At 43.9% G+C, this 240852-nt stretch overlaps 3 protein-coding genes across 6 annotated transcripts; 1 reads left to right on the top strand and 2 right to left on the bottom strand.

Annotated features, from left to right (window-relative positions):
- Positions 1-32777: 32777 nt before the first annotated feature.
- uxs1 (UDP-glucuronate decarboxylase 1) lies at positions 32778-151440 on the top strand. Of its 2 annotated transcripts, XM_020460918.2 has the most exons (15): positions 32787-33548; positions 44710-44737; positions 47843-47891; positions 49008-49051; positions 58819-58879; positions 61722-61902; positions 71106-71210; positions 73813-73872; positions 77252-77373; positions 116791-116910; positions 120375-120418; positions 148740-148800; positions 149313-149370; positions 149541-149644; positions 150605-151440. In XM_020460918.2, exons 1-15 carry the CDS (start codon positions 33458-33460, stop codon positions 150737-150739), a joined length of 1263 nt encoding a protein of 420 aa, XP_020316507.2. In that variant the 5' UTR covers positions 32787-33457; the 3' UTR covers positions 150740-151440. The 2 variants fall into 2 exon arrangements, with proteins under 2 accessions (XP_031656179.1, XP_020316507.2); XM_031800319.1 differs by lacking the exons at positions 148740-148800; positions 149313-149370; positions 149541-149644; positions 150605-151440 and adding an exon at positions 120990-121134 and having other exon boundaries at positions 32778-33548.
- A 101-nt stretch (positions 151441-151541) lies between these two features.
- ecrg4a (ECRG4 augurin precursor a) lies at positions 151542-163160 on the bottom strand. Its single transcript, XM_020499940.2, has 4 exons — positions 162982-163160; positions 160384-160431; positions 160118-160287; positions 151542-157747 (listed from the first exon to the last, which is right to left on the bottom strand). Exons 1-4 carry the CDS (start codon positions 163049-163051, stop codon positions 157598-157600), a joined length of 438 nt encoding a protein of 145 aa, XP_020355529.1. The 5' UTR covers positions 163052-163160; the 3' UTR covers positions 151542-157597.
- A 30141-nt stretch (positions 163161-193301) lies between these two features.
- LOC109870396 (cytoplasmic protein NCK2-like) lies at positions 193302-240477 on the bottom strand. Of its 3 annotated transcripts, none has more exons than XM_020460905.2 (4): positions 240337-240477; positions 212187-212431; positions 195070-195872; positions 193302-194657 (listed from the first exon to the last, which is right to left on the bottom strand). In XM_020460905.2, exons 2-4 carry the CDS (start codon positions 212413-212415, stop codon positions 194439-194441), a joined length of 1251 nt encoding a protein of 416 aa, XP_020316494.1. In that variant the 5' UTR covers positions 212416-212431; positions 240337-240477; the 3' UTR covers positions 193302-194438. The 3 variants fall into 3 exon arrangements, with proteins under 3 accessions (XP_020316494.1, XP_020316478.1, XP_020316486.1); XM_020460889.2 differs by having other exon boundaries at positions 240211-240453; XM_020460897.2 differs by lacking the exon at positions 240337-240477 and adding an exon at positions 238487-238648.
- Between the last annotated feature and the right edge of the window lie 375 nt (positions 240478-240852).

Genomic DNA, 240852 nt, shown 5'->3' with positions numbered 1-240852 from the left:
AATTTAATTGAAATAAAGTGGAAACCACGTTGATTCAATCAATGTGCGCCCACTGGGAACATTGACAAAAAACTTTGGTGATGGTGCTCCCGAGTGGCGCAGTGGTCTAAGGCACTGCAGCGATTATGGGTTCGAGTCCAGGCTCAATTGCCGCCGGCCGCGAACGGGAGATCCATGGGGCGGCGCACAATTAGCCCAGCGTTGTCCGGGTTAGGGGAGGGCAGGGATGACCCTGCCTGATCGTGCACTAGCGACTCCTGCGCTCCGGGCGCAGTGCACGCTGACACAGTTGCAAGGTGTTTCCTCCGACACATTGGTTAAGTGGGCATTGTTTCAAGCTTGGCTGGGCTGGGCTGGGCTGTGTTTTGGAGGATGCACGGTCTCGACCTTCGTCTCTCCCGAGGACATGCGGGAGTTGCAGCGATGAGACAAGAATGAAATCATGAAAATGGGTAAAAAAAAAAGAAGGCTTCCGTGACACTCTATGTGAACTCTGAAGGAAAATAACACTGGAAGGAAAATAACGCAGTTCTCTTTGTATTCACACGGCCCTTGCCTTTAAATGAAGGCTCAACTCTTTTCACTTCGACTATTTTGTGGACCTAGTCCTCTTTGCATTCACATTGCTATGTTTACAATAGAACCAAGATCTTTTCCCAAGATGCCCCCTGGGTTTTTACAAAGTGCAGGACAAGCCATTCAATCAGAATGCGTTATATGGACAGCTAGATATACTGTACCTACTTACATTTAAAAATATAAGACATCATAATTGTAATCAGAAGATACTATTAACATGTCAATTTGATTTGTACCAGAATAAAAAGCAATAGAATAACTGCAGAATAAATAATGCTGTAATTGAAAATTGTACACCCAAAGTAGGCTACTGCCCCTTTAAGAGCTAGAATAGATTTTGTACCTTATGTGATTCTCACCAAATCTGTTGTATTTTCACACTATTCAAACTCCACAACCAATAACAGTTTATGAAGCTCTCTTAGCCTTTAGATCACATATTGCAAACAAATCATCTGAACTAAAAACTCCACACATGGAATTTCTGTGCGTCCTTGACAATCGCTAGTCAATATCCAAAAACAGCGCACATTTTTTTCCCACGAACCTCCACATTATCATCTCTCTTTTGTGGCACCAATGTGAGGGTATATGGCAGAGGAAACGGTATTGCTGTAGTCAGTGGTGGAAAAAGTACTCAATAGTCATACTTGAGTAAAAGTAAACATACCTTAATAGAAAATGACTCAAGTAAAAGTGAACGTCACCCAGTAAAATACCACTTGAGTAAAAGTCTAAAAGTATTTGGTTTTAAATATACAGTGGGGCAAAAAAGTATTTAGTCATCCACCAATTGTGCAAGTTCTCCCACTTAAAAATATGAGAGAGGCCTTTGTAAGAAGCATTTCAAGGTCCTGGAGTGGCCTAGCCAGTCTCCAGATCTCAACCCAATAGAACATCTTTGGAGGGAGTTGAAAGTCCGTGTTGCCCAGCAACAGCCCCAAAACAACACTGTATATAACAAAGTATTGAGATAAACTTTTGTTATTGACCAAATACTTATTTTCCACCATAATTTGCAAATAAATTCATAAAAAATCCTACAATATGATTTTCTGGATTTTTCTTTCTAATTTTGTCTGTCATAGTTGAAGTGTACCTATGATGAAAATTACAGGCCTCTCTCATCTTTTTAAGTGGGAGAACTTGCACAATTGGTGGCTGACTAAATACTTTTTTTGCCCCACTGTACGTAAGTATAAAGAGTAAATGCAATTGCTAAAATGTACTAAAATGTAAAAGTATCAAAAGTTAAAGTATAAATAATTTCCACTTCCTTACATTAATAAGCAAACCAGACAGGACAACTTTTAAAATATTTTTTTATTGACAGATAGCCTGGGGCACACTCCACCACTCAGACTTAATTTACAAACAAGCATTTGTGTTTAGTGAGTCCGCCAGATCAGAGGCAGTAGGGATTACCAGGGATGTTTTCTTGATAAGTGTGTGAATTGGATAATTTTCCTGTCAAAAACGAGTACTTCTGGGCATCAGGGAAAATGTATGGAGTAAAAACGACATTGTTTTCTTTAGGAATGTAGTGAAGTAAAAGTAAAAGTTGCTAAAAAATATACATAGTAAAGTACAGATAACAACTACTTGAGTAGTACTTTTGAAGTATTTTTATTTAAGTATTTTAAGTATTTTACACCACTGGCAGTAGTCTAGTGCGTCAAGTGTGTGGTGTGGGAATAAAAACAAGCGAATCTGGGTAGCTTTGTGTTCACATTGTCCTAAAAAAGTGAAACCGACCACGGAATTCAAGCAAACTGAACTCAGACCACCTCTGGAGAGGTTCTCAGTTCGGTTCGCTTTGGGGGCTCTTTTGAAGGGTCTGAGTTCCTTTGGAGTGTTCACACTGCACAAAAAAATTAAGCCAAACACACTGTTCACAAAACACACAAAAAATGGCTGAAAGGGACCAAGTGTGAAAACAACCTAAGTATTTGTCATAATAAAGTGGAATTTGGACTTGTGGATAGAATGAGAGAAACCAATCTAGAGATGTACAATTAATATGAATGAGTATTTGATCAATTCCCCCAAAAGGGTTTGGACAGCTTATGGACATAAGCCTTTCTGTAACAGCAGAATTAGAGCTAAAAACGGGGAACCTCATCCAAAATAGAATTCTAGAGATGCTGTGAGCTGAAGGATTCATGAATATATTGTCTGAGTTCGAAACGAACATCCAGCAATCAGGTATACAATTACACAACTGAGAGCATCCTGTCGGGCTGTAGCACAGTCTGGTACAGCAACTGCACCGCCCACAACCACAGGGCTCTCCAGAGGGTGGTGTGGTCTGCCCAATGCCTCACTGGGGGCAAACTACCTGCCCTCCAGGACACCTACAGCACCCAATGTCACAGGAAGGCCAAAAAGATCATCAACCACCTGAGCCACTGCTTGTTCACCCCGCTATCATCCAGAAGGCGAGGTCAGTACAGGTGCATCAAAGCTGGGACTGAGAGACTGAAAAACAGCTTCTATCTCAAGGCCATCAGACTGTTAAATAGCCGTCACTGCCAGCTGGTTGCCGGGAGGCTGCCACCCGGTTACGTAACTCTGTACCTTAGAGGCTGCTGCCCCATTTACATAGACTTGAAATCACTGACCACTTATTAATGGAACACTAGAATCCTGACTAGAACCAAAAAATCTGATCATATTATTCCAGTGCTAGCCTCCCTACACTGGCTTCCTGTCAAGGCAAGGGCTAATTTCAAGGTTTTACTGCTAACCTACAAAGCATTACATGGGCTTACTCCTACCTATCTCTCTGATTTGGTCCTGCAGTACATACCTACACGTACACTATGGTCACAAGACGTAGGCCTCCTAATTGTCCCTAGAATTTCTAAGCAAACAGCTGGAGGTAGGGCTTTCTCCTATAGAGCTCCATTTTTATGGAATGGTCTGCCTACCCATGTGAGAGACGCAAACTCGGTCTCAACCTTTAAGTCTTTACTGAAGACTCATCTCCTCAGTGGGTCATATGATTGAGTGTAGTCTGGCCCAGGAGTGTGAAGGTGAACAGAAAGGCTCTGGAGCCTTGCTGTCTCTGCCTGGCCGGTTCCCCTCTTTCCACTAGGATTCTCTGCCTTTAACCCTATTACAGGGGCTGAGTCACTGGCTTACTGGTGCTCTTTCATGCCGTCCCTAGGAGGGGTGCGTCACTTGAGTGGGTTGAGTCACTGATGTGATCTTCCTGTCTGGTTTGGTGCCCCCCTTTGGGTTGTGCCGTGGCGGAGATCTTTGTGGGCTATACTCGGCCTTGTCTCAGGATGGTAAGTTGGTGGTTGAAGATATCCCTCTAGTGGTGTGGGGGCTGTGCTTTGGCAAAGTGGGTGGGGTTATATCCTTCCTGTTTGGCCCTGTCCGGGGGTATCATCGGATGGGGCCACAGTGTCTCCTGACCCCTCCTGTCTCAGCCTCCAGTATTTATGCTGCAGTAGTTTATGTGTCGGGGGGCTAGGGTCAGTTTGTTATATCTGGAGTACTTCTCCTGTCTTATCCGGTGTCCTGTGTGATTTTAAGTATGCTCTCTCTAATTTTCTCTTTCTCTCTTTCTTTCTCTCTCTCGGAGGACCTGAGCCCTAGGACCATGCCTCAGGACTACCTGGCATGATGACTCCTTGCTGTCCCCAGTCCACCTGGCCGTGCTGCTGCTCCAGTTTGTCAACTGTTCTGCCTGCGGCTATGGAATCCTGACCTGTTCACCGGACATGCTACCTGTCCCAGACCTGCTGTTTTCAACTCTCTAGAGACAGCAGGAGTGGTAGAGATACTTTTAATGATTGGCTATGAAAAGCCAACTGACATTTACTCCTGAGGTGCTGACTTGCTGCACCCTCGACAACTACTGTGATTATTATTATTTGACCATGCTGGTCATTTATGAACATTTGAACATCTTGGCCATGTTCTGTTATAATCTCCACCCGGCACAGCCAGAAGAGGACTGGCCACCCCTCATAGCCTGGTTCCTCTCTGGGTTTCTTCCTAGGTTTTGGCCTTTCTAGGGAGTTTTTCCTAGCCACCTTGCTTCTACACCTGCATTGCTTGCTATTATGGGTTTTAGGCTGGGTTTCTGTACAACACTATGAGATATCAGCTGATGTACGAAGGGCTATATAAATTGATTTGATTTGATTTGATTTATCTCCGGTATTGAACATACTACATTCCGTCTTAAATTTGATAGTTTATTTACATTTTAGGGTACCTGAGGGTTGATTAGAAACGTTGTTTGACTTGTATGGACGAAGTTTATTGGTAACTTTTGGGATTCCTTTGTATGCATGTTGAACGAGTGGAACTGGTGGATTACTGAATCAAACGAGCCAACTAAACATTTTTGGGAAGGACTTTATGGGACAAAACGACCATTTGTTGTGTAGCTGGGACCATTGGCATTGCAAACAGAGGAAGATCTTCAAAGGTAATTGATTTATTTTATCGCTAAATACTTTTGTGAATCCTCTGCTGGTTTGGAAAATGTTTTTAATTATTTTATGTGTGGGGCGCTGTCCTCAGATAATCGCATGGTATGCTTTTGCCATAAAGCTTTTTTTTAATCTGACAACGCAGTTGGATTAACAAGGAGTTAAGCTTTTAAACAATGTAAGACACTTGTATGTTCATGAATGTTTAATATTCCGATTTTTGCATTTAGAAATTTGAGCTCTGCAATTTCATCGAATGTTGTCGATCTCAAAGAAGTAACTTAAGTGAATCATCTTCTAAATAACCATTTGCATCTTATATTGTGTACTATACATTTTGGTCTCTGTTGAGAGGTCTGGTGCTTTATAGCACAGGGGGTAGTGCACTTGCCTTGTTACTGGACAGTGGTTGGTTCAAGGTCCAATGCCAGCTGTTTGATTTGATAATATGTGTAATTGTAAATCTGTGCATGCTGTACATTTTCAACTGTAATCAGTGTTCGGATATGCTCCTTGGCCATACAATGGATTCCTTTCAATTAATGAAACCCTCTCTGTTCCATTATTCCTTTAGATTTTATTGTGTTACATTCCACATCAAGTTTTCCATGAACCATTCCATGAACCATTCCATGAACCATTCCATGAACCATTCCATGAACCATTCCATGAACCATTCCATGAACCATTTTGAAATTCCGGAGAAAGATAGTGGACTATTCTCGAAAACCAACTCATTTCAGTGGTCTTCGTTGACATGTTATGGCATCAATTGTTTTGCGTTCTTGGCCATATCTGGATATGTTTTGAGGAAATACTTGGCTTGGAAGCCTTTAGGGCATCTTTCTGGTTTCACAGTTGTCAGTGTGAGCTCTCAGATGTGAGAGGATTGGGAGCTGGTCTTGCCAGAGGCTGTGGTGCCAGTGTTGCTGTGAATTCCATCCCCAGCTGTAAGCCTTACAGAGAGAGAGAGAGAGGAATGACGCTCACCTCATCATCATCCTCCCGTTTGTATCTAAAAGTCAAGCACGTTAAAAGGGATTTAAAATAAAAAGAGAAACCCGCACACTGCTCTTGCTCATATCACTTATTTTATTAAAGCTTTACACGGTCAGCCTCTTGGAAGGTCTCTGAAGAAGGCCAAGAGGCCAACATGTAAGGTTGAATAAAATAAGTGATACAAGCAAGAGCAGTGTGCAGGTTTCTCTTTTCTCTGAAGTTATCACATTATTCCCATGTACCTGCAATGAGAACTCAGATGTGTGAGTGCTTTTTAAATGTCAAGGTCAACAGGGATTGACATGAAGAACCAAATAAAGAGAACGAGGGGTGGGGAGTTTGAGATGAAGTGTGTGTCTGTGCCAGGGAGAGAGAGGGGGAGACAGATTTTATTTAATTTATTTATTGAACCTTTATTTAACTAGGCAAGTCATAGAGAGAGAGAGAGATATGAGGGACAGAGACAGGAAGTTATACTTTATCTTTGGTCCAATGTCAAATCAACACCAATGTCAAATCAACATGTTGCACCTCTGGATTCCCAGGATATGAGAGGCCTGGATAGGTATTGACTCAATCTAGCTTTGTGGCAGGCTGAGTGGATTCTCCACCATGTTGCTTATCCCTATCTATCCTGTCAGGTCTTACCTGCATGAGGTAAGAGCAGAGAGGTATAGGCGTAGTGGCTCAGTTTGACATATTCCAGCCAGGTCACTAGAGATCCAAGGCGATATTCAACGTTTGTCCAATTCCCCAGGATGTCAAGAGATGCCTTCAAAACCGGTCACTAGGGGCAACGGTGAGTGCTATTACCATCAAGTATGCTTGCGACTTGCTAGGGTGCTGTGGATGGGGATGACGGATGGGCGTAAGCCGCGAGCACTGGCTCTGAGTGTCACATGTTCAATCCCATTTGGGTCAAGTGTTCAATCCCAGTGCTATGCACTTGTTTTTGTATTTACATTTTTTAACCCCTATCCCAAACCTTAACCCTTACTTTAACCGTTCGGAATGAATGCCTAAACTGTCGAAATTTGACGTTTATCCACCTCCCCCCGGACAAACGTTGAATACTGAAGTCAAACCGTGTCAAATTGTGAGATCTTGCTGTGCTATTCAATTAAACCTGTAATGTTTATGCTGTGTCCTGGTTTGAAACGACAACCAGCACACTTACTCTTCTTACTCTCTAAACTGTAAACATCTACTGTAAACTGTAAACATCTACTTTAAACTGGAAACATTTACTGGAAACTGGAAACATCTACTGTATCTGTGGCCAGAGTCTACCACCTAGTAGTAATGGATTTTTACAGTAACCAGTCTGTACTTTTACTTAACATTGGGCAAAATAGCTATTGAGTAAATACTACAATGCAGAGCCTTCCCACTGATTTATCCGCAGAGCCTTCCCCACTGATTGATCCGCAGAGCCTTCCCACTGATTGATCCGCAGAGCCTTCCCACTGATTGATCCGCAGAGCCTTCCCACTGATTGATCCGCAGAGCCTTCCCACTGATTGATCCGCAGAGCCTTCCCACTGATTGATCCGCAGAGCCTTCCCACTGATTGATCCACAGAGCCTTCCCATTGATTGATCCGCAGAGCCTTCCCACTGATTGATCCACAGAGCCTTCCCACTGATTGATCCGCAGAGCCTTCCCACTGATTGATCCGCAGAGCCTTCCCACTGATTGATCCGCAGAGCCTTCCCACTGATTGATCCGCAGAGCCTTCCCACAGATTGATCCACAGAGCCTTCCCACTGATTGATCCGCAGAGCCTTCCCACTGATTGATCCACAGAGCCTTCCCATTGATTGATCCGCAGAGCCTTCCCACTGATTGATCCGCAGAGCCTTCCCACTGATTGATCCGCAGAGCCTTCCCACTGATTGATCCGCAGAGCCTTCCCACTGATTGATCCGCAGAGCCTTCCCACTGATTGATCCACAGAGCCTTCCCATTGATTGATCCGCAGAGCCTTCCCACTGATTGATCCGCAGAGCCTTCCCACTGATTGATCCGCAGAGCCTTCCCACTGATTGATCCGCAGAGCCTTCCCACTGATTGATCCGCAGAGCCTTCCCACTGATTGATCCGCAGAGCCTTCCCACTGATTGATCCACAGAGCCTTCCCACTGATTGATCCACAGAGCCTTCCCACTGGGCACAGACATCAGTTCAACGTCTACTTTGGATATACATTTGGTTGAGTTGTCAACTGAAGTTACTTCAATGGGAAATCAACAAACTAATCTTCTGTTTGTGCCAGATTGGGTTGAAATGCCTTCTGTTTAATTTTTCTGTATTTTTTTTTGCTGTACATGTTATGCTATGTATGTATGTCAAATCAAATCAAATGTTATTAGTCACATGCGCCGAATACAACAGTTGACCTTACATTGAAATGCTTACTTATGAGCCCCTACCCAACAATGCAGTTAAAAAAATATGAGTAAGAATCAAAAATAGAAGTAACAAGTAATTAGTAAAGAGCAGCAGTAAAATAACAATAGCAAAACTATATACAGGGGGTCAATGCAAATAGTTTGGGTAGCCATTTCATTAGATGTTCAGGAGTCTTATGGCTTGGGGGTAGAAGCTGTTTAGAAGCCTCTTGGACCTAGACTTGGCGCTTTGGTCCCACTTTCTGTGCGGTAGAAGAGAGAACAGTCTATGACTAGGGTGGCTAGAGTCTTTGACAATTTTTAGGGCCTTCCTCTGACATCGCCTGGTGTAGAGGTCCTGGATGGCAGGAAGCTTGGCCCCAGTGATGTACTGGGCCGTATTCACTATCTTCTGTAGTGCCTTGCGGTCGAAGGCCAAGCAGTTGCCATACCAGGCAGTGATGCAACCAGTAAGGATGCTCTCGATGGCGCAACTGTAGAACCTTTTGAGGATCTGAGGACCCATGCCAAATCTTTTTAGTCTCCTGAGGGGGAATAGGTTTTGTCATGCCCTCTTGACTGTCTTGGTGTGCTTGGACCATGTTAGTTTGTTGGTGATGTGGACACCAAGGAACTTGAATCTCTCAAACTGCTCCATTACAGCCCTGTCGATGAGAATGGGGGCTTGCTCGGTCCTCTTTTTCCTGTAGTCCACAATCATCTCCTTTGTCTTGATCATGTTGAGGGAGAGGTTGTTGTCCTGGCACCACACGGCCAGGTCTCTGACCTCCTCCTTATAGTCTGTCTCGTTGTTGTCGGTGATCAGGCCTACCACTGATGTGTCATCGGCAAACTTGATGGTGTTGGAGTCGTGCCTAGCCGTGCAGTCATGAGTGAACAGGGAGTACAGGAGGGGACTGAGCACACACCCCTGAGGGGCCCCTGTGTTGGGGATCAGCGTGGCGGATGTGTTGTTACTTACTCTTACCACCTGGGGGCGGCACATCAGGAAGTCTAGGATCCAGTTGCAGAGGGAGGTGTTCAGTCACATTGATGAGCTTTGAGGGCACTATTATGTTGAATGCTGAGCTGTAGTCAACGAATAGCACCCTCACATAGGTGTTCCTTTTTCAATCTTAGTCCTGTATTGACGCTTTGCCTGTTTGATGGTTCGTCAGAGGGCATAGTGAGATTTCTGATAAGAAAGGAAGCGCACCTTGAAAGCGGCAACTCTAGCATTTATCTCAGTGTGGATGTTGCCTGTAATCCATGGCTTCTGGTTGGGGTATGTCACTGTGGGGACGACGTCATCGATGCACTTATTGATGAAGCCAAAGACTGATGTGGTGTATTCCTCAATGCCATCAGAGGAATCCCGGAACATATTCCAGCCTGTGCCAGCAAAACAATCCTGTAGCTTAGCATCTGCTTCGTTTGACCACTTTTTTATTGATCGAGTCACAGGTGCTTACTGCTTTAATTTTTGCTTGTAAGCAGGAATCAGGAGGATAGAATTATGGTCAGATTTGCCAAATGGAGGGTGAGGGAGAACTTTGTATGTGTCTCTGTGTGTAGAGTAAAGGTGGTCCAGCGTTTTTCCCCTCTGGTTGCACATTTAACATGCTGATAGAAATTTGGTAAGACATATTTAAGTTTCCCTGCATTAAAGTCCCCAACTACTAGGAGCACTGCCTCTGGGTGAGCGTTTTCCTGTTTGCTTATGGCGGAATACAGCTCATTCAGTGCTGTCTTAGTGCCAGCATCAGTCTGTGGTGGTATGTAGACGGCTATGAAAAATACAGATGAAAATTCTCTAGGTAGACAGTGTGGTCTACAGCTTATCATGAGGTACTCTACCTCAGGTGAACAAAGCCTAGAGACTTCCTTAGATATCATGCACCAGCTGTGCACTAAAATAACACTAAAATAACACATTCTAGATCTGAATGAATGAAATATTCTTATTAAATACTTTTTTCTTTACATAGTTGAATGTGCTGACAACAAAGTCACACAAAAATTATCAATGGAAATCAAATTTATCAACCCATAGAGGTCTGGATTTGGAGTCACACTCAAAATTAAAGTGGAAAACCACACTACAGGCTGATCCAACTTTGATGTAATGTCCTTAAAACAAGTCAAAATGAGGCTCAGTAGTGTGTGTGGCCTCCACGTGTCTGTATGACCTCCCTACAATGCTTGGGCATGCTCCTGATGAGGTGGCGGATGGTCTCCCCAGGGATCTCCTCCCAGACCTGGACTAAAGCATCCGCCAACTCCTGGACAGTCTGTGGTGCAACATGGCGTTGGTGGATGGAGCGAGACATGATGTCCCAGATGTGCTCAATTGGATTCAGGTCTGGGGAACGGGCGGGCCAATACATAGCATCAATGCCTTCCTCTTGCAGGAACTGCTGACACACTCCAGCCACATGAGGTCTAGCATTGTCTTGCATTAGGAGGAACCCAGAGCCAACCGCACCAGCATATGGTCTCACAAGGGGTCTGAGGATCTCATCTCGGTACCTAATGGCAGTCAGGCTACCTCTGGCGAGCACATGGAGGGCTGTGCGGCCCCCCAAAGAAATGCCACCCCACACCATGACTGACCCACCGCCAAACCGGTCATGATGGAGGATGTTGCAGGCAGCAGAACGTTCTCTACGGCGTCTCCAGACTCTGTCACGTCTGTCACATGTGCTCAGTGTGAACCTGCTTTCATCTGTGAAGAGCACAGGGCGCCAGTGGCGAATTTGCCAATCTTGGTGTTTTCTGTCGAATGCCAAACGTCCTGCACGGTGTTGGGCTGTAAGCACAACCCCCACCTGTGAATGTCGGGCCCTCTTACCACCCTCATGGAGTCCGTTTCTGACCATTTGAGCAGACACATGCACATTTGTGGCCTGCTGGAGGTCATTTTTCAGGGCTCTGGCAGTGCTCCTCCTGCTCCTCCTTGTACAAAGGCGGAGGTAGCGGTCCTGCTGCTGGGTTGTTGCCCTCCTACGGCCTCCTCCACGTCTCCTGATGTACTGGCCTGTCTCCTGGTAGCGCTGACAGACACAGCAAACCTTCTTGCCACAGCTCGCATTGATGTGCCATCCTGGATGAGCTGCACTACCTGAGCCACTTGTGTTGGTTGTAGACTCCGTCTCATGCTACCACTAGAGTGAAAGCACCACCAGCATTCAAAAGTGACCAAAACATCAGCCAGGAAGCATAGGAGCTGAGAAGTGGTCTGTGGTCCCCACCTGCAGAACCACTCCTTTATTGGGGGTGTCTTGCTAATTGCCTATAATTTCCACCTGTTGTCTATTCCATTTGCACAACAGCATGTGAAATGTATTGTCAATCAGTGTTGCTTCCGAAGTGGACAGTTTGATTTCACAGAAGTGTGATTGACTTGGAGTTACATTGTGTTGTTTAAGTGTTCCCTTTCTTTTTTGAGCAGTGTATATTGAACAAAAATATAAATGCAACATGCAATAAATACATAGTCCGCCGCCCCTTGTCTTACCAGACGCCGCTGTTCTATCCTGCTGGTACAGCGTATAACCAGCCAGCTGTATGTTGATAATGTCGTCGTTCAGCCACGACTCCGTGAAGCATAAGATATTACAGTTTTGAATGTCCCGTTGGTATTTTAATCTTCTGTGTAGGTCATCGATTTTATTTTCCAAAGATTGCACGTTTGCTAGTAGAATGGAAGGAAGTGGGGGTTTATACGATCACCTATGAATTCTCAGAAGACAGCCCGCCCCCTGGACCCTTTTTCTTTGCCTTCTCTTCACGCAAATGACGGGGATCTGGGCATTTTTTCCGGGAAAGCAGTATATTATTCATGTCGGGCTCGTCGGACTCGTTAAAAGAAAAAAAGGGTTCTGCCAGTCCATGGCGAGTAATGCATATTCTGATGTCCAGAAGTTATCTTCGGTCATAAGAGATGGTAGCAGCAACATCATGTACAAAATACGTTTAAAAATAAGTTACAAACAATGTAAAGAAACAAACAAAAAAACACAATTGGTCAGGAATACGTAAAACGTCTCCGGTGCCATCTTTTATGTACAGATCAGTCAAAAGTTTGGACAAACCTACTCATTCAAGGCTTTTTACTTTATTGTGACTATTTTATATATATAAAATATATTTTGATTTGATTAACACTTTTGTTGTTACTACATTATTCCATGTGTTATGTCATAGTTGTGATGTCTTCACTATTATTCTACAATGTAGAAAATAGTAAAAATTCAGAAAAATCCTAGAATGAGTAGGTATGTCCAAACTTTTGACTGTACTGTAAGTCTCAATCCAATAATGAATTATCTTTTTCATAAGAGCCTTAGAAGAAACAGATATGCGCGATCACTAAATTATACAAAATTGAGATCTCTCATATTTCTTCAGAGATTAACAAAAAACCTACTCTGAGCAAAAGGTTTTTCGTGCAGGCAGTGCTGTAGTAGTTGACCCTCTGACAGCTACATCATCCCACATAGACAGACCCCTCACTGACACACACATTTAAATAACCTTCAATTTCATTATTTTCACTCAAAGTTCTTTGTTCCATTTGCAGCTGGGCTGAGCATGACAAAAACAGCTGAACAAAATAAGAATGACATAATCAACATCATAAAAGATGAGTCACACAACAACTCATCACACCTAACATCTCACAACCAAGGGACCCTTTCTCACTCAATCTCCCAATGGAGATATCTTAATGCCTGCACATTAGAATATCTGTGAGTAATGTCTCATCCAGTTTTCATTCCATTTTCCTCAAAGCTGAGCCATTTGCTTGTTAGTGCTCATTAGGCATGCTCGTTTAGAATTGATTAGATGTACGTTGCATTACATTGCAAGGAGCCTAGGGGTTAAGAGTGTTGGGCCAGCGATGTGGAAAACTGCCATTCTGCCCTTGAGCAATGCAGTTAACCACGAACCACAACTGCTCCCTGGGTGCCGTGGACATCGATTAACGTAGGCTCCTGCACTCCTCTGATTCAGAGGGGTTGGGTTAAATGCGTAAGACACATTTCAGTTGAATGTCTTCAGTTGTGCAACTGACTAGGTATCCGCCTTCCCCCAATTACAATGGGGAAATGGCACAGTGTGTGATATAAACCCCCTAAACCTCTCTACTATTCATTCTTGCTGTTGTGATTGAGATGAATGTGAGAGAGAATGTGTTTTATATTCCACGTGGGAGTTGTAATGTTACATTAGTAGACCGGTGTTCGCTGGCGAGTCATGCTCCTATTGTACGACATGAAACATATCATAAAGTGGCCTTCATGTGCTCATACAGTGACAGGACAGCGTCAACATCCAATAGATTACATCCGTTTATGATACCCAGAGATATAGTATACCTTTATGAGCATCATGAATGGACCTCAATGTGTTTTATACAGTGCTTATACAGAAATCTAGCGTAAAACCCCAAACAGCAAGCAATGCAGATGTAGAAGCACGGTGGCTAGGAAAAACTCCCTAGAAAGGCAGGAACCTAGGAAGAAACCTAGAGAGGAACCAGGGTCTAAGGGGTGGTCAGTTCTCATCTGCCTGTGCCGGTTGGAGATAATAAGAGTACACGGCCAAGATGTTCAAACGTTCATAGATTGCCAACAGGTCAGCACGCCAGGAATAAATGTAAATTGGCTTTTCATAGCCGGCCATTCAGAAGTCGAGACAACATGTGCGGTAGAGAGAGAGAAGGGGAGAGAGGGAGAGAGAGAGCGTGGAAAACAATAGGTTCAGGACAATGTAGCACTTCCGGTGAACAGGTCAGTGTTCCATAGCTGTAGACAGAACAGTTGAAACTGGATCAGCAGCACGACCAGGTGGACTGGGGACAGCCAGGAGTCATCAGGCCAGGTAGACATATTCCTACAAGAGACATATTCCTACTAGAGGATGAGATGGGGGGGGGTCAGGGACACTGTCAGACAATATCCCCGGACAGTGCCAACCAGACAGGGCCAGCCAGGCAGGATATAACACCACCCACTTTGCTAAAGCACAGTCTCCACACCACTAGGGTGATATTGACAGACCACCAACTCACTACCCTGAGACAAGGCTGAGTATAGCCCATGAAGATCTCCTCAACCGCTAAAACCTAGGGGGAGCTAAACCGGACAAGTCAGTGACTCAACCCACTCAAGTGATGCACCACTCCTAGGGACGGTATGGAAGAGCACTATTAAGCCAATGACTCGCCCCCGTAATAGAGTCAGATAAAGAGAATCCCAGTGGAGAGAGGGGAGCCGGCCAGGCAGAGGCAGCAAGTAGGGGTTCATCACTCCAGTGTCTTGCCAGTCACGTTCACACCCCTGGGCCAGACTACACTCAATCATAGGACCTACTGAAGAGAGGAGTCTTCAGTAAAGACTTAAAGGTCGAGACCGAGTCTGCATCTCTCACATCGGTAGGCAGACCATTACATAAAAAGGGAGCTCTATAGGAGCAAGCCCTGCCTCCAGATGTTTTCTTAGAAATTCTAGGGACAATAAGGAGGCCTAAGTCTTGTGACCTTAGCGTAGGTGTAGGTATGTACAGCAGGATCAAATCAGAGTGATAGGTAGGAGCAAGTCCATGCAATGCTTTGTAGGTAATCAGTAAAACCTTCAAATCAGCCCTAGCCTTAACAGGAAGAGGCTAGTAATGGTGTAATACAGTGCAATCGGAAAGTATTCAGACCCCTTCACTTTTTCTACAATGTAGAATAGAGTAAAAATAAAGAAAAAACCTGGATTGAGTAGGTGTGTCCAAACCTTTGAATGGTACTGTATATATACTGACAAAATATATAAATGTAACATGTAAAGTGTTGGTCACATGTTTCCTGTTTTGAAATAAAACATCCCATAAATGTCTCTAAAATGTTGTGCTCAAATCTGTTTACATCCCTGTTAGTGAGCATTTCTCCTTCGCCAAGATAATCATTCCACCTAATAGGTGAAGCATTTCAAGAAGCTGATTAAACAGCATGATAATTACACAGGTGCACCTTGTGCAGGGGACAATAAAATGCAACTCTAAAATTTGCACTTATGTCACACAACACAATGCAACAGCTGAATTTCAGAAAAAGAATGTAGATCTCCACAAGTCTGGTTCATCCTTGGGAGCAATTTCCAAACGCCTGAAGGTACCACGTTCATCTGTACAAACAATAGTACGCAAGTATAAACACCATGGGACCACGCAGCCATCATACCACTCAGGAAGGAGACGCGTTCTGTCTCTGTTAAGAGAATTATGTTCTCAATGTTCATAACCCAATTCAATTATAATACTCAGCTAAAATAGTCAAAAAGGTTTATTCACAGGAACATTCTAAAGTAAAGAATACAAAACGATTCATTTTATACTGACTTCTCACGCACAGCCATTCACACCACCATACGCACACACATTCACACTAACAGAAGGTATCCTACGCAGATACTGTCTCACTACCCAGCCGACAGAGATTAGGGAGACCTTGTCCTTGAGACGTACTCCCCGTTCTCTCCCAAATCTCTAGTCAGGTCGGCACCGAGCTCAGACCATAAAGACATTAGCTACATTGTTTTAGCTACTTTAAGACAATGCTATCAAATACTAATTGAGTGTATGTAAACTTCTGACCCACTGGGAATGTGATGAAAGAAATAAAAGCTGAAATCAATAATTCTCTCTGCTATTATTCTGACATTTCACATTTTTAAAATAAAGTACTTTTTTTCCCCCTCCAGCATCGTCACAAGGTCCTTTGCTATTGTTCTGCGATTGATTTGCACTTTTTGCACCAAAGTACGTTCATCTCTAGGAGACAGCTCCCCGCTCCTTCCTGAGCAGTATGATGGCTGCATGGTCCCATGGTGTTTATACTTGAGTACTATTGTTTGTACAGATGAACGTTGTACCTTCAGGCATTTGGAAATTGCTCCCAAGGATGAACCAGACTTGTGGAGGTCTACAATTTTTTTCTGATGTCAAGCAAAGAGGCACTGAGTTTGAAGGTATGCCTTGAAATACATCCACAGGTACACCTCCAATTGACTCAAATAGTGTCAAATAGCCTATCAGAAGCTTCCAAAGCCATGACACCATTTTCTGGAATTGTCCAAGCTTTTTAAATGCACAGTCAACTTAGTGTATATAAACTTCTGACCCACTGGAATTGTGATACAGTGAATTATAAGTTAAATAATATGTCTGTTAACAATTGTTGGAAAAATGACTTTGTCAAGGACAAAGTAGATGTCCTAACCAACTTGCCAAAACTATAGTTTGTTAACAAGACATTTGTGGAATGGTTGAGAAACGGGCTTTAATGCCTCCAACCTAAGTGTATGTAAACTTCCGACTTCAACTGTATACAAATACAATCAGTGGTAATAGGGGCCAGGTGTTCGCAATGAAAGATCCAGAGGGATCTGTGACACCTAGAGTTGGCCACCCGGCCAAACTGAGCAATCGGGGGAGAAGGACCTTGGTCAGCGAGGTGACCAAGAACCCTATGGTCAGCGAGGTGACCAAGAACCCTATGGTCACTCTGACAGAGCTCCAGAGTTCCTCTGTGGAGATGGGAGAACCTTCCAGAAGGACAACCATCTCTGCAGCACTCCATCAATTAGGCCTTTATGGTAAAGTGGTCAGATGGAACCCACTCCTCAGTAAAAGGCACAAGACAGCCCGCTTGGAGTTTGCCAAAAAGGCCCTAAAGACTCTCAGACCATGAGAAACAATATTCTCTGGTCTGATGAAACCAAGATTGAACTCTTTGGCCTGAATGCCAAGCTTCACATCTGGAGGAAACCTGGCTCCATCCCTATGGTGAAGCATGGTGGTGGCAGCATCATGCTGTGTGGATGTTTTTCAGAAGCAAGGACTGGGAGACTCGTCAGGATCGAGGCAAAGATGAACGGAGCAAAGTACAGAGAGATCCTTGATGAAAACCTGCTCCAGAGTGCTCAGGACCTCAGACTGGGGTGAAGGTTCACCTTCCAACAGGACAACGATCCTTAGCACACATCCAAGACAACGCAGAAGTGGCCTCGGGACACGTCTCTAATTGTCCTTGAGTGGCCCAGCCAGAGCCCGGACTTGAACCCGATCTAACATCTGTGGAGAGACCTTAAAATAGTTGCGCAGCAACTCTCCCCATCAAATCTAACAGAGCTTGAGAGGATCTGCAGAGAAGATATGGAGTGCCAAGGTGTGTCAGATATACAGGTGTTCCAAACTTGTAGCATTATACCTAAGAAGACCTGAAGCTGCAAGGTGCTTCAACAAAGTACTGAGTAAAGGGTCTGAATACTAATGTAAAGGTCATATTTCAGTGTTTTATTTTTTTATAAATGTACAAAAAATTCGAACCCCCCTTTTTTTTCATTGTTATTAAGGAGGTTTGCGTGTAGATTAATGAGGGAAAAAACTATTTAATCAATTTTAATTATGCCCGGCTCAATCTGCACAGGGCTGAGGGAGCAGGGGCCTTTGGTGAAGCTCCACTTTGGTGTTATCCTGCCATTAGCAGCTGTCTACTGGTTCATTACTAACCACACAAATCCGTTCCAGATTTAACCGATCTGATTAATGAGCCCTCTCTCCAGCACTAATGGTAACATACCAGAAAAACGAACTAGCCGGAGAGAGAGAGAGAGTCATGTTTTTATTTCCATCCTCGTCCTTGGAATGTGTCCCCCCCCCCCACTCTGACTTTCAGTTCATTCCTGTCCTGTGATCTACTGTGGGACTCTGTGTTGAGATGGATGTAGACATAACCCTTTAATGACAACTCCTAGATGACATTGCCTGCCATTGTGCCTTTGAGCAAGGCACTTAACCCCCCCACAACAACAGCTCCCCGGGTGCACAGCAGTGGTGGAAAAAGTACAGTACCTAAAAGTAAAGATACCTTAATAGAAAATGAGAAAAGTGAAAGTCACCCAGTAAAATACTACTTGAGTAAAAGTCTAAAAGTATTTGGTTTTAAATATACTTAAATATCAAAAGTAAATGTAATTGCTAAAATATACTTAAGTATCAAAAGTAAAATAAGAAATCATTTAAATGGAGGAGGTCACATTTTGGTTGTACAATTGACCAATACATTTATATTATGATATTTAAATACACTACGGGTCGATCGTTTTAGAACACCTACTCATTCAAGGGATTTTAGAACACCTACTCATTCAAGGGATTTTAGAACACCTCCTCATTCAAGGGATTTTAGAACACCTACTCATTCAAGGGATTTTAGAACACCTACTCATTCAAGTGATTTTAGAACACCTACTCATTCAAGTGATTTTAGAACACCTCCTCATTCAAGGGATTTTAGAACACCTACTCATTCAAGGGATTTTAGAACACCTACTCATTCAAGGGATTTTCTTTGTTTTGACTATTTTCTACATTGTAGAATAATAGTAAAGACATTAAAACTAAGAAGTAAAACATAATTTGTATTTTATTTAACCTATATTTAAAAAAAAAAATGTTCAACTGAAACTTTATTTAATAAGGTATTTCTGTTCTTTGTTTTTAATACATTTGCAAAATAAAAAATAAAAACAGTTTTAGCTTCGTTATTATAGGGTATTGTGTATAGATTGCTGAGGAAATTGTTTCATTTAATCAACTATTTAATGAATTTTAGAATAAGACTGTAACATATCAAAACGTGGAAAAGGTGAAAGGGTCTGAATACTTTCCGAGGGCACTGTATGACCTGTCCCCAGTAGAAGACTACAGCCCCTAACACTTGTGACGGTAATGTAGGTTTTCTTTCTGAGCTGAGGTATTGTTGTTATCAGTCGTTTGGTTTTTAAATATATATATTGTTAAGCTATTTTCAAAGCTCTAAATGATTTTAGCTTCCTCATGGCAGCTGTTGTAAGTAGGAACAGGTGACCTTCCGACCTTACAGATGCATCGGTGGTCTTTGGGCAATTCACTTGGTTGAGGACCTCTTTACTGAGTAATTGGTTGTTTTCCATGACTGTGGTTTTGTGTTTTTCTTGGTATATTTCCTGTGCTCCTATGCTGCTAAAATTAGCTTCAGTCAGACTCACATTCCAGCTCAGGCTTCATCCATGTTACGAAGGTAAATATCTTCATTGAGACAATGCTGTAGCATTAATCCATGGGCGAGTCAGTGCCACATGAACATTTTTGCCGGAATCAAAATGGAAGAGAAGTTGCAAATTGATCAGGCTATGGTGTGAAATGGGCTATTAGATAGAAGTTGAGTCTTTCTACATTCTTTCTTTAGTGTGCTTTTGTGTGCTTATCAATACAATAATTGTATTTCACCCTTTCATTACTAACTTGTGTTGTGGGATATGTATTTTAATATTACTAGTTTTAAAACACAAGAACATTTGGTTAATAAAATATGAAGGGAGAATGAAGGGATGACAACACACTCTACCTCTTCATTCTGTGTCCATAACCAAGTGCTAAGACGGTATACGACTGGGAAACATCCACTTCAACACCCCTCTAACTGGCCATTTCTAGTGGGAAACATCCACTTCAACACCTTGAACACCCCTCTAACTGGCCATTTCTAGTGGGAAACATCCACTTAAACACCCCTCTAACTGGCCATTTCTAGTGGGAAACATCCACTTCAACACCTTGAACACCCCTCTAACTGGCCATTTCTAGTGGGAAACATCCACTTAAACACCCCTCTAACTGGCCATTTCTAGTGGGAAACATCCACTTGAACACCCCTCTAACTGGCCATTTCTAGTGGGAAACTCGTCTATCATCCCTGAGTTCAAATGCAACAGCAAAACATTATTCATAAAAAGCGGTCTAATAATATAGTTTCTGAACACTATCATTTGTTTACAGTAGATTCGTAGTACACCACTCTGAACAATGATCGAGAGAGACAGCGATGTAAAAATGTGTGTATGATGCCAGTACTTGTGTTCCAAACTGCAACTTGATGCTGTAATCCAACAGACAGCGCGAGTCAAAGTGCTAAGATAGTTGGATTTTGGAATTGATTTGCACATGGTTTGGTTAGTGGAATGAAGATGGAAGAGATGGGAATGGGGTCCGGTGGGGATGGATGGGGGAGGATGTTGCCTGCAGTAAATACAATAGCTGGATAAGGTCAATCAACTGCAGGTCACATCAAACACACAGGATCTGCTCTTTTACAGGAACAATCTGCACTCATGTAAGCTTTATATTTCTTTCTCTCTCCCTCGCGCCTGACCCTTTTTGTCTTTCTTTCTCTCTTTTTCTCTCTCTTCCTCCTTCCATCTCTCTCTCTCTCTGGCTTTTCAGGATACGGCATAGATGAAAGGATGATTTTGTTGGTGGCCCTAACCTTCCTCTCGCCTTTACCTCATCTATTTCAAAGGCCCTTCAAAAAAAACACTCCCTCCTTTCTGAGAGCTGAAAGTGGTCAGAGGTCAGAGGTTAAAGGTAGATATTGTTGTTACTGGGGTACAACAAAATGGCAGATTGTAAACCCTTTGATCACAGAGGTCTATGTTCCTACAGAGACATCTGCCTTTGATGTGTACAGGAATTATTACACTATGTAGTGCAAGTCCATAAAACCATTCATGTTAGCTAATGTTTAAATAACAACAGGTTCTAAGGTTTTGAACATGAATGGTAATTTTAAAGTTTTATTAATTTTATTAGAAAAATATGTATATTTTGTACTGTACATTAATGTATTTAATTTAAATATGCATTTACTTCAGTGTAAACCCAGATTTTAGATCACGTACTCTTGCCTTTCTCTTGAAATTCTATGAAAAACAAGTGAAATGTATGAAGTTGGATTTAATTTGGACGAATTATGCACAATCACTGCACTGCGTATAGGAGAACATAGCTAAGTCAGTCTGTGTACAGCGTGTACTGGACCAGATACCCATCTGAAATTACAAGTCAACAGTTTTGCATCCTTAAAAGGCTAGGCATCCCGCTAGCGGGACAATTTTTGGTGAAACTGGAGGGAGCGCAATTCAAATAAATTATCATAAATATTATGGATATTAAACATTTATGTACATATAAGTGTCTCATATCGGTTAAAAGCTTAAATTATTGTTAATCTAACCGCACTGTCCGATGTACAGTAGGCTTTACAGCGAAAGCATGCCATGCGATTGTTTGAGGACGGCGCCCCAAATCAAAATGTTTTTCCACTGGCACAGGATTCATAAATTCACAAATAGCGATGAAATATTCACTTACTTTTTGAAAATCTGCCTCTGATTTGTCATCCAAAGGGTCCCAGCTATAACATGTAGTGTCGTTTTGTTAGATAAAATCCTTCATTATATCCCAAAAAGTCAGTTTAGTTGGCGCCATCGAGTTGAGTAATCCACACGTTCAATATGCCAAGACAGGAATCCGAAAATGTACCCCTAAACTTTGTTTCAACAAGTCAAATACATTTCTATTTAATCCTCAGATACCCTAAAATGTAATTAAACTATAATATTTAATTTCGGAAAGAAGTATGTTCAATAGGAAAGCGATATTAGCAGGTGCACGTCCTCTTCATCGTGCGCATTCATGAATTTCACAGTCTGTGACCCTGTAGTAAAACTCATATTTCTTACTCGTTTTGAAAGAAACAAGCCTGAAACAATGGAAAAAGACTACTGACACCCTGTGGAAGCCATAGGAATTGCGTACTGGGAGCTAGATTAAATTATTTCTCTATACGTTCCATTGGAAGACCATGGGCTCTCAAAAAGAAAAAATTATGGTTGTTTTTTCTTTGGAATTGCTCCTACCATATCTATTGTGTTATAGTCTCTTACATTATTTTAACATTTCTACAAACGTTAGAGTGTTTCCTTTCCAATGGTACCAATTATATGCGTATTCTGGCTTCAGGGCCTGAGCAACAGGCAGTTAACTTTGGGCAAGTCAGGCGGAAATTGAGAAAAATAGACCCTAGAATGAAGACGTTTTTAACAACATTCCCCTAACGCTCTGGAGGGCTAATTAAACAGAGTATAACTCCTAACCATGATCAATGCACATTTAAAACTCCTCACCCTTGTTTTCAGACTGAATTACATGAAGATGTTAAGACAAATTGCTTCCACGCTTCACAGAATATTGTTCTACGTTGGAAGGTCTCACTTTATACTTCAGTATTTTATTTATTTTAAAGATGCTTTTAAGATGATTTTAAGTCCTGTGGAAAGACTATTTCAAAAATGGGATTCAAGCTGCTTAGCAGGAGAAATAGATTTACAGGGGAAATGGATGTTTGAAGCGTTTGCCATGACAGCAAGATAAACAGTATTTCACAGGATCATGATGATGATTGTCAATGTAATGGAGACTGCCCTGGTAAGCGTCACCAATAACCTCCTCATGAATGCTGACTCTGGGCTTACGGGCATCCTCAAACTGCTTGTCTTCAGTGCAGCATTCGACATGGTCAGCCATGCCATTCTGTCCCAGACTGTTTCAGGTCCTATCTCACTGATCGCAACCAGTTTGTAGCCATCGGTTCTAGTAGGTCAGACACAGTTGTGGTCCTGGGGAACCTACTGTTTTGTATCTACATGCTGCCACTGGGAAACATCTTGAGGAAACACAGACTGGGCTTGAACTTTTATGCTGACAGCACTCAGTTGGATGTCTCCACAAACACTGTCACTGCTAATGCCACTGCACTCCTGGTCAGTTACCTGCAGGACATCAAAAGCGTGGATGCAGTTGAGTTTCCTGAAGTTAAACTGCAAGAAGGCCGGAGGTCGTACTGATTGGCCCTCGCACCATCATAAACAACAGCAGCAGCTACAGCCTCAATACTGATGGTGTCAAGGTCCTCCCCTCCAGGATGTTCAGCAGCTACAGCCTCAATATGGATGGTGTCTACCTGGGTGTGATATTTGACAGTCAGCTCTCGTTTGAGGCACACATCAAGAGTCACATTTTTCCATCTACGGAACATTACCAGGTTATGACCTATGCAATCACAACCTGCAGCGGAGCGACTCATCCACGCCTTTAATCTCATCTGGACTATTGTAATGGATATGTTTGTTGGCGCATCTTCCAAGTTCCTAAACAGGCTACAATATGTCCAGAACTGTGCTGCTCCTGTCCTCACCCACACCTCCCCCCGAGGCCCATGAAGCGATGCACAATTGGCCCAGCATTGTCCGAGTTAGGAGAGGGTTTGTCCGGCAGGGATGTCATTGTCCCATCGCGCTCTAGCAACTCCTGTGGCGGGCTGGGCGCAGTGCATGCTGACACAGTCACCAGGTGTATGGTGTTTCCTCCGACACAAAATATTTTTTTGTGAATGTGTATAATTTGTATGTATAAAATGTAAAATAGTAATATCTAAAATTACTAAATCGGGCCATTTTGTATACATTTATTTAAATTTGCATCGGGCCGCTTCTGGGTGGGATTCTGGCAAAGTCGACTGAATTCCGGGAGACTGAAACGGCCAATGTACTTGGGCCGGCTCTGGGCAGTCATTCATTTTGATTCCGGGCTGAGTCCGACACCCGCTTCTGGGATGATTCAAACAGTTCCGGACCCCCGGAAGAGGGCCGCTTCTCACACACACACACACACACACACACGCACACACACACGCACACACGCACGCACACACGCACGCACACACGCACGCACACACGCACACACAGACGCACACACAGACGCACACACAGACGCACACACAGATGCACACACACACTCCACCATTACCATACATCGTTCCTCTTGTGCTACCATTCAACAGGTGGACAGGACAGGCATAAAAATGAGGCTCCTCATTTCTCTGATTTGTTTTCTGCTCTGTGACAAACTGTTGTCTTATTACTAATCAGATGGAGGATTTCTCATGAGGAGCGAGCAGGCGGTGTTCTGAATCCTTATCATTCTCTGCCGCTCTGCTCCGACATCGGATGCCATTCCACTCCCATCGTTCCTGCAGTAAAGGTGTATTTCTGTAAACAACAACCACGATTGAGTTTCAGATCACATCTTTTGTTGGCGAGTGTGTGTTTTGGTCTAGTTATGATAAACACTGGTAGCTTGAGTTTCAGATCAAGTCTACTGTGGGAGTATGTGTGTTTATGTTTCTGTGTGTAGGGGTGTTTGTGTCTATGTGTGTATGTTGTCTCAGAAGGCTAATTCCCACTCATTCATATTTCACTGCACATCACCTAAAGAGCTTCCTGTTGTGTCATAATAATGAGAAAGACAGTTCAGATAAACACACAAGCACACACACACTCTGATAAACAATGTAATGGTGTGAACTATGGCTTGTGAATGCATGGTGGGATTTTGTTTGCAGTGCATTGTCACAATGTTTACTTGTTAAAATCAGTCTAAACCCTCCCTTCTCTTGGACATATTAAAAACAGAAACTTTTGAGATAAATCACACAACTTTGGCCTGTTATATGGTCTTTGGCCTGTAATATGGTATTTTCTTAGCATTTCAGTGGACAGAAAATGTTGCTATCTCTAGCTAGGTTTCCATACAATTGGCTTACAATTCCACCATACAATTCCACTAACAGCAGACACACTTCGGGTATAGCCTACGTGATGAGATTATTAAGGACAAAAATAGATTATTTTTATTTGTGTCATGCCCTGACCATAGAGAGCTGTTTATTCTCTATGTTGGTTAGGTCGGGGTGTGATTTAGGGTGGGTTATCTAGGGAAATTGTATTTCTATGGTGGCCTGATATGGTTCCCAATCAGAGGCAGCTGTTTGGGGGGGTGTACTGTCCCGCCCTGACCATAGAGAGCCTGTTATTCTCTATGTTGGTTAGGTCAGTTGTGACTAGTGTGGGTCATCTAGGTACTTATATATCTATGTTGGCCTGGTATGATTCCCAGTCAGAGGCAGCTGTTTATCGTTGTCTCTGATTGGGGATCATATTTAGGCAGCCATTTCCCCTTTGTGCTTTGTAGGATCTTGACTTTGTATAGTTGCTGTGAGCACTATGTTAGCTTCACATTTCGTTTGAGTTTATTGTTTGTGTGTTTCACTTAGTAATAAAAATATGTGGAACCCAGATCACGTTGCGCTTTGGTCTAGTCCTTATAACGATCGTGACAATTTGTCAAACGGCTGCCAAGCATCAATCATCATGTCACATGATTAAGACCCTCAATATTTATTGGAAAGGAGCATCAAGCTCATCACCGTGTGAAGTTCATTATAAATGATTTAATCTGTTGCCTAATAAAAATTGCATGCATTCCACACATAATATCAATGCGTGACTCCAAGTTTACTTCGATATAATGTTTATTATATCAATATTTGCCCATAAAGGCGTTTCCACTGCAATTTCTCACATAATACATTTTACCGACACAAAAAAATCCCACTTTGTCTGGCGTATTTTGTTTTGTAGACATTTGGAAAGTTTATAGACAAATCTACTGTTTCCATTAAGCCTGTCGTGACATTTGTTATCCGACATGTAGGCCTACCTTACTCGCATAAAAAGAGAGTTGTATGGAAACCTGGTTTCTGCTGTACACTTCAGGACATCGTTCAACGTTCTAAAAGTTGTTTTGTTGATTATTTGCTTGTAAACAGGAAGTGTCTTGGGACGATTCCAAGGAGGAAGTGTCTTGGGACGATTCCAAGGAGGAAGTGTCTTGGGACGATTCCAAGGAGGAAGTGTCTTGGGACGATTCCAAGGAGGAAGTGTCTTGGGACGATTCCAAGGAGGAAGTGTCTTGGGACGATTCCAAGGAGGAAGTGTCTTGGGACGATTCCAAGGAGCTTCACGCTTATTTGCTGGTCTGCTGGCAACTTGTGAACAAGATGAGAAAAAAAGGAAGCTGTTAGCAGCAGAATTCCATGTTACCGGGTTCCAGATGTGCGTTGGGGGTATTCTTGTTAATAGAGATTGGATTCGTGATTCCTGATGATATTAGGGTACAATAGTTTCCCTGCTAATCAAATGGAATAATTCAGGTTTATTGGAGGGGTGTAAATAAATAGAGACAGGGGGAATCTTCGCGAAAAGAAATTAAATCAAACACCTGCCTCGCTAGCGGAAAAGAGCAGAAGCCAGGAAATAAATGGGAGTAAATAGGCGTGTGTGTGTGTGTGTGTGTGTGTGTGTGTGTGTGTGTGTGTGTGTGTGTGTGTGTGTGTGTGTGTGTGTGTGTGTGTGTGTGTGTGTGTTTGAGATTAAACATATGCATTTCACATCAATGCAAGTCCGTGTAGGTGACGTGTTTATGTGTGTTTTTAAATACCACCAGTCAAGTGACAATCTTACCACACAATCCATGACTTTGAAAAGAGACTGACATCATTTGCTTCCCCTCCTGACCTGCCAAAACTGTCACAACAAATGTCTGCAAATGTGAAGTGTGTGTGATTAAGGTGGGCTGCTTGATTCATTTATAGAAAAAGCCAGCTACCTAACTGGTAATGCATTACCTCTCAATAAAGCAACCTGGATCATAATTTAGTGAATAGATTTTTATTCTCAGTAGTTTAGGGCATGTTCTGTACAAAGGCTCAACATGTGTGGTTTGTAAATGACACGTCTGAGAGAAATACGACAGCAGCAGCTTGCTTATTACACCTGTATTTCAGGGGTGCTGGAGCAGTGCTTGATGTACCCATTGCTGAGACTTCTTACTTCTCTTACAGTGTAATTACATTTTAGATGAGAGTCCAGTTCTAGAGTTTATTTTATGTTATTATGGCTGGCCTGGTTTCAAGGTGAAGATGAATACAGTCATGCGAGTGTTATTGTGTGTGCGTGTGTGTGTGCATGTATTAACTATTTGTGAGCGATTCTTTCTATGATGTTGCATTAGAACATTTTCACATTGGAAAATATCACACTAGGTAACGCAGTGGGGGGAAGGGTTTCTTCCAACCCAAGCACAAACACACCTGATTACAACTAAGATGACGATGAGTTGATATGTTGAAGCATAATTGATGTTCTACGTGTGTTAAGGGATTAATACAATGGCTCTCCAGACACAATTCTGGCCCCTCCTGATGGATGGTCACAACACAACCAGGAGGGTTGAATGCAGCATGGACTCTGAAGTTCACCAGCGTTCCATGTCTCCGTCGACTAATGATCTCGTTAGCCTGTTTCACTGTTTCCCTGAATGTTCTTCACCACCGGTCCTCCTCAAGTGCCCTTCTCTACTCTTCACCAAACAATGTTGAAGACGAAGTCAACTCCTACTCAACACTCATTCCTACTCTGTCTCTTAATCCCCAGAGGGTAAACCCAGGACAGAGAGAGGTAGGTGAATGAGGTAGCAGTCAGAGAAGGGCTGAAATGGACTGCTGCCATAGGCAGGCAATATCATGCATGTATAAAACCGCACTCAATATATTGGCCCACATAAGGCTGTGATAAGGCATTGCAAATGATACTTATGGACAAAAACATTTTCAAAATACTTTATTTGACCTTCATCCTATCAGCGTGGAGTACCATTAAGACCAAGGTATATTTTACAAGGGAGCCCTGCACAAATAATGTTCTTCAGCAATGGATTAAATCAAATTAAAGTTGATTATTCACGTACACAGAAGCACAAACAGTGCAGTATATCGTCGTAGTCCTCGTCTGAGGAGGAGTAGTTGGAAGGATCGGAGGACCAAAATCCAGCGTGGTATCTGCTCATCGTGAATTTAATGAACAGAGAACCAGGGGAGGGTCTGGGTGGGCATCTGTCCGCGGTGACGGCTCTGGACGTGGCCCCCACTCCACCATAGTCTTAGTCCACCTTAGTAGCGTCCTTTGAGCAGCGACCCTCGCCGCCGACCTAGGACTGGCAACCCTGCTAAAGGGCCCCACTGGACTGAGGGGCAGCTCTGGACTGAAGGACGCTTCTGGACTGAAGGGTACCTCAGGACTGAGGGGTAGCTCAGGACTGAGAGGTAGCTCAGGACTGAGGGGTAGCTCAGGACTGAGGGGTAGCTCAGGACTGAGGGGTAGCTCAGGACTGAGAGGTAGCTCCTGCTCTGGCGGCTCCTGGCTGACTGGCGGCTCTGGCGGGTCAGGACAGACGGGAGACTCCGGCGGCTCAGGACAGAGGGGAGACTCTGGCGGCTCAGGACAGAGGGGAGACTCTGGCGGCTCAGGACAGAGGGGAGACTCTGGCGGCTCAGGACAGAGGGGAGACTCTGGCGGCTCAGGACAGAGGGGAGACTCTGGCGGCTCAGGACAGAGGGGAGACTCTGGCGGCTCAGGACAGGCGGGAGACTCTAGCAGCGCAGGACAGGCGGGAGCACCTGTAGGCAAAAAACGGAGAGACAGCCCGGTGCCGGTGGCAGCTCCGGCTGCCACCGGAGGGCTGGTGCGTGGAGGTGGCACTGGATAGACCGGACCGTGAAGGCGCACTGGACATCTTGAGAGCAGGGCTGGCACCATCCGCGCTGGCTGGATCTTCACCCTAGCCCAGCAGATGTGGGGAGCTGGGATGTAGAGCACCGGGCTCAGCACGCGTACTGGGGACACCGCATAACACGGTGCCTGACCAGTACAACGCCCGCCACGGTTAGCACGGCTAGGAGCACTGTAGCGCTGAGCTGGCACAGGAAGTGCAGGGCTAGGGAGGTGCAGAGGAGGCCTGGTGCATGAGGCTGGCACAGTTTTCACCAGACGACTAGCATGCACCTCAGGACGAGTATGGAGAGCTGACCCAGGTGACATTAAATCCCCGACATGCTCCGTTGGGCAGATGTCGTGCCTGATGCACCAACACAGCACCTCCCTCATAACTCTCTCCTCCAATCTCCCCATTAACTCCTTCACTGTCTCTGCTTCGCTCACCTCCAACATCGCCCTGACCGGCTCTGGTTCCCTCCTTGGCTCCTTACGGTAAACAGGGGGAGTTGGCTCAGGTCTGACTCCTGACTCTGCCACACTCTCCCTGTGCCCCCCCCAATACATTTTTGGGGCTGCCTCTCGGGCTTCCAGCCGCGCTGCCATGCTAGCTCCTCGTAATGCCGCCTCTCTGCTTTCGCTACCTCCAGCTCTGCTTTGGGGCGGCAATATTCCCCTGGCTGCTCCCAGGGTCCTTTGCCGTCCAAAATCTCCTCCCACTTCGGGGAGTTTTGTGATGCTGGCTGCTGCTGCTGCTGCTGCTGCTGCTGCTGCGCCGCTTGGTCCTTGGGGGGTGGGTGATTCTGTCACGATCGTCGTAGTCCTCGTCTGAGGAGGAGTAGTTGGAAGGATCGGAGGACCAAAATGCAGCGTGTAATGTGCTCATTGTGAATTTAATGAACAGAGAACACTTGAACAAACTATACAAAACAATAAATGAATAACGACCGTGAATATATAATAAGAACTGTGCTGACACAAGCAACTAACATAGACAATCACCCACAACCCACAATGACAAAACAGGCTACCTAAATATGGTTCCCAATCAGAGACAACGACTAACACCTGCCTCTGATTGAGAACCATATCAGGCCAGACACAGAAACAGACAAACTAGACATCCAACATAGAATGCCCACTCAGATCACACCCTGACCAAACAAAACATAGAAACATACAAAGCAAACTATGGTCAGGGCGTGAAAAGAAATATCAGAGTGAGCAAGATCAGAGCAATGTTAGTCAGTCAGGAATATAAAACAAATATATACAGTGCCTTCGGAAAGTACTCAGACCGCTTGACTTTTTTGCACTTTTTGTTCCATTACAGCCTTATTCTAAAATGTATTAAATAAAGAAAACATTTCAGCAATCTACATAAAATACTCCATAATGTGTTTAGAAATTTTTTGCAAATATATTAAATAAAAAAACTGAAATACCTTATTTACATAAGTATTCAGACACTTTGCTATGAGACTTGAAAATGAGCTCAGGTGCATCCTGTTTCCATTGATCATCCTTGAGCTGTTTCTACAACTTGATTAGAGTCCACCTGTGGCAAATTCAATTGATTGGACATGATTGTCACGGCTGTCGTAAGAACGGGACCAAGGCGCAGCGGATGTTGAGTTCCACATATTTAATTCAAAGAGAAACTTAGACAAAACAAAATATATCAATAAACGAACAACTAAATGTGACTTCGTGGTGCACATGCACAAACACAAAACAATATCCTACTTAAATATGATCCCCAATTAGAGACAACAATTACCAGCTGCCTCCAATTGGGAATCATACAAAACACCAACATAGAAAATATAAACTAGAACACAACATAGAAATTATAAATTAGAATACCCCCTAGTCACACCCTGACCTACTACACCATAGAGAAACAAGAGCTCTCTATGGTCAGGGCGTGACATTGATTTGGAAAGACACACACCTGTCTATATAAGGTCCCACAGTTGACAGTGCATGTCAGAGCAAAATCCAAGCCATGAGGTCAAAGGAATTGTCTGTAGAGATCCGAGAAAGGATTGTGTCGAGGTAGAGATGTGGGGAAGGGTACCAAAACATTTCTGCAGCATTGAAGGTCTTCAAGAACACAGTGGCCGCCATAATTTTTAAATGGAAGAAGTTTGGAACCATTAAGACGCTTCCTAGAGCTGGCTGTCTGGCCAAACTGAGCAATTGGGGGAGAAGGGCCTTGGTCAGGGGGGTGACAGAGAACCCGATGGTCACTCTGACAGAATCGAGAGTTTCTCTGTGGAGATGGGAGAACCTTCCAGAAAGACAACCATCTCTGCAGCACTCCATCAATTAGGTATTTATGGTAGTGGCCAGATGGAAGCCACTACTCAGTAAAAGGCACATGACAGCCCACTTGGAGTTTGCCAAAAGACATCTAAAGACTCTCAGACCATGAGAAACAAGATTCTCTGGTCTGAGGAAACCAAGATTGAACTCTTTGACCTGAATGCCAAGTGCCACGTCTGGAGGAAACCTGTCACCATCCCTACTGTGAAGCACGGTCATGGCGGCATTATGCTATTAGGATGTTTTTCAGCGGCATGGACTAGGAGACCAGTCAGGATCAATGGAAAGATGACTGGAGCAAAGAACGGAGATACTTGATGAAAAACTGCTCTCAGGACCTCAGACTGGGGCGACGGTTCGCCTTCCAACAGGACAACGACCCTAAGCACACAGCCAAGACAACGCAGGAGTGGCTTCGGGACAAGTGACTGAATGTCCTTAAGTTGCCCAGCCAGAGCCTGGATTTGGACCCGAACTAATATCTCTGGAGTGACCTGAAAATAGCTGTTCAGCAACGCTCTCAGTCCAACCTGACAGATCTTGAGAGGATCTGCAGAGAAGAATGGGAGAAACTCCCCAAATACAGGTGTGCTAAGCTTGCAGCATAATACCTAAGAAGACTCAAGGCTGTAATTGCTGCCAAAGGTGCATTAACAAAGTACTAAGTAAAGGGTCTGAATACTTATGTAGATGTAATATTTCAGTAAAAATAATAATAATTATACATTTGCACAAATTTCAAAAAAACTATTTTTGCTTTGTCATTATGAGGTATTGTGTGTAGACTGATGGGGGAAAAAATATATAATCCATTTTAGAATAAGGCTGTAATGTAACAAAATGTGGAAAAGGTGAAGGGATCTGAATACTTTCCGAATGCACTGTAACTATAAATCTGGAGTTGAAAATATCTCTGTAGGAAATAAAATGGCTTAATCATAGATAGGTTTAATTTTTTATCTGTTGAAATAATTGAACCACGGATCATTCATTAAGTGTTATTCTGCAAATGTAAATGTAATAGATATGAAGGTTATATAAACACACAACCTCTCTCTGTGTAGAAGTGATATTCAGAAAACACTTAATCTCATTCTGCTTTGCTGAAGATCTATTCAATGTCTTGACTTCATAGCTAGTTCCTTTTCTTTTTTATGTTCATTGCAATAGACCCAGTGTTAAAGCTGGATCACTTTCCACAGAGAACACACATCCACATCACCACCAGACAGTAATGTCTCCTTTAAAAAAGCAGCCACCATGAACTAAAGCAGTTGGTCCCAACCAGGGGTACTAGGACCAGCGTAAGACCCTTACCAGTATAGACAGGGAAAAGAAAATATATTTTATAATGACGCGTGGAACAGAGAAGCTCCTTGAATGGGTGTGGACAATTACTCAACTGTGCATAGGTTTATGAATGAGCCACTGTGCATGCGGTGAATGATTCTGTGATCGACATTCTCTGCGTGATTAACACCTAAGGTTAAAGTTCATCATACACTATCGCGATTTGTTTTTTAAATAGAGCAGTTGTAACTTTTGGGTGGTAATATTGTACATGTATAATATCATTCTAAGATATGTAGGTACGCAAATAAATGCAAAAAATGCCACGTCTTCACTTGCAAAATCAGATGTTGAATATGTGCTATCGCGGCAGGCTGCTCAATCAAGGTCAGGAATACTCGATCACCCTGGACAGCTATCGGCCAAGTAGGGGAATAAACTCTGAATTTCGCACAATTTTATCCGGATAAGTTAAACATTAGGAAGATATTATATTTCTTCCTAACTTGTTTTGATTATAAGGTTATGTTTTAGAAAACTATGCGGAAGTAATGGTAATGGAAGATAGCGGGTCTCGCTCATCAAGAAATTGCTAATGTTGTGTGTGACCAGGCAGATAGCTAGCTATCTAGCTAGCTAATATTCAGTGGTTGTACAGAAATCTACTGTGTGTATTAAGTACATTTTGAATTGAAAGCAGGCGAGGGTTTGCGGCACTGATAATGAAATTCGTACTACGACCCAGAGAGTAGATTAGCCACAAGTGGCAGTGAGTTTAACGTAGCATACTAAGCTAACTAGCTAACAATTAGCTGTGCTTTTACAGGACAGGAGGTAGCCACGTATGAACCTCTGTCCAGTCGTAGGTGCCTAATTCTTGCTTGTAATATACTAGCTAAAAAGTGTTCCTTTAGCAGGATATATATTAGATATTCAAAACAAGTCTTAATCTAGAAGGAGCGCGCGTTTTGGTCCATAGTTCTGAAATGTTATAAACCGGAGCCTCGCGTGCTTCCGGGTTCGATGTTGCATTGAGCAGATGATGAAGCGGATCATCTGGGTGATCTCAGGACTAAACAGAAGGATGATGAAGCTACTGGTCGCCCTCGCTTTGATCGCCTACATTGCATGTGAGTACAGTATGTCTGCAATACTATTGTATCGGCCTACTGTGTTGCAGTTGCCCAGCTCAATCAATACCTCTTGTGTCTGGTTCTCAGTCTCTCGAATCCAAACAACAGGCTTTAATGGCAAGACTAACTTTTGTTTACATTGCCAAAATGGCCTGAACAGTAGGCGGTAGTATCCCACTTATACAATAATCAGGATGACAATAATGCTGGTGATGCTAGTTTTGATGATGGTGGTGGTGACTAGTTATGGTGGTAATGACGATGAAGACAATTCAGGTCTAACGGTCTGAATATTTTCTTCCTGAGTGTCTATGCAATGGAGTATGTGTGCAGTGAGTAGGCTAATATGGGTCTCATCTCAAGTCTCTACTGCTGGAAGGTCAATGGGCAGGGTCAGAGCGCTCTCACATGAATAACAATATAGGTCTAATCAATAGAAGGCTGTAGGCCTTGTTATTTCCCCTTCATAGCTCTATGACTGGGAGGGTTGTTTGAGGGTGTGAGCAGAGTACACTAGTCCATTCAGTGATAGAACTGCCAGGGACCTAAAGATGCGATATTATCACTATACTTAGGTCCCTGATATGTATTGACATTCTCACAATTCCTTAACCAGGTTAACATCCACAGAAATTAAACTCTACGTTTAAAATCACCATTGGCCTCATAGCGAAATTCCTGAGCGGTTTCCTTCATCCCCGGCAACTGAGTTGGGAAGGATGCCTGTATCTTTGTAGTGACTGGGTGTATTGAGACACCATCCAAAGTGGAATTAATAACATGCTTAACGGGATATTCAATGTCTGCTTTTTTATTTTTACCCACCTACCAATATGTTCTTTGTGAGGCATTGGAAAACCTCCCTGGTCTTTATTGTTGAATCTGTTTGAAATTCACTGCTTGACTGAGGGACCTTACCATTGACTGAGGGACCATCTGTATGTATGGGGTACAGAGTTGAGATTGTCATTCAAAAATCAAGTTAAACACTATTATTGCAGACAGAGTGAGTCCATGGAACTTATGTGACTTGTTAAGCAAATGTTTACTTCTGAACTTATTTAGGCTTGCCATAACAAAGGGTTTGAATTCTTATCGACTCAAGATATTTCAGCTTTAAATATTTAATTTAATTTGTTACAATTTCAAAAAACATAATTCCACTTTGACATTGTAGGGTAGTGTGTATAAACCGGTGACAAAACAATTTTAATTTAATCCATTTAAAAATTAGTCTGTAACACAACAAAATGTGGAACAAGTCAAGCGGTGTGAATACTTTCTGAAGGCATTGTATATGTACAGTTGAAGTCGGAAGTTAACATTTACATTTTTTTAAAATTTCACCTTTATTTAACCAGGTAGGCTAGTTGAGAACAAGTTCTCATTTACAACTGCGACCTGGCCAAGATAAAGCATAGCAGTGTGAACAGACAACAACACAGAGTTACACATGGAATAAACAATAAACAATAAACAAGTCAATAACATAGTACAAAAAAAGAATCTATATACATTGTGTGCAAAAGGCATGAGGAGGTAGGCAATAAATAGGCCATAGGAGTGAATAATTACAATTTAGCAGATTAACACTGGAGTGATAAATGATCAGATGAACATGTGCAGGTATAGATACTGGTGTGCAAAATAAATCAAATAAAAACAGTATGGGGATGAGGTAGGTAAATTGGGTGGGCTATATACGGATGGACTATGTACAGCTGCAGCGATCGGTTAGCTGCTCAGATAGAAGATGTTTAAAGTTGGTGAGGGAGATAAAAGTCTCCAACTTCAGAGATTTTTGCATTTTGTTCCAGTCGCAGGCAGAAGAGAACTGGAAGGACAGGCGGCCAGATGAGGTTTTGGCTTTAGGGATGATCAGTGAGATACATCTGCTGGAGCGTGTGCTACGGGTGGGTGTTGCCATCGTGACCAGTGAACTGAGATAAGGCGGAGCTTTACCTAGCATAGACTTGTGGATGACCTGGAGCCAGTGGGTCTGGCGACGAACATGTAGCGAGGGCCAGCTGACTAGAGCATACAGGTCGCAGTGGTGGGTGGTACATACACCTTAGCCAAATACATTTAAACTCAGTTTTTCACAATTCCTGATATTTAATCCAAATAAAAATTCGCTGTTTTAGGTCAGTTAGGATCAGCACTTTATTTTAAGAATGTAAAATGTCAGAATAATAGTAGAGAGAAGGATTTCTTTCAGCTTTTATTTCTTTCATCACATTCCCAGTGGGGCAGAAGTTTACATACAAATCGAATCAAAGTTTATTTGTCACGTGCGCCGAATACAACAGGTGTAGTGAAATGCTTACTCACAGTGAAATGCTTACTCACAGTGAAATGCTTACTTACAGGCTCTAACCAATAGTACAAAAAAGGTATTAGATGAACAATAGGTAAGTAAAGAAATAAAACAACAGTAAAAAGACAGGCTATATACAGTAGCGAGGCTATAAAAGTATTGAGGCTACATACAGACACCGGTTAGTCAGGCTGATTGAGGTAGTATGTAGATATGGTTAAAGTGACTATGCATATATGATGAACAGAGTAGCAGTAGCGTAACAGAGGGGTTGGTGGGTGTCGGGACACAATGCAGATAGCCGGGTTAGCCATTTTGCGGGAGCACTGGTTGGTTGGCCCAATTGAGGTAGTATGTACATGAATGTATAGTTAAAGTGACTATGCATATATGATAAACAGAGAGTAGCAGCAGCGTAAAAAGAGGGGTTGGGGGGTTCTGAGAAGCCTTTTTGTCCTAGACTTGGCACTCCGGTACCGCTTGCCATGCGGTAGTAGAGAGAACAGTCTTTGACAATTTTTAGGGCCTTCCTCAGACACTGCCTGGTGTAGAGGTCCTGGATGGCAGGCGGCTTAGCCCCTGTAATGTACTGGGCCGTACTCACTACCCTCTGTAGTGTCTTCAGCTTGCAAGCCTCCCCCTTTTTCTCTAAACATAACGAAGGTCATTATGGCCGAACAGTTCTATTTTTGTTTCATCAGACCAGAGGACGTTTCTCCAAAAAGTTGGATTTTTGTCCCCATGTGCAGTTGCAAACCGTAGTCTTGCTTTTTTGTGGCGGTTTTGGAGTAGTGGCTTCTTCCTTGCTGAGCGGCCTTTCAGGTTATGTCCATATAGGACTCGTTTTACTGTGGATATAGATACTTTTGTACCGGTTTCCTCCAGCATCTTCACAAGGTCCTTTACTGTTGTTCTGGGATTGATTTGCACTTTTCGCACCAAAATACATTCATCTCTAGGAGACAGAACACGTCTCCTTCCTGAGTGGTATGATGACTGGGTGGTCCCATGGTGTTTATACTTGCGTACTATTGTTTGTACAGATGAACGTGGTACCTTCAGGCGTTTGGAAATTGCTTCCAAGGATGAACCAGACATTTTGGAGGTCTACAATTTTTTTTCTGACTTGTTGGCTGATTTCTTTAGATTTTCCCATGATGTCAAGCGAAGAGGCACTGAGTTTGACGGTAGGCCTTGAAATACATCCACAGGTACACCTCCAATTCAAATCAAATCAAATGTATTTATATAGCCCTTCGTACATCAGCTGATCTCTCAAAGTGCTGTACAGAAACCCAGCCTAAAACCCCAAACAGCAAGCAATGCAGGTGTAGAAGCACAATTGACTCAAATGATGTCAATCAGCCTATCAGAAGCTTCTAAAGCCATGACATAATTTTCTGGAATTTTCCAAGCTGTTGTAAGGCACAGTCAACTTAGTGTATGTAAACGTCTGACCCACTGGAATTATGAAAGATTATTTCACTTATAATTCACTATCTGTAAGCAATTGTTGGAAAAATGACTTGTGTCATGCACAAATTAGATGTCAAAACTATAGTTTGTTATCAAGAAATGTGTGGAGTGGTTGAAAAATGAGTTTTAATGACTCCAACCTAGGTCTATGTAAAGTTCAGACTTCAACTGTACATATGTACCTCGTACCTCGTACCCCGGCACATGGACTCAGTACTGGTACGCTGTCTATATAGCCAAGTTGTCATTACTCATTGTGTATTTATTATTACATGTTATTACTTGTCTATTATATCTCTATTTTCGCTCTCTCTGGTTTGTTGGAAAGTAAGAATTTTGCTGTTAGTCTTCACCCGTAGTTTACGGTGGACTTGACTAATAATATTTGATTTGATTATATATGTTTTGCGATTCGATACTGCTTGCAATTTGATGTTCCAAACATATTGCTCACTATATGTCTGCTGCAGAGAGACCAAAGAGAGCATGAGAAAATTAGTTTTGATCAGTCATAGAAATGACATCACTACTAGCTGTAGTAGAACGACTTAATGGTGACTTGCTATTAAGTTTTAGTTTGGGTCCTACTTTACTGTCCTTACTTAACAAGCCTTTGTCTGAGAATTCTTACTTCTGTTGTGTACTTGTTGTCATCATGCCAATCCTTTCAAGATAATTTAGAAGAGAGATTTTATTGATACTTTTTCCAGAAGAGCCCCAAATCCGTCAATTCTCTTGCCTGTTGCTGCCCTCCTACACTCCACTCCTCCTATTGATTTTCTATAGAGTAGACAAAGATCGACACTGACTCGGTCCTCTGCTCCATTCTCTACAAAATGTCAGATGCCAGTCACAGGGCTCTGGAGCAGAGCAGAGACATCCAGGATTGACGAGACACAACCAGGCTGGCTGCTGTCCCCTGGCCAGCTGTTCACCAGGGTGTCTATCTGGACAGGGAAGACGGGGATGTAAAACTAGTTATAGTTTTTCACACATTTTTAGAGATTTGTTTAGGAGTTAGCCTTGGAAGCGTAGGGATTCATATTTTGCCTAAAGTAAAAAGTGTGGCAGTATCTGGGTGTTAATTAGGCTTGTTGTTGTTACACTTGTTTTGTTTTTGCCTCTAGGCCTAAAGCACTGCTTTGTTCTCCACAGCTCATGTAAAAAAAGACCTCTGAATTAAGAGAACACTGGAACCCATCTCATTATAATCACATACCCTGGCCTTTTAAATGGATAAAATTGAAAAAACACACAGTCACATTCACAGAAGAAGATTCATTCAATTATTTTCTTTGAACATTTATTTTCCAATTAGCCACTGAGTGTGGCCTTTGTCAAGTTGCCAGGGTTTTGGAGGGAGAGTAAAGTCCCAGCTGCTCTTAGGACTAGGGCTGGGCAATCCCTTACAAAAAAAGATTGCCATTTTGAAACTGCAGTAAAAGTGCAGTAACTGCAGTTGAGTCGACTGGTATTTTGGACACAGTAATTTTGCAGTATAACTGCAGTTACACTGCAAAAATTACTGCAGTAATAAAAACAGTGTTATTTTGGACCCAGTATTTGCTGCATACTGCAGTTACACTGCACTCTTACTGCAAACTTTTTTCGTAAGGGTCATTAGGTTAATTTGGCGCAATGAACCAATTGCCCGTATCACAAAAATTAAGTTTGTGTTTTTATGATTGTTTCATTCTTTTTGTTCTCGTCTACTTCTGTGCTGTGCGAACTGTGCACCTTCCCACTCATACACCGATACCAAACTCCTCCCCCTGACACACAACAACATTGACGAAAGTTCACTTCTTCTTCTCTCACAACAAGCAGTTTCAACTTGCTATTTGAGGTTTGGTCCAACAGAATCGGTGATATGGACACCGAAACACATTAAGACATTATTTTACTGTAATAGAGGAGAAGTTAACTTGTCGAACAATACCCTTTTTATGTATCAACTCCTAAAATTTAGAACAGGGCTGATCCTACTAAAGCAGGAGTGTCAATAACCATGATTGTGGAAAAATTAAGGCTCAGTTTCTGTCGTGCACAGTATTGCTGTACCACGTACTAGAGGTCTGCACTACAATGTACTTACCGCTAGCAGTATTTTAGCCACAGACTTATGTGCTAGCTGTCTAGTCTGTGTTATATAAATGTGCAATGAGCATAAAAATACGCTTCCATATGAGGAATTGGCAATTCGTTTTTGTTCTGAGAATTAAGCATCTTCTTATCCAGGTAGGTCACTTAATTTCAACATCTATACAAAGTGAACAGGCCGTGTTGTTCGAACAGTTGAAGATGGACAGGAGGGTGTATTCATAACAGTTAGACTGTTCTACCTTGGTAGCAAGCAAATAGATCCCAAAAAATGAAATTAAGAAATACCAGAACAAGCAATGTCAGAGACTGGAATATAAATATATATACACATGTATATAAAACACTTACTGTACAAAACATTAGGAACACCTAATAGGTGTTGGTATGACCTTAATAATTCCATATCATAGTACCCCCTCCTCCCTGTAGGCTGTCTCATCGTTGTTGGTAATCAAGCCTACTACTGTTGTCTGCAAATATGATGATTGAGTTTGAGTCGTACATGCCACGCAGTCATGGGTGAACAGGGAGTACAGGAGGGGGCTGAGCACGCACCCTTGTGGGGCCCTAGTGTTGTGGATCAGCGAAGTGGAGATGTTGTTTCCTACCTTCACCGCCTCGGTGCGGCCTGTCAGGAAGTCCAGGACCCAATTGCACAGGGGGGGGGTTGAGACCCAGGGCTTCAAGCTTAATGATGAGCTTGGAGGCTACTATGGTGTTGAATGCTGAGCTGTAGTTGACGAACAGCATTCTGCATAGGTATTCCTCTTGTCCAGATGGGTGAGGGCAGTGTGATGGCGATCACATAGTATATGGACCTATTGGGGCGGTAAGCAAATTGAAGTGGGTCTAGGGTGACAGGTAAGTTGGAGTTGATATGAACCTTGACTAGTCTCTCAAAGCACTTCATGATGACAGAAGTGAGTGCTGCAGGGCAATAGTCATTTAGTTCAGTTACCTTTTGCATTCTTGGAGACAGGAACAATGGTGGCCATCTTGAAGCATGTGGGGACAACAGACTGGGATAGGGACAGATTGAATATGTCCGTAAACACACCAGCCAGCTGGTCTGCGCATGCTCTGAGGACCCGGCTAAGGATGCCGTCTGGGCCGTCAGCCTTGCGAGGGTTAACACGTTTAAATGCCTTTCTCACGTCGGCCACGGAGAAGGAGAGCCCACAGTCCTTGGTAGCGGGCCGCGTCGGTGGCACTGTAGAAGGTGTTTAGTTTGTCTGGAAGCAAGATGTCGGTGTCCGTGATGTGGCTGGTTTTCCTTTTGTAGTGTCTGATTGTCTGAAGGCCCTGCCACATACGTCTCGTGTCTGAGCCGTTGACTTGCGACTCCACTTTGTCTCTCTACTCACATTGTGCTTGCTTGATTGCCTTGCGGAGGGAATAACTACACTGTTTGTATCGGCCATATTGCCAGTTGCCTTTCCATGGTTAAATGCGGTGGTACGCGCTTTCAGTTTTGCGCATCTATCCTCGGTTTCTGGTTAAGGTAGGTTTTAATAGTCAAAGTGGGAATAACATTTCCTATACACTTTCTTATAAACTCACTCACTGAATTAGTGTATACGTCAATATGATTCCCTGAGGCTACCCGGAACATATCCCAGTCTGCGTGATCAAAACAATCTTGAAGCGTGGATTCCGATTGGTCAGACCAGCATTGACTAGTCCTTAGCACGGGTGCTTCCTATTTGAGTTTCTGCCTATAGTAGCGGAGGAGCAAAATAGAGCTGTGGTCAGATTTGCCAAAAGGAGAGCAGGGGAGGGTCTTGTATGCATTGCGGAAGTTAGAGTAATATTGGTACAGCATTTTGTCTGCGCGAGTGCTACAGATAATATGCTGATAGAATTTAGATAGCCTTGTTCTCAAATTAGCTTTGTTCAAGTCCCCAGCTACAATAAATGCAGCCTCAGGATATATGGTTTCCAGTTTGCATAGACCAGTGAAGTTCCTTGAGGGCCGTTGTGGTATCGGCCTGAGGTGGGTTATACACAGCTGTGACAATAACGGAAGAGAATTCTCTTGGGAGATAATACGGTCGGTATTTGATTGTGAGGAATTCTAGGTCAGGTGAACAAAAGAACTTGAGTTCCTGTATGTTGTTACAATTACACCATGTGTCATTAATCATAACACACACACCCCCCGCTAGCACTTTCAGAATTACTCACTCCAACAGCCACCCACCCACCCAGTCAGCCAGTGTTCGTGTGAGACAGCTTCTTACTGCCCTTGGGAGTCTCATTCAACAACCCATCGCAAAGGATTTTTCCTCTTTCAATTAAAGACATTGTATGCTTCAATCAATATTTGCTTGCACTCGTTCTGGTTGAATGGGTTGTGAATGTGTGACATCGATCACAATTGAGGGTGTTCCTAAGCCACTTTGATCCAGTTGGCACTACAATGGAAGTGTTTTGTCTTTTATTGTTTTGCGCTCTCTCATGCACACACACACCGCTAAGACTTAGGCTAGTCAACGGCTTTGCCCCAGGGTACAAAGTGTGGATTTTCCCTTGGATATCATCTCTCTTGCTCTCTCGCCCTCTCCATGTCTCTGCCGTTCCTTTTGAGGCTCTAGTCCATTAGCGTGGACATTCTGAAGGCCAACTGCTGCTTGTACACTAAGTGGCTGGCTGCGTCAACACATACAGCATAAGCTAGGTTAGCCGCTGGCCATGGTAGAGACTAGAAATGGAGTTAGATCAAGTTCAGGGCCAGCCACTCTACTCCAAGTAGGCCAGATAGATAAGCCCCAGTTGGACGGCAGGTTGGTTTGGTAGGACACACTTGCCCTGGGTTGTTTATGACTGGAGAGAGAGAGATGGATATATGGGTATGGCAGATAAGTATAAGTGACAATTATTGCTACAGTTTCCTTATTACATCTGGAGTTTGGCTATTTGTAACAGTAGGCTGTTGCTATCTCTCATGTTTCCCTGTTTCCTTCGCTCTGTCTCTCTCTCCTCTCTCTCCCTGCCTGCCTCAGGCATGCTCTGGCACCAAGACTGGACTAGACTGTGTCTCCTGGTTTTGTGAGGCAGAAAAGCACAAGAGAAGGCTAGAATCGGAGACAGGAGGAGAAGGCTAGAATCGGAGACAGGAGGAGAGTGAACTGCAGGCGAGCTGAATACAGAGTATCCCTGTTCATACGAACAAGGCTATCAAACTGTCACAGGCCACTAGCAGGTCATACTGTAGCGTGTGTGTGTGTGTGTGTGTGTGTGTGTGTGTACCTACCTATATGATACACTCAGAAATACACAAACCAGAGAGAGAGTTGGGGGAGATTTCTCCTTTTTCCTAGACATATTGATTCATTTACAGATTTTGACATCCACCATCTCAGATTTCTGAAATTGTTTCTGTAGTTGGATAAGATTAACGTTTCTGAAACAATATTTTGATGAAATGTAATTTTATCACTGAGAAATTAAGCTATTTGATTGCACCCAAATCGGCCATTTTAATTAATTGGATTCATATAATCGTAAATAAATATAGTACCTAACATCTGATTTGGACCATAATGAGTCCTAATAATGAGGACATGAGGAGGCCAATTACAGTGGGTAACAGAACTATTTTCACCCCCCCCTCAGATTTGTTCACATTTTGTTTTGCGTTACAAAGTGGGATTCAATTAAATTTCATTGCGTTTTTTAAAATATTAAATATTATATTATATTAAATATAAAAAATATAGTTGTTGCATAAGTATTCACCCCCTTTGTTTAGACAAGCTTATTTTAGTTCTGGAGTAAAATTTGACTAAACAAATCACTTAATAAGTTCCACGGACTCAATATGAAATAATAGGGGTTTTAATGACCGCCTCTTCCTCTTTCCCCCATATATACAACAGCTGTGTAATGTTCCTTAGTCAAGTAGTGGATTTCAAGCAGAGATTCGACTACCAAGACCAGGGAGCTTTTCGAAAGCCTCATAAAGAAGGGCAGTGATGGGTAACACTAACAAGTCAAGACATTGAATATCTCTTTTAAACATGGTAAAGTTAATAATGTTGCTGTGGAGGATGTATTAAACCACTCAGATACATCAAAGATACAGTCGTCCTTCTGAACTGAGCTCAGGACTGGAAGGAAAATGCTCAGGGATGTCCATGATGATGATGATTGGTGATTTTAAAACGGCTACAGAGTTCAATGGCTGGGATGGGAGAAAACAGAATGGATCAACAACATTGTAGGGACTCTACAATAATGACATAAATGACAGAGTGAAAAGAATGATACAAATATGCTAAATCCAAGGCACTAAAGTAATACTGCAGGTGAAAAAAGCACGGCAAAGGAATACACTTGTTGCCCTAAATGCAAATTATTGTTATTTCTTTCCTTTTATCCCTTCAACCTTTATTTAACTAGGTAAGTCAGGAAAGGAAATGCAAACTAATCCTTGTGTTTGGGGCATGCTTGACATTGGCATAGAATGGGGAGTCGTTCAGGATAAAAAGAAACGGGATGGAGCTAAGCACAGGCAAAATCCTAGAGGAAAACCTGGTTCAGTCTGCTTTACACCAGACACTGGGAAAGGAATTCGCCTTTCAACAGGACAGTAATTTACAACACAAGGCCACATCTACACTGGAGTTGCTTACCACCAAAGTTACAGATTTGACTTATATCTGCTTTAAAAATCTATTGCAAGACTTGACAACTGCTGTCTAGCCATGATCCCCAACAGGGATCTTTAGAAACAAACAAGATCAGCCTTCCTGCAACATTATCTTGTAGAAATCTATTTTGAACTCGGAGAAACTAAGCTAATTGATTGCACCTAAATTGGCCATTTTAAATGATAGGATTAATTTAATATTCAATAATTATAGTATCGAACATCCGATTTGTGCCAAACTTTTTTCAAACAATGAGTAAGACACGAGTGAATCCAAATGAGTGGTCAAAACACCACAAACCCCATGCCAATACTACCCCATCAACAGATATATTAGTGTCAGCTCTACATGTTTGACAAGTAGCATGGAGCTGCAGCTCCAAGTATTGTTTCTTTATGCTATAGTGTATTCAGAGAATTTGGTGCTGGTTTGTATTCCCCTATTCAGAGAGAGAGTTGTAGACATCTATGTATAGTAATAGGAGAATGTGGACGTACGAAAGCACTAAACCAGAACACTAAGCCTACACCATGTCATTGTGTGGAAGGTCATTTTGAAAAGCACCTTTTTAGTTAATGCTTTCTTCCCCTTCTCTCATCCTTCATTGTAGCTGTCTGGGGAACCTACACCAATATGAGGTACAGTATGCTTTAATGACGATTTCCGTTCTTCATAAAACAAATGCATGGGTACCATGAACTTACTACACTGTCTGTCCCCTCTTTCATGCCATTCCTTTTCTATCCATTCTGTTGCAATCCATTTAACTTGTTTCCCTACCCACTTTACTCCCTTCACCCTTAATTGCATTGGATAGACTCAAAACACACTCAACAACCCAGGACTGTTCGGGAGTTATACTAAGTCTCAACAACCCAGGACTGTTCGGGAGTTATACTAAGTCTCAACAACCCAGGACTGTTCGGGAGTTATACTAAGTCTCAACAACCCAGGACTGTTCGGGAGTTATACTAAGTCTCAACAACCCAGGACTGTTCGGGAGTTATACTAAGTCTCAACAACCCAGGACTGTTCGGGAGTTATACTAAGTCTCAACAACCTTTTTTTTTTACGTTAGATGGACTGCACCAAAAGCACTTTAAATTATTTTTATCCTGGATGCTAGTGTTCAAGTTTTGATTCTTATAGCTTGTAATCGGGGTTGGATTTAGACTGTAAACAGAACATGACTTGGCTTAGCTAGCCAATTAGCCATGTTACATTACTGAGTTGGCTTAGCTAGCCAATTAACCATGTTACATTACTGAGTTGGCTTAGCTAGCCAATTAACCATGTTACATCACCGAGTTGGCTTAGCTAGCCAATTAACCATGTTACATCACCGAGTTGGCTTAGCTAGCCAATTAACCATGTTACATCACCGAGTTGGCTTAGCTAGCCAATTAACCATGTTACATCACCGAGTTGGCTTAGCTAGCCAATTAACCATGTTACATCACCGAGTTGACTTAGCTAGCCAATTAACCATGTTACATCACCGAGTTGGCTTAGCTAGCCAATTAACCATGTTACATCACCGAGTTGGCTTAGCTAGCCAATTAACCATGTTACATCACCGAGTTGGCTTAGCTAGCCAATTAACCATGTTACATCACCGAGTTGGCTTAGCTAGCCAATTAACCATGTTACATCACCGAGTTGGCTTAGCTAGCCAATTAACCATGTTACATCACCGAGTTGGCTTAGCTAGCCAATTAACCATGTTACATGACCGAGTTGGCTTAGCTAGCCAATTAACCATGTTACATGACCGAGTTGGCTTAGCTAGCCAATTAACCATGTTACATCACTGAGTTGGCTTAGCTAGCCAATTAACCATGTTACATCACTGAGTTGGTTGTTGATGTGAGCAACCAGGTGAGCTACTGTTTGATATATAAATGGACAAAGGAGAGAGAAGAGCAACCATGTAGGATCAGCAGTGCAGATTATATAACTAGGGGTGTAGAAAGCACACGCGGGGATGCACTCTGGGTTTCCCTGTTTTTCTGTCTTATGTTCTCTCTATCTCTGTCTCACTGTGGGTCTCTCGCTCTTTCTCTCAGTCTCTGTCTCCTCCTGATCCATGTGTGTTCATAGCCTTTGTGTGTGTGTTGTGTGGTTGTGTGTGTGTGTGTGTGTATATTATGTGTGTCGGATTCTTAGGTCTGTCTGTTAGTCGGTCCGAAGTCAGGGATGGAAAGTTGCACTGTCATGCCGAGGGGAGGGTGATGTGGGTCTTTCACTGTGATTGTTTTGACATGGGCCTGTTGCGGTGATCATCTTACCGCCACCTTGGCAGTCAAGATTTGTGACCGCAGTCAAATTCCACGTGACCGTTGTTTCACGGTAATCTCCTCTTATGCACTCTGGACTTGTGTTGGTAGCACCCAACTTGCTAACGACCGTCAGGTCGCTAATGGCCTGGTACTCAGAGCTCTATTCTCCCTCTAACCACTCTGAAATCAATGGAAATACAATGGAAAATCACATGAAACACTTATCATCAAAACAGTATAATGCTTTTAAAACCCTCACTGTGATGATCAATTTGAAGAGGTTGAAACATAGTTATTGTGGATGTTGTTTCAAAGCCTAACACAGCAAAATAGACAGCTCTTTCAAAAGTGATGACTAATTCAAACACCCATATGCATGTTAGAGCTTCTGCATAGGCTTATACACTGGACACAGACAGACTGGGGTGGAGGAGGTGGAGGAGTGGGGGACAGACAGACAACCAGACACAGACAGACTGGGGTGGAGGACAGACAGACAACCAGACACAGACAGACGGGGGTGGAGGAGTGGGGGACAGACAGACAACCAGACACAGACAGATGGGAGTGGAGGAGTGGGGGACAGACAGACAACCAGACACAGACAGACTGGGGTGGAGGAGTGGGGGACAGATAGACAACCAGACACAGACAGACTGGGGTGGAGGAGTGGGGGACAGACCGACAACCAGACACAGACAGACTGGGGTGGAGGAGTGGGGGACAGATAGACAACCAGACACAGACAGACTGGGGTGGGGGACAGACAGACAACCAGACACAGACAGACTGGGGTGGAGGAGTGGGGGACAGATAGACAACCAGACACAGACAGATGGGGGTGGAGGAGTGGGGGACAGACAGACAACCAGACAACCAGACAGACTGGGGTGGGGGACAGACAGACAACCAGACACAGACAGACTGGGGTGGGGGACAGACAGACAACCAGACACAGACAGACAGGGGTGGAGGAGTGGGGGACAGACAGACAACCAGACACAGACAGATGGGGGTGGAGGAGTGGGGGACAGACAGACAACCAGACACAGACAGACTGGGGTGGAGGAGTGGGGGACAGATAGACAACCAGACACAGACAGATGGGGGTGGAGGAGTGGGGGACAGACAGACAACCAGACACAGACAGACTGGGGTGGAGGAGTGGGGGACAGACAGACAACCAGACACCGACAGATGGGGGTGGAGGAGTGGGGGACAGACAGACAACCAGACACAGACAGACTGGAGTGGGGGACAGACAGACAACCAGACAGACTGGGGTGGGGGACAGACAGACAACCAGACACAGACAGACAGGGGTGGAGGAGGTGGAGGAGTGGGGGGACAGATAGACATGGAGGCAGCGTGGGTACCTAAAAGTGGGCTTCCTGTGGTGAGCTATTGACTCTGGGCTGAAGTGATTAGAGTTTCATTCGTGCCGCACTATGTCTATCTCTCTAGATCCATACAGGAACATGGAGAGATGAAGATTGAGGAAAGGATTGACGAGGTGAGTTCTCTCTTCCTCACTGTTTTTCCCATCATGCAATGTATGATCAATATGAATAATATGTCCCCAGTACAAAATCCTCCGTCCAACAGTGTACACACACACACAGTGTACACACACACACAGTGTACACACAGTGTACACACACACACACTGACATGACTGTGTGTGGAGGCATTTTAATTCATACTCCCAGTCAGAGGCCTGACACCTGAGGTGTTCAAACATCTTGCCACTTTTCTCGTTGTGCTGCGAAGTTCAGTTTTTATCCTCTTTATCTGTCTGTTTGTTATATTTACCCTGAAGGCCCAAACACCCGCTGAGGTAGAGCTGTAAATTATGCCGATATAGACAGACTGATAGGCCCAATGGGAGGCATTACAAATGATGATTTGGAGCAGGAATGGATGTCTGGAGACTCCTCCTCCTGGCAGGCCACACTGTGCTTCTGTTCCAGCTCAGCACTAAACACACCTGTTTCTAGTTGTCCTGTATACTGGACACTGTGTCACTGTGTCACCCTGGGATGTGTTTAAGCAATGTGTACGGTTTGTTACTACAAGTGTTACTATAAGGTAGTGAATATGGATTGGCTATCACTGTGTGGGAGAGAGAATTATCAGTCTGTTACTGAATCAAAATGGCATCTTTATCTCTGTCAATTTCCTCATTAGAATAGGGCTCTTTTGTATGTTACGGTTCAAAGTGGCTCTGAAGGCTCATTTCTGGGTGTCTGCGCAGGCTTTTATCCAGGGTGACATTTCTCCCCAGACACAGTGATCTCTGATTAGACATCTCACGCCAATAAGGGGGGGGGGGGGGTGTTGTTGTCTGGGAATGGAACAAGCAAAACTGTTTGTGTGCGTGTACAATGCAAGCTTAAGGGAATTACAACAAACTAAATGATTGATGTGTCACTTAGTCTTGTCGTTGGGTGCGTTTGTAAACCCGACAGGCAAAACAGTTCCACATGACATCACTCCTCAGCAGATGAGCATTACCTTTACACTGTGTGTGTCCTTACAGCAGGATAATACCATGGTAACACATTATCCCTGCAGGATCAGTCTTATCTGTCTTTATATTCTTCTCTCTATCTGTCTCTCTTTCTCACAGGCAGTTGCTCCCCTCAGAGAGAAGATCCGGGATTTGGAGCTGAGGTATGTCTGTTTCATCACACACCTGCAAACACACCTGCAAACACAAACACAAACACAAACACACACACACACACACACACACACACACACACACACACACGCACACGCACACGCACACACGCACACGCACACGCACACGCAGAGTTAATCTCCCAGCAGTGGAATGCTTATTCATACCTGGTCTGCTGTGCTGCAGATGCTCCATATCTTACACAGGCAATCTACAGTTCAAACAATAATAATGCAGAACACCCCGCCTCAGTTTTGGTAAACAGCTATTATAATATTTCATATATAGTAATACATAAATGGAGCTATGGGTGTCTCAGAGAGAGAGGGACTGTGTCTCAGAGAGAGAGAGGGACTGTGTCTCAGAGAGAGAGAGGGACTGTGTCTCAGAGAGAGAGAGGGACTGTGTCTCAGAGAGAGAGAGGGACTGTGTCTCAGAGAGAGAGAGGGACTGTGTCTCAGAGAGAGAGAGGGACTGTGTCTCAGAGAGAGAGAGGGACTGTGTCTCAGAGAGAGAGAGGGACTGTGTCTCAGAGAGAGAGAGGGACTGTGTCTCAGAGAGAGAGAGGGACTGTGTCTCAGAGAGAGAGAGGGACTGTGTCTCAGAGAGAGAGAGGGACTGTGTCTCAGAGAGAGAGAGGGACTGTGTCTCAGAGAGAGAGAGGGACTGTCTCAGAGAGAGAGAGAGGGACTGTGTCTCAGAGAGAGAGAGAGGGACTGTGTCTCAGAGAGAGAGAGAGGGACTGTGTCTCAGAGAGAGAGAGAGGGACTGTGTCTCAGAGAGAGAGAGAGGGACTGTGTCTCAGAGAGAGAGAGAGAGTGACTGTGTCTCAGAGAGAGAGAGAGTGACTGTGTCTCAGAGAGAGAGAGAGGGACTGTGTCTCAGAGAGAGAGAGAGAGGGACTGTGTCTCAGAGAGAGAGAGAGAGGGACTGTGTCTCAGAGAGAGAGAGAGAGAGGGACTGTGTCTCAGAGAGAGAGAGGGGACTGTGTCTCAGAGAGAGAGAGAGGGACTGTGTCTCAGAGAGAGAGAGAGGGACTGTGTCTCAGAGAGAGAGAGAGGGACTGTGTCTCAGAGAGAGAGAGAGGGACTGTGTCTCAGAGAGAGAGAGAGGGACTGTGTCTCAGAGAGAGAGAGAGGGACTGTGTCTCAGAGAGAGAGAGAGGGACTGTGTCTCAGAGAGAGAGAGAGGGACTGTGTCTCAGAGAGAGAGAGAGGGACTGTGTCTCAGAGAGAGAGAGAGGGACTGTGTCTCAGAGAGAGAGAGAGGGACTGTGTCTCAGAGAGAGAGAGGGACTGTGTCTCAGAGAGAGAGAGGGACTGTGTCTCAGAGAGAGAGAGGGACTGTGTCTCAGAGAGAGAGAGGGACTGTGTCTCAGAGAGAGAGAGGGACTGTGTCTCAGAGAGAGAGAGGGACTGTGTCTCAGAGAGAGAGAGGGACTGTGTCTCAGAGAGAGAGAGGGACTGTGTCTCAGAGAGAGAGAGGGACTGTGTCTCAGAGAGAGAGAGGGACTGTGTCTCAGAGAGAGAGAGGGACTGTGTCTCAGAGAGAGAGAGGGACTGTGTCTCAGAGAGAGAGAGAGGGACTGTGTCTCAGAGAGAGAGAGGGACTGTGTCTCAGAGAGAGAGAGGGACTGTGTCTCAGAGAGAGAGAGGGACTGTGTCTCAGAGAGAGAGAGGGACTGTGTCTCAGAGAGAGAGGGACTGTCTGAGAGGGTGTGTGTGTGTGTGTCAGAGAGGGTGGGTGTGTCAGAGAGGGTGTGTGTGTGTCAGAGAGGGTGTGTGTGTGTCAGAGGGTGTGTGTGTCTGAGACACTGGAGGTGGCAGAACGGAGTGGTTGGGGTGTAGGGTTTGAGCATAGCCTGAAGGTAGGGAGGGTCAGTTTCTCTTGCACCGCGGTCTTGTTGTGGATGTGAGCTTGAACTGGTAGCCAGTGGAGTGTGCAGAGTGACATGGGGTTACTTTGTAAGGTTGAACACCAGGCAGGCTGTCGCGTTCTGGATAAGTTGCAGAGGTTTGATGGCACAAGGTAGCTCAGGGAGCCCAGCTAACAGAGAGCTGCAATAGTTTAGACGGGAGTTGACCAAATCTGCGCCGCTTCCTGTGTGAGGTAGGGTCTTAATCTGCGGCTGTTGTAGAGCATGAACCTGCAGGAGCAAGTCACAGCTTTGATGTTTGCAGAGAATGACAGGGTGTTGCATTTCGCTACACTCGCAATAACATCTGCTAACCATGTGTATGTGAACAATGAAATTTGATTTGTTGTCCAGAGCCCAATGTTCTGTTTCTCTAGAGAGAAATCGGATCATTCACGAGAGAAATCAAATCAAGAACTATGTAAGAGTTGTAGTTTTCATAAAGCAAAATATTCAACCTAGCTCATTGCAGAAACGTGGTAATTAACTACAATGACCATAATCCATTGCGCCCGTTCTTTCAGACTCGGACAGAGACTTTTACAACTACAACGTTAGGTTTGATGCACACAGACCGCATGAGAGAGGAACGTGCACAACACAACAACGAGAAGGAGGGATAGAGTTTTTTTTTTTACTTTAATTTTTTTTAAAATTCCCCTTTTAATTTTATAATAAAAAAACAAAACATGTTTTATTTTACTTTCATGTAAACTAGGCAAGTCAGTTAAGAACAAATTCTTATTTTCAATGACGACAGATTTTGACCTTGTCAGCTCAGGGATTCGATCTTGCAACCTTCCGGTTACTAGTCCAACGCTCTAACCACGAGGCTCTCTGCCGCCCAATTGTATATCCTGCAAGAGCGAAATGTGTCAGTCTAGCGATGTTTCTGCTGCAGAACATGTCATCTTTGCAAAACAATGGCCACCCAACTGATACAAATAATCATGATATAGTCTTGTTCTGCCTACTTTGCTGTTTGCATTTCATTTAGAAGGTTTATGGGGAATGTATTTCTGTCTACCCACAAGATGCCAGTTATCATTAGCATCGCTACCTGGCTACATACGGACTGATACAAACGAGCGCACAAAACAGGCAGACGGGCAAAATTGCTGGAAATGAATTGGCAGATATTGTGTTAAGTTTGGCTTTTTATGCCAGTAGTGGTAACCAGGGTTGGGATAATGTCAATGTGGCTTTGATTGGAAAGTAGCCAGGAGCTTTATGTGTATGACAGTTTACGATGGAACACATAGAAAAACGCATGTACTTTCTTTCAGATTAGATTGGCAAGCTACTCACAGTGGGGATATGAGTTACTCGTAGCTGGCGTTCTACCTGTTGGAGGCCCCTGATCTAGGAGCATGAGAACAAGAGGAGAGACGGTCAGCTTTGGCAGTGCAGGTCTCCATGATCTAGGAGGATGAGAACCAGACGAGAGACGGTCAGCTTTGGCAGTGCAGGTCTCCATGTTCTAGGAGGATGAGAACCAGACGAGAGACGGTCAGCTTTGGCAGTGCAGGTCTCCATGATCTAGGAGGATGAGAACCAGACGAGAGACGGTCAGCTTTGGCAGTGCAGGTCTCCATGATCTAGGAGGATGAGAACCAGACGAGAGACAGTCAGCTTTGGCAGTGCAGGTCTCCATGATCTAGGAGGATGAGAACCAGACGAGAGACGGTCAGCTTTGGCAGTGCAGGTCTCCATGATCTAGGAGGATGAGAACCAGACGAGAGACGGTCAGCTTTGGCAGTGCAGGTCTCCATGATCTAGGAGGATGAGAACCAGACGAGAGACGGTCAGCTTTGGCGGTGCAGGTCTCCATGATCTAGGAGGATGAGAACCAGACGAGAGACGGTCAGCTTTGGCGGTGCAGGTCTCCATGATCTAGGAGGATGAGAACCAGACGAGAGACGGTCAGCTTTGGCAGTGCGTAGAACCTCCATGACACAGAGGAGAGTAGTCTCAGTTGAGTGACCCGTCTTGAAGCCTGACTAGTTAGGGTCAAGAAGATCGTTCTGAGAGAGTTGTTAAAAGACTGAAAGCTCAACTATTTTAGAGAGAAAAAGAAAGGGGTTGTGTCTGTTTGTGTGAATCTGCAAACTAAAGCCCTGTGAGAACAGTGGGTGTTCTACCCTAAATCATTCTGGACGATAGTAGGTGGAAATGTTAATATTGGGGTAAGATCATGTTGGAGTTTGGTAACAGATAGCGGTGTTGATGTATCTTTCTGTCATTGGGGTGTGTGTGCCCCCCAAGTCCTCTCTGCAGTGTAGTCTCTTGAGGCAGAGAGATCTGATTCCACTAACTAGGTTATCAGGTGTGAAGGACAAACTTGGTCTTAGCTCACACTGCTCCATCTATAAGGGCATACTTGTTCATCACAGCCCTCCAGACACATTGTGCAGTCCTTGAGTTGGGCACTGTACCTCATTACAACCTCTGAGATTTACCTGTGAAGTTATAGTCACTTACCTCCTTCTATTTCCTTCAGACTCACTCACTCATGAATGAGTGAATGAATGAATATACACACACACACACACACACAGAGAGACACAAACACACTAGGTTTGGTCAGTATCCAGATTTTCACACCTTCATAATGACCTTGTGCCATACCGGGATATTCGGTAATACCGGCACTGAACACAAAATGCGCTATTTTCAACCACCAATGAGCCTTCAAGAATCTAAAAGGTAGCAATGCTAACAAGCACTTGTAAAATCCCACAGAGAACGCTAAATGCTAACAAGCACTTGTAAAATCCCACAGAGAATGCTAAATGCTAACAAGCACTTGTAAAATCCCACAGAGAACGCTAAATGCTAACAAGCACTTGTAAAATACCACAGAGAACGCTAAATGCTAACAAGCACTTGTAAAATCCCACAGAGAACGCTAAATGCTAACAAGCACTTGTAAAATCCCACAGAGAACGCTAAATGCTAACAAGCACTTGTAAAATCCCACAGAGAACGCTAAATGCTAACAAGCACTTGTAAAATCCCACAGAGAACGCTAAATGCTAACAAGCACTTGTAAAATCCCACAGAGAACGCTAAATGCTAACAAGCACTTGTAAAATATCACAGAGAATGCTAAATGCTAACAAGCACTTGTAAAATCCCACAGAGAACGCTAAATGCTAACAAGCAATTGTAAAATCCCACAGAGAACGCTAAATGCTAACAGTCTCTGGCCTAAAGTATTTGCAGGACAGGCATTCCAGGTCAAATTTCTACAAGTAACTTAAAAAAATGCTACTCACACTTTGCTGCACGGACAAAACAAATATTAGACCGCAAGGCTCTTGATCCAGGAGGGGGTTCTCTGATGTTACCTTGACAACCCTGACACTTGAGTTTAGAACATGTGTCAAACTCATTCCACAGAGGGCTGAGTGTCTGCGGTCTTCTCTCCTCCTTGGACTTACATTTTTTTTAAAAATGAAATGAGGTCACTAGTTATTACGTAACTCCCCTCACCTGGTTGTCTGTCTTAATTGAAAGGAAAAAACTAAAATCCGTGGACACCAGGCTCTCCATGGAATGAGTTTGACACCCCTGTTTTAGAAGAAGCTAACCACTTAGCTAGATATCTAACTATTTACTAAATTAGCATACCAAATGCACAACTGCAGAGCATTTATCACATTTTCATACAGTTAACTTAATAGTTATAAGATATCTAGCAGGCAAACATTAAGTTGTGAACTCTATACTGTAACTAGATCACATGCCGAGTGCTGCACAACAGTGAGTAACTAGCAAGGCTCCGGTCTCTCGTTGTTGTGTGCTTGTAAACAAACACTATGTGACTGGAGACTACCAGTACGCTTCAGTATGAAAAATGATGTGACAGGTGAAATGAAGAATGTAATCTCATAATATATTGCACAAGTTGGCCGCAGGTATTTACTCAAAAGGTAGCTACAAATATTCACATTTATATATATATATATATATATATATATATATAAACTAAACTTCTAAGACAATGTACAGAACAAAAAGATAAATGCAACATGCAACAATTTCAAAGATTTTACTGAGTTACAGTTCATATAAGGAATAAATTCATTAGGCCCTAATCTATGGATTTCACATGACTGGGAATACAGATGTGTATCTGTTGGTCACAGATACCTTAATTAAAGGTAGGGAGGTGGATCAGAAACCCAGTTAGTATCTGATGTGACCACCTTTCGCCTCATGCAGCGCAACACATCTCCTTCACATAGAGTTGATCAGGCTGTTGATTGTGCCTTGTGGAATGTTGTCCCTGGTATACCGCCTAACTCACACACACACACACACACACACACACACACACACACACACACACAGAGAGTCATCAGAAGGTCCCCAGGCATGATTAATCATGGAACTAAATCCCATATCAATGCCTCTCTGGGCACCTGTCTGCCCCACGTTAAGTTCACCCAGCTTCCTGAGTACACCTCTTAAAGACTCACCATGCCGTCTCGACCAAACACGGCCAAATTGGATGGAAATCTAATTTCACCCTAACGGCACATTTTTCAGAGATAAGTCGTGAGGGGGACAAATCAGTAGTGAGCGAGAAGGACTGAGAAGCAGGAAAAATCAATCGGTTTTTGCAAATCAATCCCAGAACAACAGCAAAGGACCTTGTGAAGATGCTGGCGGAAACCGGTTCAAAAGTATCTATATCCACACTATATCCACGGGTCCTATTTCGCCATAACCTGATAGGCCGTTCAGCAAGGAAGAAGTCACTGCTCCAAAACCGCCACAAAAACCCAGACTGCGGTTTGCAACTGCACATGGGGACAAAGATCGTACTTTTTGGAGAAATGTCCTCTGGTCTGATGAAACAAATATAGAATTGTTTGGGCATAATGACCATCATTATGTTTGGAGGAAAAAGGGGGAGGCTTGCAAGCCGAAGAACACCATCCCAACCGTGAAGCACGGGGGTGTCAGCATCTTGTGGGGGTGTTTTGCTCCAGAAGGGACTGGTGCACTTCACAAATATATATTTGGATATATTGAAGCAACATCTCAAGGCATCAGTTAAAGCTTGGTCGCAAACGGGTCTTCCAAATGGACAATGACCCCAAACATACTTCCAAAGTTGTGGTAAAATGGCTTAAGGACAACAAAGTCAAGGTATTGGAGTGGCCATCACAAAGCCCTGACCTCAATCAGTTCTTGGAGGGGGGAATGACTCCTGTTCTGTTAGGTAACATATCGGCCCCACAATGGCCTTGAATGGGCTGTGTGATTAGGGTGAAATGGTGAATATGTCTCCCTCTTTTCTGATTTCTGATGGTTTAGGGGGTAGATAGTTTGCAACTCCCCAAAGAAAAGAATGTGTTGTCACGCTGGTTATGTGTTTTTTCCATCTCCCTCTTCCCTGTGGCCCAGTCTCCCCTGTGGCCCAGTCTCCCCTGGGGGGGATATGGAGGGCCACGACACACACGGCTCCCTGCCACGACACACACGGCTCCCTGCCACGACACACACGGCTCCCTGCCACGACACACACGGCTCCCTGCCACGACACACACGGCTCCCTGCCACGACACACACGGCTCCCTGCCACGATACACACGGCTCCCTGCCACGACACACACGGCTCCCTGCCACGACACACACGGCTCCCTGCCACGACACACACCTCTGCCTGCCACGACACACACCTCTGCCTGCCACGACACACACCTCTGCCTGCCACGACACACACCTCTGCCTGCCACGACACACACCTCTGCCTGCCACGACACACACCTCTGCCTGCCACGACACACACCTCTGCCTGCCACGACACACACCTCTGCCTGCCACGACACACACCTCTGCCTGCCACGACACACACCTCTGCCTGCCACGACACACACCTCTGCCTGCCACGACACACACCTCTGCCTGCCACGACACACACGGCTCCCTGCCACGACACACACGGCTCCCTGTCACGACACACACGGCTCCCTGTCACGACACACACGGCTCCCTGTCACGACACACACGGCTCCCTGTCACGACACACACTGCTCCCTGTCACGACACACACTGCTCCCTGTCACGACACACACTGCTCCCTGTCACGACACACACTGCTCCCTGTCACGACACACACTGCTCCCTGTCACGACACACACTGCTCCCTGCCACGACACACACGGCTCCCTGTCACGACACACTGCTCCCTGTCACGACACACTGCTCCCTGTCACGATCACACTGCTCCGTGTCACGACACACTGCTCCCTGTCACGATCACACTGCTCCCTGCCACGATCACACTGCTCCCTGCCACGATCACACTGCTCCCTGTCACGATCACACTGCTCCCTGCCACGATCACACTGCTCCCTGCCACAATCACACTGCTCCCTGCCACAATCACACTGCTCCCTGCCACAATCACACTGCTCCCTGCCACAATCACACTGCTCCCTGTCACAATCACACTGCTCCCTGCCACAATCACACTGCTCCCTGCCACAATCACACTGCTCCCTGCCACAAGCACACTGCTCCCTGCCACAAGCACACTGCTCCCTGCCACAAGCACACTGCTCCCTGCCACAATCACACTGCTCCCTGCCACAATCACACTGCTCCCTGCCACAATCACACTGCTCCCTGCCACAATCACACTGCTCCCTGCCACAATCACACTGCTCCCTGCCACAATCACACTGCTCCCTGCCACAATCACACTTCTCCCTGCCACGACACGCACTGCTCCCTGCCACAATCACACTGCTCCCTGCCACAATCACACTGCTCCCTGTCACGACACACACGGCTCCCTGTCACGACACACACGGCTCCCTGTCACAATCACACTGCTCCCTGTCACAATCACACTGCTCCCTGCCACGACACACACTGCTCCCTGCCACAATCACACTGCTCCCTGCCACGACACACACGGCTCCCTGCCACGACACACACGGCTCCCTGTCACAATCACACTGCTCCCTGTCACAATCACACTGCTCCCTGTCACAATCACACTGCTCCCTGTCACAATCACACTGCTCCCTGTCACAATCACACTGCTCCCTGCCACAATCACACTGCTCCCTTTCACAATCACACTGCTCCCTGTCACGACACACACTGCTCCCTGCCACAATCACACTGCTCCCTGTCACAATCACACTGCTCCCTGCCACAATCACACTGCTCCCTGCCACGACACACACTGCTCCCTGCCACGACACACACTGCTCCCTGCCACGACACACACTGCTCCCTGCCACGACACACACTGCTCCCTGCCACGACACACACTGCTCCCTGCCACGACACACACTGCTCCCTGCCACGACACACACTGCTCCCTGCCACGACACACACTGCTCCCTGTCACAATCACACTGCTCCCTGTCACAATCACACTGCTCCCTGCCACAATCACACTGCTCCCTGTCACAATCACACTGCTCCCTGTCACAATCACACTGCTCCCTGCCACGACACACACTGCTCCCTGTCACAATCACACTGCTCCCTGTCACAATCACACTGCTCCCTGTCACAATCACACTGCTCCCTGCCACAATCACACTGCTCCCTGTCACAATCAGTGTTAACCCACAGGCCAGAGGGGCCAAGCCTAATAATAAGCCCAGATGATGTCCCTAAAGAGGTCCTCTACTGTTCTGTTCTGGACTGTTACTCATCTCTCAGCATGATAGACCCAGTAGCCTTACAGCTCTCATCAACATGATGCTCACACATGACTTATAGATGGATATCATGGCTTTGATTTGTATTAATGTACTTTCCTCCAATCGAAGGTTTAATTTCTGGAATGTTTATCCTGATTTCCAGTTTCTCTCAGAAATACCCCCCTGTGAAGTTCCTCTCGGAGAAGGATCGGAAAAGGATTTTGGTGAGTGTTTCAAAATGCATGCACCCCACACACAAACACACACGTTCCTCTCTTACCTCTGAGATCACAACCCTGGACCTAAAGCATGAATCTGTTTCATGGTTCCATCTCTACCTCTTCTACCCATCCTCCTTTCCTGCTGCCCTCAGCCAGTCAGCCCTTAGACGTCCAATTACTTTTAAATTTTCTCTCTGGTCGTCATTCTTCCCTGGCTTGACACTCAAAAAAAATAATAATATATATATATATATATACACAGTGCCTTGCGAAAGTATTCGGCCCCCTTGAACTTTGCGACCTTTTGCCACATTTCAGGCTTCAAACATAAAGATATAAAACTGTATTTTTTTTGTGAAGAATCAACAACAAGTGGGACACAATCACGAAGTGGAACGACATTTATTGGATATTTCAAACTTTTTTAACAAATCAAAAACAGAAAAATTGGGTGTGCAAAATTATTCAGCCCCCTTAAGTTAATACTTTGTAGCGCCACCTTTTGCTGCGATTACAGCTGTAAGTCGCTTGGGGTATGTCTCTATCAGTTTTGCACATCGAGAGACTGAATTTTTTCCCCATTCCTCCTTGCAAAACAGCTCGAGCTCAGTGAGGTTGGATGGAGAGCATTTGAACAGCAGTTTTCAGTTCTTTCCACAGATTCTCGATTGGATTCAGGTCTGGACTTTGACTTGGCCATTCTAACACCTGGATATGTTTATTTTTGAACCATTCCATTGTAGATTTAGCTTTATGTTTTGGATCATTGTCTTGTTGGAAGACAAATCTCCGTCCCAGTCTCAGGTCTTTTGCAGACTCCATCAGGTTTTCTTCCAGAATGGTCCTGTATTTGGCTCCATCCATCTTCCCATCAATTTTAACCATCTTCCCTGTCCCTGCTGAAGAAAAGCAGGCCCAAACCATGATGCTGCCACCACCATGTTTGACAGTGGGTATGGTGTGTTCAGGGTGATGAGCTGTGTTGCTTTTACGCCAAACATAACGTTTTGCATTGTTGCCAAAAAGTTCAATTTTGGTTTCATCTGACCAGAGCACCTTCTTCCACATGTTTGGTGTGTCTCCCAGGTGGCTTGTGGCAAACTTTAAATGACACTTTTTATGGATATCTTTAAGAAATGGCTTTCTTCTTGCCACTCTTCCATAAAGGCCAGATTTGTGCAATATACGACTGATTGTTGTCCTATGGACAGAGTCTCCCACCTCAGCTGTAGATCTCTGCAGTTCATCCAGAGTGATCATGGGCCTCTTGGCTGCATCTCTGATCAGTCTTCTCCTTGTATGAGCTGAAAGTTTAGAGGGACGGCCAGGTCTTGGTAGATTTGCAGTGGTCTGATACTCCTTCCATTTCAATATTATCGCTTGCACAGTGCTCCTTGGGATGTTTAAAGCTTGGGAAATCTTTTTGTATCCAAATCCGGCTTTAAACTTCTTCACAACAGTATCTCGGACCTGCCTGGTGTGTTCCTTGTTCTTCATGATGCTCTCTGCGCTTTTAACGGACCTCTGAGACTATCACAGTGCAGGTGCATTTATACGGAGACTTGATTATACACAGGTGGATTGTATTTATCATCATTAGTCATTTAGGTCAACATTGGATCATTCAGAGATCCTCACTGAACTTCTGGAGAGAGTTTGCTGCACTGAAAGTAAAGGGGCTGAATAATTTTGCACGTCCAATTATTCAGTTTTTGATTTGTTAAAAAAGTTTGAAATATCCAATAAATGTCGTTCCACTTCATGATTGTGTCCCACTTGTTGTTGATTCTTCACAAAAACATACAGTTTTATATCTTTATGTTTGAAGCCTGAAATGTGGCAAAAGGTCGCAAAGTTCAAGGGGGCCGAATACTTTCACAAGGCACTGTATATATATGTGTTAACTCCCTCAGAGATATATATATCTCTCTGAGGGAGTTAACATATATTGCCCTGTGGAGAATCATACCTTTTTGATCAGATCTCTGCTCTGAAACCATGTCAGGGAACATGTGTGTGTGTGTACGTTACTATGTGCCTGTGGCAGTAACTTCAGTGCCTGTTGTGCTGCTCTGAGGCTGAGAGCCCCAACAGGGTCATGATTTCCTGGGCTTGCGTAAGCCACCACTCACTGGACATTTGAGTTGACTCCCCACTGAGTTGTCTGGCTGGCAAACCTAGTTCCATACTAAACACATCCTCTCGTATACATCTGATCATTTCCCATTAGGGATTACACTTTCGGACAGGTCTGTTGTGTCTGTCCAGCTGGTTGGCTGGCTGCTAGACCCGCATCCAAACATATTACACTTGCTCTTTAATGGACAACCAACAGCAACTAGCTTGAAGGCACACTAGGGATTAGGCCTAATCTTCAGGGCAGGTCTGTCTGACTGAAATGGTTCTTTCCCAATCTCAATATAAACAGCTTTCTATTAACCTCAGCCTATACTATTATTCTCTTTCTCCCCCATGTTATTCTCCCCCATGTTATTCTCCCCCAAGTTAGATGTCCCAAGTTGTCTCTTGTATCTGAAGTTAAGATTTTACCAGAATTCGGACACACTGAAAGTTTGCTCTCTCTCCCGTCTTCCCTCTGAAATGGTTATCCTGAACTAGATCCATGTTACTCTGTCATGGTTATCCTGAACTAGATCCATGTTACTCTGTCATGGTTATCCTGAATTAGATCCATGTTACTCTGTCTAGATGGTTTTGGTGCCCTCTGTCTCCTCCCCCGTCTCATGGTGGTGATCCTCTATGCCCCGGTCTAGATCATAGGCAGGGTGGTCTTCGTGGAGTCTTTCTCCCTCCCTCCCTCATGGTGTAACCCTCTATCCCCTAGATAACGGGCGGCGCAGGCTTTGTTGGCTCCCATCTGACTGATAAGCTGATGATGGACGGCCATGAGGTGACGGTGGTGGACAACTTCTTCACTGGCCGCAAGAGGAACGTGGAGCACTGGATCGGCCACGAGAACTTTGAGCTCATCAACCACGACGTGGTGGAGCCGCTCTACATCGAGGGTGAGAGAAGACGCACACAGACACACACGCACAGAAACACACACGCACAGACACACACACGCACAGAAACGCACACGCACAGAAACGCACAGAAACACACACGCACAGAAACACACACGCACAGAAACACACACGCACAGAAACACACACGCACAGAAACACACACGCACAGAAACACACACGCACAGAAACACACACGCACAGAAACACACACGCACAGACACACACACGCACAGAAACACACACGCGTACAATCACATATAGTGGCACATATAATAGGGACACTGAATAGACACGGATTGCCACACAGTACTGTAATCTCCTGCTTCGCTTAACTTGTGTTAGAAGACCAGGTGTGAGAATATACCACTAGATAGGCTGAAACCTCTCTCTCTCTCCCCCCTGTAATATTTGATCAGTCAGTCTGTCCAACAGGGCTTCTGGGCTGTTCCACCAATTCGGTGACTTTCGAGATGTGTAACTTGGTGAAAAAATAAGTTTGATTTCATCTAGTTTTAACATTCAGTCATAAAGAGCAAATGTTCAAGGTTTTCCCATCAAGAGGTTCAATAAATGACTATACTAACTGCTTATTCAGTGCCAAATTAATAGGGCCTCCTGAGTGGTGCAGAGGTCTAAGGCATTGCATCGCGGTGCTAGGGGTGTCACTACAGATCCGGTTTCAATCGCGGGCTGTGTCGCAGGCGGCAGCGACTGGGAGACTCATAAGTCAGCGCACAATTGGCCCAGCGTCGTCCGGGTTAGGGGGGTTTGGCCGGCTGGGATGTCCTTGTCCGATCGTACTCTAGCGACTCATTGTGGTGGCCGGGCGCATGCAAAAGGACTTCGGTCATAAGTGGAACCACCAAGACTCTCCCTAGAGCTTAGAGCCTAGAGCTATTCAGAATCGAGGGAAAGATGAACAGGGCAAAGTATAGAGAGATCCTTTATGGAAACCTGCTCCAGAGGGCTCAGGACCTCAGACTGGGGCGAAGGTTCACCTTCCAACAGGACAACAACCTTAAGCACACAGCCAAGACATCGCTCAAGTGGCTTCGGGACAAGTCTCAATGTCCTTGAGTGGCCCAACCAGATTCCGGAATTGAACCTGATCGAACATCTCTGGAGAGACCTGAAAATAGCTGTGCATCAATGCTCCCTTCCATCCTAACAGAGCTTGAGAGGATCTGCAGAGAAGAATGGGAGAAACTCCCCAAATACAGGTGTGCCAAGCTTGTAGCATTATACCCAAGAAGACTCCAGGCTGTAATCGCTGTGTAAAGGGTCTGAATACTTATGTGTGCGCAATGATTGTTGCCACGACCGGTGGTTAGACCAGTGATGTCGAGCGCTGGTGAGGGGGAGTAGACATGAAAGAAAGTGTTGCAATCACTGCCTTTTAGGTGGTTGTATCATACCGTCTCCTTCCTGAGCGGTATGATGGCTGCGTGGTCCCATGGTGTTACTATTGTTTGTACAGATGAACTTTGTACCTTCAGGCATTTGAAAATTGCTCCCAAGGATGAACCAGATTTGTGGAGGTCAAAATTTTTTCTGGGGTCTTGGCTGATTTCTTTTGATTTTCCCACGTCAAGCAAAGAGGCACTGAGTTTGAAGGTAGGCCTTGAAATACATCCACAGGTACACCTCCAATTGACTCAAATTATGTCAATTAGCCTATCAGAAGCTTCTAAAGCCATAACATCATGTTCTGGAATTTTCCAAGCTGTTTCAAGGCACAGTCAACTTAGTGTATGTAAACTTCTGACTCACTGGAATTGTGATATCATGCATTGTAAGTGAAATAATCTGTCTGTCTAAACAATTGTTGGAAAAATGACTTGTGTCATGCACAAAGTAGATGTCCTAACAGACTTGCCAAAACTATAGTTTGTTAACAAAAAATATGTGGAGTGGTTGAAAAACGAGTTTTAATGAGTCCATCCTAATTGTATGTAAACTTCCGGCTTCAACTGTACGTTTTTTGTGTTTTTTTAGGGCAATGGTGTCTAGATGGAATTTGCTCCTGGCATCTGGACCTTTTTTGGAACACCGTTATTTTTGTCTTTCTGAGATCTACAGTCAGGGCCCGGGTCTGACAGTGTCTGTGTAGAAGATCTAGTTGTTTCTGTAGGCCCTCCTTGGTTAGGGACAGAAGCACCAAACAGTAGACTTTTCACTTAAGATTCTAGTAGCGTGAGACCGGGTGCTGGTGTGCCTTCACCAATTCCTTTATATATATATATACACATGTTGAAGAGGGTGGGGCACAAGCTACATCCCTGTCTCACCCCACGGCCCTGTGGAAATAAAGTTTTTTTTGTTGCTGATTTTAAATGCGCACTTGTTGATTGTGTTCATGGATTTTAGAATATCTTTTGTTTTTCCCACAACACCGCTTTATATCAATTTGTATAGCAGACCCTCGTGCCAAATTGAGTCAAAAGCTTTTTTGAAATCAACAAAGCATGAAAATTACTTTGCCTTTGTTTTGGTTTGTTTGTTTGCCATTTACGGTGTGTAGGGTGAATACTGGTCTGTCATACGGTAATTTGGTAAAACGCCAATGTGACTAATGATAATGCAGAGGATTTCCCCAAGGTTACTGTTGACGCATATCCCACGGTAGTTATTGGGGTCAAATTTGTCTCCACTTTTGTGGATTGGGGTCCTTGTTTCCAACTATAGGGGAAGATGCCAGAGCTGAGGGTGATGTTACCAAGTTTAAGTAGAGCCAATTGGAATTTGTGGTCTGTATATTTGATCATTTAATTTAGGATACCATCAAAACCGCAGGCCTTTTGGGTTCGAGGATTTGTATTTTGTCCTGTAGTTCATTCAATGTAATTGGAGAATCCAGTGGGTTCTGATAGTCTTTAGTCGTTGATTCTAAGATTTGTATTTGATCATGTATATGTTTTTTTTACTGTTTTGTTTTTTGTTATAGAAACAAAAAGATTGGAAAAGTGGTTTATCCATACATCTACATTTTGGATAGATAGCTCTTTGTGTTGTTTGTTTAAATGTGTTCCAATTTTCCCAGAAGTGGTTAGAGTCTATGGATTCTTCACGTACATTGAGCTGATATCTGATGTGCTGTTCCTTCTTTCTTTCTTTTTTACGTAGTGTATTTCTGTATTGTTTTAGTGATTCACCATAGTGAAGGCTCAAGTTTTCTGGGTCTCTGTTTTTGGTTGGATAGGTTTCTCAATTTCTTTCTTAGTTTGATGCAGAAACCTATTTGTCATTGTTGTTAATTTTCTTAGGTTTTCTGCTTGACATTTTTAGATTTAATAGGGAAGCTGAGAGCTCAAATATATTGTTTAGGTTTTCTACTGTAAAGTTTACACCTTTACTATTACAGTGAAACATTTTGTCCAGGAAGTTATCTAGATGGGGTTGAATTTTTTGTTGCCTAATTGTTTTTTTGGTAGGTTTCTACACTACTTTCCTTCCATCTATAGCATTTCTTCATGTTATGCAGTTCCTTTGGCTTTGAAACCTCATTGACTATTGCACTGTTCAAGTAGACTGGGATTTTGCTGTGCTCTGATAGGGGTGTCAGTGGGCTGACTGTGAACGGTGTGAGAGACTCTGAGTTGAGGTCAGTGATAAAGTAATCTACAGTACTACTACCAAGGGATGAGCTCTAGGTGTACCTACCTGGAAGCCTACCATTGACTATGTACAGACCTAGCCTGCGACAGAGATACAGGAGTTGGACCCATTTTTGTTGGTTGTTTTGTCATAGTTGTGTCTAGGGGGGCATATTTGGGAGGGAATGCTGTCACCTCCAGGTAGGTGTTTTTCCCCCTGTGTGCTAAGAGTGTCAGGTTCTTGTCCACTTCTTGCATTTATGTCACCACTGACTAGTCTGTTGATCTCCCTCTATGATGGAGAAGCTGTCATCGTCAAAGTATGGGGATTCTACTGGGAGGATATAGATATACAATTTCCTTATTAATTTCTAGCCAGATGTAAAATGTTCCTCTTGACTAATTGAATAGTGTTGGTTAGGTCTCTCTCTCGCTGCCCTCTCTCTCTCGCTGCCCTCTCTCTCTCGCTGCCCTCTCTCTCTCGCTGCCCTCTCTCTCTCGCTGCCCTCTCGCACTCGCTGCCCTCTCGCTCTCGCTGCCCTCTCTCTCTCTGCCCTCTCTCGCTCTCTCTCTCTCGCTCTCACCCTCACTCTGCCCTACCTTTCTGATATTTCTGCTCTTTCTGCCCTCTCTCTCTCTGCCTCTCACCTGCCACCTCAACTCTCTTCTCTTTCTCATTTCCTTAGTCACACCTCTCACCTGTTTATTCCCTCACTTCTTTTCACCCTTCTAGCCACGGTGATCCCTCCCCCACCTCATCTCCCTCTTGTCTGCACTCTCCCCTCTTTCCTTCTCTCTCCCCTCTTTCCTTCTCTCTCTGTCCCCTCTCTCCATGCCCCCTGGACCCCCTCTCACCCCTCTACTTCCCCTTTGGCCCCTCTCCATAGAGCTATCCCCATGTCAGCGGCTCAATCTGATTGCAATGACGTCAGGTTGAATACTGGTTGTATAAGGGCGATTTATCAATGTATTTTTCCCTTCTCTATTTCCCCTCTTTCTCTCCTTCTCTATTTCCCCCCTCTTTCTCTCCTTCTCTATTTCCCCCCTCTTTCTCTCCTTCTCTATATCCCCCCTCGTTCTCTCCTTCTCTATTTCCCCCCTCTTTCTCTCCTTCTCTATTTCCCCCCTCTTTCTCTCCTTCTCTATTTCCCCCCTCTTTCTCTCCTTCTCTATTTCCCCCCTCTTTCTCTCCTTCTCTATTTCCCCCCTCTTTCTCTCCTTCTCTATTTCCCCCCTCTTTCTCTCCTTCTCTATTTCCCCCCTCTTTCTCTCCTTCTCTATTTCCCCCCTCTTTCTCTCCTTCTCTATTTCCCCCCTCGTTCTCTCCTTCTCTATTTCCCCCCTCGTTCTCTCCTTCTCTATTTCCCCCCTCGTTCTCTCCTTCTCTATTTCCCCCCTCGTTCTCTCCTTCTCTATTTCCCCCCTCGTTCTCTCCTTCTCTATTTCCCCCCTCGTTCTCTCCTTCTCTATTTCCCCCCTCGTTCTCTCCCTCTCGTTCTACACGTATTCTAGGTCAGAACCGTCCAGAGTAGTGATGCTAGTCGGGCGGGCGGGTGTGGGCAGCGAACGGTTGAAAAGCATGCATTTGGTTTTGCTAGCGTTTAAGAGCAGTTGGAGGCCACAGAAGGAGTGTTGTATAGCATTTAACCTCGTTTGGAGGTTAGTTAACACAGTGGTACCCCCATAGAGACTGCCAGAGGTCCGGACAACAGCACTCCGATTTTACACACTGAACTCTGTCTGCGAAGTAGTTGGTGAGGCAGTCATTTGAGAAACCAAGGCTATTGAGTCTGCCAATAAGAATACGGTGATTGACAGAGTCGAAAGCTTTGGCCAGGTCGATGAAGACTGCTGCACAGTACTGTCTTTTATCGATGGCGGTTATGATATCATTTAGTACCTTGAGCGTGGCTGAGGTGCCCCCATGACCAGCTCGGAAACCGGATTGCACAGTGGAGAAGGTACGTTGGGATTTGAAATGGTCAGAGATCTGTTTACTATCTTGGCTTTCAAAGACTTTAGAAAGGCAGGGCAGGATGGATATAGGTCTGCTTTCCAATCTTTAGGGATCTCGGACGAAACGAAAGAGAGGTTGAACAGACTGGTAATAGGGATTGCAACAATGGCGGTGGATAATTTTAGAAATAGAGGGTCCAGATTGTCTAGCCCAACTGATTTGTACGGGTCCAGGTTTTGCAGCTCTTTCAGAACATCTGCTGTCAGGATTTGGGTGAAGGAGAAGCTGGGAAGGCTCGGGCAAGTAGCTGCGAGGAGTGCGGAGCTGTTGGCGGGGTTGGGGTAGCCAGGAGGAAAGCATGGCAAGCCGTAGATAAATGCTTATTGAAATGTTTGATTATCATGGATTTATCGGTGGTGACCGTGTCGCCTAGCCTCAGTGCAGTGGGCAGCTGGGAAGAGGTGCTCTTGTTCTCCATGGACTTTACAGTGTCCCAAAACCTTTTGGAGTTAGAGCTACAGAATGCAAATTTCTCTTTGAAAAAGCTAGCCTTTGCTTTACTGACTGACTGTGTGTTGGTTCCTGACTTCCCTGAACAGTTGCATATCGCGGGGACTATTCGATGCTATTGCAGTCCGCCACATTATGTTTTTGTGCTGGTGAAGGACAGTCAGGTCTGGAGTGAAGCAAGGGCTATATCTGTTCTTAGTTGAAAGGGGCATTCTTATTTAACATGGTGAGGAAATTACTTTTAAAGAACGACCAGGCATCCTCGACTGACGGGATGTGGTCAATATCCTTCCAGGATACCCGGGCCAGGTTGATTAGAAAGGCCTGCTCGCAGAAGTGTTTTAAGGAGCGTTTGACAGTGATGAGGGGTGGTCGTTTGACCGCAGACCCATAGAGGATGCAGGCAATGAGGCAGTGATCGCTGAGGTCCTGATTGAAAACAGCGGCAGTGTATTTGGAGGGCAAGTTGGTCAGGGTAATATCTATGAGGGTGCCCGTGTTTTCAGATTTCGGGTTGTACCTGGTGGTTTCCTTGATCATTTGTGTGAGATTGGGGCCATCTAGCTTAGATTGTAGGACTGCTGGGGTGTTAAGCATATCCAATTTTAGGTCACCTAACAGAACAGAATGAACTCTGAAGATAGATTAGGGGCAATCAATTCAAATATGGTGTCCAGGGCACAGCTGGAAGCTGAGGGGGGTCTATAACAGGCTTTAGCAGTGAGAGACTTATTTCTGGAGTGATTAATTAAAAAAATTAGAAGCTCGAACTGTTTGGGCATAGACCTGGAAAGTATGACAGAACTTTTCAAGCTATCTCTGCTGTAGATTGCAACTCCGCCCCCTTTGGCAGTTCTATCTTGACAGAAAATGTTGTAGTTGGGTATGGAAATCTCAGAATTTTTGGTGGCCTTCCTAAGCTAGGATTTAGACACGGCTAGGACATCAGGGTTGGCGGAGTGTGCTAAAGCAGTGAGTAAAACAAACTTAGGGAGGAGGCTTCTGATGTTAACATGCATGAAACCAAGGCTTTTTCGATTACAGAAGTCAGGATGGCAGGAAGCTTGGCCTCAGTGATGTGCTGGGCCTTACGCACTACCCTCTGTAGTCCCTTGCGGTCGGAGGCCGAGCAGTTGCCATACCAGGCAGTAATGCAACCAGTCAGGATGCTCTCGAAGGTGCAGCTGTAGAACCTTTTGAGGATCTGAGGACCCATGCCAAATCTTTTCAGTCTCCTGTGGGGGAATAGGTTTCGTCGTGCCCTCTTCACGACTGTCTTGGTGTGCTTGGACCATGTTAGTTTGTTGGTAATGTGGACACCAAGGAACTTGAAGCTCTCGACCTGCTCCACCACAGCCCCGTCGATGAGAATGGGGGCGTGCTCGGTCCTCTTTTTTTCTGTATTCCACAATCCTCTCCTTTTGTCTTGATCACATTGAGGGAGAGGTTGTTGTCCTGGCACCACACGGCCAGGTCTCTGACCTCCTCCCTATAGACTGTCTCGTCGTCAGTGATCAGGCAACTGTTGTGTCATCGGCAAACTTAATGATGGTGTTGGATTCGTGCCTGGCCGTGCAGTCATTAATGAACAGGGAGTACAGGAGGGGACTGAGCACACACACCTGAGGGGCCCCTGTGTTGAGGATCAGCGTGGCGGCTGTGTTGTTACCTACCCTTACCACCTAGGGGTGGCCGTCAGGAAGTCCAGGATCCAGTAGCAGAGGGAGGTGTTTAGTCCCAGGGTCCTTAGCTTCTTGATGAGCTTTGAGGGCACTATGGTGTTGAATGCTGAGCTGTAGTCAATGAATAACATTCTCACATAGGTGTTCCTTTTGTCCAGGTGGGAAAGGGCACAGTGGAGGCAATAGAGATTGCATCATCTGTGGATCTTTTAGGGCGGTATGCAAATTGGAGTGGGTCTAGGGTTTCTGGGATAATGGTGTTGTGAGCAAGAACCAGCCTTTCAAAGCACTTTATGGCTACAGATGTGAGTGCTACGCGTAGGTAGTCATTTAGGCAGGTTACCTTAGTGTTCTTGGGCACAGGGACTATGGTGGTCTGCTTAAAACATGTTATTAGAGGCTCGGATTGGGAGAGGTTGAAAATATCAGTGAAGACACTTGCCAGTTGGTCAGCTCATGCTCTGAGGACGACTCCTGGTAACCCCTGCGGCCTTGTGAATGTTGACCTGTTTAATGGTCTTACTCACATCGGCTGTGGAGAGCATGATCACACAGTCTTCCGGAACAGCTGGTGCTCTCATGCATGTTTCAGTGTTATTAAAGCAGGAAGCACCTTTGACTCAATCAATGAAAAAGTGGTCAGATGAAGCAGATGCTAAGCTCACATCGGCTGAGCATCCTTCCAGTGCAGTAGCAGCTGATCATAACATCCTTCTGGTGCAGTAGCAGCTGACCATAACATCCTTCTGGTGCAGTAGCAGCTGATCATAACATCCTTCTGGTGCAGTAGCAGCTGATCATAACATTCTTCTAATGCAGTAGCAGCTGATCATAACATCCTTCTAATGCAGTAGCAGCTGACCATAACGTCCTTCTGGTGCGTTAGCAGCTGATCATAGCATCCTTCTGGTGCAGTAGCAGCTGATCATAACATCCTTCTGGTGCAGTAGCAGCTGATCATAGCATCCTTCTGGTGCAGTAGCAGCTGATCATAGCATCCTTCTAATGCAGTAGCAGCTGATCATAGCATCCTTCGAATGCAGTAGCAGCTGATCATAACATCCTTCTAGTGCAGTACCAGCTGATCATAACATCTTAATGCAGTAGCAGCTGATCATAACATCCTTCTAGTGCAGTAGAAGCTGATCATAACATCCTTCTGGTGCAGTAGCAGCTCATCATAACATCCTAATGTAGTAGCAGCTGGTCATAACATCCTTCACTATGATGTTATTTTCTACCAGACACCAACCACTGTTATTCATTGTGCCTTTACAATACCATGTCCTTAACGTATTCTTTCTGCAGGTGTGCGAATAATTACATTAATCTCTCTCCCCTCCTATTTTCTCTTTCCTCGCTTTCTCTCTCTCTCGTGCGCTCTCTCTCTCTCCCTCTCTCTCTCTCTCTCTCTCTCTCTCTCTCTCTCTCTCTCTCGTCGCTTTCTCCCCCCTACAGTGGACCAGATCTATCACCTGGCCTCTCCTGCCTCTCCTCCCAACTACATGTACAATCCCATCAAGACCCTGAAGACTAACACTATAGGAACCCTCAACATGCTGGGTGAGTCAAGAATTACACTGACTGGGTGCAGTGCAGTCCTATATTTTAGTCTAGTTTGGATCTATCAGTAAGGACTTTTCTTTGCATAGTTTTGTTTTGTGGTTTTGTAATTTCTACAGATTTGAATGGTAGTTCTGATTATATCTCCAAAACGATGGCAACCATCTTCACGGAAACTCCCTTGTCACTGTTTGACAGGCAGATATGAGTGGCTGATGATTATAATGAATGGACTGGTGACAAGGCAGGTTTCTCTGACAGTCAGTCGTCAGGGGGTACGGAACATGAGGGAGGAAAGTTAACAAATAACATGGAAGACTGGTCCCTCTAATTACTTCTCTCTCTCTCTCTCTCTCTCTCTCTCTCTCTCTCTCTCTCTCTCTCTCTCTCTCTCTCTCGCTCTCTCTCTCGCTCTCTCTCTCTCTCTCTCTCTCTCTCTCTCTCTCTCTCTCTCTCTCTCTCTCTTCTCTCTTTCTTTCTTTCTTCTTTCTTTCTTTCTTTCTTTCTTTCTTTCTTTCTTTCTTTCTTTCTTTCTTTCTTTCTTTCTTTCTTTCTTTCTTTCTTTCTTTCTTTCTTTCTTTCTTTCTTTCTTTCTTTCTTTCTTTCTTTCTTTCTTTCTTTCTTTCTTTCTTTCTTTCTTTCTTTCTTTCTTTCTTTCTTTCTTTCTTTCTTTCTTTCTTTCTTTCTTTCTTTCTTTCTTTCTTTCTTTCTTTCTTTCTTTCTTTCTTTCTTTCTTTCTTTCTTTCTTTCTTTCTTTCTTTCTTTCTTTCTTTCTTTCTTTCTTTCTTTCTTTCTTTCTTTCTTTCTTTCTTTCTTTCTTTCTTTCTTTCTTTCTTTCTTTCTTTCTTTCTTTCTTTCTTTCTTTCTTTCTTTCTTTCTTCTTTCTTTCTTTCTTTCTTTCTTTCTTTCTTTCTTTCTTTCTTTCTTTCTTTCTTTCTTTCTTTCTTTCTTTCTTTCTTTCTTTCTTTCTTTCTTTCTTTCTTTCTTTCTTTCTTTCTTTCTTTCTTTCTTTCTTTCTTTCTTTCTTTCTTTCTTTCTTTCTTTCTTCTTTCTTTCTTTCTTTCTTTCTTTCTGGCCCCCTCCTCCCCAGAGTGCAGCTGATCCTCCTCTGTCTAGTGTGTGATAGTGGTTTTATTAAGCTCACATCCCTCCATCACATAGCAGAGTAAAGGCATGAGATCAGCTCAAGGCCACCAGTTAGCTTACAGTCCACATACCTTCCACAGTGAAGACTGAGCAGGCTTGTAGATCACTTACTCTCTCTGCCATGACACACATATAGACGCGCACACTGCCTGAGAAGAGCATGATCAGCTGCAGTGTGTGTTACCGCCATATATTGACCAATCGCTCTTCACCTAATCTGCTTCAAGAACAAGATGATGTGTTTCGGATCTGTTAGTGCTTGTATGGAACAAAACCCTGCAGACCCTGCAGTACCATTGCTGACAGACAGACAGACCGGACGTGCACACACACATCTTTATGGTCCACACTGGTAATAAAGAGACTGCAAGAGCCATCTCTTCGTGAGAGTGTGTAGTAATTTCACATGCGATTGCCACGTTGAGAGTGAAGAGGCATTCGATGTATTGTTTGCACTGTGTGGCACCTTCATGTGCATTTACAGGTGTCATTCATCCTTGGACAATTACTGACCACAACTGTCTGGTAATTATCTTAGTAGAAACATTTATGGTACAGAAAACTATGAAATGCATTGCGTGTGAGAGGTTGGATGCGCCGGGATGTATTTGTCACCAGCATGGCATTTTCACTTTGAACATCTCATGTCATCACCCCCACACCAATTTACTGTACATTTAGTTTTCAGTGTTTTAGAGTGGCAGCGGAGGTTGTTGGGTAATTGGGGTGTGATATACAGCAGGTTAATAGGACATACGAGGGGCCTAGATTCCTCTCTCCACAGACTTGGAAGTCTTCCTTGCCAAGTGAAAGCCTGGTCCCAGATCTGGGCTGGGAAGTGTTTTGCCAACATGTATAGGAGGAGTTGGCTTAAACACGTACAGATCTGGGACCAGGCTGGTGAAGTTGAACTCTTTGATTAGATACAGACAGCGGGAAAAGGACAATCCAGTATTGTGTATCTGGTTCCAGTCCCATTGCTTTGGTTGGATTACCCCTCCCAGATTCTCCTTCTATACTAATCCTGCTCTCATCAACAACAACCTCTCCCTGCTCTGCTCTGTCCCGCTGCTGGATCCACTCTGAGTTGGATTGATCTGGTCTGCCTCTCCACAGGTGTGATGCCTGGCTTTATTACTCTTACCTGACTCTCCCCAGGCTCCACTCTGAGTTGGATTGATCTGGTCTGCCTCTCCACAGGTGTGATGCCTGGCTTTATTACTCTTACCTGACTCTCCCCAGGCTCCACTCTGAGTTGGATTGATCTGGTCTGCCTCTCCACAGGTGTGATGCCTGGCTTTATTACTCTTACCTGACTCTCCCCAGGCTACACTCTGGCTTTGATTGATCTAGTCTGTGGCTCTCCCCAGGACAGGCTCTGGGCTTGATTGATCTGGTCTGCCTCTCCATGGTTTTTGGCTCTGGGTCTTATTGCTCTTGTCTTGTATGTTTCCAGGGTTGGCGAAGCGTGTTGGAGCTCGTCTGCTGCTGGCGTCTACGTCTGAGGTGTACGGAGGTAACACACACACACACACCGTTTAACCAGCGTGGACATTTTATTACGACATCATCTTTCTTTCCCTGACTGACAACTGGTGTTCTGTGTACAGACAACTGGTGTTCTGTGTACAGACAACTGGTGTTCTGTGTACAGACAACTGGTGAGACAGTGTCTGCTGTTGTTGTGGCTAATTGAGGTTCAGCCACAGGTCAGCGGGATGTCTCTGGGGGAGGGAGGATAATGCGTCTGGGTTGGGCTGCTGTCCACTCCTGGCCGGATCAAGGTCCTCAGGGTCTCCAAGCTACCAGCTATCTCCATAAACACCCTGAATTCATACGCATGTACGCACCAATGAGCATACAGTACACGCACACACAAAGACAATGATCGCTTTAGTCAATCTTCCGATGCACTCTCTTTCTCACTCTATTTCCTTCTCCCTCTGTCTACCACCCGAAGTCGACTACGCGAGTGGCTGACATGAGCCCATTGCCTAGATAGTTTACTGCTAATTGCCAGAGCCTTCAGCCTGCCTCCTTTATTGATCTCTAGGCTTAGGTACGCTGCCAGACCCCTTTATTAATGATTTATGTGAAGCTAGAGGTGATAGGCTACCCTAGCGAGACAGACCTTTATCGCACCACTACAGTAGCCTCCTCTACTGGTGCCAAATGTTGACAGAAAGCCCTAACAGCAATGCTAGGCCTGGAAGACTGGGTGTTTCATGGAGTTATGACTGTGAATCCCCTCAAACCTTAGTTAAAGCTTGCCAACATGTCGCTTTCTTATGCAAATGAGCGTTGTTTTGTTTTCCTACAGTTCAGTAGTTTTAGCCACAGCAGTAACAGGAAAGAAGAAGCTGTTGTAGCGGTTATTGTTTGTTTGCGTGGTAATTCCTTTGTGACTGTCCTCAACTCTGCTCACCACGCCTCTAGATAAAGACAACAGTCCTCTAGATAAAGACAACAGTGCTCTGAGGAGCCAATAACAGCATTGCACGCATGCATGCGTTCGTGTGAGCCGTGAGCCTTCCCTGGGGTACCAGAGTTATAATAATGAATTATGATATCTAGCTGGAAAACATTAAGTTGTGAACTCTATACTGTAACTAGATCACATGCCGAGTGCTGCACAACAGTGAGTGACTAGCAAGGCTCCGGTCTCTCGTTGTTGTGTGCTTGTAAACAAACACTATGTGACTGGAGACTACCAGTACGCTTCAGTATGAAAAATGATGTGACAGGTGAAATGAAAAACACAGTCTCCTAACGTATTGCACAGTTTACGGCAGGTATTTACTTTAAAAGGTGGCTACAAATATTCATATCTATAAAATAGTTTTGATGGTATTGAAAAACCTTCCCGTGGCTATTTCCAAATTCCCCAGTATATGGTATATATGGTGTGTTGGGTTTTGTTGTAATGAGAAAGGTCAGCTGTGTACAGCACATGCTCCCCACAGTGTTGAACCTATGAACAGGCCAGCTGTAGGGCTGCTGTCAAAGCCAGAGAGCACAACACACTCGACTACGCCCACTTAACTTTGTGTATGTACAGTAGAAGTCGGAAGTTGACATACGCTTAGGTTGGACTCATTTAAACTCGTTTTTCAACCACTCCACAAATTTCTTGTTAACAAACTATAGTTTTGGCAGGTCGGTTAAGACATCTACTTTGTGCATGACACAAGTCATTTTTCCAACAACCGACAGATTATTTCACTTATAATTCACTGTATCACAATTCCAGTGTATCAGGAGTTTACAAACACTAAGTTGACTGTGCCTTTAAACAGCTTGGGGAAAAAAAAAAAATTGTCATGGCTTTAGAAGCTTCTGATAGGCTCATTGACACCATTTGAGTCAATTGGAGGTGTACCTGTGGATGTATTTCAAGGCCTACCTTCAAACTCAGTGTGTCTTTGCTTGACATCATGGGAAAATCTAAAGAAATCAGCCAACACCTCAAATTGTAGACCTCCACAAGTCTGGTTCATCCTTGGGAGCAATTTCCAAATGCCTGAAGGTACCACGCTCATCTGTACAAACAATTGTACGCAAGTATAAACACCATGGGACCACGCAGCCATCATACCGCTCAGGAAGGAGAGGCATTCTTTCTCCTGAAGATGAACGTACTTTGGTGTGAAAAGTGCAAATCAATCCCAGAACAACAGCAAAGGACCTTATGAAGATGCTGGAGGAAACGGGTACAAAAGTATCTATATCCACTGTAAAACGAGTCCTATATCGACACAACCTGAAAAGCTGCTCAGCAAGGAAGAAGCCACTGCTCCAAAACCGCCATAAAAAAGCCAGACTACGGTTTGCAACTGCACATGGGGACTAAGATCGTACTTTTTGGAGAATTGTCCTCTGGTCTGATGAAACAAAAATAGAACTGTTTGGCCATAATGACCATTATGTTCGGAGGAAAAAGGGGGAGGCTTGCAAGCCGAGGAACATCATCCCAACCGCGAAGCACGGGCGTGGCAGCATCATGTTGTGGGGGTGCTTTGCTGCAGGACGGACTGGTGCACTTCACAAAATAGATGGGATCATGAGGTAGGAAAATTATGTGAATATATTGAAGCAACATCTCAAGACATCAGTCAGGAAGTGAAAGCTTGGTCGCAGATGGGTCTTCCAAATGGACAATGACCCCAAGCATACTTCCAAAGTTGTGGCAAAATGGCCTAAGGACAACAAAGTCAAAGTATTGAAGTGGCCATCACAAAGCCCTGACCTCAATTCTTTAGAAAATATGTGGGCAGAACTGAAAAGTGTGTGCGAGCAAGGAGGCCTACAAACCTGACTCAGTTACACTAGCTCTGTCAGGAGGAATGGGCCAAAATTCACCCAACTTATTGTGGGAAGCTTGTGGAAGGCTACCCGAAAGGTTTGACAGAAGTTAAACTATTTAAATGCAATGCTACCAAATAATAATTGAGTGTATGTAAACTTCTGACCCACTGAGAATGTGATGAAAGAAGTAAAAGCTGAAAGAAATCCTTCTCTCTACTATTATACTGACATTTTACATTCTTAAAATAAAGTGGTGATCCTAACTGACCTAAGACAGGGACATTTTATTAGGGTTAAATGTCAGTAATTGTGAAAAACTGAGTTTAAATGTACTTGGTTAAGGTGTATGTAAACTTCTGACTTCAACTGTATATATGCTTGCGTACGTGTGAGTGTGTGCAACTTCTCACAAGATAACTTTTCCCTAAGCGTGGATACATTTGAGCTTGTTGCAAGAATTATTTATTTATTTTTCATCCTGAACAATGACTACTAATGGGAGGATTGTGTTTAAGTGGATTTGACATCATAAATAACAGGTGACTGTATTCCTGGTGACTTACACCTGTATTTATGTCTGTCCCCCCCAGACCCAGAAGTGCACCCCCAGAATGAGGAGTACTGGGGTCATGTGAACCCCATCGGCCCCCGGGCCTGCTACGACGAGGGCAAACGTGTTGCTGAGACAATGTGCTACGCCTACATGAAGCAGGTACGGGAGACACTCCCACTTCTGAGTATGATCTGTGTGCTATAACAAATATATGTAGTGCAGAACTATGAGGAGGTAGACTGGCACTGGTAGCTAAGTATTATAGGTTGTGTGTGTGTAATAGAAGACTAGATCTATGAAATAGCCTTGTGTAATATTCCATCACTTTGCTGGGATGAATTGAACTAATATACTTTTCATAACAGTTCTGGCTTTCTTACTCTCTTTTCCTCGCTCTTTTTTTTTCAATTTTTTTCTCTTGATGTTATCCTACGGCTGGTATGACTGTAGTGTTCTAATTGATGTGTTATCCTACGGCTGGTATGACTGTAGTGTTCTAATTGATGTTATCCTACAGCTGGTATGACTGTAGTGTTCTAATTGATATTATCCTTCGGCTGGTATGACTGTAGTGTTCTAATTGATGTCATCCTACGGCTGGTATGACTGTAGAGTTCTAATTGATGTTATCCTACGGCTGGTATGACTGTAGTGTTCTAATTGATGTTATCCTACGGCTGGTATGACTGTAGTGTTCTAATTGATGTTATCCTACGGCTGGTATGACTGTAGTGTTCTAATTGATGTTATCCTACGGCTGGTATGACTGTAGTGTTCTAATTGATGTTATACTATGGCTGGTATGACTGTAGTGTTCTAATTGATGTTATCCTACAGCTGATATTACTGTAGTGTTCTAATTGATGTGTTATCCTACGGCTGGTATTACTGTAGTGTTCTAATTGATGTTATCCTTCGGCTGGTATGACTCTAGTGTTCTAATAGATGTTATCCTACGGCTGGTATGACTGTAGTGTTCTAATTGATGTTATCCTACGGCTGGTATGACTGTAGTGTTCTAATTTATGTTATCCTACGGCTGGTATGACTGTAGTGTTCTAATAGATGTTATCCTATGGCTGGTATTACTGTAGTGTTCTAATTGATGTGTTATCCTACGGCTGGTATGACTGTAGTGTTCTAATTGATGTGTTATCCTACGGCTGGTATGACTGTAGTGTTCTAATTGATGTGTTATCCTACGGCTGGTATGACTAGTGTTCTAATTGATGTGTTATCCTACGGCTGGTATGACTAGTGTTCTAATTGATGTGTTATCCTACGGCTGGTATGACTAGTGTTCTAATTGATGTGTTTTCCTTCGGCTGGTATGACTAGTGTTCTAATTGGTGTGTTATCCTTCGGCTGGTATGACTCTAGTGTTCTAATAGATGTTATCCTACGGCTGGTATGACTGTAGTGTTCTAATTGATGTGTTATCCTATGGCTGGTATGACTGTAGTGTTCTGATTGATGTTATCCTACGGCTGGTATGACTGTAGTGTTCTAATTGATGTTATCCTACGGCTGGTATTACTGTAGTGTTCTAATTGATGTTATCCTACGGCTGGTATTACTGTAGTGTTCTAATTGATGATATCCTACGGCTGGTATTACTGTAGTGTTCTAATTGATGTTATACTATGGCTGGTATGACTGTAGTGTTCTAATTGATGTTATCCTACAGCTGATATTACTGTAGTGTTCTAATTGATGTGTTATCCTACGGCTGGTATTACTGTAGTGTTCTAATTGATGTTATCCTTCGGCTGGTATGACTCTAGTGTTCTAATAGATGTTATCCTACGGCTGGTATGACTGTAGTGTTCTAATTGATGTTATCCTACGGCTGGTATGACTGTAGTGTTCTAATTTATGTTATCCTACGGCTGGTATGACTGTAGTGTTCTAATAGATGTTATCCTATGGCTGGTATTACTGTAGTGTTCTAATTGATGTGTTATCCTACGGCTGGTATGACTGTAGTGTTCTAATTGATGTGTTATCCTACGGCTGGTATGACTGTAGTGTTCTAATTGATGTGTTATCCTACGGCTGGTATGACTAGTGTTCTAATTGATGTGTTATCCTACGGCTGGTATGACTAGTGTTCTAATTGATGTGTTATCCTACGGCTGGTATGACTAGTGTTCTAATTGATGTGTTTTCCTTCGGCTGGTATGACTAGTGTTCTAATTGATGTGTTATCCTTCGGCTGGTATGACTCTAGTGTTCTAATAGATGTTATCCTACGGCTGGTATGACTGTAGTGTTCTAATTGATGTGTTATCCTATGGCTGGTATGACTGTAGTGTTCTGATTGATGTTATCCTACGGCTGGTATGACTGTAGTGTTCTAATTGATGTTATCCTACGGCTGGTATTACTGTAGTGTTCTAATTGATGTTATCCTACGGCTGGTATTACTGTAGTGTTCTAATTGATGTTATCCTACGGCTGGTATTACTGTAGTGTTCTAATTGATGTTATCCTATGGCTGGTATGACTGTAGTGTTCTAATTGATGTGTTATCCTACGGCTGGTATGACTAGTGTTCTAATTGATGTGTTATCCTACGGCTGGTATGACTGTAGTGTTCTAATTGATGTGTTATCCTACGGCTGGTATGACTAGTGTTCTAATTGATGTGTTATCCTACGGCTGGTATGACTAGTGTTCTAATTGATGTGTTATCCTACGGCTGGTATGACTAGTGTTCTAATTGATGTGTTATCCTACGGCTGGTATGACTAGTGTTCTAATTGATGTGTTATCCTACGGCTGGTATGACTAGTGTTCTAATTGATGTGTTATCCTACGGCTGGTATGACTAGTGTTCTAATTGATGTGTTATCCTACGGCTGGTATGACTAGTGTTCTAATTGATGTGTTATCCTACGGCTGGTATGACTAGTGTTCTAATTGATGTGTTATCCTACGGCTGGTATGACTAGTGTTCTAATTGATGTTATCCTTCGGCTGGTATGACTGTAGTGTTCTAATTGATGTTATCCTACGGCTGGTATTACTGTAGTGTTCTAATTGATGTTATCCTACGGCTGGTATTACTGTAGTGTTCTAATTGATGTTATCCTACGGCTGATATGACTGTAGTGTTCTAATTGATGTTATCCTACGGCTGGTATGACTAGTGTTCTAATTGATGTGTTATCCTACGGCTGGTATGACTAGTGTTCTAATTGATGTTATCCTTCGGCTGGTATGACTGTAGTGTTCTAATTGATGTTATCCTACGGCTGGTATGACTGTAGTGTTCTAATTGATGTTATCCTATGGCTGGTATTACTGTAGTGTTCTAATTGATGTGTTATCCTACGGCTGGTATGACTGTAGTGTTCTAATTGATGTGTTATCCTACGGCTGGTATGACTAGTGTTCTAATTGATGTGTTATCCTACGGCTGGTATGACTAGTGTTCTAATTGATGTGTTATCCTACGGCTGGTATGACTAGTGTTCTAATTGATGTGTTATCCTACGGCTGGTATGACTAGTGTTCTAATTGATGTGTTATCCTACGGCTGGTATGACTAGTGTTCTAATTGATGTGTTATCCTATGGCTGGTATGACTGTAGTGTTCTAATTGATGTGTTATCCTACGGCTGGTATGACTAGTGTTCTAATTGATGTGTTATCCTATGGCTGGTATGACTGTAGTGTTCTAATTGATGTGTTATCCTACGGCTGGTATGACTAGTGTTCTAATTGATGTGTTATCCTACGGCTGGTATGACTAGTGTTCTAATTGATGTGTTTTCCTTCGGCTGGTATGACTAGTGTTCTAATTGATGTGTTATCCTACGGCTGGTATGACTAGTGTTCTAATTGATGTGTTATCCTACGGCTGGTATGACTAGTGTTCTAATTGATGTGTTATCCTACGGCTGGTATGACTGTAGTGTTCTAATTGATGTGTTATCCTACGGCTGGTTTGACTAGTGTTCTAATTGATGTGTTTTCCTTCGGCTGGTATGACTAGTGTTCTAATTGATGTGTTTAACTTCGGCTGGTATGACTGCACAGAGGAGAATATATCAAACCTGTAACACCTCTGTCATTGTGCCTGGATGTGACACACACACGCACGCACATATACACACACACACACACAGTCCCACACACACATGTTCACATGCACACAAGTGGACACACACAAACCTACACTGAACAACTGCTGTCCAGACTTCTACTGTGGTTTCTCATGACAGAGTGGGCAGTAAACCCAGGTACGTCTAGAGAAAGATAACATCCACCCAGGCTATGAAATTGGTATTTCTATGTTTATTACCCAGGCTGTGAAATGTATGGATATTCGTATATGCATTTTAACGACCCTTCAGAGCACTCGGCTGTGATTGAATTGCGATTGGAGTGTATTATTGTACTGTTCTTTGAGCTGACAAACTGGCAGAAGGCAATCATTTTCTGTTATTTCCTTTTCCCCCCCAGACAAAGTTCTGTCTTTGCATGACCATTACATTTCTGATTGCCATTTAGATGGGTGGTTTGCTTCACTGTGTAGGATTTAATTTGGAGTTCCCTGCGGAGCTGAAGTGTGGCATAGAGCACTGTATCTGAAGAGCTGGACAAATCAAGGGGAAAAATATTAATAAAGCCAATCAAAATGATTTTTACATCAGCAGATGTCACAAAGTGCTATACAGAAACCCAGCCTAAAACCCCAAACGGAGGGCAATGCAGATGTCACAAAGTGCTATACAGAAACCCAGCCTAAAACCCCAAACGGAGGGCAATGCAGATGTCACAAAGTGCTATACAGAAACCCAGCCTAAAACCCCAAACGGAGGGCAATGCAGATGTCACAAAGTGCTATACAGAAACCCAGCCTAAAACCCCAAACGGAGGGCAATGCAGATGTCACAAAGTGCTATACAGAAACCCAGCCTAAAACCCCAAACGGAGGGCAATGCAGATGTCACAAAGTGCTATACAGAAACCCAGCCTAAAACCCCAAACGGAGGGCAATGCAGATGTCACAAAGTGCTATACAGAAACCCAGCCTAAAACCCCAAACGGAGGGCAATGCAGATGTCACAAAGTGCTATACAGAAACCCAGCCTAAAACCCCAAACGGAGGGCAATGCAGATGTCACAAAGTGCTATACAGAAACCCAGCCTAAAACCCCAAACGGAGGGCAATGCAGATGTCACAAAGTGCTATACAGAAACCCAGCCTAAAACCCCAAACGGAGGGCAATGCAGATGTCACAAAGTGCTATACAGAAACCCAGCCTAAAACCCCAAACGGAGGGCAATGCAGATGTCACAAAGTGCTATACAGAAACCCAGCCTAAAACCCCAAACGGAGGGCAATGCAGATGTCACAAAGTGCTATACAGAAACCCAGCCTAAAACCCCAAACGGAGGGCAATGCAGATGTCACAAAGTGCTATACAGAAACCCAGCCTAAAACCCCAAACGGAGGGCAATGCAGATGTCACAAAGTGCTATACAGAAACCCAGCCTAAAACCCCAAACGGAGGGCAATGCAGATGTCACAAAGTGCTATACAGAAACCCAGCCTAAAACCCCAAACGGAGGGCAATGCAGATGTCACAAAGTGCTATACAGAAACCCAGCCTAAAACCCCAAACGGAGGGCAATGCAGATGCCGAAGCTGTATTGGTGTAGAAACACTGTAGGAACTATACTGTAGGATGAGAAGGCTGTAATGCCATCGTCCTCCTCTACACTCCTCTCTGAATGCTACTGCTCTCTTCCATTTCCTAGTCCTCCTCCCTCTGTGATTGTCAGATCTGTGATTGACAGATCGCTCGGTCTCATCTCTCTGTCTCATCTGTTTGGACCCGGGAACATCTCAAGCCTGTATCAAAGATCAATCAGAAATGTCTCAAATGTTGCAATAAAACAGTAAGGGAATGGAATGGTGACAACTGCTGTAGTATGATATGGATTTATCAAATATTATTTTTAACTTGCAAAAATGTTCAATGTGGAAACAAAGCGCTCTCAACTGGCGGGAGAGCAAACACGTGGAGACACGTGACAGTGCGTCTTCGCCACAGTGTGGGATTGTGTGAGATGTATGCTGACTGTGGTCAGTTGCTCAGTTCTGTCTTGGTGACTTGACACAAATGCAGTGTTTCCCTTATATGCATTTAGCAGCGGCTCAAATGTTTTCAGTGTAAACTTACATGACTAAAACCAGATATAAAGTATGTAGAAAGGATAATGGAGTATTTAAAGAAACTAAAATGTATATAAGATCACCTTCAAGAACTAACAATCACCAAATAAAAACTAAACAGTCGGGGAGAATCAAAAATGTCCAAAAATGTCATGATTTATTCTAGATAGATCATGTGTTATTCTAGATAGATCATGTTTTATTGTAGATAGACAGATCAATGGATTATTGTCACGCAGAGCTTAATCTTACATTAAAATCTCCCTACCATCATATCTAAGCCAATACAGTGCATTAGGAAAGTATTCAGACCCCTTGACTTTTTCCATATTTTGTTACCTTTACAGCCTTATTCTAAAATGGATTAAATAAAACATTTTAGACCACTGCGCCACTCGGGAGGCCGAAGGCACTGCATCGCAGATTCTGGGTTCGAGTCCTGGGTTCGAGTCCAGCCAGCCGCGACCGGGAGACCCCATGGGGCGGTGCACAATTGGCCCAGCATCGTCCGAGTTAGGGGAGGGTTTGTCCGGCAGGGATGTCATTGTCCCATCGCGCGCTAGCAACTCCTGTGGCGGGCTGGGCGCCGTGCATGCTGACACAGTCACCAGGTCTACTGTGTTTCCTCCAACACATTGATGTGGCTGGCTTCTGGGTTAAGCGGGCATTGTGTCAAGAAGCATTGCGGCTTGGTTGGGTTGTGATTCGGAGGACGCACGGCTCTCGACCTTCGCCCCTCCCGAGTCCGTACAGGAGTTGCAGCGATGAGACAAGACTGTGACTACCAATTGGAAACCATGAAATTGGGGAGAAAAAGGGCAAATAAAATAAACATATTCCTACACACAATACCCCATAATGACAGGAAGAACTTTAAAAAACAAACAACATTTTTGCAAGTTTAGAAAAAAATAACATACCTTATTTACATAACTATTCAGACCCTTTGCTATGAGACTCAAAATTGAGCTTAAGTGCATTCTGTTTCCATTGATCATCCTTGAGATGTTTCTACAACTTGATTGGAGTTCACTGAGCAAAATCCAAGCCAATGTTGTCGAAGGAATTGTCTGTAGAGCTCCGAGTCAGGATTGTGTCGAGACATATATATGGGGAAGGGTACCAAAAAGGTCTGCAGCATTGAAGGTCCCCAAAACCTTAAATGGAAGAAGTTTGGATCCACCTAGGGCCTTGGTCAGGGAGGTGACCAAGAACCCGATGGTCACTCTGACAGAGCTCTAGAGTTCCTCTGTGGATATGGTTTTACTTCTGGAAGGTTCTCCCATCTCTGCAGCACTCCAACAATTAGGCTTTTATGGTAGAGTGGCAAGATGGAAGCCCCTCCTCAGTAAAAGGCACATGACAGCCCGCTTGGAGTGTGCCAAAAGGCACCAAAAGACTCTCAGACCATGAGAAACAAGATTATCTGGTCTGATGAAGCTAAGATTGAACTATTTGGCCTGAATGCCATGCACCACGACTGGAGGAACCAAGGCGCAATCCCTACGGTGAAGCATGGTTGTGGCAGCATCATGCTGTGGGGATGTTTTTCAGCAGCAAGGACTGGATGACTAGTCAGGATCGAGAGAAAGATGAGTGAAGCAAAGTACAGAGATCCTTGATGAAAACCTGTTCCAGAGTGCTCAAGACCTCAGACTGGGGTGTCCTTCCAACAGGACAACGACCCTAAGCACACAGCCAAGACAATGCAGGAGTGGCTTCGGGACAAGTCTCTGAATGTCCTTGAGTGGCCCAGCCAGAGCCTGGAATTGAACCAGATCAAACATCTCTGGAGAGACCTGAAAATAGTTGTGCAGCAACGCTCCCATCCAACCTGACAGAACTTGAGAGGATCTGGAGAGAAGAATGGGAGAAACTCCCCAAATACAGGTGTGCCAAGCTTGTAGCGTCATACCCAAGAAGACCTGAGGCTGGAATCGCTGCCAAAAGTGCTTCAGCAAAGTACTGAGTAAAGAGTCTGAATGTTTATGTAAATGTAATATTTCAGTCGTGTGCAAAAATGTCTGAACCTGTTTTTTCTTGTCATTATGGGGTATTACTATTTTGTGTAGATTGCCAAGGAAAAAAATCTAATCCATTTTAGAATAAGGCTGTAATATAACAAATTGCGAAAAAAGTCAAGGGGTCTGAATACCTTCCGAATGCACTGCATGACACCAATGTCGATGAAAATTCACAAATCACCTTGATTGGAGATACACGTCACACTCTGCTTCTCATCCAGAGCCATCCGGCTATTACGGAGAACCACACCAGATTTTGAACAGGGTCGTTAGCATTAGGAAAAAATACTGTTTCTTGCCCCGACCTAGCTCTAATATTTAGGCTTTGGATGTGAACGAGACTACAGCGTCCATAACGTGACCATTAGACTTTATAACCGAATACATTTGTAGGGACAGGTTTTATAACAGTTTTTATAAATGGTATAATGTTTTTCTCTCACCTGCCAATAGAGAACCAACGAGGTGCTGACATTTTTCAGCTGAATATCAGAGTTATATGTAAAACCAGGCTCAGCAACACAGTTGCTCAGCAACTCAATAACACATCTGGCTGCCTGCACAAACCATAAGAAGTGTTTTTAGAACACAGCTAGGCTACTGTAGCTATATTTTGGTATTCAAGCTGAGGTTAATCAGTAAATGCATACAGATAATTGTCCGACATTTAAAAAACGGGTTGTTTGTTATTTGTGAGCTGTTTCTGGTCTGATAATCCAGTGAATGTGGTTATGTTATGATTAACTAGGTAGCTACGTATTGATATATTAGTCAGAAAGCTAAAGTTGGCCAAGTAGCTAACCAACATGCAAGGAAAGAAAGCTATATTTTGCCAAGGAAGGCTTTTCATATATGTCTGAAGTCATCTATGTAAACTGCTGACCTAGACGTGTGTGTGTGTGTGTGTGTGTGTGTGTGTGTGTGTGTGTGTGTGTGTGTAATCACAGCACAAACAAATATGCTCAAATAAGCTAGCGAATGTTCTTGACTGCTATGATAGCCAGTTTGCTAGATGGCTAGGTAACCTTAGCTGACTTCACAGTCTTACGTTGGATCGCTAACATTAGCTTGCTTATCCAAAGTCCAGCAACTAGCCTCTGTGGTTAGCTAACACCAGTCAACTGAAAAACGAACAAGGAAAGAAAGTAACTACCTATATTTGGTTATGGAAGGTTTTTACACAAATTACTTCAGCCATTAGCAGGCTAGCTAGCTAGAACCAGACAACAACATTTGACCTTGACAGAGAAGCTAGCTAACATTAGCTATTTCTCCACAAAACGTAGCTAGCTACGTCGGTTCAAAACCAACCCCAAACTTTGTGAAAATTGTCACGCTGCTACCTTTTCAATGTATGCAATGGGCTTTTGCAACACTAGCTAGCTAGTTACTAAATAGTCCAAGCTACGGTAATTTCCCTCAATCGTTTCTAACATACATAATAAATTCCAGTACACTCTTTCTCCTGTCTTCAAGACATTTTAATCCAATTGTGTGCTGACCAACAGTTCCAAACTAACAGCCATTTGACCATCTTGATAGTATTTACAGCTCCGATCTTGATGCCGAACTAGCCCATGTGTTGGATATTTGTCAATATCGCGGCTGGGGGGAGGGGGACATACTGCTCACCCCGGACCAGGACCTAATCCCCTAGTTTCAGAATATAAAAAGTTGGCCTAAAAGAGGCCGACATACAGGCACCCTGACAAAACTATGTCGACTAGTACATAAACTGCTCCTTCCCTCCGTTCCGTTGGGGAACGTACAATCACTGGAGAACAAACTGGACGAGCTCTGTTCAAGACTATCCTATCAACAGGACCTGAAAAAACGGTAATATCCTATGTTTCTCAGAGTCGTTGCTGAAAAAGGACATGGATAGTATTAGAGGTCGACCGACTATGATTTTTTCAACGTCGATACTGATTATTGGAGGACCAAAAAAAGCAGATACAGATTAATTGGCCGATTTTTAAATATGTATTTGTAATAATGACAATTACAACAGTACTGAATGAACAATGAACACTTTTATTTTAACTTAATTCAGTACTGTTCAGTACAGTACTGTTCATTCAGTACTGTTGTAATTGTCATTATTACAAATACATATTTAAACAATACATAAAATCAATTTAATCTCAAATAAATAATGAAACATGCTCAATTTAGTTTAAATAATGCAAAAACAAAGTGTTGGAGAAGAACGTTTAAGTTCCTTGTTCAGAACATGAGAACATATGAAAGCTGGTGGTTCCTTTTAACATGAGTCGTCAATATTCCCAGGTAAGAAGTTTTAGGTTGTAGTTATTATAGGACCATTTCTCTCTATACCATTTTTATTTCATATACCTTTTACTATTGGATGTTCTAATAGGTACTTTAGTATTGCCAGCCTAATCTCGGGAGTTGATAGACTTTAAGTCATAAACAGTGCAATGCTTGAAGCATTGTGCGAAGAGCATTTGGCAAATGTAGTAAAGTGCTGTTTGAATGAATGCTTATGAGCCTACTGCTGCCTACTACCACCGCACAGACTGCTCTATCAAATCATAGACTTAATTATGATATAATAACACACAGAAATACGAGCCTTAGGTCATTAATATGGTCAAATCTGGAAACTATCACCTCGAAAACAAAACGTTTATTCTTTCAGTGAAATACGGAACTGTTCCGTATTTTATCTAACGGGTGGCAACCCTAAGTCTAAATATTGCTGTTACATTGCACAACCTTCAATGTTATGTCACTATTACGTAAAATTCTGGCAAATTAGTTTGCAACAAGCCAGGCGGCCCAAACTGTTGCATATACCCTGACTCTGCGTGTTTCACTACAATTTCACTAGTTAAAATAAATTAATGTTAGCAGGCAATATTAACTAAGTATGCAGGTTTAAAAAGATATACTTGTGTATTGATTTTAAGAAAGGTGTTGATGTTTATGGTTAGGTACACATTGGTGCAACGACAGTGCTTTTTTCACAAATGCGCTTGTTAAATCCCCCGTTGGCAAAGTAGGCTGTGATTCAATGATAAAAAGGCACTGTATCAAATACACTGCTCAAAAAAATTAAGGGAACACTAAAATAACATCCTAGATCTGAATGAATGAAATATTCTTAATAAATACTTTTTTCTTTACATAGTTGAATGTTCTGACAACAAAATCACACAAAAATGATCAATGGAAATCAAATTTATCAACCCATGGAGGTCTGGATTTGGAGTCACACTCAAAATTAAAGTGGAAAACCACACTACAGGCTGATCCAACTTTGATGTAATCTCCTTAAAACAAGTCAAAATGAGGCTCAGTAGTGTGTGTGGCCTCCACGTGCCTGTATGACCTCCCTACAATGCCTGGGCATGCTCCCGATGAGGTGGCGGATGGTCTCCTGAGGGATCTCCTCCCAGACCTGGACTAAAGCATCCGCCAACTCCTGGACAGTCTGTGGTGCAACGTGGCATTGGTGGATGGAGCGAGACATGATGTCCCAGATGTGCTCATGGATTCAGGTCTGGGGAACGGGCGGGCCAGTCCATAGCATCAATGCCTTCCTCTTGCAGGAACTGCTGACACACTCCAGCCACATGAGGTCTAGCATTGTCTTGCATTAGGAGGAACCCAGGGCCAACCGCACCAGCATATGGTCTCACAAGGGGTCTGAGGATCTAATCTCGGTACCTAATGGCAGTCAGGCTACCTCGAGCACATGGAGGGCTGTGCGGCCCCCCAAAGAAATGCCACCCCACACCATGACTGACCCACCGCCAAACCGGTCATGCTGGAAGATGTTGCAGGCAGCAGAACGTTCTCCACCGCGTCTCCAGACTCTGTCACGTCGGTCACATGTGCTCAGTGTGAACCTGCTTTCATCTGTGAAGAGCACAGGGCGCCAGTGGCAACGTCCTGCACGGTGTTGGGCTGTAAGCACAACCCCCACCTGTGGACGTCGGGCCCTCATACCACCCTCATGGAGTCTGCAGGTCACCACCTGCAGAACCACTCCTTTATTGGGGGTGTCTTGCTAATTGCCTATAATTTCCACCTGTTGTCTATTCCATTTGCACAACGGCATGTGAAATTTATTGTCAATCAGTGTTGCTTCCTAAGTGGACAGTTTGATTTCACAGAAGTGTGATTGACTTGGAGTTACATTGTGTTGTTTAAGTGTTCCCTTTATTTTTTTTTGTTGCAGTGTATATGCAACGCAGGACAAGGTAGATAAACTAGTAATATCATCAACCATGTGTAGTTAACTGGTGATTATGTTAAGATTGATTGTTTTTTATAAGATACGTTAAATACTAGCTAGCACCTTACCTTGGGTCCTTGCTGCACTCACATAACAGGTAGTCAGTCTGCCACGCAGTCTCCTCGTGGAGTGCAATGTAATCAGCCATGATCGGTGTCCAAAAATGGCAATTACCGATTGTTATGAAAACTTGAAATCGGCCCTAATTAATCGGCCATTCTGATTAATCGGTCGACCTCTACATAGTGTTAATGTACACTATATATACAAATGTTTGTGTTTCAGCATGACAATTCCCTCATGCACAAAGCAAGATCCATACAGAAATGGTTTGTCGGGATCGTAAGCAATATTTCAACATCAAGTGAAAAGCCTTCCCAGAAGAGTGGAGGCTATTATAGCAGCAAAGGGGGAACCAACTCCATATTAATGCCCGTGATTTTGGAATGAGATGTTGTCCTTATACTTTTGGTCATGTAGTGTAGCTGTTTTTTCTATGGATCGTCAGGACAGAGCACCAGCGTCGGGTAAAGCTCAAGGTGTGAGGTGTGTGTCTCTTTGTTAACAGCTGGTGCTCGATCTCTTATATTAAAAAAGTAATGAGGTTCTGCTCGCCTGAGTTAGAATACTTCATCATACGCTGTAGTTCATACTAATTACAAAGAGCTTTCCTCTATATTTTTCATAGCTGTCTATTTACCACCACAAACGGATGCTGGCACTAAGACCACACTCAACAAGCTGTATAAGGCCATAAGCAAACAAGAAAATGCTCATCCAGATGCTGTAATCCTAGTGGCAGGCGATTTTAATGCAGGGAATCTGCACCTCAGTTTTTCCTATCCCAGCCATTAATTAAACTATGTAACTTTTTTAAAGTCACTATTGTCCTCACTGAAATCCCTGAGGAGTTTCCTTCCTCTGGCAACTGAGTTAGGAAGGACGCCTGTATTGTTGGAGTGACTGGGTGTATTGATACACCATCCAAAGTGTAATTATCTGTCAGATAACCTAGGCCAACCACAAATGTCCCTGCAAAAGTTTAACATTCTGCCATCAAACCTCCAAAGACATTTGATCAAGTTCGCCATTGCTATTTCTTTTAGAAACTGCCTCAGCCTATTTCCAATGCTTTCAAAGTATATAGCAAATAAGGGTGTGATTGTCATCATAAATGGGGAATGATGTGGAGTAATAATGGTTGTTCACACACGCACTGTTTCAGGGCGGATCTGATTTTATAATGGGAAACGTGTGTGTATTTATGGCATGCGCCAAGTTTTTATAAATCTCAATATTTTTGCAAGTGTGCAGTGTTTTTCAGAAATGCACACGCAGATATTTAGTGGAAAATTTACACAACAGTTATAAATGGGGCCCCAGACCTTTTGACAGAGGCTGATGTAAAGGTTACAATTACAGACCTTTTGACAGAGGCTGATGTAAAGGTTACAACACAGACCTTTTGACAGAGGCTGATGTAAAGGTTACAACACAGACCTTTTGACAGAGGCTGAATTAAAGGTTACAACACAGACCTTTTGACAGAGGCTGATGTAAAGGTTACAACACAGACCTTTTGACAGAGGCTGAATTAAAGGTTACAACAGCACTGCCAAGGACAGACTTTTGGATGCTAGAACAAAGTCAGCCTACGCATGTGGAAATGTTGTATAATGCACCTTTCAACAGAAAATCACAGTCCGGGGTAAAAACCGTGGACATTTAAAATAAAATAAAAACAAAGTTTTAAGTGAGAAGAGGGCATTGGTCTGAAGCCAAAAAACAATGTGTATGCAGGTTGCTTAGGACTCAAACTTTCTTAACCATAGTATAGACCAGCGTTTCCCAAACTCAGTCCTCAGGACAGCAAGGGGTGCACCTATTATTATTTTTTGCCCTAGCACTACCCAGCTGATTCAAATTACCAAAGCTTGATGATTATCTGAATCATTTTTGCAGTGCAAAGGGCAAAAACAAAACGTTCACCCCTTTGGGACCCGAGGACCGAGTTTGGGAAAGCCTTGACATAGACCAACATAGCTACTGTAGTAAGTCAAAGCAATGTGCTAAAAACAAACCTTGAAAGAGCATGGATGGAGTAGTCATTGTGGGGCTCGTGAATTTCCTTTCTTTTTTGGCTTCAGACCAATGCCTACTTCTCACTTAATGTTTTTAGTTTTTGATAGATGGACAGATGTATTGATAGATGGACGGATGTATTGATAGATGGACGGATGTATTGATAGATGGATGGATGTATTGATAGATGGACGGATGTATTGATAGATGGACAGATGTATTGATAGATGGACAGATGTATTGATAGATGGACGGATGTATTGATAGATTGACAGATGTATTGATAGATGGACGGATGTATTGATAGATTGACAGATGTATTGATAGATGGACGGATGTATTGATAGATGGACGGATGTATTGATAGATGGACGGATGTATTGATAGATGGACGGATGTATTGCTAGATGGATAATTAGACCCTCACTCTTCCTCTGCTATTAGCACACCATCTTTTGGACAGATTTATGAATATTCCCCTTTCTCTCTCCCTCCTGATTGACACCAGCCTTTGACTATCTTATTCCATTGATGCTGCTGTCCTTTCATGTGGGCCAGGTGATATTTATTTATCTCTTCCCTCCATCCCTCTCCTCATCCCTGGCATGGGAGGATTCCAAGAAAAAGCCTGCCTCCCATTATGTTGTCTTCCTTCTCGGAGGCAGGTGGAATTTGAATATGGCAAATTACATCTGTCAGCCGGCCCCCTTTTAATTTAAATGCGTTGACATTTTAGACGAGATGAGTATAGGTTGGGAAGAGGGGGAGGGGGGGGGCATGTTTCTCTACCTCCGTGGACAGAAGGTTATCGGTGATAAAATATGCCGTTTAGCAGATGGTTTTATCCAAAGCGACTTACCGCGTGCTTACCCAGGATCCTTGGCGTTGCAAGCGCCATGTTCTACCAACTGAGCCAGTGGTAGATGATGATTGGACAGACGTGTCGCCGAGTGGTCTCTTTTTGGTTATATGGTAGATGGTGGTTAGTTCGACTCCGACCAGACCAGACATTCACCAGGGGTGTGGACTTTTATTGGTTGGACCCCCAGGGTTTCGAAACCTCACTTCTCAGTCACCTCTGTAATTGGCACTAATAGATAGCATGAGATGAAAGCATTAGTGTCAGGTTGGTGTACTGTAAATATGATGTAATGTGTGATATTACAGGAGAGTATGCGTTAGTCTTGGTGATATACTGTATACTGATGTATTTTGAAATGGGGTCGGTATGATTTTTCAATACCGGGAAAAAAAATACAATGTTGTAGCTGCGTGTTCCGCCACTGCTTATATAATGCCTTCGGAAAGTATTCAGAACCTTAACTTTTTCCACATTTTGTTATGTAACAGCCTTATTCCAAATATATGGATGATTTTTTATTTTTTTAATCGTTGTGTGTTACGGCTTTCTTCCGTTGAAGGAGAGTCGGACCAAAATGCAGCGTGGTTAGTTCGATACATGTTTACTGAAAACGAATACGAACAATACAAAAACAACAAACGGAAAATGTGAAAACCTATACAGCCTGTCTGGTGACTACAAACACACTGAGACAGGAACAATCACCCACAAACACACAGTGAAACAACGAGAATCACCTGACTCTGATTGAGAACCTCAGGCAGCCATAGACTATGCTAGACACCCCTACTCAGCCACAATCCCAATACCTACTAAAACCCCCAATACCACAACACAACACAAAATAACCCCATGTCACACCCTGGCCTGACCAAATAAATATATAAACACAAAATAGTAAGACCAGGGCATGACAGAACCCCCCCCCCCCCCCCCCCCCCCCCCAAGGTGCGGACTCCCGGCCGCACACTAAAACCCATTGGGGAGGGTCCGGGTGGGCGTCTGTCCACGGTGGCGGCTCCGGCTCGGGACGTGGACCCCACTCCAACCAAGTCTTAGTCCCCCTGTAACGCGTCCTTTGATTGGCGACCCTCGCCGCCGACCTAGGCCTAATAACCCTCACCAAGGACCCCACTGGACTGAGGGGCAGCTCGGGACTGAGGTAGAAGCTCGGGACTGAGGGGAAGCTCGGGACTGAGGGGAAGCTCGGGACTGAGGGGAAGCTCGGGACTGAGGGGAAGCTCGGGACTGAGGGGAAGCTCGGGACTGAGGGGAAGCTCGGGACTGAGGGGCAGCTCGGGACTGAGGGGCAGCTCGGGACTGAGGGGAAGCCCGGCACTGAGGGGAAGCCCGGCACTGAGGGGAAGCCCGGCACTGAGGGGAAGCCCGGCACTGAGAGGAAGCTCGGCACTGAGAGGAAGCTCGGCACTGAGAGGAAGCTCAGCACTGAGAGGAAGCTCAGCACTGAGAGGAAGCTCAGCACTGAGAGGAAGCTCAGCACTGAGAGGAAGCTCAGCACTGAGAGGAAGCTCAGCACTGAGAGGAAGCTCAGCACTGAGAGGAAGCTCAGGCAGGTAGTTTGTTCCGGCAGATCCTGGCTGGCTGGCGGCTCTGGAAGAGTCTGGTTGACTGGCAGATCTGGAAGAGTCTGGTTGACTGGCAGATCTGGAAGAGTCTGGTTGACTGGCAGATCTGGAAGAGTCTGGTTGACTGGCAGATCTGGAAGAGTCTGGTTGACTGGCAGATCTGGAAGAGTCTGGTTGACTGGCAGATCTGGAAGAGTCTGGTTGACTGGCAGATCTGGAAGAGTCTGGTTGACTGGCAGATCTGGAAGAGTCTGGTTGACTGGCAGATCTGGAAGAGTCTGGTTGACTGGCAGATCTGGAAGAGTCTGGTTGACTGGCAGATCTGGAAGAGTCTGGTTGACTGGCAGATCTGGAAGAGTCTGGTTGACTGGCAGATCTGGAAGAGTCTGGTTGACTGGCAGATCTGGAAGAGTCTGGTTGACTGGCAGATCTGGAAGAGTCTGGTTGACTGGCAGATCTGGAAGAGTCTGGTTGACTGGCAGATCTGGAAGAGTCGAGTCTGGTTGACTGGCAGATCTGGAAGAGTCTGGTTGACTGGCAGATCTGGAAGAGTCTGGTTGACTGGCAGATCTGGAAGAGTCTGGTTGACTGGCAGATCTGGAAGAGTCTGGTTGACTGGCAGATCTGGAAGAGTCTGGTTGACTGGCAGATCTGGAAGAGTCTGGTTGACTGGCAGATCTGGAAGAGTCTGGTTGACTGGCAGATCTGGAAGAGTCTGGTTGACTGGCAGATCTGGAAGAGTCTGGTTGACTGGCAGATCTGGAAGAGTCTGGTTGACTGGCAGATCTGGAAGAGTCTGGTTGACTGGCAGATCTGGAAGAGTCTGGTTGACTGGCAGATCTGGAAGAGTCTGGTTGACTGGCAGATCTGGAAGAGTCTGGTTGACTGGCAGATCTGGAAGAGTCTGGTTGACTGGCAGATCTGGAAGAGTCTGGTTGACTGGCAGATCTGGAAGAGTCTGGCTGACTGGCAGATCTGGAAGAGTCTGGCTGACTGGCAGATCTGGAAGAGTCTGGCTGACTGGCAGATCTGGAAGAGTCTGGTTGACTGGCAGATCTGGAAGAGTCTGGTTGACTGGCAGATCTGGAAGAGTCTGGTTGACTGGCAGATCTGGAAGAGTCTGGTTGACTGGCAGATCTGGAAGAGTCTGGTTGACTGGCAGATCTGGAAGAGTCTGGCTGACTGGCAGATCTGGAAGAGTCTGGCTGACTGGCAGATCTGGAAGAGTCTGGCTGACTGGCCGCTCTGGCTGCTCCATGCAGGCTGGCAGCACTGGCTGCTCCATGCAGGCTGGCAGCTCTGGCTGCTCCATGCAGGCTGGCAGCTCTGGCTGCTCCATGCAGGCTGGCAGCTCTGGCTGCTCCATGCAGGCTGGCAGCTCTGGCTGCTCCATGCAGGCTGGCAGCTCTGGCTGCTCCATGCAGATTGGCAGCTCAGGCTGCTCTGAACAGGCAGGAGACTCCGGCAGCGCTGTAGAGGAGGAAGGCTCTGGCTGCGCTGAACAGGCGGGAGGCTCCGGTAGCGCTAGAGAGGAGGAAGGCTCTGGCAGCGCTAAACAGGCGGGAGGCTCCGGCAGCGCTGTAGAGGAGGAAGGCTCTGGCTGCGCTGAACAGGCGGGAGGCTCCGGCAGCGCTGTAGAGGAGGAAGGCTCTGGCTGCGCTGTACAGGCGGGAGGCTCCGGTAGCGCTAGAGAGGAGGAAGGCTCTGGCAGCGCTAAACAGGTGGGGCACACTGAAGGCCTGGTGCGTGGTGCTGGAACTGGGTAGAGGACATGCACAGGAAGCTTGGTGCGGGGAGCTGCCACCGGAGGACTGGTGTGTGGAGGTGGCACTGGATGGACCGGACCGTGAAGGTGTACTGGAGAGCCTGAGAGCAGGACTGGCACAGGACGTGCAAGGCTAGGTAGGTACACAGGAGGCCTGGTGCGTGAGGCTGGCACACTCTTCACCAGCCGACTAACACGCACCTCAGGACGAGTATGGAGCGCTGACCCAGGTGCCATCAAATCCCCGACACGCTCCGTCGGACGAATATCCTACCTAAAGCACCAAACTAGCAACTCCCTCATAACTCTCTCCTCCACTTTCCCCATTAACTCCTTCACAGTCTCTGCTTCACTCACCTCCAACACCGGCTCTGGTTCTGGTCTCCTCCTTGGCTCCTCATGATAAACAGGGGGAGTTGGCTCAGGTCTGAACCCTGACTCTGCCACACTCTCCCTGAGCCCCCCCCCAATACATTTTTGGGGCTGACTTTCGGGTTTCCTTGCCAACCGTGTTCCCTCGTATCGTCGGCTCCTATCTCCGGCTGCCTCCGCTCTCCTAAGTGCCTCCACCTGTTCCCATGGGAGGCGATCTCTTCCAGCCAGTATCTCCTCCCAAGTGTAACAACCTTTGCCATCCAAAACGTCTTCCCATGTCCATTCCTCCTTTCGCTGTTTCTGCTGTCGCTGCCTGTCACCCCGCCGCTTGGTCCGTGTGTGGTGGGTGATTCTGTTACGGCTTTCTTCCGTTGAAGGAGAGTCGGACCAAAATGCAGCGTGGTTAGTTCGATACATGTTTAATGAAAACGAATACGAACAATACCAAAACAACAAACGAAAAATGTGAAAACTTATACAGCCTGTCTGGTGACTACAAACACACTGAGACAGGAACAATCACCCACAAACACACAGTGAAACAACGAGAATCACCTGACTCTGATTGAGAACCTCAGGCAGCCATAGACCATGCTAGACACCCCTACTTAGCCACAATCCCAATACCTACTAAAACCCCCAATACCACAACACAACACAAAATAACCCCATGTCACACCCTGGCCTGACCAAATAAATATATAAACACAAAATACTAAGACCAGGGCGTGACATAATGAATCTATAAATATTACACAACACCATAATCACAAAGTGAAAACAGCTTTATATAATTTTTTGCAAATGTGTTAAAAATGAAAAACTGAAATACCATATTTATATTAGTTTTCAGACCCTTTGCTATAAGACTCGAAATTGAGCTCAGTGCATCCTGTTTGCATTGATCATCCTTGAGATGTTTCTACTTGATTGGAGTCAATTGATTGGATATGATTTGGAAAGGCACACACCTGTCTATATAGGGTCCCACAGTTGAAAGTGTATGTCAGAGCAAAAATCAAGCCATGAGTTTGAAGGAATTGTCCGTAGAGCTCAGAGACAGGATTGTGTCAAGGCATAGATCTGGGGAAGGGTACCAAAACATTTCTGCAGCATTAAATGTCCCCAAGAACACAGTGACCTTTAATGCCGGGCTGCCAGACTCTTAGTAGATCTGGCCGCCCGGCCAAGCTGAGCAACTCAATGGTTACTCTGACAGAGCTTCAGAGTTCCTCTGTGGAGATGGGAGAACCTTCCAGAAGGACAACCATCTCTGCAGCGCTCCACCAATCAGGCCTTTATGGTAGATTGGCCAGGCGGAAGACCCTCTTCAGTAAAAAGCACTACAGTTTGCCAAAAGGCACCTAAAGGACTCTCAGACCATGAGAAACAAGATTCTTTGATCTGAGGAAACCAAGATTGAACTATTTGGTCTGAATGCCAAGCGGCATGTCTGGAGGAAACCTGGCACCATCCCTACAGTGAAGCATGGTGGTGGCAGCATCATGCTGTTGGAATGTTTTTCAGCGGCAGGGGCTGGAAGACTAGTCAGGATTGAGGGAAAGATGAGCCAAGGACAGAGAGATCCTTGATGAAAACCTGATCCAGAGCGCTCAGGACCTCAGACTGGGGCAAAGGTTCACCTTCCAACAGGACAACAACCCTAAGCACAGCCAAGATGACGTAGGAATGACTTCGGGACTTGTCTGAATGTTCTTGAGTGGCCTAGCCAGATCCCGTTACTTGAAGCCAATCGAACATCTCTGTAGAGACCTAAAAATAGCTGTGCAGCAACGCTTCCCATCCAACCTGACAGAGCTTGAGAGGATCTGCAGAGAAGAGTGGGAGAAACTCACTAAATACAGAAGACTCGAGGCTGTAATTGCTGTCACAGATTCTTCAACAAAGGGCTGATAAAGGGTCTGAATACTTAGGCAAATGTGATATTTCTGTTATTTTTAATTTTTTTGATACAATTTCAAAAATGCTGTTTTGTCCTTATGGGGTATTGTGTGTAGATTGATGAGGGGGGAAAACGATTTAATACATTTTAAGAATAAGGCTGTAACGTAACAAAATTTGGAAAAAAGTCATGGTGTCTGAATACTTTCCGAATGGACTGTACATATAAAATGTGTAAACAGTATTTAAGCGTTATTAAAGTGACCAGTGTTGAATGACTCTATGTACATAGGGCAAAGCAATCGCTATAGTGCATGGTAGAGTACCAGGTGGTAGCCGGCTAGTAACAGTGATTAAGGTTCAGGTCAGGGATCTGTGTGGAGGCTGGTTAGCGGTGACTGTTTCACAGTCTACTGCCCTGGAGGTAGAAGCTGTTTATTAGTCTCTCGGTCCCAGCTTTGATGCACCTGTACTGTCACCACCTCCTACTTGTCTTCTCCTCCTGTCTCCACTGTCCATCAGACCTTCCAGAATTCCTTGATGGTCTAGCCTCTTCGGTGAGATGCCTGGGAGTCCTACCGGAGAGTTTACCTTACAAGATTTCTCAGGGATTATTATCGCCACGGCTGTGTACATCACCCCCCAAGCTGAAACCAAAAATGCTCTCAAACATCTCCATTGGACCCTGAACAAACTAGAGACAACGTACCCGGAGGCAGCGTTAATTGTCTCTGGGGACTTTAACAAAAGTAATTTGAGGACTGTGCTCCTGATTTACTATCAATGTATTGACTATCCAACTTGCGGAAACTCCACGCTTGACCACTGCTACACGTCTTTTCTACACCGGTAGAAGGCCCTCTTCCGTCCTCCTTTCGGCAAATCGGACCACAACTCCATTTTGCTCCTTCCTGGCTACAAAGAAATACTCGAGGGATGTTCTGGCGTCTGTACAACGCTGGTCTGACCAATCAGAATCCATGCTCCAAGACTGTTGTCATCATGTGGACTGGACCGTGTTCTGGGTCGGTCCTGGGGATAACATCAATGAATACGCCGACTCAGTCATCGGATTCATAAAAAAAAAAGCTTTGTTATGATACCAATGGTGTCTTTCAAAACTTACCCAAATCAAAAAACATGGATTGATGGCAGCCTTGTCGGGAAGCTGAAGGAGAGAGATGCTGCTTATAAACACAATGTGTCACCGGTCACTTTGCCGTATGTTTAAACAGCACAAATACGACCTACGCATATCGATCAAGGGTGGCGAGACACCAGTATATCTAGAACAGTTCAATTCAGCAGGTCAGAAACAAGGTGTATGTGGTAGGGACTTCCAACGATCACGGATTACAAAAAGAAAGCCAGTCATGTCGCGGACACCACTGCCGACCTACCGGACGAGCTAAACACCTTTTTTCTCACGCTTCAAACATAACGACTCTGAGCTGCCGAAGAGAGACTTTGAGGACCACGTGAGCTATGTGCTTACCGGCTCCACAGAGGACGTAAGTAAGGAAAGGTAATGGGGATACCTATGTAAGTCATTCAAACGTGACAACCCTCGCAATGCTGCCAGCCAAGATAGTATCCTTAGCCGCACCCTCTGAGCATGTGCAGACCACCTAGCTGTTGTGTTTTCTGACACTCTCCATCTCTCTCTAGCTCAGGCCGTTATCAAGATATTCACTATCATCCCCGTACCCAAGAAAGGGAAAGGAACTGAACTGAATCAATCTGTAGCACTCACTTCTGTCATCATGAAGTGCTTTGAGAGACTAGTCAAAGACCACAACACCATCTCCCTCCTCAACACACTCCACCTTCCAATTTGCCTACTGCCCCAACAGATCCATGGACGACGTAATCACCATTGCGCTGCACACTGCCCTCACCCTCCTGGACAACAGGAATGTGAGGACAGATAGGTTATTTATTTACCTGGCATCACTTCACCAGGGCCCTCACCCTCCTGGACAACAGGAATGTGAGGACAGATAGGTTATTTATTTACCTGGCACCTCCTCCCGGTAGGCTGTCTCATCAGGTCTACCACTGCTGTGTCGTCAACAAACTTGATGATTGATTTGGAGATGTGCGGTGCCACGCAGTCATAGGTGAACAGGGAGTATAGGAGTTGGCTGGGCACGCACTCCCGCGGAGCCCCAGTTTTGAGGATCAGCGTGGCGGGGATGTTGTTGCCTACCCACACAACTTAGGGTTTGCTAGTCAGGAAGTCCAGGACCTAGTTGCACAGTGAGGGGTTCAGACCCAGGGCCCTGAGCTTAATGATGAGCTTGGAAGGTACTATGGTGTTGAAGGCTGAGCTGAAGTCAATGAACAGCATTCTTACATAGGTATTTCTCTTGTCCAGGTGGGATAGGGCAGTGTTCAGTTCAATGGCTATTGCACTGCACACTGGATCTAGGTTGTGAGGTAAGTTAGAGTTGATATGATCCTTAACTAGCCTCTCAAAGCACTTCATGATGAAGTGAGTTCTACGGGGCGATAGTCATTTAGTACAGTTACGCTTTCTTGCATATAGGAACAATGGTGAACATCTTGAAGCAAGTGGGGACAACAGACTGGGATATGGAGAGATTTAATATGTCCAGCTGGTCTGCACATGCTCTGAAGACGTTGCTTGGGATGCCTTCTGGCCGGCAGCCTTGTGAGGGTTAACACGCTTAAATGACTTACTCATGTCGGCCATGGAGAAAGAGTGCATAATCCTCGTGAGCGGAGGGGTCCTTGGTCGGCGGCTCAATGTTTTCCCAAAGCGGGCGACTTAGCTTTTGCGTGGTGGTTAATGACAGATTGTACTCTTATTGTTCTCTTGTTGTTCTATTAATGTTCCCTCAGTGTCGTCCGCTTCATTTCCATTCCTCAGGTGTAAGTGCCGGTACTTTAGGATTGGTGTGTGTTTTTGGAGGATGGTATTGGACCTTATTGCTGTTATTACGCTGACAGAGTTTTGCCAGTGCGTGTTTGTGTGTGTGTACACGGCACCACATCAGAGTGCAGGTTCTAAAAGCTGGGCGGAACGAAACTTGAGCATATGTGAAAAGAAAGTATGTTTAGCAATGTCCTGGATCCATTCTCTCTGAGAGAATGAGATTTTCTCTCCTCCTCTCCTCCCCCGCAGAGAAACAGGTTATATCTCCCTGCGTTGTGATAGGAAACCCAGTGCAGAGTTGCCATGCCAGACGGGTATGATATTCAGAGATACTGGGGAAGGCAGGCTTTTAGCTCTTAGGCCACAGCATGACAGGCACCTCATTATCAGTTTGGTTCTACAAGACAATATTTCCATTTCTTTGTACTGTGTTCTTTCTTGCCTTTAAATGATCTGTTCCTAGCCTTTTTCCTCTCTAGATGAGTCAAAGGGGATTGTGCGGCACCTTTTAGCTGGCTTTGTACACTATAATTACCCAGAGTAGAGAGAGCAGCTAGCAATCACACATCACAATGGTACAGAGGGGTACAGAGGGGTACACATGGGTAGTGAGAGGGGTACATAGGGGTACACATGGGTAGAGAGAGGGGTACACATGGGTAGAGAGAGGGGTACACATGGGTAGAGAGAGGGGTACACATGGGTAGAGAGGGGTACACATGGGTTGAGAGGGGTAGAGAGAGGGGTACACATGGGTAGAGAGGGGTACACATGGGTTGAGAGGGGTACAGAGGGGTAGAGAGGGGTACACATGGGTAGAGAGGGGTACAGATGGGTACACATGGGTAGAGAGGGGTACACATGGGTAGAGAGGGGTACAGAGGGGTACACATGGGTAGAGAGGGGTACAGATGGGTTGAGGGGTACACATGGGTAGAGAGGGGTACACATGGGTTGAGAGGGGTACAGAGGGGTACACATGGGTAGAGAGGGGTACAGAGGGGTAGAGTTGAAGTAGAAAGAGTGTCTAAAAATCCAATACAGGAGCAATACAACAAAGAGACAGCAGGAGCATCTACAATTGAAAGTGAATAGTGTTGATTTTATTAGCACATGAAGCCCAACTCCACCCAACCATTTTACAAATGCAGGAGGGGTAACACTCCATATAAAGTGTAAGGTATAGCAAAGCATTCTCCCCACCACTGTTGTGCTAAATGGCTGAGGGATGGAGATGTAGAAATGTAACCACAAATTAGTAGACCGCGCTATTGATGCCAGCGCCGACTGTCCATGATAGCAAAATGATGTTTTGACGCTATACCGTGTTTTATTAAAATGTTCTTTGTTTACAGACATTAGAGTAAAACAAGCTTATATTTTGGGTTCTGGTGGCGTGTGACAGTTGAACTAAGTTCATGAGGCATTTCTAAGTTATTTTCTTCAAGAATCACTGCATACAGTAGATATCATTAATATAGAAGTCCAAAGGTTCCTGTAGCAACTGCCAAATGCCCAGCTGTTTGTAGATTCTCCGCAGTTAGCTCATGTGAGAGGGATACTTTTTTCCCTTCCACCATGGTGTCTTGACCATCTCCGACTGCCTGAGCACTTTTCCTTTGTATCCAGCTTGAAGAATGGCTGTGTAGCAGTGACCAGCTGCCAATTTGACAGAGCTTGAAGAATTCTCCCCAAAAGGAATGTGTGTAAAGCTGTTAGAGATTTACCCAGAAAGACTCACAAATCCGTAATCGCTGCCAAAGGTGATTCTAACATGTATTGACTCATGTTTTCACTTGGTCATTATGGGGCATTGTGTATAGATGGGTGAAACAATCTTGTATTGAATCCATTTTGAATTCAGGCTGTAACACAACGAAATGTAGAATAAGTCAACGGTTTGACTACTTTGACTACTTTCTGAAGGCACTTCAATGTCATGCAATAACTTGATGTATATCGCTATTCCCACCCTTCTCCCTATTCCCACCCCTCTCCCTATTCCCACCCCTCTCCCTATTCCCACCCCTCTCCCTATTCCCACCCCTCTCCCTATTCCCACCCCTCTCCTATTCCCAACCCTCTCCCTATTCCCAACCCTCTCCCTATTCCCACCCCCCTCCCTATTCCCACCCCCCTCCCTATTCCCACCCCTCTCCCTATTCCCACCCCTCTCCCTATTCCCAACCCTCTCCCTATTCCCAACCCTCTCCCTATTCCCAACCCTCTCCCTATTCCCAACCCTCTCCCTATTCCCACCCCTCTCCCTATTCCCAACCCTCTCCTTATTCCCACCCCCCTCCCTATTCCCACCCCCCACCCCTCTCCCTATTCCCAACCCTCTCCCTATTCCCACCCCTCTCCCTATTCCCAACCCTCTCCCTATTCCCAACCCTCTCCTTATTCCCACCCCTCTCCCTATTCCCACCCCTCTCCCTATTCCCAACCCTCTCCTTATTCCCACCCCTCTCCCTATTCCCACCCCTCTCCTTATTCCCACCCCTCTCCCTATTCCCACCCCTCTCCCTATTCCCAACCCTCTCCCTATTCCCAACCCTCTCCCTATTCCACCCCTCTCCCTATTCCCACCCCTCTCCCTATTCCCACCCCTCTCCCTATTCCCACCCATCTCCCTATTCCTATTCCCAACCCTCTCCCTATTCCCAACCCTCTCCCTATTCCCAACCCTCTCCCTATTCCCAACCCTCTCCCTATTCCCACCCCTCTCCCTCTCCCTATTCCCACCCCTCTCCCTATTCCCACCCCTCTCCCTATTCCCACCCCTCTCCCTATTCCCACCCCTCTCCCTATTCCCAACCCTCTCCCTATTCCCACCCCTCTCCCTATTCCCACCCCTCTCCCTATTCCCACCCCTCTCCCTATTCCCACCCCTCTCCCTATTCCACCCCTCTCCCTATTCCCAACCCTCTCCCTATTCCCAACCCTCTCCCTATTCCCAACCCTCTCCCTATTCCCAACCCTCTCCCTATTCCCAACCCTCTCCCTATTCCCAACCCTCTCCTATTCCCAACCCTCTCCCTATTCCCAACCCTCTCCCTATTCCCAACCCTCTCCCTATTCCCAACCCTCTCCCTATTCCCAACCCTCTCCCTATTCCCAACCCTCTCCCTATTCCCAACCCTCTCCCTATTCCCACCCCTCTCCCTATTCCCAACCCTCTCCCTATTCCCACCCCTCTCCCTATTCCCAACCCTCTCCCTATTCCCACCCCTCTCCCTATTCCCAACCCTCTCCCTATTCCCACCCCTCTCCCTATTCCCAACCCTCTCCCTATTCCCCACCCTCCTCCCTATTCCCACCCTCTCCCTATTCCCACCCCTCTCCCTATTCCCACCCCTCTCCCTATTCCCCACCCTCTCCCTATTCCCACCCTCTCCCTATTCCCACCCTCTCCCTATTCCCACCCCTCTCCCTATTCCCACCCCTCTCCCTATTCCCACCCCTCTCCCTATTCCCACCCCTCTCCCTATTCCCACCCTCCCCTATTCCCACCCCTCTCCTTATTCCCACCCCTCTCCCTATTCCCACCCCTCTCCCTATTCCCACCCCTCTCCCTATTCCCACCCCTCTCCCTATTCCCAACCCTCTCCCTATTCCCAACCCTCTCCCTATTCCCAACCCTCTCCCTATTCCCAACCCTCTCCCTATTCCCAACCCTCTCCCTATTCCCAACCCTCTCCCTATTCCCAACCCTCTCCCTATTCCCAACCCTCTCCCTATTCCCAACCCTCTCCCTATTCCCAACCCTCTCCCTATTCCCAACCCTCTCGCTATTCCCACCCCTCTCCCTATTCCCAACCCTCTCCCTATTCCCACCCCTCTCCCTATTCCCAACCCTCTCCCTATTCCCACCCCTCTCCCTATTCCCAACCCTCTCCCTATTCCCACCCCTCTCCCTATTCCCACCCCTCTCCCTATTCCCACCCCTCTCCCTATTCCCACCCCTCTCCCTATTCCCAACCCTCTCCCTATTCCCAACCCTCTCCCTATTCCCACCCCTCTCCCTATTCCCACCCCTCTCCCTATTCCCACCCCTCTCCCTATTCCCAACCCTCTCCCTATTCCCAACCCTCTCCCTATTCCCAACCCTCTCCCTATTCCCACCCCTCTCCCTATTCCCACCCCTCTCCCTATTCCCACCCCTCTCCCTATTCCCAACCCTCTCCCTATTCCCAACCCTCTCCCTATTCCCAACCCTCTCCCTATTCCCACCCCTCTCCCTATTCCCACCCCTCTCCCTATTCCCAACCCTCTCCCTATTCCCAACCCTCTCCCTATTCCCAACCCTCTCCCTATTCCCACCCCTCTCCCTATTCCCACCCCTCTCCCTATTCCCACCCCTCTCCCTATTCCCACCCCTCTCCCTATTCCCAACCCTCTCCCTATTCCCAACCCTCTCCCTATTCCCAACCCTATTCCTATTCCCAACCCTATTCCTATTCCCACCCCTCTCCCTATTCCTATTCCCACCCCTCTCCCTATTCCCACCCCTCTCCCTATTCCCACCCCTCTCCCTATTCCCACCCCTCTACCTATTCCCATTCCCTCCCAAACAAATGTTTGCAAGTATTGAATTCCAATGGTACAAACCGCAACACCCAGATTCTTGGTGGGTTATGGGTTGGCAATCCCCTTCAACAGTATATTCACACACTGTTCTCCTATAAAGCTCACTACAGGGCTCCAGATATACAAAAGCTTGTCAAGTTTCCCCTAAAGGACATAAGTCAGTGTTTCCAGAGGAAAGAACCACAACAGGTTTTTGAGCCACTAGGAATGTTTTGGTTTTGTGTCATCTATTCATGGTTTGAATCATTTATCTACCAGCATATCACATTAGAGCTACCATTTATTTGTATTTTTATGATATTTCAGTGCAGAGCTAGCTGAGAGTAGACCTAGAACACAATGGAGAGGCTGTATACCAACTGTAGAGCCCAAAATATTTGAAAGGTCCATTTCCATCTCTTTCCAGAAATCTTTATCAATTGGACAGTACCAGATGAGATGTGCAGAAGTACATTTTGCTGCTTACATTTTGGACATCCCCCTGAACAGGCGGGGTCAAAATGACTTCCTACAACAGGTGTAGTTTGTAACTGATGTATAATGTTAAACGGGAGCTCGTATTTCAAGGCCTCGTTTTTTTTACCCAACTTATTGTATTGTTTTCCTCTCCAGGAAGTCTACTCAATCATACTCCTTATTCTGTCCTTGTTCACCATATATATTACCAGCCTTTTAGCATGCCCTACATTTTCAAGGTAGCCTGTTATATAAGGTCTTCATGTTTTTATTCATGTTTTGACACTAAAAATAGAACTCGTAGGTGTCGTAACTTTGGAGATGAAGACGGGTGACTATCCTTGTTGTGATGGTGATGTAACCAGCTAGGCTACAGATAATCAATTATATGTGGGTTTTTGGTTGTGTGTGTTGTCTGCTTTTATTTGAATGGTTTATATAAAGTGTGTGTATGTGTGGTGGTGATGAGTGTGTGTGGATCTCTGGTTTGTTTTCTCTATAGGACAGCTAGATCCCCCTCTTGGATGAGGAGTTATCTGCTTTCCATATAGAATAGGTTAAGTGCACAGCTTTAGTTCCTTCCTTCTATTCTTCCCATCTAGTCTATACTATCCAGAAGATATTTCCATACAAGCTTTTGAGGCCAAACACCTGGTTAAGGTCATCGATTCGCTGGAGGCCAAACACCTGGGTAGCCCTTTCCACTCACAGCCCCTGGCAGATTTAGTCTTTGATAAGTGCCTTAATTATTGGAACACAGTGGCTGTGCAGTAACATGCTGTACAGTACAATGACGTCAGAGATCAAGCTCTGCACTTCACAGCTCTGTACTGTATGTTTTTGTATTTTTTTATTTTTTTATTGAACCTTTTTATATAACTAGGCAAGTCAGTTAAGAACAAATTATTATTTACAATGACGGCCAAACCCAGACGACACTGGGCCGATTGTGTACCGCCCTGTGGGACTCCTAATCACGGCCGGATGTGATACAGCCTGGTTTTGACTGACCGCCGCTCGGAACTTTAGAACCGCATGTGACAAGAAGTTGCTAATTGGGCAACTTTTACAAATGTTTTTGTTGCCTGAGTGAGGGAAATTTTGTAAATTAAGAGCACTTGATGTATGGGCCAATTGTGTACCGCCCTATGGGACTCCTGGTCACAGACGGTTGTGACACAGCCTGGGATCGAACCCGATGCTGCAATGCAGTGCCTTAGACCGCTGTGCCACTCGCGAGGCCTCATTTTATTATTTAACTAGTCATGTTGGCAATAAAACAAGCTTTCGAATTATGACCCAGATTGCCATTTATAATGCATCGTTTGTGGCTTGCGCAAACAATATCAGTAATTGGGTGATGACGGTAATGCAGGGCTGTGTTCCAAACAAAACGACAACAGGTGTGCTTGTTCTAGTTCCTCAACGACACAGCTAGGAGAGCTAAATAAAAAATGTAAAAGTACCTTATAGTTGAAGACTCTTTGAATCATAAAAGTGCATTCAGATTACTTAGGAACTGTGCACTTTGGAGATTGGTGTGGCCACTTGGAGAAACCAGTTTGACCTCTCTGACAAGACTGAATCATTTACTGTACTTTTCACTACACTTGATGATGACTAAATCTGAAAATGCCCCGAACATGATAAGAAAATTCTTGGAAGAATGTGGGTTAGGTGCAACAAAAGACAACTAAATGTTTTTCTTTTTTCTGTCTTTTGTTGCACCTAACCCACATTTTCCAATGATTTTCTTATCATGTTCGTATCATGTTCTTATCTTAAGTGTAGTGAAAAGTGCAGTAAATGTAAAATGCACAGAAATGAAATGTTTGGATTCAGTCTTGTCAGGTGAACTGTTGTGTCCTCACCTTTTAGTCTAGAAAATGTCCCATAATCTCCAAACTGTTCCCTTTTCATTTCTACCATGGTTATGCATATGCCCTCCATATTTCTTCTGTAAGAAACTTTTCAATATAGCCCGATCTCTACAGGCCAATTCCCACGAGTGTAAAAGGTTCAATGTATTCAGTTATCTTTAAAAAACAAAACAATTTACACAATACAATTTTCCCATCGAGAGAAATGTTCTGTAGCCTTATTATGTATTTAAGTGTTTGTGTTATAAACTCAGCAAAAGAAGAAACTTCCTCTCACTGTTAACTGTGTTTATTTCAGCACACTTAACTTGTAAATATTTGTATGAACCAAAGATTCAACATTTGAGAGACAAACTGAACAAGTTCCACAGACAGGGTAGCCTAGTGGTTAGAGCGTTGGACTAGTAACCGGAAGGTTGTGAGTTCAAACCCCCGAGCTGACACGGTACAAATCTGTCGTTCTGCCCCTGAACAGGCAGTTAACCCACTGTTCCTAGGCCGTCATTGAAAATAAGAATGTGTTCTTAACTGACTTGCCTGGTTAAATAAAGGTAAAAATAACATGGGACTAACAGAAATTGAATAATGTGTTCCTGAACAAAGGGGAGGTCAAAATCAAAAGTAACAGTCAGTATCTGGTGTGGCCACCAGCTGCATTAAGTACTGCAGTGCATCTCCTCCCCATGGACTGCACCAGATTTGCCAGTTCTTGCACCAAGGCACCTGCAAGTTCCCAGAATTTTTTTGGGGGGGATTGCCCTAGCCCCCACCCTCCAATCCAACAGGTCCCAGATGTGCTCAATGGAATTGAGATCCGGGCTCTTCACTAGCCATGGCAGAACACTGACATTCCTGTCTTGCATGAAATCACGCACAGAACGAGCAGTATGGCTGGTGGCATTGTCATGCTGGAGGGTCATGTCAGGATGAGCCTGCAGGAAGGGTACGACATGAGGGAGGAGGATGTTTTCCCTGTAACTCACAGCGTAGAGATTGACATCAATGACATCAATGACGACAAGCTCAGTCCGATGATGCTGTGACACACCGCCCCAGACCATGACGGACCCTCCACCTCCAAATTGATCCCGCTCCAGAGTACAGGCCTCGGTGTAACGCTCATTCCTTCGATGATAAACGCAAATCCGACCATCACCCCTGGTGAGACAAAACCGTGACTCATCAGTGAAGAGCACTTTTGCCAGTCCTGTCTGGTCCAGCGACGTTGGGTTTGTGCCCTTAGGCGACGTTGTTGCCGGTGATGTCTTGTGAAGACCTGCCTTACAACTAGAGGTCGACCGATTTTATGATTTTTCAACGCCGATACCGGTACCGCTTATTGGAGGACCAAAAAAAGCCGAAACCAATTAATCGGCCTATCTAAAAAATTAAAAATAAACATGTATTTGTAATAATGACAATTACAACAATACTGAAGTAACAGTTATTTTAACTTAATATAATACATCAATAAAATCAATTTAGCCTCATAGATAATGAAACATGTTCAATTTGGTTTAAATAATGCAAAAACAAAGTGTTGGAGAAGAAAGTAAAAGTGCAATATGTGCCATGTAAGAAAGCTAATGTTTAAGTTCCTTGCTCAGAACATGAGATCATATGAAAGCTGGTGGTTCCTTTTAACATGAGTCTTCAATATTCCCAGGTAAAAAGTTTTAGGTTGTAGTTATTATAGGAATTATAGGACTATTTCTCTCTATACCATTTGTATTTCATATACCTTTGACCTTTGGATGTTCTTATAGGCACTTTAGTATTGCCAGTGTAACAGTATAGCTTCCGTACCTCTCCTCGCTCCTACCTGGGCTCGAACCAGGAACACATCGACAACAGCCACCCTCGAAGCAGCGTTACCCATGCAGAGCAAGAGGAACAACTACTCCAAGTCTCAGAGCGAGTGATGTTTGAAACGCTATTAGCGCACACCCGCTAACTAGCTAGCCATTTCACATCTCATCGTTACACTAGCCTAATCTCGGGAGTTGATAGTCTTGAAGTCATAAACAGCAGAGCTGCTGGCAAAACGCACGAAAGTGTTGTTTGAATTAATGCTTATGAGCCTGCTGCTACAGGAAATGGAAAATAAATATTTCTGTTACATTGCACAACCTTCAATGTTATTGTAACGGCGTTCTTCGTTTGTTGAGAGAGAGTCGGACCGAAATGCAGCGTGGTGGTTAATCATGATCTTTAATAAAGAAAACGGCGATACATGAAATAACTAAATAAACAGGAACAATCACCCACGAAAGACAAAGCGAACTCAGGCTACCTAAATACGGTTCCCAATCAGAGGCAACGAGAAGCACCTGACTGCTGATTGAGAACCGCCTCAGGCAGCCAAGCCTATACAACACCCCTAATCAGCCGCGATCCCAAATACTACAAACCCCAATACGAATTACAACAACATAAACCCCTGTCACACCCTGGCCTGACCAAATATATAACGAAAACACAAAACACTAAGACCAAGGCGTGACAGAACCCCCCCCCCCCCCCCCCCAAGGTGCGGACTCCCGGACGCACCTCAAAACCAAAGGGAGGAGGTCTGTCATTGGTGGCGGCTCCGGCTCGGGACGTGGACCCCAGTTCATTAATGTCCTAGTTCCTCCCCTTCGCGTCCTGGGATAATCCACCCTCGCCGCCGACCATGGCCTAATAGTCCTCACCCAGAACCCCACAGAACTGAGGAGCATCTCGGGACTGAGGGGCATCTCGGGACTGAGGGGCATCTCGGGACTGAGGGGCATCTCGGGACTGAGGGGCATCTCGGGACTGAGGGGCATCTCGGGACTGAGGGGCATCTCGGGACTGAGGGGCATCTCGGGACTGAGGGGCATCTCGGGACTGAGGGGCATCTCGGGACTGAGGGGCATCTCGGGACTGAGGGGCATCTCGGGACTGAGGGGCAGCCCGGAACAGAGGGGCAGCCCAGTACTGAGAGGCAGCCCAGTACTGAGAGGAAGACCCAGTACTGAGATGAAGCTCAGGTAGGTAGTAGGCTCCGGTAGATCCTGGCTGGCTGGCGGATCTGGAAGATTCAGGTTGACTAGCAGATCTGGAAGATTCTGGTTGACTAGCAGATCTGGAAGATTCTGGTTGACTAGCAGATCTGGAAGATTCTGGTTGACTAGCAGATCTGGAAGATTCTGGTTGACTAGCAGATCTGGAAGATTCTGGTTGACTAGCAGATCTGGAAGATTCTGGTTGACTAGCAGATCTGGAAGATTCTGGTTGACTAGCAGATCTGGAAGATTCTGGTTGACTAGCAGATCTGGAAGATTCTGGTTGACTAGCAGATCTGGAAGATTCTGGTTGACTAGCAGATCTGGAAGATTCTGGTTGACTAGCAGATCTGGAAGATTCTGGTTGACTAGCAGATCTGGAAGATTCTGGTTGACTAGCAGATCTGGAAGATTCTGGTTGACTAGCAGATCTGGAAGATTCTGGTTGACAGGCAGATCTGGAAGAATCTGGTTGACTGGCAGATCTAGAAGATCATGGCTGACTGGCGGATCTAGCTGCTCTATGCAGACTGACAGCTCCTTGCAGACTGACAGCTCTGGCTGCTTCATGCAGACTGACAGCACCCTGCAGACTGGCAGCTCCTTGCAGACTGACAGCTCTGACTGATCCATGCAGGCTGACAGCTCCTTGCAGACTGGCAGCTCCTTGCAGACTGGCAGCTCCTTGCAGACTGGCCGCTCCTTGCCGACTGGCAGCTCCTTGCAGACTGGCTGCTTCATGCAGACTGACAGCTCCTTGCAGACTGGCAGCTCCTTGCAGACTGGCAGCTCCTTGCAGACTGGCAGCTCCTTGCAGAATGGCAGCTCAGGCTGCTTCAAACAGGCAGGAGGCTCCGGCAGCGCTGTATAGAGAGAAGGCTCTGATAGCGCTGAACAGGCGGGAGACTCCGACAGCGCAGGAGAGGAGGAAAACGCTGGCTGCGCTGAACAGGCGGGAGACTCCGACATCGCAGGAGGGAAGGAAGGCTCTGGCTGTGCTGAACAGGCGGGAGACTCCGACAGAGCAGGAGAGGCGAGGCGCACTGTAGGCCTGATGCGTGGTGCGGGCACTGGTGATACTGGAGCGAGGACACGCACAGGAAGCCTGGTGCGGGGAGCTGCTACTGGAGGACTGGTGTGTGGAGGTGGCTCTGGATAGACCGGACCGTGCAGGCGCACTGGAGCTCTTGAGCACCGAGCCTGCCCAAGCTTACCTGGCTCGATGCCCACTCTAGCCCGGCCAATACGAAGGGCTGGTATGAACTGTACCGGGCTATGCACCCGCACTGGAGACACCGTGCGCTCACTAGCATAACACGGTGCCTGCCCGGTCTCTTTAGCCCACCGGAAAGCACAGGGAGTTTGCACAGGTCTCCTACCTGGCATAGCCATACTCCCTGTAAGCCCCCCCCCCCCCAATAATTTTTTGGGGTTGCTTCTCGGGCTTCCTTGCCAACCGTGTTCCCTCGTATCGCCGGCTCCTATCTCCTGCTGCCTCTGCTTCCTCCTTGGGGCGGCGATATTCACCAGGCTGAGCCCAGGGTCCTCTTCCGTCTAATATCATCTCCCAAGACCAGAAGTCCTTATATCGCTGCTCCTCATGATTAACAGGGAGAGTTGGCTCAGGTCTGACTCCTGACTCTGCCACTCTCTCCCTGAGCCCCCCCCCCAATACATTTTTTGGGGTGACTTTCGGGTTTCGCTCTGCGCCGCCGTGTTTTCCTTTTCGACTCCATTCGCCTATAGCCTTCCTCGCACTGCTCAAGCGAATCTCATGCGGGCTCCTGCACTCTCTCTGGGTCGGCCGCCCACCTGTCGATTTCTTCCCACGTCGTATACTCCATGCCATTGCTGTCCATAACGTCCTCCTTTCGCTTTTCCTGCCTGTTACCACGCCGCTCGGTCCGTATGTGGTGGGTGATTCTGTAACGGCGTTCTTCGTTTGTTGAGAGAGAGTCGGACCGAAATGCAGCGTGGTGGTTAATCATGATCTTTAATAAAGAAAACGGCGATACATGAATTAACTAAATAAATACGAAAACAACAAACGGAACGTGAAACCTAATACAGCCTATCTGGTGAACACTACACAGAGACAGGAACAATCACCCACGAAAGACAAAGCGAACTCAGGCTACCTAAATACGGTTCCCAATCAGAGGCAACGAGAAGCACCTGACTGCTGATTGAGAACCGCCTCAGGCAGCCAAGCCTATACAACACCCCTAATCAGCCGCGATCCCAAATACTACAAACCCCAATACGAATTACAAAAACATAAACCCCTGTCACACCCTGGCCTGACCAAATATATAACGAAAACACAAAACACTAAGACCAAGGCGTGACAGTTATGTCATAATTGCGTAAAATTCCGGCAAATTAGTTCGCAATGAGCCAGGCGGCCCAAACTGTTGCATATACCCTGACTGCGTGCAATGAACGCAAGAGAAGTGACACAAGTTCACCTGGTTAATATTGCCTGCTAACCTGGATTTCTTTTAGCTAAATATGCAGGTTTAAAAATATATACTTCTGTGTATTGATTTTAAGAAAGGCATTGATGGTTATGGTTAGGTACACTTTGGAGCAACGACAGTCCTTTTTCGCGAATGCGCACTGCATCGATTATATGCAACACAGGACACGCTAGATAAACTAGTAATATCATCAACCATGTGTAGTTATAACTAGTGATTATGATTGATTTAAGTTTAATGCTAGCTAGCAACTTACCCTGGCTTCTTACTGCATTCGCATAACAGGCGGGCTCCTCGTGAGGCGGGCTCCTCACTCTAACGAGTGTTGGACTAGTTAACCGTAAGGTTGCAAGATTGAATCCCTGAGCTGACACGGTCAACATCTGTCATTCTGCCCCTGAACAAGGCAGTTAACCCACCGTTCCTAGGCCTTCATTGAAAATAAGGTGATGAACAATCGGCAAAATCGGCGTCCAAAATGACAGATTTCCGATTGTTATGAGAACTTGAAACCGGCCCTAATTAATCGGCCATTCCAATTAATCGGTCGACCTCTACTTACAACAGGCCTTCAAGCCCTCAGTTCAGCCTCTCTCAGCCTATTGCGGACAGTCTGAGCACTGATGGAGGGATTGTGCGTTCCTGGTGTAACTTGCACAATTGTTGTTGCCATTCTGTACCTGTCCCACATTTGTGATGTTCAGATGTACCGATCCTGTGCAGGTGTTGTTACACGTGGTTTGCCTCTGCGAGGACGATCAACTGTCCGTCCTGTCTCCCTGTAGCGCTGTGTTAGGCATCTCACAGTACGAACATTTCAATTTATTCTCCTGGCCACATCTGTAGTCCTCATGCCTCCTTGCAGCATGCCTGAGGCATGTTCACGGAGATGAGCAGGGACCATGGGCATCTTTCTTTTAGTGTGTTTCAGAGTCAGTAGAAAGACCTCTTTAGTGTCCTAAGTTTTCATAACTGTGACCTTAATTGCCTACTGTCTGTAAGCTGTTAGTGTCTTAACATTGAACAGGCATGGGAAACGGTGTTTAAATCCTTTGCAATGAAGATCTGTGAAGTTACTTACCCTGTCTTTGAAAGACAGGGTCCTGAAAAGGGGCTATTTCTTTTTTTGCTGAGGTTGTTTTCCAATAGTGTTATGTTTTTTCGTGCTATTTTGTATGCCATGTTTGATTGTGTAAATGTCTTCAGTTTGTGTAAACTGTAAGGAAGAAATAATAAAGCCAAAGTCAGTCGCTCTTTTTCGCTATTTATAATATATGAATGTGACCTAAAAATAGAATTACAAAATCCTTCGTAATTGAAAAAATTAAAATTGATTGTAGCCTAATGGCAGCCATGAAATAAGCTTCAAGTAGACCTACAAATATTATAAAATGAAATAATTGAACATGAAGTAGCCTAGTTTAGGCCTAGGCTACAAGTTAATTGACTTTGCCATAGACCTAATGTGTTGACCTTTAGGTTATTGGTTGAGCCACAGTGAAATGTGTGAGCTTTTAGATAATAGTAGCCTACTGGTCTAAGCGATATATTGAAGCGGCTCCAGTGTAACCTAATAGCTTAAAACTAGATAGGTCTATCGATTGCACATACATGAAAGTGATGTCAATATGTAGCCTAATCAGGCTATCATATAATTTGGTTACCTCTGTTTTATTTGTTTAGAACATTAAACTATTTTTTATCAACTGACTTTTTCGGCAGTCACAGAGAGACAGATAAACGGCTTCATTCTATGTTTATCGATGAACTTAGACTTACAATGCTTTTGAGAAACCTGCCCTGGTTAATGTCATGGATACGCTAGAGGCCAAACACCTGGCTATTGTCATGGATACGCTAGAGGCCAAACACTTGGCTAATGTCATGGATTTGCTGGAGGCCAAACACCTGGCTAATGTCATGGAGTTCAAACAGAAGGTAAATATCATGGATACGCTGGAGTAAAAACACCTGGTTAATGAGAAGAGAGGACCTCAGTTGACATCCCACATAGGGCTCTGGTCAAAAGTAATGCGCCTTATATAAGGAATAGGGTGCCATTTCATACACTGCCCTAGTTGGTCCAGACCATGCTTAGGATGGGGCAAACAGAGTTTTTTTAAATGATCAGATCAATATGTACTCACTCTGAGTGTGACCTGGGTTGTGTGATTGATTGGTTATCACTTAGGTGCAACTCAGTCTATCCATCAGGTTAGGTCAGGATTTTACACGCAGGGATAGTATGAGATTGTAGGCCGGCGGGTGTCCAGTGTCAGTCCTGAAGAGCTACTGAGTTATGTTCCTCCCCAACACTAGTGTGTTGGAGCAAAGGCTGGAGCAAAGGCACGCACTTCCAGGAGGCCAAATTTCCAAACCTGTCTGAGAAATCATCCAGCACACACAACTGACAATTCTTGTGTGTATTTTTGTTTGTGTGAGATTTTTGTAATCGTTTTGTTTGTTTGTCAGCTGGTGGACCAATGAGCTGTGTATGTGTACCAGCGATAAAGCTTGCCCAGTCGATAGGGCTTTGTGTGTAAATGTTGCTAATCCCTCCACACACAGCACCTCCCCAGAATATAATGTTCTCTGCTTCTGCTTAAATACATTAATCTGGTGTACAGATCACAACAAAACACTTTGCGTTAGATGGAGAAACAGACCGATACTAGAAAAGCAGAGATCCTGCAAAGACACATTTTTGACTTTAAAAACTTTACCAAATGACGCAAGCATGTTAGAATCAGCTTTTCGAGTAGAATTTAGCAAAACTAGCGCAACAGATGGCTTGTTGTTTTCTTACTATAATGATCGGATTGTGTTAATCCATCTTTGATGTTCTGCGTACAGGTTTCGAAAGGGTACCAATATTGTGCCTGGTGATTTTAAGCCCCCAAAGATGTATTTGTCTGTGAAACTAGAGTCTGAAGCCTGTAAATCATAGAGCTAGGAGCAACTCAAATCTGACTTATTTTGGTTATGTTTGTTTACTTTATGGTTCCCTCGTCACCTTGTATTAGAGAACACTAAATGGTAATTACATGCTAATAACTCATGAATTGCGTCATGTCCTCGACCTATGAGGTTGTTTCATCATTGCGTTAGGGTAGGTCGTTGACACAAACCATATCCCCCTTTTTTTGCGTACTTTTCTACTCACCCCTCTATTTCCTATTCCTGTGCTCACAGGAAGGAGTGGAGGTGAGGGTGGCACGCATCTTTAACACCTTTGGGTCCCGGATGCACATGAACGACGGCCGTGTGGTCAGCAACTTCATACTGCAGGCTCTACAGGGAGAGCCCCTCACCGTACGTCCACTATAATTACCACTCTTACTATGGTTACTACTGTCACTGCTACCACTATTACTACTACCGCTGTTACTACTACTACCACTGTTATTACTGTTACTACTATTACCACTGTTACCCACTACTACCACTGTTATTACTGTTACTACTACCACTGTTATTACTACTACTACCACTGTTATTACTACTACTACCACTGTTATTACTGTTACTACTACCACTGTTACCACTGTTACTACTGTTACTACTACTACTACCACTGTTATTACTGTTACTACTACCACTGTTACTACTGTTACTACTACTACTACCACTGTTATTACTGTTACTACTACCACTGTTACTACTACTACCACTGTTACTACTGTTACTACTACCACTGTTATTACTACTACCACTGTTACTACTGTTACTACTACCACTGTTATTACTACTACCACTGTTACTACTACCACTGTTATTACTACTGCTACTGTTACTACTATTACCACTGTTACCCACTACTACCACTGTTATTACTGTTACTACTACCACTGTTATTACTGTTACTACTACCACTGTTATTACTACTACCACTGTTATTACTGTTACTACTACCACTGTTATTACTGTTACTACTACCACTGTTATTACTGTTACTACTACCACTGTTATTACTGTTACTACTACCACTGTTACTACTGTTACTACTACTACTACCACTGTTACTACTACCACTTATTACTACTACCACTGTTACTACTACCACTGTTATTACTACTACCACTGTTACTACTACCACTGTTACTACTGTTACTACTATTACCACTGTTATTACTGTTACTACTACCACTGTTACTACTACCACTGTTATTACTGTTACTACTACTACTACCACTGTTACTACTACCACTGTTATTACTACTACCACTGTTACTACTGTTACTACTACCACTGTTATTACTACTACCACTGTTATTACTGTTACTACTACCACTTACTACTGTTACTACTACTACTACCACTGTTACTACTGTTACTACTACCACTTATTACTACTACCACTGTTACTACTACCACTGTTATTACTCCTACCACTGTTACTACTACCACTGTTATTACTACTACCACTGTTACTACTGTTACTACTATTACCACTGTTATTACTGTTACTACTACCACTGTTATTACTGTTACTACTACCACTGTTATTACTGTTACTACTACCACTGTTATTACTGTTACTACTACTACTACCACTGTTATTACTGTTACTACTACCACTGTTATTACTGTTACTACTACTACTACCACTGTTACTACTACCACTTATTACTACTACCACTGTTACTACTACCACTGTTATTACTACTACCACTGTTACTACTACCACTGTTATTACTACTACCACTGTTACTACTACCACTGTTACTACTGTTACTACTATTACCACTGTTATTACTGTTACTACTACCACTGTTACTACTACCACTGTTATTACTGTTACTACTACTACTACCACTGTTACTACTACCACTGTTATTACTACTACCACTGTTACTACTGTTACTACTACCACTGTTACTACTGTTACAACTGTTACTACTACCACTGTTACACTGTTGCCATCTGTTACTGCTTCCACTCTTACAACTATTAATGCTGCCACTTTTACTACTGTCATTACTACCACTGTTACTACTGTCATTACTACCACTGTTACTACTGTTACTGATGTTACTGCTGTTACTACTAATACCACTGTTACTACTGTTACTACTAATACCACTGTTACTACTGTTACTACTAATACCACTGTTATTACTGTTACTACTACCACTGTTATTACTGTTACTACTACCACTGTTACTACTGTTACTACTATTACCACTGTTACCCACTACTACCACTGTTATTACTGTTACTACTACCACTGTTATTACTGTTACTACTACCACTGTTATTACTGTTACTACTACCACTGTTATTACTGTTACTACTACTACTACCACTGTTATTACTGTTGCTACTACTACTACCACTGTTACTACTACCACTGTTACTACTGTTACTACTACTACTACCACTGTTACTACTATCACTGTTACTACTGTTACTACTAATACCAATGTTACTACTGTTACTACTAATACCACTGTTACTACTAATACCACTGTTACTACTGTTACTACTAATACCAATATTACCACTGTTACTACTAATACCAATATTGCTACTGCTTCTAATACCAATGTTACTACTGTTACTACTAATACCACTGTTACTACTGTTTCTAATACCACTGTTACTACTATCATTACTACCACTGTTTCTACTACCACTGTTACTTTTACCACTGTTACTACTGTTACCGATGTTACAACTGTTACTACTACCACAATTACTACTACCACTCTTACTACTACCACTGTTACTACTACAACCACTGTTGCAACTGTTTCAACAGCCACTGTTACTACTGCCGCTGTTACTGCTGTTTCTACTACCACTGTTACTTCTGTTACTGTTACTCTGTTACTCACTCTCTGTCACTGACACTCTGTATCACTATCTCTCTCTGTCACTCTCACTCTAAATCACTATCTTTCTCTGTCACGTTCACTCTAAATCACTCTCACTCTGTCTGTCACTGACACTATGTATCACTATCTCTCTCTGTCACTTTCACTCTAAATCTCTCTCAATGACACTCTGTATCACTATCTCTCTCTGTCACTCTAAATCACTATGTCTCTCTCTGTCACTTTCACTCTAAATCTCTCTCACTGACACTCTGTATCACTCTCTCTCTGTCACTGATACTCTGTATCACTATCTCTGTCACTCACTCTAAATCACTATCTCTCTCTCTGTCACGCTGTATCACTATCTCTGTCACTCTCACTCTAAATCACTATCTCTCTCTCTGTCACTGATACTCTGTATCACTATCTCTGTCACTCACTCTAAATCACTATCTCTCTCTGTCACTCTCACTCTAAATCACCATCTCTCTCTCTGTCACGCTGTATCACTATCTCTGTCACTCTCACTCTAAATCACTATCTCTCTCTCTGTCACGCTGTATCACTATCTCTGTCACTCTCACTCTAAATCACTATCTCTCTCTCTGTCACTGATACTCTGTATCACTATCTCTGTCACTCACTCTAAATCACTATCTCTCTCTCTGTCACTCTCACTCTAAATCACTATCTCTCTCTCTGTCACGCTGTATCACTATCTCTGTCACTCTCACTCCATCACCCTCTACCACTCTCACTGTCTCCTCACCCATACATTTCCTCTCATCTCACACACTCTACCAGCTGTAGTATTACCATCACTCATTCACTCAGTCAGACAGATGGACAGACAGACTTGTCTCTCTGGTCCGTCATGTAGCACCTACCTGTCTTTCTCTGAATATGTCAAGAATCTGATTCTGAATAAGATTGTTTCATATCACCTTGTTTATATAGGTGTATGGTAGTGGATCCCAGACGAGGGCCTTCCAGTATGTGAGGTAAGCCTGACCGAACACATCTAACACTGTTCACAGAAGCTTACATTTTTATCTTGCTCTCCATTTGTTGATGTCTGTGTTGTCTGTGTATCTCTGCATGCTGTTTCTGTGAATGTGTCCGACAGATTGGATTAGAATTGTGTATTCAGGTGTTGTATTCAGTGGATACGGGCAGAAGACCGACGGCCCGCTGGGTAGCTTAAATGTCGCGCTCTCTTTAAGACACGATGTCTCTCAGTGGAAAGGGGAAGAAAAAAAAAACATGCCTGAGCAATATGGTTATCATCACTTTGTGTGTTTGTGTGTGTGTGCAGATATGGGTGTGTGTGCATGCAGGTGTCTGTCTCTCAGCAGAACATTGTGGTGGTATGTGGTAGCGTTAATATTCTATGGGCTCTGAAGGCCCAGACCATTAAGCATGCATGTTCTCTCTTCTAAGGGAAGGGAAGGTTGGATAACCAGGGAGGGAATCTTCCCAAAGATCACTAATTCTTTCTAGTAATTGACAGTATTTCAAAGGTGGAAATGGCTTTGTTCATTTGAAAGGTGGCAGTGTTTGCTTTTCACACAGACTGATAGTTGGGCTCGGTTGGAGGGGCGTAGGGGTCTGGATATATCAACTTTGTAACACTCGCAGGAATCTGGAGGCAATGGACAGGCGGCTGGCTGGACATGGGAACTCCGACCACAAGTTTTTTTAGGGGAGAGAAAGGTAATATTTGCTTTAGATTACAAAGGTGGTGGGATAAAATGCTAACACCCCTCTCTCTCTCTCTCTCTCTCTTCATCACGTACACGTACACACACACACACACACACACACACACACACACACACACACACACACACACACACAGACATGCACACACACACACACACACACACACACACACACACACACACACACACACACACACACACACACACACACACACCGCCTCATCCACATCCTCAGTCTTCAAAGGTTTTGGCGATTGCTGTGTGCATGTCTGTCTCTGTGTGTGTGTGTGTGTGCATGTGTGTGTGTTTGAATGATCTTTGGAGAATAATTTAATCAGCCCTGCTTTCATCGACGGTGCAGTCTGATCTCACACAACACAACACACACACACACACACACAAACATTCTGCAATTTAGAAGGAGCGAGATCAAAGGAGGATGGGTATTTGAAGCTCTCCTATCATCCTTCGGGGCAACCGTTTACCTGGAACGTGAATGTCTTTAATTAGGCTTGTATAAACAGCTTGATGCAACCTCTCCTCTAAGTTTTCTCCTCTCTCAACCAGGTCCTATGACAGCCTGACTTTGCTTAATGACTTCCATAGTCTGTGAATCAGTGGATTTGGTGGACTTAAGAGTCCCATTTCCCTACCCAGGACGTTACATTGCCAAGCCAAGACTCTGGGTGACATTTTATTCTTCTGAAAGAACATGGGCAGAGCACTAAGTAGCTATGAAATGTTAAAAAGAGCATCGCTGCAATTATTCAAAAAGACTTCTTCAATGAAATGTCACCCTCAAAGTAAAAGTCACGTTCAAACATTTGATAATGTCTAAGACCAGCAAAGCATGTTATTGTAACCCACCATTATTACACATATGACTGTCTGCCCTCAGTCTTACCTCACAGACCTCCCTCACAGACCTCCCTCACAGGCCTACCTCACAGGCCTCCCTCACAGGCCTCCCTCACAGGCCTCCCTCACAGGCCTCCCTCACAGGCCTACCTCACAGGCCTCCCTCACAGGCCTCCCTCACAGGCCTCCCTCACAGGCCTCCCTCACAGACCTACCTCACAGACCTACCTCACAGACCTACCTCACAGACCTACCTCACAGGCCTACCTCACACTTATTGTGCCTCGCAGACCTCCCTCGCAGACCTCCCTCACAGACCTCCCTCACAGGCCTCCCTCACAGACCTCCCTCACAGACCTCCCTCACAGGCCTACCTCACAGGCCTACCTCACAGGCCTACCTCACAGGCCTCCCTCACAGGCCTCCCTCACAGGCCTCCCTCACAGGCCTCCCTCACAGGCCTCCCTCACAGACCTACCTCACAGGCCTACCTCACAGGCCTACCTCAGACTTATTGTGCCTCGCAGACCTCCCTCACAGGCCTACCTCACAGACCTCCCTCACAGGCCTACCTCACAGGCCTACCTCACAGACCTCCCTCACAGGCCTACCTCACAGGCCTACCTCACAGGCCTACCTCACAGGCCTCCCTCACAGGCCTCCCTCACAGGCCTCCCTCGCAGACCTCCCTCACAGGCCTACCTCACAGGCCTACCTCGCAGACCTCCCTCACAGGCCTCCCTCACAGGCCTCCCTCACAGGCCTCCCTCACAGGCCTCCCTCGCAGACCTCCCTCACAGGCCTACCTCACAGGCCTACCTCGCAGACCTCCCTCACAGGCCTACCTCACAGACCTCCCTCACAGACCTCCCTCACAGGCCTACCTCATAGGCCTACCTCGCAGACCTCCCTCACAGGCCTACCTCACAGGCCTACCTCACAGGCCTCCCTCACAGACCTCCCTCACAGGCCTCCCTCACAGACCTCCCTCACAGGCCTACCTCACAGGCCTCCCTCACAGACCTCCCTCACAGGCCTACCTCACAGACGTATTGTGCCTCGCAGACCTCCCTCGCAGACCTCCCTCACAGACCTCCCTCACAGGCCTACCTCACAGACTTATTGTGCCTCGCAGACTTGCCTCGCAGACTTACCTCTGTCTAGCACGAATTCAAGACGGCAAACCTTTTGTCACTTCCCACGATGCATTTCACCTACGTGGCTGAGGCCTCGGGAGAGCCAGAGGGAGACAATGTTGACTCCGATACTTTAGCACCTGACGATGCTGATTTGGGCGTGGTGTCACTTGGAATTGTGGGAGACATTTGGACCTTTTTATATGATGGTGGCAGGTGGAATAGGAACTGTTTTTATCACAGCACTCTTTAATTTGTTCGTTAGCGCTGTCTTTGTCTCTCCTTTCTCTGTTCTGCTACTAGATGTGAGTCTTGTTGCTTTAAGACCATTATTTATTTTAGGTGGTGCAGGAAACTAAAGCATTAGTTTATAATCCATGTATGTTGTCTTGCCCTGCAAACTAAATCTACAGAGGAGTTTTCTCATCTATACAGATCCTTACAGCATTGTCTGTGTATTTCATCAATGAACCCGAAGGTACCTGTTGTAGCAATTTCTGGGTTCATCCCACCAGCGTGGATTTGTTATTGTGTTATTATTTATAGGGGCTTCATTAGAACTGGCCCACAGAAAACACCTTGCATAATATCACAGGATCGTTTTGTGAATGATTTGTGCATCATTCGTTTTTTTTTAAATTAAAAACTATTTTATTTAGTCAATTTAACATGAATAAACCATGTAGAGAAAAGGAGGTCTATATTGATGGATGGCTGATGAGCAGGTAGCCAGTTGAAGCCTGTTCCCAGTGGGAGCATAGTGGTTGTTAATGTGATCAGACCAGTTGGAGCCTGTTCCCAGTGGGAGCATAGTGGTTGTTGATGTGATCAGACCAGTTGGAGCCTGTTCCCAGTGGGAGCATAGTGGTTGTTAATGTGATCAGACCAGTTTGGGCCTGTTCCCAGTGGGAGCATAGTGGTTGTTGATGTGATCAGACCAGTTGGAGCCTGTTCCCAGTGGGAGCATAGTGGTTGTTAATGTGATCAGACCAGTTGGAGCCTGTTCCCAGTGGGAGCATAGTGGTTGTTAATGTGATCAGACCAGTTTGGGCCTGTTCCCAGTGGGAGCATAGTGGTTGTTGATGTGATCAGACCAGTTGGAGCCTGTTCCCAGTGGGAGCATAGTGGTTGTTAATGTGATCAGACCAGTTGGAGCCTGTTCCCAGTGGGAGCATAGTGGTTGTTAATGTGATCAGACCAGTTGGCGCCTGTTCCCAGTAGGAGCATAGTGGTTGTTGATGTGATCAGACCATTTTGGGCCTGTTCCCAGTGGGGGCATAGTGGTTGTTAATGTGATCAGACCAGTTGGAGCCTGTTCCCAGTGGGAGCATAGTGGTTGTTAATGTGATCAGACCAGTTGGAGCCTGTTCCCAGTAGGAGCATAGTGGTTGTTAATGTGATCAGACCAGTTTGGGCCTGTTCCCAGTGGGAGCATAGTGGTTGTTAATTTGATCAGACCAGTTTGGGCCTGTTCCCAGTAGGAGCATAGTGGTTGTTAATGTGATCAGACCAGTTTGGGCCTGTTCCCAGTGGGAGCATAGTGGTTGTTAATGTGATCAGACCAGTTGGAGCCTGTTCCCAGTGGGAGCATAGTGGTTGTTGATGTGATCAGACCAGTTGGAGCCTGTTCCCAGTGGGAGCATAGTGGTTGTTAATGTGATCAGACCAGTTTGGGCCTGTTCCCAGTGGGAGCATAGTGGTTGTTGATGTGATCAGACCAGTTGGAGCCTGTTCCCAGTGGGAGCATAGTGGTTGTTAATGTGATCAGACCAGTTGGAGCCTGTTCCCAGTGGGAGCATAGTGGTTGTTAATGTGATCAGACCAGTTTGGGCCTGTTCCCAGTGGGAGCATAGTGGTTGTTGATGTGATCAGACCAGTTGGAGCCTGTTCCCAGTGGGAGCATAGTGGTTGTTAATGTGATCAGACCAGTTGGAGCCTGTTCCCAGTGGGAGCATAGTGGTTGTTAATGTGATCAGACCAGTTGGAGCCTGTTCCCAGTAGGAGCATAGTGGTTGTTAATGTGATCAGACCAGTTTGGGCCTGTTCCCAGTGGGAGCATAGTGGTTGTTAATTTGATCAGACCAGTTTGGGCCTGTTCCCAGTAGGAGCATAGTGGTTGTTAATGTGATCAGACCAGTTTGGGCCTGTTCCCAGTGGGAGCATAGTGGTTGTTAATGTGATCAGACCAGTTGGAGCCTGTTCCCAGTGGGAGCATAGTGGTTGTTGATGTGATCAGACCAGTTTGGGCCTGTTCCCAGTAGGAGCATAGTGGTTGTTAATGTGATCAGACCAGTTTGGGCCTGTTCCCAGTGGGAGCATAGTGGTTGTTGATGTGATCAGACCAGTTTGGGCCTGTTCCCAGTAGGAGCATAGTGGTTGTTGATGTGATCAGACCAGTTTGGGCCTGTTCCCAGTGGGAGCATAGTGGTTGTTAATGTGATCAGACCAGTTGGAGCCTGTTCCCAGTGGGAGCATAGTGGTTGTTAATGTGATCAGACCAGTTTGGGCCTGTTCCCAGTGGGAGCATAGTGGTTGTTAATGTGATCAGACCAGTTTGGGCCTGTTCCCAGTGGGAGCATAGTGGTTGTTAATGTGATCAGACCAGTTGGAGCCTGTTCCCAGTAGGAGCATAGTGGTTGTTAATGTGATCAGACCAGTTTGGGCCTGTTCCCAGTAGGAGCATAGTGGTTGTTAATGTGATCAGACCAGTTTGGGCCTGTTCCCAGTAGGAGCATAGTGGTTGTTAATGTGATCAGACCAGTTTGGGCCTGTTCCCAGTGGGAGCATAGTGGTTGTTAATGTGATCAGACCAGTTTGGGCCTGTTCCCAGTAGGAGCATAGTGGTTGTTAATGTGATCAGACCAGTTGGAGCCTGTTCCCAGTAGGAGCATAGTGGTTGTTAATGTGATCAGACCAGTTTGGGCCTGTTCCCAGTGGGAGCATAGTGGTTGTTAATGTGATCAGACCAGTTTGGGCCTGTTCCCAGTAGGAGCATAGTGGTTGTTAATGTGATCAGACCAGTTTGGGCCTGTTCCCAGTGGGAGCATAGTGGTTGTTAATGTGATCAGACCAGTTTGGGCCTGTTCCCAGTGGGAGCATAGTGGTTGTTAATGTGATCAGACCAGTTTGGGCCTGTTCCCAGTGGGAGCATAGTGGTTGTTAATGTGATCAGACCAGTTGGAGCCTGTTCCCAGTAGGAGCATAGTGGTTGTTAATGTGATCAGACCAGTTTGGGCCTGTTCCCAGTGGGAGCATAGTGGTTGTTAATGTGATCAGACCAGTTTGGGCCTGTTCCCAGTGGGAGCATAGTGGTTGTTAATGTGATCAGACCAGTTTGGGCCTGTTCCCAGTGGGAGCATAGTGGTTGTTAGTGTGTCATACAGCCTGGTAAACTTCAGTGGCTTTTTAAAGGCCACTGCATTCCTTTCCATGCAGCAAGCCACTTGGACCTACCACTGCTAATTATGCTACAGTGGCTGAGACGCAAATACAGTACCAGTCAAAAGTCTGGACCCACCTACTCATTCCAAGGTTTTTCTTTATATTTACTATTTTCTACATTGTAGAATAATAGTGAAGACATCAAAACTATGAAATAGCACATATGGACTGATGTAGTAACCAAAAAAGTGTTAGTGATGATGATGGACAGCTTGATGACAGCTTTGCACACTCTTGGCATTCTCTCAACCATCTTCATGAGGTAGCCACCTGGAATGCAGGTTGTGTGGTGACAAGGTAGGGGTGGTACACAGAAGATAGCCCTATTTGGTAAAAGACCAAGTCCATATTATGGAAAGAACAGTACAAATAAAGAGAAACGACAGTCCATCCTTACATCAAGACATGAAAGTCAGTCAATACGGAACATTTCAAAAACGTTGAAAGTTTCTTCAAGTGCAGTCACAAAAGCCATCAAGCACTATGATGAAACTGGCTCTCATTAGGACCACCACAGGAAAGAAAGACCCAGATTTACCTCTGCTAAAGAGGATAAGTTCATTAGAGTTACCAGCCTCAGAAATTGCAGTCCAAATAAATGCTTCACAGAGTTCAAGTAACAGACCTATCTCAACATCAACTGTTCAGAGGAGACTGCGTGAATCAGGCCTTCATGGTCAAATTGCTGCATAGAAACCACTACTAAAGGCCACCAATAAGAAGAAGAGACTTGCTTGGGCCACAAGCAATAGACATTAAACTGGTGGAAATCTGTCCTTTGGTCCGATGAATCCAAATTTTAGATCCTTGGGTCCAACCGCCGTGTCTTTGTGAGACGCAGAGTAGGTGAACAGATGATCTCCGCATGCCTTTTCCCCCGTAAAGCATGGAGGAAGAGGTGTGATGGTGTTGGGGGGCTTTGCTGGTGACACTGTCTGTGATTTATTTAGAATTCAAGGCTCACTTAACCAGCATGGCTACCACAGCATTCTGCAGCAATACTCCATCCCATGTGGTTTGCGTTTAGTGGGACTATCATTTGTTTTTCAACGGAACAATGACCCAACACACCTCCAGGTTGTATCAGGGCTATTTGACCAATAAGGAGAGTGAAGGAGTGCTGCATCAGATGACCTGGCCTCCACAATCACCCGACCTCAACCCAATTAAGATAGTGTTGGGTGAATTGGACCGCAGAGTGAAGGAAAAGCAGCCAACAAGTGCTCAGCATATGTGGGAACTCTTTCAAGATGGTTGGAAAAGCTTTTCAAGTAAAGCTGGTTGAGAGAATGCCAAGAGTGAGCAAAGCTGTCATCAAGGCAAAGGGTGGCTACTTTGAAGTAATATATTTTGTTCTGTTTTACACTTTAGTTACAACATGATTCCATAAGTGTTATTTCGTAGTGTTGATGTCTTGACTATTATTCTACAATGTAGAAAATAGTAAAAAATAATAAAAAACCATTGAATGAGTAGGTGTCCAAATGTTTGATTGGTACTGTATGTGCGAGCAGACAGGCACGAGTGCACAGGCGCACCCACACACTCACTCACAGGCACGGCAACACTCTCTTGTGCTAACAGGCACATACTGTACAGTGGTTCTTCCTTTAAAAGTTGCGTCATACTGCAGCGCAGCTTGCAGGGTGCTGCGGTATGGGATGGCACGACGTCATAGTATTTTACTGTCAGCCATTGTTGCCATTTAATACTAGTTTGACCACCAGAGGGCGTCTTTGAGAAGCTAAGTTATTGAAATGACATGGAGCTGTAGACCTAGGAGTCCTGTTTACTGTAGCTGTTTTGGCCTAACTTACTTATTGTCAGAAAGTATATCAGTATATCAATCAATCATTCATTCATTTGTGCATCACACAGCATACAAGTCATCCATGTCTTTAAATACAGTCAAGCATTTTAGTTATAAAACAAAATAACAAATGGAGCCTTGAATAATTAAACATTGAATAAACCGCAACATGTCGGCTAAAGTGATTGAAATAATGAATGCATTTGACTTTTTAATTTTAGCTGTAATAGAGACTTTAAAAACGTTTTTTTGTTACAACAGACTATATGGGATTGATTATAATTTGTTTGTAAATGATTATTGTATTTGTTGTGCTGGTTATACAATTAGAAATATAGCTGAATTAAATTGAATAATATTATGGTGTTTCTATTCCAAGAAAAACGAAAATGCATTTTACAGTAGCCTATGTAGGCGTTTCCATTCGGGGGAAAATGGCGCTGTACAACGAGACCGGTCTGGAGTAGGCCTAGGCTACTAAGCAACTCCGAGTGAAGAGCAAAATAAACCTAACATTTCCACACCCTAATTGTAGGCTAACCTATAATCAAATGGAGGTTCAGTGAAAATAAGAATCTGATTTGATTTATCAAGACCACTCCTCATGCTTGTCTCAAAGCAGTGCGAAACGGTGCTGAAATAGTTGACCACATGCGGGTAAGCTATTGCTTCAAATCCTATTAGAACAATAGGATGACTTTTGGGTTTTTCAGTAAGAAACCATTTGTTGTCTTCAATAGCATTAGCCTACTTTACTCCAATATTTATGTAATTCAGTGATATTTATTCCCATAGTAAATAATTATGGATCCATTCAGATAGGGTTAGAAAAGACTGCATGTTGTGGGCTATGCAAAGATATGGGTGAAGTGACATGCCTCGCAAACATCCATTAATACATTTAAAGTCCCTAAACTCTTCAAGTCTTATGTCTTGCTGATAGCCCATCAAGTGTGGATGGCTTCTTTTGTATTCCAGTGTGTTTGTAAGGATGCTAAACCATTTCCACCAGGCCCACAGCATTGTTGCATACTTACAGTACAGTGCATTTTCACTCCATTCTCTGCCTGGCTCTCTACCAATGACACCAGATTATTCTTTCTATTGTTGTTATCTATTCGGTAACATTCCACAAGTAAATTTAATAAATAAAACACCTACATTAAATAGCTCAGGTCTGGAAAATATGTGAAACCTTTATTTATTTATCTGTGCTTAGTATCAAATCAAGGTATATTTTTTTCACATATGCCAAATACAACAGTGAAATGCTTAATTACAGGCCCTAATCAACAGTGAAATGCTTACTTACAGGCCCTAATCAACAGTGAAATGTTTACTTACAGGCCCTAATCAACAGTGAAATGCTTACTCACAGGCCCTAATCAACAGTGAAATGCTTACTTACAGGCCCTAATCAACAGTGAAATGTTTACTCACAGGCCCTAATCAACAGTCAAATGTTTACTTACAGGCCCTAATCAACAGTGAAATGCTTACTTACAGGCACTAATCAACAGTGAAATGCTTACTTACAGGCCCTAATCAACAGTGAAATGCTTACTTACTGGCCCTAATCAACAGTGAAATGCTTACTTACAGACCCTAATCAACAGTGAAATGCTTACTCACAGGCCCTAATCAACAGTGAAATGCTTACTCACAGGCCCTAATCAACAGTGAAATGCTTACTCACAGGCCCTAATCAACCGTGAAATGCTTACTTACAGGCCCTAATCAACAGTGAAATGTTTACTTACAGGCCCTAATCAACAGTGAAATGCTTACTTACAGGCCCTAATCAACAGTGAAATGCTTACTTACAGGCCCTAATCAACAGTGAAATGCTTACTTACAGGCAGTAATCAACAGTGAAATGTTTACTTACAGGCCCTAATCAACAGTGAAATGTTTACTTACAGGCCCTAATCAACAGTGAAATGTTTACTTACAGGCCCTAATCAACAGCGAAATGTTTATTTACAGGCTCTAATCAACAGTGAAATGTTTACTTACAGGCCCTAATCAACAGTTAAATGCTTACTTACAGGCCCTAATCAACAGTGAAATGCTTACTTACAGGCCCTAATCAACAGTGAAATGCTTACTTACAGGCAGTAATCAACAGTGAAATGTTTACTTACAGGCCCTAATCCACAGTGAAATGCTTACTCACAGGCCCTAATCAACAGTGAAATGTTTACTCACAGGCCCTAATCAACCGTGAAATGCTTACTTACAGGCCCTAATCAACAGTGAAATGTTTACTTACAGGCCCTAATCAACAGTGAAATGCTTACTTACAGGCCCTAATCAACAGTGAAATGCTTACTTACAGGCCCTAATCAACAGTGAAATGCTTACTTACAGGCCCTAATCAACAGTGAAATGCTTACTTACAGGCCCTAATCAACAGTGAAATGCTTACTTACAGGCAGTAATCAACAGTGAAATGTTTACTTACAGGCCCTAATCCACAGTGAAATGTTTACTTACAGGCCCTAATCCACAGTGAAATGTTTACTTACAGGCCCTAATCAACAGTGAAATGTTTACTTACAGGCCCTAATCAACAGTTAAATGCTTACTTACAGGCCCTAATCAACAGTGAAATGCTTACTTACAGGCAGTAATCAACAGTGAAATGTTTACTTACAGGCCGTAATCCACAGTGAAATGTTTACTTACAGGCCCTAATCAACAGTGAAATGTTTACTTACAGGCCCTAATCAACAGTTAAATGCTTACTTACAGGCCCTAATCAACAGTGAAATGCTTACTTACAGGCCCTAATCAACAGTGAAATATTTACTTACAGGCCCTAATCAACAGTGAAATGTTTACTTACAGGCCCTAATCAACAGTGAAATGTTTACTTACAGGCCCTAATCAACAGTGAAATGCTTACTTACAGGCCCTAATCAACAGTTAAATGCTTACTTACAGGCCCTAATCAACAGTGCAATTTTTAAGTAAAAAATAGGTATTAGGTGAATAATAGATAAGTAAAGAAATAAAAACAACAGTGAAAATAACAGTAGCGAGGCTATAACAGTTGCGAGGCTATATACAGGCACCAGTTAGTCGGGCTAATTTGAGGTAATATGTACATGTAGGTATAGTTAAAGTGACTGTGCATATATGATGAACAGAGAGAAGCAGCAGCGTAAAAGAGGGGTTGGGGGGTGGTGGGACAATGCAGATAGTTCGGGTAGCCAATGAGCAGGGGCACCGGTTAGTCGAGGTAATATGTACATGAATGTATAGTTAAAGTGACTATGCATAGATGATGAACAGAGAGTAGCAGCAGCGTAAAAGAGGGGTGGCGGGACACAACGCAAATTGTCCGGGTAACCATTTGATGACCTGTTCAGGAGTCTTATGGCTTGGCGGTAAAAGCTGTTGAGAAGCCTTTTTGTCCTAGACTTTGCGCTCTGGTACCGCTTGCCATGCAGTTGCAGAGAGAACAGTCTATGACTGGTGTGGCTGACGTCTTTGACCATAGGGCCTTCCTCTGACAGTGATGTACTGGGCCATACGCATTGCCCTGTAGTGCCTTGCGACTGGAGGCCGAGCAGTTTCCGTGCCAGGCAGGAAACTGAAACAGAAAGGCCCTAAAAATTGCACGCCCAATTTTTCAGTTTGATTTGTTACAAAAGTTTGAAATATCCAATAAATGTCGTTCCACTTCATGATTGTGTCCCACTTGTTGTTGATTCTTCACAAAAAAATACAGTTATATATCTTTATGTTTGAAGCCTAAAATGTGGCAAAAGGTCGCAAAGTTCAAGGGGGCCGAATACTTTCGCAAGGCACTGTATATTGTCTGGTGTTGGTGTTATGGTATATTGTCTGGTGTTGGTTCTTCTTCCAGCTCCAAGGTGTTATGGTATATTGTCTGGTGTTGGTTCTTCCTCCAGCTCCAAGGTGTTATGGTATATTGTCTGGTGTTGGTTCTTCCTCCAGCTCCAAGGTGTTATGGTATATTGTCTGGTGTTGGTTCTTCTTCCAGCTCCAAGGTGTTATGTCATATCGTGAGCTTTGTTTCCAGACAGTACTTTTCTTGCCCTGGGATCAAGAAGCAGACAAAAGGTAAATGTTGTCTAGATTGCGTGTTGCTGGGTGTGTTTTTATCTCCCGTGGACAGAATGTGTGTTCCCTGAGTTCTAATTCCACCCTAAGCCTCTTGGTGCTTTAGGAGCCTGTCTGCCACCTGGGTGTTCTAACTCACTGACACAACACCATGTGTTTGGCCATATATATATATATATACACATACACACACACAAACAGTGACATCACATCAAACACACAAGCATTTATAGATCCACATATGCGAGCACACACACACCTCTCACACCCATGGTCCTTTGGTACTTTCGTCTGTGTTGTGTTGGATCTCTGTGATGGACGTGTCTGTGTTGAATCCCTGTGATGGACGTGTTTGTGTTGGATCTCTCTGATGGACGTGTCTGTGTTGGATCCCTGTGATGGACGTGTTTGTGTTGGATCCCTGTGATGGACGTGTTTGTGTTGGATCCCTGTGATGGACGTGTCTGTGTTGTGTTGGATCCCTGTGATGGACGTGTTTGTGTTGGATCTCTCTGATGGACGTGTCTGTGTTGTGTTGAATCTCTGTGATGGACGTGTCTGTGTTGTGTTGTGTTGAATCTCTGTGATGGACTTGTCTGTGTTGTTGGATCTCTCTGATGGACGTGTCTGTGTTGTGATGGATCCCTCTGATGGACGTGTCTGTGTTGTGATGGATCCCTCTGATGGACGTGTCTGTGTTGTGATGGATCCCTGTGATGGACATGTTTGTTGGATCCCTGTGATGGACGTGTTTGTGTTGGATCTCTCTGATGGATGTGTCTGTGTTGTGTTGGATCCCTGTGATGGACGTGTTTGTGTTGGCTCCCTGTGATGGATGTGTCTGTGTTGTGTTGAATCTCTGTGATGGACGTGTCTGTGTTGTGTTGGATCTCTCTGATGGACGTGTCTGTGTTGTGTTAGTTCCCTGTGATGGACGTGTTTGTGTTGGATCTCTGTGATGGACGTGTTTGTGTTGGCTCCCTGTGATGGACGTGTCTGTGTTGTGTTGAATCTCTGTGATGGACGTGTCTGTGTTGTGTTGGATCTCTCTGATGGACGTGTCTGTGTTGTGTTGGATCTCTGTGATGGACGTGTTTGTGTTGGCTCCCTGTGATGGACGTGTTTGTGTTGGATCTCTGTGATGGACGTGTTTGTGTTGAATCTCTGTGATGGACTTGTTTGTGTTGTGTTGGATCTCTGTGATGGACTTGTCTGTGTTGTGATGGATCTCTGTGATGGACGTGTCTGTTTATTATCTCTGTATTTTGTTAGCTTCTCTGGTCCATCCTGTTTTATATCTCTCAGTAGACCTTCACAAATCAGAATAATAAATCTGTCTTTAATGACAGATATTTGTATTCAAAACTGTCCCCTCAGAGGATGTCCACATTTTTCCCCATGTGTTGGAAGAGAGACTGAGTGTGCGTGCGTGCGTTTTATTAATTTATCACATGCACAAGTACAGTGAAATTCTTAACTTGCTGATTAGGACTCTGAGATGTGATTGTCCCACCTAGCTAGCTTATGATGAATACACTAACTGTAAGTCTCTGGATAAGAGCGTCTGCTAAATTACTAACGTGTGTGTGCATTGTGAACTTGTGCGTTAGCACATGCTTGCACTTGTGTGGGTCACTGTGTCTGTGTGTGTTCTAGAATGGTGTGTCAACTAAATTAAGAGAGTGTGTTATAGAGTGCAGTAATAAGCCTGAGTTACCTCCCCCTGATGCATTCAGCTCATCTCGTGACTCTTCTGGCATAACAGCCAGTGGACTGCTGTGTTGTTGGACCACTGAAGCCCCAGATACCAGACCCAGATACCTGAGCCAGACCTAGACAGGTTCTCTGACCCGTGAGAGCTGAGAGGAGGAGAAGACAGAAGCAGCTTAGTTTAAAGAGAATCACATGACTCCTGTGCACAGACACACACACACACACACTAAAGAACACACACACTATCATCGGAGGTTAGCTGTCTGGGTCTGGAGAGGCAGAGAGATAGACACAATCAGTGTGTCAATATGCCGAAACAGCATCACAGCTCCCCTAGGAGGCGGGGCCGCCTCTGTCACCGCTGTCAACGATGCTACACTATGACAAACTGCACCTGGAGCAGGGGAGGAAGTCACCTAATGAATAAAGGAGTGATGGAGGGGAAGTGAGGGGTCACCATAATCTGCTCTATCCATATGCAAACCAGTGTCCTTAACGAGCTGTGCCTAATGTGTTCATCAATCTTAATTACTCTGAGACATGTGTTAAACTCGCGTTGGTTTCCACTTCCGTCTTCTCGACATGTCAGTTACCTCATCACCAGTCTGTTCAGGATAATCGGTACACACACACACGCTCGCGCGCAAACACACACAACGTGAAGGAATGTAAAGCAGTTATTCTGAGTCGCCATGGTTGTAGTAATCAATATGTGTGATCTACGCAAAGAGGCGGGGCTGTCCAGGCCTCAGGGAAAGAGGCGGGACTGTCCAGGCCTCAGGGAAAGAGGCGGGGCTGTTCAGGCCTCAGGGAAAGGGGCGGGGCTGTCCAGGCCTCAGGGAAAGAGTTAAAGGGATAATCCAACCCAAACCACTAATTCCTATGATTGACAGGAGTCCACTTATGGTAAATTCAATTGACTGGACATGATTTGGAAAGGCACTGACCTGTCTATATAAGGTCCCACAGTTGACAGTGCATGTCAGAGCAAACACCAAGCCATAAGGTCGAAGGAATTGTCCCTAGAGCTCCGCGACAGGATTGTGTCGAGGCACAGATCTGGAGAAGGATACCAAAAAATGTATGCAACATTTATGGTAAGAACTAGAGGTCGACCGATTAATCGGAATGGCTGATTCATAACAATCGCGAAAAAGGTCTGTTGTTGCTCCAATTGTGTCACTTCTCTTGCAACAGAGTCAGGGTATATGCAGCAGTTTGGGCCGCCTGGCTCGTTGTGAACTATATGCAGACTATTTCTTCCTAACAAAGACAGCCAACTTCGCCAAACGGGGTATGATTTAACAAAAGCGCATTTGCAAAAAAAGCACAATCGTTGCACGACTGTACCTAACCATAAACATCAATGCCTTTCTTAAAATCAATACACAGAAGTATATATTTTTAAACCTGCATATTTAGCTAAAAGAAATCCAGGTTAGCAGGCAATATTAACCAGGTGAAATTGTGTCACTTCTCTTGCGTTCATTGCACGCAGAGTTAGGGTATATACAACAGTTTGGGCCGCCTGGCTCGTTGCGAAGGTTGTGCAATGTAACAGGAATATTTAGACTGATGGATGCCACCCGTTAGATCAAATATGAAACGGTTCCGTATTTCACTGAAAGAATAAACTATTTGTTTTCGAGATGATCGTTTCCGAATTCGACCATATGGCTCGTATTTCTGTGTGTTGTGTTATAACTAAGTCTATGATTTGATAGAGCAGTCTGACTGAGCGATGGTAGGCACCAACATGCTCGTAAGTATTAATTTTGTGCGTTTTGCCAGCAGCTCTTCTGAAGCATTGCGCTGTTTATGACTTCAAGCCTATCAACTCCTGAGATTATGCTTGTGTAACCGATGTGAAATGGCTAGCTAGTTAGCGGGGTGCGCGCTAATAGCGTTTCAAACGTCACTCGCTCTGAGACTTGGAGTGTTTGTTCCACTTGCTCTGCATGGGTAACGCCGCTTTGAGGGTGGCTGTTGTTGATGTGTTCCTGGTTCGAGCCCAGGTAGGAGCGAGGGGAGGGACGGAAGCTATACTGTTACACTGGCAATATTAAATTGCCTATAAGAACATCCAATAGTCAAAGGTATATGAAATACAAATCGTGTAGAGAGAAGTAGTCCTATAATAACTACAAACGTTAGCTTTCTTACATGGCACATATTGCACTTTTACTTTCTTCTCCAACACTGTTTTTGCATTATTTAAACCAAATTGAACATGTTCATTATTTATTTGAGGCTAAATTGATTTTATTGATGTATTATATTAAGTTAAAATAAGTGTTCATTCAGTATTGTTGTAATTGTCATTATTACAAATCATTTTTTTTTTATCGGCCGATTAATCGGTGTCTACCCTTTTTGGGCCGCCAATAATCGGCATCGGCGTTGAAAATAGATAATCGGTCGACCAATAGTAAGAACACAGTGGCCTCCATCATTCTTAAATGGAAGATGTTTGGAACCACCAAGACTGTTCCTAGAGCTGGCCGCCTGGCCAAACTGAGCAATCGGAGGAGAAGGGCCTTAGTCAGGGAGGTCATCAGATGGTCACTCTAAAAGAGCTCTAGAGTTCCTCTGTGGAGATGGGAGAACCTTCCAGAAGGACAACCATCTCTGCAGCACTCCACCAATCAGGCCTTTACGGTATTGGCCAGACGGAAGCCACTCCTCAGTAAAAGTCACGACAGCCTGTTTGCCAAAAGGCACCTAAAGACTCAGACCATGAGAAACAAGATTCTCTGGTCTGTTGAAACCAAGATTCAACACTTTGGCCTGAATACCAAGCGTCACGTCTGGAGGAAACCTGGCACCATCCCTATGGTGAAGCATGGTGGTGGCAGCAGCATAAATGGAGCAAAGTACAGAGCGATCCTTGATAACCTGCTCTAGAGCGCTCATGACCTCAGACTTAGACGAAGGTTCACCTTCCAAACAGGACAATGACCCTAAGCACACAGCCAAGACATCGCAGGAGTGGCTTCGGGACAAGTCTCTGAATGTCCTTGAGTGGCCCAGCCAGAGTCTGTACTTGAACCCGATCGAACATCTCTGGAGAGACCTGAAAATAGCTGTGCAGCAATGCTCCACATCGAACTTGACAGAGCTTGAGAGGATATGCTGAGAAGAATGGGTGAAACTCACCAAATACAGGTGTGCCAAGCTTGTAGCGTCCTACCCAAGAAGACTTGAGGCTGTAATTGCTGTCAAAGGTGCTTTAACAAAGTCCTGGGTAAAGGGTCTAAATATTTAGGTAAATGTGATATTTCTGGGGGGTTTTAAACAGTTTTTGCTTTGTCATTATGTGGTATTGTGTGTAGATTGATGAGGGGAAAAGCAATTTAACCTCTAGCGTCGAGCAATCCCGTATCCGGGAGCGTAATTATAGCCTCAAGCTCATTACCATAACGCAACGTTAACTATTCATGAAAATCGCAAATGAAATGAAATAAATATATTGGCTCACAAGCTTAGCCTTTTGTTAACAACACTGTCATCCCAGATTTTCTAAATATGCTTTTCAACGATAGCTACACAAGCATTTGTGTAAGAGTATTGATAGCTAGCATAGCATTAAGCCTAGCATACAGCAGGCAACATTTTCACAAAAACAAGAAAAGCATTCAAATAAAATAATTTACCTTTGAAGAACTTCGGATGTTTTCAATGAGGAGACTCTCAGTTAGATAGCAAATGTTCAGTTTTTCCAAAAAGATTATTTGTGTAGGAGAAATCGCTCCGTTTTGTTCATCACATTTGGCTAAGAAAAAACCCCGAAAATTCAGTCATTACAACGCCAAACTTTTTTCCAAATTAACTCCATAATATCGACAGAAACATGGCAAACGTTGTTTAGAATCAATCCTCAAGGTGTTTTTCACATATCTATTCGATGATAAATCATTCGTGGCAGTTTGGTTTCTCCTCTGAACCAAATGGAAAATTGCACACAGCTGGAGATTACGCAATCATTTTGACGGAGGACACCAAGCGGGCACCTGGTAAATGTAGTCTCTTATGGTCAATCTTCCAATGATATGCCTACAAATACGTCACAATGCTGCAGACACCTTGGGGAAACGATAGAAAGTGTAGGCTCATTCCTGGCGCATTCACAGCCATATAAGGAGACATTGGAACACAGCGCCTTCAGAATCTGGGGCATTTCCTGTTTGAAATTTCATCTTGGTTTCGCCTGTAGCATCAGTTCTGTGGCACTCACAGATAATATCTTTGCAGTTTTGGAAACGTCAGTGTTTTCTTTCCAAAGCTGTCAATTATATGCATAGTCGAGCATCTTTTCGTGACAAAATATCTTGTTTAAAACGGGAACGTTTTTTTATCCAAAAATTAAAAGAGCGCCCCCTATATCGAAGAAGTTAATACATTTTAGAATAAAGCTGTAACTTAATCAAATGTGGAAATAGTCAAAGGGTCTGAATACTTTCTGAAGGCACTGTATAACAGGCTCCACTCTTCTGGGAAGGCTTTCCACTAGATGTTCGAACATTGCTGAGGGGACCATTTCTGTATGTACCTCACTTTGTGCACGTGGGCATTGTCATGCTGAAACAGGAAAGGGCCTTCCCCAAACTGTTGCCACACAGTTGGAAGCATAGAATTGTCTAGAATCCCATTGTATGCTGTAGCATTAAGATCTCTCTTCACTGTAACCATGGAAACAGCCCCAGACCGTTATTCCTCCTCCACCAAACTTTACAGCTGGCAATATGCATTGGGGCATGTAGCGTTCTCCTAGCATTTACCAAACCCACCTTTGTCCGTCAGACTGCCACATGGTGATGCGTGATTCATCACTCCAGAGAAGGCGTTTCCACTTCTCCAGAGTCCAATGCCGACGAGCTTTACACAACTCCCGCCGACGCTTGGCATTGTGCATGGTGATTTTAGGCTTATGTGCGGATGCTTGGCCATGGAAACCCATTTCATTAATCCCGACGTTGCTTCCAGAGACAGTTTGGAACTCGGTAGTGAGTGTTGCAACCGAGGACAGACGATTCTTTACATTGTACACACTTGGCGGTCCCATTTTACATTGTACCCACTTGGCGGTGAGCTTGTGTGGCCTACCACTTCCTGGCTGAGCCATTATCGCTCTTAGATGTTTCCATGTCACAATAACAGCACTTACAGTTGACCGGGGCAGCTCTAGCAGGGCAGAAATCTGACCAACTGACTTTCTTGGAAAGTTGGCATCCTATGACGGTGCCTTGTTGAAAGTCACGGAGCTCTTCCGTAAGGCCATTCTACTGCCATTGTTTGTCTATGGAGATCGCATGGCTGTGTGCTGGATTTTATATGCCTGTCGGCAACAAGTTTAGTTGAAATAGACAAATACACTAATTTGAAGGGATGTCCACATACTTTTGTATATATTGTGTATTTTTGGACAACAAATGTTTCAATTTGTCGTTTTAACAAGATTTGTTCCAACGTGAAAATCATTGGAAATCTGTTGCAGCTCAAGTCGACTGCAAAACTCAATGCAATGCTTTCTCTCTGGGCTGGCTAGCTAGCTAGTTACACACAATAATACCCAAGTCAATATCAGCATCTGAAGTAGCTAGTTAGTGCAATTTGTTTAGGTGGTTTTACAGCTATCAATTTAGGAGTCTATATCATCGAGTTCAGCTTGCAGTTCCTCTCTGCCCAGAGCCAGTGCAGACTATATTGCTATGGCAACAATGGCCCTTTTCCACACTTGGCGCATTGCAAGATGGTACCTGTAGGAGAAACTGAATTGAATAATTCGGTACACTGTTTAGATTGAGCACATCAAAGCAAAATATATACTTTGTCACAATGTTATAAACTGATTTGATGTGTTCTAGACAAGTATGCCCATACCATCTATTGACTGATTTGGCAATCTGGAGTGTCGGTAATTGTTTTAAAAGTGTTATGAAATGTAATGTGGGATAATATCACTATCTCCAGTAATGAAAACAATGTAGCTATGACGCATTCCTACACAAGTTCCTGATTTCACAGATGGACCACTTAGAAGTTAAATCATACGAAGACATTTTATTTTACCCACTGATAGAACATGGGCTTTCACAAAATTGACAGGAGTTTCTGATTTTAGAGGGTGGATTATCCCTTTAAGGGTAATGAGCAGCTCAGGGTGAAAATGGAACCAGACTAATGACTCTCATAAATCAATAGTGTGTCTTTGTGTCTCTTGGCTCCTCCTGACATACTGTACCACTGCACTGTCCTTGACAACACACACACTCTTTCTCAGTGTATTTCCTGTCTGTCTTTCTTTGTGCTTTTCTGCTATTCTCTCTTCTCTACTGATCTCCAAGGTGGCATAGCAGTTCAGACGTCTTTTGTCCTCGTCTTGTCGTGTCCTGTATATATATATATTTACAACTTTTTCACATACATTTTATTTTTATTTTCCATCAACTCATCTTCAAAACACTCTCCTGCAACCCGCCTCACCAATGTATATTTATAAAAAAGTATTATTTACCTCAGATCTGTAATCCTCCAAGAAGCTAGCCAGAAACTCCAAGAAGCTAGCCTGAAACTAGCCAGAAGCTAATCCAGAAGCTAGTTCAGAAGCTAGTTAGCTCCTTTACTGGCAAATCGTTAATATTCAGCTAACCACGGTTTGTGGTCATCAGCTATCCTTTAGCTCGAAAATCTATCGCCAGTTCTGTACGGCGCAGCGCGGCTCGGAACGGAACATACCGGACCAATTTTTCTCTCCATGTCCCTGGATTTCGACTGCTCTCTGGACATTCATACCCGGATCTCACAGCTAGCTAGCTGCTATCCGTGTGACTATCGGCCTTCGTCGATTCCGGAGCAAACATCAATTATTCCGGAGCTAGCAAGCTCCGTCAATCACTCCTGAGTTCCATCAATCACACCTGGGCTGCAGTCACCTATCTGGACCCGTTCTACTGCCTTCGCGGAGCCCCACCGGGCCTTCACAACTGGACTGCCGACGTTATCTACCCGAAGGAGTTATTCGGCTGGCTCCTCCGTCGCGACGTTACCTGAACGCCCATCTGCGGCCTGCTAACCGTTAGCTGTCTTACCGGCTGCTATCTGAATAGACAATCGGACAATTTTTTTTTATTATTTTTTTATTATTATTATTATGTTTTCTTCTTGGGCCTCTATAACTATATCTATTGTTTTTATTTTTGTTGTTGTTGTGTGATTTGGATTAATCCCCTCTACCACACGGAACCCCACTAATCTACTGACGGAACGTAAGGGGTGGCTAACAACAGACCTCCATCCTATGCTAGCTTGCTACCGATGCCCTGGCTAGCTGTCTAAATCACCAACCAACCTCTCCACTCACCGGACCCTTTTGATCACTCGACTAAGCATGCCTATCCTTAATGTCAATATGTCTTGTCCATTTCTGTTCTGGTTAGTGTTTATTGGCTTATTTCACTGTAGAGCCTCTAGTCCTGCTCACTATACCTTATCCAACCTATTAGTTCCACCACCCACACATGCAATGACATCTCCTGGTTTCAACGATGTTTCTAGAGACAATATCTCTCTCTTCATCACTCAATACCTAGGTTTACCTCCACTGTATTCACATCCTACCATACATTTGTCTGTACATTATACCTTGATGCTATTTTATCGCCCCCAGAAACCTCCTTTTACTCTATGTTCCAGACGTTCTAGACGACCAATTCTCATAGCTTTTAGCCGTACCCTTATTCTACTCCTCCTATGTTCCTCTGGCGATGTAGAGGTGAATCCAGGCCCTGCAGTGCCTAGCTCCACTCCTATTCCCCAGGCGCTCTCTTTTGACGACTTCTGTAACCGTAATAGCCTTGGTTTCATGCATGTTAACATTAGAAGCCTCCTCCCTAAGTTTGTTCTATTCACTGCTTTAGCACACTCTGCCAACCCGGATGTTCTAGCTGTGTCTGAATCCTGGCTTAGGAAGACCACCAAAAACTCAGACATTTTAATTCCAAACTACAACATTTCGAGACGAGATAGAACTGCCAAAGGGGGCGGTGTTGCAATCTACTGCAAAGATAGCCTGCAGAGTTCTGTCCTACTATCCAGGTCTGTACCCAAACAATTTGAACTTCTACTTTTAAAAATCCACCTCTCTAAAAACAAGTCTCTCACCGTTGCCGCCTGCTATAGACCACCCTCTGCCCCCAGCTGTGCTCTGGACACCATATGTGAACTGATTGCCCCCCATCTATCTTCAGAGTTCGTGCTGCTAGGCGACCTAAACTGGAACATGCTTAACACCCCAGCCATCCTACAATCTAAACTTGATGCCCTCAATCTCACACAAATAATCAATGAACCTACCAGGTACCTCCCCAAAACCTTAAACACGGGCACCCTCATAGATATCATCCTAACCAACTTCCCCTCTAAATACACCTCTGCTGTCTTCAACCAAGATCTCAGCGATCACTGCCTCATTGCCTGCATCCGTAATGGGTCAGCGGTCAAACGACCTCCACTCATCACTGTAAAACGCTCCCTGAAACACTTCTGCGAGCAGGCCTTTCTAATCGACCTGGCCGGGGTATCCTGGAAGGATATTGATCTCATCCCGTCAGTAGAGGATGCCTGGATATTTTTTTTAAATGCCTTCCTAACCATCTTAAATAAACATGCCCCACTCAAGAAATTTAGAACCAGGAACAGATTTAGCCCTTGGTTCTCCCCAGACCTGACTGCCCTTAACCAACACAAAAATATCCTGTGGCGTTCTGCATTAGCATCGAACAGCCCCCGTGATATGCAGCTGTTCAGGGAAGCTAGAAATCATTATACACAGGCAGTTAGAAAAGCTAAGGCTAGCTTTTTCAAGCAGAAATTTGCTTCCTGCAACACTAACTCAAAAAAGTTCTGGGACACTGTAAAGTCCATGGAGAATAAGAACACCTCCTCCCAGCTGCCCACTGCACTGAAGATAGGAAACACTGTCACCACTGATAAATCCACCATAATTGAGAATTTCAATAAGCATTTTTCTACGGCTGGCCATGCTTTCCACCTGGCTACTCCTACCCCGGACAACAGCACTGCACCCCCAACAGCAACTCGCCCAAGCCTTCCCCATTTCTCCTTCTCCCAAATCCATTCAGCTGATGTTCTGAAAGAGCTGCAAAATCTGGACCCCTACAAATCAGCCGGGCTAGACAATCTGGACCCTTTCTTTCTAAAATTATCTGCCGAAATTGTTGCCACCCCTATTACTAGCCTGTTCAACCTCTCTTTCGTGTCGTCTGAGATTCCCAAAGATTGGAAAGCAGCTGCGGTCATCCCCCTCTTCAAAGGGGGGGACACTCTTGACCCAAACTGCTACAGACCTATATCTATCCTACCGTGCCTTTCTAAGGTCTTCGAAAGCCAAGTCAACAAACAGATTACCGACCATTTCGAATCTCACCATACCTTCTCTGCTATGCAATCCGGTTTCAGAGCTGCTAACGGGTGCACCTCAGCCACGCTCAAGGTCCTAAACGATATCTTAACCGCCATCGATAAGAAACATTACTGTGCAGCCGTATTCATTGATCTGGCCAAGGCTTTCGACTCTGTCAATCACCATATCCTCATCGGCAGACTCGACAGCCTTGGTTTCTCAAATGATTGCCTCGCCTGGTTCACCAACTACTTCTCTGATAGAATTCAGTGTGTCAAATCGGAGGGTCTGCTGTCCGGACCTCTGGCAGTCTCTATGGGGGTGCCACAGGGTTCAATTCTTGGACCGACTCTCTTCTCTGTATACATCAATGAGGTCGCTCTTGCTGCTGGTGAGTCCCTGATCCACCTCTACGCAGACGACACCATTCTGTATACTTCCGGCCCTTCTTTGGACACTGTGTTAACAACCCTCCAGGCAAGCTTCAATGCCATACAACTCTCCTTCCGTGGCCTCCAATTGCTCTTAAATACAAGTAAAACTAAATGCATGCTCTTCAACCGATCGCTACCTGCACCTACCCGCCTGTCCAACATCACTACTCTGGACGGCTCTGACTTAGAATACGTGGACAACTACAAATACTTAGGTGTCTGGTTAGACTGTAAACTCTCCTTCCAGACCCATATCAAACATCTCCAATCCAAAGTTAAATCTAGAATTGGCTTCCTATTTCGCAACAAAGCATCCTTCACTCATGCTGCCAAACATACCCTTGTAAAACTGACCATCCTACCAATCCTCGACTTTGGCGATGTCATTTACAAAATAGCCTCCAATACCCTACTCAACAAATTGGATGCAGTCTATCACAGTGCAATCCGTTTTATCACCAAAGCCCCATATACTACCCACCATTGCGACCTGTACGCTCTCGTTGGCTGGCCCTCGCTTCATACTCGTCGCCAAACCCACTGGCTCCATGTCATCTACAAGACCCTGCTAGGTAAAGTCCCCCCTTATCTCAGCTCGCTGGTCACCATAGCATCTCCCACCTGTAGCACACGCTCCAGCAGGTATATCTCTCTAGTCACCCCCAAAACCAATTCTTTCTTTGGCCGCCTCTCCTTCCAGTTCTCTGCTGCCAATGACTGGAACGAACTACAAAAATCTCTGAAACTGGAAACACTTATCTCCCTCACTAGCTTTAAGCACCAACTGTCAGAGCAGCTCACAGATTACTGCACCTGTACATAGCCCACCTATAATTTAGCCCAAACAACTACCTCTTTCCCAACTGTATTTAATTTTAATTTATTTATTTATTTTGCTCCTTTGCACCCCATTATTTTTTTATTTCTACTTTGCACATTCTTCCATTGCAAAACTACCATTCCAGTATTTTACTTGCTATATTGTATTTACTTTGCCATCATGGCCTTTTTTGCCTTTACCTCCCTTCTCACCTCATTTGCTCACATTGTATATAGACTTGTTTATACTGCATTATTGACTGTATGTTTGTTTTTACTCCATGTGTAACTCTGTGTCGTTTTATCTGTCGAACTGCTTTGCTTTATCTTGGCCAGGTCGCAATTGTAAATGAGAACTTGTTCTCAACTTGCCTACCTGGTTAAATAAAGGTAAAATAAATAAATAAAATAAAATACTGCGGACAAAGCACAGAGACGGAGTGTGAGGGTTTTCTATAGCATCTTCCTTTGTCCTTCACCGGCACAGGAACAGGGAGGTGAGAGGGGTGAGGTGAGAGAACGGAGAGGGGTGGTGGGGTAATGTTCAGACTGTACAATGTAGTAAGATGCAAAAATGTCTAAAAACATGTTTTCACTTTGTCATTATTATTTGTAGATAGTACATTCTGAACGCTGTAACACAACAACACGTGGAACAAGTCAAGGGGTGTGAATATTTCTGAAGGCATTGTATCATTAGGACGCCATTGAAAGCCCAGTCCAGTCAATATAGTTTTGTATCATATTGTACAACAGATGATGCCCCATGCCCCAGGACCACCTGACATGATGACTCCTTGCTGTCCCCAGTCCACCTGGCCATGCTGCTGCTCCAGTTTCAACTTTCACCTGACTGTGCTGCTGCTCCAGTTTCAACTGTCTGCCTTATTATTATTCGACCATGCTGGTCATTTATGAACATTTGAACATCCTGGCCATGTTCTGTTATAATCTCCACCCGGCACAGCCAGAAGAGGACTGGCCACCCCACATAGCCTGGTTCCTCTCTAGGTTTCTTCCTAGGTATTGGCCTTTCTAGGGAGTTTTTCCTAGACACCGTGCTTCTACACCTGCATTGCTTGCTGTTTGGGGTTTTAGGCTGGGTTTCTGTACAGCACTTCGAGATATCAGCTGATGTACGAAGGGCTATATAAATAAATTTGATTTGATTTGATGATGAAACCAACACTGTAAAAGTGTGAAAAGTGTTGGTCAGTGTTATTTCCTGATAGTTGTTGGTTGAAAATACAATCTACACAGAACCTTCTCATCAGCAGGTTTGCATGGGCGGGAATTTCAGCTTTCCATGGTGACATCATGGTGGTTAATAGACCAATAACAGAGAGAGAGTTCCAAACCTCAATAACCGCTAGTTTTCACTTTCCCCCTCCCCACTCCGACCACTCCCAGACAGTCCAAAAGTATTATTTTTTTGCTAAAAGGTCATTTTTACCCATTTGAATGGAAATGTATTACAGTAAGGTACTTAATTGTTACCCAGAAATAATTTAATATTGATATTTAAAAAATGATGGGCCTTTTTAATGTAGTGTTTTCATATGAGTGGTAGAATGTACTGTGTGCCATCTACATACCTGCTAATGGCTGAATGTACTGTGTGCCATCTACATACCTGCTAATGGCTGAATGTACTGTGTGCCATCTACATACCTGCTAAGGGCTGAATGTACTGTGTGCCATCTACATACCTGCTAAGGGCTGAATGTACTGTGTGCCATCTACATACCTGCTAATGGCTGAATGTACTGTGTGCCATCTACATACCTGCTATTGGCTGAATGTACTGTGTGCCATCTACATACCTGCTAATGGCTGAATGTACTGTGTGCCATCTACATACCTGCTAATGGCTGAATGTACTGTGTGCCATCTACATACCTGCTAATGGCTGAATGTACTGTGTGCCATCTACATACCTGCTAAGGGCTGAATGTACTGTGTGCCATCTACATACCTGCTAATGGCTGAATGTACTGTGTGCCATCTACATACCTGCTATTGGCTGAATGTACTGTGTGCCATCTACATACCTGCTAATGGCTGAATGTACTGTGTGCCATCTACATACCTGCTAAGGGCTGAATGTACTGTGTGCCATCTACATACCTGCTAATGGCTGAATGTACTGTGTGCCATCTACATACCTGCTAATGGCTGAATGTACTGTGTGCCATCTACATACCTGCTAATGGCTGAATGTACTGTGTGCCATCTACATACCTGCTAAGGGCTGAATGTACTGTGTGCCATCTACATACCTGCTAATGGCTGAATGTACTGTGTGCCATCTACATACCTGCTAAGGGCTGAATGTACTGTGTGCCATCTACATACCTGCTAATGGTTGAATGTACTGTGTGCCATCTACATACCTGCTAATGGCTGAATGTACTGTGTGCCATCTACATACCTGCTAATGGCTGAATGTACTGTGTGCCAACTACATACCTGCTAATGGCTGTATGTTTTATCTGGAGATAATTAAAAGCTCTTACCGGCCTTGTCAGATTCTTTTTGGTCAAAGCGAAGCCAATGAAGTTTAGGAGCGTTGAAACAGTGACTGGGTATTCATCTTAGCACCATGGCAGTTGATGTAACTGCCACAGCCTGGGGGTATCAATCTTTCTGTCACACCTCTCACTTGTCTCTCTCTCTCTCTTAATTCAATTTCAATTTAACGGCATGGGAAACATATGCTTACATTGCCAAAGAAAGTGAAATAGATCATAAACATTAACAGTAAACATTACACTTACAAAAGAATAAAGACATTTGAAATGTCATGTGTAAATGGTTCAAGTGCAAAAGGGAAAATAAATCAACATAAATATGGGTTGAATTTACAGTGGTGTTTGTTCTTCACTGGTTGCCCTTTTCTTGTGGCAACAGGTCACAAATGTTGCTGCTGTAATTCAACACTGTGGTATTTCACCCAATAGATATGGGAGTTTATCAAAATTGAATTATTTTCGAATTCTGTGTTTGGCCTGTGTAATTTGAGGGAAATATGTGTCTCTAATATTGTCATACATTTGGCAGGAGGTTAGGAAGTGCAGCTCAGTTTCCACATCATTTTGTGTGCAGTGTGCACATAGCCTGTCTTCTCTTGAGAGCCAGGTCTGCCTACGGTTGACTTTCTCAATAGCAAGGCTATGCTCCCTGACTCTGTACATAGTCAAAGATTTCCTTCATTTTGGGTCAGTCACAGTGGTCAGGTATTCTGCCACTGTGTACTCTCTGTTTAGGGCCAAATAGCATTCTAGTTTGCTCTGTTTTTTTTGTTAATTACTGACACATTGGAAATAATTATATTTTTGTTTTCTCATGATTTGATTGGGTCTAATTGTGTTGCTGTCCTGGGGCTCTGTGGGGTCTAATTGTGCTGCTGTCCTGGGGCTCTGTGGGGTCTGTTTGTGTTTGTGAACAGAGCCCCGGGACCAGCTTGCTTAGGGGACTCTTCTCCAGGTTAATCTCTCTGTAGGTGATGGCTTTGCTATGGAAAGTTTTGGAATTGCTTCCTTTTAGGTGGTTGTAGAATTTAACGGCTCTTTTTTCTGGATTTGGATCATTAGCGAGTATCAGCCTAATTCTGCTCTGCATGCATTATTTGGTGTTTTGGAGAAATTTGCATGCGGAGTCTCACTTTGGTGTTTTTCCCATTTTGTGAATTCTTGGTTGGTGAGCGGACCCCAGACCTCACAACCATAAATGGCAATGGGTTCTATAACTGATTATTTATCTCTCTCTCCCCCACACTCTCTCTCTCTCTCTCTCCTCTCTCTCTCTCTCTCTCTCTCTCTCTCTCTCTCTCTCTCTCTCTCTCTCTCTCTCTCTCTCTCTCTCTCTCTCTCTCCAGTGATCTAGTGAATGGTCTGGTGTCGTTGATGAACAGTAACATTAGCAGCCCAGTCAACCTGGTAAATCCAACCTGCCGGTATCCTCTGTCTATGTCATTACATGTATTTCAAATTGTCAAAAAGAACTGATACATGTCTGATGATTGGCTAAAAAAAACAGTACCATATTATAGTACTACTTTTATCCATTGTTGATATTGAATACACTATATGGTAACCTAAGACCTCTCCACACACACAACTAGCTAGGCCAGAGTATAATAGTTGTTTTTCATGCTGTAGCAGTACAACCAACCAGTTTTCTGTAGTACCTGTCTGGAAATGGAATGGGTGGAGATCTCAGAGCAGTAGAAGAGGTCTTGTAGAGGGCTGACTGACATGCATTACTGACACACACTGTGGCTCTAATCCACCACATTGTCCTGCTTACACACACATACACACACACACAACTATTGTTTTTGTTTGCAACACACAGAAGCTAAATTGCTTCTGAAAGGGTGTGTGTGTGTACTTTCGTCTTCCTGTGTGTGTATTGATCTTCTGTGTTGGTTCATGTAATCTGCCTGTAGGGGAACCCAGAAGAACACACCATATTGGAGTTTGCTGAGCTCATCAGGAGTCTGGTCGGTGAGTGTCAGATCAACAACTCATCCACTTCTTCCTTTGCTTTCTTACTCTTTCACTTGTTCTTCCCCCCTTTCTCTTCAAATATACCAGATCGCTGCTGTTCTCTGTCTGGATTGTACCTAACTGTACCCTTTTCTGCCTCCTTTCTTCCTCCTTCCACACACACTTAGTGAGCCGCAGTCAGATCCAATTCCTTCCAGAGGCGCAGGACGACCCTCGGAGACGCCGTCCCGACATTCGCAAAGCCAAGATGATGCTGGGCTGGGAACCTGTGGTCAGTATAAACACGCACACACTAGATACACACACACACACACACACACACGTGCTAGACACAAACGCGCGTACATACACAACTTCATATTTACAGTACCACAGTATCTATATCCACAGTAAAACGAGTCCTATATCAACATAATCTGAAAGGCCGCTCAGCAAGGAAGAAGCCACTGCTCCAAAACCGCCATTAAAAAAGCCAGACTACAGTTTGCAACTGCACATGGGGACAAAGATCATACTTTTTGGAGAAATGTCCTCTGGTCTGATGAAACAAAAATATAACTGTTTGGGCATAGTGATCATCGTTATGTTTAGAGGAAAAATGGGAAGGCTTGCAAGCCGTAGAACACCATCCCATCCGTGAAGCACGGGGGTGGCAGCATCATCACCAAAAGAGATGGGATCATGTGGAAGGAAAATTATGTTGATATATATTGAAGCAACATCAAGACATCAGTCAGGAAGTTAAAGCTTGGTTGCAAATGGATCTTCCAAATGGATAACAAAGTCAAGGTATTGGAGTGGCCATCACAAAGCCCTGACCTCAATCCCATAGAACATTTGTGGTCAGAACTGAAAAAGCATGTGCGAGCAAGGAGGCCTACAAACCTGACTTAGTTACACCAGCTCTGTCAGGAGGAATGGGCCTACATTCACCCAACTTATTGTGGGAAGCTTGTGGAAGACTACCCGAAAAGTTTGACCCAATTTAAACAATTAAAAGGCCAAATTAAATTTTTGCTGGGATTAGATGTCAGGAATTGTGTAACTGAGTTTAAATGTATTTGGCAAACGTGTCTAAACTTCCGACTTCAAATATATATATTCGGAAGTTTACATACACCTTAGCCAAATACACGTGGCTAGACAGACACACACTCCTAATGCATTTAATCATACGTCTACTACACATACGATGATGTTCTGTAAGACGTGTGTGTTGTTGTGTTACCAGGTGCCGTTGGAGGAGGGCCTGAACAAGACCATCCAGTACTTCAGCCGGGAGCTGGAGCACCAGGCCAACAACCAGTACATCCCCAAGCCCAAGGCAGCCCGCCAGAAGAAAGGACGACCAAGACAACACAACTGAGCTCAAGGGGTCAAGGGTCACACCATCCCCAAAGGCTGCTGGGACACCGGAGGACCCAGGACCCTCGGAGAACTCTCTTGAGTTTGGCGCAAAGAAGAAATGTTCCTGTGTCTGCTGTGGTTTTTACACTCCCGCGGGGCGATGCTTTTCAGACACAAACAGATAATAAAAAACTGACAACGATCAGAACCCAGTCTTGCACTCTGGGTTTTTTTGTCAATACAGGCTGTTATTTAAGATCAGGCTTGAGAGAAGTGTTTTGTTGCGTTGTTTACACTGTGCAGTTTGTCATTTGTTTTGCTCGGTTGACGTGGTCTATTTTATTACCTGCATTGATTCCTGGCTCTTACGTAAGACTGCTTTGTATTCCAACCATTGCAACATTGGCGGAGAGGAGAAGCGAGGAGAGGAGAAGCGAGGAGGGATGAGTGAGTTGGTTTGTTCAAAGCCTCAGATGGGTGTGCTAGGCCCCGCCCCCTTCTACACTTGCTCTGGTGCTGTGCAGTGAGCTGTAAGCCTGGACACACACACGCCACTCAAGAGTGTGTTTCTGTGTCACTGTGTGTGTGTGTGTCTTGTGGTTCTGAGTAACTTTTGGGATAACCTTTGAAAGCTCTACTGTCAAATCGGAAATCCAGAAATCTTATATAATCAATTTTAGGTGAAAATGGTATTTTAATAAAATATTTCCAATAAATGTCTCCCGTGTGTGTGTGTGTCACTTCTAAAAACCTTGGTGTTACTATTCTGGTAGTTGTTCCAATCTGGAGGTGGGGAGGTTAGTCAATAATGTGAGGCTGAGCAATGAGTCAGTCTTTATTTATACTGATCCTCGACAAACAAAACAATACAAACAGAACAGCAGCTGGTGTAAAGCGATAGGAAGAGAAAAGCCAGATCTGGAGCAGGAGTCGGGGGCCATTAGATTAGACTGGGGAGAAGTGTGAGAGAGGAGACAGTTTAGCTGAATTTTTTTTGCACCGAATAAACAAGTGATAGAGAAAATACAAACGGTGTGCGGGTGTTGTAGGATGCCCCAGTGTTTATTTGAAAACCACACATTGTTTTACAAGGCAGAAGTACAAAAATTAAAATGTTTTGTTAAAACATAACAAAACTTAATTATAAATGAATTGTGCAGTAATCACACACAAAAAAAGTGTTGTGTTTAAATGTGTGAGAGTTAGCATACATGGAGATTACTGTGTAGTTTGGTTCATCAGGCTGACCCCCAGTCTTCACTTGAAGTTATTGAGAGATTATGCTTTGGCAATGTAAAAATAAAAGTTTCAGAGTATGGTACCTCTGTATCTGACAGAGAATTGACTGAGATGTAGCAGTGGAGGGGGTAAAGGTTATCGCAGTGTCTTGTGTTATATACAGTCATTATTTTAGCTGTCTACCACAACATATTGGAGTTGAAATGAAATAATGAATATGAGCTGAAAGTGCAGACGTTCAGCTTTAATTTGAGGGTGAACGGTGTAGGAATTACAGATATTTGCCCCCCTTTTAAAGGGACCAAAAGTAATTGGACAATTGGCTGTTCCATGGCCAGGTGTGTGTTCCCTCATTAGTTCATTTACAAGTAAGCAGACAAAAGTTCTGGAGTTGATTTCAAGTGTGAATTTGGAATCTGTTGCTGTTAACCCTCGATATGGAGTACAAAGAGCTGTCCCTGCCAGTGAAGCAAGCCATCATTATGCTGAAAAATCAAAACAAACGCAACAGAGAGATAGCAAAAACCTTAGGTGTGGCCAAATCAATTATTTGGTACATTCTTAAAAAGAAAGAACGCACTGGTGAGCTCCGGGACACCAGAAGACCACAGAAAACAACTGTGGTAGATGACAGAATAATTATTTCCCTGGTGAAGAAAAACCCCTTCACAACAGTTGGCCAGATCAGGAACACCCTCCAGGAGGTAGGTGTATCTGTGTCAAAGTCAACCATCAAGAGAAGACTTCACCAGAGTAAATACAGACGGTTTATTACAAGATGTAAACCATTGGTAAACCTCAAAAAACAGGAAGAAAACAACATCTAAAACACCTGTACAGTTCTGGAACAACATCCTGTGGACAGATGAGACAAATATCAACTTGTACCAGAATGATGGGAAGAGAAGAGTGTGGAGAAGGGAAGGAACTGCTCATGATCCGAAGCATACCACCTCATCTGTGAAGCATGGTGGAGGTAGTGTTATTGCATTGGCATGTGTGGCTGCCAATGGAACTTGTTCCCTTGTACATATATAGATGATGGGACCTCTGACAAAAGCAGCAGGATGAATTCTGAAGTGTTTAGGGATATATTATCTGTTCAGATTCAGCCAAATGCTTCAAAACTCATTGGACGGTGCTTCACAGTGCAGATGGACAATGACCCGAAGCATACTGCGAAAGCAATCCAATACCTTTTTAAGGCAAAGAAGTGGAATGTTCTGCAATGGCCAAGTCAATCATCTGACCTGAATCCAATTGAGCATGCATTTCACTTGCTGAAGGCAAAACGCCCCAAGAATAAGCAGGAAGTGAAGACAGCTGTAGTAAAGGCCTGGCAGAGCATCAACAGGGAAGAAACCCAGCATCTGATGATGTCTATGGGTTCCAGACTTCAGGCAGTCATTGACTGCAAAGGATTTGGAACCAAGTATTAAAACTCACAATTTATTTCATGATCATGTTAATATGTTCAATTACTTTTGAGCCCATAAAATTGGGGGCTATGTATGAATGTTTTTAATTCCTACACAGTTCATAATCATTTTGACAAAACCCTTAAATTACAGATGAAAGTCTACACTTAAAGCACATATTGACTGTTTCCTTTCAAATCCTTTGTGGTGGCGTACACAGCCAAAATGATGCAAATACTTATGGACCTGACTATAGATGGATCTCAGTAATTAACCTGGAAGAATCCATTGAAGGGTTTAGATAAACTGTCAGAGCGGTATTCCTCTCAAAAACGTTAGAAAAAGCTGTTGCGCAGCAACTCACTGCCTTCCTGAAGGCACAGTGTATACGAAATGCTTCAGTCTGGTTTTAGACCCCATCATAGCACTGAGACTGCACTTGTGAAGGTGGTAAATTACCTTTTAATGGCATCAGACCAAGGCTCTACATCTGTCCTCGTGCTCCTAGATCTTAGTGCTGCTTTGATACCATCGATCATGACATTCTTTTGGAGAGATTGGAAACCCAAATTGGTCTACATGGACAAGTTATGGCCTGGTTTAGATCTTAAATGTCGGAAAGATATCAGTTTGCCTCTATGGATGGTTTGTCCTCTGAAAAGTCAACTGTAAGTTCTGGTGTTCATGGTTGCTAGAATCTTGACTAGAACCCAAAAAATGTATCATATTACTCCAGTGCTAGCCTGAGTAGTCTGGCACAGGAGTGTGAAGGTGAACAGAAAGGCACTGGAGCAACGAACTGCCCTTGCTGTCTCTGCCTGGCCGGTGCCCTAATCTCCACCAGGATTCTTTGCCTCTAACCCTATTACAGGGGCTGAGTCCCTGGCTAACTGGTGCGCTTCCATCCCATCGCTAGGAGGGGTGCATGTCTTGAGTGGGTTGAGTCACTGACGTGATCTTCCTGTCCGGGATTGGTGCCCTCCTCGGGTTTGTGCCGTGGATGTGATCTTCGTGGGCTACACTCAGCCTTGTCTCAGGGTAGTGAGTTGGTGGTTTGAAGATATCCCTCTAGTGTTGTGGGGGCTGTGCTTTGGCAAAGTGGGTGGGGTTATATCCTGCCTGGTTGGCCCTGTCCGAGGGTATCGTCAGACGGGGCCACAGTGTCTCCCAACCCCTACCGGAACCAGCCTCCAGTATTTATGGTGCAATAGTTTGTGTCGGGGGGCTAGGATCAGTCTGTTATTTCTGGAGTATTTCTTATCCAGTGTCCTGTGTGAATTTAAGTATGCTCCCTGTAATTCTCTCTCTCCCCCTCCCCTCCCAGAGGTCCTGAGCCCTGGGACCATGCCGCAGGACTACCTGGCCTGATGACTCCTTGCTGTCCCCAATCCACCTGGTCGTGTTGCTGCTCCCCCAACTGTTTCAACCCTGACCTGTTCACTGGATGTGCTCCCTTGTCCCGGACCTGCTGTCTTCGACTCTCTCTGTACCGCACCTGCTGTCTCTAACTCTGAATGCACAGCTATGAAAAGCCAACTGACATTTACTCCTGAGATGCTGATCTGTTGCACCCTCTACATCCACTGTGATTATTATTATTATTTGACTCTGCTGGTCATCTATGAACGTTTGAACATCTTGGCCATTTACTGTTATAATCTCAACCAGCACAGCCAAAAGAGGACTGGCCACCACTCAGAACCTGGTTCCTCTCTAGGTTTCTTCATAGGGTCCTGCCTTTCTAGGGAGTTTTTCCTAGCCACCATGCTTCTACATCTGCATTACTTGCTGTTTGGGGTTTTAGGCTGAGTTTCTGTACAGCACTTTGTGACATCGGCTGATATAAAAAGGGCTTTATAAATACATTTGATTGAATTTGATTGAGTATTTGTAGATGAAAGTGCATGTTTTGCGTACGATAATGTTGTAAATATACAAGTTCTGGAGTTTCTTAAACAAAGGTGCAAATGGAGCCAGGTAATAAGAGGAGGAGGCTAGTCTTGCAAATGTATTTTGTATGATGAGTAATTTGTGTGGATAGGAGGCATATGTGCTGGCCCAGACAATATTACAGTAAATAATATATGGTCAATTAAACTACGATATAGTATAGAGTTAGGAAGCAAGCCTGATGAACCAAACCACTAATACCAACAGATTTCACCACTTTGCTGTAGACAAACTGAATATGATCTTTCCAGGACAACTGTTCATCAATTATAACTCAGAGGAATCTAGTGGAACTAACTGGATATGATCTTTCCAGGACAACTGTTCATCAATTATAACTCAGAGGAATCTAGTGGAACTAACTGGATATGATCTTTCCAGGACAACTGTTCATCAATTATAACTCAGAGGAATCTAGTGGAACTAACTGGATATGATCTTTCCAGGACAACTGTTCATCAATTATAACTCAGAGGAATCTAGTGGAACTAACTGAATATGATCTTTCCAGGACAACTGTTCATCAATTATAACTCAGAGGAATCTAGTGGAACTAACTGGATATGATCTTTCCAGGACAACTGTTCATCAATTATAACTCAGAGGAATCTAGTGGAACTAACTGGATATGATCTTTCCAGGACAACTGTTCATCAATTATAACTCAGAGGAATCTAGTGGAACTAACTGAATATGATCTTTCCAGGACAACTGTTCATCAATTATAACTCAGAGGAATCTAGTGGAACTAACTGGATATGATCTTTCCAGGACAACTGTTCATCAATTATAACTCAGAGGAATCTAGTGGAACTAACTGAATATGATCTTTCCAGGACAACTGTTCATCAATTATAACTCAGAGGAATCTAGTGGAACTAACTGGATATGATCTTTCCAGGACAACTGTTCATCAATTATAACTCAGAGGAATCTAGTGGAACTAACTGGATATGATCTTTCCAGGACAACTGTTCATCAATTATAACTCAGAGGAATCTAGTGGAACTAACTGAATATGATCTTTCCAGGACAACTGTTCATCAATTATAACTCAGAGGAATCTAGTGGAACTAACTGGATATGATCTTTCCAGGACAACTGTTCATCAATTATAACTCAGAGGAATCTAGTGGAACTAACTGAATATGATCTTTCCAGGACAACTGTTCATCAATTATAACTCAGAGGAATCTAGTGGAACTAACTGGATATGATCTTTCCAGGACAACTGTTCATCAATTATAACTCAGAGGAATCTAGTGGAACTAACTGAATATGATCTTTCCAGGACAACTGTTCATCAATTATAACTCAGAGGAATCTAGTGGAACTAACTGGATATGATCTTTCCAGGACAACTGTTCATCAATTATAACTCAGAGGAATCTAGTGGAACTAACTGGATATGATCTTTCCAGGACAACTGTTCATCAATTATAACTCAGAGGAATCTAGTGGAACTAACTGAATATGATCTTTCCAGGACAACTGTTCATCAATTATAACTCAGAGGAATCTAGTGGAACTAACTGGATATGATCTTTCCAGGACAACTGTTCATCAATTATAACTCAGAGGAATCTAGTGGAACTAACTGAATATGATCTTTCCAGGACAACTGTTCATCAATTATAACTCAGAGGAATCTAGTGGAACTAACTGGATATGATCTTTCCAGGACAACTGTTCATCAATTATAACTCAGAGGAATCTAGTGGATGTGACTTGTTCCATTTCATTCCCACCAATTGAGATTCTGGCTCTTTTTTTTAACCACATTTCTTATCCTTACTAGTGAATAAAATAAAGTTCGATTTTTTTAAACATTTAAAGATAATGTGTTAATCTGGAACCATTCAGAAAATGTGTCCATGCCAGAGTTGGCTTTGTTAATTAGTGAATACAAATTATTGTGTGATAAAAATCTACTTGGTATCCTCAGCAAAGAGAATGGGAAGTACTGTAGAAGACACAGATGCAAGGTCATTGATATAGATTAGGAATAACAAAGGTCCCATTATCCAACCCTGTGGCACGCCACAGGATGTCTTGGCCCTAAGGGATGGGTTAGAAACGAGTGAAAAGCATGAGCTGATGCAAACCCCAAAATGTTTGTCCAGGTGTTGTTTAACGGAAAGTAAACTATACAAAGAAAGAAAAGAAGTTGCACACTATATGAGGGAGAAATAGAGAGGGGGTTAGAAGTAGTGAAGGAAGACAGAGGTTAGTCTTACGTTTTGAGAGAGGGAGTGAGACAGCATGTTGAGTTAGTAGTAGTCGTAGTTGACGTCGGCTCCGTGACGGTGTGCCCCTCTGTCTCTGGGTCCAATAGGAGAGTTCTCGTCATAATGGTGCTGGCGACCCTGATCGCTGGACCGCGCGTGGTCCATCCAGTAGGACAGGTCCGCCTCCAGTCTCTGGGGGGGGGGGGGGGGGGGGGGGGACACACACACGACCACAACCTCTCAACTTTAGCCCAACTCAAAAGATCTGAAACATGTGCAAAAAATATTGTAACATTTCCACTCCGCTCATTAGAGAGCAGGGTTATGCAATCAACTTGTTGCTAATACCCATCAGATCCTTTCAGATCTACTGGATTGCTTAGCGGGTAAGGGAGTAGGAGCTAGGGGGTAAGGGAGTAGGAGCTAGGGGGTAAGGGGGTAGGAGCTAGGGGGTAAGGAGTTAGGATCTAGGGGGTAAGGCGATAAGGGGTAAGGGACTATGGGGTTGATTTGCTAGTCTGCAGATGTTTTGGAGATGACTTGAACAGGACAGCTGCTATGCATAGAGTATAGACCAACATGGTTTAAAATGCAGAGGCTGTCGGATCCAACAGCAAGAGAGACAGGTTCAGGCAACAGGAAATCACACATACCCAGGAAGTCATTAAAGCAATCCTACTGATTGACCTCAACTGTCTACAGGAGCTGTCAACTGTCTACAGGAGCTGTCAACGGGAGCTGTCAACTGTCTACAGGAGCTGTCTACAGGAGCTGTCAACGGGAGCTGTCAACTGTCTACAGGAGCTGTCAACGGGAGCTGTCAACTGTCTACAGGAGCTGTCAACGGGAGCTGTCAACTGTCTACAGGAGCTGTCAACGGGAGCTGTCAACTGTCTACAAAACTGAGGAGCAAACAACTTTCTCCTTCCTTTATTTTATTCATAACCTCTACTTCTCAATACCTCTCTCTCTCGGTCTGTCTCTCTGTTTTGTCTCCCCCACTCTCTGTCATTCTTTCTGACTTGTTTTTGCCAAAGATTTTCTCCCTGGTCCTGGTGTTTCTAAACATCTCCATTGGAATCATTGATCTGGAAGAAAGCTAGAGAGGAAAAAAAGCTTGAAAGTGTTTGCGTGCGTGTGTTTATTCAAGGTGTGTCAGGCCCAGTGATGTCCATAGTGGTGGAGAATAATTATCTTCTTTGAATAGAGTCTCTAGGTCCCGCTGTGACAGAAATATCCATCTGCTTTTATCTAGTCTGATAACGACAACAAATTAGCCTGGGCATTATCCCTCCCGCCCGCCCGCCCTCCTTCCCTCCCTCCCTCCCTCCCGCCCACCCTCCCACCCTCCCTCCCACCCTCCCACCCTCCCTCCCTCCCTCCCTCCCTCCCACCCTCCCGCCCTCCCGCCCTCCCTCCCGCCCCTCCTTTCCTCGTCCTGGCGCTTGAGGGCGCCAGGTTGCCCTGCATCACGCACTCCTGCCATCCATCATGCACTCCTGCCTTCCCTCGTCACGCGCATCAGCGTTATTGGACTCACATGGACTCACTTATCACCTGTTCATTTCCTCCCCGATATTTGTCAGTTCCCCCGCTGCTGCATTGTATTGTTTTTGTCTTTAATATTAGTTTGCTGATGCTGTTCCTGTCTCTTTCCATGTCCGTCATTATTAAATGTTTTACTCCCCGTACCTTTGTCTCTCCAGCGTCATGTCATGTGACATAGCTATGTAGTTTGTGTTTGCAGTGTTGCCTAGTTGTTGAACGTGTTCCATTGCACAGGTTCATCATTCAACCTATGTCCTTGCACCTATGACTGGGCAGTATGGCTTTACTGCACAGACCTGTACCTTAGAGACAATTTTCACCTTAGAAATGATTTGCACTGACTAACCACACATCCAACCCTCTTGTTCACACCCACACACACACACACAGTAGTAGAATCAATAGAAAACCATTGAACAGCACTGTTGCCTGTGTGTGTAAGTACAGTCCATTATTACTATGCTACCTCTTCTACTACTTGTCATTGATTAATATAGTGCATTGTTGAGGGCGTAGGCACATAGGCATTTCACTGGGCCTTTATTACCAGCGGTAAACTGTGTATGAGATGAATAGATTTGATTTGACTTAGTACACTGGCATTTTGCCATAATATGAGTTTTTCTCACACAGTTACTTTAGATCTTAGTGCTTTGTATAATGTCTGTTCTCCCCCATGTAGCTGTGGGTGGCTACTAGTGTGTTGTGCAGTGGACTGTTTCTCATAGGCCTATACTTCTACGGATCGTAGTACTGTTTACCCCATCCCATATAACATATGCAATACTATGATAATGGCCCATAGTAGGGTTAGGTCACAGTGTCAGATTAAACTCAAGGCCTTACCCCATTCCATGACCCCTCTCTTCGCTGTTTCAGGGGGTTGGAATATGCAAAAAAAACACATCCCCATTTCACACAAGTACACACTTGTACATGTGTGAAATACAGCAAATGTAAGCACCTGCCAAATTATTATTATCATTTATTATTCAACCCTCTTGGCCCGCTCACCGTCTCGTCGAAGCCCATGTACATGAACTGCATGATCCACTGCTGCACATCTGGCCTGCTGCGGTCCCAAATGTTCCTCTTGGGCCGCTGTAGCTTGGCCAGGAACTCTTTGGCCTTGGCGGGAGCAACAGCCACCCTGTACTTAGGTGAAGCGCTACCGTCACCTACCACTGGGGGGAGGCAGAGAGGAGACTTGTAATGGCAGTAAAATGTAAAGTAGGTGCAGTGTTAAATGTGTGTATGTAAAAACTATCTGTGAATATTACCGTCTCTTTTCTTCAGGATCTTGTGAAGGCTGCTCTCACTGGAAACATCTGATAAAGAGAGTCAATAGAACACTTAGGTAGGGTTCATGTGGGTTAATGTTTAGCCTAGAATCCCTTTAGCAAGGAATGGAGACTACTGTAGTGTAAGTCCATTGTGATTATAAAGTTAGATTGTGGTGTGATAAATCCCAGCTCATTCAGTAGAGGCTTAGCACACACACACACACAAACAGCCAGAAGTGGAGCACATGGATGAGGTTATAGGAAATGGTTTGCAGGAGTCTAAGTTGCAAATGAGCAATTTCCCCACTAAACTTTTTTTTATCTGCCGACAGTAGTAGTCTGTCTAGAGAGGAGGCGGGGTGTTTGCTATTTGCTGCCTCACATTTACATGAATGATGAATGAGACTTTCCACTGAGAGATCTGCCTGGTCTGCTTTCTTTCCCTACCTCGCTCTCCCTCTTTCTCTCTTCTTCCCTGTCTAGGCAACCCGTCTCGCTCATTAAAATGGTGGGAAAGAGACAGCTAGAAAAGCCTTTTGAGGTGAAAGGGATTCATGGAATTTCCAAGGCCAGCTAGTTTTCAGTGACACATTAAGTCCATTGTCGCTTGTCTCCTGTTTTAGAATATACAGTGTCTTCAGGAAGTATTCACACACTGACTGTTTCCATATGTTGTTGTGTTACAGCCGGAATTTAAAATGGATGACATTTAGACTTTGTTCCACTGATCTACACACAAGGTCCCACAATGCCAAAGTGGAATTTAGTTTTTAGAATTTTTAGAAATGAATACAAAATTTAGAGCTGAACTGACTTGAGTCAATAAGTATTCAACCCCTTTGTTATGGCAAGCCTAAATACAGTCAGGAGTAAAAATGTACTTAACCAGTCACAGGAGTTGTATGGACTCACTGTGTGTAATAATTGTGGTTAACATGATTTTTAAATGACTATCCCATCTCAGTACACCACACATATAATTATCTGTAAGGTCCCTCAGTCAAGCTGTGAATGAAGACCAGGGAGGTCTTCAATACCTCGCAAAGAAGAGCACCTATCACATAACTAAAACAAGCAGACACTGAATATCCCTTTGAGCCTGGTGAAGTTATCAATTACGCTTTGGATGGTGTATCAATACACCCAGCAACTACAAAATATAGGCGTATATCCTAACTCAGTTCCGGGAGAGGAAGGAAACTGCTCTGGGATTTCACCACGAGGCCAATGTTGATTTTAAAACAGTTACAGATGGCTGTGATAGGAGAAAACTGAGGATGGATCAACATTGTAGTTACTCCACGATACTAACCTAAATGACAGAGTGAAATGAAGGAAGTCTGTACAGAATAAAAATATTCAAAAACATGCATCCTGTTTGCAACAAGACATTGAAGTAATACTGCAAAGAATTACACTTTTTTATCCTGAATACAAAGCATTATGTTTTGGGCAAATCCAACACAGCACGTTACTGAGTACCACTCTTCATATGTTCAAGCATGGCGGTGGCTGCATCATGTTATGAGTATGCTCCTCATCGGCAAGGACTAGGGAGTTTGTTTAAGATAAAAAATAAATGGAATAGAGCCAAGCACAGGCAAAATCCTAGAGGAAGACCTGGTTCAGTCTGCTTTCCAACAGACACTGGGAGACAAATTCCCCTTTCAGCAGGAATGTTTATTCCCCACTGGGTCAAACAGCTGCAAAGACAAAGAAATGTTTACACAAGCACCTATATTTATACCCTCCTACTAGGAGGAGTCAACTCCTTGCACATCTAGACAGCCAATCCATCTCTGCTGCTAAGTCAGGAAATTAATTGGTTCCTCTCATTGGTGTAGTCATGGTTCTGCCTCCTATATGTGTGTCATAGGAATGTTCCTTCTCACTTCATCAGACCTGAACTCGGGATGAATTCCTCACTCCTCCCAACTCCACTGGCAGTCCTACACTATCAGTGACTGAAACCAGACTGTTGCCCTTTGCCTGCCCCCCCCCCCCCCCCCCCCCCAGGAGCCATGAGATTTAACAATACCATGTAAACTAGTTCTAGTATAGTAACATGAATAAGTATTTATTTCAAGCTAGATTCCACAACCACACAAGAGAAAGAAATGTGTTACGCATTCATGCATTATGCAAAAATAACTCACTTTAGATAATTCAAATACCCAATAAAACTTCATAAAACATACCATCAACCTTCAAACTTGAAGTTTTTAAATAACTATATGAATAAACAATTCAGTGCTTCAGAAGCTTTGTTAATCTAAGTTTGGTTCCATATGGGTGAAATCAAATTATCTAGCATAGTAGGAGGTTTGGTGGGACAGAGTGATAGATGGGAGGAGATGGAGAAAGATTGTTGAAAGAAAGGAGCTAGAGAGAGAGGTAGACAGGAAGATTGTTGAAAGAAAGGAGCTAGAGAGAGAGGTAGGCAGGAAGATTGTTGAAGGAAAGGAGCTAGAGAGAGAGGTAGACAGGAAGATTGTTGAAAGAAAGGAGCTAGAGAGAGAGATAGACAGGAAGATTGTTGAAAGAAAGGAGCTAGAGAGAGAGGTAGACAGGAAGAGAAAGCGAGAGTTACCTCACCTGCGAGGGCCAGCAATGTGAGCAGAGCGGTGAGCCCTACCAACCTCAGATAAAGCCGCTGAGAAGCCATGGTGTCCCCTTCGCTCTCGCGTTCTGACCCGTCTAATGGCAACACACACCACAAACACACAGATACAGGGGGCGCAGTTGGGGCCGCGAGCCAAACGTTCCGATCGGAAACTGGCCCGTAGTGGCTTAATGTCGTTTATCCCAAAATCCAACCCACAGAAACAGGCCTGACTGAAGTAATGCTTTTTCTTCTAATGGAATGTTAATGTGTGCCTGGGGTTCTTTTCCATCCAGTGAGTACAGCAGCAGCAGTGGGAGAGGGACTGTAACCGTATAGCTGCTGTTCTCCCTATACAGTGTATACCAAAGGTGAACTTGCAAACTTGAGCCAACGATAAACCTCTGAATTATTACCACCCAATTAACTCGACTGAATTAACGTTGCTGAGAGTGTCAAAATGGAGGCTGTAGTGGTGGAATGAGTAAGTGCACCCAGCAGTGTGGAAAGAGAGAGAGAGAGAGAATATCAGCACAAAGAACTAGCTATGCAACATGGAGATCTATGGATAAACCACTTCTCCAACCTTTTTGGACAAGAGCAGAAGCATATACATGATAGAGCATGCAAAGCTGTCATCAAGGCAAATGGTGGCTATTTGAAGAATCTCAAATATAAAATATATTTTGATTTGTTTAACACTTTTTTGGTTACTACATGATTCTATATGTGTTATTTCATACTTTTGATGTCTTCACTCTTATTCTATAATGTAGAAAATAGTAAAAAATAAAGAAAAACCCTTGAATGAGTAGGTGTTCTAAAACATTTGACGGATCAATAACACATCTTAGAATCAGCTATTAAAGACGACCAGAACCCACTGGATTCTCCCATTACATTGACCTAACTACAGGACAAAATACAAACTGTCCAACCCAAAAAGCCCTGTGGTGTTGATGGTAAAAAATATACAGACCACAAATTCAACTTGGATATACTCAAACTCTTCAATATTATCCTCAGCTCTGGCATCTTGCTCAATATTTTAATCCAAGGTCTGATCACCTCAATCCAGAAAAGTCGAGACAAATTTGACCCAAATAATTACTGCAGCATCTGTGTCAAATGTAACCTCGGCAAAATCCTCTATAGTATCATCAACAGCAGACTCCAACATTTCCTCAGTGAAAACAATGTCCTGAGCAAATGTCAAATTGTCTTCTTACTAAAATACCGTACAACAGACCACCACCTTGCAGACTCTAACTGACAAACAAACCAAAACCAAAGCAAAGTCTTCTCATGCTTTATTGATTTCAAAAAAGTACTTTGCGGAGGGTCTGCTGTATAAACTGATGGAAAGCGGTGTTGGGGAGGAAACCTACGATATTATGAAATCTAAACAAACAATACGTGCACAATCAGAATTGGCAATAAACACACAGATTTCTTCCCGAAGGGGTGTGGGTTCTACAGAAATGCATCTTGAACCCCACCCTATTCAACATTTATATCACTGAGCACTAGAACATTCTGCAGCACCCGGCCTCACCCGACTAGACTGAAATCAAATGTCTACCGTCTAATGTCTACTGTTTGCAGATGATCTGATGCTTCTGTCACCAACCAAGGAGGGCCTACAGCAGCATCTAAATCATCCTTACAAGATTCTTTATGTCTGTTACCACTGATAACCTGAATGACCCTAGAAAGTTTTGGAAGGCTATTAAGTCTATGTCTGATAACAGTAATGTTAATGAATTACCGTCATGTGTTTTGAAGGACTCTGTTGCTATACATGACAAAACTGAAATGCTGAATTGTTTCAATGAGCACTTTGTATTATCTGGTAGGCTGTTTGATTCAGTGTCCTCTATCTCTGTACAACCCTGTGTGGATGAACCAGTGAGAGCTGGTCAAACTTTGAGCTTTTTGCCATTCTCAGTGCACAAAGCCTGAAATCCTTAGAACAGAGAAAGCCTGCAGGTCCTGATCTTTTGGAACCCTGCTTTTTAAATCTGGCAGCTGATTTCATAGCTGAACCACTTACATATATGTTCAATCTAACCCTGGAATGTAATGAAATCCTGAAAATCTGGAAATCAGCATTTGTCCGACCACTTTTAAAAGGGGGAGATCCTACTCTTTTAAATAATTATAGGCCAATCTCAAAGCTGTCACCCCTGGTGAAAATACTTGAAACCCTTGTGAGTGAACAGCTAAAAGAGTTTTATCAATGTACCCATCGGGCTTCAGGAAGAAGCATAGCACAATTACAGCAGCCAGGAAGGTTTTAAATGATAACACTGAAGCCCTTGACAAAAAACAGCACTCTGTCTCACTTTTTATTGATCTCTCTTTTGATACAGTTGATCATGCTATACTAAAGGCAGAGATTGTCGAGTGTAACTATCTGTCTGATATAACTCAGTGCACTCAATTTGATGGGCTTATGTCTGTTAAATTGTCTGTCTTTAATGGGGTGCCCCAAGGCTCTGTATTTGGTCCTCTCTTATTCACTATTTATATAAATGATTTAGACAGAAATGTCCAAAATGCGCAACTTCATTTTTATGCTGATGATACTGTTATTTACTGTTGTGCCTCGTCTCTTACAAAAGCTTTCCAGAACTTGCAAACTGCTTTTTATGCTGTTCAACATACCTTGTGTCAATTGAAGCTTATCCTCAATACTGACAAAACTAAACTAATGGTGTTTTCTAAAGCAAGAAATAGACCTCTGAACCTTTCACCTATTACTACTGTCAGGGCAAGGAGATTGAGGTCGTAACCTCATATAAATATCTTGGTATTTTAGTTGATGACAGCCTCTTTTAAATGGCATATTCAACAATCTACAAAACATTTAAGCTGAAATTGGGATTTTATTTTAGGAATAAGGCCTGTTTTTCTTTTGAAGCCAGAAGGAGGCTAGTGTCAGCTACATTTCTGCCTTTACTAGACTATGGGGATATGTTATATATGAATGCTTCCGCTCAGTGTTTGAGATCAATTGACACCCTTTACCATGGCACTTTGAGATTTATTTTAAACAGCAAAACCCTTATGCACCACTGCACATTGTATACCAGGGTTGGCTGGCCTTCTCTAGTCACTCGTAGGCTCAGTCACTGGTATACTTTTATTTACAAAGACATTTTGGGTTTACTACCTTTTTATTTGGGCATTTTTATTGTTCAGAAATGTGGTAGGTACTCTCTTCGTTCGCTGGACTTTATCCTGCTAATTGTTCCAAATCTCCGAACTGAATTTGGTAAAAGGGCTTTCATGTGCTCTGCGCCATAGTCTTGGAATGCCTGACAAAATACTTTTAAACTGGAAGAACTTGTCCCGATTGGTATTTTTAAATCACTGATGAATGATCTTGAGACTGATTCCCTGACCTGTCATGTTTTTAATTAGCTGTTTTGATTTTGTTATACTCTTGTGAATTCTATGGTTTTTACTAGATTACTTGTAGTTTTTCATGTTGTTTGTCTGTAAATTTTTGTAATGACTTGGTGCTGCCTATCTTTGCCAGGACGCTCTTGAAAAAGAGATTTTACATCTCAATGAGCCCTTCCTGGTTAAATAAAGGTTATATAAAAAGGTCAAGTTGAAGTCAGAAGTTTACATACATACAAGTTTACATACACCTTAGTCAAATACATTTAAACTCAGTTTTTCACAATTCCTGACTGTCGGTCAGAGCCGCCGGTCAGCCAGGAACTGCCAGAGCCGCCGGTCAGCCGGGAGCTGCCAGAGCCGCCCGCCAGCCGGGAGCTGCCAGAGCCGCCCGCCAGCCGGGAGCTGCCAGAGCCGCCCGTCAGCCGGGAGCTGCCAGAGCCGCCCGTCAGCCGGGAGCTGCCGGAGCCGCCCGCCAGCCGGGAGCTGCCGGAGCCGTCCGTCAGCCAGGAGCTGCCAGAGCCGTCCGTCAGCCAGGAGCTGCCAGAGCCGTCCGTCAGCCAGGAGCTGCCGGAATCGCCCTTCACTCCGGAGCTGCCGGAGTCTCCCGTTCGTCCGGTGCTGCCGGAATCTCCCGTCCATTTGGGACTCATTGCTAGGGACTCCAGTCCGAGGTCGACGGCGAGGGTTGCTGCTCGAAAGAGGCCATGGAGGCGTTGAGGAGGCGGACAAAAAATATGGTGGAGTGGGGTCCACGTCCCTCACCAGAGCAGCCACCGCGGACAGACACCCACCCAGACCCTCCGCTAAAGGTTCAGGTTTTGCAGCCAGAGTCCGCACCTTTGGGGGGGGGGGGGGGTACTGTCACGTTCTGACCTTAGTTCTTAGTTCTTTTGTTATGTCTTTGTTTTAGTATGGTCAGGGCGTGAATTGAGTGGCTTGTCTATGTTAGTTATTGATTTGCTATTTCTGTTTGGCCTAGTATGGTTCTCAATCAGAGGCAGCTGTCAATCGTTGTCCCTGATTGAGAACCATATTTAGGTAGCCTGTTTTCGATTGCGTTTCGTGGGTGGTTGCTTTCTATCTTTGTGTATGTTACCAGGCAGGACTGTTTCGTTTCGTGTAATTCTCGTTTATCGTTTTGTTGTTTTGTTTGAGTATTCGTTTTCATTATTAAAAGGCATAATGAATAATTACCACGCTGCACCTTGGTCCTCCTCTCTTTCTCCCACAGACGAACGTTACACCGACATTTAATCCATTTAAAATTAACAACCTGTTAAGCCTATGGGTTCCCCTCCAGGACCTCCACCCCCCGTTCAGCTGAAACGGTGGTGCAGGGAATGCAAAAATATTCTTAGAAATATTTAACCTCCACACATTAACAAGTCCAATACCTCCAATGAAAGATAAACACCTTGTTCATCTACCCAGCGTGCAGATTTTTTAAATGTTTTACGGCGAAAACACAGCATATATTTATGTTAGACCACCACCAAAACAAAGAGAAAACGTAGCCATTTTGTACCACAAAAGATAAAATCACAAAAGCAGGATAAAAAAAAAAATCATTCACTAACCTCTTGAAAATCTTCATCAGATGACAGTCATATGACATGTTACACAGGACATTTATGTTTTGTTCGATAATATGCATTTTATATCCATAAATCTCGGTTTACATTGACGCCATGTTCAGAAAATTCTCCAAAATGTCCGGAGGAATTATAGAAAGCTACGCCAGATAACAGAAATACTCATCATAAACTTTGACTAAAGATACATGTTCTACATATAATTAAAAAGATACACTGGTTCTTAATGCAACCGCTGTGTCACATTTTTTTTTACGTTACGGAAAATGCCTAATATTGCAATAATCTGAGACGGCGCTCAGACGTAACAATATTTCTCCTCTATGTTGGAGTCAACAGAAATACAAAATTACAACATAAATATTCCCTTACCTTTGATGATCTTCGATCAGAATGTAGTGCAAGGAGTCCTAGTTCAACAATAAATAGTTTTGTTTCATAACGTTCAATTCTAGTGTCCATGTAGCAGCATCTGCTACCACTTTCAGCTCAAATCCACAAAAAATGACTTCTGGTCCAAGATAATTTTGCATCAAAACTTCCAAATGACATATTACAGGTCGACGAAACTGGTCAAACTAAGTGCAGAATCAATCTTCAGGATGTTATAATCATACAAATCGAATAGCATTCCAACCGGGCCATCCTAGTTAATCTGGGGCTGATTGGAACAGATGAAGCACTCCAACGCATACGCGCCTTTAAGCACATGAATCTTTTGCGACACTCTAGCACTTTCCTTCCCATTAGGTCAAAGTTCACAGCAAATGCTCCATTACACTTTCTACTGAATGAGGACATCTAGTGGAAGACGTAGGAAGTGTTTCCAGATCCATAACTTGTTGGGAAGGGAGGGGGCGATGACGTCAAAGTTGCCCCAACTTTCAGGATTTCAAAACTAGTTTGCAAGATTGCCTGCCCTGTGAGTTCTGTTATACTCACAGACATAATTCAAACGGTTTTAGAAACTTCAGAGTGTTTGCTATCCAATATTAATTATAATATGCATATATTAGCAATTTAGGACAGATTTTGATGCAGTTCACTATGGGCACGCAATTCATCCAAAGGGGAAATACTGCCCCCTATCCTTAACAAGTTTTAAAATGTTAACACATTGGAAAAAAATCTACCAAAAAACAGAGCAAGTTGGAACGCTACCTTGTTCCAAACAGAACAAGTTGGAACGCTACCTTGTTCCAAACAGAACAAGTTGGAACGCTACCTTGTTCCAAACAGAACAAGTTGGAACGCTACCTTGTTCTAAACAGAACAAGTTGGAACGGTACCTTGTTTCCAAACAGAACAAGTTGGAACGCTACCTTGTTCCAAACAGAGCAAGTTGGAACGCTACCTTGTTCCAAACAGAGCAAGTTGGAACGCTACCTTGTTCCAAACAGAGCAAGTTGGAACGCTACCTTGTTCCAAACAGAACAAGTTGGAACGCTACCTTGTTCCAAACAGAACAAGTTGGAACGCTACCTTGTTCCAAACAGAACAAGTTGGAACGCTACCTTGTTCCAAACAGAACAAGTTGGAATGCTACCTTGTTCTAAACAGAGCAAGTTGGAACGCTACCTTGTTCTAAACAGAGAGTACACAGTGCAGAATACCTGACCACTGTGACTGACCCAAAACGAAGAAAAGCCTGGACTGTACAGACTCTGTGAGCATAGCCATGTTATTGAGAGAAGTAACAGTATTTACAGTCATTTTATTAATGGATGCATGCTTCTTAGTAACCGGAATAAGCAATTTCATAAATGTGTCAAGTTCAGTGTCTTGTTACTCCTCATGACACACCACAGACCAGCAAATATTCTTTACATCATCAACATATGAATCAGTAAAAACGTATTGTATGACCTCTTATACACTATACAGTCGTGGCCAAAAGTTTTGAGAATGACACAAATATTAATTTCCACAAAGTTGGCTGCTTCAGTGTCTTTAGATATTTTTGTCAGATGTTACTATGGAGTACTGAAGATTAATTACAAGCATTTCATAAGTGTCAAAGGCTTTTATTGACAATTACATGAAGTTGATGCAAAGAGTCAATATTTGCAGTGTTGACCCTTCTTTTTCAAGACCTCTGCAATCCGCCCTGGCATGCTGTCAATTAACTTCTGGGCCACATGGTAGCCCATTCTTGCATAATCGATGCTTGGAATTTGTGGGATTTTGTTTGTCCACCCGCCTCTTGAGGATTGACCACAAGTTCTCAATGGGACCCTATTACAGGGGCTGAGTCACTGGCTTGCTGGGGCTCTCTCATGCCGTCCCTGGAGGGGGTGCGTCACCTGAGTGGGTTGATTCACTGTTGTGGTCATCCTGTCTGGGTTGGCGCCCCCCCCTTGGGTTGTGCCGTGGCGGAGATCTTTGTGGGCTATACTTTGAGATATCAGCTGATGTACGAAGGGCTATATAAATACATTTGATTTGATTAAGGTCTGGGGAGTTTCCTGGCCATGGACCCAAAATATTGATGTTTTGTTCTCCGAGTCACATAGTTATCACTTTTGCCTTATGGCAAGGTGTTCCATCATGCTGGAAAAGACATTGTTCGTCACCAAACTGTTCCTGGATGGTTGGGAGAAGTTGCTCCCAGAGGATGTGTTGGTACCATTCTTTATTCATGGCTGTGTTCTTAGGCAAAATTGTGAGTCAAATCAAATGTATTTATATAGCCCTTCTTACATCCGCTGATATCTCAAAGTGCTGTACAGAAACCCAGCCTAAAACCCCAAACAGCAAGCAATGCAGGTGTAGAAGCACGGTGGCTAGGAAAAACTCCCTAGAAAGGCCAAAACCTATGAAGAAACCTAGAGAGGAACCAGGCTATGTGGGGTGGCCAGTCCTCTTCTGGCTGTGCCGGGTGGAGATTATAACAGAACATGGCCAAGATGTTCAAATGTTCATAAATGACCAGCATGGTCGAATAATAATAAGGCAGAACAGTTGAAACTGGAGCAGCAGCACGGCCAGGTGGACTGGGGACAGCAAGGAGTCATCATGTCAGGTAGTCCTGGGGCATGGTCCTAGGGCTCAGGTCCTCAGAGAGAGAAAGAAAGAGAAAGAGAGAATTAGAGAAAGCACACTTAAATTCACACAGGACACTGAATAGGACAGGAGAAGTACTCCAGATATAACAAACTGACCCTAGCCCCCTGACACATAAACTACTGCAGCATAAATACTGCAGGTAATACTGCAGGAGTCCACTCCCTTGGCTGAGAAGCAACCCCACACATGAATGGTCTCAGGATGCTTTACTGTTGGCATGACACAGGACTGATGGTAGCGCTCACCTTGTCTTCTCCAGACAAGATTTTTCCGGATGCCCCAAACAATTGGAAAGGGGATTCATCAGAGAAAATGACTTTACCCCAGTCCTCAGCAGTCCAATCCCTGTACCTTTTGCAGAATATCAGTCTGTCCCTGATGTTTTTCCTGGAGAGAAGTGGCTTCTTTGCTGCCCTTCTTGACACCAGGCCATCCTCTAAAAGTCTTCGCCTCACTGTGCGTGCAGATGCACTCACACCTGCCTGCTGCCATTCCTGAGCAAGCTCTGTACTGGTGGTGCCCCGATCCGACAGCTGAATCAACTTTAGGAGAAGGTCCTGGCGCTTGCTGGACTTTCTTGGGCGCCCTGAAAACTTCTTCACAACAATTGAACCGCTCTCCTTGAAGTTCTTGATGATCCGATAAATTGTTGATTTAGGTGCAATCTTACTGGCAGCAATATCCTTGCCTGTGAAACCCTTTTTGTGCAAAGCAATGATGACGGCACGTGTTTCCTTATAGGTAACCATGTTTGACAGAGGAAGAACAATGATTCCAAGCACCACCCTCCTTTTGAAGCTTCCAGTCTGTTATTCGAACTCAATCAGCATGACAGAGTGATCTCCAGCCTTGTCCACGTCAACACTCACACCTGTGTTAACGAGAGAATCACTGACATGATGTCAGCTGTTCCTTTTGTGGCAGGGATGAAATGCAGTGGACATGTTTTTTGGGGATTCAGTTCCTTTGCATGGCAAAGATTACTTGCAATTAATTGCAATTTATCTGATCACTCTTCATTACATTCTGGAGTATATGCAAATTGCCATCATACAATCTGAGGCAGCAGACTTTTGTGAAAATGTATATTTGTGTCATTCTCAAAACCTTTGGCCACGATTGTATACCCAGCCTTTGGAACTTTTTTCCTAGATCTGGCTACTATATTGTGTGCAATCCCAGCCACAAAATGTGTAACCTGCTGACACAAGAAAAGGTCAACCAATGTAGATATAACCTATATATATCTGCCTATTTTGCCCCATTATTCGTACATTCTACTATTTGCATAATGTCACTTATGTAACATTTATCCGCTAATATTATAAATGTAAATGTTGTGAAACTTTTTATCTGTGTCATGTTTATTGTTATTGTCTGGTTGTTTTTGTCTTTGTTTTTATTTGATTTGTTGTTTTTTGTTTTAGTTCTTTCACTTGCTTTGGCAATGTAAACACATTTCCCATGCCAATAAAGCCATTGAATTGAATGAACCCTTACGTGTAAAAAATTACTCACTACTATGTTTAACAGCAGAGAAAACCCCTTAAATTATATTTTTTCAACTTGAAATTTGATGACTTTTCCTAGAGTGACCCCAACATTAGAAAAAGTTAAACATTTGTTCATATTTCCGTGAAAGCTGTACAACACCGGGGTACAAAGATTGTCTTAGGGTCATTTTTGACCCGGCAGTTATAAAATCTTTACACACCACAAAAACCACAAAGACACACACACACACAATGAGAAATTGTGATTGTTTGCTACTGATTGCACTCAGCCAGCAGCTCCTGAAGAGGAAGATCACCATGGTTGGCACAGTTAGAAAGAACAAGCCTGAGCTTCCCACTGCACTCCTCACAACAAGGGGGAGAGAGGCCTTCTCATCAAAGTTTGCCTTCACCCCCACCACCACTCTAGTTTCTTACCTCCCAAAGAGGAACAAGAATGTGGTCCTCCTGAGCACACTGCACAAAACAGCTGAGATCAGTGATTGTGAGGACAGGATGCCAGCCATCATCCTGGACTGTGGAAAGGTGTGGACAACCTGGACAAGGTGATTGGAACTTACAGCTGCAGGAGGATGACTGCCCGCTGGCCCCTGGTCATCTTCCATAACATCATTGATGTGTCCTCATACAATGCCTTCTTGATATGGAACAAGATCAACCCTACCTGGATGCCTGATAAGCGGAACAAGAGGAGGGTGTTCCTGGAGCAGCTGGGAAAGGCACTTGTAACCCCACACATTGAAAGAAGGGAGCCCCTCCCCCCCACAGCAGCCTCTGCCTCGCTTGTGAAAGCTATTCAGGGGGCTGAATCTTGTCCTGATCCACCTGAGGCTGCAGCTGGGTCAGGCAAGAGGAGGAGATGCCAATTCTGTCCCCCAAAGGAGGACTGTAAAACAAATACTATGTGCTGCACATGAGAAATACATCGGCAAAGTCCATGCACACACACTTGCAAACTATCCTACATGTGCTAATTAGAGTTGATTCAATAAAATGCATTCAAAACTACTTTTTGCAACATTTCTGCTACCTTCTTAGGCTATACAAGCGCTATCTCTTGCAAAAAAATGTTTTACACCTATGCAGTCCCTTTAGCAATCATAATAATAATAACCTCTACTTTAGTAAAGAAAACAATTATGACAGGTGTTTTGTCATAAAAACGAGAGTTGCCCACTGATGAAATGCAGTTTTTCTGCATTGTGAAGAGGGAAAACCCACATATTCACAAAGTTTGTGATGAATGACAGGTTGTTTCTTCAGGCAAACAGATTTGGGGTTTAAAACTCAATTAAGCTGCTTTATTTTAGGGGTTTAGTGAAGGCGGGTCACTTTTGACCCTTCGGACAAGAGGAGTATACAGAATGTTAAGACTACAAGGGTTAAGAGACCAAACAGTTATGTCAGACCCATGAACAATAGTATAGCGGACAGTAAATGCACTTAAACGCCATTTACACACCTTTTTTATTTTGCGCTAGCGTTTACCCACCTTTTGTGTTGAGTTTATAGGGAGGTTTAGGTTATTCACCACAGACTGAGATCAGCATTTACCTTGACATCACTGCCCATGAGACAGGCTGCAAGTAATTGAACAGAGACAGAGCGATATTGAATAAGTCAATGGAAAACACAGTTGCATTAAAGAAAGAGCTTTGCTGCTTTAGTTCCTAAACCTCAATCTTATTGTCCTCTCCTTCTCTCTCCTCCGATAAATATTTTTCCATCTCCGTCTCTGTTCTTCTCATTAGACATGCACGCACACACACACACACGCACGCGCACACGCACACACACGCACACACACACACACACACACACACACACGCACGCACGCACACACACACACACACACACACACGCACACACACACACACACACACACACGCACGCACACACACACACGCACGCACACACACACGCACGCACACACACACGCACACACACGCACGCACACACACACACACACACAATGTGAAGACCTGTGCATTTCGCTCTCATCTCTCCTATGAAATAACTTGTTTCATTCTTACATCTTTCCCAACTTTTCAAGGTGTAAACCGTACAGGGCAAGATCACAGCCACTGACTGCTAACTAATCCACGTGTCCCAGTCAACCAAGGTAACTGATACTGTTTCAGTCAGTCATAGACGCCAAGCACAGCAGACACACACTAGACTGTCTGCTACCACTGTCTAGCTGAAGGGTTAATGTTAATGATAGGCCAATGGCCTGTTTAGAAGTGAGATTCAGAAGCCACGTTTATACCTGCTGCTAACATACGTCCTTTGTCCTGATTGTGTCCACATCCTGATTGTGCCCGCATTTGTAGATCAGTGGTCACCAACCGGTCGATCGTGATTGACTGGTCAATCTCCAAGGAATTTCTGGTTGATCACCGAACATTTCTGTAAAAAAACAAACGATAAAGCCTTGTGTTCCTATTTTTTTCAATTCATCTTAAGCAGTTGGCTTGTAGGTGCACCCGATTTAGTATTCCAATTTCGAACCATTTCATGTGTCTGAAGGTACAAATTCTGCCTCCCTGCAAGCCTGGAGAGCAAATCAAGTGCACTATTGGCCTACTGCTGGCCAAGCGGATGGCTCAGATTACCGTGTCTGCAGTAAAGTATCAGGCATAAAAGAAAGCTACAGCAAAGTTTACAGCAAAGATTTCTAAACTTTTAAAACCATGATTAGAGAGAGACTGTCAGTTTTTATTTATTTTATTTTACCTTTATTTAACCAGGCAAGTCAGTTAAGAACACATTCTTATTTTCAATGACGGCCTGGGAACAGTGGGTTAACGGCCTGTTCAGGGGCAGAACGACAGATTTGTACCTTGTCAGCTCGGGGGTTTGAACTCGCAACCTTCCGGTTACTAGTCCAATGCTCTAACCACTAGGCTACGCTGCCGCCCCAATTTAAAACCATGATTAGAGAGAGACTGTCAGTTTAAAACCATGATTAGAGAGAGACTGTCAGTTTAAAACCATGATTAGAGAGAGACTGTCAGTTTAAAACCATGATTAGAGAGAGACTGTCAGTTTAAAACCATGATTAGAGAGAGACTGTCAGTTTAAAACCATGATTAGAGAGAGACTGTCAGTTTAAAACCATGACTAGAGAGAGACTGTCAGTTTAAAACCATGATTAGAGAGAGACTGACAGTTTAAAACCATGACTAGAGAGAGACTGTCAGTTTAAAACCATGATTAGAGAGAGACTGTCAGTTTAAAACCATGATTAGAGAGAGACTGTCAGTTTAAAACTATGACTAGAGAGAGACTGTCAGTTTAAAACCATGATTAGAGAGAGACTGTCAGTTTAAAACCATGACTAGAGAGAGACTGTCAGTTTAAGACCATGATTAGAGAGAGACTGTCAGTTTAAAACCATGACTAGAGAGAGACTGTCAGTTTAAAACCATGACTAGAGAGAGACTGTCAGTTTAAAACCATGACTAGAGAGAGACTGTCAGTTTAAAACCATGACTAGAGAGAGACTGTCAGTTTAAAACCATGACTAGAGAGAGACTGTCAGTTTAAAACCATGACTAGAGAGAGACTGTCAGTTTAAAACCATGACTAGAGAGAGACTGTCAGTTTAAAACCATGACTAGAGAGAGACTGTCAGTTTAAAACCATAACTAGAGAGAGACTGTCAGTTTAAAACCATGACTAGAGAGAGACTGTCAGTTTAAAACCATGACTAGAGAGAGACTGTCAGTTTAAAACCATGACTAGAGAGAGACTGTCAGTTTAAAACCATGACTAGAGAGAGACTGTCAGTTTAAAACCATGACTAGAGAGAGACTGTCAGTTTAAAACCATGACTAGAGAGAGACTGTCAGTTTAAAACCATGACTAGAGAGAGACTGTCAGTTTAAAACCATGACTAGAGAGAGACTGTCAGTTTAAAACTATGACTAGAGAGAGACTGTCAGTTTAAAACCATGATTAGAGAGAGACTGTCAGTTTAAAACCATGACTAGAGAGAGACTGTCAGTTTAAGACCATGATTAGAGAGAGACTGTCAGTTTAAAACCATGACTAGAGAGAGACTGTCAGTTTAAAACCATGACTAGAGAGAGACTGTCAGTTTAAAACCATGACTAGAGAGAGACTGTCAGTTTAAAACCATGACTAGAGAGAGACTGTCAGTTTAAAACCATGACTAGAGAGAGACTGTCAGTTTAAAACCATGACTAGAGAGAGACTGTCAGTTTAAAACCATGACTAGAGAGAGACTGTCAGTTTAAAACCATGACTAGAGAGAGACTGTCAGTTTAAAACCATGACTAGAGAGAGACTGTCAGTTTAAAACCATGACTAGAGAGAGACTGTCAGTTTAAAACCATGACTAGAGAGAGACTGTCAGTTTAAAACCATGACTAGAGAGAGACTGTCAGTTTAAAACCATGACTAGAGAGAGACTGTCAGTTTAAAACCATGACTAGAGAGAGACTGTCAGTTTAAAACCATGACTAGAGAGAGACTGTCAGTTTAAAACCATGACTAGAGAGAGACTGTCCGTTTAAAACCATGACTAGAGAGAGACTGTCCGTTTAAAACCATGACTAGAGAGAGACTGTCCGTTTAAAACCATGACTAGAGAGAGACTGTCAGTTTAAAACCATGACTAGAGAGAGACTGTCAGTTTAAAACCATGACTAGAGAGAGACTGTCAGTTTAAAACCATGACTAGAGAGAGACTGTCAGTTTAAAACCATGACTAGAGAGAGACTGTCAGTTTAAAACCATGACTAGAGAGAGACTGTCAGTTTAAAACCATGACTAGAGAGAGACTGTCAGTTTAAAACCATGACTAGAGAGAGACTGTCAGTTTAAAACCATGACTAGAGAGAGACTGTCAGTTTAAAACCATGACTAGAGAGAGACTGTCAGTTTAAAACCATGACTAGAGAGAGACTGTCCGTTTAAAACCATGACTAGAGAGAGACTGTCCGTTTAAAACCATGACTAGAGAGAGACTGTCCGTTTAAAACCATGACTAGAGAGAGACTGTCCGTTTAAAACCATGACTAGAGAGAGACTGTCAGTTTAAAACCATGACTAGAGAGAGACTGTCAGTTTAAAACCATGACTAGAGAGAGACTGTCAGTTTAAAACCATGACTAGAGAGAGACTGTCAGTTTAAAACCATGACTAGAGAGAGACTGTCAGTTTAAAACCATGACTAGAGAGAGACTGTCAGTTTAAAACCATGACTAGAGAGAGACTGTCAGTTTAAAACCATGACTAGAGAGAGACTGTCAGTTTAAAACCATGACTAGAGAGAGACTGTCAGTTTAAAACCATGACTAGAGAGAGACTGTCCGTTTAAAACCATGACTAGAGAGAGACTGTCCGTTTAAAACCATGACTAGAGAGAGACTGTCCGTTTAAAACCATGACTAGAGAGAGACTGTCAGTTTAAAACCATGACTAGAGAGAGACTGTCAGTTTAAAACCATGACTAGAGAGAGACTGTCAGTTTAAAACCATGACTAGAGAGAGACTGTCAGTTTAAAACCATGACTAGAGAGAGACTGTCAGTTTAAAACCATGACTAGAGAGAGACTGTCAGTTTAAAACCATGACTAGAGAGAGACTGTCAGTTTAAAACCATGACTAGAGAGAGACTGTCAGTTTAAAACCATGACTAGAGAGAGACTGTCAGTTTAAAACCATGACTAGAGAGAGACTGTCAGTTTAAAACCATGATTAGAGAGAGACTGTCAGTTTAAAACCATGACTAGAGAGGGACTGTAAACGAATACAGCAAAGAGTGACTATTTTTATGAGTTCAAGTTTAAGTTCTTAACCAGCACTGTCATGTTCAATACTTTTATAAGCCACAAAATGTGCGTTCTTTGTACTTCCACTCGCACTACAACCAGCGCTGCAGCTGTAATGAATGAGTAGGAACGTGTATCGATAGGGCTTGTATTGTTATTATTATTAGCAGCTTGGGTCCTATTTATTTCCCTTTCTGTTCATAAAAGTAACAACATGAACTGCATGAGGCAGAAATGTGCGACTCGAGTTTCACCAGCTGGAAGACGGTGTCTCTTTTTGGTCAGTCAGTGGAGGAACGGTAGAGTAGAGGGACATTGAGAGGCGGACCCTCCGTCTACTGCTCTCTCTCTCCTCTGAGACTGACCATCAGCCCAGTAAAATAAAAACATATTATTTAAATGTATTCTCCACTCTAGCTGAGCCTCACAAGTAATACAACAACTGATCTATTACCGGTGTGATCATATAACCCACCTCAAATGTTGAAATGTAATTGGTCCAAACAACAACGCATTGAGTTTTCATTCAAAGCCAATATGCGGTGATAATAGTATTGAGCCTATAGTTTATTGCACAAACTTCATTGCCAGTACTGTTTTTAATAGCTTAAATGTTGCATAGGATGATTGCATTTTTTAAGTCATGTTAAATCTGAACGGTAGAACCCTGCTTGCATTTTGACTCAGAAAGTGATCCTGACTCAGAAAAGGTTGGTGACCACTGATGTACATGATCAAAAAACACATTGTGATCAGATTTTCCTGCCCACCTCCGGACGTAGTCAGGCACGCATTGTGTCTGGATATCTCACAAGTGTAAACGGATCTGGACAGTGAAACCATTTAATTCATAATTATCCCGCATTCTAATATAATTAAGAGGTGGTAACATTGATTTATGACATCAATATATGGCATAAAATAAATAAATACATTTTATTTTGAAAGAATATTCGTCAAATAATTTACATACAGGGAGGCACCAGGAAATCTGGTCACAAAGTGGACACAGTGGACATGAGTGCGTGCGTCAACGTGTGTGTGTGTTTTGGAGAGGCAAACAGCAGCTCCTTGTCTTGCCCAAGCTGGACAGGGACACAGAAAACAGGTACAGGGCTAAAGCAGAGAGTGTGAAGGAGGGAGAAGGTGGGGAAGGAGACAGAGAGACGAGAGACAAAGTAAGCGGGACAGATAGGCAGAGAGAAAATACAGGGACTCAAAGAAAGCGAGAAAAAGAGACTGTAAGCAAGAGAGGGAATAGACAGAGGGCAGAGAGGGAGGAAGAAATGTCAGAGAGGAGAAATGGATGACCCATGAGACTTCAGACTCATGTTACAGTCTTTGTCGTTTATTCTTCAGTAGCAGCTTAAGCGCCCCCGCCTCTCTTTACAACACTGAGCCAGACATAAACCCATCATACACTCGGCCTGACTGAAGCCTACAGTAGCTGCATTCCTTCACCAGGCACTCCTTGTTCCCCCACACACACAAACTCACAGCAATTAGTCCACAAAAGAAGGATGTGCAATCAGAGGTTTGAGACCATTCCCCCTGCTGTTCTGTTTCTTTCTGCTGGCTTACCGACCTCCTTCGTAGCAGCCCCCTTACCATGCAGATCAACCTGGTCTCATAGAATAGATGTAACATAGTAAATGTAAATCTGGCACACTCAAATTAGCATGATATGTTACGTTTGGTATGGTTAGACAGATGTTTACTTAAGGCAAAAACAAAAGTATGGTGATTGGTTGGGGTGGATGGGTTGGCGTATAATGCAAACTTCTAACAACCAAAAAGGTTTAACCCTGACACCTAACCCGTAGCCTAGCTAATGTTGCCACCTAGCTAGTATTCATAACATACCATAAGTTTAGCAAATGTGTAATATCATATGAAATGTGATGGGCATCCACAAATGAATACATACTATACAAAACGTAGGATATAATACTAAATGGAGTGTCTCGGATTTACGTACAGAGTATTACGAAATGCTCTGAGACCAGGTTGTGCAGATAGAAGGCTCCAGGAGGTTTTCTACAGCTCCAGTAGAACAGCAAAGCGCGGGGGATTTCTGGACACAGCAGTTTACTCTCCAGGAGAAAGAGCATTCTGCTCCGTAAGTACACTGCACCATGAAATGAGATTCAGTGTTGTGGCAGATGAGCAAAGAGCAGAGAGGATTCTTGCTGTGGTACCGTATCACAAGAGTGTTGAGAAGTAATCTTCTGATGAGGAGCTCTGTTGTATATATGAACGGAGGTCGAATTAGGGCCCATTCCAGTAACACTCACTGAGCACCACTTCTTTACTTTCTTCACTTGAACTACTGATGTAATGGAGCCCTGGTCAAAGGCTGGATAAAGGTGGCAGATTTCCAACACGTTTTATTTCAGTTTTCCGTTCCTCTCAGAAGCTACAGATGTCTCGTAGAACGAGGACAGCCCCCCCCCCCCCTCTTCTGTCCACCACCATTGCTCTCTGTCCAACTCAATCAACACTGTGCAGTCTTAATCAAAATTGTTGATCAAAGCCACTCAAGATCAAGTCAGGTTTCTGATGCAAGAATCTGAATGTATGAGAATCAAACTGTTCAAAGATAATGACTTTGTAAACTTTCCTGCTTTGACTAGATGACAAAGAAAAGCGCAATAAGCCATCAATTTGTTTAAAGGAGATTTATAGCATTAACTGTGTGTGCATGGATGCCTGTCTGCTACTAAATATGTTCAGGGTATAGTTTGATCAAAGCAATATTCAGACAATAGTTCAAAGGCAGTGATTTTAAAACTTCTCCAAAGATTTCATTTGACCCAAACTTCATTCCGGTACCCCCTTAGATTCTTCTGTGTCTTCGTCGGGGCTATCGTAACCTAGGTAACTGGCAATAGGGAAGTGGGCCCAGTAGGTTCTGGCCAGGTCCTGGATCCGGTCGTAACCAGCCTGGGCAGTCAGCTCCTGCAACCAGCCTGTGAAGTCAGACGACCACAGGGCCCAGTTGGGCATTTCACGTTTTTCCCTGCCTAGGGACAAAATCAATCAGTCAAATTATACATTTTTTTTAACCCTTATTTAATTAGGCAAGTCAGTTAAGAACAGATCCTTATTTTCAATGACGGCCTAGGAACAGTTATAACAGTTATAACTGCCTTGTTCAGGGGCAGGACGACAGATTTTTACCTTGTCAGCTCGGGGATTTGATTTTCCAACCTTTCGGTTACTAGTCCAAAGCTCTAACAACTAGGCTACCCTGCTGCCCCAGGGTAGCCTAGTGGTTATCCTGCCGCCCCAGGGTAGCCTAGTGGTTACCCTGCCGCCCCAGGGTAGCCTGGTGGTTACCATGCCGCCCCAGGGTAGCCTAGTGGTTACCCTGGCGCCCCAGGGTAGCCTAGTGGTTACCCTGCCGCCCCAGGGTAGCCTAGTGGTTACCCTGCCGCCCCAGGGTAGCCTAGTGGTTACCCTGCAACCCCAGGGTAGCCTAGTGGTTACCCTGCCGCCCCAGGGTAGCCTAGTGGTTACCCTGCCGTCCCAGAGTAGGCTAGTGGTTACCCTGCCGTCCCAGGGTAGCCTAGTGGTTACCCTGCCGCCCCAGGGTAGCCTAGTGGTTACCCTGCCGCCCTATAATAAAACATATTCATCCATCCTTCTTTCTGGCTCACCTTTGCCTTCCTTTGTGGCAGTCTCTGTCTCTTCTGCTCCTGGATAAGACACAGTGAAGGGAAACGGAAAGAGTCAGACCTAAAGTTTAGTACTTTAGGACAGTATGGGTGACCGATCAGATCCTTTGTCAATAACTGGGCAAAAGATCAGAACTGGGTTGCCTGTGAAAAACACAGCCTATGAGTGGTATACTCAAAGGTGTTCACCTACCTGTGAAACTGAGGAATCCCAGGAGTATGAAGCAGACCAACATTGAGACACGCAGGCGATGCATGCTGTCAGACAAGGCTATCCAGAGATAGACAGAGGGACACAGAAACACTATTCAGTCGAACTGAATAGGCAGAGAGGCCAAGAGACACAGAAAAAACACATGCAGGCAGATATAGTAGCAAGAAAAAAAACTCAGTTTACCTTGAACTATCAAGTACTAATTTCTTCAAACCACCCAGAGAAAATAGAAACTGGAAGAAAGTTAAAGGTAGAAATAAATACAAAGGGAAAATACCTGTCTATTCCAATGTTGTTACCAAGCCAACAAGGGCTCGAGGGCTAGATTCAGTCTGTAGCGCAGAAGATCCACGTTGTTGCACAATTTAAATGGAAAGGTAATTTCCCATTGAGCTGACATACGCAGCGTTTACCGTGAATGCGGGAACATTGTCTTCAGGAATGGCCTTTTCCTCTTTATTCAGATTACAGCCTCTCGCTTTTGGTTATTTCAAAATGACATCTCCAAAATATCGCTATTTTTAAAACAAGCCATAGAAAATTGGTTGCGATTTCAGTTTAATCGGCCAGAAAAGACAGAACAAATATTACAACAAATATTATGGTTCAACTCAAATATACTAATTGATTAAAAAAAACTATTTTTTGGGAGAAAAACAAACAAATTATATATTCTTTGTAAATGATATCATAAATAAGACTGGTGGAGTTATATCACACATGCAGCTAACAAAAATATATGGAAGTGTCTGCTCTACCCAAAATTACAACCAACTGATTGCAGCATTACCACAAAAATAGAAGAAGGAATTGGAAGGTGGAGAAACTAAGAAACTTGCCTGTCGGCCCTGCATTAAAGACCAAAATTGGTTAAAGTAAATTCTGATAAATGAACAAGTATACCCATTTCATTTAAGGACCAAAACATTGACAGCTGTGACATACAGATTGCAAAATAGTTGGGAAGAGATTTTCGATGTACCATTTCCATGGCACATGGTTTATGAACTGATACACAAAATTTGTTTACTACTATTTGTTTACTCAAAACTTTGTTTACTATTTAAATTATTATACAAAATTCTTTCAACCAATATGATGTCATATATATGGGGGACACAACCATCCCAGCTCTGCAGATTTTGCTGCGAAGAGACTCATTAGATCATTTGTTTTGGTACTGTCCATATGTAGCTGTTTTTGGTCGCAGGTTCAGGAATGGCTGAAGAATTGCAACATTTACCTGGAGTTAACTCTGCAAATTGCACTGCTGGGTGATCGGAAAAGTAAGATCGATCAATAGTCAATCGATCAATAGTATAATAATACTCTTAGTAAAAATGTTCATCTTTAATTTACAATTTGTAGAAACTATGAGAATAGAAAGGTTCAGAACTTTTGTGAAACATCACAGCACAGTTGAAATATAGATGGATGGTCTTTAGAGACAGATGGGAGGGGTTGAGGGTAGCAGAAGGATGGGACTGGATGGTCTTTAGAGATAGATGGGAGGGGTTGAGGGTAGCAGAAGGATGGGACTGGATGGTCTTTAGAGATAGATGGGAGGGGTTGAGGGTAGCAGAAGGATGGGACTGGATGGTCTTTAGAGATAGATGGGAGGGGTTGAGGGTAGCAGAAGGATGGGACTGGATGGTCTTTAGAGATAGATGGGAGGGGTTGAGGGTAGCAGAAGGATGGGACTAAAAACAAACAAAAGATAACTATTGTCAAATGCACTGTGTGTGTAAAATGTATATAGTATGAATAAGCTGAAAGTAAAAGCCTAATTGTTGTTGTTCATTAGTTTACTCCAATTAGGGGAGGGGAAAATAATAAAGGAAAATACATTTCAAAGCAATATATATTTAAAATAACATATATATTTATAAAAAATATACATATATGGGGGATTGTAAAAGATGCAGACAATCACATTCATAGAAGCCACAATCTATTTGCAATATTAAAGCTGATCCACCCCCTAAAATAAATATTTGAAAAATTATACAAACATGCAGTATCCACCAACGCAGGAACATTGCCTTTAAATCTAAATTGCGCCACAGCGTAGATCTTCCACGCTACGGATTGAATCTAATCCCTAGTCTAGAGTACACTACCTAACCAACCAATGTAGAGAAAAAGACATTTGTACTAGAAATATGAAATATCAGGTAGAAAACCTTACCTGATTGAGATGACTGAGCCAAGGAGTTTTTGTCTGTATTGACCACAGAAAACTACAGCTACCTTCTCCTCTTTGATTGTACTGTAGTCTGCACCCGTTGAACGGTCCCTGTCCGGTGCTCTGGGGTTTCTGTCCATCTTCAGGTGAGGAGGAGACTGAAGAAGGGCAGACATATTTGTTTTTCACACTTCCTCTCTGTATGTCTGACCTCCACCACAACATACTTCACTGGATCTCTCACACACCTTACACACCCGCACACACACAGTGATCTATGATACAAACTCTTTATTACCTGACTCTAGGCATAATGCTGACAACACTGCATTTGCAACGTTAGTAGACTACAGCATCAACCATGCATTACTATTAATGCTGACCAAACTGTGGTTTACCGTCAAGGAAATCTATCGTGAAGAATAAACATTTGGCACTGAGCATCAAATTCAGTGTACCACCTCAGGGTTAAACATATCTGTTTGGAAAGAACAGGAAGGGAGATGGAGAGAGGGAGAAAAATATAGACAGGCGGAAAAGGCAGCCAGGGGGGAAATAGAGACAGACATGAGAGAGAGAGCTGTGAGAGACCAGTACACAGCCAGTCCAGAACTCTTCACACTTTGTATCCAGACAGCAGCCGGCTGCAGTATTTTAATATTTAACAGATTTATTGTGGGGAAAGAGAAAGAGCCCACAGAGTGGATGAGACACAGAGACCAGACAGACAAACAGAGACTGGCACGGGTTATGAGAGAGCATCCTGTCATTTCTCTCTTCCATCTGTTATTCTCTTTGGGGGAGGCTAGCACCAGGATGTAAGCCTGAGACTGAGACTGAGCTACTGTTCTGATGTTTAGACCAAGTTTGGGTAAACTTCCCCTGCCAGGGCTGATGGGTTGCTGCCTTTTACTCCAGCCAAGCAGTACTGATCAAGCAGTACTAATCAAGCAGTACTAATCAAGACGTACTAATCAATCAGTACTAATGATGGTACTAATCAAGTCTTCATTCAAGGCTTTGAGTGCTTGGCTGGTGTTAAAATTGGTGTTTAATAACCATTTAATATTTAATTGAATTGTTTATTCAGGCTTTGAGACACATCACAAGAGGTGTGTGTTTGTGAGAAAGTAGATAGAAAAAGAGAGCGAGAGGGTGTACTGTACATATGTGTAAAAGAGATGGGGAGTATGTACTGTGTGTGTGTGTGTGTGTGTGTGTGTGTGTGTGTGTGTGTGTGTGTGTGTGTGTGTGTGTGTGTGTGTGTGTGTGTGTGTGTGTGTGTGTGTGTGTGTGTGTGTGTGTGTGTGTGTGTGTGTGTGTGTGTTAGTGTAAAAAGCTTTTTCATCCTTGAGAGGGGAGTGGAATTATGTACAGAGATGGAGAAACCCTTCTATATGAAGAGCGTCCTCTCACTGGCAACTTCACACACACAATGATCTGACACCTTCACAAACACAATGAGATGAAACAGCCTGGTCTTATAGACTAGAAATAATTAGATGTACCTAGGCAAATTAGAGAGATATGTTATGTTTGGTATGGGTATATAAGACAGATGGTTACTTAAGGCAAAAACAAAAGTAGAGTGGTTTTTCGGGGTGGATGGATGTGCATTTAACGCGAATGTCTAGCAACGCAAAGGTTGTGTGTTCAAATCTCATCACGGACAACTATAGCATTTTAGCTAATTAGCAACTTGCAACTACTTAGCATGTTAGCTAGCCCTTCCCCTAACCTTAACCCCCTAGCCAAGCTAACGTTAGCCAGCTAGCTCATTTTAGCCACCTAGCTAGAAATCGTAACATATCATACTACATGTAGCAAATCCGAAACATATAGTACGCTTTTCAAATTCATAACATATTGTACGCTTTAAAATTCGTAACATATAATACAACTTGTAATTCGTAGCATAACATACGAGATGGGTGATGGACATCCATAAATGATGCATACAAAACGTAATATATCATGCTAATGGATACAGGACTGTTTTGCTGGCACAGACTGGAATATGTTCCGGGATTCCTCCGATGGCATTGAGGAGTACACCACATCAGTCATTGGCTTCATCAATCAGTGCTTCGATTACGTCGTCCCCAGAGTGACCGTACGTACATACCCCAACCAGAAAACATGGATTACAGGCAGCATCCGCACTGAGATAAAGGCTAGAGCTGCAGCTTTCAAGGAGCGTTACTGGGCTTGTGCCCAGTGACACAAGCCTACCAGACATGTTAAACCACTTTGATGCTCATTTCAAAGCAAGTAACACTGCAACCTGCATGAGAGCACCAGCTGTTCCAGAAGACTGTGTGATCCCGCTCTCCGTAGCCATTGTAAGTAAGACCTTTAAACGGGTCAACATTCAAAAGGCCGCAGGACCAGATGGATTACCAGGACATGTACTGCGAGCATGTGCTGACCAACTGGCAAGTGTCTTCACTCACATTTTCAACCTCTCCCTGTCAAAGTCTGTAATACCAACATCTTTTAAGCAGACCACCATAGTGCCTGTGCCCAAGAAGAATCACTGCCACTGTGAAAGATTTAAAAAAATCAGTAACAATAATTTCACGTATGAGCCCTGTATCAACATGTAAAATAAACAGATATGTATAGAGTACAGAGAATATAATCACTACGGTGAAGTGGTGAAGGGCTGTTCCATTCCATGTTTATGTCAAATACATTTAAGAAATATATCACACGCACACGCACACACACACACAGAGTGTACTTTACACATTTCATTACAGATTATATTTTTATATATTGCAAATAAAATAAGAAAATCTTTAAAAAAATCTCAAATGAATAATATTTGATATGATTCATTTCAAACAATGACATTAGCATTAGAACTTACCGATCCAGCATGGCATCCTCGCCATGCAGAAACATGTCTTCCACCTGGGAGTCAAAACTAGCTTCGCTGAAAGATTCATCTTCCTGAAGCAACTCGGTCTCGCTGTATCTATCTATTTCCTCTGTAATTTGGGTTAAATCTGTATACCTAGCTTTTCCTGATTTCTTCGCCATAATTTAAATATATAAACTTGTTGAAAATGCTATTGAATGTGTACTGCTATGCATAACACCCGTGGCTCCGTCAAGTAGGATTTGCAATGGCGAATGAACCTCTTTTACGCCAGAGTTTACGACAAAGGCTGGTCTTCAAACGTATAACCATTACATATTGCCGTTTACCTCAGCTCATTGGCTATATCCCAGGCTAGATTTCAAGATGATCAGTGGTCATTGGGCCAAAATACAGTCAATCAACGATAGACCGGTCCTACCATTGGTGCGCAATGAGGTTATTGATTGGCGTCTTCAAATCGGTTTGTTTCAGTCAATATGTCCCGGGAAAAGAACCATCAAGAATGGTTGTGTTAGTAACAACCAGAGGATTGCAATGAAACCAACCATGACTGGATAAACGTTTGTTTAGTGTGTGTAATTACCACGAACGCTTTGTCCAAAGTTGAATGAGATGGAAATCACAACGCAACCGGTTTACAAATGTTTCGTGTTAGGCTATAAACATTTATTTTATCAAACAAAACGTACATTCATGTGTAGTTAGGACACTTGGCATTGCCACCAGAGGAAGATCTTCAATAGTAAGCAATTTATTTTATTGTTATTTCTGACTTTCATGACGCTAATGCTTGGTTGGAAAATGCTAGTAATACTTGTGTGTGTGTGGCGCCGTCCTCAGAAAATAGCATGTTTGCTTTCGCAGTAAAGCCTTTTTGAAATCTGACACAGCGGCTGGAATAATAAAACGTTCATCTTTTAAATTATGTAAGATACATGTATTTACAAGAATGTTTACTATAACAAATGGTGTATTTAAAATGTTAGATCTCTGCAGTGTCACCGGATTTTGGTCTGGTGGGACGTTAGCACCTCACCTACCCTAGAGAGGTTGAGAATGGCTGGAACGGAACGAATGGAAATGGCATCAAACACATGGGAATGACGTCCCTCATTCTACTCCAGCCATTACCACTAGCCTGTCAGGGCCTGTATGGTTTGTGTGTGTCCAGCCCACTCCCCCTGACCTAATCTAAAGTAGCAGGTGTAAAAAGACGCCTGAGTGGAGTTTCCACATCCGGTTTTCAGCATAAAAGGAAGCTAGGTTGAAGATAGCTGTATCCTTGAAAACCAGATGAATCCGGTTGTTGGCATCTCTGCTAAGGGTGCTCCTCACCAGACAGACACGGTGTGATGTTTGCCACTGGTCAATCAAAAGGCTGAAGGATTTACTCAATGTAATGTGAACAGCTGGCCAAGCCATTCCCTGAGATAAAGCTGGAAGGACTAACACCCTCCCTTACTCAGCAGAGACCCTGCTCCACACTGCAGCAAAAACACTAGACTGCCCATTCCTCTCTGCATCATAGTCACACACATCTCCACCTCTCACAGGAAACCACATCTGTCATTAACTCCATTAGACAGGTCCTTCCCAACAGATCACACATTCATCAGGGTTATCAAAGCCTGGCTGTCTCTCAGAGACTAGAGTATAGGACTTTCTGTCATTAATGTCCTTAGTGCTTTACCCTTCACCACCACCATGCTATCTAATGCATTGGTCATGTTTCTACACCAGCAGACATTAAGGTAGTAAGATAATAGTGACGTTTAGACATGTTACATAGGCATGCATTCACAGTGCATCTCTTTGAGCTAGAGGACCAGCGCCCTCTAAAGGAGATCTGGGGGTAGGGGACAATATATCATATCTTCCGCTCTTATTTCCTACCTTCTACCATCTTCTCATCTAGACTCTTCTCTCTTCCCCTCTTTGTTTATCATTCCTGCCCTCCTCCTCTCCTCTTCTCTCATCCCCTTCCATCTCACTCATCCTCTACTTCCCTGCCCCCTATCAGCTCTCCTTCTACCATCCTCTCATCATCTCCCCCCCTGCCCTAGCACACATCTCCTGATTCCATCATCCTCTCCCCCACTTTCTCTTAACAGGGGGATTTACCTGCTGTGATACAGTTGATACAGTGATACAGTTGTTACCAGAAATATTTTGAAAGAAAGCTACAATTTCACACCATGTTATTGACTACCAACACACACTTAGGCCAAGATTCAATCAGATAAAGTGTTAACAGGTGATAGAAGACACCCACATACAAGGCTGGCCTACTCATTAGGCAAGATTAGGCCGCCGCCTGTGGTTGCAGATTAACAAGGGCGGCATTTACTGAGCTAAACTGACCAAGATGCACCTCCAACAACACATAAAACCTCACATACTTCTGCCCAAAAACAATGACAATTTCTCTCAACCTGTGGCATATGGGCTTTTTAGGTGAGAGCTGATGCAGCCCTGTGATAAACAGTGCCCACTTTGTGAAAGCCAATATTTGGCTTGTCATTTCCCAGCATGCCTCTCTATCGGAGGCAACACTGTGGCGCTCCACCAACGTTCCATCAACAAAAAGATCTAACATAAACCATGTAGCAGATAAAGTCAGGGTAAAACATTCACAATCATTAAAACTAGGCTGTATGTGGCAGGGTCTACAGCCAATCACGGATTACAAAGGGAAAACCAGCCATGTCGCAGACACCGACGTCTTTCTCCCGGACAAGCTAAACACCTTAATTCACCTGCTTTGAGGATAACACAGTGCCACCAATGCGGTCCACTCCCAAGGACCGTGGGCTCTCGTTCTCAGTGGCTGACGTAAGACATTCAAGCGTGTTAACCCTCGCAAGGCTGCCGGTCCAGACTATATCCCTAGCTGCGTCCTCAAAGCATGCACAGACCAACTGGCTGGAGTGTTAATGTACATATTCAATCTTTCCCTGTCCCAGTCTGTTGTCCCCACTTGCTTCAAGATGTCCACCAAGGTAACTGAACTAAATGACTATCGCCCCGTAGCACTCAATTCTGTCATTATGAAGTGCTTTGAGAGACTAGTTAAGGATCATATCACTTCTCCCTAAACTGACACCCTAGACCCACTTCAATTTGTATACCGCCCCAATAGAGCCACAGATAATGCAATCGCCATCTCACTGCACACTGCCCTATCCCATCTGGACAAGAGGAAGACCTTCATTCAAGAATGCTGTTCATTGACTACAGCTCAGCCTTCAACACCATAGTACCCTCCAAGCGTATCATTAAGCTCGGAGCCCTGGATCTGAACCCCGCCCTGTGCAACTGGGTCGTGGACTTCCTGACGGGCCTCCTCCAGGTGGAGAAGGTAGGAAACAACACCTCCACTACACAGGGGCCCCACAAGGGTGCATGCTCAGTCCCCTCCTGTACTCCCTGTTCACCCATGACTGCGTGGCCATGCAGGCCTCCAACTCAGTCATCACGTTTCCAGACGACACAACAGTAGTAGGCCTGATTACCAACAATGATGATATAGCCTACAGGGAGGTGAGGGCCCTGGCAGAGTGGTGCCAGGAAAATAACCTCCCCCTCAACAAAACAAAGGAGCTGATCGTGAACTTGAGGAGACAACAGAGAGAGCACGCCTCTATTCACATCGACAGGACCGCAGTGGAGGTGTGATAGTTCCTCGGGATACACATCACTGACAAACAGTCTCCAGTGAAAGTTGGTAACAGATTTCTCTTTCCATTCACCACTGTCTGGAGGCTGGAAATATGTTTACCACATAGATTGGCACTCATAAAACTCTATTTGAGGCAACACCTCAGTTAGCACGGAATGATGCCGACGCCTTTTGGACTTAAAAAAAATAAGACTTTGCCTTGATTTCCACGGACGTTGGCTTTTAGTCCAACCCTGGCTTGATTTGGTGCAAAACATAGACGTCTATTCAACTTTCATTCAGAACCAAAAATGTACCGGATTTCAACATACAGAAAATACGTATTTTCAACATCTTTAAAATAGATCTTTTCAGCTTTCATTCAGAACCGAAAATGAACCTTATTTCAATGTCCGGGAAAATACATATTTTCAGATTTTATTCAGAACCTAAAATGAACGTAACTTCAACGTCGTCAAAAATACATATTTTATTTTAAACGTAATTTTCTTACTGGGACTATTCTAATTTTGTCAGGGGCAGCAATTTATTTGATCTTGCCTAGGGCGGTAGAACAGCCACTGCCCTGCCTACATAGCGGATGTTTTGGCGGTGTGGGAGGTATAACTGTATAACAATGAGCAGCTGCTCTTGCGATCATTGTCAAGAAGCCGTACCCACCCCATTCGTGTTAGAAGTTCAGAACGAGAATATGTAGGCTATATTGAATAATTACACTTAAATTGAAAAATCATTAAAAACAAAAATGATGATTTATATCATTTTAATGGAGGTGTAGATTACATCTCACATTCCAGTGTTCGAACTGGAAGTGCGAATCGTGGAGTCAGCTTTACGTATAATGACAGGAGCCGCTTGTGGATTTGACAGCTCTAACGCAGTTCCACCTCTGACACCATCAAAACAACCACTATGCAGATGTTGGCTAAAGTGGATCTGATTGAATCGAGCCCTTAATCCATGTCTGACAAGGTTGTCATTGTGTGTGTCAGTGTAGGACAAATCAGACGTCTGTTTACGCTTTCACAATCATCTGAATCATTTGTACAGACTGTCTGTGAGGGATCTATTAATGATATACTCTGATCAGATTGAGATAAGCCAGTCGATCCAGTTCAATCAATCTGTCAAACTGCATGGTGACAGCTAGGTGTCATCAGACCTGTGGCAGATGGTGTTAACCAATGATGGATCGAGACGAAATGAAGTAAAAGCTGGTGAAGCAACAGCTGTGCTGGAATGCAAACGCAATAGGTATCAGTTCTGATGGTATGGAGCAGCAGAATGAGGGTCAAGGACGGGAATGGTCAGTACTGGAAAGACATAGTATGAAGAGAGATCATGATACAGAAAGCAGTGGAGCATCTAGTAAAGAAAGCATAAAGAGAGCCAAGGTATGAATCAAGAGTAATGTGTTGGAGTGGAAATAGTGAGTGTTTGATGAGACCACAGGGCCTCACACCCTATCTGACTAACTAATGCCATGGAGAAAGAGGTAGGTGAAGTGAAATTAGCTCAGTTCATTGAAAATCGTAGATTGTTCATGTTTTGTGGTAGCCAGGTTCAGCAAGAGAAGATTCTGAAAATGGAAAAGCTTACACGGGGAGAAGATTAAAGGCCATGTACGTGGTGATTATACAAGATTGAGGGGAGTCGTGACTGAGGTCCCAATGTCCATAGACAATAAAAATCATGTGAAGGGAGGAAGAGTGATTGAGGCCACACACTGGACACAATGAATAAAGTTGACTTCATAGCTTTTATTGGTAAGGTTATCAATACAACGACTCGGGTTCTGGAAAGCAGAATTGCTAGGTTGAAGGTTATTGTGGAGACAGCAAGAGAGATATTGGTGGTAAGGTGTTACTGTTGAAATTGTTGACATGCTGAACAATCCTAAGGGTGGAGTGTTTCAGCATGATATAGATAACATTTAACGGGGTTGGGGGAGGGTTTGGTAGATGTTAGTAGGGATTTATGTGGTTTTCATGGTAGTACAGAATTCGCCAGCTCATGATTGATCGTACATTCCAGCACAGTACTTAAACGATTGTTTGCAGACCGCCATGATATCAAAGACGACAACAACGCTCAGTCATCTCCTCTGGCCTGAGTCACTCAGCAGCCAGACTGCATTTAAAAACAGCCAGCCGGACTGTATTTAAAACAGCCAGACAGTTCTATGATTAACTATAGTGTAGAATAATAACATCCACTCCCAGAGACCAGCAGCAATTACCACTTGTCTCACGATGCAGCATCAGAGACAGAAAGGGCAGGCGGCTTATGATTTGAGTTATTCTGCAAAAACTTTTATTGAACATACGCATTTCAATTCTCATCACATGATCAGTGGTACAGTACCATAGGTTGGATCAAAACGATTCGTATATGCACATCTTCTGAATATATACATACAGTGGGAACAAGAATTAAATAACAATGCTCAATGACATTCAGATATATTATATCTAATAAAAGCGGAGAACCCCATGACCGATACGTAGCAAGAAGTATATAAAAACCAAAAAAGCATATTACTTTTGAATTAGTGTCATCCATCAACTACATTTACATATTGAGAGTAGAACGCCTGAAGACATGATTTCATTGGAAAACAGCACTAGGGCCAATGAATACAGTAAGGGCTCAATTCATATAGAGGAAGTTCAGCGTTAAAGCGTGATTTCAATTGAAAGAATATGTTCCCGCATTAGCGGAGACTGTAAACACTGCATCTTGTCAGCTCAAATCAGAAATGACCTTTACATCTCTAGTGTTCAATCTGTAATGCTTCAGTCATCCAGATTGAATCGAGAACTAAGTGTAGAATAGAGCGGGAGCCAATAGAACAGTGCAATTAGTGTACAGCAGTAGCCAATCAAATAGCAGTAGTGTAGAGCTGGGGCCAATAGAAAAACAGAACAATAAGTGTAGTGCCAATAGAAAAGCAATACAGTAAGCAGGTGGCACATTGACAGTATCTCTCTCTCGAAGTTGAGTTCCGAGGAGGATGAAGGTGGAGAAAGAGATGGATAGACGAGGATGAAGGTGGAGGAAGAGATGGATAGACGAGGATGAAGGTGGAGGAAGAGATGGATAGACGAGGATGAAGGTGGAGGAAGAGATGGATAGACGAGGATGAAGGTGGAGGAAGAGATGGATAGACGAGGATGAAGGTAGAGGAAGAGATGGATAGATGAGGATGAAGGTGGAGGAAGATATGTATAGATGAGGATTAGGCAAAAGGAAGAAGAACAAATCTAAAGAGTGTTTACAGTGGTCCCTTAGTGAACTAGAAATCATCAGAACCTCTGGAGAGGGTTTACATTTCAAATGTTTTTTTTTTAAACTAACAAAGGAAACAGAACCAATACGAACTATGTGACTGGGCTAAAACAGACAGTAAGGTCTCTCCCCAAGTTCAGCATGTTGAGGATAGCTGGGGTTCGGGCAGCGGTTTGACCAGGTAGAGCTTGTCTCCTTGTTCACTGGTGAAGATGGGGGCTTTCTTGTAGTGTTCCACCAGTTCATCTATGGAGCTGAACTTGCGCTGGCCGATACAGTAGACCTCCTCTGAACACTGCACCTTGAAGTGCTTGTTCTTCCCAGGCGCCTTCAGAGACACAGAGAAATCACTGGGCTAGAGGGAGAAGGATGGAGAGAGCGAGAGTCAGTTCACTTACACAACATAGATGAAACATCTCCAACAAACACTCTACTAACTATCCACCAGCAGAGGGCACTATGACTTCATTTATAAATCACAGGTGAATAGCTGTTCATGTGTGCAGATACTGTATATCTCCTATCCTCCAATTTAGTATTTTATCCTTGGGAAGATCTCAATTGCATACTCCTCACGTCCTCTCTCCCCATCACCTCCTCAAAACCCATTGGAGGTGGTGGTCAATGAGGGGCATGAGGAGTATGCAATTGAGATCTTCCCCTTCCCACAGGGCAGTGTTTGGGAAACTCTGGTCTATCTCTTCTCACACACTCCTACCTCCTTCCCTAATCCCTCCCCTTCCTTCATCCTCTCCTCCCCCACTCACCGATGACTCGCTGTCACGTATGAGGAAATCCCCCTCCTGTCCTCTCTCGTTGAGGACCAGCTCTGCTTGGTGTCTGGTCACCCCTCCGTAGTACCAGTCCCTGCCTGCAAACTTGCCCTCGCACGCCGGGGCCATGTGGCCGATCTGTGGGGAACCGGGGGGCGACAGCGGAAGGGCGGGGAGCCCGGGAGGCCCGTTGGTGTCATTCAGCACCAGCACGTAGTTTTTGGGCACCAGGCCCACCAGACCGCGGGTGTTCCGGCAGCGCCACCACTCTGGGTCGTTCTCAGGTTTCTCAACAACCTCCATCACCTCTCCTTTCTCAAAGTTCAGCTCCTCCTCCGTCACTGAGCTGAACGGGTACAGAGTCTGGACCAGCTGGAGCGCACCACTGCCCTCGCCACCCCGGCTGCCACCCCGGCTGCCACCACCTCCCGCCCGCCCGTTGGTCATCGTGGCCTCCCTGCCCCTCCCTGGGGAGTCCCTTCCGCCTCTACTCCCTTCACCCTCTGAGGGGTCCTCGAGGACATAGTTGGAGGGGAACCAGCCCACACGGCCCCCCTGGCTGCCCCGCCACCAACCGTCACTGCACTTCTCCATCACCGTGACCCAGGACCCCTTGGCTAGGGTCAGCTCATCCTCGCGCTCCGCCACGTACGAGAACTTGACCACAGCCAGGATGTTGAGGTCGTAGACCCGCTCGGCCACTCCTCGGCCACTCCCATTGGAGGGGTACTCCGCATCTGTGCTGGGCGTAGGGGAGGCGTCACTGGCACTCTGCTTCCTTCTGCCCTTACCCAGTCCTGAGACAGAGACAAAGACAGAAATCACTACATCAGTATGATAAGCTAACCTACCATGACATTTCATTTTATTTTAGAGAACCAGTCAAAGACAACATGTTTGGTGTTGCAAGTGGATTGAATAAAAAGTACTGTGGATTTCTTCTAGTTGGCAGTATTGGCAGCGACTGGTACTACAACACTTGTATAACCAGATACTAAGTAAGGAATAATTAACAAGGGGTTATGCGTCTTATGGAACATAATAAACAACTAGGAGTTGCATAGAGCCCCAAGCTGATTATCCCTTTTATACCATGGCTATAATTCAACACAGTTGCCTCTAGAAATGTGTTCAACATCCACTGAAGTAGCTAGCAAGTTAACTAGAAAGCTACAGTAGTTGCCTTGGTAACCAAACACAGACTTGCTAGTTTAGCTAACCAAACCACAATGCCAATGTTTTCAATTTGACTTGCTTGAAAAGCAGCTCAAACATGGAAGAATGAACTACAGACAGTGAATTATATCGTGCGTTATAGGGAATTAAACAACGGGTGGATCTAATCCGGGATGCTGATTGGTTAAAACCGCATTCCAGCCTGTGTCTATTCCACCTGTTGTGAAATCGTTAGATTACTTGTTAGATATTGCTGAATTGTCAGAACTAGAAGCATAAGCATTTCACTACACTTGCATTAACATCTGCTAACCATGTGTATGTGACCAATACAATTTGATTTGAAGTGACAACCGGTTAAAGCTATGCCTATTTACTCTGATCCATCTGACTGTGCAATCCACTGGTTCATCAGCCCAGCCATACAATTTATAAACTTGTTCTCTAATGTAAAAACCATCTAGACATTTTCTCCCATTTCTTTTAGACTGGCAACTGGTTTTCAATAGCAATTTGCATAAACCTTGCTGTCGGTCTTTGACATTTCCAACATTGAATTTCAATATTGAAACAATCTCCTGCTGTCCAATAGTAATGAACGTGTAGGGGTCTGGAGTCGGGACAGACAGTTTTTCTCAGCCAGTCGAAATCACGAATAGGCATCATTTAAGGACATATACGAAATAAATTTCAATGGAAAACAGATCAAACGAAACTAAATGCAGCTTGTCTTTCCTGCTTCAGTTTGAAGTGATTGTGTTAGTTGTGTTGTTGGCTAGCTCCTCTGAACAACAGTGTCCTGACGAGAGAACACATTTTCCATGCCAGGTGAAATCGCTCATCATTAGCTCATTCTTATGGATGTATCCAAATAAATGTCACTAGAAAACAGCTTAAACATGCAGCTACTTTGCTGTTATTCTGGCTGCGGTGTTTAACGTGACTAAGTTAGCCGTAGTTGGGTAGCTAGCAAGCAAGGTATAAGAACGTCGCCAGCCAGTATGACAATAGAACATTTAGGATGAACGACTGGGTTCGCATCCATAGATGGTTCGGTTGCCAGAGACTGATAGAACGAACGACCAGCCGGCTTGGTTAGCAACCCTAGATTTGTGTCAGGACTTTATTTTTAAGAAGGATGAAATAGTATGAATAAATTAATCTAAATAAAAAATATAATGAAAATATGTCAATCATTATCTGAATATGTTGGTAATCCGTTCTATTTAAGTGATAATGCCCTCGATTAACCCCATGCCAATATATCCGCCAAACACCCTCAGGCTAATCAGAAACGAGTATTCAACAATGCCATGATATAAACATCTTTCATATCCACAACCGAAAACACATATAACTCCAGTGGTACTGAGAAAGTAAATAAGACAGAAGGAGCCGAAGCTGATTCAGGACACTGGGAGACAAGGCAGGGGTTGGGGCACTAAATGGAGACTTCAGGCTGCACTCTGGGCCCAGTTGGGGAGTAAACACTTAAGATAGAGGACAAAACAAACACATACAGGTAACTGCCAGAATAAAGGAAACACCAACAGTGTCTTATAATAGGGCACCATGAGCCAGAACAGCTTCAAACTCATGTTCACAATCACATGCACGTGCATACAAGATTGTACACACATGCACTACATACAGTAATTCTCTCAAACTCTCACTCAGTGGGGCTAACACACACACACACAACTGCTAGTGTGTGTGTGTCACAACTCCCATCTCATTAAACCAGGCATTCAGCACCACCGACATGCTCTAGCTCAGCTAACCAAGTCCCCTCAAAAAGCTGAAAATAGTACATTCGAGCTGGGGAGGAGAGTGGAGCAGACAGCCTGGTGCATGGCTCTGCTGTGGTACTGACAGGCAGGCAAGGGATCAAAGCTGCCTCTACACCTACCCATCTCCTCTCCCTGCCTCCATCTCCTGCACAACGAAGACAGCAAGCGCTCTCCTGTCTCCTCCATGTTGATTATTTACCTGTTGTAACCCATGTTGAGCGCTAGCTAGGGCCAACTAAAAGTTGTTCTGATGCTTTCAGTTGTCACACCTAGGGAGATGGGTGACTGACATACAGATGACTAATGGCTCCGGTGGTTGGATGCTGGGCAGACAGGCCCCATCAGGGCAGCTCTTACTGTACAAACCAATTACATCTTAAATAAAAGTCACCAAACATACTTTAGTTCTTCTGTTAGTTATGCAGTAAGTACAATTAGATTCCACTGCAAACACACATTCCCAATGCTGCAATTTGTTTAGTCACAACACAGGGAAAAGTGACAACTGTGTGTGTTTGTGTTGCAGTGTAGAGCCAGGTCACAGCTCTGTCGATGACAGCTAACTCAGAAAGTTATTGGGTTCACACAGAGTGGCACTAAACTTTCCTCCTGCTTTGTTGTGCGAGAGAGAAATGGGTGAGGAGAGGTGGAGGGAGGAGGCTCCCTTGGCAGCTGTTACTAACACACAGAAGACCAGACATCACAGGACAGAACTCACAGAAAAGAAGGGCGGCGTGAGAAAGAGTGAGAAAGAGAGCGAGAGAGAAAAAGAGAAAGAGAAACAGAAAGAGGGCAAGATCGAGGGGAAAAAAGACAGACAGAAGGGGATGACAAATGCAAACAGGACAGGAATATTGAACAGACCACAATGTTTAAAAGAAGAGTCAAGGTCCATGTACAACAAGCTACTGAGGAGTGGCTTCTGTCTGGCCACTCTACCATAAAGGACTGATTGGTGAAGTGCTGCAGAGATGGTTGTCCTTCTGTTCTCCAATGTCCAGAGGAAATCTGTGACCAAGGCCCTTCTAGCCTGATTGGTCAATTTGGCCGGGCGGCCAGCTATAATTATTTTTATTCAACTAGGCAAGTCAGTTAAGAACAAATTCTTATTTACAATGACGGCCTACCCTGGACAAACCCGGACGACGCTGGGCCAATTATGTGTCGCCCTATGGGAATCCCAGTCATGGCCGGATGTGATGCAGCTGGGATGCAGTGTCTTAGACCACTGCACCACTCTGGAGCCAAGAGAGTCTTGGTGGTTCCAAACTTCTTCAATTTAAGAATGATGGAGGCCACTGTGTTCTTGGGGACCTTCAATGCTGTAGAAATGTTTTGGTACCCTTCCCCAGATCTGTACCCACGACACAATCCTGGACAATTCCTTCAACCTCATGGCTTTGTTTTTGCTCTGACATGCACTGTCAACAGTTGACAGATCATGTCCAATCAATTGAATTTACCCCAGGTGGACTTCAATCAAGTTGTAGAAAGATCTCAAGGATGATCAATTTGAACAGGATGCACCAGACAGAACTCAATTTTGAGTCTCAGTGCAAAGGGTCTGAATACTTATGTAATTAACCTCTCTGCGCACGGAACCCGGTAACGGGATGATATTCGACAACATACAGTGATCGCTACATAAATAGTCATATTAAACATTCATGAAAATACAAGTGTCTCACATGGGTCGAAAGCCTAGAATCTTGCTTATATATCAATCAGTATGGCAACTAAGTCAGGGAAAGCTAAATCTAAGTCTAGATATACAGATGTACACACAATTTTAGAAGAAAATGATCGAGGACGATTCAATTAGCGATTCCCAAATGGAGGAATATTTTTTGAACGGAGAGGACATCGTTTTTGACTGGTAAGTTCTTCTCATGCTAATGCCGTTGTTTGAAATTAATAATATAAAATATTATTTGTGAAATGAAATATCCTATTTGAGGCTGTTGAGGGGAGGGCAGGCCCACAACAATGGCCAAAGTGAAATGGAGACAATAGATCTAGCTGAAATGTCATAATATAAAAGAGAGAGTAGATCAGCAGGTCATAATAATATATTCAACTTTATGTTCCCTGTACTCTCTCTATATATCTGTTTATTATACCTGTTGATACAGGGCTCATATGTGAAACTATTCTAACTGAACATTTTCTTTCACAGTGACACTGACTTCGAATGGGAGCCCCAGTGCCAAGCCCCCAGTGCCAACACAAGTGCCCAAATTTATTTCTGCAGGCATGGATGTGCTATGGCACCTGGCATCAGCAGCATAATATTGTGTCGAGGACTGAGGGTCTTCCAAATATTGAAAGTGTTATTGAGTAAATGTATATATTTTTTTCTTCACGTTTTTTTCTCCATTTTTTGGGGTGGTGTGTTGGTATTTTGTATATAGTTATTCCATTCAAAATGTATAACTTCACCAATTTGGCCACTTGGGTACATTTGGGCTACTTGTGTGGGACACCTGGGTGACTTCATGATAAATGTCATGTAGCACACTCATTTTGGAAGTTATCATTCTGAAACTTTGCACAGGTACTGTTGCCCTGTTATGTTTTCCACTGAAATTGTCCCCATCATCCTATCTGAATGTTTGTTTTATCTTGTTCATTTTAAAGATAATACAATGAAAAAAAAATGTTTTTTTTCATTGTATTATCTAAACCAGATCTATTGTGTTATATTCTCCTACATTCAATTCACATTTACACAAACTTCAGAGTGTTGTCTTTCAAATGGTACCAAGAATATGCATATCCTTGGTCCTGTGCCTGAGCTACAGGCTATTAGATTTGGGTATGTCTTCAGGCAGGGGGGGGGGGTAGCTCTAAGAGGTTTTAAGGTATTTCTGTATTTTATTTTTCGCTTTGTCATTATGGATATTGTGTGTAGATTGCTGAGGATTTTTTATTTATTATTTTTTTAAACGATTTTAGAAATAGGCTGTAACATAATACAAATTTGAAAAAGTAAAGGGGTCTGAATACTTTCCAAGGGCACTGTATGCTAATCTGATTGGGTAACACTAGAATACGCAAAAATATCTTTCAAAAGGAACACAACAGCATTTTCATTATTTATGTTACTCTTCAATTTGAGAGTAAAGTGTTTTAGAAACCTCGCTACTATTTAGAACACGGATATTTTATTTATTTATTTTACCTTTATTTAACCAGGCACGTCAGATAAGAACAAATTCTTATTTTCAATGACGGCCTGGGAACAGTGGGTTAACTGCCTGTTCAGGGGCAGAACGACAGATTTGTACCTTGTCAGCTCGGGGGTTTGAACTTGCAACCTTCCAGTTACTAGTCCAACGCTCTAACCACTAGGCTACCCTGCCGCCCCATGTACCAAAACGTCTTACGTGCATGTGACTCTGGAGGAGTATTTGAAAAAGTCCTTTATTGGCGCTCCAGGAAAATGTCCTCCTATAAACACAAATGATGTTTGTGATATCAAAATGCTAATGTTAACACGTGTGCTAAATACTTATTTAGGAAAAGTCAAGAATGGAGGGGGCGGGGGGGGGCATGACATTAACAATTGCAGAGATATTTCTATTTTAGATTCATATGCATTCAAAGTGTTTTTAAAAAAGTTACACTTCTCAAAAGGCACTGAATGGGTGGAACAACTCATTAGTGTGTGTGTGTGTGTGTTGCCCCACTTGATGTGACAACATGAAACCTCTCCTCCTGGGCCTACTTCAAGCCATCCCGCGGAGAGACTGAGCTGTCGACTGCCTCAGGGTAGAGAGCAGAGATATGCCGAGGGCAGCAGACACAAAGTCCCCCGAGACCCACACAGCCCAGCTCAGCTGAAACACACACTCTCCATCTCCCTCATTTCCACTTCAAGGCTCTGGTCTGCTGGTTGGCAGCGGAACAGTCTATTCCCTCCTTCCACACTCCATCTTTCTCTCTCTCCCCCCCATCCTTATTCATTCATCACTGGAGCCTGACCCATGACAACCCTACCTCAGCATGTTTAATAACAACCCAGAGTGACGCAGAGGTTGGCATATCAACAGGGTGGGTAGGATTAGGGCTGTGAGGTCACAAAATTTAGTCAGCCGGTGATTGTCAAGCAAATAACTGTCAGTCTCACGATAATTGATCGTTAAATCAACAAACACATTTAGCATCTCCTGGCGTCCACTAATGACCTACAAGCCACTGATGCAGACCTTTGGAACATCTACATTTAAAAATGTCTAATAAATCCATTAAATATAGCCTACAACTTCGCTATAAATCCATTATTTATTTTAGACAGGTCTAAAGAAGCATGATATGAAGAAAATGTAGTCTATTTCAGAAGAACAGAATAGTATACTCTGAGTTGTCCTTATGTTAGGTTCTGATCTGGCTAGTTCATTTAGCAAACAAACAAGATTTGCTTAGAATGCCGTGGCATTATTTTATAGTATGAAGAATACAATTGAACAATGCTGAATAAAATAAAGGACATTTTCTCCAAACGATGTGAGGCAGCTATTTTTTGTTGAGAGGTTAACAAAGAAATCGGTCCTCCTGTATGCTTAATTTAGAGTTAACTTTAGTTGTTCTGCAAATGTTGGGCTGTTTTGTTTTTAATACATTGTAAGGCGGCATGACGAGACTAACGATTTGAAAAGAAGTTGCTTGAAAGGCATGAGCTACACTTTGTTTTTTGCGGAGGCTGTACAAGCTTCATCAGTCTCTCATTCACAATTTGACAAGCACTTGATATTGCCTCGGATTTCACAGCGGCATCCCCTTTGTATGACTAATGCACCCTAAGCACGAATGTTCCATTAGCGAAAAACACCATTATCAAGTGACCGCAAATGCGATTGTGCATGTAATGCATTTATTATAAAAAGGTGCATTTTTTATGGTGAAAATTATCTTCCCCAAACTTGAAACTCACGTGCTGCTTATGTATGCCAGCTAGGCTATATTGTCACCCATCAGACAATTCTTGATTTAAGCTCGTCTTCACATATACTAAATAATGTGTGCAATTTGTTTTGATTTAGAACGGATCATTATCATGCACCCATCTCGAAACAGGGACAGAGATAAAAAAAAAAAAAAAAACACAGGTCATCTATGCACTTAAATAGCGAATGGAGGATGGTTTTCCTGTGGTTCATTTTCATATCAGCCTGGTAGGCTATACTCCTGTTGTAAAGATAAGTAATGTGCTTAATATTACTAAAGTTGAGAAATAAATATAGTAGGCCTAGCCTATAGAAAGCTGATGGGATCCTCCTCTTTTTAATAGAGGTCATCACTGTTTTCTCACGCAATTGCATAGCCTATAGAAATGTTGCGCAACATGAGGTCATGGACTCTCATGAAGTGTTTGATTAGATTTTTGATTACATTTGCATTGATGTCAGAGTGATTAGAGGGAGAATAGAGTGCTGAGAACCAGGCAGTTAGCAAGTTTGGTAGGCTACTAATGACCTTCAGCAGCATCAGAGCTTGAAGAAGCCTAATTACCGTGACTACACGGTCACGTGGAATTTGACTGCCTTAAGACTCATGACTGCCGGTGTGGCGGTAATACGGTCATCGCAACAGCCCTAGGTAAGAGACTTAAAATGTAATACGTTACAGTTACTAATTACCTGTCAATTGTAAATCAGTAGGGCTGACTCCAATTAGTCGACTGGTCAATTGTTTAGGCGATAGGCTGTTGGTCGACAGATTTGCGTAACAAATATAGAGTACCAGTCAGAAGTGTGGACACACCTACTCATTCGAGGGTTTCTGTATTTTTACTATTTTCTACATTGTAGAATAATAGTGAAGACATCAAAACTATGAAATAACACATATGGAATCATGTAGTAACCAAAAAAAGTGTTAAAATCTAAATTTATATTTATTATTTGAGATTCTTCTAAGTAGCCATCCTTTGCCTTGATGAGAGCTTTGCATACTCTTGGCATTCTGTCAACCAGCTTCATGAGGTAGGTAAATATATATTTTTTATGGCACAGGAGACATGTCTGAGGCTTTTACACCTCAGGATACTAATCCATTGCGGTGGCCACGGGGATGTGCTCTCTCCTGCCCATATGTGAACAGTCACAGTCAACTTCATTGTGTGAATTATTTGCATTTGATTGTTAGTGTCTGTCAATTCCCCATTACATATATCACCAGAAGTACATTTACCATTAATTCCTATAATATGTTATCTATAATGTTTGTTAGAATACAGTCATTTCTGTTAATGCATTCAATATATAATTATTCCAGTCTAACGTTCTCGTTGTTGGAGTGGACACACTGTTTGCAGAGCACACAACATATACTTGAGAGAAACAAGTTTTGATTTATTTAATTCCTTTTAGGGGTTTTTCCAATTTAGGTATGGTCTGGAGCGCTTGTTTGTCTGGAGCGGTTTGTTTGGAGCGCTTCTGTGAATGTTGAGTAAGGACACGCACCGGATTATACATAGAAGTAGGCCTATAGGCTACCTTTCCTGCGTGCAAATGTAGGCATATAAAATGTGCCCATTTGGAGATCAGATAGTGTTTCTGATTGGCTTAATGCAGCACTACTAATGAGCAGTGGAGCATCTCAAAGTAACCTCAGATAGCAAGAAAACAAAGTCTGTTTTTACATCCATTGAGAATGACAACAGTTCCTCAATGTATTGGAAACATCTTTCCAGCACGCTCCCTTTCAATAACCACTCAGCATGAAAGAGAAAAAAATTTATGCTCTGATCCAATGGAAACATAGAACAGGCCTACCTGATGACCTCTTATCCCTTGCGCAAATAGCCTACAGCTGTGTCTGTCCCAAGCTCACTGGCTCAGGAACCTCTGAGGGCCCAGAATATTTTATACAATGTTTCAAGTTCATTGATAGATAGGCCATGCGTAGCCAATATGACATTTATTTTTATCAGGGTATTTTCTACCTGTAGGCTGCAATGTATTAATTTGTTGGCTTTATGTAGGTTATTTTTACATAGTTGGCAATGGAAATAGAAGTGAAGTTACTTTTTAGGTTTGTATCCTTATCGTTTAGATATAATTTTGATGAACCACATGACAATGATTGAGAAAGGAAGACAAAGTAAATTAAACTCTTCCACAGAAATGTGCTTATGAAAACCATAAATGCCATGCAGATTGGTAGAAATGTTAGATAAACCAGCATTCCACGTGAGAAAGGTTGCTGACCCCTCATGCAGCCTATAACCGGCAACTTCAGGAGAGTGAAGGCAGAATCTGGCAAAAGCCAGTAGGAGCAGGTTTGTTTTTGCTGCTGTGAAGGCACACTGTGGTATATTACCCAATAGATATTAGAGTTCAACAAATTTGTTTTCAAATTATTCTTTGTGGGTCTCTCACTCTCTCCCTCTCACTGTTCAATTATTGTCTTTCCAAGTTAACTACTAACCACACTTTATGCACTGCAGTGCCTACTAGCTGTAGCTTTTCTTTCAGTACTAGATTCATTCTCTGATCCTTTGATTGAGTGGACAACATGTCAGTTCATGTTGCAAGAGCTCTGATAGGTTGGAGAACGTCCTCCGGAAGTTGTAAGTAATTACTGTGGAAGGGGGTGAGAACCATGAGCCTCTTTATATTGAAGTCAATGTACCCAGAGAAGGAAGGAAGCTAGCGGTGTTCCGACCACACCATGGTGCTACCCTACAGAGTGCTGCTGAGGCTACTGCCAAAACTTTGAATCAATCATTTGGTGACGTGAATATATTTAGTATAGTTATCTAAAAATGATAACTTTGTTTCACAATTGATATGAAATTCACTGAGGATGGCCCTCTTCCTCCTGAGGAGCCTCCACTGCCATACAGTATCGCCTGTCGGCTAAACCACTGCTGTCGTCTTTACTGCCAAGCGTTTATTCAAGTTGTATGTATGGTCTTTGGATGCCAACAGCAGTCACAGCATTGGAAGAAATAGCTTGAACTGTAGCCTAAAATAAATAAATATATTCATTCCTGTGATCTATTATTGATCAAACACATTGCTGTGTCATCATGTAGTGGTCTCGGACTTGTGGTCAGACTCGCTCAGGCAGAACAAACGTAGAAACTTGCACGTTTTTCAATGCTGATTGATTTGAATGTCATTGAGAAAAGAGAAAAGGTGTCAAAGTTTGTTGTAAACATCCTTTATGAATATTAAAGTAAGCCTAGAAGTCATCTGTTTTTTCAGGATGATTTCTAATCTGGTTATGTAACAGATGAGTTGGTTTTTGTAACGGATGACTCCCCAACCCAGGGAGGGTTGCACAGGGCAATCGGAAGGAGTCATGAGGAGTTCGTACAATGACACAGGGGAGTCAGTAGTTGTTATACTAAATACACAAGTGTGTTGAGAGGCAGTGGATGTGTTCCCTTTCATAATCATTGTAGTTTCCATATTGTTAAGAGGTTTAAATTGAAAAAGTTCTTTATATATAAAATATATATATATATATATATATATATATATATATATATATATCCACACACGCACACAGTTGAAGTCGGAAGTTTACATACACCTTTGCCAAATACATTTAAACTCTGTTTGTCATGATTCCTGACATTTAATCCTTGTAAAAATGCCTTGTTTTAGGTCAGTTAGGATCACCACTTTATTTTAAGAATGTGAAATGTCAGAATAATAGTAGAGAGAATGATTTATTTCAGCTTTTATTTCTTTCATCACATTCCCAGTGGGTCAGAAATTAACATTCACTCAATTAGCATTTGGTAGCATTGCCTTTAAATTGTTTAACTTTGGTCAAAAGTTTCTCGGTAGCCTCCCACAAGATTCCCACAATAAGTTGGGTGAATTTTGGCCCATTCTACCTGACAGAGCTGGTGCAACCGAGTCAGGTTTGTAGGCCTCCTTGCTCGCACACACCTTTTCAGTTCTGCCCACAAATGTTCTATAGGATTGAGGTCAGGTCTTTTTGTTGTCCTTAAGCCATTTTGCCACAACTTTGGAAGTATGCTTGGGGTCATTGTCCATTTGGAAGACCCATTTGCGACCAAGCTTTAACTTCCTGACTGATGTCTTGAGATTCAATATATCCACATAACTTTCCTTCCACATGACGCCATCTATTTTGTGAAGTGCACCAGTCCCTCCTGCAGCAAAGCACCCCCACAACATGATGATGCCACCCACCTGCTTCACGGTTGGAATGGTGTTCTTCGGCTTGCAAGCCTCCCCAATGTTCCTCCAAACATAACGATGGTCATTATGGCCAAACAGTTCTATTTTGGTTTCATAAGACCAGAAGACATTTCTCTAAAAAGTACAATCTTTGTCCCCATGTGGAGTTGCAAATCCTAGTCTGTCTTTTTTTTAATGGTGGTTTTGGAGCAGTGACTTCTTCCTTGCTCAGATGGCCTTTGAGGTTATGTCGATATAGGACTTGTTTTACTGTGGATAAAGATACTTTTGTACCCGTTTCCTCCAGCATCTTCACAAGGTTCTTTGCTGTTGTTCTGGGATTGATTTGCACTTTTCGCACCAAAGTACATTCATCTCTAGGAGACAGAGCGCGTCTTCTTCCTGAGTGGTATGACGGCTATGTGGTCCCATGGTGTTTATACTTACATCCTATTGTTTTTACAGATGAATGTGGTACCTTCAGGTTTTTGGAAATTGCTCCCAAGGATGAACCAGACTTGTGGAGATCTACATTTTTTTCTGAGGTCTCGGCTGATTTCTTTTTATTTTACCCCGTTTTCACCCCAATTTCATGGCATCCAATTGTTTAGTAGCTACTATCTTGTCTCATCGCTACAACTCCCGTACGTCCTCGGGAGAGACGACGGTTGAAAGTCATGCGTCCTCCGATACACAACCCAACCAGGCTGCACTGCTTCTTAACACAGCGCACATCCAACCTGGAAGCCAGCCACACCAATTTGTCGGAGGAAACACCGTGAACCTGGCAACCTTGGTTAGCGCGTACTGCGCCCGGCCCGCCACAGGAGTCGCTGGTGCGCGATGAGACAAGGATATCCCTACCTGCCAACCCCTCCCTTACCAATTGTGCCCAGAGTCTCTGGTGGCACAGCTGGCGCTGCAGTACAGCGGGCTGAAGGTAGACCTTGAAATACATCCACAGGTACACCTCCAATTGACTCAAGTGATGTCAATTAGCCTATCAGAAGCTTTTAGAGCCATGACATAATTTTCTAGAATTTTCCAAGCTGTTGTAAGGCACAGTCAACTTAATGTATGTAAACTTCTGACCCACCGGAATTGTGATACAGTGAATTATAAGTGAAATAATCTGTCTAAACAATTGTTGGAAAAATGACTTGTGTCAAGGACAAAGTAGATGTCCTAACCGACTTGACAAAACTATAGTTTGTTAATTAACAAGAAATTTGTGGAGTGGTTGAAAAACAAGTTAATGACTCCAACCTAAGTGCATGTAAACTTCCGACTTCAACTGTGTGTGTGTGTGTGTATATATATATTATTATTTCCCTTCCCCATTGAAAGGTTGTGGCCTGTCAAATGTGTAAAACATTGCTACAGTGAAAGCATAGTGCTATTAACACACAATGCTACTGTATGTGCTCAGTCCATAACCATCCAGCGAGTTGTGTTTTCACAAACATTATGGGCAGACAGGCATGACAACAGTGTGTACTGTACACCCTATATCTGTCAGAGAGATGAGAAAAATGGGTCAAAAGTAAAAAAGAAAAGACAAGAATAAACGAGTGAGGGAGCCATTTTGGCTCAGTGGGGAGATGGTTGCCCCCTGCACAGCCATTTTGGCTCAGCGTGGAGACATTTGCCCTTGATTGGCCTGCAGTAGCTGTCAATGGATGAGTGAGCGTTGCCATTTTGGGTCAGTGGGGAGATGGTTGCCCCCTGCACAGCCATTTTGTATCAATGCTACTGGGCTTCTCCCTTCAGGAAGAACAACCCAGGACACGGCGAAACATGCTGGAAAACTGTAAAAAGAGGAACCATAACTTTGAGTGCTTACTTTACTAGGCGGGCCGGCATGCATGTGCGCACACACAAAATAAGACACATTAGAAGTTACTGCCGAACCCTCACCATCCAAACATTGATTTATGATGAAATACAACATTTTGAAATGCTAGGGGTTGAAGTAGAACCTGGCCATAATGTAAAATTCAATAACAGACGCGGATAGCTAGTCGTTTCTTGGTTTCACCACAGGCTGAAACACCATCAGGCTAGCGCGTCATGCCCTGATGGTTGGTGGGTGGGCAAGTGCATTGCTTTGTTAGAGACCTCACTCTGAAGCTGGTTTACTGGCCTGCAGACAGGACTTCAATGACTCAGCCACATCTCTTTAACGGGCATCTAGAGACATCCCTTTAATTATGGATACACTCATATTGGTGTCAGAATAACAGTGTGTAGGGGATAGCAGAGAAGGTGAGAATGTTTGTTGATGAGTGTCGGTTCAGTGCCTCTAGAATTAGTTTTCTTATTGCTAGAAATATTTTGAGATTCATGGCAAGAGAAAGAAGCTAGATATGTGCACATCATGAGCACTCCCCACGCACACACAGTCCTGACTCAGTGCTGGCGAGTGACAGTGACAGGCTGTGCAGTGTTGGCCCACAGTCTGATGGAGCCGTCCCTCGGGGCAGAGGGGAATATGTGTGTCTGAAACAGACTACCCATCCCCTCACATAGCCTCCTCCCCCCTCCCATAGCCTCCTCCCCCCTCCCATAGCCTCCTCCCCCCCCCATAGCCCCCCCCCCTCCTTTCTCTGTATGTCTGTGTACGCCTCTCTCTCGATCTAAACTTCTCTCTCGCTCTCCCACAAGCAGAGAAGACGTACACTATATATGCACAAAAGTATGTAAACACCCCTTCAAAATGAGTGGATTAGTCTATCTATATCAAGTGTGAAATCAAGTATGAGATCGAGCACACAGCCATGCCATCTCCATAGACAAACATTGGCACTAGAATGGCCTTACTGAAGAGCTCAGTGACTTTCATTGTGGCACCGTCATAGGATGCCAACTTTCCAACAAGTCAGTTCGTCAAATTTCTGCCCTGCTAGAGCTGCCCCGGTCAACTGTAAGTTATGTTGTTGTGACGTGGAAACGTCTAGGAGCAAAAACGGGTCAGCCACTAAGTGGTAGGCCACACAAGCTCATAGAACGAGTGTTGAAGCGCGTAGCACGTAAAAATCATCTGTCATTGGTTGCAACACTCACTACTGAGTTCCAAACTGCCTCTGGAAGCACAAGAGCTGTTCATCGGGAGCTTTATGAAATGGGTTTTAATGGCCGAGCAGCTGCACACAAGCCTAAGATCACCATGCGCAATGCCAAGCATCGGCTGGAGTGGTGTAACGATCACCACCATTGGTCTCTGGAGCAGTGGAAACGCATTCTCTAGAGTGATGATTTGTTTGATGTCTGGAGAACACCTCCTTCCCCAATGCATAGTGCCAACTGTAAAGGGCTAGGCCCCTTAGTTCCAGTGAAGGGAAATCTTAATGCTACAGCGCCATTCTGGACGATTCTGTGCTTCCAACTTTGTGGCAAAAGTTTGGAGAAAGCCCTTTCCAGTTTCAGCATGACAATTCCGCAGAGCACAAAGCAAGGTCCATACATAAATGGTTTGTTGAGATCGGTGTGGAAGAACTTGAACGGCCTGCACAGAGCCCTGACCTCAACTCCATCAAACACCTTCGGGAAGAATTGGAACGCCGACTGCAAGCCAGGGATAATCGCACAACATCCGTGCCTGACCTCATTAATGCTCGTGGCTGAATAGCAGCAAGTCCCACAGCAATGTTCCAACATCTAGTGAAAGCCTTCCGAGAAGCGTGGAGGCTGTTACAGCAACACATGGGGGGCCCTGTGTGCTCAACTCCCTATGTCTCTCTCTCTGGTGCACGCTAGAGTTCACAGTTCAGATAAATGTATATGAGTATATGAAAAAGTATAAAAAAGGGAGAAAGGGAGTAAGGAGATGGCGAGAGATAACAGGACATCTCTTCAGTCTCCACCTGCCCAGAGACAGGATCACGTTTGATCATCCATGGATGTTCAGTAAACATCTTGGATAACATTTAATCTACCATAATCCTGTAGTGTGCGGAGCAGTTTTCATGACGTTACACGCATTATCCTGAACCCTTAACTCTAAACTAGGAATGTTTCCAACCGGAAACCTGTGAAGAGGAATGCTGACAAACCTGGGACAGGTGCACGACCTTTACACTCACAGGTCACACGTGAATGAGTGCTTGTATTATTAATGTGAGGATAATCAGACGTCAAGCTGTGTCAACTCAGAGAGATGGCCAACTGAACACTGAGGACATACAGACACCAAGCAGTGGCAACTCAGAGAGATGGCCAACTGAACACTGTGAGGACATAGACACCAAGCTGTGGCAACTCAGAGAGATGGCCAACTGAACACAGTTCCTGAGATGCTGGTGGATAGCTGCTCTGTAAAGTAAGAGAGGCTCACATCCAGCCCCAGTACCAGAGTGGGACACACACATACAATTCAGGAGAAGGGTTAATAATGACCTCGTCAATTTCTAGCGGTTGTGTAGAGGGGATTGACAAAATAGAGGAGGAAGTTAAGGGATAGCCCTCTTTTTTAACGCTGATATACTACCACGCCTGCCGCCGCCAACATAACGATAACCCTGACGCCGCCAACGATAGCCCTACCGATAACCCGCTGCCCTACCGATAACCCTGCTGCCGATGTACCTGATAACCCCCGCCACCGCCGTACCGATAACCCCGCCACCGCCGTACCGATAACCCCGCCGCCGCCGCCGTACCGATAACCCCGCCGCCACCACACTGAAACTACCACCGACCACCACACCGAAACGACCAACACACTGAAAAACTACCACCGACCAACACACTGAAACTACCACCGACCAACACACTGAAACTACCACCAACAACACACTGACAAACTACCACCAACAACACACTGACAAACTACCACCAACAACACACTGACAAACTACCACCAACAACACACTGACAAACTACCACCAACAACACACTGACAAACTACCACCAACAACACACTGACAAACTACCACCACTGTCACCAACAACATACTGATAAACTCAGCCCCAACCCTCTTACCCAGTGTGTCTTTGAGGTTCTTGACCAGAGAGGCCTTCTTCACCAGGCTGTTCTTGCGCTCTACGTAGTTGGAGGGGACGTAGCCGGTCTGGTTTGAGGCGTTCCTCACCCTCCACCAAGTCTTGCTGTCGTCCAGCAGAGTAAGCCGATCATTCTTCCGGATGTCAAGTTCCTGGTCCTGCTGGGCCGTGTAGTCCCACTTGGCTACAACTGTCACCTCCTCCGTCATCTTTCATGGAGTCCCCCTGGAAAGAGAGAGAAGAGTAAGTTACACATTAACCCCAAATTAGACCTAAGAACGAGAGACTGATTTTCTGCAGGGAGTATGCATGCTCCAGTTCACCATGCAGGACAGGAATCAGGTGAACAGTCACACACTACGTTACAGCTGAACGTACATGGAAGGGTGAGCATGTATCCGTACATTCAGACATGTATTGTATGCGCGCCTGACTGCCTGCGTGTTGGGGAGTGTTTCTGTGTGTGTGTGACTGACTGCCTGCGTGTTGGGGAGTGTTTCTGTGTGTGTGACTGACTGCCTGCGTGTTGGAGAGTGTTTCTGTGTGTGACTGACTGCCTGCGTGTTGGGGAGTGTTTCTGTGTGTGACTGACTGCCTGCGTGTTGGGGAGTGTTTCTGTGTGTGTGTGACTGAGGTGAACACCATATTAAATGTCTATATTTATGAGATGAACACCATATTAAATGTCTATATTTATGAGGTGAACACCATATTAAATGTCTATATTTATGAGGTGAACACCATATATTAAATGTCTATATTTATGAGGTGAACACCATATTAAATGTCTATATTTATGAGGTGAACACCATATTAAATGTCTATATTTATGAGGTGAACACCATATTAAATGTCTATATTTATGAGGTGAACACCATATTAAATGTCTATATTTATGAGGTGAACACCATATTAAATGTCTATATTTATGAGGTGAACACCATATTAAATGTCTATATTTATGAGGTGAACACCATATTAAATGTCTATATTTATGAGAGCCGGTCAGGTGTGCTCAGTCCATCAGTGTTCTGTTCCATCAAGTCTTCCCATAACAGTCTAATGAAATTCTCTGGGTCCCACATGCCAGTGGAATGAAACAAATCCTGATTCAGCGTCTGTTTAGAACGTTCCGCCAGAGTTCAACCACTGCTGCTGGGAAACAACTGTCAAATAAACAACGCAAGCGCCGGCTTGTAAACATGAAACGGAGATGATCGCATAGAAGAACGAGAGAAGTAATTCACACAATAACACTAATGTTCTACAATAGTCAACCTCGTCTCCAAATGTGATCATTTAAAAAAAAGTGATGCATTACATCTTGTGTTGAGACAGCCCAGGTCTACCTCTTTCAATCCAAACCTGGAGGAGCAATAAACAAGTGCCCGAATCAATCACAGTCTCCCTTCTGTTGAAGTCCTGACCTGCAGGTAAATAGTATAGTAACACTATTCTACTGTGAGGAGGTAGTCGTTGTTTAAAAATGCACGTTGCATAGTAATGGCCTGATTACATATTCATGGTGAAAGAGTGCGAGAGCGACAGAGACAGACAACTGCTAAACCCTTGCTGTGTGAAACTTAGCTAACGGCCGGTGGTTAAACATAGGGCTGGGCTGGCTGGCAGGCTGGCTGACTGGGCTGGCTGACTGGACTGGCTGACTGGGCTGGCTGACTGGGCTGGCTGACTGGGCTGGCTGACTGGGCTGGCTGACTGGGCTGGCTGACTGGGCTGGCTGACTGGCTGACTGGGCTGGCAGGCAGTCAGTCAAAACACTAGAGTGTTCTAGAGACAGACCCACAGGGGGAAAGACACTTGGGATCACACATTCCCTTTCTCATATCGTCTTCGAAACTTTTCTTTAATGAGGGCAATTCACCGATGAAGCTCTGCCACACAGGACTGTATAACTCAAGAGAAGCTCTGCCACACAGGACTGTATAACTCAAGAGAAGCTCTGCCACACAGGACCGTATAACTCAAGAGAAGCTCTGCCACACAGGACCGTATAACTCAAGAGAAGCGGAGACACACGATTATACCACATAAACGATCCCATTACATCTGGAAAGATTTAGATCTTCGGATATAGCCCACTGCATTTCATAAATGGTGTTTTTTTAAAGACAGGATATTAAACTATCCACGACAGGCTAATTTCTTAATGCACCGTCAAGTATATGGATGTTTAAGCACAGTGCCACTCATTTCTAGTACATCAGACGCTTTACTGTCCCACTAGTCTCTTCTCACAGTCACTGGAGAGAGACTACTGCCACACCAGCATCTGTGTAGGATCAGAACCATTGTAATATGGTGGATGTGCCCCTGCTTGCATGCACTAAAGCTACCTAACAGGTTTCCCCAACAGGCCTGGACAGGGTTAGACTTGAAAGCGAGCAGGTAGAGCAGGTAGGAGGTAGAGCGGGTAGGAGAGGAGCAGGCCAAATCTTGCCTGTGAGCCTGTCCTTGCCTTGGGAACAATGCAGAAGGTTGAGTGAGAGGGGTGAGGTGTTACCAATGTGGCTTACAGAACAGCTGTATACACAGTTACACACACGTTTAACCTCGTCCACAGGCGATCATTGGGGAGTAGTGTCTGCTATCAAAATTACACACACAACCAATCCCAAATCAACCCCACACACACACACAAGGATGAGACCGGTAACAAGAGTATGATAATAACCATCGGTCTCACCCACCCTCCCTCCCTCCTCTTGTAGTCTGTCTCACCTCGGTCTTACCCACCCTCACTCCCTTCTCTTGTAGTCCGTCTCACCTCGGTCTCATCCAACCTCCCACCTTTCTCTTGTAGTCGGTCTTATCCACCCTCCCGCCCTGCTCTTGTAGTCTGTCTCACCCATCTCATCCACCCTCCCACCTTCTCTTGTAGTCTGTATCACCCCTTTCTCACCCACTCGCCCTTCTCTTGTAGTCTGTCTCACCCACTCGCCCTTCTCTTGTAGTCTGTCTCACCTCAGTCTCATCCACCCTCCCTCCCTTCTCTTGTAGTCTGTCTCACCCATCTCATCCACCCTCCCACCTTCTCTTGTAGTCTGTATCACCCCTTTCTCATCCACCCGCCCTTCTTGCAGTCCGTCTCACCTTGGTCTCATCCACCCTCCCTCCCTTCTCTTGTAGTCTCTGATCCACCCTCCCGCCCTTCTCGTCTGTCTCACCTCAGTCTCATCCACCCACATTCCCTCCCTTCTCTTGTAGTCTGTCTCACCCACTCGCCCTTCTCTGGTAGTCTGTCTCACCCGCTCCCCCGACGACCGTGTTCATTAGGGAGAGTGATGGGGATGCTACTTCTAATAAGATCAATCCTCCACTCTGGGCATTCACACACGCGCTGACAGTCTCACTAAACACACGCGCCGACAGTCTCACTAAACACACGCGCCGACAGTCTCACTAAACACACGCGCCGAAGGTCTCACATTTTGACTAAAACGGTATAGATCCCCCCCATCACTACTCTCACTATACACACACACACACACACACACACACTACTGTGCCTCACACACTATCAGCTTACCTCAGTTCTATGCGTTACAGTCCCGACGCACCTCAGTTCTATGTGTTACAGTGCTGACGCACCTCAGTTCTATGTGTTACAGTGCTGACGCACCTCAGTTCTATGTGTTACAGTGCTGACGCACCTCAGTTCTATGTGTTACAGTGCTGACGCACCTCAGTTCTATGTGTTACAGTGCTGACGCACCTCAGTTCTATGTGTTACAGTGCTGACGCACCTCAGTTCTATGTGTTACAGTGCTGACGCACCTCAGTTCTATGTGTTACAGTGCTGACGCACCTCAGTTCTATGTGTTACAGTGCTGACGCACCTCAGTTCTATGTGTTACAGTGCTGACGCACCTCAGTTCTATGTGTTACAGTGCTGACGCACCTCAGTTCTATGTGTTACAGTGCTGACGCACCTCAGTTCTATGTGTTACAGTGCTGACGCACCTCAGTTCTATGTGTTACAGTGCTGACGCACCTCAGTTCTATGTGTTACAGTGCTGACGCACCTCAGTTCTATGTGTTACAGTGCTGACGCACCTCAGTTCTATGTGTTACAGTGCTGACGCACCTCAGTTCTATGCGTTACAGTGCTGACGCACCTCAGTTCTATGCTTTACAGTGCTGACGCACCTCAGTTCTATGTGTTACAGTGCTGACGCACCTCAGTTCTATGCTTTACAGTGCTGACGCACCTCAGTTCTATGTGTTACAGTGCTGACGCACCTCAGTTCTATGTGTTACAGTGCTGACGCACCTCAGTTCTATGCTTTACAGTGCTGACGCACCTCAGTTCTATGCTTTACAGTGCTGACGCACCTCAGTTCTGGTCTAGATGTGTTACAGCTGACGTCCGCCCTCCAGGCAAAGCTTTAGTATCTAACTAAATGCATTTCAGTACTCTTTTCCTACAGCCATCAAGTTTCAGCTGCATGGTCATTTATGCCTGCCTGCTATTGTCAGATTGTCTTTAAAAGGATCACATTGGGAAGAAGCAGGGAAGATACATGGTTAAAAATAAGGGAGAAAGAGAGGGAGACTGCTCCCCCCTGACCCTCCATCCCTCTATTGAGAGTGGAAAGACGAAGAGAAGTGACAGAGTGCTGAATTGAACTACTCCAGAACTTCACAGTTCTTCACTGACGGGGAGAGAAAAAAAACTCTGGCCTTTTCATCACAACACAGAGATAGTAAACGAGGATAAAAAAAAAAAAGAAACAAGACTGGCACAGCTCTCCGCATTTGGCATTCAGGTCAAAAACACAGTCAGAGGAAGACCCAGGGGAACAAACTATTCTCCCCTTTTCCCAACACTTTGATTTGTTTTGGTGGTGTTTTCTTTGGGTCATTTCTAAAACTGAGGTAGAGGGAACTGGTTGATCTCCAGCCAGTGACCAGCTCCTAGCACTGAGGAATGAATCGGGGTGGCTGGGGCCTTTGAAGCATCCTGAATGAATACACCGCAGTATAAGGAAACAGCTCCTGGTACTCCTATAGACCCATCGGTTCACTGTGGAGGGGCCTACTAGCAGCACCCACAACAGACTGCTTTGGCGGGTTGACAATGGGTGCTGAAAGCAGGTCAAAGCCCTCGTCATCGTGGCCAAATTCATTGGAACACTGTCAATGTTAATGATGTGTTTTATAGTGAGCCCATTGCCACAGTCATGCCCTACCACTTTGTTCACGCCTGGCCTGAAACACCAAACGGGACACGTGTGTGTGTGTGTGTGGTATGTAATACAGTTGGCTAGACCCATCTCTCTCTCGGAGGTTGGTGCTCCTCTTCATTTTGAGCGGCAGAAAATGACTACCGTGTTTGATGTCATCAAAGAGGACAGGCTAAAAACTGTCAACAGACCCAAGACTTTGATGGCTCAGGGAGGTCCCAAAAGGAAGACATCATGCCGTCCTTTAAGTGCCTGCTCAAAATAGACCCCGAGGAGTTAGCTTGAGAATCTGACAGAATTCTCAGACCACAGAACGAGGCCCAGGCCTGCAGTCATTCAGCCGGCTACATCATGGGGATAAAATACAACAGGAAGAGGGACTTATCGAGTTAAGCTATTGTAAGTCCTGATCAAAGCTACTGTGATTAAACCATATCGCTGACAAAAGCCTGTACAGCCAAATGGACTGAGAGCATAAGTAAGCGCTAAGACTGAAATAACCATACTCTATGCCAGGTGTTTCTTAATCCTGGTCCTGGGGACAAACATCTGATATCACTAATTAAAGGTTTGAGGAGTTGATTCATGGATTCAGGTAGGAAGTGCTATGGAAAGACCATGCACCCGTTGGGTCCCCAGGAACACGATTAAGAAACACCTGCTCTACATGTCCTTCTCTTCAGCACCAGAAAAATGGCATTTCTACAAATGTTATACATCAAAGCTAAAAGACTACATTTGAATGTGCAGTGTAAACGTTTCTGAAATATATATAGTTGAGGTTTCTGCGACAGCCCTCCACCCTCAGTGCTTCAGAAAGCAGGGAGGTCATTATTTTCAGACAGTATCACTGTCCTCTCCATCATCTTCTCCACCCATAGAGAAGAGTAGGCAGCGTCTTGGGTCCACCCAGTCCCGGTCAGCTGCCTTGGACAGTGCTTTCACATGTCCAGCTTCACTAAAACAAACTGAATTCCTATCTTTCTCCATTCAGTCTTTACTCCATTCACTCCCAAATTTTCAAGCAATTTCTCACTTTCACTCTGGTTCTGTCATTTCTTTCCCTTCCCCCGAGTGGGAGAGACATCGTTTAGTGAGTTTCCATGGTTACGGTTGGCGTGGTGGTCACACACACACACACACACACACACACACACACACACACACACACAGGTCAGACTGCAACAAAGTGAGGTAAAATTGTGTAGTAGAATAAAATGCCTGGACACTCACATATTACAAGATGGAGTTGGCTTGAAATCTGTCTAGATTTAAAATGTTGTCAAGCAATAGGTACTGGAGCAATAGGCGTTGGAGTAAGTGTCCTATTTTATGTAGTCTGTCCCAGGACCATCTTAATCCCTCCCTCTTCTTGGGCTAACTTACTCAAATCAAATGTATTTATATAGCCCTTCGTACGTCAGCTGATATATCAAAGTGCTGTACAGAAACCCAGCCTAAAAACTCCAAACAGCAAGCAATGCAGGTGTAGAAGCACGGTGGCTAGGAAAAACTCCCTAGAAAGGCCAAAACCTAGGAAGAAACCTAGAGAGTAACCAGGCTATGAGGGGTGGCCAGTCCTCTTCTGGCTGTGCCAGGTGAAGATAACAGAACATGGCTAAGATGTTCAAATGTTCATAAATGACCAGCAGGGTCAAATAATAATAATCACAGTGGTTGTAGAGGGTGCAACAGGTCAGCACCTCAGGAGTAAATGTCAGTTTGCTTTTTATAGCCAATCATTAAGAGTATCTCTACTGCACCTGCTGTCTCTAGATGTGACCTTTGACTCGCTCAGGTTCCTATTGTACTACCATCGTTTTGTGACTGGCATGTTTTTCTCTTCCCTTTGTTTATCTCTCACCACTTCAACGGAAGTGTACCAGACTACAGTGTTAATTAATCATGTATTCTCTATGTTACCCCAGGAGAGATGGCAGCATGGTCTCTTCCTCCATGTCCCTGGGCACACAATACAAAGCACAGAAAACAAGAGCTTTGATGTACAGCTCAGTTTGTTTAGCACCGTCTGGAAGAGTGAGGGTAATGCTGAGGTGAACACGTACGTGTGTGTGTGTGTGTTTGTCAGAGTGCCAATGTAAATCAGCCATATTGTCAACCAAAGGGTGAAATACAACACACATGGCTGTGGGCTAAAGCAGTGTCTCTCCACCCAGGCAAATCCAAGACAATCCTCATTCACAATGACTGTACTTCTGCAAACTGTCCTTTATGTTGGTGTCAGTTACAGTACTGGAGAGGGTTCTGTGGCACAACCAGCTGGGGCTAACATGGATCCTGGAGCATCCGCATTGCCTAGCCGGGTGCTAGCATGTTTCCTTTGACGGGCCGGGTTCATGCACGCTGACACGGTCGCCAGTTGTACGGTGTTTCCTCCAACACATTAGGGAGTCTGGCTTCCAGGTTGTGTCAAGAAGCAGTGCGGCTTGGCAGGGTTGTTTCGGAGGACGCATGGCTCGACCTTTGCCTCTCCCAAGTCCTTATGGGAGTTGCGGCGATGGGACCAATTGGATATCACGAAAAAAGGGGTAGCGTAAAATATTTTGGGTTCTCCCCAACTCAAATACATCTGCCACACCAGATGCCCATTTCCTTAGGTTGCTTAAGGTCATGTGTTTGAATGTAACTTAGAGTAATGGACATCTGAAGTGTATCAATGGCACACAGACATAAACACACCAACAATCATAGTGCCTCCCACAAGCAGGGATGATAACTAGTGACAGTCCAGAAAGGTAATACAGTTGCATATAACAACAAGTACATAATACATATTTGAATCATCTCAATACTCAGGAAACATGTTTATGGTATGCTGACATGGCTCAATTCTGTGTTTTCATTATTTGGATCTCTATTCAACTTTAGTTTACGGTTAATATCACTGGTCTAAATATAGATTGTGTCATGCCTTTATCCATCTGATATTGTGTTTACTGTTAATATCACTGGTCTAAATATAGATTGTGTCATGTCTTTATCCATCTGGTAGTGTGTTTACTGAGCCTACTTGGTACCGCTGTTTTGTTCTGTTCACATTCATTTGTTTGCGTTCGCAGTCGTATCAGTATTCTAAGCCAAACTGCTATTCAGTGTTTTTGTTAACATGCATGAATAACTAGGCTACTACTTTCAGCATTTAGTTTGCATTATTTTGGTAAGACAGTTGTGTGTACAGCTGCATTCACATAAAAAGGGTAATTCACCTATTACAAACAGCCTATCCTATAGCCTATATTCATTACCAAAACGGCCTTGATTTAGTGTGTAGGGCACTGTCCATTCTGATGATACAGCGAAGCAGAGATTCACTTCAAAAACACTCAATGGTCTCAGTGTCGGCATTTGAATTTTGTGTTCTAGCATAAGCAAAATTCAATATAATTCCAATGCAAGAACTCCCCAAAAATGTGCCCCCTCACCGATTTCAACTGCCCCCTTAGAAACTTTATCCTGGCGCTGGGTCTGGAGAGAAGTGGCTGAGTAGACTAATGGCTGGTTAGGGGATGCGGCTGGCTGCTCACAGCTGTCACATGATATTATTGGAAGCACTGATATGACATATCTGACATCAGGTTCCCAACTCGGAGATTATAGGTCATGTTAGCTTGGCAGTTTAGATGCTAACGTAGCTAGCTAACGTTAATCATTTGCACTATTGAAACAAATGCAACTATAATTTGTTTCTGATCAACTATAACCGTATAATTATTTCAAAAACAGGTTGCTTACCTCGAGTTGCATTCCAAATTTCCCAGTCAGGAACAGTTTGTTGCGTGGAGTGCGTGATGACACAGCCGCCAGAGAAGGTAAGGTTAGTGAGCATATAGTGGGAGAATATCAACGGCATACTCCTTTGCGTCCGCTCTCCTCAAAACCCATTGGATGAGAAAACCAGAGTTCTGTCCCTCTGACCTTCTCCTCCAATGTGTTTTGAGAAGGTGTGGAGGACACGAGTATTGAGATTGTCCCAGGAAGACATTCCGTTTGCACCTCTTATATAGCTCAATGGGGTGATACACTCTGCGTCTGCGTACTTTGTCAGACCCCACACACGTTTTTTATGGATCTTCACAATTCAAATAGATGACCAATTGTGATCAAAACGGCGAATATCACCGAAAGGTTTTCATCCCTGCACAAGGCACCATGTCACCACAGGATTAGCCCTGAGAATATTCTGATGAGATACCCTGAGATAAAGACAAACACATACCCAGAAGAGAATGATGGAAACATGGGAGGAAATCATGCCCTATGGAAAACCCATCCCTTGAACATCGAGACGATTACTGGCCATGTTGATCACACACGCTGCACACCCCTCAGGTATATAGGAATGGAAAAGAAACCGTGGAGTAGAACAGAGATCTGCTGGTGTAAGCACCACCGTTAGCTCAGAGGGCTAAGCTCAGGGGGGCTGCAGACTGCTCATACTGTACACACTCAGCACACAGAGGAAATGTGATGCCACTGGTCTGCAGTTGCCTGCAGGTTCCCCTCAGCTAATGTTTAACCTCCAATTCCCTACAGGTCAGGATGTGTCCTTTTCACAGTCACTGGCTGCTAAAACACCCGTCAAAACAAACACGTGATGCATGGATCTCTGATTTAGCAGTAGAGCTCCTAACTATGTCACTCAACACAAATGACACCCACAATGCCAGGTGAATTGAACACACACACACACACACACACACACACACACACACACACACACGTGTATAGAAGGAAGAAACCATAGTCTGAACCCCAGAATCAATCAATGTGGATATAGATTTAGCTTCAGATGCAACAAACAAACTCTAGTTCACTCTGGTTTCTCTCACTAGTCCCAGTGCTGTGCACACCTGGGAGACCAGATGCAGCAGTGTGTGTGTGGTGATTTTAAGAGGTGGAGGAGGATAGATGGGAGAGGGTTGAAGAGGTCTCTAGGGCTGGTACTATGATAGGCGAGGGTTGAAGAGGTCTCTAGGGCTGGTACTATGATAGGCGAGGGTTGAAGAGGTCTCTAGGGCTGGTACTATCATAGGCGAGGGTTGAAGAGGTCTCTAGGGCTGGTACTATGATAGGCGAGGGTTGAAGAGGTCTCTAGGGCTGGTACTATGATAGGCGAGGGTTGAAGAGGTCTCTAGGGCTGGTACTATCATAGGCGAGGGTTGAAGAGGTCTCTAGGGCTGGTACTATCATAGGCGAGGGTTGAAGAGGTCTCTAGGGCTGGTACTATGATAGGCGAGGGTTGGTATTTGATTAGCATCCCCCATTAGCTGTTGGCGAAAGCAGCAGCTACTCTTCCTGGGGTCCAACACAGAACATGACATAATACAGAACATTAATAGAAAAGAACAGAAGTTAATTTGACAAGAACAGCTCAAGGACAGAACTACGTCGATTTAAAAAAAGGCACATGTAGCCTACATATCAACATGTACACACAAACTATCTAGGTCAAATAGGGGAGAGGCGTTGTGCCTTGAGTTGTTGCTTTATCTGGGGTATTTTAAAACCAGGTTTTCTGTTCATTTGAGCAATATGAGATGGAAGGGAGTTCCATACAATAATGTCTCTATATAATACTGTACGCTTTCTTGAATTTGTTCTGGATGTGAGGACTGAAAAGATTAACGTTTCTTATAAAAACAAGTGATGCAGTCCCTCTCCTCAACTCTTAGCAAAGAGACTGGCATGCATAGTATCTAAATTATCCCTTTGATTACAATGAAGAGCAAGACGTGCCACTGTTCTGGTTCACCTGTAGTTTAACTAGGTATTTCTTTGCAGCACTCAACTGGACAATAATCAAGATATGACAAAACTAGAGCCTGCCGGACTTGCTTTTGAGTGTGGCGTCAAAAAAGCACAGCCTCACTTCTACGGACAGACTTCTAATCTTTACAACCAAATCAAATCAAATTTTATTTGTCACATACACATGGTTAGCAGATATTAATGCGAGCGTAGCGAAATGCTTGTGCTTCTAGTTCCGACAATGCAGTAATAACCAACAAGTAATCTAACTAACAATTCCATTTGAAAGCAAAGAACGTTACAGTCTCTGATGTCCCTCTGGAATGCTACCCGTGCTCGGATTTCATCAACCTTGTTGTCAAGAGACTGGACATTGGCGAGAAGTATACTGGGGAGTGGTGCACGATGTGCCCGTCTCCGGAGTCTGACCAGAAGACCGCTACGTTTCCCTCTTTTACGAAGTCGTTTTTTTTGGGTCGCCGGCTGGGATCCATTCCGTTGTCCTGGGTGAAATGCAGAACACAGGATCCGCTTCGCGAAAGTCATATTCTTGGTCATACTGATGGTGAGTTGACGCTGCTCTTATATTCAGTAGTTCTTCTCGACTGTATGTAATGAAACCTAAGATGACCTGGGGTACTAATGTAAGAAATAACACGTAATAAAATTTTTTAAAACTGCATAGTTTCCGAGGCGGCCATCTCTGTCGGCGCCGCAAGTAACCGGAAGTAACCAATGAATCTATATGTTTTGACCATGACAATTTACAATCTAAGGTAACACCAAGTAATTTAGTCTCAACTTGTTCTGCCACACCATTCATTACCAGATTCAGCCGAGGTCTAGAACTTAAGGAGCGATTTGTTCCAAATACAATGCTCTTAGTTTGAGAGATGTCCAGGACCAGTTAATTATTGGCGACGCATTCCAAAACAGACTGCAACCATTTGTTAAGGGTTTCAGAGACTTCATTAGCTGGGGTTGGTGATGGGTATATGGAGTATCTTATACCGTTTTTAAAAAGGTACTCTTGTCGTTCACTAGTTCCAAAAACATCCAGTGATTTTGCATAGCCACATCAATTCAACAGAAATACTCATCATAAATGTAGATGAAAATACAAGTTATACACATGGAATTATAGATATACCTCTCCTAATGCAACCGCTGTATCAGATTATTATTTATTTATTTTACTTAACGGAAAAACCAAACGATGCAATAATCTGAGACGGCGCTCAGAAAATAAATACAATTATCTGCCATGTTGGAGTCAACAGAAATCAGAACATTATAAATATTCCCTTACCTTTGATGATCTTCATCAGAATGCACTCCCAGGAATCCTAGTTCCACAATAAATGCTTGATTTGTTCGATAATGTCCATTATTTATGTCCAAGTAGCTACTTTTGTTAGCGTGTTTAGAACACAAATTCAAACGCTCGTGCAGGTCCATCCGAACGTCTTACGAAAACTTCAAAAAGTTATATTACAGGTCGAAGAAACTTGTCAAACTAAGTATAGAATCAATCTTTAGGGTGTTGCTATCATAAATCTTAAATAAAGTTCCAACCGGAGAATTCCTTTGTGTGTAGAGAAGCCATGGAACGCAGGTCGCTATCATGTGAATTGAGTGTGACCAGCCCTTGGTTCTCTGCCAGACACCTGGCTCATTCAGCTCCCATTCAGCCCCACAACACAGTAGAAGCCTCATTCAAGTTTCTGAAGACGGTTGACATCTAGTGGAAGCCCTAGGAAGTGCAACTTCATCCATATCCCACGGTGAATTTAATAGGGGCTGGGTTGAAAATCGACCAACGTGATTTCTCACTTCCCGTTTGGATTTCTTCTCAGGTTTTTGCCTGCCATATGAGTTCTGTTATACTCACAGACATCATTCAAACAGTTTTAGAAACTTCAGAGTGTTTTCTATCCAATACTAATATTAATATGCATATATTAGCAACTGGTACTGAGGAGCAGGCTGTTTACTCTGGGCACCTTTCATCCAAGCGACTCAATACTGCCCCTGCAGCCAAACGAAGTTTACTTATTTATTTTATTTAAACAATCACCCTTAGTTAAATCTTGTTCCTGTACTGTTTGTAAACACGCTGGTAAATTGATTACTAACCTTATCCAGATTAAAGGCACTGGTTACAGTGAGAAGCTTCCTTTTGAGTGCACAACTTATTCAGGTCCCCAAGAAAGTAGACCTGTTTACGTCACATACACTGTCAAGCATTTCACAGATATTATTTAGATACAGACTGTTAGCACTTGGTGTCCAATAGCAACATCCCAAAAAGAAAAGGCTTTAGATGTGCCAAGTGAACCTGCAACCACAACACTTCAATAACACTCGAAATAAGATATTCTCTAAGCATTACAGGGATATGGCTCTGAATAGATACAGCAACACCTCCCCTATAAGCATTCCTGTCTCTTCTATAGATGTTATATCCTTGTGTTGCTACTTCTGCATCATCAAATTACATGGAATTTTGTTATCAATTTTCATACATTTAAATTATTCTAATCGGTCTGCAACCCAGAGTTGGTAAAGTTCTGGTTTAAATGAAAAAGACTGAATTCCCAGCTTAGAAAAGTAAAATCAATGTTCATTCACGAGAGCTCTTCAGTTCATATACAAAGACATTCATTTTATACCATTCTCCTTACTTACGCACACACATGCACACTAACATTAGGAGAGCTATCTTCTCCAGAATTCTCACCACGGTTTGACAGTTCCATTCCCCCCAGATTAGGGGAACCTGGAGGGGTACTCCCTGTCCTATCGTACTTTTCTCAGAGTTCTAGCCAGGTCGGTTCAAACACAGTTTAATTGTTCTCTGTGTTTTCTTTAGGCACAAACATACATTTCTCTCTTCCCCAGTCCAACCTAGTTGGACTTATGTTTAACATTTTCATTATTCCTTATATATGCTACATAACCTATAATCCCTAATGGTTACATTTCCGGGTAGAATTACTTAATCATTATCTTTAACCTTATAAAGTCTTTTGCAATGAAATTAATAATTTAAGTGGGTCCCTGGGGCTGGTACTATGACAGGAGAGGGTTGAAGACGTCTCTGGGGCTGGTACTATGACAGGAGAGGGTTGAAGACGTCTCTGGGGCTGGTACTATGACAGGAGAGGGTTGAAGACGTCTCTGGGGCCTATTCTCTACTACATAAACTATATTGTGAGTGAGTGAGAGTGAGGAGAGAGGAGAGCTTTGCCTACACAGACATGGTGTTGTGCAGTCACCGTAGGTGTCAAGAACCAGAGCATAACATGAGCATAACATGTGGATGAGATTCTCTTGGCTGTGTCTCCCAGGCTGGCTTCAGGAAATTCAGATTAGCATGTGTAACGGAGTCGATTTCTGTACATCTGACAAGCCAAAGCATTCATGAGTCCTGGCACCTGTACTTCAAGGTCTCAGGAAGTAGACATCACTGCTCGATGCTAACTTAACCAAAATCGCTACATATGCAAATGAGAGACTCCATAATGGTAAGTAAAAATTGTCTCTTGTTCTCTCTTACTCTGGCCCTCTTCTTTCTCCAGTAATATGAAGTGCTGTTTCACCGTGTGCTTAACCTTCTCTTTGTACCTCCTGCTCTTCTCTCCTCCACAGCTGCTCTGAATAGCTGAATTATTCTCTTTGATGAAGAGCAACCCAATGGCACCAGAGTGACAGTACAGGGAGAATGAGAAAGACAGAATGTGAAGAGAGAACTATTTGGAGTGAAAAAAGTGGGTTTACTTCATTACACTACCATACCCACCTGCTGGTCATTGGCATACCACAAGACTGCTTATTTTTCTCTCTCTCTCCCTCCCCCTCTACACACAGAGAGAGACAGTCAATGTGGTTGCCATGGCCTTTGGCCTGGTGTGCTGCAGGTATATGCTGGGGGTGAGTCACTTCTCTCCTGCTTGCCTTGCCCAAGCATGCTTGTGTTATATAAGCCCTGCTCTGACGTCGTGACAATGCTCCCAGCCCCAGGAAGTAAGGTTGACGCACAATCAGAGGAGAAAGCAGCCTGTGTGAATAGGATCATCTCTGGCCCAAGACTAAAAATCACACGGTCACGACCGGCTGACACAGCATTAACCAGTGTGTGCGTGTGTGTGAGCCTAACATTTTCTTGGTCAGGACAAACCTCCTGACACTACCAACTATGACACATTGACACACACCAACACCAAATAAAATATATGTTCTTTTAGAAAATGGAAGCCAAAACAACCCATCGCTAGGCAACAGAAGTGTTTCTATTTTCCCAAACAGGCAGAATGCTGATGTCACTCCTTCCACACAAAACACCAACATTCAACAGGCATCTGCTTGTGCGTAGCCATGTATTTGTTTGGCCCTGGTAATCTTGTTAGGACCCCAGTCACCCTTAAGCCACCCATCTCATAAATAAAACAGTTTCATAGTGCACCCTCTGTGTGTGTGTGTGAATTAACACTGCGGCACACTGCAGTATTGGTGGGTACTAATAGAGGGGTGAAAAGGGGTTCTTTGACACTAACCCATTGAGACCAATCCAGAGGAAATGTGATACGTGATAAATCAGTAACTGCTTTAACCAATGACACACTATGAACTCGGATGATGAACAATTACACACAGAAGGCATATTATATTAATTGATTGACAGGTGATGTTAAATAGCACATCACAGCTCAAGGTTTCCTCTAGCTAGAGCGATGCCGAGATGGGTGATTGGGTAGTTCAGTCAGAACTTCTCAGTGGCCTAAGAGACACATTCTAAACTGTTAAAAGCACAGTCCTAACTGGTGGAAATCTCTAGGGGCTCCATTGATATTATAAGGTAGTATTTTAAAACTGTAATCTAGTCCTATAGGGTAGTTCTACCAGTCTTACCAGAGAAAAGATCAGGGATAGGTTAGGATATAGCAGCAACCTCTGACCGTGAGAGCTGTGTCACCATCAGGGCTATGTGAGCCATGCATGGACAGAGGAACACATCTTACACAGTAATGGGGAAGTAGTTGATTCTCTCTCCATACCGTTTTTTTATTTTTTTTTATCCATTTGAATATTTGTAACTACTTTTTAAGGACATACCTGCAGTCAACTTGTGCAATTCGTTAAGAGAAAGCAGATCGAAGTCCCCAGGCACACAACAACGAGACCGGAGCCTTGCTAGTAACTCACTGTTACGCAGCACGCAACATGTGATCAAGTTATTTATTTAACTAGGTAAGTCAGTTAAGAACAAATTCTTATTTACAATGACGGCCTACCAGGGAACAGTGGGTTAACTGCCTTGTTCAGGGGCAGAATGACAGATTTTTACCTTGTCAGCTGGGGATTTGATCCCGCAATTGGCTTTGGGGATGACCAGTGAAATATACCGGCTGGAGCGTGTGCTACGGGTGGGTGCTGCTATGGTGACCAGTGAGCTGATATAAGGCAGGGCTTTACCTAGCAAAGACTTATAGATTACCTGGAGCCAGTGGGTTTGGCGACGAATATGAAGCGAGGGCCAGCCAACGAGAGCATACAGGTCACAGTGGTGGGTAGTATATGGGGCTTTGGTGACAAAATTATGGCACTGTGATAGACTGCATCCAGAGTGTTGGAGGCTATTTTGTAAATGACATCGCCAAAGTCAAGGATCGGCAGGATAGTCCGTTTTACAAGGGTGTGATTGGCAGCATGAGTGAAGGATTCTTTGTTGCGAAATAGGAAGCCAATTCTTGGTTTCCATTTATTGGAGATGTTTAATATGAGTCTGGAAGGAGAGTTTACAGTCTAACCAGACACCTAGGTATTTGTTGTTGTCCACATATTCTAAGTCAGAACCGTCCAGAGTAGTGATGCTGGACGGGCAGGCAGGTGCGGGCAGCGATCGGTTGAAGAGTATGCATTTAGTTTAACTTGCAATTAAGAGCAGTTGGAGGCCACGGAAGGAGAGTTGTCTGCATAGAGGTGGATCAGAGAATCACCAGCAGCAAGAGCGACATCATTGATGTATACAGAGAAAAAGAGTCGGCCCGAGAATTGAACCCTGTGCCACCCCCATAGACTGCCAGAGGTCCGGACAACAGGCCCTCCGATTTGACACACTGAACTCTTTCTGAGAAGTAGTTGGTGAACCAGGGAAGGCAGTCATTTGAGAAACCAAGGCTGTTGAGTCTGCCGATAAGAATGTGGTGATTGACAGAGTCGAAAGCCTTGGCCAGGTCGATGAATACAGCTGCACAATACTGTCTTTTATCGATGGCGGTTATGATATTGTTTAGGACCTTAAGCGTGGCTGAGGTGCATGACCAGCTCGGAAACCAGATTCCATAGCGGAGAAGGTACGAAATGGTTGGTGATCTGTTTGTTAACTTGGCTTTCAAAGACCCTAGACAGGGCAGGATAGATATAGGTCTGTAACAGTTTGGGTCTAGAGTGTCACTCCCTTTGAAGAGGAGGATGACCGCGGCAGCTTTCCAATCTTTCGGGAATCTCAGACGATATGAAAGAGAGGTTCAACAGGCTAGTAATAAGGTTTGCAACAATTGCGGCGGATCATTTTAGAAAGAGGGTCCAGATTGTCTAGCCCGGCTGATTTGTAGAGGTCCAGATTTTGCAGCTCTTTCAGAACATTGGCTATATGGATTTGGGTAAAGGAGAAATGGTTGAGGCTTGGGCAAGTTGCTGTGGGGGGTGCAGGGCTGTTAACCGGGGTAGGGGTAGCCAGGTGGAAAGCATGGCCAGCCGTAGAAAACTTCTTATTGAAATTGTCAATTATTGTGGATTTATCGGTGGTGACAGTGTTTCCTAGCCTCAGTGCAGTGGGCAGCTGGAAATGTGCTTTTATTCTCCATGGACTTTAGTGTCCCAGAACCTTTTGGAGTTTGTGCTACAGGATGTAAATTTCTGTTTGAAAAAACTAGCCTTTGCTTTCCTTAACTGCCTGTGTATATTGGTTCCTAACTTCCCTGAAAAGTTTAATATCGCAGGGGCTATTCGATGCTAATGAAGTACACCACAGGTTGTGCTTTGCAAGTGTGCATTTGATTAGCTAATTAAGTAGCTAGTTAACCACATAGCTAGATAACTAACTTCTTCCAAAATCAATCTTCGCAAGGTAACATCAGAGAATCCCCTCCTGGATCAAGAGCCTTGCTGTCTAATATTTGTTTCGTGTGTACAGAAAACTGTGAGTAGCATTTTTTTTTTTACTTATAACTTTGAGATGGGTTGTCTGTCCTCCAAACACTTTAGATCAGAGACTATTAAAATGTTCACAATGCACTCATTAGCATTCTATATGGGATTTAAATGTGCTTGTTAGCATTGCTAACTTTCGGATCACATAAACTCACCGGGGTTTGAAAATAATCACCCCTTGTATTCAGAGCCGGTATTACCGTATATCCCGGTATGACAATCTAGATACCGCCCAAACCTACTTCTCTCTCCCATCCCACTCTCTCCACAATGGCAGTCCAGCTCCATGAGGGTTTAACCTCTCCTCAGAACACCCTGGCAATATGGGTTATCTGAACATGACTGAAGCCAGGAGGCAGAGAGGGAATCACGGCGTCATGATACTGCTGGCAACACGCCTGCTCTCTGTGACTGGCTGCTTTAGCCTTGCACTAACATATGACTGCTGCGCCTGACGCCTCTGGGGGCGTAACACTGGTACCCCTTAATTACTCTTTAACGAGCACTTCTGAGGGTTCTTTTGTCTGTCTGGGGGGAGAGAGTGAAGTGAGGAAGGGGAGAAAGAGGGAGAGTGGCAGTGGTGTGAACTCATAGTCCCAACAGAAATCCTGCCCCCTGGTCCCAGCCCCCCCCCCCCCCCGTGGTCCCAGCCCCCCCCCCCCCCCCTGGTCCCAGCTCCCCCCCCCACCCCCTGGTCCCAGCTCCCCCCCCACCCCCTGGTCCCAGCTCCCCCCCCACCCCCTGGTCCCAGCTCCCCCCCACCCCCTGGTCCCAGCCCTGTGGAGTGTCTAAAGCTATACACTGGAGCTGTATTTCATGATGAACTGAGTTAACTGATTGGATGAGAGTCACTGAAACATAGTCCCTTCTCTTCCCCACGTCCTCCATCTCGCCTGTTTTAAGGGCCTTACGGAACCATATGGGGCTGGGGTCAGTGCTTGTGGACAGGGAGTGGATGGTCCATGAAAGAGACATACCAATGTACCAGTGCCATCTCCCCCTCCCCTCTATCTGTCCCCCTCTCTGTCCGTATCTGCAGCCCAGAACAGGATTAGGCTGGGTGCCCAGTGGTGACACTAGTCTGTTGGAGCTGAGCTGACAGACTGTTGGTTCAGTTGTTGGCTGCAAGTGGAGTGAGGACCTGAGAGAGAGGGAAGGGAGGATGGGAGCGTTGAGACAGAAGTGAGATAAAAGGCTTAAAATTAGTGAGAAAGAGAACGAGAGTGAGTGAGGAAAAATGGGAGAGCTGGTACACCGTGTAATGAAATGGAGAAAGAAAAGGCTGTAGAATCATCTCTGATGGGCAGAAATAGAAGGGTCAGCCAGAGGACAAAGTCTCCTTGGACTGTCCGTGTCGGATAACTCTTAAAGAGTGCCAAGCTGGAAGGGACGTTTTTGCTGATCATGTACCGTGTGCCTAAAATGACATGCATCTCTTCAACATTTGCTCTCACTAGAAGTAGGATTGCAATGTGTATGCAGAGATATATGTGGCTCTCCCCCATAAAGATGTTATGTCTATTCTCATCCATACGATTTCAATAGGTTTCCTACGGAGGATTGACAGTATCATTTAAAACAGATTCACATTCAAGTCAACATTCTCTGATGTGTGAACCTCCAACCATCTTTGTGGTACCATTTTAAATGTCCGTTTTATTCCCACTTTAGCACTTATCAGCCAAAACATGACACCCACCCTGTATTCAAGAGGAAGTTGTGTCTCAACCGATGGAGGTCACACCTCAGATTATGTAAAATAAGGTCTTTATTTTATTTATTTTTTATTTCACCTATATTTAACCAGGTAGGCTAGTTGAGAACAAGTTCTCATTTGCAACTGCGACCTGGCCAAGATAAAGCATAGCAGTGTGACCAGACAACACAGAGTTACACATGGAGTAAACAATTAACAAGTCAATAACACAGTAGAAAAGAAGAAAAAAAAGAGTCTATATACATTGTGTGCAAAAGGCATGAGGAGGTAGGCGAATAATTACAATTTAGCAGATTAACACTGGAGTGATAAATGATCAGATGGTCATGTGCAGGTAGAGATATTGGTGTGCAAAAGAGCAGAAAAGTAAATAAATATAAACAGTATGGGGATGAGGTAGGTAAATTGGGTGGGCTATTTACCGATAGACTATGTACAGCTTGCAGCGATCGGTTAGCTGCTCAGATAGCAGATGTTTGAAGTTGGTGAGGGAGATAAAAGTCTCCAACTTCAGCGATTTTTGCAATTCGTTCCAGTCACAGGCAGCAGAAAACTGGAACGAAAGGCAGCCAAATGAGGTGTTGGCTTTAGGGATGATCAGTGAGATACACCTGCTGGAGCGCGTGCTACGGGTGGGTGTTGCCATCGTGACCAGTGAACTGAGATAAGGCAGAGCTTTACCTAGCATGGACTTGTAGATGACATGGAGCCAGTGGGTCTGGCGACGAATAGAGCATACAGGTCGCAGTGGTGGGTGGTATAAGGTGCTTTAGTAACAAAACAGATGGCACTGTGATAAATTGCATCCAGTTTGCTGAGTAGAGTATTGGAAGCTATTTTGTAGATGACATCGCCGAAGTCGAGGATCGGTAGGATCGTCAGTTTTACTAGAGTAAGTTTGGCGGTGTGAGTGAAGGAGGCTTTGTTGCGGAATAGAAAGCCAACTCTAGATTTGATTTTAGATTGGAGATGTTTAATGTGAGTCTGGACGGAGAGTTTAGTCTAGCCAGACACCTAGGTACTTATAGATGTCCACGTATTCTAGGTCGGAACCATCCAGGGTGGTGATGCTAGTCGGGTGTGCGGGTACAGGCAGCGAACAGTTGAAAAGCATGCATTTGGTTTTACTAGCGTTTAAGAGCAGTTGGAGGCCACGGAAGGAGTGTTGTATGGCATTGAAGCTCGTTTGGAGGTTAGATAGCACAGTGTCCAAGGACGGGCCGGAAGTTTACAGATGGTGTCGTCTGCATAGAGGTGGATCAGGGAATCGCCCGCAGCAAGAGCAACATCATTGATATATACAGAGAAAAGAGTCGGCCCGAGAATTTAACCCTGTGGCACCCCCAAGTCTAAGGTACAACATATGCATTGACCTTTAAGATAATAGAAAAAAAAAGAAAATGTAATTGTATTAACATTTTTTTATTTTTTATTAATGTTTGACAACCCTGTTTTGTATGCTTTTAAATTATATCAATCTCAACTGTTTATAATTTCCAGGGATGAAGACATGAAAGTCTCATGGTATGGTGGGTTATGCTAAATAGGTTCCCTTTGAGCACCTTTATCTATTGAATGTTTTGGTATTCAGGTCCAAAAAGTCACTTTCTGAGCACTTCTACAACAGGCAAATACGTATGGAAGGTTTTGTTCAAATCGAAAAGGGGTGCAGTCAAAAGGTGATTGAATTCAAATGGATTTACCCTGTAACTGCTGCCACATGATAGAGGGAGAATAACAATGAGCTAACCTTTGGACCTACCATCCCTCATTACATAATATTATCTCCAACCGTCTGTGTACATCTAGTCCTCTATTGGGCAGATTACCATTTTGCCGTAGGAGAAAGAGCAGAGAGTTTAGGACCAGCTACTGTGCTACCAAATCAGTGGTGTTGTGAATGGGTGGTTTTACAACATGGCTTCTTTTCTCCAAAAAGCACAACAGATGAGTAATGATGACGTCTTGGTGATTCTGGGTCAGTTTTACACGTCACAGTGGAAGTCACTATTTATTGTGTAGCCTAGCTATAAATGTGGATGATTACACATGTTCTATTTCTACAGGATGGCCAGTCAGAAAATTGTCAAATGTATAACATCTGATAAAACAATATGTTTGAGTGGAATGAGAAACCACTAAATATCAAGGGATGGGCTATGGGCTTGCAAGGCTCCACCAAGTCTTCAACACTATAATTATAGCCTTTTTAGAGAGACATTCATGTCTATTTAGGTCAGTGTTCCAAAGAGAACAAGAAACTGTTAAAGATATACAGATCTGAAACACTGAGATGGAGAAAGAGAGAAACATATATACAGATCTGAAACACTGAGATGGAGAAAGAGAGAAACATATATACAGATCTGAAACACTGAGATGGAGAAAGAGAGAAATATATACAGATCTGAAACACTGAGATGGAGAAAGAGAGAAACATATATACAGATCTGAAACACTGAGATGGAGAAAGAGAGAAACATATATACAGATCTGAAACACTGAGATGGAGAAAGAGAGAAATATATACAGATCTGAAACACTGAGATGGAGAAAGAGAGAAACATATATACAGATCTGAAACACTGAGATGGAGAAAGAGAGAAACATATATACAGATCTGAAACACTGATATGGAGAAAGAGAGAAACATATATACAGATCTGAAACACTGAGATGGAGAAAGAGAGAAACATATATACAGAGCTGAAACACTGATATGGAGAAAGAGAAACATATATACAGATCTGAAACACTGAGATGGAGAAAGAGAGAAACATATATACAGATCTGAAACACTGATATGGAGAAAGAGAGAAACATACATAAAGATCTGAAACACTGAGATCAAGACAGAGAAACGTATATAGAGATCTGAAACACAGATATGAAGAGAGAGGAACTGTTAGATATATACAGTGGGGAGAACAAGTATTTGATAACCTGCAAAATCGGCAGTGTTTCCTACTTACAAAGCATGTAGAGGTCTGTAATTTCTATCATAGGTACACTTCAACTGGGAGAGACACAATCTAAACAATCTAAACAAAAATCCAGAAAATCACATTGTATGATTTTAAGTCATTTAAGTAATTCATTTGACTGCCCATTACTGCTTATGACTTATTAATCATCAGTTATTCACATTGCTGATGACTATTTCATTCCGTCCCCTCATCTCTACAGAGTCGTCCCCTCATCTCTACAGAGTCGTCCCCTCATCTCTACAGAGTCGTCCCCTCATCTCTACAGAGTCGTCCCCTCATCTCTACAGAGTCGTCCCCTCATCTCTACAGTCGTCCCCTCATCCCTACAGAGTCGTCCCCTCATCCCTACAGAGTCGTCCCCTCATCTCTACCGTCGTCCCCTCATCTCTACAGTCGTCCCCTCATCTCTACAGTCGTCCCCTCATCTCTACAGTCGTCCCCTCATCCCTACAGAGTCATCCCCTCATCCCTACAGAGTCATCCCCTCATCCCTACAGAGTCATCCCCTCATCCCTACAGAGCTGCTGCCTATGCTATCTGACCATACCACTATTTGAATAGTTCCTCAAAGTAAATAAGGCATACTTTTGTGACTGCTGAATACCAACTATAAGTCACTTAGATCATGTATTATCAGGCTCGCAAAGCACCTGCTTCCCATTCCTCTCAATCATGGGTTCTCTTCTCTAGTGTCTGCACCGCACAGACCAGACAATCCCTGGTTTTCAGATAACTTGGCAGAATGAATTAGAAAGACATCTCTTGGGCTCAAGCTAGACTGGGCCTCCTTCAGAGCGCTAAGAAACAAATGCACAGGATTGATCAGGAAGTCCAAATCAGATGACTATTTAAATGCAGTCACAGAGAACCTAAACAATCCTACCAAGTTCTGGAAGCTAATCAAATCAGTGTCAGGTTCTAATGCATCCTCTGACCTTCCTGACCATTTAATGATAGATTCTAATGAAGTGAAGGACAATAAAGACAATATTGTAGGGGTTTTAACAAGCACTTCATATCTTGCTGGTTCAGTTTTTGATAATGGTGGGGCCCAGGCCTCTAATGTCAGCTCTGTTACAGTCAACTATGATTTAGTCCCCCATGTGAACCATTTTAACCTTGAGCCTGTTCTGTTTCTTATACTGAGGTCAATAAAGGCAATAGACACTAAAAAGTCTGCAGGTCCAGACAACCTGGATCCCTACCTCTTAAAGATAGCAGCTGGTATTATTACTGAACCTATGGCTCACATTTTCAACTTGAGTCTCTTGACCAATTCCATACCCAGCATTTGGAAATCAGCTTATGTCTTCCCACTGCTAAAAGGTGGAGAAACCTCAGATGCTAATAAATAACTATTGTCCTATCTCTAAACGCACTATCCTGGCCAAAATCTATTCATCCCTAGTGAACTCACAATTAAAAAACTTAATTGAAAAGAACATACTGAGCGCAGTTCAGTCTGGCTTTAGATCGGGGCACAGCACCAAAACTGCAGCTATGGCAGTGGCAAATGACATCATTAATGCACTTAATAAAAAGCAACATTGTGCTGCTCTGTTGGTGGATTTATCAAAGGCCTTTGATTCAGTTGACCATGAATTGTTGCTAGCGAGACTCTGAAACATTGGTCTCAGTGAAGGGGCAGTAAATTGGTTTAGAAACCATCTTTCTGACAGAACACAATGTGTATATACAGACAATCACAAGTCTAGCTGTCTAGAGATTAATAGAGGTGTGCCTCAGGGTTCCATTTTAGCTCCTGTGTTGTTCTCAATTTGTATTAATGATTTGGGAAATGGGATGCAACCAGCAAAGCTGCGTCTATATGCAGATGATACAGTTATATATTAATGTGCTCATTCTCTGGTTCAGGCTGTTGAAGAGCTCCACACTGCTATTCAGTCACTGCAGGCCTCCCTTTATGGTCTAAATGCATGACCTTTACCAGAGCTAGAACTCTGCCAAAGGTTAGCATTGTCACATATGGTGGCTTATCCATTGAAAAAGTGTTATCCTACAAATACCTAGGTATTTGGTTGGATGACAAGTTGTCATTTAAAGTTCATGTGGATAATCTTGTGACAAAGCTTAAATTGAAATGTTATTTTCGTAATAAGGCTTGCTTCCCGCTTATGACTAGAAAGAAGCTTGTTCAGGCCACTTTTCTCTCTGTAATTGATTATGGTGACTTGTTGTATATGCATATGCAGCCTCCTCTGTCTTACAGAGACTGGACTCTGTTTATCATGCATCCTAGCGCTTTATTACAAATGCCAAATCACTCACCCAGCATTGCACCTTGTACCGAATGGTAGGTTGGACCTCACTTTATATGCGCAGAAAGATACATTTGTATGTGTTCATCTACAAAGCCCTTTGGGTAAACTCCCTCTTTACCTCTGTAGTCTGGTCTCCACCACCACCAGCAGTTACCATACCCGGTGTGCTAGGTGGTAGCTACTTAAAGTCCCCAGGACATTCACAGTATTAGGCAAGACTACCTTCTCTTCTTGTGCATCAAAGGCATGGAATAGTCTACAATCCATGCTTCATCTAGATACGTTAGTGCCACTGAATTCATTTAAAATATTGATAGAAATCTTACAGAGGAGTGTAAATGCTTTTTTTTTAGGCTGGATCATGTTGTGTTGTATGTTTTAATGATGTAATGTATTGATTGTTGCTACCTTCTTGGCCAGGTCTCCCTTGAAAAAGAGACTCTGGGTCTCAGTGGGCTTTTCCTGGTTAAATAAAGGTTAAATAAAAATAAAAAGGTTAAATAATTTGGAGGCTGGACACTGATCACGAGTCAGATTTGGTCTATTTGAACAGACATTTGAAGATGTGAAGATCATGTAAGGATATTTATTGAAATCAAGTTAATTTTATATACAGATCCATAAATGATCAGATAATGACTACAGATATTATACATTTCCGAAAGTGGATTCATTCATGCCTAAGTATAAAGGCTTAGATATGTCAGCATGTTGAAACATACCCTATTGCGATATCAAAATATTCTACAAATACGTAAGTGGGTGCACACGCATCAGGCGCTTGTCTTGAAGGGAGCTCATCCCAGATAGTTCCCTGGACTCATAAGGAAGCAGGGAGATTTCTAAGGACCGGATTGGATGCATGTAGAAACTGTCCCATTACGGAGAATATCCAAGCTCCATATGAAATGAAGAACATGCGTATCCGGATAAATATAGCTATCACCTGATATTGACCCTTTTCTCCCAGTGCATTTTATTTGAAATCAATGACAGCAAGGTACATAATTGTTACCCAGAAATGATTTGATATTGAGCTAAAAACAGCTGCATTGGACCTTTAACAACAAGCCTACAGAGAGTGCCAAAACTAGCATTTTACATACCTGTCATTGCAACGGCAGCCAACCATGTCCCGTAAAAACTGGGTTGCCATGGTGACCTACCTCTCAGAGGGGTGTATGTGCTAGGTGCGGCCCAAAACTACACCTGACCCACTGTCCCGCTGACTGTCCCAGATACAGAACCTTCATCCACATCACATAAAACTGATCTGATAAGGACAAAAAAAAAGCTGATAAGCTACATTTCCTTATGAGTCTGTTAATCAGTGGAATGGTTTCATATTGCTGTCCACAGCACAGAGCTAAATGTGTTAGTTCTGGCATTTATGTGACATTTGCAGCACCGGTAAAAAAAAATGGGATTAATTCCTGACTGTAAAGTACAATATCTCTTGATGGTACCACTTCACACCTCTGAAAGCCTGATGGAATAACATACGGGTGCTGTGGAGTGGTGGTGTGAGTGAGTTCATTTGCATAAAGGTCAGCCTTGGGCTGAGTGATGGTGTGAGTGAGTTCATTTGCATAAAGGTCAGCCTTGGGCTGAGTGATGGTGTGAGTGAGTTCATTTGCATAAAGGTCAGCCTTGGGCTGAGTGATGGTGTGAGTGTGTTCATTTGCATAAAGGTCAGCCTTGGGCTGAGTGATGGTGTGAGTGAGTTCATTTGCATAAAGGTCAGCCTTGGGCTGAGTGATGGTGTGAGTGAGTTCATTTGCATAAAGGTCAGCCTTGGGCTGAGTGATGGTGTGAGTGAGTTCATTTGCATAAAGGTCAGCCTTGGGCTGAGTGATTATTTCTAAACAGTAGCCTAGTAGACAAAAGAGTGGTGGATTATAAATTATATTTCTTTAGTTGTTTCTGTCATTGCTCTTTTGTCTGGACTGTGTTTGAAAGAAGTTCATTAACCATTCTTCCAGACTGCACTACAGGTTACTACTGTATGTAATCCCTGTTGGCTATCGTAGCCTACAATGTGAAGCTCCTTTTTTTTCTGGCAACAAAATATCATTTTCCTCAATGCGTGATAAAGGTTTGCAATGAAGATGGTTTAATTGTCTAAGCGAAGCTGTTGAAGCAAAATGTTCAAACCAACGGATGAGATGTGTGCGGGAATCTAGGTTTTGATTGGATTGTAGACCAATTGTGGGAAAAGGTTATTGGCTACGGGATAGCATTTAGCAGTTCTCCACTTGATGAAACCTGAAAACCACAAATTGACAAAACTGAAAGTAAGAGGAACTCTTAAAAGAAAAACAGCCTACAATGCAAACCAGACAATATTTTGTTTCAAACAGTCGAAGCACAAGAGATTCATTTGTATGAGTTGAATGTTACATTTACACGATATACTCTACTAGCATATTGCAGCCTACTTCTAATCATAAGTGCATTATTTCATGTAAAAAATACAAATAATGCATTCCCGTTAGCCATATTTAAACAATCCTGTAAAAACGCACATATAGCCTAACAACTGGTGTACCGCCAGTGTGTGGACACGACGACACAGTGACTGAAAGAATCAGAAAGTGACGTTTAGTTTAGTGTTCTGACAAAATGGTCCATGAATATATTGTCCACGTCTAGGCCTTGTACCAAACGATAAATAGGCTTCTGTGTATAATATTTATAACCACTGACTTGTCATGGTTCGCAATGCTACATTTGTGAAAATAAAATGCAGCGACTATAGGCTATAGTTCACGCCACAAACATCACCCGGGGCGACCACACCAACTTTACGCTCAGTTAATTATTTTCTTACCTTTGTGTTCACTCCAACGAGAACGGGGACTGACGAAGCACACACACTCGAACAAGAACGAAAATAAACCGTTTCCACAAACCAGTCGAGTCGTAAGCAAAAGCGCAAAATAATTAATTCACGTACTTTCTTTGATTTCTCAAAACAATTCCTTTCACGTAGCTGCCTCCACCTCAATTCACTCGACCTAGTGACGTCACCGCTGCAAAACCAGGCTTGCAGGGGGGTGTTGCGTTCATGGTTAGATGGGATACTTAAAACTTGTCTATATATATATATATATATATATATATATATATATATATATAAAACAAAATACATTTTATATATATTTATATACAGTACCAGTCAAAAGTTTGGGCAGAACTACTCATTCCAGGGTTTTTCTGTATTTTAATTATTTTCTTCATTGTAGAATAATAGTAAAGACATCAAAACTATGAAATAACACATATGGAATCATGTAGTAACAAAAAAAGTGTTAAACAAATCAAAATATATTTTATTTATTTTATTTCAAATAGCCACCTTTTGCCTTGATGACAGCTTTGCACACTCTTGGCATTCTCTCAACCATCTTCATGAGGTAGTCACCTGGAATGCATTTCAATTAACAGGAATACATTTCAATTAACAGGTGTT

The sequence above is a fragment of the Oncorhynchus kisutch genome, linkage group LG2 (assembly GCF_002021735.2).
Source record: "Oncorhynchus kisutch isolate 150728-3 linkage group LG2, Okis_V2, whole genome shotgun sequence".
Classification (NCBI taxonomy): Eukaryota; Metazoa; Chordata; class Actinopteri; order Salmoniformes; family Salmonidae; genus Oncorhynchus; species Oncorhynchus kisutch.
Note: the sequence above shows the minus strand (reverse complement) of the source record. Positions and strands in the feature narration are given on the sequence as shown.

Excerpts from the sequence above, each read along its gene's own strand:
- uxs1 (XM_020460918.2), top strand. The coding sequence starts at position 33,458 with ATGATGAAGCGGATCATCTGGGTGATCTCAGGACTAAACAGAAGGATG. Across the intron at positions 116,911-120,374 it reads TACAGGGAGAGCCCCTCACC|GTGTATGGTAGTGGATCCCA; the intron begins GTACGTCCACTA and ends TTGTTTATATAG. Across the intron at positions 149,371-149,540 it reads GCTCATCAGGAGTCTGGTCG|TGAGCCGCAGTCAGATCCAA; the intron begins GTGAGTGTCAGA and ends ACACACACTTAG.
- ecrg4a (XM_020499940.2), bottom strand. The coding sequence starts at position 163,051 with ATGGCTTCTCAGCGGCTTTATCTGAGGTTGGTAGGGCTCACCGCTCTG. Across the intron at positions 160,288-160,383 it reads GATCCTGAAGAAAAGAGACG|TGGTAGGTGACGGTAGCGCT; the intron begins GTAATATTCACA and ends GCCTCCCCCCAG. Across the intron at positions 157,748-160,117 it reads ACATGGGCTTCGACGAGACG|AGACTGGAGGCGGACCTGTC; the intron begins GTGAGCGGGCCA and ends CCCCCCCCCCAG.
- LOC109870396 (XM_020460905.2), bottom strand. The coding sequence starts at position 212,415 with ATGACGGAGGAGGTGACAGTTGTAGCCAAGTGGGACTACACGGCCCAG. Across the intron at positions 195,873-212,186 it reads GAACCTCAAAGACACACTGG|GACTGGGTAAGGGCAGAAGG; the intron begins GTAAGAGGGTTG and ends TCTCTGTCTCAG. Across the intron at positions 194,658-195,069 it reads TACGTGACAGCGAGTCATCG|CCCAGTGATTTCTCTGTGTC; the intron begins GTGAGTGGGGGA and ends TTCTCCCTCTAG.